General features: G+C 43.1%; 5 protein-coding genes, 27 non-coding genes and 1 gene segment (V, D, J or C); 17 read left to right on the forward strand and 16 right to left on the reverse strand.

The window, feature by feature from the left end:
- Positions 1–5428: 5428 nt before the first annotated feature.
- LOC145362362 (Ig heavy chain Mem5-like) lies at positions 5429–40589 on the forward strand. The gene is made up of 5 exons (XM_080218425.1): positions 5429–5519; positions 5651–5980; positions 7162–7209; positions 17604–17903; positions 40465–40589. The coding sequence occupies exons 1-5, from the start codon at positions 5474–5476 to the stop codon at positions 40587–40589; spliced, it is 849 nt and encodes a 282-aa protein (XP_080074551.1). The 5' UTR covers positions 5429–5473.
- trnal-aag (transfer RNA leucine (anticodon AAG)) lies at positions 28714–28795 on the forward strand. The gene has a single exon. It is a non-coding gene; the product is annotated as a tRNA-Leu (tRNA).
- trnai-gau (transfer RNA isoleucine (anticodon GAU)) lies at positions 29589–29663 on the forward strand. The gene has a single exon. It is a non-coding gene; the product is annotated as a tRNA-Ile (tRNA).
- trnak-cuu (transfer RNA lysine (anticodon CUU)) lies at positions 39423–39495 on the forward strand. The gene has a single exon. It is a non-coding gene; the product is annotated as a tRNA-Lys (tRNA).
- Positions 40590–42780: 2191 nt separating the features above from the next.
- On the forward strand, positions 42781–42853 carry trnak-cuu (transfer RNA lysine (anticodon CUU)). The gene has a single exon. It is a non-coding gene; the product is annotated as a tRNA-Lys (tRNA).
- Positions 42854–46183: 3330 nt separating this feature from the next.
- trnan-guu (transfer RNA asparagine (anticodon GUU)) lies at positions 46184–46257 on the reverse strand. Its single transcript has one exon. It is a non-coding gene; the product is annotated as a tRNA-Asn (tRNA).
- A 430-nt stretch (positions 46258–46687) lies between these two features.
- On the reverse strand, positions 46688–46758 carry trnag-gcc (transfer RNA glycine (anticodon GCC)). Its single transcript has one exon. It is a non-coding gene; the product is annotated as a tRNA-Gly (tRNA).
- Positions 46759–47720: 962 nt separating this feature from the next.
- On the forward strand, positions 47721–47794 carry trnaf-gaa (transfer RNA phenylalanine (anticodon GAA)). The gene has a single exon. It is a non-coding gene; the product is annotated as a tRNA-Phe (tRNA).
- Positions 47795–62384: 14590 nt separating this feature from the next.
- Positions 62385–62455, reverse strand: trnag-gcc (transfer RNA glycine (anticodon GCC)). Its single transcript has one exon. It is a non-coding gene; the product is annotated as a tRNA-Gly (tRNA).
- Positions 62456–63414: 959 nt separating this feature from the next.
- On the forward strand, positions 63415–63487 carry trnaf-gaa (transfer RNA phenylalanine (anticodon GAA)). Its single transcript has one exon. It is a non-coding gene; the product is annotated as a tRNA-Phe (tRNA).
- Positions 63488–72668: 9181 nt separating this feature from the next.
- Positions 72669–72741, reverse strand: trnai-uau (transfer RNA isoleucine (anticodon UAU)). The gene has a single exon. It is a non-coding gene; the product is annotated as a tRNA-Ile (tRNA).
- Positions 72742–73454: 713 nt separating this feature from the next.
- Positions 73455–73527, forward strand: trnak-cuu (transfer RNA lysine (anticodon CUU)). The gene has a single exon. It is a non-coding gene; the product is annotated as a tRNA-Lys (tRNA).
- Positions 73528–77464: 3937 nt separating this feature from the next.
- trnaf-gaa (transfer RNA phenylalanine (anticodon GAA)) lies at positions 77465–77539 on the reverse strand. Its single transcript has one exon. It is a non-coding gene; the product is annotated as a tRNA-Phe (tRNA).
- Positions 77540–78322: 783 nt separating this feature from the next.
- On the reverse strand, positions 78323–78404 carry trnal-aag (transfer RNA leucine (anticodon AAG)). Its single transcript has one exon. It is a non-coding gene; the product is annotated as a tRNA-Leu (tRNA).
- A 6776-nt stretch (positions 78405–85180) lies between these two features.
- On the reverse strand, positions 85181–130362 carry LOC145362363 (Ig heavy chain Mem5-like). The gene is made up of 6 exons (XM_080218426.1): positions 130263–130362; positions 111716–112015; positions 110414–110464; positions 93929–94228; positions 93597–93720; positions 85181–85247 (listed from the first exon to the last, which is right to left on the reverse strand). The coding sequence occupies exons 1-6, from the start codon at positions 130360–130362 to the stop codon at positions 85181–85183; spliced, it is 942 nt and encodes a 313-aa protein (XP_080074552.1).
- Positions 130363–131775: 1413 nt separating this feature from the next.
- Positions 131776–131846, forward strand: trnag-ccc (transfer RNA glycine (anticodon CCC)). The gene has a single exon. It is a non-coding gene; the product is annotated as a tRNA-Gly (tRNA).
- A 436-nt stretch (positions 131847–132282) lies between these two features.
- trnan-guu (transfer RNA asparagine (anticodon GUU)) lies at positions 132283–132356 on the forward strand. Its single transcript has one exon. It is a non-coding gene; the product is annotated as a tRNA-Asn (tRNA).
- A 2266-nt stretch (positions 132357–134622) lies between these two features.
- On the reverse strand, positions 134623–134694 carry trnae-cuc (transfer RNA glutamic acid (anticodon CUC)). The gene has a single exon. It is a non-coding gene; the product is annotated as a tRNA-Glu (tRNA).
- A 990-nt stretch (positions 134695–135684) lies between these two features.
- On the reverse strand, positions 135685–135757 carry trnak-cuu (transfer RNA lysine (anticodon CUU)). Its single transcript has one exon. It is a non-coding gene; the product is annotated as a tRNA-Lys (tRNA).
- Positions 135758–136469: 712 nt separating this feature from the next.
- Positions 136470–136542, forward strand: trnat-ugu (transfer RNA threonine (anticodon UGU)). Its single transcript has one exon. It is a non-coding gene; the product is annotated as a tRNA-Thr (tRNA).
- Positions 136543–141836: 5294 nt separating this feature from the next.
- On the reverse strand, positions 141837–141909 carry trnaf-gaa (transfer RNA phenylalanine (anticodon GAA)). Its single transcript has one exon. It is a non-coding gene; the product is annotated as a tRNA-Phe (tRNA).
- A 1414-nt stretch (positions 141910–143323) lies between these two features.
- Positions 143324–143397, forward strand: trnan-guu (transfer RNA asparagine (anticodon GUU)). The gene has a single exon. It is a non-coding gene; the product is annotated as a tRNA-Asn (tRNA).
- A 2234-nt stretch (positions 143398–145631) lies between these two features.
- trnae-uuc (transfer RNA glutamic acid (anticodon UUC)) lies at positions 145632–145703 on the reverse strand. Its single transcript has one exon. It is a non-coding gene; the product is annotated as a tRNA-Glu (tRNA).
- An 862-nt stretch (positions 145704–146565) lies between these two features.
- Positions 146566–146638, reverse strand: trnak-cuu (transfer RNA lysine (anticodon CUU)). Its single transcript has one exon. It is a non-coding gene; the product is annotated as a tRNA-Lys (tRNA).
- A 712-nt stretch (positions 146639–147350) lies between these two features.
- trnat-ugu (transfer RNA threonine (anticodon UGU)) lies at positions 147351–147423 on the forward strand. The gene has a single exon. It is a non-coding gene; the product is annotated as a tRNA-Thr (tRNA).
- Positions 147424–152726: 5303 nt separating this feature from the next.
- Positions 152727–152799, reverse strand: trnaf-gaa (transfer RNA phenylalanine (anticodon GAA)). The gene has a single exon. It is a non-coding gene; the product is annotated as a tRNA-Phe (tRNA).
- A 785-nt stretch (positions 152800–153584) lies between these two features.
- trnal-aag (transfer RNA leucine (anticodon AAG)) lies at positions 153585–153666 on the reverse strand. Its single transcript has one exon. It is a non-coding gene; the product is annotated as a tRNA-Leu (tRNA).
- Positions 153667–153703: 37 nt separating this feature from the next.
- Positions 153704–178459, forward strand: LOC145362364 (G-protein coupled receptor 15-like). The gene is made up of 2 exons (XM_080218427.1): positions 153704–153782; positions 177558–178459. Exons 1-2 carry the CDS (start codon positions 153704–153706, stop codon positions 178457–178459), a joined length of 981 nt encoding a protein of 326 aa, XP_080074553.1.
- Positions 178460–181713: 3254 nt separating this feature from the next.
- trnas-cga (transfer RNA serine (anticodon CGA)) lies at positions 181714–181785 on the reverse strand. The gene has a single exon. It is a non-coding gene; the product is annotated as a tRNA-Ser (tRNA).
- A 442-nt stretch (positions 181786–182227) lies between these two features.
- Positions 182228–182299, reverse strand: trnaq-uug (transfer RNA glutamine (anticodon UUG)). Its single transcript has one exon. It is a non-coding gene; the product is annotated as a tRNA-Gln (tRNA).
- Positions 182300–186721: 4422 nt separating this feature from the next.
- Positions 186722–192173, forward strand: LOC145362365 (putative G-protein coupled receptor 139). Its single transcript, XM_080218428.1, has 2 exons — positions 186722–186818; positions 191230–192173. Exons 1-2 carry the CDS (start codon positions 186722–186724, stop codon positions 192171–192173), a joined length of 1041 nt encoding a protein of 346 aa, XP_080074554.1.
- Positions 192174–225072: 32899 nt separating this feature from the next.
- Positions 225073–240502, forward strand: LOC145362366 (putative G-protein coupled receptor 139). The gene is made up of 2 exons (XM_080218429.1): positions 225073–225295; positions 239601–240502. The coding sequence occupies exons 1-2, from the start codon at positions 225073–225075 to the stop codon at positions 240500–240502; spliced, it is 1125 nt and encodes a 374-aa protein (XP_080074555.1).
- A 19129-nt stretch (positions 240503–259631) lies between these two features.
- On the forward strand, positions 259632–278537 carry LOC145362368 (Ig heavy chain C region, secreted form-like). The segment is given in 7 exon segments: positions 259632–259677; positions 259808–260107; positions 261347–261391; positions 271622–271927; positions 272131–272442; positions 273338–273646; positions 278401–278537. Coding segments are annotated over 7 exon segments (1455 nt in total).
- Positions 278538–288358: the final 9821 nt, after the last annotated feature.

Here is a 288358-nt window from a genome sequence, read left to right on the forward strand (position 1 = left end):
AGACTTTGCATTCTGCAGCTAACCCCATGTTACTCCTGTCCTGTAAGACTTTGATGGGACAGTCGGCCGTCTCTACAAATTTCATGGGGATTGAACCAGTCTCTTTATATTACAGTAAATTTACCCTGTGTCAGCTTGTATTGTGAGCCATGCCTTTGTTTATTTTCCACTGGACCCTAAGTCTTTTTATCTTGCATGTAGAATGTTATGTTGTCTGTCTCTGCACATCGTACATTGGATATATTATCTGTCTGTTCTAAATTAGACGCTGTCCCTGCTTATACTATATGTCACCATGTTTCTGTTTATATTAAACAAGGCATTGTCTCTGTTTATATTAATTTAGATCTCTCTCTCTTTGTATCAAAGTAGATGCAATCTGTTTTCTGCAATTGGCCGTGTCCACGTTTATATTGTATTAGACATGGTCTCAGTTTTTACTGCACTGGTCAATGCCAGTAATGATTAAAGTGGTTGGGAGAACACAATTCTCTGCATCCTTCTGCAAGGGCAAACCGTATGAGGTTTTGGACAGTGGAAAAGAAATCTGAAATCTACTTCTGCTGACTGCAGTTAAAGTGGATATCAAGCCCTGTGTAGCATGCACGGTCAATGAAGAACAAAAAAACAAAGAAAATTACAGCACAATAAAATACTAGTGATCCAATACTGCCCGTTTCTGGATCGTGCCTGATAGCAATCTTTTTTATCCCAACATATTATCTCTTCTTCTCACAAAACCGTGGAGTAAAACAAACATAATTCAAAGAGAGTCATAGTGAAGTGCAGGAACAAAACTGCCACAGTGAAATATATATACAGGGTGTGTATCAAATATTACATAACCAGAGAGAATGCCGTGTGCAATGTAAACTGAGCTCTGGTCTAGCAGAGTATTAACAGAGCCAGGCTGTAGTTTAATATAAGCAGGGGCCTGGTTCAAGAAAATAGTAATGAGTTAGTGCCGAGTGCCATGTGGGGATGGTCAAATGCCAAATTCCAATGAGACCCATATCCCGTGAAAGAAACATTTTTAAAAATGACATTGTCAAGGAAAATAAAACTGAGGCAGTGGCTCGCACAGTCTAACTGATATAGGAACTTCTTAGGCATGAACTGAGACAGTGCTGAGTAATTAATGATACTGGACCGAATAAGGAGAATATAAAAAAAAGTCCAGAAAGATAGTAATTATTTTCACCAATTACCATCCATTTGCAATTTAATAATTCCATTCACCAGATCTCATTCATATATAATGAGGAGTATATTTAAAATTACTCTATGATAGGAAAGCGACATTGCCTCGGCCCCCATTTATTCCCCATTGCTAATTGCATTCGGTAAGCTGGTGGTGAGCCGCCTTATTCAATTGCTGCAAAACCTGCAGTGTAGGTACACCGACAGTGCTCTTAGGGAGGGTGTTCCTGGACTCCGACGCAGCGTAATTAAAGGAGTGGTCCAAGTCAGGTTTGTGAGTGTCTTGGAGAGGAATTTTCAGGCGAGGTTGTTCCAATTCCCCAGTTATCATCAATTCATACAGATAAACAATTAGTTCACCAATTATGTTCATCAGTTTGATAAAAGCAAAATACTGCAGATTCTGGAAACTGAAACAAAAATAATGAATGCTGGAAAATCTCAACGGGTCTGATAGCATCTGTGGAGAGAGAATAGAGCCAACGTTTCGAGTCAGTGTGTTTTTTTTTGTTATTTGGAGAAAATTGAAGAGAGTGATGACATTGAGAAATGATGTGGGTGGATAGGGATTAGGATTTTTTTAGGATATAGTTCGTGATTGGGATGTTGATTAGTTTAGGATGAAGAAGTTTGTTATGATATTTGGGATCACTCTGTGAATTGATGCAGCTTGTGTGTGTGTCTCGAAATAGTAACTATTATTTCTGTTATTCCCATCTCACAGGAAATTTATGCAACTTCCCTGACAATAGGATGCAGAACTTTCAGAATATTCCAGGAATCCCCGGTGTTCATGTCAGTTTTATGATGTTGTTTTAATATTATTTCATGTCATTGCACCGATTTTACTTCACTGGGGAACTGGGCCCATCAACATCTCTCTCTCTCTCTCATTTCATGAAGTGATTAATAAACAGACTTTAATTATTGGAATGAAATTCAAAGTGATGATATAAATGAAAGAACCTGTACTTCATGTGAAGTTACTGAATCTTTAAATTCCGATTCATTATTACACTGTTTTGGGAAATAATGTGACATAAGAACATAAGAAATAGGAGCAAGAGTAGGTCATCTGGCCCTTCGAGCCTGCCCCGCCATTCAATAAGATCATGGCTGATCTGTCGTGGCTCAGTTCCACATTCCCACCCTCTCCCCATAACCCTTAATCCCCTCTCTTATCAAAAACCCATCAACCCGCGTCTTAAAAATATTTAGCGAGGCAGCCTCCACCACTTCAACGGGCAGAGAATTCCAGAGATTCACCACCCTTTGAGTGAAGAAGTACTTCCTCAACTCCGTTGGAAACCGCCCCCCCCCCCCTTTATCTTGAGGGTGTGCCCCCTAGTCCTACTGTCCTTTCTGAGCGGGAAGAGTCTCTCCACCTCTATCCTATCCATCCCATTCATCATCTTATACGTCTCAATGAGATCTCCCCTCATTCTTCTAAACTCCAACGAGTACAAGCCTAGTACAAGCCTACAAGTGACACTTGTAGTTTTCCAGTAAGTTTCACAAATATTTCTGTTGCCACCTTATTTACTTTTCACCCTGTTGCCTTCACTAATTTGGGTGAGGGTGTGTTGATTGATTTGTTGTATATGAAAGAGCCAGTATTTTATATCGTACAATCATTCCTCCTCAACCAAATCATGCTCTCTCTTTCTGTCCTGGATTTGAAGATTCAGCATCAGCAGAGAAATGAACCATCCGAACTGCAGGAAAATCTCCCCCTACTCTTCAAAAGGATCAGCTTGCTAACTCCCGACAAACTCGGAATGTATTTCACCCAGACACTCTGGAAGGATTGAAGGTATTAGACGGACACACATTGAATAAAGGAATTGTTTCAATTTATGAAGTAGTCAAACACAAATATGGAAATATAGAACAGCATCATTCAGTACCATGTATCAATCAATCCACCAATCCATTCACTAATTCCTCAATCAAAATATTCAGGCATCCAACAGTCATTCATCCATCAGTCATTCAAATGTCATTCATTCCTGCGTCAACACAGTCAGACATTTATTGTTTGTGTAGATGGTGACATGAATTATTTTAATTGATCCAGTGATCCAAAGGCCCAGGGCAATGATGTGAGGACAGGGATTTACGTCGGACCCTTCCCGCAGGTAGATTTTGAATTCTATTGATAAATCTGGAATGGATAGTAATTACGATCATTGGAACCGCTCTGATTCCCCAATGGAGGAAATCTGGCATCGGCTACATTGTGTCACAAGGATATAACTGCAGACTGAAAGCAAAATAGCTGACTCTTTAATATCTACAGAAGTGTCCAAGAAAACCAGTCAATTTAAGGGAATTTGGGACAGGCAAAGAGTGTTGGTCTTTCCAAACAAACATCCCATGGAAAGATGAAAGGAAATAAAATATAAATGTGCATGCTCAAATATAACAGCATGCATCATCTCTCTGAACCATTTTTCAGTCAGCCTGTGATTATTTCTGTCCGTCCATCACAATATCCTGATGTGTTGGAAAAATCATCATTGTTGTTAATAGGGTTCCAGAGAAGGTGGAAAATAATCCTTTCTTTAGAGATGGGAAAACATCATCTAGATTTATAACTTCCAAAAATTCAAGCGCCTCCAGTACTGTTGCTGGGTAGATTTGTTTATAAATAGACCTTACTGACAACATGCAGGGTTTTAAGTTGACTTGTAGCCAAGCGGTCAGTGCTGATGAAACTGATCTTTGATCTACTGCACAAACACCCCCAGATGTTTCCTGTCAATAACTTTGAGCATTTGACAGCAGCCTGGATTACTGCCAAATACTGTGTGGGACAGATTAGCGTGAAGCTGAATTGACAACATGGGATTCAGACATTTAAACAGTAAATGTTTCATTCCCACAAGAAAGACACATTTTAAATGGTAATCATTCTAATCAAATATTTTCATTCAGTGTCCTGTTCATTATCTGAGTAAATAGTATCGCAAAACAATAAAGTGACTGGATGATTTTTTTTCATTTGTATAGTTTCCGATTAAATTTCATTCCAATAATTAAAGTCTGTTTATTAATCACTTCATGAAATGAGACAGAGAGAGAGATGTTGATGGGCCCAGTTCCCCAGCGAAGTAAAATCGGTGCAATGACATGAAATAATATTGAAGCAACATCATAAAACTGACATGAACACCGGGGATTCCTGGAATATTCTGAAAGTTCTACACCCTATTGAAACAACAGCGTCTCTTGTACCTGATTAGCACCGTGTTTTATTGTACAGTATAATCTGATTTCTGTTATTGAAGAGTTCCTCTCATAGCTGCCAATGAGTGGAGAAATGATTAGTTCATAACCTGATTCAATGGAAGATAAAACATTTATTCATGTGATATTGTGCAATGTGCCGCAAAGCCCTGATATCCTGTGTTCCCAAGAACAGTGTATGTTAGACAGCCGGTGGCCAATAGAGTGAGCTGTAATGATATGGATGCTGAAGGAGAACTTTAATGATCTCAGTGTCCGTTCCGATTCATTAACTTCTCCGTCAAAAATAAATTTAATTTTATGTTTCTCTGTCAACTCATTATTTAATTATCAGGAGGTTGGGATTCTCATTATTTTCAAAGGTCTGTCTTCGAGATTGGGACAATTTGAAAATATAAGGAGAAACATTGTATTGTGTGAGAGTTTCTTCTCATCTCCAAACCCAAATTGTACAGTGATAGCCATCCACACTGTAAATAGAATCACTTTGTATATTCTACACATTTAATTACAGAAATCGATGGCATTTCTTCTGATAAATTGTGCTTTATTATTGTAATGTGGCAGAGACACGGAATTGTTGCAAAATTGTCTAATGTTCCAAAATGTTATTTCATCATTTTTAGATTCATTTTCTTGTTGGGGGTGTGGTAATAAAATCACCATATTTACAATGGAATTACTTATTTTAAAAGTAAAGAGATGATGAATTGTAATATCATCATCAGAAATAATGGGGACAATACAATGAACATTTCAGCCAAACAAATATCCCGATACAGATAAAATGTCCATTTTAATATTAATCTATTGTAAATCTCCGAGTCCATTCTGTTGGGGGTGTGGAAGGTGGGACGTGGATCCAGGCACCGCCTCCAGCAGGGAATCAACAGGCGGCGCCTGGAAAGCCGCCCCCTTCTGCCGGGTATTTAAATACCGCTCACTGGGACCGGAATCCAACAGTCCGGGAGCTGGTTTGTTCACTGAGTTCCTGACACAACCATTTCCCCAAATCACCAGAAAGATGAGGTCGGCCATTTCTCTCAGTTTGTTGCTGACTTTCTTATCTGGTGAGTTTTTTTTATTATTGTTCAAGTCTCTCACTGTTACTGTCTCAGTGTTAGTCTCTCTCTGGAATGTTCCAGAGTCAGCAATCATTTCACTAAGATTAACCCCCGGTGTTTTTGATCTATTTTTACAGGTGTCCAGTCGGATGTTGTGTTGACCCAGCCAGAGGCAGAGACCGGGCGTCCCGCAGGTTCCCTGAAACTGACCTGTAAAACCAGCGGGTTCGATCTTAGCAGCTCCTACATGGGTTGGATCCGGCAGGTTCCCGGACAGGGCCTGGAGTGGCTGGCTAGCTGTGCATACGGCAGTTCCTACTACGCGCCATCAATTCAGGGTCGATTTACTGTGTCCGCAGACACTTCAAACAACATCTTCTCTTTGGACATGAGGACCCTAAAGATTGAAGACACGGCCATCTATTACTGTGCAAGATACCACAGCGAGAGGATCCAGGGCTGCACCCGGACAAGAACAGCCCGGGAGGGGATTCCGCAACTTCCATCATAACCTGAAGGTCAGCATCTCTTTTAAATGCAATATGATCGAGAGTGGTCAGAACCAAACTATAATCGTGTTTAAAATAAAAGTAACACAGAAAGCATTTAACAGTAAAACTTCCCATACTCACCCATATAACTGGTGAGCTTTTCACTGACTTTATATTCATTGTAGTGTCGGCAAGTACGACACACGATATATTACTCTTTTTAATATTTCTGATAGACTGTGTTATATAAACAGTTGCCTACATTTTACATTAGAGGAAAACTAATGGTCCACTTAAAGTGAATATTGAACAGCAGTACTGAACAGAGTGAGTGCAGTTTTTGTATGGGTGTGTGTCACTGTGATATACTATGGGAGTCACAGTGCTGAGAAAAGCGCCATCCTCATACAAAAACCTCAGAAAAGGACGTTGCTTAAATTTGTGACCAATGCCATTGCCGAATGCCAAAGTAAATGAGGGTTCAACAAAATAATACTTAGAAACAGCATTGTTTCTTTTTAAGATGTAAAATGTTTCAATTTTATTGTTATTGATTTACACGCTGAATGTGCACAGAGAGTGTAAAAGTTTCTAACCCCCTTTATCAATATCATGATCAATAAAAATTGAAATATCTCACTGACTCACCTTTAACGAGCTGGAAACAGGCTTTTGAAATAGCAGTGAAATTAACTGTCTGTATTTTACAGTTAACAGTCCGCCTTAGTATTTGTCATGCTGTGTCTCACTGTGATAACTGGATGGCACAGCAGTTACTGTCAATACAAAAACCCCTCAGCACTGATTGACTGAAACTGGATCAGTGTCACTTTTAAATCCCAACTGTAATCACAGCACAGTATTATTTATGTCCAGCACTGACCACATGGCAAGAATAATCATGGAAAATCTTGATAATTACTCAATTATCGATGTGTGTTTTCAACATCATGTTCACGTATAACTCTGTGAAATATGAAATATTAGGGTCGTTTATGAATGTCAAATGATTTCCAGAAATACAACTATAATCTAATGAACATTAATTGATTTTGCTTTTCCTCCGGTTTGTGGATATTTAAAATAACGGTGATTTTGTGTCTAATTTTTGCAGGGACGGTTATTGTATGACACAGCCTACGGAATGTGACACTGTGATGGTTTCGACTACTGGGGACAAGGGACCATGGTGACGGTGACGACAGGTAAGAACCATCCACTTATTGAGTAACTGGTTTACATGTGTCTTTGTTTTATATTTTTATCTGTACTAATAATCCATGTGGTAACATAAATGTGAGTTTGGTGGATTTTCGGTTGAGAATTGTTACAATGTTTCCTGTGATTCTGCTGCAAAGGGGTTTTAGAATTCCGCTCTTTCTGGACAGTAGGTGCTGCTGAGGGATTCAATCCCAAATTGTTGGGATTTTGTGTTTATCTGTCCGAATGTCTGTTAAACAATTCAGCGTTTCTGCAGCGTTTAATCTCGGCGACATCTAGTGGCTGCGGGTTGTACCATCTGCTGCACAAGTGTTTGAAATTTAAACCAAAAATTTTTAAAAATCTACAATTTCTATATTTATCCAGTGAAAATGTTCCACTCACTCACAACGCTGGTGCTGGTGTGTAATATTTTCTGCTTATTCTAAACATTAATTAGTTTGGTGATGGGCGAATTGGCTGGAATTTATATTAAACATTTCTGTAAATGTTATATTTGATTCTATTGAAAGTGTTTGTAGAATTGTGCTGCTTCTGCATGAAGCGGGATTCAGTCTCTCAGTGATGCGTTTTTTTCACTGGTGAGGAGATTATGTATCTGGGTGACTCTAAACACGTAAAATTTGTGAATTAATTTGGTGTTTCTGCATTGTTTGAACTCAGTGGCACTGAGCTCATACACAATTTGTGATTGAATAACAACATTCTGCGGGTCGCAACTGCTTGATGCATGACTGCAGGGAGAAATAAAGCAGGCTCTATTGTATTTGTATGTTTAAAATCTTTAGTGATAACGGTTTACGCCACTCGTTCAGAACATAGTTTGTCACTGCATTCAGAATTTGGGGTACCTGCAATGTTTAATCTCGGTGGCATTTGATGGCTGGAACTTTTACCATCCAAATGTTTAAATATGTTTGAAATATGACCCAATATGAATAAGATGTGATAAAGTTTCAATACTAATTTGTTGGACATATTCCACTTCCTCGCAATGTTATTGCTATTCTTCCAGATTTCTGTTTCGTTTAATTATTGGTTAAGAGCTGGTTTGCTGGATTCGATATTGAGATTTCTTTTTGCAATGTTTGATTCTGTTGATTGGATAATTGATCTGTTTTTCTGTGAAACGGATTAATTCCCTCATTGATGTGTTTGGTTGTGTTTCTGCTGAGGAGATTCTGTGGTGCAGTCACTGTGAATGTTTAAAATTTGTGCAATGGTTTGGCTTTGTGGCATTATTTCTGTGTTGTTTAAATAGTGTTTGAACTGTGCCGTTGAGAGTTTAGATGTTTTCTGGTTGAATGCAAACAATCTTTGAGTTTGAAAATCCTTGTAGGGAGAAAACAAACAGGTTTGGGGGAAAAAAATCTAAAAGATATCACAGCATTTTTATAAATTTTAACTAACGCTTACAAATTCAAGTAAGTCATGACTTACAACGCTCATTCGGACACTTAGTCTTTGCTGCAATCACAAACTTCTCATGAACAAGTTTAATAGTAAAATTAATGTAAATCAAAGAATTATTAATCAGTAATTTAACTCCATATTCACCACAGATTATTTCATATTAATAATTTAGCAATAATCCCCTTTAATAGTTTTGATGTGTTTTTCACTCAATTAACATGACCAGAACATTTTCCAGACTGGAAATATTTTGTGACAATTCCAGAAACTATTTCAATGATAACCTGCTGTTTTCACAGCAGCGCTCAGTTGAACAAGATATTTTGCATTAATCGGTATATCCCAGATTAAGTTCGCATTTACTGGAATACGAGTTTTGCAGAATAATTTCCTTTTTGGAAATTTTTGTATCCTATTATGAATTACTTTTCTATGCAATTGCAACCAGATTATTCGTTCTAAGTATTTTTTAAAATTAGATGCCGCGATAATTAATTACTTTTTTCAAAATTTGTGAAATTGTTTGGTGTTCCTCAATTGTTTTTACATTGTTTCAGCTCAGTGATACTGAGCAGTTCTGGCTCAATGAAAATAAAATTGCCTTGGAATATTCTTGTAGGGATAAAGCAGAAAAGTTTCTGAAAATAAATAAATATATGTTAGGGCATTTTATTCATGATAACTAACGGTTACATATTAAAATAAAACAGGAATTACAATTCACTGCATCTCTGTTAGGGACATTACACTGCCCTGAATCTGTGATATTCGAAATTCTCATTTTCAGAAAAATAATTGCCCAGTTTTTGGGATTTGAGACAGTCAGGGAGAGATAGTTAAAAAGCAAAGGGAGTTTTAAAATGAACATCAGGTTAATTTAAAATGTTTATTTTTTTTCACTGTTGTGATTTGACCTTTGATCAATTAGAATCAAAATTTAGTTCATAAAAATTTGACAGAGTGAAGAGAGTTTTCTGACAGATGGAATTCGCTGACACTCAAACAAAATTGTTCAACTGATTGTGTTTGAATTGTAGTAAGGTGTCAACAGAAACTAACTAGAGATTGACAATTAAATGCTTGAAATTCAAAAAGTTTTCTTTATATAAAAATAGTATGATATTATAAACATTATAAAAATAATATTTGCTGTGCACTTAATGACATCGTGTCTCCCAATGATGTTAAACACAGAATAGAATTCTCGGAAGAATAAATGACAGAATGGAAGAATTCATATTAAGTGAAGCTTATGTTTAATTCTTATTAAATATTATAATGAAGAAAAGGTCGAGTCTCACATTCTGCATCGTGTTTTTAGCGTTACAGAGGATTTGAATCAATTGTAGTCTCTGTGTTTGCACTGTTTAATTTAGATCTTTTTTAATTAAACAATGTGTTCAGTAATGAAGTTATATGGGTGGTCTAAATTATAAAATCTCGGAAGCAGTATTATTGATTTCAAACGGCCAGGCCGTTACAGTCTGTACAAACTCAGAAATCTGCATTTTTAACACGTTTGTTGGTTATAATAAGACATTTATAGTAAAAGTGAAAAAGTAAAATATTACAATGTGATTAGATTTAAGTAAATGAGTGACAGATGTTTGAATGTTTCCAGTCAGTAATTTGAAATTATAGTTTAACATTGAGATTTAATTGTAACCTAATTATTTAACAATGTTGGGGGCAGAAGCACGTTTTGAATGATTGAAAACTCATTTTATTACAGAGTACAAATCAGCTGGCAGGAGAACTAACTGACAATTAACAATAACTTAAAATGTAATATTGACGCTGATTAATTCAAAACAAAAGACCTTGTATATTGCACGAGCGTGCAAAATATTATCAGTTTTAGAGAATATTTAATTGAATCAAAATAAATTCAAAAACAAAATATGTCTTTACTCAGCTGTGCTCGGCTCGATAAAGCGTTTTGCCTTGATTATTTTGTTGATTATATTTAATTAAGAAATTAGATCGATTCAGGTAACGATTTTCAATGTAAATGTTTCCCGGTTTGTTTAATTCTTACTGTGTCACTGTATCTCTGTTGTGGGAAATTGAACTGTTACTGTGTCACTGTATCTCTATGAGGGACATGGAACTGTTGCTGTGTCACTGTATCTCTGTTAGAGACATTGAACTGTTACTGTGACACTGCATCTTTGTCAGGGACATTGAACTGTTACTGTGTCACTGTATCTCTATTCGGGACATTGAACTGTCTTGAATCTGTTATTTTTGCTCATTTTCAGCGAAATTACATTTTTACACAGTTTTCGAGAAGTGAGACAGGCAGAGAGAAATAATTAAAAGTTGAGAGGAGTTCTGAAATGAATATCAGGTTAATTTAAAATAGGTTATTGATGTTTCTGTTGTAACTTGACTATTGACCAATTAGAATTCAACAGTTTGAAATTGACAGATTGGACAGATCTTTGTGCTGGTAAATCGACTGTTGAACTGTTTGTGCCTGTTCTGTTTCTGGGCGTGTGGTCACTGTGTTGGGACTAGGAATCTCGCTGACTGGTTATAAACCTTCTTGTTCCTTCTCCTGTGCTGCAGGAAGTGAAATTTGATTTATTTCTTCAACACACTTGCATCTGTGAGAAATGTGACTGTTTGACTCGGCGTCTCATAAATGAAATCCCTAAAGCATATTGTGTCCATCAGAGAAGCAGAAATATCAGACTGTAGAGGGAGAATTGGGTGATTTTTAAGCAGTGATGTACCGGCCTTGGGAATGTTCGATGAACAAATACAAAGTGAGATTTATTATATTGTGCTCCGTACTACAGCAGCCCCTGAACTGTTTAGTTTGACAGTTGAAGGGTCAAATTCACTTGCATATTATTTTTAATCTTCTAAAGGCATTTTAGAGACATTTGCTCGGCCAGAATTTTTAATCTAATTGTTCCTTCACAAAGTGTTGATATGAAGCATCTTGAACAACTGCAGTCCATGTGCTGCAGGCATCCGCCCTGCTGTTAGGCAGGAAGTTCCAGGATTTTGACCCAGCGATTATGAATGAATTGGGATATTGTTTCAGGTCAGGGTGGTGTGTGTTGAGGAGGGGAGCTTACAGGTTACAGTGTTTCAGATGTGGCTGCTGCCCTTGTCCTGTTAGGATGTAAAGGCAGCGGATTTGGACAGTGTAATCTATGGAGCCTTGGTGAGTTGCTGCAGTGCATGTTGTATATAATACACACAGTGCTGGCACTGCTTGTTAGTGATGGAGAGAGTGAATAGGGTGAATGAGGAGGTGGGTAAACTTTTGGGTGACTTTGCCCTGGATTGTGTCAGATTGCGTGAGATTTTACAAGTTTCCCTCACTGAGCAAAGAGGAACTTACTTAATTATGACTGACTTGTGAAAGATTTTAATGTTTTTCCAACACTTGCCCCACAGTCCGTATTGTGCTCGCTTGTCACTCCCACTTACTGTGTGAGTGGGTGAGTATGTGTGGAGGGAGGGTGATTTTCCAGCCTGAATCAGACAGATAGAGACTTACACACATCACACACTCTCACACACATAAATACACACATACAGACGCTCATATTCTCTCACACATACACACACTTACTTTCTCTCTCATATGATATCTCTCACACACATTCTCTTTCTCTCACATTCTCTGTCTCAAATATAAATACAGACATAGTCCCGCTCTCTCAATCAGTCTCTCATCTCTCATACACAAAAACACACACACGCACACACCTCCACACACATTCTCTCTTACACGAAGACATGAACACACAGAAGCACAGTCTCACGCTCTCGCACACGCACCCTCTCTCCCACACTCTGTCACACACGCTCAAGTTGTCTCTCATTTATTCACACACACTCTCTCACAATTCCTCTTGCACACACATCTGTCTCTCTCTCACACACACACACATATATTCCTATCTCTCTTGCACACAGTATCTCGCACCTGTACATTCTTGCTCTCTCACACTCGCTGTCTCACAAACACTCTGTCACAAACATAGACCAAGGCACACACTCTAACTTATACACAGACACAGTCTTTCACATAAGCACAGTCTCGCGCAAACATTCTCTGTCTGTCTCTCTCTCTCTCTCTCTCACACACACACATACATACACACACACACACACACACACACACACACACACACACACACACACACACACACACACACACACACACACACACACACACACACTTTGCTTCTATCACCCACACACATTGCACACATCTTTCTCACTCACACACAATCCCATGCACACTTCCACACACTCATGAACAGTTTATTTTGCTTTCCAATAGGCACACTGTCCCCTTGCAAACGCAGCTCACTGTCTCACACATGTGCAAACACAGTCTATCACACACAGGTACCTTCTCACACACATTCACCCTCTCTCTCTATCAAACACACACCCAAACACCCTCTCACACACTTTCCACCTCACGTACGTCAGAGGGACTTTCATTTACATCATAGAATAGAATCACGAGATCCTACAGTACAGAAGGAGGCCATTCAGCCCATCGAGTCTGCATCAACAGGAATCCCACCAAAGCCCTATCCCCATAACCACATGTGTTTACTCTAACTAGTCCTCCTGAAACTAAGGGGCAATTTAGCACGGCCAATCCCTTGAACCCAAACTTCTTTGGACTGTGGGAGGAAACAGGAGCATCCGAAGGAAACCCAAGCAGACACGGGGTGAACTTACTAACTCCATACACAATGACCCATATCGGGAATTGAACTGTGAGGCAGCAGCGCTAATCACTGTGCCACCTCGGCCACCCCCTCCCCCGCCCCCACTAACATTTGAATGAGGGTGGGATCGAGGAGCCCGAGTAAAACTCATGTGAATCATTTTTAGCGGGAAATTCTTCTCTGTTTGGAGTCATATTTAGCACAAAGCAAGATGGTGATGATTGTTGAAGGTCAAACATCTAAGTTGAGAAATCACTGCAGGAGTTCGGCAGGGGACTGTTCTGGGTCCAACAATCTTCTATTGCTTCATCAATGACACATTCCATCCAACATGAGGTCAGAAGTAGGGATTTCCATGTGTTACACCGGACACAAAGACACAATCAATAAGAAGGGATCTGGCTGAGACTAAGTCCGCCTGGCTCCCCAATACTGGTGTAAACTTGGTGTTTGATTCCTGTGTGACCCTAGTTTTGCTGGAAGCTTCCCTTCCAGCTCCCTCAGTCTGTCTATTTGTTCACTGATCCGTGTTTCTGAAAGAAAGGCCCCGACATTAAAGCAGCTGCCCGGTGATCTACACTGATTCCTGACTTTACACAGCCCTGTTACTGAAAGCTGATCAATGGAGAGAATCGGGAAAAGATCGATGGAGAGGGAGAGGAGGAGGTGGCTCACTGACTCTCTCACCCTCACCCACACTCACTCACTCACCCTCAATCTCTCATCCTCACTCAAACAACTTCACTCACTCACCCTCACTTACCCACCTTCCCTCTCTGACACACTCTCACTCACTCACCCTCACTCACTCACCCTCACTCACTCACCCTCACTCTCTCACCCTCACACACTCATCCCCAATCACTCACCCTCACTCACTCACCCTCATTCACGCTTACTTACTCATGCTCACTCACTCACCCTTGCTCACTCATCCACCCCCACTCATCCACCCCCAACTCACTCATTCCCACTCACTCACCCTTACTCACTCATTCTCATTCACCCTCACGCACTCGCCCTCACGCACTCGCCCTCACGCACTCGCCCTCACGCACTCACTCACTCTCATCCATCCCCACTCTCTCACCCACAAACACTCACTCTCATCCATCCCCACTCACACTCACCCACAAACACTCACTCTCATCCATCCCCACTCACACTCACCCACAAACACTCACTCTCATCCATCCCCACTCACACTCACCCACAAACACTCACTCTCATCCATCCCCACTCACACTCACCCACAAACACTCACTCTCATCCATCCCCACTCACACTCACCCACAAACACTCACTCTCATCCATCCCACTCGTTCAACCTCAATCACTCACCCTGACTCACTCACATTCACTCACTCTCACACCCTCAGTCACTCACTCACATTCACTCACTCTCACACCCTCAGTCACTCACTCACATTCACTCACTCTCACACCCTCAGTCACGCACCCACATTCACTCGCTCACACGCACTCATACACCATCACTCACTCAACCTCACCCACTAAACCCCACTCACTGACTTAGACCCTCAGTCAATCACCAACATTCATACTCACCTTCATTCACTCATCCCACGAATCCACCCTCACTCACCCAGTCTCACTCACTCTCACTCACTCATCCCACTAATCCACCCTCACTCACGCAGTCTCACTCAGTCTGAGTCACCCTCACTCACTCACCCCATTCTCTCACACTCACACATTCACCCCACTTACCCACCCGCACTCATCCAGTCTCACTCAGTCTCACTCACACTCACTCACTCACCTACCCACCCTCAATCACCAGACTCACCCCCACAGACTCAAGCTCAATGACCCTCTCCCTGTCTCTCTCTCACTTAAGCCACCTCATCCATTCAAACTCATTATAACTCACGCACCTACCTTCACTCACACACCCTCAGATATTCATCATCACTCAACATCACGCACCCTAACTCACAAATCCTCAATCACTCATCCTCATCAAACACCTTCAATCACTCACCCTCACTGTCACACCCATCCACATTCATTCTCCCTCACACTCCACCCTCAATAACACACCCTGACTCATTCACTCTCACCCCTCACTTACACAGTTACATTTACTCCCTCATTCACTCAATCTCACTCACTTTCACTCACCCACCTCCACTAACCTTCACACATCCTCACTCACTCTCCCTCATTCTTTCAATCTTGCTTACCTACACTCATCCAGCCACCTTCACTCACATTCAGCCTCCTTTACTCACCTACCCTCGCTCACACACCCTCATTTACTCACGCTCTCTCACCCTCACCCACACTTACTCACCCTCAATCACTCATCCTCACTCAAAGAACTTCACTCACTCACCTTCACTTACCCACCTTCCTTCACACATACACCATCACTCATCCACTCTCACTCATTTAATCACTCACCCTCACACACTCACATTCTCCCACTCACATTCACTGAATCTGTGTGGGGAGGGTCTGCAACGGGAGAGAAGAAAGATCTCAAGCGGCAGTTTGGTGTTCAAAGGTGGGAGCTGCCCTGGGAGTGCAGAGAGCTGGAGGGAATCGCTGGGGGCTCGGGGCCAGGGGCAATGATAAAGAGTCAGGGGAGAACAGGAGGCATGGGAAAGGGCAGAGAGCCGGGGTGGGGGGAGGGCAGAGAGCCAGGGGAAACAGCAGAGAGCTGGGGGAAGGGCAGAGAGGCGGGGAAAGGGCACATAGCCGGGGAACAGGGCGGAAAGCCAGGGGAAAGGGCAGACAGAGAGGGGAAAGGACAGGGAGCAGGGGAAAGGGCAGAGAGACCAGTGAAAGGGGAGACAGCTGAAAGAAAGGGCAGAGAGATGGGGGAAAGGGTAGAAAGACCAGGGAAAGGGGAGAGAACCAGGAAAAAGGGCAGGGAGGCACGGAAAAGGGCAGGGAGGCAGGAGAAAGGCCAGAGAGCCGAGGGGAAGGGCAGAGAGCCCAGGGGAAAGGGCAGGAGAGTCAGTGGGAAAGGTCAGAGAGCCAGGGGAAAGGAGAAAGAGGGGAGGGAGCAGGAACAGAGGGCAGAGAGCTGAGGGAAAGCGTAGGGAGCTGAGGGAAAGAGCAGAGGGCCGGGAGAGAGGGCACAGAGCTGGAGGGAAGTGGAGAGAACCAGGTCGAAATACAGAGAGCTGGATAAAAGGGGAAAAGAGCCACCGTGAAAGGCAGAGAGCCAGGGGAAAGGGCAAAGAGCTGGGGAAAATGGGCAGAGAGCGGGTGATGGACGGGCAGAGTGAGGAGGTTCAGAATAGAGCTAGCACCACAATCAGCTCATCTGTAATCTCAGTGAATGATGGAGGAGACTTCAGGACCCGAATGGGAAACTCCTGCTATTAATGTATGATCCTTCAATTGGTCACTGTTGGATTTATTTGAATTTATAATCACATTTAGAGTTCCCTGATCATTCAGTAAGTATTCATTCCGGAGGTATTTTTGAAGCAAAATCACTAATCTCCGTTTTGTGGAGTGAGAGGCAGTGAGTTGGAGAGAGGAAGGGGCACCAATCAGTTTGAACCCATGCAATTTCCAAAACTAGTGTGGAGATGCCGGAGTGAGGTTGGTGTGGGCACAGTAAGGATTCTCACAACACCAGGTTAAAGTCCAACAGGTTTATTTGCAATCACAAGCTGTTGGAGCTCCCTCATCAGGTGAGTGGATGGTCTGAATGAAGGGAGAACTTCTTCATCACAAAGTGTTGTTGTTTGAGAAATAAACAGCGGTTTGTCACACACTGCTGTTGTTTGAGAAATAAATAGTTGCTGCAATAATGGAGAAAATTTTTCCTGTTCTCTGTTAATCCAATGAATGACATGTCATTGTGAGACTAACAGAATGTGTTTTTTTTTCTTCCTAATTTGATAGAAGTGGAGACAGGGATATGAGTTTCTACAGAGATGACAATTCCCAAATGATAGAAGTAACATCATCTCAAAGGCGGATGAAAGATTTAATCGGGAAATATTGGGGATAAGTTCATAATGCTAATCAATGTTCGAGATAGAAACATAGAAAATAGAAGCTGGAGTTGGCCATTTGGCCCTCGGAGCCTACTCCGCCATTCACTTTGGTCAGAGCTCATCACTATCCTGATCACACCTACTACCCACATCCCTTCATCCCTTTAACACCAAGAGCTATATCTAATACAGAAACCTATTTGTAACAATATGTTTGTTGACTTAATAAACGCACAAGTCTAACTTGTTCAATTGGCTATTCTTTCCCAGCGACACCATCTGCGCCCACTCTCTACGGCCTGGTCTCCCCCTGTCAGCAACAGAACTCCGACGGCTCCATCACCTTCGGATGTTTGGCGATGAATTACTCTCCAGATGTTGCCAAACTAACCTGGAAGAGAAAAGGGCAGCCGTTTACCATTGGGTCTAAGACGTTCCCGTCAGTGAGAAATACGGATGGAACCTACACCATGAGCAGCCAGTTAACCATCAGCGACTCAGCGGGAGAATGCCCCACAATTGACTGTGAGGTTCGACACATCAACACAGTCAAGAGTGTTGAAATGCCATGTAAGTGTTGTGGAGTTTGTGTAAAACAGAAACACTGTGATTAACATGTAGGTCCTTGGTTATAACTCATTTAAATAGATGTGCATAATCTTGCCCTCTGGATTGGTCCAGTTAGTGTCTATTGACTGCAAATGAGTTAGAACATAGAACATAGAACATTCCAGCGCAGTACAGGCCCTTCGGCCCTCGATGTTGCGCCGTCAAGTGGAACCAATCTAATGACCCTCTAACCTAAACTATTCCAATGTTATCCATACGCCTATCCACTGACCATTTAAAATTGGCAAGTCCACAACTGCTGCAGGCAGGGCATTCCACGCCCTTACTACCCTCTGTTGACAAAAGTTTAATTGATCCACATCTTCTGCAGGAAATGACTGATCTGTTTTTTTATTCTGAAGGCCCTCCGATTGTGATCCATCCAACTGTTATCATCACCGTGAGTTCCAGTAAAGACATCTCAAACAGGAAATTCGCAATCATCGTCTGTTTAATCATCGATTTCCAGCCAGGGTCAATGGAAGTGAGTTGGCTGAAGAATGGGAAACCCACGCATTCAGGAATTGTCACCTCTCCCCCCTGTGAAATGAACGGGAACTTCTCGGCCAGCAGTCGGCTGACAGTTTCCGCTGGGGAATGGTTCAGCAAAGCGGTCTATACCTGCCAGGTCACTCATCAAGGGCACACTCAGCGTCTGGACATCAGCGCATCTCAGGGTAAGAGACTCAAACAGAGGACAACATATATCATTCTGATGTTAATCAGAATTAGGGATCTATTAAAGTTGGTACAAAGCATAGAACAACTTGTAAGTTATTGTCATGTAGTTTGCTGCATTAGGACAATATTTCATTCAGAATTTCATCAGAAAAAACAATTTTTTGTTATCCCTTCCTGAGATGTGCATTTATTTCCCAAACCTGAGGGCACTGAAGTGTCACTCACGTTGCTGTGAATCTGGAGTCACATGCATGCCAGGCCAGATAAAGACAGCAGGTTGATTTTGCTCAGGAGCATTTGTGAACGAGGAGGGGTTTTACAGCAATAGCTTCATGAGAATCATTTCAACTTTTAATTATAGATTTTTACAAAATTCAAATTTCACATTTGCAATGATGGGATTCGAATATGTGTCCCCAGAGTCTTAGCCCGAGGTTATAAGTTCATTGACAACACCATATGCCACTGCCTCCCCTTAAAAGAGTGCCACCTTTCGGTTTGAAGCAACATAGTGAGCGAGGTGGCCTTGATGTCAGCTTGTTCCTGAGACAGCTGGTAAAATTTGGAGAGACAGTAGGTGTGAGACTGTTTCACAGGTCACAGCACAGGGGTAAAATATTAGAAAGTGCATCCACCCTATTGATAAACCAACGGTCAGTACTTTTTCCCTGAGTTCAGGATGGTGTGTTTGTTTGGGAATTCGCCAATCCTGATTCATGGAAATGTTACCGCTGCTCCAATATTTAATACAGGGAATAATTCCATAGAGCAAGCTGGTTTCCCATTCGCCATGGAAGGTGAAAGGCGATAGTTAGAGATTGATATATTGAAGGCGACTTTGTCTCCTTCAGGCTGAAGACTGCTGTCCTGCTTCTGAAGGGGAACTAGGGTTCATTTCCATTTCTCATTCACAGATCCTCCTCTGTGCCTTGATACCACAGTGAAGATACAGCCACCACCAATAGAACAGGTCTTACTGGAGGCGACCGCGACCTTAACCTGCATCATTTCTCATCCTCCTGATGGAGTTAACGTGTCCTGGATCCGAGACAGGAAGTATTGGAAATCAGAGATTGCCGGAAAGCCCGGAGCGGATCGTGACAGCGTGATCAGCAAATTAAGCATCTCCACACAAGCCTGGCTGAGTGCGGCTGTGTTTGAGTGCGTGGTGAGCCATCAGGATCTGCCGACTCCTCTAAGAACATCTATCCACAAGGAAACAGGTGAGCTGAGAGATTGAAACAATAAATGTAGGGTCAACGACAGGGTTCTGAGCAATGTGGAGGAACAGAGAGATCTTGAGGTTCATATCCACAGATCTCTGAAGGTTGCCACTCAAGTGGATAGAGCTGTGAAGAAGGCTTAAAGCGTGTTAGTGTTTATTAATAGGGGGTTTGAGTTTAAGAGCCGTGGGGTTATGCTGCAACTGTACAGGGCCTTGGTGAGACCACATTTGGAATATTGTGTTCAGTTCTGGTCACCTCACTCTAAGAAGGATGTGGAAGCATTGGAGAGAGTGACACACTGCCTGCTGTGATAGTGGAGTGCAGAGGAGATTTACCAGGATGCTGCCTGGATGGAGGGTAGGTCTTATGAGGAAAGGTTGAGGGAGCTGGGGCTTTTCTCTTTGGAGCAGAGGAGGATGAGAGACGACTAAATAGAGGTTTATAAGATGGTGAGGGGGATTGATAGAGTGGATGTTCAGAGATTATTTCCTTGGGTGGATGTTGCTGTTACTAAGGGTTCTAACTATAAGGTTCATGGTGGGAGATATAGGAGGGATGTCCGAGGTAGATTCTTCACTCAGAGAGTGGTTGGGGTGTGGAATGCACTGCCTGCTGTGATAGTGGAGTCGGACACTTTAGGAACTTTCAAGCGGTTATTGGATAGGCACATGGAGCACACCAGAATGATAGGGAGTGGGATAGCTTGATCTTGGGTTCGGACATAGCTCGGCACAACACTGAGGGCCGAAGGGCCTGTACTGTGCTGTACTGTTCTATGTTTCTACGTAAATGCATCACTGTGTCTATCTCCAGTGAAAGTGTACTCGTCAATGTTTAGTATTCAGTGCATTAATGTTCTCCCCTGAACTAAACGACTCTGGGCCGATTGATATGTTTATGGGGAGTTTGATGTGTTGATGAGTGAAAAGTGAACTGAAGGCGATGTTATTGGGTTTAGATCGAAGAAGAAGGGAGGAGCCTGATGTGGAGCATAAAAACCAGAAAACCAAAAAGAAAAAGTAGATCAGTTGGGCCGAATGGCCTGATTCTGTGCTGTAAACTTTCTGAATCTTTCCACTCCGCCCCCCCTGAGTTATTTAAGAAAACAATTGTGTTCACCTCTCCTCCAAGCTGCAAATCAAAACTGGGAACAGTTAAAATCAGAAGCGAAGCACGTTTTCCTGATATCTAACCAGTGGCTTCATTGTCTCCAGAATTCTCCAGTTTATTGACATTTATTGTACATTTTCTGCAGATCCAAATCCGCGGGAACCGGTCGTCTCTGTCCTCCTGCCCTCGGCAGAAGAAGTCTCCGCTCAGAGATTCGTCTCTCTCAGCTGCTTAGTGAGAGGTTTCTCCCCCCGAGAGATCTTCGTCAAGTGGACCGTCAACGACAAGCCGGTGAATCCCGGGAATTACAGGAACACCGAGGCGGTGGCGGAGAACGGCAATAGCTCCTTCTTCATGTACAGCCTGTTATCAATTGCAGCAGAGGAATGGTCCAGCGGCGCTTCTTACTCCTGTGTGGTGGGACATGAAGCCATCCCCTTGAAGATCATCAACAGAACAGTTGACAAATCCAGTGGTAAACCCAGTTTTGTGAACATTTCCCTTGCACTGATGGACACGGTTAATTCATGTCAATGAGAATCACTCGGTTACATTAAAAACTACAATAAAGATAATAAAATCATTTGCCTCTAACGATAGATGAAATACCCAATTGTTTAATTGATTTTTTCCAGTTTCACTTCGATTATACCTTTGGTTTGAGTCAGATATTTTAGGGTCCCGAGTCCAAATCTTGTTGAATCAGTGTTCCCAGCGCAGACACACCCTGGGTTAGAAATAGAGTAGAGCACATCCATTACAGAATTCTGCAAAGTAACTTCACTGACTTTCCTCCCGCTGAGGAAAAATCCGACAATTTCAACATTTCTGACAAACACAACATGTATATTTCTGAGTTCCTGCTTCCCTCATTGTCCATGCCTTTATCTATTGATGTCAGCTTTCTGCTGCTACACCACACCTAATGGGAACTGAAGTGAGGGTCACACAGAAACATGGAACAACAATCCTCCCATCAGAGAGAGGGAGAGTGAAATTGTTAACCTACCGGATTCCTACTCAAAGAGAGAGGAGGATCAATACCTAACCCATGTTCCACAACTTCCTCAATGAAAAGAGGAGAAATGTCATTATTTAATCCACTGCACCTCCATCACCTCAGTGGTTAGAACCATCAGATACATCGCATCACTGGGTAGAGAGAGGGAAACTCTGAGCTCACTGTCCTCCCTCTCCCTAAGTAGCGTGTTTGGAAGGGACCAGCTCTCTACTATAAGGACCCAGTTGCCAATAGCACAAACTAGTTTACCCGCTGCTGGTATTTAAATATCATTAACTTCATCATCGTAATACACATAACCTTACGCAACACAATTTAAACATGTTTCAACATTCTTTTTCATGTGCTGGGATTGATTCCCCATAATACAAATTTAAACAAGTAATAGAACCCTCCCCAGTTTTCACTGTTCTGCCACTAAGATTTCTGAGATGCATCAATGAATTATTTTATTCTTTCTCCTGATATCACGGCGGCACTCAGACAAAATAAATTTATACAGCAACACATTGAAAATGTGCTCCATTATTCGTATTGACTGGATCATGTTCAGTTATTGATTGGCGGTGAAAATTGAAGCAAGAGTTAGCAAATACACACACTGACAATACTGCCCAAAACTGTCACAATTATAAATACACACATAGGCGTACACACTCAAACACACACACACATCGACACAAATGCATAAATATATGCACAAATACACATATTCATAAATATGCATGCAAATATAGAAAGACACATTCAAATACGCACACACAAAACCATGCACAAATCCAGAAATACGGACAGGTGCATTCAAATACAGGCACAGAAACACTCAAATGCACAACACGTACACATGCACAAAACCACACAGATACGTGCATACACAACGATACAATTTCACACAACATAGATGCATGCAATACTTGCACAAACGAACACACGTGCAGAGAAATATGAATGTGCACACAAATGCACTCATGGACAACACATACTTAAACAAAAATACACACTTACACAAATAGACACAAATACACCCACACAAAAAAAAATCACCCATGCACAAATATATCCACACACAAATAAACATCGGCACGCACACACACACACACACACACCCCCACATTCTCCCTCCCTCTCTCTCTCTCTCTCTCTCTCACACACACACACACACACACACACACACACACACACACACGAATATATAGACTTGTGTTTGTACAAACAGGCACTAACACAGCAACATACGCGCACAATCAAGTATAGACAAACGCACGCACACGTGTACACATAAATCACTCAAGTACATACATTTATGTGAGTACGTACACAGACCCAAACACAAACACATACATGCATAGGCACAACACAGACAGATCTGCACAGGCATGCAGATCCACATAAATACGCAAACAATAACATATACTCAAATAGCACACATTCACACTGACAGGAATATGGATATCGAGACATACAATGTTATACATGCTAACAAACATATATGGAAATAAGAATAAACAAATAAGCAGACTTTATATGGATGAACTGACAGCAAAACATTTGCACGCAAACATGTAGACACAAACATTCTCATGCTCATACAGCACATAACACCATAGCACACATTAAGAAATTTCAAAGCAAAAACTTCAAGACAAAGTTATAGAGAACTATCAACACGTATATGCATACATGTTGACAGGTACACACGCAGACACATGGGGAAACAGACGCACACAGAAAGGGAAACAAGCATTGCTAGAAGGACAGAAATTTACACATAGCAACAGGCATAAACACATGTGCACCCGTTAAGGGTGGCATTAATAAATATACATCGACTTAACACAATAATAGAGTCATACATACACAATGACAGAAGAATAAAATAGACACACAAATGCAGACACACAACTGCACAAATCAACACAGGCAAATGAACGCGTATACTAACGTTCTTGTACATATATTAACTCAGAGCCAAAGATTAATGCAGAACACGAGATGACCATGCACATGCACACAAATGCAAAATCTTAAATACAAATGGTAGGTAAATGATGAAAGTAAAATTTAAACATGAATTTTAATGGACATATCTACCGACAACTAGCTCAATGTACATTGCACCGAAAACACGTTGAGAAACTGAATTAAGCTAGTGATCTTCTAACCATTAACACCACAAATAAGAAAAGATCAGAAATTACATCCCAGTTCTTAAACAACAGCGTTCACAGTTTACAGATGAGTAACCATCTGTGGAAACAATCATTGATCAGTGAAGGTTCCTCGATATCAGTAATAATATTCTTCAATGAGGGATAGTGCCAAATTGATCAAAAATGAACTGATACTCAAGGAAACATCTTCAGTGCTTTCTGACATGGACTATCCAAGGAATGTGCATAAAGATCAGGTGTGAAAATAATTACGGAGGTCGGTTACTGAGTGTCCTGAATTTCAAAGTAGATATATATTGAAAATTATACAAGAGAATACATTAACAACTTATGACGGAGAACGGGGAAAGAGAAAGTAACAATAAGATTCCCTGGATAAATAAAGTAATCTAATTTCCTTTCCTGGTCTCCGTTCCCTAGACCCCACCGACTGGATTGAAGGCAATGAGGATGATAACAGGAACATCTGGACAACCGCTTCCACGTTCATCGTCCTGTTCTTCCTGAGCATTTTCTACAGCACTGCCGTCACTCTGGTGAAGGTGAGATGATTCAATTCACTCACATTTCAAACTGGCAGAATGGATTTGAAAAATCTCTCAATATTTCAACGCCAACATTAATGTCCCGCATCAGAAACATCTGCTTCAATATCGTCTCTTTATTTTACAGATTAAATGATGGGTTGAATATTTTGACTCTGGGCTGATTATGAAGATCTCTCTTTGACTCAAATGCAATATCTGCTCTCGGTTATTCTATTCTCACAGTTTATCATTCTGAATCTGTAGCTGAGGCAATCATAAATGTTATTTCAGTTTCGAGCGTGAGTAAGTGCGAGACTTTTTTTTTGTTATAATGTAACTGCAGTTAATAGTTTTCATGATGTGGATGTGCCGGCGTTGGACTGGGGTAAACACAGTAAAAAGTCTGAATACACCAGATTTTAGTCCAACCGATTTATTTGATAGTAAACTCACAAGCTTTCGAGGGGACTCCCTTTTCGTCAGGTGAATGGCGAGTTCTGGCCTCGGACAGAGCATATAAAGCACAGACAGTTTAGAGATTACTGATTAGAATGCGAATCTTTATACCTAACCTGCTGTTCAAGTCCTAAAGTGGCCGACAATGTGTGTGGAAGGAGCACTGATCACAGGTTAAAGAGATCTGTATTGTCTCCAGTCAGCACAGTGAGTGAGGTTTTGCAAACCCAGGCAAGTCACGGGTGTTACAGATAGTGCGACTTGAACCCAAGATCCCTGTTGAGCTATGCTCTGTCCGAGGCCAGAAATCTCCATTCACCTGACGAAGAGGGAGTCCCCTCGAAAGCTTGTGAGTTTACTATCAAATAAATCGGTTGGACTAAAATCTGGTGTTGTCAGACTTTTTACTGTGTTAATAGTTTTCCCATAGTTTAAATTTCATGTATACAAAAGTGACTTTTCTCATCCCTTATTCACATCTGTTAATTCCTCTTTCTATTAAGGTCTCTATTCTCTTTGTGGTGTATGTAACAGTTGTACAAATATTGACGGATTCCCTGTGCATGTGTTCTGTTCTCAATGTGAAGCTCGATCGCTATGTTCACTTTGCTAAATTAAAAAAAACTCTGTAAAATATTCTCTGAATTTTTAAATCAATTTTAAATAAAAATAAAACTGTCTCTGGCTTGGCTTAATTCCGTGCTCCAAAACCCATCCACTCGGCTCCAGTTTCCCAACTATAGGGTTGCCCCCTTTCCCAGACAGGCATGTTCCCGCAGTCATGTGTGGGATGTGGTTTAACACAAAACCCTTTTGTGAAAGAGCCACTGCGCCACCCAGTGACCCAACTGTGTAAAGCCACCTTCATCTCTGCCTTTTTAGGATAACATCCAGAGATCAGAATGAGTGAAGAAGGAGGAGACCTCGGTGATTTCATTCATAAACCGGTCTGTCACTGACGAGTTTCAGGTAATTCTAAACAGCAAAGGCTCTGGTTCTTCAGAGGCCAATGCAGGATATTGTAGCCCGAAGATAGTTTCCTTTACACTGTGCCTTATAAACACTATCAGTGTTGCTGCAACGTGGGCTGACAGAATGAATCTCTCAATATGTCCTCCGATTAAATAATTCCAAGGCAAGCAAACTACGAGCTAGATAGAGCACACATACAAAACAGAGATGCAAAATATGAGGTGAAACCAAGAGGCTGAGCTGTACTTCATATCTGCACATCATTGATTCCAAAATTTCAAATTATTACTAAATGTTGTGGGATAATTTGTGATGACCAATACTGTATTTAACTACAGAGAATATAAAACTCACGGAAAAGATATGTCTGTATAAGGATGTAACACTTGTTGAAAACAAAAACAAAACGCACAAATGTTCGGCGATCACCAAAAGGGTTAAATCGTCCTGGAATAGAGCAGCAGAACCTTTCCAATGAATCTAACATGTTATTCATGTAACACGAATAACAAATCAATTATCGCTTTTCTTACCGATCATTCCCGTCTCATATTAGTTTAAAATCAATTACACTCAGTAAACATACAACAATAATAAGTGTTGACAGGTTTCTCTGACAATCGCATCTTTCTTCACTGCATGATACCACATTCGTCCATTTAATTTGGATGCTGATTCTATCTTGACTGAACTCGCTTCCCTGTGCTGTGGAACTAAGGAGACTCATCGAGAGGTCAAAGTGAACATTCCCACCGGCTCATTGCTAAGACAGAATAAGCACATGATCCTGAGTCCAAGCAAGTACCTTTTTCATAGAATCATAGAACCCTACAGTGCAGAAAGAGACCCTTCAAGTCTGCACCGAATATAATCCCACCCAGGTCCGACCCCCATATCCCTACATTGTAAACCCATTAATCTCTCTAACCTGTGCATCCCTGGGCACTAAGGGACAATTTAGCATGGCCAATCGACCTAACCCGCACATCTGTGGGAAGAAACTGGAGTACCTGGAGGAAACCCAAACAGACACGAGGAGAATGTGCAAACTTCACACAGTCAGTGACCGGAGCTGAGAATCGGACCCAGGACTCTGGAGCTGTGAAACAGCAGTGCTAAACACTGTGCTACCGTGTCGCCATTTTTTATGTCTAAACATTGAATGTCCCCATTCATAAAGTTGTAAAATGTGGTCCCTCGCCAGAAACTTTCAAATATTAATTTTACTAACTACTAAGGTTCCCAGGCCATAGTCCCTCCTCATCTCAGTTTTAAATCTACCGACCCTCAAACTATCCATATGACCTCTTATTTTAGATTGCCCCATAAGAAGAATCTTTGGGTCTACCTTTATTTATCAATCCATTTAGAATTGTATATACCTCGATCAGATTCGTCCCTCACTTCTAAACTCCAGCAGCTTATGAGACCATTTCACCTCACTATCAATTCCATGACCCAGCTCAATCCGTGCTGTCATTGGCTGAAAGGGGCAATCATGTTCCATCCAACTGGACATTTTCAAAATAGAAAGTGTCAGAAGTGAAAAAAAAACCTAAATGAAAATAAGAAGCAAAGGGATTTGTGTTAAGTCAGTTTGGAAACTACTATTCACTGGTTTCCCTGGTAGTTCAATGGTTTGTGTTCAGCACTTCCCCACTGATGCGTGGTTTCAATTCGCGCTGAGGAAGATTATTTGATCTCAGAAACCATTAATAATAATCTGATTTCCTCTCCGATCGAAAGCAGATCTATTGGAATCAGCCGAGTGAGATTTGCAAGATTCTATCAGAGCTGGAAATTTCACATGTAGAACAGTTCAAAAACAAACACAGAAAGGGAAGGGCAGTGATAGACTGCAAAGTACTAACGATTGAGATGTTGCAATGTAAAATCTGTCTGCTAATGAGTCAGATTTCACCGTTTATATTGACACTGAATAACGAAACTTTTCCCTCATCTGCATTGAAAAACATTTGGAAATATTTCTGTTCGGTTTCGAACTGTCGGAGTGTTCATGTAATGTTTTCATTGGCCGAACACATCATGGTTGAATCAGAAGCTGCCATTTTGCGGGAGAAATCTGTTTGTGATGAAAGTGGTCTGGTGTGAAAATTAAAGTAACAAAAGCAGCGTGGATAAAGTAAATTCTAAAACACGCTGTAAGCTGCTGGTCTGAGTTTGAGTCTTTCCCTGCTGTTCGGATTACTGGTCTGAAATTGAAAATTTATTGCTCCGATCCAACCTCAGAAAACACATGTGAGTTGTTACCTGGATGAACATACAAAACGTAATCGCGCCTCGTGTCCTGAAGTGCAGACTCCGAGCAAATCCAACAGGAGGTTATCTTGTCATTTCTGGCAGAAATTGGGAAGAGACGTGGTTAAGGACAGTTTAAATGATGCCGGCCCTTCACTGCATGTTACTGTGTGCAGCTCCTTGTGTTTCTGAGGTGAGATGATTTCTGTTTGTTACTCAGTTCAGACTTACCTGAATCAGCAAAGGAGCAGGCTCAATCCTCCTGATGGCCGTTCCAAGTTCCATTGCTTTTAATGAATTTCAGTAACATTATCATCAAATATCATTATTGTGATCCTAGCTCCACGTGGTAGCGTGGCCGAGCGGTCTAAGGCGCTGGATTAAGGCTCCAGTCTCTTCGGAGGCGTGGGTTCGAATCCCACCGCTGCCAAAGTGGATTTGTGTTTTGGTCTCACAGCTCAGATTGAATGCAGGTTTGTGTACTGGGTCGTTTTCGTCAAGAACAACGAACAGAAACATTACCAACTGAACAATTTGCTGGTGTAAAGCAGTGTGTGCAAGTGGCCCCTTTCGAGAGCACACACACACAGTGAATTTCTGAGTGCCGAGTTAAACACTCTGATGAAGGAGCAGCGCTCCAAAAGCTCGTAATTCAAAATTATTCTGTTTTACTTTAACCTGGTGTTGTGAGAATGCTTTCTGTACCCACTTCAATCCAACACTGGCGTCTCCACTTCATGATATAAATAACAGGATTACAAACAGTGAGACTGCATTGCCTGCCCAAGAATTAAGGTGATGGGCTTGATTTTTCTAACTGAAACTGAAATCGGATCGTGTACACATCCCATCATTCCCATTTCTACCCAGATATTTACAGAATTAATCTGGGTCTTGTGATAACCACCGTACTACAGAAACAGGGTGATGACCTCAGGGCAAGCAGATCCGGGTTACCGGAGAAACAATTAGACTGGCTCCAGAAGCCATTCTTTTGCCCACAGTAATTGATATTACATTGTCTTTGCTGGTTCCTCCTGTCAAAATGAATAATGATGTTTCCCACTGCATTAAAGTTTTGGAATAACATGTTCGAGAAAAAAAAGTATTCATGACGTTTAAAGCAAATCAGATCAACACCTGAAAATGATGCATTAACGAATGGGCAGAAATCATTGCTCTCTTAGATATTTGGGAGACGGAAGCTACCAATTTACCAGCCAGCCGAAATAGCTCAGTTGGGAGAGCGTTAGACTGATAGATCTAAAGGTTCCCGGGTTCAATCCCGGGTTTCGGCAGGATCCCGTTGCGGGTTTTCTGTGCTCTCTGCTAAACAGTCCTGCATTTTATCTCGCACTGTTTTCAAACATCAATTAACACAAACTGCAACAGACTAAATACCCACCGCAATTTCCACCCTGCCAGGTGTTGTTCTATTTCCTCCTTGTTGGATTTCGCTTTTTAAAAAACTTCCTCTATTTCTAAACATTCCCAATGTTAATGAAAGGTGATGGAGGTGAAGGTTTATCTTTGTTTCCCGATGCACACATGCCATGTGACGTCCTGAGTTTTTCCAACCTCATCACATTTCAGTGCAGATGTCAGGTCCGCTTTTACATGGCAGTGAAAATACATTTAGTTGACCTGCTGTTTCATCCAAAACAATGTATATTTGCATTACCTCTTTTGATTCCTCCAGAAGGAGGCCACTGGACCCATCGAGTCCGCACCCACAACAATCCCACCCACGCCCTATTCCTCGTAAACCCACATATTTACCCTTCTAATCCATCTGACACTAGGATCAATTTGTCATGGCCAATCAAACTAAACCACGCATCTTTGACACGGAAACCGGAACACCCGGATGAAACCCACGGAGGCACGGGGAGAACGTGCAAACTCCGCTCAAACTGAGTCTTTCTCCTTCCCACATTGTTAAACTCACAGTTACTGGTTTCTGAGTGAAAACTGCCTCCACTTCACTGGGGGTGGGAGAGTTTACTATTTCATTCAATTAAAAGTTTTCTTGTCATTGAAGCAGAGATTTGGACCCAGACCTGCAGATATTTGTCGGTGGAAACAATAAAATTTCCCCCATTAACAGCCAGATTTTAACCCTTATCAGCATTTTGTACCATCAGCACTTTCCAGCTTATCGCTCTCTTATTTTCTTTTTGATTCTTTACATGTGACTTTTCCAATTCAGACACAAACAAGGAAATCTCCTTCATATTGATTCTGACAGTTGCAGACCTGGAAGTAACGCACGATTGTGGCAGAACAATAAATCTACATTCTCTGACCAGGAATCGAACCCAGGCCGTGGTGGTGAAAGTGCCGAATCCTAACCACTACACCACCAGGGAAGCTGATAAAAGCTCTTTAAAATGTTCATTTATTAATGAATCACCTGCTTTTTATTGTATTTCAGACTTTTTATTCACCAAATGCAAGTTTATCCTTCACATTTTATCCTTCACAAAGACCTTGTCTTTGTCAAAACTGAGTATGTCATGTCTCTACTTAGATGAGAAAACACCAGGCTGGTTAGTAATATACTGTATACACTCTCTCAGTAATGACTGAACTGGACCCAGTCTGCATTCATATTAGTACAGGTGCTGTATCGATATCTGGTGCATTCGGCTCTGTCTCTGGATGACTGCACAAAACCCGTCCCTCATTTATATTACAACAGATCATATTAGTTGGATTGGCCATGCAAAATTGCCCGTTATTTTCCCTTAGAGTATGTGGATCAGCCATGGAAAATGTGTGGAGCTAACGGGGATAGGGCAGAGGGGAGGACCTGGGTGGGATGCAGTCTCGGTGGGCCAGCTGGCCTTTTTTTCTGAACTGTAGGAATTCTATGGTTCTATGTCTAAGAAATATCATAGACATTTGGGTGTTTTTTTTTAATATTCTATTTTCTAATAACCCCCTTTGGAGAAATTATCTTTTTTAGCAATTCCCCTTCAGTTTTCCCACTGATAACCTTTACCCCATCTCTGCCTTCCCTGAATGCATGGAAACACCAAACAGTTCATGTGTTTCAACTGAAGAACATTTAATATGTAAGTATTTACTGACAACCATTCTGTTGTATGTTCCTGCATACAAAATGATTTCAGCCTCACGATTTTGTTCCCGCTGTTGGCTTATCCATCTTTAGAGATCTGCTGGAAAACGGATAGGCTGACAATGTGTGACAGCAATATTCACAATGGTTTCAACTCTCTTCAGTTCGACAGCACATTGTTAATCAATGTTCCTCTATTTTGTCAAAGTGCATGAACCAAAATGTTTGCCTTCATTCGGATTTTTTAGCATGAGTTAAAAGGACAGTAACCATGTAATTTGCAAGAAAAGATGAAGTCACCTTGTTTGTTCAGAGACTGTGATTCATGTCCCTCAGCACACGGTTTAAATGTTTCAATGGGGACATTAGAAGATTTATAAATAGGAATTGTCACTGTCTATGCAATATTGTTTAACTGGGAGTGGTCTCTAGTACAGCCAGCGATCATTGAATTTCAGAGCCATGTTCTGGATTATACCACTTGAGCTTCGTATCGTTTGGGTATTTTACGATAGCCAAAGGATTTACTACCCGATCCTTGCTGTAGTTGGTGTCACTGGTAAGTCATATTTCTCTGTGTTCATTGTCCTTGTCCATGTTACCCAGTTATTGATATCATTCTGTGTAACCTTTATGATTTGTAGCTGTGAATGCACTGGAAACGCTTCCCCTTGCCACACAACTTTCCTCACACTACCTGACATTCACTTTCAATCTTTCCACTTTACGGTCGTCGTAATGTAACATGGTTTCCAGTATTATAAAGAACAAAGAACAAAGAACAACCCAGCACGGGAAACAGGCCCTTCGGCCCAACGAGCCCGTGCCGTCGCATCCTCCCAGACCTACCCTGCCCTGTGTGTATGTGAGTGGAACCCGTAACTTAGCCAGATTCAGGGGAGAATAGTGTCAATTTGGTACACCAATCAGCCTAAGAGCACATCTTTGGGGTGTGGGAGGAAACCGGAGCACCCGGAGGAAACCCACGCAACCACAGGGAGAATGCGCAAACTCCCACAGACACAGGCCCAAATCCATGTATCTGCACAGCTAGCAGTGCTAGTCACTGAGCTGTTGCGGCGCCCGTCTACTGGTCCAGGATTAAGCATACACACCTACACGAAGTACTAGACCACTCCCGGAACCTCCAAGAGCAGCCCACGCACGACCCATCGTGTGCATGCCCCTCGTTTGACAACAAGGTGGACCAACACCTGCGGAATAAAAAGACGAAAACGTTAACATGTAATTCTACATTTCCGTTTTTTTCCTGAGGCTCTGATCCTATTTAATACCCTCTACTATAACACTCCATCCTTTTTTCGCTCATGTGTCTATCTAAGTAAACCTTAAACAAGTCCAACGTGCCTGCCTCCACCACCCTACTCGGCAGCGCGTTCCATCCCCCCACGACCCTCTGCGTGAAAAACCTTCCTCTCATATCCAAATTATACTTCTCCCCCCTCACCCTTAGATCGTCACCTCTCATAATTGTCCCCAATCTAGGGAACAGCCTACCACTATTGACTCTATCTATTCCCTTCAGTATTTTATACACCTCTATCATGTCCCCCCTTAATCTCCGTCTTTCCAAGGAGAAGAGTCCCAGTTTCTCCAACCTTTCCTCGTAACTCAGTCCTTCCATGCCAGGCAACATCCTGGTAAACCTCCCCTGCACCCTCCCCAGAGTCTCCACGTCCTTCCGGTAGTAAGGTGACCAGAACTGGACGCAGTACTCCAAATGCGGTCTAACCAACGTTCTGTACAAGTGAAGCATTAGGCGGCAGCTCCTATACTCTATACCCCTTCCTATAAAGGCTAGCATTCCGTAAGCTTTCCTCACAACCTTCTCTACTTGTGTCGCCACCTTCATAGACTTGTGAACCTGCACTCCCAGGTCCCTCTGTATTTCTATACTCCTAATCGGTCTACCTTTTATCACGTAGCTCCTCTCTGCATTATTCCTTCCAAAATGCTTCACCTCGCATTTGTCAGGATTAAATTCCATCTGCCATCTATCTGCCCAATATACCAACCTATCTATATCCTGCTGTGTCACCTGACATTCCTCCTCGGTATCTGCCAACCCTTCCATCTTGGTGTCACCTGCAAACTTGCTGATCACACCACCTACGCTCTCTTCCAAGTCGTTTATATATACTACAAAGAGGAGAGGTCCCAGTACTGAGCCCTGCGGCACACCACTGGTCACTGGCCTCCAGCCCGAAATGGTCCCCTCGACAACTATCCTCTGTCTCCTATTGCCCAGCCAGTTTTCAATCCACCTAGCTACCTGCCTTGTATCCCATGTGCCTTAACCTTTTCTACCAGCCTACCGTGAGGGACTTTGTCAAACGCCTTACTGAAATCCATATAGATGACATCAACGGCTCTCCTATCGTCAACCGCTTTTGTCACCTCCTCAAAGAATTCTACCAGATTCGTAAGGCAAGACTCCCTCTAACAAAGCCATGTTGCGTATCCCTAATCAGATCGCAACGCTCCAAATACTCATACATCCTACCCCTAAGAATTTTTTCCAATAATTTTCCTACCACCGATGTCAAACTCACTGGTCTATAATTACCAGGGTTATCCCTACTACCTTTTTTAAACAGCGGTACAACATTAGCTACCCTCCAGTCTTCTGGGACCTCACCTGTGTCCAAAGAAGAGACAAAGATTTGCGTCAGAGGCCCAGCAATTTCATCTTTCATCTCCCTAAGCAGCCTGGGATAAATACCATCAGGCCCCGGAGCTTTATCCGTTTTTATGCTACCTAAAAGCCTTAGCACTTCCTCCGTCGTAATGGATATTTCCTTCCACTGATCTACAGCTCCCTCCAAGGCACTACACGACACCGAACCCCTCTCCTTCGTGAATACCGACGCAAAGTATTCATTCAGGATCTCCCCCATTCCCTCCGACTCGATACATAACTCCCCTCCTTTGTCCCTAAGAGGACAAATTTTCCCTCTAACCACTCTCTTGCTCCTAATGTTGGAGTAAAACGCTTTTGGATTTTCCTTAATCCTATCAGCCAAAGCCATTTCATGCCCTCTCTTCGCCCTTCTAACTCCCCTTTTTTATTAGCTCCCTCCTACTCTCTCTATATTCCTCCAGCGCACTCTCCGTACCCAGTTGTTTTGACCTAACATATGCCTCCCTCTTCTTCCTGACCAAGTCTTCGATACCTCCTGTAATCCACGGCTCTCTAATCCTACCTTCCCCATCCTTCCGCTTAACCGGCACATGCCTTTCCTGCAACATTTTCAGTTTGCCCTTCAAAGCCTCCCACGTGCCAACCGTGGACATGCCAGCTAACAGTCTCTCCCAATCAGTGTCCTTCAGCTCCCTCCTAATCCGGCTATAGCTCACCTTCCCCCAGTTCAGCACCCTCCCCTTCGGACAGCACTCATCCCTTTCCATTTTTATGCTAAAGTAGACGGACTTGTGGTCACTGTTAGCCACATGTTCGCCTACCTCAACCTCAACCACCTGCCCCGGCTCATTACCCAACACTAAATCCAGTATATCCCCCTCCCTAGTCGGGCTAGTTACGTACTGCTCTAGGGACCCTTCCAACACACATTTTACAAACTCCTCTCCCTCTGTACCCCCAGCTCTAGGCCCCTTCCAGTCCACTCCAGGAAGATTAAAGTCACCCACTCCAACCACCTTATTCCTTCTGCACCTATCCAAAATGCACCTGCAAATACCTTCCTCCTCTGACCTCGGGCTGTTGGGTGGCCTATAGTACACCCCTAGCATCGTAATCTCTCCCTTTTTATTCCTCAACTCCACCCACAGCGACTCAATCCCTAACTCCTTCATATTGTCCTCCCTCTGCATGCTGTGATGTGCTCCTTTACTAACAGCGCCACCCCTCCACGTCTCCTCAACCCTCCTGTGTCACACCTAAAACACTTATACCCAGGAACATTCAGCTGCCAGTCCTGACCTTCACGTAACCACGCCTCCGTTACTGCCACCACATCTAACTTCCTCAGAAACATCAAGGCCCTAAGCTGATACGTTTCTCCTGTCACACTCCTCGCATTGAAACAGACACAGTCCAGCCCACCAGCGTCCCTTGGAACCTCCTTCTCCCTGATAATTTTCCTTTCACCCAACTCACTCCCGGCCCAGTGTCTAATGAGCTATCAGCCACATCCCCACCCCGCCCCCCCCCCGCCTTCCTATTAGTTTAAACCATTCCTAAACACCCCAGCTAACCTCCCTGCTAAGACACTTGTCTCTCTCCCATTCAAATTCTCCCCATCCCTCCTATACAGTTGCCCTTCTCTCATAAATACCTCCCAGTGGTCTACAAAAGTAAAGCCCTCTACCCTGCACCAATCCCTCAACCATGCATTCAGCTGCATGATCTCGTTATTCCTAGCCCTGCTGGTACTAGGCAGCAACCCAGAGAATGCCACCTATGATTCACAATCAATTCCAAATCAGCTGATTCAACATTTTCAACTGCACAGCCTTCAGCACAATCAAAGCAGAGTCATCCAGACCAGAAATATTTGCTCCAAACCTGCTGGCACCATTTTCCCCCATATACAAATCTGAAGAAGGCAGCAAATTGGAGATTTTATTAATTGGTGAATGTGGCGTCCGGCTACATCATTGCGGGGCTTTTCTGCTGTGAACTTTGTCTCGAGCAGAATAGGTGGACTCATTCTATTCTGAGGTGGATTTAATAAAAATGTTTCAGCTGTTCCCGAGGATCCTGAGAGATTGCTTCTCTTGTGCTCAGTCTAAAATACGAGTAAATTGTGTTTCTCTTCCTTACAGTGAATGTATTGACGATTCTTATCCTGTCACGAGGGAAGTGTGGTCTTTCCAAAAGTGTGATACGTTACCTCATTTCCATGTCAGCAGCGGATCTACTGGTCATTATTATCGATCTCATATTGAGGCAAATTCCCATTAAGTTTGAATTTGTAATCATTTACCACATTAAAATATGTAATATCCATGCTGTGCTGCTTTATGCAGTCACTGATTGCTCTGTCTGGTTCACTGTCACATTCACCTTTGATCGATTTGTGGCTATTACTTGTCAGAAGCTGAAAATAAAATACTGCACTGAGAAAACTGCAACAGTGGTTCTCGGAACTGTGAGTGTGCTATTCAGTGTAAAGAACATTTTCTGGTATTTCATGTATGGTGATAGATATGAGATTCAGAATACTCCCCATTTTTGTTATGTAGACTTTGATGCCCTCTCTTCTGCAGCATGGGGAGCAGTTGAAAATCTGCATTATATTTTAACACCATTCATTCCTTTTTTGTTGATTCTGTTGCTGAATGTTTTCACCATGAGACACATTCTAGGGTCGACCAAATTCCGCAGGAGACTTCAGAGCCACAAGTGTATGGACACTTCAAAGGACCCAGAGACAGTGAAGAGAAGAAAATCCATTATCTTACTATTTGCTCTATCATTAAATTTTATCCTACTATGGTCAGTCTTACTTATCCACTCCTTTTGTCAGCGATTATATTATGTAAACTTAATTCACTTCTATATTCCTGCATTTGTGCGGGAATTAGGATTTATGCTCCAACTTCTGAGTTGCTGCACCAATACATACATTTACGCAGTGACCCAGACACAATTCAGAGAGGATCTGAAGAATGTGATCAGATCTCCATTTACTGCAATTGTAAAATTTCTTACAGAATAAACAGATTTTTCGTTAGAACAGTGTGTTTACCTCGTGTTCTGCACAAAACAATATCTCAGTGAAACATACACAGTGTAGACATATTTTGTGTCACCATTTCTGATTAAAACGTGTATTGAAATTGTAAAAACAAATTTAAAAAATGAATTGAGTCCAGAAAAAATCCGGATTCAAATCAGCTAGTACTAATGAACCAGCTTGGACATCATGTTGACCGCCAGTTTTGTACCATTCTGTTAACTTGAGCGGATGTTTGCATTTCACTTCAGCTGCAACACAACTCCCTCAATGAAATGAATCTCAAAACTCAACCCCCGTGAACTCTCTTCATAATTCCACCTCACCTCACCACATCCCCACCCTCCCGCTCAGCTCGACACTCAGCCCAAACAGTCCTGCCCCCTTTTGCACAGTATTCATTATTGGATTTAGCAATGGTGAATTGAACAGATTGGAGTAGAAATTCATGGATGAATGGATTATTAGGCAAAGGTGGTTGCAAATCTTCTCCACAGAACAGAATATAAGCAAGGTTGATCTTTGTTTGTGAAGGGTCTGAAAAGTAAATAATTGTTGAAAAATTCGGGCAAAAATAGATTTATCTTCAGTTATGAATTTTTTTTAATGAATTCTGAACAAGTATTTCAAATAATAAAATAGAATGTAATGGAATGATTAGCCGAAAACAGACATCTTTATTAGCAGGAATAACAAAGTAAGTATTCTATTCATAACCATTCCACGCCGTAAGTTACTGGAAAATATGTAAACGACTTTTTATTCACTTTTTCCTACCCTTAAAAAAAAACTCTGAAAACCTTTTTCACTGCAAGCATGATTATAGTGATCCAGTTTCACCATCTGCTGGCGACTCGCAGCGCTGGTCTCATGTGTCTACATTCAGTAGCTGGGTGTCTGCACTTGGCAACCAGTTGCTCAAGTGTGGATATTGGACAAAATTGTCGGGATTGAAGTTTTCCAACAGGAGCTCGGCTGGTCAGTTTGCCATTTTATCAGCAGTCACTGCACAGGAATTCTATTTCTCTTTCCCGTGGGAGATAGTGACTAGAGATTGGAGATGTATATTTAACACGTGTATTTGTACATTCGGTGGCGTTATGAAACGCAAATCCAATTTTGAGTGGGAGTGGCTGAAATTTCCTGAACTCTGCCATTCACCTGTCACAGATTATCACTTTTAATCTCTCATAATGGACCTAACTCAACGTTGTTTATATTTCCATGAGAATTGTTTCAAAGGATGCGCTGGCCCTCGTAACTAGGTGATCTGCTTGAAACTTATAACGTTCTGAAGGTCCGTAGAAGTTGGGGCGTAAAGAGAGATACAAGCCCTCTCTTCTGTTTGTCCTCCTCTCACTTTTTCGAACAGTGAACTTTCTTAAAATCTGGATTATTACTGCCTCGTTTCAGTTATGATACAAGCCCACTCCTTTTCCCTACAGTTTATATTAGCTAAACATTGCGTGGAGGCTCTAGAGAGAATTGCACTCACGACCACTGGTTTATAAGACCAGTACTCTGAGCACTGAGCTACGGAGCCAAATGATGCCAGGTTATTGCGGTATTTGTAACATTATCAGTGGATTGAGGAGCAGGATGGGGTTTGAGGTGGGGGATTTTTGATGAATGGAGAAATGTCTGAGGTGGAGAACAGGAAATTAAAAGACGCAACTTGAAAGGGACATGATTTAACATGTGTGCTGTGTGTGTATCTGACATGTATGTTGTGTATCTGACATGTATGTTCTTCAGAGTTTATCGTTAGTGTTACAACTCTGACTTCTCCAGCTCCGATGCCAGTTCATCCAGCCGGAAGATTTAGATGTTGTTCCCTTCACAGACGCTGTGGGGCGATTGATTTCTGTGTTTCTCCTGAGAGGAGACATTCTGTGGGGTGAGTCTGTTCGCTCTGGAGTTTAGAATAATCAGAGATGATCTTATTGAAAAATCTGAAATAGGGGAACAGTGTGACATGAAAATCTTGAGAGGGTTTCCCCCCGGCCCCTCCCCTGGCTAAATTATTAAGAACAAAGGAAAAATACGGTGAATGATGTAAGAGGAGTTTGGAATGCTTGGGAAAGGTGAAGCTAAGAATTGAAAGATGTGATTGATGTAATTGGTGACTGAGAGGGATGGATAGAAACTTTGGGGATTCAATGTAAACGTTGAAACCTGAACAAACTGAGACACCAAATAGAAAAGCCATAGTCTCTCCACGCATTTTAGGTTACGGAAAGCCCCACAGAGCATGTGCCCGACTAGCTCAGTTGGTAGAGCATGAGACTCTTAATCTCAGGGTCGTGGGTTCGAGCCCCATGTTGGGCGTCTTTTTTTTAAAACTTTGACTCAATCCTGGGTGAATTCCAGATCTCCGTTCCCCCAGAAGTGTCAAGGCTGAAACTGACTCTCTCTCTCCTTTCTACGTTGTTCGTCTCACCGTTGTGAATGAAAACTGCCTCCAGATCACTGGAAGGCGGTGAGTTTAGCGCTGAACTCAGCGAGAGGTTTTGTTCTCATCGACCCTAGAATGTGTTTAATGGTGAAAACATTCAGCAACAGAATCAACAAAAAAGGAACGAATGGTGTTAAAATATAATGCAGATTTTCAACTGCTCCCCATGCTGCAGAATAGAGGGCATCAGATCCTACATAACAAAAATGGGGAGTATTCCACATCGCATATCTATCACCATACATGAAATACCAGAAAATGTTCTTTACACTGAATAGCACACTCACAGTTCCGAGAACCACTGTTGCAGTTTTCTCAGTGCAGTATTTTATTTTCAGCTTCTGACAAGTAATAGCCACAAATCGATCAAAGGTGAAAGAGACAGTGAACCAGACAGAGCAATCAGTGACTGCATAAAGCAGCACAGCATGGATATTACATATTTTAATATGGTAAATGATTAAAAATTCAAACTTAATGAGAATTTGCCTCAATATGACATCGATGATAACGACCAATAGATCCGCTGCTGACATGGAAATGAGGTAACGTATCACACTTTTGGAAAGACCACACTTCCCTCGTGACAGGATAGGAATCGTCAATACATTCACTGTAAGGAAGAGAAACACAATTTACTTGTATTTTAGACTGAGCACAAGAGAAGCAATCTCTCAGGATCCTTGGTAACAGCTGAAACATTTTTATTAAATCCACCTCAGAATAGACTGAGTTCACCTATTCTGCTCGAGACCAAGTTCACAGCAGAACAGCCCCGCAATGATGTAGCAAGAAGCCACATTCACCAGTTCATAAAATCTCCAATTTGCTGCCTTCTTCAGATTTGTATATGGGGAACAATGATGCCAATCGGTTTGGAGCAAATATTTCTGGTCTGGAAGACTCTGCTTTGATTGTGCTGAAGACTGCAGTTGAAGCTGTTGAATCAGCTGATTTGGAATTGTGAATCATAATACTGGAAATCATGTTACATAATGACGACCATAAAGTGGAAAGATTGAAAGTGAATGTCAGGTAGTGGGAGAATATCTGTGTGGCAACGAGAAATGTTTCCAGTGCATTCACAGCAACAAACCATGAAGGTTACACAGAATGATATCAATAACTGGGTAACATGGGCAAGGACAATGAACACAGAGAAATATGACTTACCAGTGACACCAACTACGGCAAGGACCGGGTAGTAAACCTTTTGGCTATCATAAAATACCCAAATGATACGAAGCTCAAGTGGTATAGTCCAGAACATGGCTCTGAAGTTCAATGATCGCTGGCTGTACTAGAGACCACTCCCAGTTAAACAATATTGCGCACACTGTGAAAATTCCTATTTATAAACCCTCCAATGTCCCCATTGAAACAATTAAACCGTGAGCTGAGGGACATGAATCCCAGTCTCTAAACAACAAGATGACTTCATCTTTTCTTGTAAATTACATGGTTATTGTCCTTTTTATGCATGCTAAAAAATCCGAATGAAGGCAAACATTTTGGTTCATGCACTTTGGCAAAAAAAAGGAACATTGATTAACAATGTGTTGCTGAACTGAAGAGAGTTGAAACCGTTGTGAATATTGCTGTCACACATTGTCAGCCGATCCGTTTTCCAACAGATCTCTAAAGACAGATAAGTCAACACCGGGAACAAAATAGTGAGGCTGAAATCATTTTGTATGCAAGAACATAAAACAGAATGGTTGTCAATAAATACTTACATATTAAACGTTCTTCAGTTGAAACACATGAACTGTTTGGTATTTCCATGCATTCGTGGAAGGGATGGGCTGAAGGTTATCACTGGGAAAACTGAAGGGGAATTGCTAAAAGATTTCATTTCTCCAAAGGGGGTTATTAGAAAATAGAATATTTAAAATAAATAAACACGCAAACGTCTATGATATTTCTTAGACATAGAGCCATAGAATTTCTACAGTTCAGAAGAAAGGTTATCTTGGCCCACCGAGTCTGCATCCCACCCAGGTCCTCCCCTCTGCCCTATCCCCGTTAGCCCCACACATTTTCCATGGCTAATCCACATACTCAAAAGGAAAATAACGGGCAATTTTGCATGGCCAATCCAACTAATATGATCTGTTGTAATATAAATGAGGGACGGGTTTTGTGGAGTAATACAGAGACAGAGCCGAATGCACCAGATATCGATACAGCACCTGTACTAATATGAATGCAGACTGGGTCCAGTTCAGTCATTACTGAGAGAGTGTATACAGTATATTACTAACCAGCGTGGTGTTTTCTCATCTAAATAGAGACATGACATACTCAGTTTTGACAAAGACAAGGACTTTGTGAAGGATACAATGTGAAGGATAAACTTGCATTTTGTGAATAAAAAATCCCAAATACAATAAAAAGCAGGTGATTCATGAATAAATGAACATTTTAAAAGAGCTTGCATCAGCTTCGCTGGTGGTGTAGTGGTTAGGATTTGGCGCTCTCGCTGCCGCGGCCCGGGTTCGATTCCCGGTCAGGGAATGTGGATTTATTGCTGTACAACAATCCTGCGTTACTTCCAGGTCTGCAACTGTCAGAATCAATGTTAGGGAGATTTCCTTGTTTGTGTCTGAATTGGAAAAGTCACATGTGAAGAACAACAAAAGAAAATAAGAGAGCGATAGGCTGGAAAGTGCTGATGGTACAAAATGCTGATACGGGTTAAAATCTGGCTGTTAGTGGGGGAAAGTTTATTGTTTCTACTGACACCAATATCTCGCAAATCTGGGTCCAAATCTCTGATTCAATGACAAGAAAACTTTTAATTGAATGAAATAGTAAACTCTCCCACCCCTAGTGAAGTGGAGGCAGTTTTCACTCAGAAACCAGTAACTGTGAGTTTAACAATGTGGGAAGGAGAAAGACTCAGTTTGAGCGGTGACATTGCGGGAGGAATGGAGAGCTGGAGTTCACCCAGAAAAGCAGCAAAGTTTCAAATCAATGGCGCCCAACGTTGGATGGTCCATTATCTGTGATAATTTAATGTTATTCAGCAGAATCACCACACGATGGTTTATCACTGGTTGATACTAATCCTGTAAATGGAGTGAACTGCAGTAGCATTGAATGCAGTAGAAAGGGCAGCGTGGTAGTAGCACAGTGGTTAGCGCCGCAGTGGGTGTGCCCGGTTAGCTCAGTCGGTAGAGCATGAGACTCTTAATCTCAGGATCGTGGGTTCGAGCCCCACGTTGGGCGTCAATATTTTTAAACTTTGACTTATTCCTGGGTAAATTCCAGACCTTCGTTCCTCCAGAAGTGTCACGGCTAAAACTGTGTCTCTCTCGCTTCTACGTTGTTCATCTCACAGTTGTGAATGAAAACTGCCTGCAGATCACTGGAAGGCGGTGAGTTTAGCGCTGAACTCAGCGAGAGGTTTTGTTCTCATTTATTATGAGATTTAAACCCAGATCTGCGAGATTGTGTCAGAGCAAACAACAATCATCTCCATTGTAATTCAATCACTGCAGCCTTCCATCCTATCAAAAGTCTATTTGTTCTTCCCTCCTCTCTCTCTCTCTATTTTGCTTGACCCTGTACTTGTTTGAAAACCGCGAAATGATCAATTTCTTCCAGTTAGGGTCAAAGGTCAGCAACCTGTATCATTCACTCTCTTTCCCTCCACAGAAGCTGTTGAAACTGATGAATCTTCCAACATTTTCCGTTTTGAGGTGGGATTTGCAGCAACTACAATTCCTTCTTTTGGATCACAGTGGATCACTTTTCTCTGACTGAACCATAAGTGTCTAAATAGTTAAAGGGCAGAGGTTTTAAATAATAAGAGCCCTGAATATGTCACCCTGTCTGACATGAAATGAAACAAAATGAAAATTATTAATTCTTTCATAAAATGCTGCTAACACAATATAGATTTCATTGTCAGCATTTGTTGTCCATCCCTAATTCCCACTGAACTAACTATGTTGTTGGGCCATTTCAGAGGGCAGTTTAGACTCAATTACATTGTCTTCCATTCTCTCTCCAGAGATGCCGTCATGCCTGGTGAGATTTTCCAGCATTTTAAGTTTCTTTTTTTAAGTTCCGGCATCTGCAGTAATTTGCTGTTGGCTGAAGGAGTCATTCCTGTTCTATCAAACAATTTTTTTTTCCTTCGACAAGCCGTTCTGGAGAATTTGAAAAACGTTGCAATGTATCGGTCAGATTAAAACAGCTGCTCGCACCGTCCCTGGGGGTGTAGTGGTTAGGATTCGGCGCTCTCACCGCTGCGGCCCGGGTTCGATTCCCGGTCAGGGAATGTTGACTTTATTGCTGCCGACCAGCACAAGATTGAGGAGGAGCTGAAATTCCTTCCTGATGGAAAACAGGAGCGATCATTGTGTCAGTTTGAACTACCTGGAGAAACAAAATAAACCCATTGGCCCAATCCCAGCAATTTATATTTACATTCCCCTTGCTGCTTCCTCCTGTCAAAATGAATAATAATACATTCTACTCCACTACATTTCACTGCAGGTCACCACATTCAAAGATCATTCGTAGCCTCTGCTTCTTCTATAGCTTCTTTTGGGAAATCTGCTGAACAACATGAGCTTTTCACAGTTCTGCTGTGATATCTGAGACTTGTATCTCATTGATCATCATTACGGTCTCCATTGCTTCATCCCAGGTCACTGTCACTACAGATATAGTCACACAGTCATTCTATCACCTGCAGTAAATGATATTCCCTTCCTTTGCTTTCAAATACATTCACCTCCAGAAACTGATTACATGGTGAGTATAATGTTCTGTTTAGCTGACAGTTTATCATCAATCCCGTTTCCAGAATGGAGTAGCACCGTGTCAAAGTGGGTGGGAGTTGGTGACTCCACCAGTTCTGAAACCTTACTGGACCCCCGCGTATTTAGCCCCGACCTCTCACCCTCCATCGCTCCAACTGATTGATAAATGTCACCATTAAAACTAAAGATGGTGAACTGAAGACGTGGAATCGAGATTAATAAATGGTGTTGGGAAGCGGCCGGGGGTGGGGTGGGGTGGGGGCGTTTATGGGGGGGTGGAGGTTGCGGGGGAGGGAGGCGTTGGGGGCATCGAATGGGGTGGGGGGGGGGGGGGGCGGTGCGGAGGACATGGGAAATTCTGATGGATACTGAGATGATAATGTCCATGAAATACTAGCCCCAAACTCCCACTGAGTTACATTCAGAGTCAGATTGCAGCTCGGAACAGAAAATTGGATTGTCTGCGATTACATTTAATAAAATCCTGTGTCAGCATTCGACAGTGAGATTGGTACAATGAGCTAATAACTAAAATCAGTGCACAGTTAGTCATTTTGAGGCGCTCATGCAATTTGCAGTGTTTATTATAGATCAGAGTGAGTTAGAGCTCGAATTGTGCTGAAGTCAAAAATTATAACAAGCAACTACATTTTAAATATACACAAACCATAACATAGAGGCAGGGTTCGGCTGGATTTCTGAAGGGACTAAGGAAAAAAAAATGAGCGCCGAGGAATGGAAAATCCCGCAAAAAAGAGACATGTGTCCAATTATAATGAAATATTATTTGATAATGTCTGGATGAGAAAATAGACAAATCTTTAAATCACTAAAATGTAAGGTTATATAATAATTAGCTGGTAATCGACATGTTCACTCGCCGGAAGGTAAATATGAATGCAAGTATTAAATTCACTATCCTTCGGCCAGATTTCCCTGTGAATGTTACTGACAGAGATATTAATGCCATTGCTTTACTGATTGTTCCCTTTCTATGGAAACAGGGAAATAAAGTTTCCTCAAATTTTTCCTCAAACCTGCTGCACGGTCTTGTGATTAAAATGATACATCACCGCCGTCTGCTGGCGGACCACAGAGACTGCAGGCGCTGGTGCTTGTGAGTCTGCGAACCGGTTACTGAAATATGAATGTTGAACGATATTGTCCGAGATTGCAGTTTATAGAAGGATCTCGGCTGGCGTATTCGTCCTTTTTATAACCAGGCACCGCAGATAAATCGTGTTCTTCATTTCCCATTGGTTATAATGTGTGGAGATTGAAGTTGGGATTATTTGAAACTTCAAATTGTATATTCGATGCAGTTACCAGACGTTAATCAAATTCAGAATCTTAGTGGGTAAACATTTCTGCCCTCTGCAATTCGTTTGTCAGACATTTTCACGGTTTAGTCTTAAAAAGGCTCAAAGAATCAGACATTTACAGGGACACACACACACACACACACACACACACACACACACACACACACACACACACACACACACACACACTGGAGCCTACAGAGAAACAGGGGGGCATACACAGATTCAGGGACACATATAGATGTAGGGGCACACTAGATTCAGATACACCAAGATTCAGGCGCAGACATATAGAGATCCTCGTAACTCGAAAGATACAAGGGCACACACAGAATCAGAGGTATATACAATGTCTCAGCTTGTACACTACCAAATTCTCTCTCGTCGTTCCAAGCTTTTCAATGAGTTGAAGCAGGCAACTGTTTACCCGTGAATGCTGATAGTGAGAAAAATAGCAAAAAATCCGTTCCTGGGTGGTCTCGAACCACCAACCTTTCGATTAACAGCCGAACGCGCTGACCAATTGAGCCACAGAGACTGAGACAACAGGGGTTGCATATATTCTAAACTAGTGTGTCAATGACCACAATTATATTTCTGAAAACCTGTTCCAGAGCTGCAGCATGACCGCACTGTTTACAATTCTATACAAGTCTCTTTAGTTCCGTTGATCCTGCAGCACAGCTGTAGTGTGTTTCTCCTATGAACGGGCAGGTAAAATGAATCTACGTCTCTTTTCACAGGCAGGAATTCAACGGGAGGGAAGGGAACTGACCACCAGTAGCCCAACGATCCAATACTTTCCGCTCAATCATCAATAACACCATTCACAACTGCACCTCCTTCTGAACATTGTGATACATTTCCCTCAGGATTTAGTTCCAAGGCTTAATATTTCCCTGGTTTCCCCCCAATTTTGACAGGAGATTCGCTTCAATATACAGAGTGAACGGAGAAAGAAGAAGCTTTGCATTGGCCGGGAATCGAACCCGGGCCTCCCGCGTGGCAGGCGAGAATTCTACCACTGAACCACCAAGGCTCCTCTTGTTAGTCCTACCCCCACATGCTCTCTCTGCCTTCACACTCAGCAGCATTGTAATTTCCTCACTTTGTCCTTTCGTTCCCCAAATGCTCACAAATGCTCTCACTCAAATCTCATATGCAACATCGCGCAAGCCTCTTCCAGTCTCTTTGTAGGTGTGGGTTCGAATCCCACCGCTGCCAAAGTGGATTTGCGTTTTGGTCTCACAGCTCAGATTGAATGCAGGTTTGTGTTCTGTGTCGTTTTCGTCAAGAACAACGAACAGAAACATTACCAACTGAACAATTTGCTGGAGTAAAGCAGTGTGTACAATTGGCCCCTTTCGAGAGCACACACACACAGTGAATTTCTGAGTGCCGAGTTAAACACTCTGATGAAGGAGCACCGCTCCAAAAGCTCGTAATTCCAATTATTCTGTTTTACTTTAACCTGGTGTTGTGAGAATGCTTTCTGTGCGCACTTCAATCCAACACTGGCATCTCCACATCATGATATAATAACAGGATTGCAAACTGTGAGACTGTATTGACTGATCAAGAATTAAGATGATGGAATTGCATTTTCTAACTAAAGCTGTACACTTCCCATCATTCCTCGTTCTAACCAGATATTTACAGAATTAACCTGGACCTTGTGATAACCACCGTACTACAGAAACACGGTGATGACTCAGGGCAAGCAGACCCGGTTTTCCTGGAGAAACAACTAGACTGGCTCCAGAAGCCCATCTTTTGCCCACAGCAATTGATATTACATTGTCTTTGCTGGTTCCTCCTGTCAAAATGAATAATGATGTTTCCCACTGCATTAAAGTTTTGGAATAACATGTTCGAGAAAAAAAATATTCATGACGTTTAAAGCAAATCAGATCAACACCTGAAAATGATGCATAAACGAATAGGTAGAAATCATTGCTCTCTTAGATATTTGGGAGACGGAAGCTGCTACTTTACCGTCCAGCCGAAATAGCTCAGTTGGGATAGCGTTAGACTGAACATCTTAACGTTCCCTGGTTCAATCCCGGGTTTCGGCAGATTCCCCTTGCTGGTTTTCTGCGCTATCTGCTAATTGTCTCGCACTGTCTTCAAACATCAGTTCACACAGACCAAATTTCCACCCTGCCAGATGTTGTTACATTTCCTCCTTGTTGGATTTCGCTTTTTAAAAAACTTTCTCTATTTCTAAACATTCCCAATGTTAATGAAAGGTGATGGAGGTGAAGGTTTATCTTTGTTTCCATGTAACGTCCTGAGTTTTTCCAACCGCATCAAATTTCAGTGCAGATGTCAGGTCCGCTTTTACATGGCAGTGAAAATACATTTAGTTGACATGCTGTTTCAACAAAAACAATGTATATTTGCATTACCTCTTTTGATTCCCCCAGAAGGAGGCCATTGGACCCATCGAGTCCGCACCCACAAAAATCCCACCCACGCCCTATTCCCCGTAAACCCACATGTTTACCCTTCTAATCCCTCTGACACTAGAATCAATTTAGCATGGCCAATCAAACTAAAACAAGCATCTTTGAATCGGAAACCGGAACGCCCGGAGGAAACCCACGGAGGGACGGGGAGAACGTGCAAACTCCGCACAGGCGGTGACCCGAGGACCTGAGTCCCTGGCGCTGTGAGGCATCAGTGCTAATCACTGTGCTACCGTGCTGCCCTTTCTACTGCATTCAATGTCACTGCAGTTCACTCCATTCAAAGTTTTAGCATCAATCTGTGATAAACCATCCTGTGGTGATTCTGCTGAATAACATTAAATTATCACCGTTAATGGACCATCCAACATTGGACGCCATTGATTTTAAACTTTGCTGCTTTTCTGGGTGAACTCCAGCCCTCCATTCCTCCCGCAATGTCACCGCTCAAACTGAGTCTTTCTCCTTCCCACATTGTTAAACTCACAGTTACTGGTTTCTGAGTGAAAACTGCCTCCACTTCACTGGAGGTGGGAGAGTTTACTATTTCATTCAATTAAAACTTTTCTTGTCATTGAAGCAGAGATTTGGACCCAGATCTGCGAGATATTTATGTCGTTAGAAACAATAAAATTTCCCCCATTAACAGCCAGATTTTAACCCGTATCAGCATTTTGTGTCATCAGCACTTTCTAGCCTATCGCTCTCTTATTTTCTTTTTGGTTCTTCACATGTTACTTTTCCAATTCAGACGCAAACAACGAAATCTCCCTCATACTGATTCTGACAGTTGTTGACCTGAAGTAACGCCGGATTGTTGTACAGCAATAAATCTACATTCTCTGACTGGGAATCGAACCCGGGCTGCGGCAGTAAAAGCGCCGAATCCTAACCACTACGCCACCAGGGAAGCTGAGGAAAGCTCTTTAAAATGTCCATTTATTCCTGAATCACCTGCTTTTTATTGTATTTCAGACTTTTTATTCACCAAATGCAAGTTTATCCTTCACATTGTATCCTTCACAAAGACCTTGTCTTTGTCAAAACTGAGTATGTCATGTCTCTATTTAGATGAGAAAACACCACGCTGGTTAGTAATATACTGCATACACTCTCTCAGTAATGACTGAACTGGACCCAGTCTGCATTCATATTAGTACAGGTGTTATGTCGATATCTGGTGCATTCGGCTCTGTCTCTGTATTGCTGCACAAAACCCGTCCCTCATTTATATTACAACAGATCATATTAGTTGGATTGGGCATGCAAAATTGCCCGTTATTTTCCCTTAGAGTATGTGGATTAGCCATGGAAAATGTGTGGGGCTAACGGGGATAGGGCAGAGGGGAGGATCTGGGTGGGATGCAGACTCGGTGGGCCAGTTGTCCTTTTTTTCTGAACTGTAGGAATTCTACGGTTCTATGTCTAAGAAATATCATAGACATCTGTGTGTTTATTTATTTTAAATATTCTATTTTCTAATAACCCCCTTTGGTGAAATGATCTCTTTTAGCAATTCCCCTTCAGTTTTCCCAGTGATAACCTTCAGCCCATCACTGCCTTCCCTGAATGCATGGAAACACCAAACAGTTCATGTGTTTCAACTGAAGAACATTTAATATGTAAGTATTTATTGACAACCATTCTGTTGTATGTTCTTGCATATAAAATGATTTCAGCCTCACTATTTTGTTCCCGGTGTTGACTTATCTGTCTTTAGAGATCTGTTGGAAAACGGATCGGCTGACAATGTGTGATAGCAATATTCACAACGGTTTCAACTCTCTTCAGTTCAGCAACACATTGTTAATCGATGTTCCTCTTTTTTGCCAAAGCGCATGAACGAAAATGTTTGCCTTCATTCGGATTTTTTAGCATGAGTAAAAAGGACAATAACCATGTAATTTGCAGGAAAAGATGAAGTCATCTTGTTTGTTCAGAGACTGTGATTCATGTCCCTCAGCACACGGTTTAATTGTTTCAATGGGGACATTAGAAGATTTATAAATAGGAATTTTCACAGTGTGAGCAATATTGTTTAACTGGGAGTGGTCTCTAGTACAGCCAGCGATCATTGAATTTCAGAGCCATGTTCTGGATTATACCACTTGAGCTTCGTATCGTTTGGGTATTTTACGATATCCAAAGGATTTACTACCCAGTCCTTGCCGTAGTTGGTGTCACTGGTAAGTCATATTTCTCTGTGTTCATTGTCCTTGTCCATGTTACCCAGTTATTGATATCATTCTGTGTAACCTTTATGGTTTGTTGCTGTGAATGCACTGGAAACGTTTCCCCTTTCCACACAGCTTTCCTCACACTACCTGACATTCACTTTCAATCTTTCCACTTTACAGTCGTCGTTATGTAACATGATTTCCAGTATTATAAAGAACAAAGAACAACCCAGCACGGGAAACAGGCCCTTCGGCCCAACGAGCCCGTGCCGTCGCATCCTCCCAGACCTACCCTGCCCTGTGTGTGTGTGAGTGGAACCCGTAACTTAGCCAGATTCAGGGGAGAATAGTGTCAATTTGGTATACCAATCAGCCTAAGAGCACATCTTTGGGGTGTGGGAGGAAACCGGAGTGCCCGGAGGAAACCCACGCAACCACAGGGAGAATGCGCAAACTCCCACAGACACAGGCCCAAATCCATGTATCTGCACAGCTAGCAGTGCTAGTCACTGAGCTGTTGCGGCGCCCGTCTACCGGTCCAGGATCAAGCACACACACCGACACGAAGTACTAGGCCACTCCCGGAACCTCCAAGAGCAGCCCACGCACGACCCATCGTGTGCATGCCCCTCGTTTGACAACAAGGTGGACCAACACCTGCGGAATAAAAAGACGAAAACGTTAACATGTAATTCTACATTTCCGTTGTCGTCCTGAGGCTCTGACCCTATTTAGTACCCTCTACTATAACCCTCCATCCTTTTTTCGCTCATGTGTCTATCTAAGTAAACCTTAAACAAGTGCAACGTTCCTGCCTCCACCACCCTACTCTTCAATGCGTTCCATACCCCCACGACCCTCTGCGTGAAGAACCTTCCTCTCATATCCAAATTATACTTCTCCCCCCTCACCCTTAGATCGTGACCTCTCATAATTGTCCCCAATCTAGGGAACAGCCTACCACTATTGACTCTATCTATTCCCTTCTGTATTTTATATACCTCTATCATGTCCCCCCTTAATCTCCGTCTTTCCAAGGAGAAGAGTCCCAGTTTCTCCAACCTTTCCTCGTAACCCAGCCCCTCCATGCCAGGCAACATCCTGGTAAACCTCCACTGCACCCTCCCCAGAGTCTCCACGTCCTTCCGGTAGTAAGGTGACCAGAACTGGACGCAGTACTCCAAATGCGGTCTAACCAACGTTCTGTACAAGTGAAGCATTAGGCGGCAGCTCCTATACTCTACACCCCTTCCTATAAAGGCTAGCATTCCGTAAGCTTTCCTCACAACCTTCTCTACTTGTGTCGCCACCTTCATAGACTTGTGAACCTGCACTCCCAGGTCCCTCTGTATTTCTATACTCCTAATCGGTCTACCTTTTATCACGTAGCTCCTCCCTGCATTATTCCTTCCAAAATGCATCACCTCGCATTTGTCAGGATTAAAATCCATCTGCCATCTATCTGCCCAATATACCAACCTATCTATATCCTGCTGTGTCACCTGACATTCCTCCTCAGTATCTGCCAATCCTGCCATCTTGGTGTCATCTGCAAACTTGCTGATCACACCACGTACGCTCTCTTCCAAGTCGTTTATGTATACTACAAAGAGGAGAGGCCCCAGTACTGAGCCCTGCGGCACACCACTGGTGACTGGCCTCCAGCCCGATATGGTCACCTCGACAACTACACTCTGTCTCCTATTGCCCAGCCAGTTTTCAATCCACCTAGCTACCTGTCCTTGTATCCCATGTGACTTAACTTTTTCTACCAGCCTACCATGAGGGACTTTGTCAAGCGCCTTACTGAAATCCATATAGATGACATCAACGGCTCGCCCATCGTCAACCGTTTTTGTCACCTCCTCAAAGAATTCTACCAGATTCGTAAGGCAAGACTTCCCTCTAACAAAGCCATGTTGCGTATCCCTAATCAGATCGCAACGCTCCAAATGCTCATACATCCTACCCCTAAGAATTTTTTCCAATAATTTCCCTACCACCGATGTCAAACTCACTGGTCTATAATTACCAGGGTTATCCCTACTACCTTTTTTAAACAGCGGTACAACATTAGCTACCCTCCAGTCTTCTGGGACCTCACCAGTGTCCAAAGAAGAGACAAAGATTTGCGTCAGAGGCCCAGCAATTTCATCTTTCACCTCCCTCAGCAGCCTGGGATAAATACCATCAGGCCCCGGAGCTTTATCCGTTTTTATGCTACCTAAAAGCCTTAGCACTTCCTCCCTCGTAATGGATATTTCCTGCCACTGATCTACAGCTCCCTCCAAGATACTACACGACACCGAACCCCTCTCCTTTGTGAATACCGACGCAAAGTATTCATTCAGGATCTCCCCCATTCCCTCCGACTCGATACATAACTCCCCTCCTTTGTCCCTAAGAGGACCAATTTTCCCTCTAACCACTCTCTTGCTCCTAATATAGGAGTAAAACGCTTTTGGATTTTCCTTAATGCTATCAACCAAAGCCATTTCATGCCCTCTCTTCGCCCTTCTAACTCCCCTTTTTTATTATCTCCCTCCTACTCTCTCTATATTCCTCCAGCGCACTCTCCGTACCCAATTGTTTTGACCTAACATATGCCTCCCTCTTCTTCCTGACCAAGTCTTCGATACCTCCTGTAATCCACGGCTCTCTAATCCTACCTTCCCCATCCTTCCGCTTAACTGGCACATGCCTTTCCTGCAACATTTTCAGTTTGCCCTTCAAAGCCTCCCACTTGCCTACCGTGGACTTGCCAGCTAACAGTCTCTCCCAATCAGTGTCCTTCAGCTCCCTCCTAATCCAGCTATAGCTCGCCTTCCCCCAGTTCAGCACCCTCCCCTTCGGACAGCACTCATCCCTTTCCATTTTTATGCTAAAGTAGACGGACTTGTGGTCACTGTTAGCCACATGTTCGCCTACCTCAACCTCAACCACCTGCCCCGGCTCATTACCCAACACTAAATCCAGTATAGCCCCCTCCCTAGTCGGGCTAGTTACGTACTGCTCTAGGGACCCTTCCAACACACATTTTACAAACTCCTCTCCCTCCGTACCCCCAGCTCTAGGCCCCTTCCAATCCACTCCAGAAAGATTAAAGTCACCCACTACAACCACCTTATTCTTTCTGCACCTATCTGCACCTGCAAATACCTTCCTCCACTGACCTCGGGCTGTTGGGTGGCCTATAGTAATACCCCTAGCATCGTAATCTCTCCCTTTTTATTCCTCAACTCCACCCACAGCGACTCAATCCCTAACTCCTTCATATTTCCTCCCTCTGCACTGCTATGATGTTCTCCTTTACTAACAGTGCCACCCCTCCACCTCTCCTCAACCCTCCTCTTTCACACCTAAAACACTTATACCCTGGAACATTCAGCTGCCAGTCCTGACCTTCTCGTAACCATGTCTCCATTACTGCCACCACATCTAACTTCCTCACAAACATCAAGGCCCTAAGCTCATCCGTTTTTCCTGTCACACTCCTCGCATTGAAACAGACACAGTCCAACCCACCAGTGTCCCTCGGAACCTCCTTCTCCCTGATAATTTTCCTTTCACCCAACTCACTCCCGGCCCCAGTGTCTAATGAGCTATCAGTCACATCCCCACCCCCCTCCCTATTAGTTTAAACCATTCCTAAACACCCCAGCTAACCTCCCTGCTAAGACACTTGTCCCTCTCCCATTCAAATTCTCCCCATCACTCCTACACAGTTGCCCTTCTCTCATAAATACCTCCCAGTGGTCTACAAAAGTAAAGCCCTCTACCCTGTACCAATCCCTCAACCATGCATTCAGCTGCATGATCTCGTTATTCCTAGCCCTTCTGGTACTAGGCAGCAACCCAGAGACTGCCACCTATGATTCACAATCAATTCCAAATCAGCTGAATCAACATTTTCAACTGCACAGCCTTCAGCACAATCAAAGCAGAGTCATCCAGACCAGAAATATTTGCTCCAAACCTACTGGCACCATTCTCCCCCATATACAAATCTGAAGAAGGCAGCAAATTGGAGATTTTATGAACTGATGAATGTGGCGTCCGGCTACATCATTGCGGGGCTTTTCTGCTGTGAACGTTGTCTCGAGCAGAATAGGTGGACTCATTCTATTCTGGGGTGGATTTAATAAAAATGTTTCAGCTGTTCCCGAGGATCCTGAGAGATTGTTTCTCTTGTGCTCAGTCTAAAATACGAGTAAATTGTGTTTCTCTTCCTTACAGTGAATGTATTGACGATTCTTATCCTGTCGCGAGGGAAGTGTGGTCTTTCCAAAAGTGTGATACGTTACCTCATTTCCATGTCAGCAGCGGATCTACTGGTCGTTATCATCGATCTCATTTTGAGGCAAATTCCCATTAAGTTTGAATTTGTAATCATTTACTACATTAAAATATGTAATATCCATGCTGTGCTGCTTTATGCAGTCACTGATTGCTCTGTCTGGTTCACTGTGACATTCACCTTTGATCGATTTGTGGCTATTACTTGTCAGAAGCTGAAAATAAAATACTGCACTGAGAAAACTGCAACAGTGGTTCTCGGAACTGTGAGTGTGCTATTCAGTGTAAAGAACATTTTCTGGTATTTCATGTATGGTGATAGATATGCGATGTGGAATACTCCCCATTTTTGTTATGTAGACTTTGATGCCCTCTCTTCTGCAGCATGGGCAGCAGTTGAAAATCTGCATTATATTTTAACACCGTTCATTCCTTTTTTGTTGATTCTGTTGCTGAATGTTTTCACCATTAAACACATTCTAGGGTCGACCAAATTCCGCAGGAGACTTCAGAGCCACAAGCGTATGGATAGCTCAAAGGACCCAGAGACAGTGAAGAGAAAAAAATCCATTATCTTACTATTTGCTCTATCAGGAAATTTTATCCTGCTATGGTCAGTCTTACTTATCCACTCCTTTTGTCAACGATTATATAATGTAAACTTAATTCATTTCTATATTCCTGCATTTGTGCAGGAATTAGGATTTATGCTCCAACTTCTGAGTTGCTGCACCAATACATACATTTACGCAGTGACCCAGACACAATTCAGAGAGGATCTGAAGAATGTGATCAGATCTCCATTTACTGCAATTGTGAAATTACTTACAGAATAAACATATTTTTCGTTAGAACAGGGTGTTTATCTCGTGTTCTGCACAAAACAGTATCTCAGTGAAACATACACAGTGTAGATATATTTTGTGTCACCATTTCTGATTAAAACGTGTATTGAAATTGTAAAAACAAATTTAAAAAATGAATTGAGTCCAGAAAAAATCCGGATTCAAATCAGCTAATACTAATGAACCTGCCTGGACATCATGTTGACCGCCAGTTTTGTACCATTCTGTTAACTTGAGCGGATGTTTGCATTTCACTTCAGCTGCAACACAACTCCCTCAATGAAATGAATCTCAAAACTCAACCCCCGTGAACTCTCTTCACAATTCCACCCCACCTCACCACATCCCCACCCTCCCGCTCAGCTCGACCCTCAGCCCAAACAGTCCCCCCCACTTTGCACAGTATTCATTATTGGATTTAGCAGTGGTGAATTGAACAGATTGGTGTAGAGATTCATGGATGAATGGATTATTTGGCAAAGGCGGTTGAAAATCTTCCCCAATAGTTGTAGACAAAGGTCATGGGTAGAGGAGGGCACTCATAATGTTGAAATGCAGCGTGAGCTCGTTGGGTCAAAGGGCCTGTTTCCCATGCTGTGTTGTTCTTTGTTCTTTGGTCAAAATGTTAGCGCTAAACTTCCAAGGATTTAGGGTCGGTGCTAGACAGCAGCTTGAGACAGAATGTTGGAGTGGCGGTGATTGCATTTAGTAAAACTCAATGGCAGTATTTGACAATGCACTTGGTACAATTCAATTAAAAAAACCTCAGCCGAATGCGCATTAAATTCCACGACCCTCGCGGATTTTGCAGCGTGTGTGAGACATCAAAGTTAGTTTGTGCCCCAAATGCACTGGAGTGTTGAAGTGAAATAAGCAAATACATATATTAAAGATGCATAGAACAGAATATAAGCAAGGTTGGTCTTTGTTTGTGAAGGGTCTGAAAAGTAAATAATTGTTGAAAAATTCAGACAAAAATAGATTTATCTTCAGTTATGAATAAATTTTTTGAATGAGTTCTGAACAAGTATTTAAAATAATAAAATAGAATGTAATGGAATGATTAGCCGAAAACAGACATCTTTATTAGCAGGAATAACAAAGTAAGTATTCTATTCATAACCATCCCACGCCGTAAGTTACTGGAAAATATGTAAACGACTTTTTATTCACTTTTTCCTACCCTTAAAAAAAAACTCTGAAAACCTTTTTCACTGCAAACATGATTATAGTGATCCAGTTTCACCATCTGCTGGGGACTCGCAGCGCTGGTCTCATGTGTCTGCATTCAGTGGCTGGATGTCTGCACTTGGCAACCAGTTGCTCAAGTGTGGATATTGGACAAAATTGTCGGGATTGAAGTTTTCCAACAGGAGCTCGGCTGGTCAGTTTGCCATTTTATCAGCAGTCACTGCACAGGAATTCTATTTCTCTTTCCCGTGGGAGATAGTGACTAGAGATTGGAGATGTATATTTAACACGTGTATTTGTACATTAGGTGGCGTTATGAAACGCAAATTCAATTTTGAGTGGGAGTGGCTGAAATTTCCTGAACTCTGCCATTCACCTGTCACAAATTATCACTTTTAATCTCACATAATGGACCTAACTCAACGTTGTTTATATTTCCATGAGAATTATTTCAAAGGATGCGCTGGCCCTCGTAACTAGGTGATCTGCTTGAAACTTATAACGTTCTGAAGGTCCGTAGAAGTTGGGGCGTAAAGAGAGATACAAGCCCTCTCTTCTGTTTGTCCTCCTCTCACTTTTTCGAACAGTGAACTTTCTTAAAATCTGGATTATTACTGCCTCATTTCAGTTATGATACAAGTCCACTGCTTTTTCCTACAGTTTATATTAGCTAAACATTGCGTGGAGGCTCCAGAAAGAATTGAACTCACGACCCCTGGTTTATAAGACCAGCGCTCTAAGCACTGAGCTACTGAGCCAAACGATGCCCGGTTGTTGCGGTATTTGTAACATTATCAGTGGATTGAGGAGCAGGATGGGGTTTGAGGTGGGAGATTTTTGATGAATGGGGAAATGTCTGAGGTGGAGAACAGGAAAGTAAAAGACGCAACATGAAAGTGACATGATTTGACATGTGTGCTGCGTATGTATCTGACATGTATGTTGTGTATCTGACATGTATGTTCTTCAGAGTTCATCGTTAGTGTTACATCTCTGACTTCTCCAGCTCCGATGCCAGTTCATCCAGCCGGAAGATTTAGATGTTGTTCCCTTCACAGACGCTGTGGGGCGATTGATTTCTGTGTTTCTCCTGAGAGGAGAGATTCAGTGGGATGAGTCTGTTCGCTCTGGAGTTTAGAATAATCACAGATGATCTTATTGAAACATCTGAAACTGGGAAACAGTGTGACATGAAAATCTTGAGAAGGTTTTTCCCCGCCCCCTCCCCTGGCTAAATTATTACGAACAAAAAAAAAGAAGGTGAATGATGTGAGAGGAGTTTGGAATGTTTGGGAGAGGTGAAGCTAAGAATTGAAAGATGTGAATGATGTAATTGATGATTGAGAGGGATGGATAGAAACTTTGGGGATTCTGTCTCAGAAAGGACAGCAGGACTGGAGGGCACAGCCTCAAAATAAGGCGGGGGGGGGGGTGCAGTTTAGAACGGAGTTGAGGAGGAACTTCTTCACTCAAAGGGTGGTGAATCTCTGGAATTCTCTGCCCGTTGATGTGGTGGAGGCTACCTCACTGAATATATTTAAGACACGGATCGATAGGTTTTTGGTAGGCCAGGGGATTAAGGGTTATGGGGAGAAAGCGGGAAAGTGGAACTGAGCCACTTCAGATCAGCCATGATCTTATTGAATGGCGAGGCAGGCTCGAGGGGCTAGATGGCCTACTCCTGCTCCTATTTCTTAGGTTCTTATGATTCATTGTAAACTGAAATCTGAACAAACTGAGACACCAAATGGAAAAGCCATATTTTCTCCATGCATTTCAGGTTAAGGAAAGAACTTTAGGCTATATGCCCGGCTAGCTCAGTCGGTAGAGCATAAGACCCTTAATATGAGGGTTCGTGGCTTCGAGCCCCAAGTTGGGCGTTAATGTTTTTTTTAGACTTTACCTCATTCCTGGGTGAATTCCAGATCTCCCAACCCCCAGAAGTGTCACGGCTCAAACTCAGTCCCTCTCTCCTTTCTACCTTGTTCATCTCACAGTTGTGAATGAAAACTGCCTCCAGATCACTGGAAGGCGGTGAGTTTAGCGCTGAACTCAGCGAGAGATTTTGTTCTCATTTATTAGGAGATTTAAACCCAGATCTGCGAGATTGTGTCAGTGGAAACAACAATCATCTCCATTGTGATTCAATCACTCCAGCTTTCCATCTTATCAAAAGACTATTTGTTCTTTCCTCCTCTCCCTCTCTACTTTCCTTGACTCTGTACTTGTTTGTAAACCATTAAATCATCAATTTCTTCCAGTTAGGGTCAAAGGTCAGCAAGCTGTATCATTCCCTCTCTTTCCCTCTCCACAGAAGCTGTTGAAACTGATGAATCTTCCAACATTTTCCGTTTTGAGGTGGGATTTGCAGCAACTAAAATTCCTTGTTTTGGATCACAGTGGATCACTTTTCTCTGACTGAACCATAAGTGTCTAAATAGTTAAAGGGCTGAGGTTTTAAATAATAAGAGCCCCGAATATGTCACCCTGTCTGACATGAAATGAAACAAAATGAAAATTATTAATTCTTTCATAAAATGCTGCTAACACAATATAGATTTCATTGTCAGTATTTGTTGTCCATCCCCATTTCCCACTGAACTAACTATGTTGTTGGGCCATTTCAGAGGGCAGTTTAGACTCAATTACATTGTCTTACATTCTCTCTCCAGAGATGCCGTCATGCCTGGTGAGATTTTCCAGCATTTTAAGTTTTTTTTTTAAGTTCCGGCATCTGCAGTAATTTGCTGTTGGCTGAAGGAGTCATTCCTGTTCTATCAAACAATTTTTTTTCCTTCGGCAAGCCGTTCTGGAGAATTTCAAAAACGTTGCAATGTATCAGTCAGATTAAGACAGCTACTCGCACCTCCCCTGGTGGTCTAGTGGTTAGGATTCGGCGCTCTCGCCGCCGCGGCCCGTGTTCAATTCCCGGTCAGGGAATGTAGACTTTATTGCTGCCGACCAGCACAAGATTGAGGAGGGGCTGAAATTCCTTCCTGATGGAAAACAGGAGCGATCATTGTGTCAGTTTGAACTGCCTGGAAAAAAAAAACCGTTTGCCCAATCCCAGCAATTTATATTTACATTCCCCTTGCTGCTTCCTCCTGTCAAAATGAATAATAATACATTCTACTCCACTACATTTCACTACAGCTCACCACATTCAAAGATCATTCATAGCCTCTGCCCCTTCTATAGCTTCTTGTGGGAAATCTGCTGAACAACATGAGCTTTTCACAGTTCTGCTGTGATATCTGAGATTTGTATCTCATTGATCATCATTACTGTCTCCATTGCTTCATCCCAGGTCACTGTCACTACAGATATAGTCACACAGTCATTCTATCACCTGCAGTAAATGATATTCCCTTCCTTTGCTTTCAAATACATTCACCTCCAGAAACTGATTACATGGTGAGTATAATGTTCTGTTTAGCTGACAGTTTATCATCAATCCCGTTCCAGAATGGAGTAGCACCGTGTCAAAGTGGGTGGGAGTTGGTGACTCCACCAGTTCTGAAACCTCACTGAACCCCCGCGAATTTAGCCCCGCCCTCTCACCCTCCATCGCTCCAACTGATTGATAAATGTCACCATTAAAACTAAAGATGGTGAACTGAAGACGTGGAATCGAGATTAATAAATGGTGTTGGTCTGCGGCCGGGGATGGGGTGGGGGCGTTTATGGGGGGGTGGAGGTTGCGGGAGAGGGAGGCGTTGGGGGCGTGGAATGGGGTGGGGGGGGGGGCGGTGCGGAGGACATGGGAAATTCTGATGGATACTGAGATGATAATGTCCATGAAATACTAGCCCCAAACTCCCATTGAGTTACATTCAGAGTCAGATTGCAGCTCGGAACAGAAAATTGGATTGTCTGCGATTACATTTAATAAAATCCTGTGTCAGCATTCGACAGTGAGATTGGTATAATGAGCTAATAACGCAAATCAGTGCACAGTTAGTCATTTTGAGGCGCTCATGCAATTTGCAGTGTTTATTATAGATCAGAGTGAGTTAGAGCTCGAATTGTGCTGAAGTCAAAAATTATAACAAGCAACTACATTTTAAATATACACAGAACATAACATAGAGGCAGGGTTCGGCTGGATTTCTAAACGGACGAAGGGAAAAAAAATGAGCGCCGAGGAATGGAAAATCCCGCAAAAAAGAGACATGTGTCCAATTATAATGAAATATTATTTGATAATGTCTGGATGAGAAAATAGACAAATCTTTAAATCACTAAAATGTAAGGTTATATAATAATTAGCTGTTAATCGACATGTTCACTCGCCGGAAGGGAAATATGAACGCAAGTATTAAATTCACTATCCTTCGGCCAGATTTCCCTGTGAATGTTACTGACAGAGATATTAATGCCATTGCTTTCCTGATTGTTCCCTTTCTATGGAAACAGGGAAATAAAGTTTCCTCAAATTTTTCCTCAAACCTGCTGCACGGTCTTGTGATTAAAATGATACATCACCGCCGTCTGCTGGCGGACCACAGAGACTGCAGGCGCTGGTGCTTGTGAGTCTGCGAACCGGTTACTGAAATATGAATGTTGAACGATATTGTCCGAGATTGCAGTTTATAGAAGGATCTCGGCTGGCGTATTCGTCCTTTTTATAACCAGGCACCGCAGATAAATCGTGTTCTTCATTTCCCATTGGGAGATAATGTGTGGAGATTGAAGTTGGGATTATTTGAAACTTCAAATTGTATATTCGATGCAGTTACCAGACGTTAATCAAATTCAGAATCTTAGTGGGTAAACATTTCTGCCCTCTGCAATTCGTTTGTCAGACATTTTCACGGTTTAGTCTTAAAAAAGGCACAAAGAATCAGACATTTACAGGGATACACACACACACACACACACACACACACACACACACACACACACACACTGGAGCCTACAGAGAAACAGGGGGGCATACACAGATTCAGGGACACATATAGATGTAGGGGCACACTAGATTCAGATACACCAAGATTCAGGCGCAGACATATAGAGATCCTCGTAACTCGAAAGATACAAGGGCACACACAGAATCAGAGGTATATACAATGTCTCAGCTTGTACACTACCAAATTCTGTCTCGTCGTTCCAAACTTTTCAATGAGTTGAAGCAGGCAACTGTTTACCCGTGAATGCTGATAGTGAGAAAAATAGCAAAAAATCCGTTCCTGGGTGGTCTCGAACCACCAACCTTTCGGTTAATAGCCGAACGCGCTGACCAATTGAGCCACATAGACTGAGACAACAGGAGTTACATATATTCTAAACTAGTGTGTCAATGACCACAATTCTATTTCTGAAAACCTGTTCCAGAACTGCAGCATGACCGCACTGTTTACAATTCTATACAAGTCTCTTTAGTTCCGTTGATCCTGCAGCACTGCTGTAGTGTGTTTCTCCTATGAACGGGCAGGTAAAATGAATCTACGTCTCTTTTCACAGGCAGGAATTCAACGGGAGGGAAGGGAACTGACCACCAGTAGCCCGACGATCCAATACTTTCCACTCAATCATCAATAACACCATTCAAAACTGCACCTCCTTTTGAATATTGTGATCCATTTTCCTCAGGATTTAGTTCCAAGACTTAATATTTCCCTTGCTTTCCCCCAATTTTGGCACGAGATTCGCTTCAATATACAGAGTGAACGGAGAAAGAAGAAGCTTTGCATTGGCCGGGAATCGAACCCGGGCCTCCCGCGTGGCAGGCGAAAATTCTACCACTGAACCACCAATGCTGCTCTTATTAGTCCTGCCCCCACATGCTCTCTCTGCCTTCACACTCAGCAGCATTGTAATTTCCTCACTTTGTCCTTTCGTTCCCCAAATGCTCACAAATGCTCTCACTCAAATCTCACACGCAACATCGCGCAAGCCTTTTCCAGTCTCTTTGTAGGTGTGGGTTCGAATCCCACCGCTGCTAAAGTGGATTTGCGTTTTGGTCTCACAGCTCAGATTGAATGCAGGTTTGTGTTCTGTGTCGTTTTCGTCAAGAACAACGAACAGAAACATTACCAACTGAACAATTTGCTGGAGTAAAGCAGTGTGTACAAGTGGCCCCTTTCGAGAGCACACACACACAGTGAATTTCTGAGTGCCGCGTTAAACACTCTGGTGAAGGAGCACCGCTCCAAAAGCTCGTAATTCCAATTATTCTGTTTTACTTTAACCTGGTGTTGTGAGAATGCTTTCTGTGCCCACTTCAATCCAACACTGGCATCTCCACATCATGATATAATAACAGGATTGCAAACTGAGTCTGTATTAACTGATCGAGAATTAAGATGATGGAATTGCATTTTCTAACTAAAGCTGTACACTTCCCATCATTCCTCGTTCTAACCAGATATTTACAGAATTAACCTGGACCTTGTGATAACCACCGTACTACAGAAACACGGTGATGACTCAGGGCAAGCAGACCCGGTTTACTGGAGAAACAACTAGACTGGCTCCAGAAGCACATCTTTTGCCCACAGCAATTGATATTACATTGTCTTTGCTGGTTCCTCCTGTCAAAATGAATAATGATGTTTCCCACTGCATTAAAGTTTTGGAATAACATGTTCGAGAAAAAAAATATTCATGACGTTTAAAGCAAATCAGATCACCACCTAAAAATGATGCATAAACGAATAGGCAGAAATCATTGCTCTCTTAGATATTTGGGAGACGGAAGCTACTAGTTTACCGTCCAGCCGAAATAGCTCAGTTGGGATAGCGTTAGACTGAACATCTAACGTTCCCTGGTTCAATCCCGGGTTTCGGCAGATTTCCCCTTGCTGGTTTTCTGTGCTATATGCTAATTGTCTCGCACTGTCTTCAAACATCAGTTCACACAGACCAAATTTCCACCCTGCCAGATGTTGTTACTTTTCTTCCTTGTTGGATTTCGCTTTTTAAAAAACTTTCCCTATTTCTAAACATTCCCAATGTTAATGAAAGGTGATGGAGGTGAAGGTTTATCTTTGTTTCCATGTAACGTCCTGAGTTTTTCCAACCTCATCACATTTCAGTGCAGATGTCAGGTCCGCTTTTACATGGCAGTGAAAATACATTTAGTTGACATGCTGTTTCAACAAAAACAATGTATATTTGCATTACCTCTTTTGATTCCCCCAGAAGGAGGCCATTGGACCCATCGAGTCCGCACCCACAAAAATCCCACCCACGCCCTATTCCCCGTAAACCCACATGTTTACCCTTCTAATCCCTCTGACACTAGAATCAATTTAGCATGGCCAATCAAACGAAAACACGCATCTTTGAATCGGAAACTGGGACGCCCGGAGGAAACCCACGGAGGCAGGGGGAGAACGTGCAAACTCCGCACAGGCGGTGACCCGAGGACCTGAGTCCCTGGCGCTGTGAGGCATCAGTGCTAATCACTGTGCTACCGTGCTGCCCTTTCTACTGCATTCAATGTCACTGCAGTTCACTCCATTCAAAGTTTTAGCATCAATCTGTGATAAACCATCCTGTGGTGATTCTGCTGAATAACATTAAATTATCACCGTTAATGGACCATCCAACATTGGACGCCATTGATTTTAAACTTTGCTGCTTTTCTGGGTGAACTCCAGCTCTCCATTCCTCCCGCAATGTCACCGCTCAAACTGAGTCTTTCTCCTTCCCACATTGTTAAACTCACACTTACTGGTTTCTGAGTGAAAACTGCCTCCACTTCACTAGAGGTGGGAGAGTTTACTATTTCATTCAATTAAAACTTTTCTTGTCATTGAAGCAGAGATTTGGACCCAGATCTGCGAGATATTTATGTCGTTAGAAACAATAAAATTTCCCCCATTAACAGCCAGATTTTAACCCGTATCAGCATTTTGTGTCATCAGCACTTTCTAGCCTATCGCTCTCTTATTTTCTTTTTGGTTCTTCACATGTTACTTTTCCAATTCAGACGCAAACAACGAAATCTCCCTCATACTGATTCTGACAGTTGTTGACCTGAAGTAACGCCGGATTGTTGTACAGCAATAAATCTACATTCTCTGACTGGGAATCGAACCCGGGCTGCGGCAGTAAAAGCGCCGAATCCTAACCACTACGCCACCAGGGAAGCTGAGGAAAGCTCTTTAAAATGTCCATTTATTCCTGAATCACCTGCTTTTTATTGTATTTCAGACTTTTTATTCACCAAATGCAAGTTTATCCTTCACATTGTATCCTTCACAAAGACCTTGTCTTTGTCAAAACTGAGTATGTCATGTCTCTATTTAGATGAGAAAACACCACGCTGGTTAGTAATATACTGTATACACTCTCTCAGTAATGACTGAACTGGACCCAGTCTGCATTCATATTAGTACAGGTGTTATGTCGATATCTGGTGCATTCGGCTCTGTCTCTGTATTACTGCACAAAACCCGTCCTTCATTTATATTACAACTGATCATATTAGTTGGATTGGGCATGCAAAATTGCCCGTTATTTTCCCTTAGAGTATGTGGATTAGCCATGGAAAATGTGTGGGGCTAACGGGGATAGGGCAGAGGGGAGGACCTGGGTGGGATGCAGACTCGGTGGGCCAGTTGTCCTTTTTTTCTGAACTGTAGGAATTCTATGGTTCTATGTCTAAGAAATATCATAGACTTCTGTGTGTTTATTTATTTTAAATATTCTATTTTCTAATAACCCCCTTTGGTGAAATGATCTCTTTTAGCAATTCCCCTTCAGTTTTCCCAGTGATAACCTTCAGCCCATCACTGCCTTCCCTGAATGCATGGAAACACCAAACAGTTCATGTGTTTCAACTGAAGAACATTTAATATGTAAGTATTTATTGACAACCATTCTGTTGTATGTTCTTGCATATAAAATGATTTCAGCCTCACTATTTTGTTCCCGGTGTTGACTTATCTGTCTTTAGAGATCTGTTGGAAAACGGATCGGCTGACAATGTGTGACAGCAATATTCACAACGGTTTCAACTCTCTTCAGTTCAGCAACACATTGTTAATCGATGTTCCTCTTTTTTGCCAAAGCGCATGAACGAAAATGTTTGCCTTCATTCGGATTTTTTAGCATGAGTAAAAAGGACAATAACCATGTAATTTGCAGGAAAAGATGAAGTCATCTTGTTTGTTCAGAGACTGTGATTCATGTCCCTCAGCACACGGTTTAATTGTTTCAATGGGGACATTAGAAGATTTATAAATAGGAATTTTCACAGTGTGAGCAATATTGTTTAACTGGGAGTGGTCTCTAGTACAGCCAGCGATCATTGAATTTCAGAGCCATGTTCTGGATTATACCACTTGAGCTTCGTATCGTTTGGGTATTTTACGATATCCAAAGGATTTACTACCCAGTCCTTGCCGTAGTTGGTGTCACTGGTAAGTCATATTTCTCTGTGTTCATTGTCCTTGTCCATGTTACCCAGTTATTGATATCATTCTGTGTAACCTTTATGGTTTGTTGCTGTGAATGCACTGGAAACGTTTCCCCTTTCCACACAGCTTTCCTCACACTACCTGATATTCACTTTCAATCTTTCCACTTTACAGTCGTCGTTATGTAACATGATTTCCAGTATTATAAAGAACAAAGAACAACCCAGCACGGGAAACAGGCCCTTCGGCCCAACGAGCCCGTGCCGTCGCATCCTCCCAGACCTACCCTGCCCTGTGTGTGTGTGAGTGGAACCCGTAACTTAGCCAGATTCAGGGGAGAATAGTGTCAATTTGGTATACCAATCAGCCTAAGAGCACATCTTTGGGGTGTGGGAGGAAACCGGAGTGCCCGGAGGAAACCCACGCAACCACAGGGAGAATGCGCAAACTCCCACAGACACAGGCCCAAATCCATGTATCTGCACAGCTAGCAGTGCTAGTCACTGAGCTGTTGCGGCGCCCGTCTACCGGTCCAGGATCAAGCACACACACCGACACGAAGTACTAGGCCACTCCCGGAACCTCCAAGAGCAGCCCACGCACGACCCATCGTGTGCATGCCCCTCGTTTGACAACAAGGTGGACCAACACCTGCGGAATAAAAAGACGAAAACGTTAACATGAAATTCTACATTTCCGTTGTCGTCCTGAGGCTCTGACCCTATTTAGTACCCTCTACTATAACCCTCCATCCTTTTTTCGCTCATGTGTCTATCTAAGTAAACCTTAAACAAGTCCAACGTTCCTGCCTCCACCACCCTACTCGGTAGCGCGTTCCATACCCCCACGACCCTCTGCGTGAAGAACCTTCCTCTCATATCCAAATTATACTTCTCCCCCCTCACCCTTAGATCGTGACCTCTCATAATTGTCCCCAATCTAGGGAACAGCCTACCACTATTGACTCTATCTATTCCCTTCTGTATTTTATATACCTCTATCGTGTCCCCCCTTAATCTCCGTCTTTCCAAGGAGAAGAGTCCCAGTTTCTCCAACCTTTCCTCGTAACCCAGCCCCTCCATGCCAGGCAACATCCTGGTAAACCTCCCCTGCACCCTCCCCAGAGTCTCCACGTCCTTCCGGTAGTAAGGTGACCAGAACTGGACGCAGTACTCCAAATGCGGTCTAACCAACGTTCTGTACAAGTGAAGCATTAGGCGGCAGCTCCTATACTCTATACCCCTTCCTATAAAGGCTAGCATTCCGTAAGCTTTCCTCACAACCTTCTCTACTTGTGTCGCCACCTTCATAGACTTGTGAACCTGCACTCCCAGGTCCCTCTGTATTTCTATACTCCTAATCTGTCTACCTTTTATCACGTAGCTCCTCTCTGCATTATTCCTTCCAAAATGCTTCACCTCGCATTTGTCAGGATTAAATTCCATCTGCCATCTATCTGCCCAATATACCAACCTATCTACATCCTGCTGTGTCACCTGACATTCCTCCTCGGTATCTGCCAACCCTTCCATCTTGGTGTCACCTGCAAACTTGCTGATCACACCACGTACGCTCTCTTCCAAGTCGTTTATGTATACTACAAAGAGGAGAGGTCCCAGTACTGAGCCCTGCGGCACACCACTGGTCACTGGCCTCCAGCCCGAAATGGTCCCCTCGACAACTATCCTCTGTCTCCTATTGCCCAGCCAGTTTTCAATCCACCTAGCTACCTGCCTTGTATCCCATGTGCCTTAACCTTTTCTACCAGCCTACCGTGAGGGACTTTGTCAAACGCCTTACTGAAATCCATATAGATGATATCAACGGCTCTCCTATCGTCAACCGCTTTTGTCACCTCCTCAAAGAATTCTACCAGATTCGTAAGGCAAGACCTCCCTCTAACAAAGCCATGTTGCGTATCCCTAATCAGATCGCAACGCTCCAAATACTCATACATCCTACCCCTAAGAATTTTTTCCAATAATTTTCCTACCGCCGATGTCAAACTCACTGGTCTATAATTACCAGGGTTATCCCTACTACCTTTTTTAAACAGCGGTACAACATTAGCTACCCTCCAGTCTTCTGGGACCTCACCTGTGTCCAAAGAAGAGACAAAGATTTGCGTCAGAGGCCCAGCAATTTCATCTTTCATCTCCCTAAGCAGCCTGGGATAAATACCATCAGGCCCCGGAGCTTTATCCGTTTTTATGGTACCTAAAAGCCTTAGCACTTCCTCCGTCGTAATGGATATTTCCTTCCACTGATCTACAGCTCCCTCCAACGCACTACACGACACCGAACCCCTCTCCTTCGTGAATACCGACGCAAAGTATTCATTCAGGATCTCCCCCATTCCCTCCGACTCGATACATAACTCCCCTCCTTTGTCCCTAAGAGGACAAATTTTCCCTCTAACCACTCTCTTGCTCCTAATGTAGGAGTAAAACGCTTTTGGATTTTCCTTAATCCTATCAGCCAAAGCCATTTCATGCCCTCTCTTCGCCCTTCTAACTCCCCTTTTTTATTAGCTCCCTCCTACTCTCTCTATATTCCTCCAGCGCACTCTCCGTACCCAGTTGTTTTGACCTAACATATGCCTCCCTCTTCTTCCTGACCAAGTCTTCGATACCTCCTGTAACCCACGGCTCTCTAATCCTACCTTCCCCATCCTTCCGCTTAACCGGCACATGCCTTTCCTGCAACATTTTCAGTTTGCCCTTCAAAGCCTCCCACGTGCCAACCGTGGACATGCCAGCTAACAGTCCCTCCCAATCAGTGTCCTTCAGCTCCCTCCTAATCCGGCTATAGCTCACCTTCCCCCAGTTCAGCACCCTCCCCTTCGGACGGCACTCATCCCTTTCCATTTTTATGCTAAAGTAGACGGACTTGTGCTCACTGTTAACCACATGTTTGCCTACCTCTACCTCAACCACCTGCCCCGGCTCATTACCCAACACTAAATCCAGTATAGCCCCCTCCCTAGTCGGGCTAGTTACGTACTGCTCTAGGGACCCTTCCAACACACATTTTACAAACCCCTCTCCCTCCGTACCCCCAGCTCTCGGCCCCTTCCAATCCACTCCAGAAAGATTAAAGTCACCCACTACAACCACCTTATTCTTTCTGCACCTATCTGCACCTGCAAATACCTTCCTCCACTGACCTCGGGCTGTTGGGTGGCCTATAGTATACCCCTAGCATCGTAATCTCTCCCTTTTTATTCCTCAACTCCACCCACAGCGACTCAATCCCTAACTCCTTCATATTTCCTCCCTCTGCGCTGCTGTGATGTTCTTCTTTACTAACAGTGCCACCCCTCCACCTCTCCTCAACCCTCCTCTGTCACATCTAAAACACTTATACCCTGGAACATTCAGCTGCCAGTCCTGACCTTCACGTAACCACGTCTCCATTACTGCCACCACATCTAACTTCCTCACAAACATCAAGGCCCTAAGCTCATCCGTTTTTCCTGTCACACTCCTCGCATTGAAACAGATACAGTCTAACCCGCCAGTGTCCCTCGGAACCTCCTTCTCCCTGATGATTTTCCTTTCACCCAACTCACTCCCGGCCTCAGTGTCTAATGAGCTATCAGTCACATCCCCACCCCCCTCCCTATTAGTTTAAACCATTCCTAAACACCCCAGCTAACCTCCCTGCTCAGACACTTGTCCCTCTCCCATTCAAATTCTCCCCATCACTCCTACACAGTTGCCCTTCTCTCATAAATACCTCCCAGTGGTCTACAAAAGTAAAACCCTCTACCCTGTACCAATCCCTCAACCATGCATTCAGTTGCATGATCTCGTTATTCCTCGCCCTGCTGGTACTAGGCAGCAACCCAGAGACTGCCACCTATGATTCACAATCAATTCCAAATCAGCTGATTCAACATTTTCAACTGCACAGCCTTCAGCACAATCAAAGCAGAGTCATCCAGACCAGAAATATTTGCTCCAAACCTACTGGCACCATTCTCCCCCATATACAAATCTGAAGAAGGCAGCAAATTGGAGATTTTATGAACTGATGAATGTGGCGTCCGGCTACATCATTGCGGGGCTTTTCTGCTGTGAACGTTGTCTCGAGCAGAATAGGTGGACTCATTCTATTCTGGGGTGGATTTAATAAAAATGTTTCAGCTGTTCCCGAGGATCCTGAGAGATTGCTTCTCTTGTGCTCAGTCTAAAATACGAGTAAATTGTGTCTCTCTTCCTTACAGTGAATGTATTGACGATTCTTATCCTGTCACGAGGGAAGTGTGGTCTTTCCAAAAGTGTGATACGTTACCTCATTTCCATGTCAGCAGCGGATCTACTGGTCATTATTATCGATCTCATTTTGAGGCAAATTCCCATTAAGTTTGAATTTGTAATCATTTACCACATTAAAATATGTAATATCCATGCTGTGCTGCTTTATGCAGTCACTGATTGCTCTGTCTGGTTCACTGTCACATTCACCTTTGATCGATTTGTGGCTATTACTTGTCAGAAGCTGAAAATAAAATACTGCACTGAGAAAACTGCAACAGTGGTTCTCGGAACTGTGAGTGTGCTATTCAGTGTAAAGAACATTTTCTGGTATTTCATGTATGGTGATAGATATGCGATGTGGAATACTCCCCATTTTTGTTATGTAGACTTTCATGCCCTCTATTCTGCAGCATGGGGAGCAGTTGAAAATCTGCATTATATTTTAACACCGTTCATTCCTTTTTTGTTGATTCTGTTGCTGAATGTTTTCACCATTAGACACATTCTAGGGTCGACCAAATTCCGCAGGAGACTTCAGAGCCACAAGTGCATGGACACTTCAAAGGACCCAGAGACAGTGAAGAGAAGAAAATCCATTATCTTACTATTTGCTCTATCATTAAATTTTATCCTACTATGGTCAGTGTTACTTATCTACTCCTTTTGTCAACGATTATATAATGTAAACTTAATTCATTTCTATATTCCTGCATTTGTGCAGGAATTAGGATTTATGCTCCAACTTCTGAGTTGCTGCACCAATACATACATTTACGCAGTGACCCAGACACAATTCAGAGAGGATCTGAAGAATGTGATCAGATCTCCATTTACTGCAATTGTAAAATTTCTTACAGAATAAACATATTTTTCGTTAGAACACTGTGTTTACCTTGTGTTCTGCACAAAACAATATCTCAGTGAAACATACACAGTGTAGACACATTTTGTATCACCATTTCTGATTAAAACGTGCATTGAAATTGTAAAAACAAATTTAAAAAATGAATTGAGTCCAGAAAAAATCCGGATTCAAATCAGCTTCTACTAATGAACCAGCCTGGACATCATGTTGACCGCCAGTTTTGTACCATTCTGTTAACTTGAGCGGATGTTTGCATTTCACTTCAGCTGCAACACAACTCCCTCAATGAAATGAATCTCAAAACTCTCTTCACAATTCCACCCCACCTCACCACATCCCCACCCTCCCATTCAGCTCGACACTCAGCCCAAACAGTCCCGCCCCCTTTGCACTTTGCACAGTATTCATTATTGGATTTAGCAATGGTGAATTGAACAGATTGGAGGAGAGATTCATGGATGAATGGATTATTTGGCAAAGGTGGTTGCAAATCTTCCCCACAGAACAGAATATAAGCAAGGTTGATCTTTGTTTGTGAAGGGTCTGAAAAGTAAATAATTGTTGAAAAATTCGGGCAAAAATAGATTTATCTTCAGTTATGAATTTTTTTTTAATGAATTCTGAACAAGTATTTCAAATAATAAAATAGAATGTAATGGAATGATTAGCCGAAAACAGACATCTTTATTAGCAGGAATAACAAAGTAAGTATTCTATTCATAACCATTCCACGCCGTAAGTTACTGGAAAATATGTAAACGACTTTTTATTCACTTTTTCCTACCCTTAAAAAAAAACTCTGAAAACCTTTTTCACTGCAAACATGATTATAGTGATCCAGTTTCACCATCTGCTGGCGACTCGCAGCGCTGGTCTCATGTGTCTGCATTCAGTAGCTGGATGTCTGCACTTGGCAACCAGTTGCTCAAGTGTGGATATTGGACAAAATTGTCGGGATTGAAGTTTTCCAACAGGAGCTCGGCTGGTCAGTTTGCCATTTTATCAGCAGTCACTGCACAGGAATTCTATTTCTCTTCCCCGTGGGAGATAGTGACTAGAGATTGGAGATGTATATTTAACACGTGTATTTGTACATTCGGTGGCGTTATGAAGCGCAAATCCAATTTTGAGTGGCAGTGGCTGAAATTTCCTGAACTCTGCCATTCACCTGTCACAGATTATCACTTTTAATCTCTCATAATGGACCTAACTCAACGTTGTTTATATTTCCATGAGAATTGTTTCAAAGGATGCGCTGGCCCTCGTAACTAGGTGATCTGCTTGAAACTTATAACGTTCTGAAGGTCCGTAGAAGTTGGGGCGTTAAGAGAGATACAAGCCCTCTCTTCTGTTTGTCCTCCTCTCACTTTTTCGAACAGTGAACTTTCTTAAAATCTGGATTATTACTGCCTCGTTTCAGTTATGATACAAACCCACTACTTTTCCCTACAGTTTATGTTAGCTAAACGTTGCGTGGAGGCTCTAGAGAGAATTGAACTCACGACCACTGGTTTATAAGACCAGTACTCTGAGCACTGAGCTACGGAGCCAAATGATGCTAGGTTGTTGCGGTATTTGTAACATTATCAGTGGATTGAGGAGCAGGATGGGGTTTGAGGTGGGGGATTTTTGATGAATGGAGAAATGTCTGAGGTGGAGAACAGGAAATTAAAAGACGCAACTTGAAAGGGACATGATTTGACATGTGTGCTGTGTGTGTATCTGACATGTATGTTGTGTATCTGACATTATGTTCTTCAGAGTTTATCGTTAGTGTTACAACTCTGACTTCTCCAGCTCCGAGGCCAGTTCATCCAGCTGGAAGATTTAGATGTTGTTCCCTTCACAGACGCTGTGGGGCGATTGATTTCTGCGTTTCTCCTGAGAGGAGACATTCAGTGGGATGAGTCTGTTCGCTCTGGAGTTTAGAATAATCAGAGATGATCTTATTGAAAAATCTGAAATAGGGGAACAGTGTGACATGAAAATCTTGAGAGGGTTTTTCCCCCCGCCCCCTCCCCTGGCTAAATTATTACGAACAAAGGAAAAATACGGTGAATGATGTAAGAGGATTTTGGAATGCTTGGGAAAGGTGAAGCTAAGAATTGAAAGATGTGAATGATGTAATTGATGACTGAGAGGGATGGATATAAACTTTGGGGATTCAATGTAAACGTTGAAATCTGAACAATCTGAGACACCAAATAGAAAAGCCATATTCTCTCCACGCATTTTAGGTTACGGAAAGCCCCACAGTGCATGTGGCCGGCTAGCTCAGTCGGTAGAGCATGAGACTCTTAATCTCAGGATCGTGGGTTCGAGCCCCATGTTGGGCGTCTTTTTTTTTAAACTTTGACTCAATCCTGGGTGAATTCCAGATCTCCGTTCCCCCAGAAGTGTCAAGGCTGAAACTGACTCTCTCTCCCCTTTCTACGTTGTTCGTCTCACCGTTGTGAATGAAAACTGCCTCCAGATCACTGGAAGGCGGTGAGTTTAGCGCTGAACTCAGCGAGAGGTTTTGTTCTCATCGACCCTAGAATGTGTTTAATGGTGAAAGCATTCAGCAACAGAATCAACAAAAAAGGAACGAATGGTGTTAAAATATAATGCAGATTTTCAACTGCTCCCCATGCTGCAGAATAGAGGGCATCAGATCCTACATAACAAAAATGGGGAGTATTCTGAATCGCATATCTATCACCACACATGAAATACCAGAAAATGTTCTTTACACTGAATAGCACACTCACAGTTCCGAGAACTACTGTTGCAGTTTTCTCAGTGCAGTATTTTATTTTCAGCTTCTGACAAGTAATAGCCACAAATCGATCAAAGGTGAAAGAGACAGTGAACCAGACAGAGCAATCAGTGACTGCATAAAGCAGCACAGCATGGATATTACATATTTTAATGTGGTAAATGATTACAAAATCAAACTTAATGGGAATTTGCCTCAATATGAGATCGATGATAACGACCAGTAGATCCGCTGCTGACATGGAAATGAGGTAACGTATCACACTTTTGGAAAGACCACACTTCCCTCGTGACAGGATAAGAATCGTCATTACATTCACTGTAGGGAAGAGCAACACAATTTACTCGTATTTTAGACTGAGCACAAGAGAAACAATCTCTCAGAATCCTTGGTAACAGCAGAAACATTTTTATGAAATCCACCCCAGAATAGAATGAGTTCACTTATTCTGCTCGAGACCAAGTTCACAGCAGAAAAGCCCCGCAATGATGTAGCAAGAAACCAAATTCACCAGTTAATAAGACCTCCAATTTGTTGCCTTCTTCAGAATTGTATATGGGGGTCACAATGGTGCCAATAGGTTTGGAGCAAATATTTCTGGTCTGGATGACTCTGCTTTGATTGTGCTGAAGACTGTGCAGTTGAAGATGTTGAATCAGCTGATTTGGAATTGGCTGTGAATCATAGCACTGGAAATCATGTTACATAACGACAACCGTAAAGTGGAAAGAGTGAAAGTGAATGTCAGGCAGTGTGAGGATACCTGTGTGGCAAGGAGAAATGTTTCCAGTGCATTCACAGCTACAAACCATGAAAGTTACACAGAATGATATCAATAACTGGGTAACATCGACAAGGAGAATGAACACAGAGAAATATGACTTACCAGTGACACCAACTACGGCAAGGACAGGGTAGTAAACCCTTTGGATATCGTAAAATACCCAAAGAATACGAAGCTCAAGTGGTATAATCCAGAACATGGCTCTGAAATTCAATGATCGCTGGCTGTAATAGAGACCACTCCCAGTTAAACAATATTGCACACACTGTGAAAATTCCTATTTATAAATCCTCTAATGTCCCCATTGAAACAATTAAACCGTGTACTGAGGGACATTAATCACAGTCTCTGAACAAACAAGATGACTTCACCTTTCCTTGCAAATTATATGGTTATTGCCTTTTAATGCATGCTAAAAAATCCGAATGAAGGCAAACATTTTGGTTCATGCACTTTGGCAAAAAAAAGGAACATTGATTAACAATGTGTTGCTGAACTGAAGAGAGTTGAAACCGTTGTGAATATTGCTGTCACACATTGTCAGCCTATCCGTTTTCCAACAGATCTCTAAAGACAGATAAGTCAACAGCGGGAACAAAATAGTGAGGCTGAAATGATTTTGTTTGCAAGAACACACAACAGAATGGTTGTCAATAAATGCTTACATCTTAAATGTCCTTCAGTTGAAACACATGAACTGTTTGGTGTTTTCATGCATTCGTGGAAGACAGAGATGGGCTGGAGGTTATCACTGGGAAAACTGAAGGGGAATTGCTAAAAGAGATCATTTCTCCAAACGGGGTTATTAGAAAATAGATTACTTAAAATAAATAAGCACGCAAATGTCTATGATATTTCATAGACATAGAACCATAGAATTCCTACAGTTCAGAAGAAAGGTTATCTTGGCCCACCGAATCTGCATCCCACCCAGGTCCTCCCCTCTGCCCTATCCCCATTAGCCCCACACATTTTCCATGGCGAATCCACATACTCAAAAGGAAAATAACGGGCAATTTTTGCATGGTCAATCCAACTAATATGATCAGTTGTAATATAAATGAGGGACGGGTTTTGTGCAGTAATACAGAGAAGGAGCCGAATGCAACAGGTATCGATACAGCACCTGTACTAATATGAATACAGACTGGGTCCAGTTCAGTCATTACTGAGAGAGTGTATACAGTATATTACTAACCAGCGTGGCGTTTTCTCATCTAAATAGAGGCAAGACATACTCAGTTTTGACAAAGACAAGGTCTTTGTGAAGGGTAAAATGTGAAGGATAAACTTGTATTTGGTGAATAAAAAGTCTGAAATACAATAAAAAACAGTTGACTAATGGATAAATTAACATTTTAAAGGGCTTTCATCAGCTTCTCTGGTGGTTTAGTGTTTAGGAGTCGGTGCTCTTACCGCCGTGGCCCAGGTTCGATTCTCGGTCAGGGAATGTAGATTTATTGCTGTACAACAATCCTGCGTTACTTCCCAGTCTGCAACTGTCAGAATCAATATTAGGGAGGTTTCCTCGTTTGTGTCTGAATTGGAAAAGTCACATGTGAAGAACCAAAAAGGAAATAAGAGAGCGATAGGCGAGAAAGGGCTGATGGTACAAAATGCTGATACGGGTTAAAATCTAGCTGTTAATGGGGGAAAATTTATTGTTTCTACCGACACAAATATCTGCACATCTCGGTCCAAAATTTTGCTTCAATGGCAAGAAAACTTTTAATTGAATGAAATAGTCAACTCTCTCACCCCCAGTGAAGTGGAGGCAGTTTTCACTCAGGAACCAGTAAGTGTGAGTTTACCAATGTGGGAAGGAGAAAGACTCAGTTCGAGCGGTGACATTGCGGGAGGAATGGAGAGCTGGAGTTCGCCCAGAAAAGCAGCAAAGTTTAAAATCAATGGCGTCCAACGTTGGATGGTCCATTAACGGTGATAATTTAATGTTATTCAGCAGAATCACCACAGGATGGTTTATCACAAATTGACACTAATACTTTGAATGGAGTGAACTGCAGTAACATTGAATGCAGTAGAAAGGGCAGCATGGTAGCACAGTGATTAGCACTGATGTCTCACAGCGCCAGGGACTCAGGTCCTCGGGTCACCGTCTGTGCGGAGTTTGCACGTTCTCCCCGTGCCTCCGTGGGTTTCCTCCGGGTGTTCCGGTTTGCGTGTCAAAGATGTGTGGGTTAGTTTGATTGGCCATGCCAAATTGATTCTAATTTCAAAGGGATTAGAAGGGTAAATCTGTGGGTTTACGGGGAATAGGGCGTGGGTGGGATTGATGCGGGTGCAGACTTGATGGGCCGAATGGCCTCCTTGTGGAGGACCCAAAAGAGGTAATGCAAATATACATTGTTTTGGATGAAACAGCAGGTCAACTAAATGTATTTTCACTGCCATATAAAAGCGGACCTGACATCGGCACTGAAATGTGATGAGGTTGGAAAAACTCAGGACGTTACATGGCATGTGTGCATAAGGAAACAAAGATAAACCTTCATCTCCATCACCTTTCATTAACATTTGGAATGTTTAGAAATAGAGGAAGTTTTTTAAAAAGCGAAATCCAACAAAGAAGAAATAGAACAACACCTGGCAGGGTGGAAATTGCGGTGGGTACTTAGTCTGTTGCAGTTTGTGTCAATTGATGTTTGAAAACAGTGCGAGACAAAATGCAGGATTGTTTAGCAGAGAGCACAGAAAACCAGCAACGGGATCCTGCCGAAACCCTGGATTGAACCGGGGACCGTTTCAGATCTTCAGTCCAATGCTCTCCCAACTGAGCTATTTCAGCTAACTAGCAAATTGGTAGCTTCCGTCTCCCAAATATCTAAGAGAGCAATGATTTCTGCCCATTCGTTAATGCATCATTTTCAGGTGTTGATCTGATTTGCTTTAAACGTCATGAATACTTTTTTTTCTCGAACATGTTATTCCAGAACTTTAATGCAGTGGGAAACATCATTATTCATTTTGACAGGAGGAACCAGCAGAGACAATGTAATATCAATTACTGTGGGCAAAAGATGGGCTTCTGGAGCCAGTCTAATTGTTTCTCCAGTAAACCGGATCTGCTTGCCCTGAGGTCATCACCCTGTTTCTGTAGTACGGTGGTTATCACAAGACCCAGATTAATTCTGTAAATATCTGGGTAGAAATGGGAATGATGGGATGTGTACACGATCCGATTTCAGTTTCAGTTAGAAAAATCAAGCCCATCACCTTAATTCTTGGGCAGGCAACACAGTCTCACTGTTTGTAATCCTGTTATTTATCTCATGATGTGGAGACGCCAGTGTTGGACTGAAGTGGGTACAGAAAGCATTCTCACAACACCAGGTTAAAGTAAAACAGAATTATTTTGAATTACGAGCTTTTGGAGCGCTGCTCCTTCATCAGAGTGTTTAACTCGGCAGTCAGAAATTCACTGTGTGTGTGCTCTCGAAAGGGGCCACTTGCACACACTGCTTTACCCCAGCAAATTGTAAAGTTGGTAATGTTTCTGTTCGTTGTTCTTGAAAAAAAAACACCTTACACATTCCTGCGTTCACTCTGAGCCCAAAAGTCAAACCTATTTTGGCAGCGGTGGGATTCGAACCCACGCCTCCGAGGAGACTGGAGCCTTAATCCAGCGCCTTAGACCGCTCGGCCACGCTACCACGTGAAACGTTTTCACAATAATGTTATTTGATGATAATGTTACTGAAATTCATTAAAAGCAATGGAGCTGGGAAAGACCATCAGGAGGATTCAGCCTGTTCCTTCACTGATTCAGGTAAGCCTGAACTGAGTAACAAACAGAAATCATCTGTCCTTCTCTTTCTGTGTTTGTTCTTGAACTGTTTTACATGTGAAATTTCCAGCTCTCATGGAATCTTGCAAACCTAACTCGGCTGATTCTAGTAGATCTGTTTTCGATCAGAGAGTGAATCAGATCATTATTAATGGTTTGCTGAGATCAAATAATCTTATTTTCCTCCGCGGAAATGGAAACCACGCAACAGTGAGGAAGTGCTGAACACAAACCATTGAACTACCAGAAAAATCGGTGAAAAGTGTATTTCAAACTGACTTAACACAAATCCCTTTGCTTCTTGTTTTCATCTCAAGTCTTTTCCACTTCTGACACGTTCCTCTTTCAACATGTCCTGTTTGGATGGAACGTGATTGTCTCCTTCAACCAATAACAACACGGATTGAGCTGGGTCATGGAATTGATAGTGAGGTGAAATGGTCTCATAAACTGCTGGAGTTTGGAAGTGAGGGGGGAATCTGATCGAGGTATATACAATTCTACATGGGTTGAAAAATAAAGAAAACCAAAACTTTCTTCTTATGGGGCAATCTATGACAAGAGGTCACGTGTATAGTTTGCGAGCCGGTAGATTTAAAACTGAGATGAGGAGGGACTACTTCTCGCACATGGTGGTGCATTGGGGGAACTCGCTGCCCCAGAGTGCGGTGGAGTCTGAATTATTGCATAATTTCAAGAATGGAGAGATTTATTTCTGATAAAGGAAACACATTAAAGGAATATGGGGAACAGGTGGGGAGGTGGATTTCATATCAAGGAGATGTTAACCATGATCTAGTAGAATCGTGGAGCCGGACCAAAGGGCTGAATTTAACTCCATCGGCTCCAAATTCCAATGTTCCTATGTTTCGATTTGTAAGGTTCAATTTTCCAGCCCACCAATCTCATTACTGTGATTCTGTTCAAATATATCTACAATACGGCCTCTGGTTCCCTTTCACCAACAACGCATGTGAACTGTGCAAGTGACCTTGTAATCGCCTCATCTCTGGTGTAATAATTCTGTGATTCTCTGTTTCCCTCATATATTTTCTCCAGGTTTCCACCCGACCAGATTTTGTGATGTTTCTTCCCTGTTGGATTTCATTTGTTTCAAATTTCCTATATTTCTAACCATTCCCAATGTTAATGAAGACTGGCTAAAGCTCATCCGCATATATTTGAATATGTCTAAAATTATTGAAAACATTTTTTTAATCGAATATAAAGTGGAATCTGTGACCTTTTTGAAAAGCCTAACACCGAGTCAGCTATGAGTCGAACGTGGAACCTTCTGATTCGTAGTCAGACGCGTTACCCATTGCGATACTGGACCACACATCAACTTATGAAAGTTGTTACATATTGTCCGATGCTTCGAAATTGGGCCGAAATTTTGTCAAAGACGAGTGCTTGTAAGGAAAAGTTTCAGCACTGAGATTGTCTTTATTCATTTACAATCATCCCTAATTGCTATAGAACTGAGTTGCTGTGTTCAACCGCTCTGTTGGAATTCAAACTGCTGGCTAAAGACGGTAAGAAGTCTCACAACACCAGGTTAATGTCCATGGTTTTATTTAGTATCACGAGCTTTTGGAGTGCTGCTTCTTTATCAGGTGACAGTAAAACAGTAAGACGACCTAACCACTCCCTCAGAGAGTCGGCAATCGAATATTACTTGAACACAATATTTTGCTTGCATATGCCATTAGATTTTACGTAAGTCTCAGTATGCATTCAGAAAAAAAAAGTGTTCAAAATTCTCTGCACACTACGCAGGGAAGGAAATGCTCCTATTTTTCAATCAACACACATTTTATCAGTTTGTGCAGTGACAGAGCTGATAAGAGGCTGGGAATCCTGCAGTGAATGATTCACATCCTGACTCCCTCGAACCTGGCCACCATTTCCAAGGAGAAGTCGGAAGTCTGAGTGAATATTCCCCACTTGCCTGATTAGTACGCCTTAGATAGCACTTTCACCAAGTGCGCCAGAGATAACACTTTCCAAACTCAATACCGCTACCACGGGGAACATCCTCTCCAAAGCGATCAGAATCCTGCCTTGGAAATATATCGCTGTTCTTTCTCTGTCACTGGTCGGGTGGAAACCTGGAGAAAATATATGAGGGAAACAGGGACAAGGTGCTTGGATAACGGCAAACGCCGCCCTCCCCCGACTTCCACCAAACACTAACAGCACTATGGATGTACCTATAACAATCGAATGCACCAATTCAAGAAGGCAGCTCACCACCATCTTCTAAAGGGTAATAAGTTATGGGTAATAAATGCCGGCCTGAACCGTGACACCAACATCTCATCTCGTTAATGAATGAAAAGAAACATTTGGCCAGCTGCCGAAACGGACTATTATAGTGTCCCTTGAACAGGTGAATGTTGACAAAATAAATGTCTCCTTCCAAGTCAGCCCTTTTGAAAATGTTTTCCAAGCGGGTTTGTTGTGCTGATGGATTACCTGCAGTTTGTGCTCAGATTCGCAAACCAAACCCCAAGTGAAACAATCCTGCCGCCTGCACTGGAATGACATGAGTAAACTCTGCGATTTGGGCAATGGGGAAATAACATGAAAGGGCTCAACCCTCTCACACTTTGACCAAAATAACCCAAAGTGAGAATCATACCGCTAGAACAACCAGCCCACACTTTCGGATTCTTCACCAAAATATACTTGTTGAAAAAAAAACGCAACATTTGAAGACTGAAAACACTGGTAACTGAAAACACCAATGTTACTAACTCGACTGTTTGGAAATGGGCGTCGCTTTTCCGTCTGCAGCTCACATACTGCCCGCCATACATCACAAAGAATGCCGAGCGCCAAGCTCAATGAACGTGAATAGTTTCAGCAAATCAACAGTTTAACAACTCATAATAATATTTCCGTGAAAAAAATATTTACTGTCAAATCTAATGTAATATTTCTGTTTCAACATTTGTTCTTCTAATTACATTCTCTCAATATTGTTACTGGCCGTGCGAGTGAGTCTGTAATTCTCCCGACATTGGACCCAACACGGAATCCTCCTGCCCTCTGGTGGCCGCGACATGGAACTAGAAAGTGCAGATTTCTACCACCTGTGAGCCTTTAGAACTCAAGTGTGTGAGTGCAGAGGAGGTTTACTAGGCTGCTACCGGAGTTGAGGGGGTTGAGCTATGAGGAGAGGCTGAATAAACTAGGCTTGTACTCGTTAGAGTTTAGAAGAATGAGGGGAGATCTCATTGAGACGTATAAGATGATGAATGGGATGGATAGGATAGAGGTGGAGAGACTCTTCCCGCTCAGAAAGGACAGTAGGACTCGGGGGCACAGCCTCAAGATAAAGGGGGGGGCGGTTTAGAACGGAGTTGAGGAGGAACTTCTTCACTCAAAGGGTGGTGAATCTCTGGAATTCTCTGCCCGTTGAAGTGGTGGAGGCTACCTCGTTAAATATTATTAAGACGCGGGTTGATGGGTTTTTGATAAGAGAGGGGTTTAAGGGTTATGGGGAGAGGGCGGGAATGTGGAACTGAGCCACGACAGATCAGCCATGATCTTACTGAATGGCGGGGCAGTCTCGAAGGGCTGGTTGGCCTACTCCTGCTCCTATTTCTTATGTTCTTATATGTTCTTATGTTCAATGATTTCAGATCATAAGTTCTAACGCGATTTTATTTATGTTTTCTTTTTTCAACTTCTCCACTGCACTGGAGTTGAGAATCTTTTCTAACGACTCCACCTCCTCCGGGCCAAGACAACACTTATCCAAATATGGGCCGTAGAGATTCTGTCACTCAGCCGCTGTCATCAGCAGTTAAGACAGAAGATTTCCTCTTCGTGCGACTTAAGGGTGAGGCCTACTTCACCAGCCTGGATGTCAATGACCTGCACTTCATGCTCCAGTTCATGCAAAAGCTCTTTTATCTATTCTGTAGCCCAAACGAAGTTCCGAAATGAACTGAAGAAGGCTCTGCTTTTCCCTTTCTCCACTTTCACCTCTTGCTTTCGGTTGAACCTGATTATATGATCCAGATACTGACTAGTAATGTGTTGTTGACAGAAGTCAAGTTTGAAACCCGACTTGCTTACACAGAGGATAACACCACAATGTCTCCCATTCTTACAAAGACAATAAATATTGCCATCTAACATCAGAACGATAGAGCCATTGACAACACCAATCTCATAAAGCGACGTTCAGAATTAACATGTGGTATATGGGGAGTAACAGAAGATAAGTTACCTACAAAACAGTATTGCACATTAAATTGCAGATGGGAACGAGGCAGATCCCATGGGATTTCCATGATTTCAGGTGGATGGTATCAGAGAGAACAGAACACAGAGAGAGGGTCCCTAAGGTGATGTTCAGTGAATTCTGGGCATTAGTATCATGGGGAATGAATCTGAACAGGGAGAAATGCATACTAGAAACAGAAGGCAATGGGGGATGTTTAATGGTTACAGCCAGACAGTCAATGTGTTTTCTGGACAGTGGATTCTTTTCCTATCTCATGGAGCAATAAGAGAAAAAAGTCTATCTGTGTTTGCTTTACCCGAATGTGAAGCTGAAATATCTTTGTCAGAAGGCCCCAGTCTCGGAGAATAAGTGGTTACTTGTATCCAATGGGTCCCAGCTTTCTGAAACGTCTGCGTTTTTGTTTTTCTGTGGCCAATTCCATAGATCCCAATCTAGTCATAATTGGAAAATTTGTAATCCATGATGTGCTTATCTGACATACGACTGAAGGGGGGGGGGGGGGAAATTATTAACCAATTGACAAGGTTTTTGACATAACACATAAGACATTACAAAAAAAACAAAATAAATCTTGAAACAATGATAAGGTAATGAAGAAAATACTTTACACATATGTGGATGCAATAGGAGAATTAAATAAACAGTTATGATTATAAAACATATATGCTCATATTTTAAATGTAGTTTATGTATTGAATAAATTGTTGTTCATTTCAGCCAAAAGCAAGTCACTGTAAGACGTGATGGTAAAATTGAAGAGTTGAGAGCCAATGGCCTGGGAATCTTCGTAGTTAGCAAAATTATTATCTGAAAGTTTCTGGCGAGGGAATACATTTTGCAACTTTATGAATGGGGGCATTCAATGTTTACACACAGAATAGATCGTACTGGGACCCAGGATCACGTGTTTGCCCAGTTTTGCGAATGAGTCAGCAGGTATTTTCACATTGACCTCTAAATGAGAGTTCTTAGCCACACAGCAGAGGGAAGTGAGTTCAACCAAAATGGGAGTCAGCATTGGTACTAAATGGACAAATTAGATCTCATTACGCAGGGATGTAAAATGCGATTGACTGAGAATTGTGTCAGGAATTATTATTGATGTATGTTGACAGAATGTAATTGGTTTTAATCTAATATGAGGTGGGAATGATCGGTAAGAACATCTATAATTGATCTGTTATTGATTGTACAAGTTAGATTCATAGGGAAGGTGCTGCCGCTCTATTCCAGAGCCACTTAATCCTCTTGGTGATCTCCAGGCAGCTGTATATTTTGCTTTTATTTTCAATTAATGTTACCCCCTCACACACAGATATCTGTCTCGTGAGTTTTATATTGTCTACAGTTAAAGACAATCTCAAATTGTCAAATTACCCACAACACTAGTCATAATTTAGAAATTTGTAATCGATGATGTGTTTAAGTGAAATACACCTCAATTTCTTCATTTCACGTCATGATTTGTATATCTGTTCTGTATGTTTCCTCTATCCAGCTTGTGGTTTGCCTGTCTGGGAAGTATTTCATCGGACGATATAAAGAGAGATACACTCTGGTAACCCACGCTACAGCGACACTGATAGCGTTGCTTTAAGAGGCAGTGCATAGAAAACTATCTTCTGTCACACACTGTCCTGCATTGGCCTCGAATGAAGATGACATTTTGCTGTTTAGGATTACCTGAAACTGGTCAGTGACAGACCAGTTTATGCGTGAAATCGCCGCAGTTCTCCGCATTATTCACTCACGTCTCTGGATTTTCTCATGAAAAGGCAGCGATGAATGTGTATTTAAACGGATAGGTCACTGGGTGGCAGAGTGGCTCTTTCACTAAAGGGCCTTGAGTTCAACCACATCCCACACTTGACTGGGAAAAATCCCTGCCTGGGAAAGAGGGGAAAACCGTATAATAGGGAAAATGGGGCAGAGTTGATGGGTTTTGAAGAGAAAGGAATTAATCCAAGCCAGAGTTGGTTAAAATTTCATTCAATGTTTATTTTAAAAATTCAGAGAATATTTTACAGCGACATTTGTTTTAAGCAAGAAAAGTGAACATAACGATCGAGCTTCACATTGAGAACAGAAAACGTGCACAGGGAATCCATCAATATTTGTACATCTGGTACATACAACAGAAAGAGGAAACAGGATCTTAATAGAAAGAGGAATTATCAGATATGAATGAGGAATGAAAAAAGTTTCTTAATTATACATGGTATTTAATCTATTAACCACAATTACATTATAACAAAAGTGCTTCGTATATTTCACACTGAAAACTGAAATAATGTCTACCATTACCTCAGTTACAGATTCAGAATGACAACCTGAGAATTTTTTTCCTGATACAGTCACTGACAGCAGATATTGTTTCTGTGTCATCCAGAGATTTTGATATCATCTGTGGTAAGTCTATTGCGTTCAAAATTCAACTCATTGTTTGATCTGTAAAAGAAAAATACAATATTGGAGCAGATGTTTATGATACAGAAGTGATGTTAGGGGTAAGTTTTTCACTCAGAGGGTGGTGAGTGAATGGAATCGGCTGCCGTCAGTGGTGGTGGAGGCGAACTCGCTGGGGTCTTTTAAAAGACTTCTGGATGAGTATATGGGGTTTTATGGGATTGGGGGTTATAGATAGGTGTTGATGTGATCGGCGCAACTCGTGGGCCGAAGGGCCTGTTTGTGCTGTAGTGTTCTATGTTCTATGCAGTAGATTAATATTGGAGTTTTTAATCAGTGAAACATTGAGAGATGTTCAAATCCATTCTGCCAGTTTGAAATGTGAGTGAGTTGAATCATCTCACCTTCACCAGAGTGACGGCAGTGCTGTAGCACATGCTCAGGAAGAACAGGGCGATGAATGTGGAAGCGGTTGTCCAGATGTTGCTGTTATTATCCTCATTGTCTTCAATCCAGATGTGATCGGTGAAGTCTAGGGGATGGAGACCAGGAAATGAAATTAGATTAACTTATTGATCCAGGGAATCTTATTGCTATTTTCCTTTCCCCCGTTCTCCTTCATAAACTGTTAATGTAATATCTGTATAATTTTCAACATATATCTACTATTAAGTTCAGGGCATTCAGTAGCCGATCTCCGTAATTATTTTCACAGTTGATTTTTCTTTACATTCCTTGGACAGTCCATGTCAGAAGCAATGAAGATGTTTTCTTGAGTTTCAGTTCATTTTTGAACATTTCATAGCATTGAAGAATGTTATGACTGATATGGAGGATCATTCACTGATCAATGATTGTTTTCACAGATGTTTACTGATCTGTAAACTGTGAATGTTGCTGTTTAAGAGCCGGGATGTAATTTCCGATCTTTTCTCATTGATGGTGGAAATGCTTAGTAGATCGTGAGCTTAGATTCAGTTTCTCAACGTGTTTATCGATGCAATTTGCGTTTGTGTGTATATGTATGAGAATCTCGTGGTCTGCATTAACCTTTGGTCCTGCGTTAATGTGTGTGCATGAGGGTTAATGAACGTGTTCATTTGCTTGTGCTTGTTGATTTGTGTTGTTGTGTTTCTGCGTCTGTGTATATTTTATTCGGCTGACATTGTGGATGCATGCCTTATTGTGTGAAGTCTACACATGTTTACTCATGCCACTCACAATGTGTGCATGTGCTTATGCCTATTTTAATATGTTATTTCTGCCACACGAGGATGGTTTCCTTCCCATTCTGTGTGAGTCTGTTCCTCCATCTTTTTTTGTGTGTGCGAGTCTGTTAACATGTTACTGTCTGTACATCCGTGTATCCGTACATAGTTCTTCATAACAATGTTTGTGTTTCCGTGTGCAGCAATGTGTGTTATGGTGTTCTGTTCTATTTGAGCATGGTAATATGTTGCATGTAAAAGTTTGACTGTCTGGCCATCTATGTGCAGTCTGTTAATGTGTTTATATGTATTTTCCATGTTTGAGTGTTAATGTGTAGAACATTACGTGTCTCTGTATCTATATTCCTGTCAGTGTGAAAATCTGATAACATGCATTAATCTGAGTGTACGGAAGTGCTTGTGTATGTATGTGCATCTGCATGCAAGTGCTTCTGTCTATAATGTGAATATACATGTATCTGTTTGAGCTTGGACCTGTGCACCTATTTGCATATGTTTATGCGTGTGTTGTAGTTGTGTGTTTGCATGTCTATGTGTGTGTGCGCACGTCTGTGTCTGTGTGTCTGTGAGTGTGTGTGTTTGTACATATTTGATTATTTGTGTTCATGTTGTTTTTCTGCCTGTTTGTACAAGTGTATGTCAATGAGTGCATGTGCGTGTGTATGTGTGTGTGTATGTGTGTGTGTGTGTGTGTGTGTGTGTGCGTGCGTGGGTGGGTCTATGTGTGTGTGTGTTTGTGTCACTGTGTGTGTGTTTGTGTGTGTGTGTAAATGTGTGTGTGTGGGTGTGGGTTTGTCTGGGTGTGTAAGTGTGTGTGTGTGTGGGTGTGTGTATATGTGTGTGTAAGTGTGGGTGCGTATGTGTGGGTGTGTCTGGGTGTGTAAGTGTGTGTGCGTGTGGTGAGAGACAGAATGAATGTATGTGTGCCTCTATACATTTGTGCATGGAAGCATTTGTGTCTGTGCGTATTTGTGTATGTGTATTTTTTTCGCGTATGTGTTGCCCATGAGTGTATTTGCGTGAGCGTGCGTGTTTGTGTCTGTTTGTGCATATCTTGCATGTACTTATGGTGTATGAATACATATTTGTACGCATGCATGTTTATCTGTATTTTTGTGCATGCATTTATGTGTGTTGTGCATTTGCGTGTTTTTGTGTTTGTATTTGAATGTGCTTGTCCGTTTTTCAGTATATGTGTGTGTGTGTGTGTGTGTGTGTGTGTGTGTGTGTGGTGGGGGGTGGGGAGGATCTGCATGCGATTGGGTGTATTTACTTGTGTCTTTCTGTATTTTGTGCACATGTGTGAGTTTGTGTATTTGTGCGTGTATTTGTGCAGTAGTGTCGATGTGTGTGTGTGTGTGTGTGTGTGTGTGTGTGTGTACGCGCGCACACACACACGTCTATGTGTGTGCTTATAATTATGGCACTCCTGTGCAGTATTGTCAGTCTGTGTACTTTTTAACTGTTGCTCCAAGTTTTACTGCAATCATTAACTGAACATGATCCAAACAATACGAATAATGGACTATATCGTCAGTGTTTGCTGCATGAATTTATTTTATGTCAGTGCCACGGTGACATCAGGAGCGCGAATGAAATAAATCATTTATGGATCTCAGAAACCCAGGGACAGACAAGTGAAAATCAGTGAGGATTCTATTATTTGTTTAAATTTGTATCACGGGAAATCTGTGCCAAAACATGATTAACAGGAACAAGAATATTGAATCATGTTTAAATCATGTTGCACAAGTACATATGTATTACAATGATTGAGATAATGATATTTCAGCACCTGGAGCAAGTACACCAGGAGCTAATTTGTGCTGTTGGGTCCTTATAGTAGATAGCCGTTCAATTCCAAACGCAGAGGTAGGAGAGTGAACTCAGAGTTTCCCTCTCTCTACCGGGTGAAGCAATGTCCCTGATGGTTCTAACCACTGAGGAAGTGGAGGTACAATGGATTAAACCTTCCTCCTCTTTTCATTGAGGAAGTAGTGGTACATGGGTTAGCTACTGCTTCTGCCCTCTCTTCTTGGGTGAGTAGGAATCCGGTATGTTAGCAATTTCACCCTCCCTCTCTCTGATGGGGAGATTATTACTACATGTTTCTGTGTGACCCTCACTTCAGTTCCCAGTGGGCGCGGTGCAGCAGCTTAACGCTGGTATCCATGGATAAAGACATGGACAATGAGAGAAGCAGGAACACCCAGATCTAAATGTCGTGCTTGTTTGTCAGAAGTGTTGAGATTGTTGGATTTTTCCTCAACGAGAGGAAAGTCAGTAAAGATATTTTGCAGAATCCTGTGATGAATGGGCTCTACTCTGTCTCGAACCCAGGGTCTATCTGAGCAGGGTGAACTGGTTCAACAAGACTTGGGCCCGAAACTGGAAACATCTGATTCAAACCACAGATATATAATGGAAGTAAAACTGAAAAACAATCAATTAAGCAATTGGGTATTTCATTTATCGTTAGGGGAAAATATTTTATTATTTTTGTTGAAGTTTTTAATGGAAACGATTGATTCTCAATCACATGGCTTAACGATTTTCTTCAGTGCAAGGGAAATGTCCATAAAACTGAGTTTACCGCTGGATTTGTCAACTGTCCTGTTGGTGATCTTCAAGGGGATGGCTTCATGTCCCACCACACAGGAGTAAGAAGCGCCGCTGGACCATTCCTCTTTTTCAACGGATAACAGGCTGTACATGAAGAAGGAGCTATTGCCGTTCTCCGCCACCACCTCGGTGTTCCTGTAGTTCCCGGGATTCACCGGCTTGTCGTTGACGGTCCACTTGACGAAGATCTCTCGGGGGGAGAAACCTCTCACTAAGCAGCTGAGGGAGATGAAACTCTGAGCGGAGACTTCTTCTGCCGAGGGCAGGAGGACAGAGACGACCGGTTCCCGCGGATTTGGATCTGCAGAAAATGTACAATAAATATCAATAAACTGGAGAATTCTGGAGACAATGAAGCGGCTGGTTAGATATCAGAAAAAATATGCTGCAATTTCGATTGTAAAATTTTCCATTTTTGATTTTCAGTTTGGAAGTGAGGTGAACACAATTGTTTTCTCAAATAACTCAGGGGGGCGGACTGGGGAGTTTCAGAAAGTTTACAGCACAGAATCAGGCTGTTCATAAGAACATAAGAACATAAGAAATAGGAGCAGGAGTAGGCCATCTAGCCCTTCGAGCCTGCCCCGCCATTCAATAAGATCATGGCTGATCTGTTGTGGCTCAGTTCCACTTTCCCGCCCTCTCCCCATAACCCTTAATCCCCTCTCTTATCAGGAACCCATCAACCCGTTTCTTAAAAATATTTAGCGAGGCAGCCTCCACCACTTCAACGGGCAGAGAATTCCAGAGATTCACCACCCTTTGAGTGAAGAAGTTCCTCCTCAACTCCGTTCTAAACCGCCTCCCCTTTATCTTGAGGCTGTGCCCCCTAGTCCTACTGTCTTTTTTGAGCGGGAAGAGTCTCTCCACCTCTATCCTATCCATCCCATTCATCATCTTATACGTCTCAATGAGATCTCCCCTCATTCTTCTAAACTCTAACGAGTACAAGCCTAGTTTATTCAGCCTCTCCTCATAGCTCAATCCCCTCAACTCCGGTATCAGCCTAGTAAACCTCCTCTGCACTCCCTCCAGGGCCAAAATATCCTTGCGCAGGTGCGGCGCCCAAAACTGCACACAGTACTCCAGCTGCGGCCTCACCAATGCCCTATACAGCTGCAGCAAGACCTCCCTACTTTTATATTCAATCCCCCTCGCTATGAAGGCCAGCATCCCATTCGCCTTCCTGACCACCTGCTGCACCTGCAAGCTGGGTTTTTGCGACTCATGCACAAGGACCCCGAGGTCCCTCTGCACCGTCGCCTGCTGCAGTTTTTCGCCACGTAAGTAATAGTCCTTCCTACCATTCTTCCTACCAAAGTGGACCACCTCACACTTGCCAACATTAAATTCCATTTGCCATTTCCTGGCCCATTCGCCCAGCCTATCTAGATCCTTCTGCAGACTCTCCACACCCTCCGCACAATTTGCCTTTCCCCCAATCTTGGTGTCATCAGCAAATTTCGACACCCTGCACTCGGTTCCCTCCTCCAGATCATCTATATAAATGGTAAATAGCTGAGGCCCCAGCACCGACCCCTGGGGCACCCCACTAGTCACCAACCGCCAATCCGAATAGCACCCATTGACCCCCACTCTCTGCCTCCTATTTGACAACCAATCCTCTATCCACGCTAACACCCTACCCCCAACTCCATGTCCCCTGACCTTCTGCAATAACCTCTTGTGAGGTACCTTGTCAAACGCCTTCTGAAAATCCAGAAAGACCACATCCACCGGCTCTCCTCTATCCACTGCCCTAGACACATCCTCATAGAACTCCAGTAAATTTGTCAGACACGACTTCCCTTTAATGAAACCGTGTTGCGTCCGCCCTATCAAACAATTCCCTTCAAGATGCCTCGCAATTTCCTCCTTAATGACGGATTCTAACATTTTACCTACCACAGACGTTAAACTAACTGGCCTATAATTCCCCGCCTTTTGCCTGGCACCCTTCTTAAACAACGGCGTAACATTAGCCGTTTTCCAATCTTCCGGCACTTCCCCGGAATCCAGCGACGTCTGGAAAATAACCACCAAGGCATCCACTATCACCTCCGCCATTTCTTTCAGAACCCTCGGATGCATTCCATCCTGTCCTGGGGACTTGTCCACAATCAGCCCCCTCCAGTCTGTCGAGCACCACCTCTCTAGTAACAGTAATGTCATTAAGACCCTCCATTCCTACCACCTTTCCATCTCTAACACCCGGCAAATTATTCACGTCCTCCTCCGTGAAGACAGAAACAAAAAAGTTATTCAAGACCTTAGCCATATCCCCATCCCCTACCACTAGCTCCCCTTTCTCATCCTCTAAAGGACCAACGTTCACCCTAGCCAGCCTCTTCTTTTTTATATATTTATAAAAACTCTTGCTATCCTTTTTTATATTAAGTGCTAGCCCAGCCTCATAGCTTCTCCTACCCTCCTTTATCAACTTCTTTGTCAATCTTTGTTGACATTTAAACCTTTCCCAATCCTCTTCTCGCCCACTACTCTTAGCTACTCTAAATTCCTCCGCTTTTAATTTAACACTTTCCTTCACCTCCTTCGTTATCCACGGCTTATTACCTCTCTTCCTACGGTCCTTTTTAACCATCGGAATAAATTTCTGCTGAGCACCAAGAAAGATCTCCTTAAAGATCCTCCACTGCTCCTCAGCAGACCTACCTTCCAACTCACTCCCCCAGTCCACATTCGCCAATTCTTCTCTCATCCTACCATACTCCCTTCTATTCAAACAAAGGACGCGTGTCCGGGAACCCACTTTCTCCTCCTCCATCTGCAACAGAAACTCCACCATACAATGATCACTCTCTCCAAGAGGATCCTTCACCGCAAGGTCCCTAATTCTACCCGCCTCATTACGCCCAACTGATATACTTTTTGTTTTAGTTTTCTGTGTTTTATGTTCCAGAACAGTCTCGCCCCTCCTTATTTGATCTAAACCCAATAGCATCGCCTTCAGTTGACTTTTCATTCATCGACACATCAAATTTCCCCGTAACAATATCTATAGGCCCAGAGTCTTTAGTTAATCGAGTTTCTACTCAGGGGAGACTATTATTGCATTGAATGCTAAATATTGACCATTACTCGACACAGTAACACATTTATTGTTTCAATCTCTCAGCTCACCTGTTTCCTTGTGGATAGATGTTCTTAGAGGAGTCGGCAGATCCTGATGGCTCACCACGCACTCAAACACAGCCGCACTCAGCCAGGCTTGTGTGGAGATGCTTAATTTGCTGATCACGCTGTCAGGATCCGCTCCGGGCTTTTCGGCAATCTCTGATTTCAAATACTTCCTGTCTCGGATCCAGGACACGTTAACTCCATCAGGAACATTAGAAATGATGCAGGTTAAGGTCGCGGTCGCCTCCAGTAAGACCTGTTCTATTGGTGGTGGCTGTATCTTCACTGTAGGAACATGGCACTGGGAAGGATCTGAGAATGAGAAATGAAAATCAACCCAAGCTCACCCTTCAGAAACAGGACAGCATTCTTCAGCCTGAAGAAGACGAAGTCACCTCCAATCTCTAACTATCGCCTTTCCGCTTCAATGGGCGATGAAAAACTAGCTTGTTTTATGAACTTATTCCCTTTATTAAAGTATTGTAGCAGCGGTACCATTTTCATGACTCAACATTGCAGGATTCCCAAACAAATACACCATCCTGAACTCAGGGGAAAAAAGTACTGACCATTGGTTTATAAATAGGACGGATGCACTTTCCAATACTTTACCCCTCTGCTGTGACGTGTGAAACAATCCGAACCTTCTGTCTCTCCAAATCTTACCAGCTGTCTCAGGAAAATGCTGACAGCAAGGCCACCTCGCTCATTGTATTACTTCAAGCCGGAAAAGGGCTCTCTTTTAAGGGGAGTTAGTGGCATATGCGGTTGTCAATGGACTTGTAACGAAGAGCAAGATTCTGGGGACACAGATTCGAATATCATCACTGCAAGTTTGGAATTTGTGTTCTATAGTTAAAAGTTCGAATGGATATCAAGAAGCCATTGTTGTGAAACCCCTCCTAGTTTACGAATGCTCCTTAGCAAAGTAAATCTGCTGTCTTTACCTGGCCTGGCATGCATGTGCCTGCAGATACACAGCAACGTGGTTGACACTGTAGTGCCCTCAGGTTTGGGAAATAAATGCAAATCTCACGAAGGAATAACCAAAAAATTGTTTTTTTTCTGATGAAATTCTGAACGAGGCAATGTCCTAATGCAGCAAACTACATGACAATAACATAGTTGTTCTACGCTTTTAACCAAAATCAACAGATCCTTAATTCCAATTCACATTGGAATGATATATTTTGTCTTCTGTTTGAGTCTCTTACCCTGAGATGCGCTGATGTTCTGACTCTGAGTGTTTCCTTGATGAGTGACCTGGCAGGTATAGACCGCTTTGCTGAACCATTCCCCAGCGGAGACTGTCAGCCGACTGTGGGCCGAGAAGTTCCCGTTCACGTGACAGGCGGGAGAGGTGACAATTCCTGAATCCATGGGTTCCCCATTCTTCAGCCACTTCACCGTCAGTGACTTTGACTGGAAATCGATGATTGAACAGGCGATGGTTACAAATTTCCTGCTTGCGATTTCTTCACTCGAACTCACGGTGAGGATAACAGTTGGATGGACATTTTTAAGACCTTCAGAAAAAAAACATATTAGGCATTTCCTGCAGAAGATGTGGATCAATTAAACTTTTGTTTCCATTTGTAACTCATTTGCAGTCAACAGACACTAACGGACTAATCCAGAGGGCCGGATTATGCACATCTATTTAAATGAGCTATAACCAAGGCCCTACATGTTAACGACAGTGTTTCTGTTTTACACCAGCTTCACAACACTTACATGGCATTTCAATGTTCTTGACTGAGCTGCTGTGTTGAACCTCACAGTCAATTCTGGGACACTCTCCCGCTGAGTCGCTGATGGTTAACTGGCTGCTCAGGGTGTAGGTTCCCTTCGTATTTCTCACTGAAGGATACGTCTTAAACCCAGTGGTGACTGGCTGCCCATTTTTCTTCCAGGTCACTTTGGAGACATCTGGAAGGTAATCCATCGCCAAACATCCGTAGGTGACGGAGCCGTCAGAGTTGTGTTGCTGACAGGAGGAGACCAGGCTGTAGAGAGTGGGCGGAGACGGTGCGGCTGGGAAAGAATAGCCAATTGAACAAGTTAGACTCTTACTTGCGTTTATTAAGTTATCAAACATATTGTTACAAATAGGTTTCTATATTATATTTACCTCTTGGAGTTAAAATGATGAAGGGGTATGGGTAGTAGGTATGATAAGAACATAAGAACATAAGAAATAGGAACAGGAGTAGGCCATCTAGCCCCTCGAACCTGCCCCGCCATTCAATAAGATCATAGCTGACCTGTCGTGGCTCAGTCCCACATTCCCTCCCTCTTCCCATAACCCTTAATCCCCTTGCCCATCAAAAAGCTGTCAACCCGCGTCTTAAAAATATTGAGCGAGGCAGCCTCCACCACCTCAACGGGCAGAGAATTCCAGAGATTTACCACCCTTTGAGTGAAGAAGTTCCTCCTCAACTCCGTTCTAAACCGCTCCCCCCTTTATCCTAAGGCTGCGCCCTCTAGTCCTACTGTCCTTTCTGAGTGGGAAGAGCCTCTCCACCTCTATCCTATCCATCCCATTCAACATCTTATACGTCTCACTGAGATCTCCCCTCATTCTTCTAAACTCTAACGAGTACAAGCCTAGTTTATTCAGCCTCTCCTCATCGTTCAACCCCCTCAGCTCCGGAATCAGCCTAGTAAACCTCGTCTGCACTCCCTCCAAGGCCAAAATATCCTTGCGTAAGTGTGGCGACCAAAACTGCACACAGTACTCCAGCTGCGGCCTCACCAGTGCCCTATACAGCTGCAGCAAGACCTCCTTACTTTTATATTCAATCCCCCTCGCTATGAAGGCCAGCATCCCATTCGCCTTCCTGACCACCTGCTGCACCCGAAGGCTGGGTTTTTGCGACTCATGCACAAGGACCCCGAGGTCCCTCTGCACCGTCGCATGCTGCAGTTTTTCGCCACGTAAGTAATAGTCCTTCCTACCATTATTCGAACCAAAGTGGACAACCTCACATTTGCTAACATTAAATTCCATTTGCCAGTTCCTGGCCCATTCGCCCAGCCTATCTAGTTCCTTCTGCAGACTCTCCACACCCTCCGCACAATTTGCCGTTCCACCAATCTTGGTGTCATCAGCAAATTTCGACACCATACACTCGGTTCCCTCCTCCAGATCACCTATATAAATGGTGAATAGCTGAGACCCCAGCACCAACCCCAGGGGCACTCCACTAGTCACCAACCGCCAATCCGAATAGCACCCACTGACGCCCACTCTCTGCCTCCTATTTGACAGCCAATCCTCTATCCATGCTAACACCCTACCCCCAACTCCATGCCCCCTGACCTTCTGCAATAACCACTTGTGAGGCACCTTGTCAAACGCCTTCTGAAAATCAAGAAAGAAAACATCCACCGGCTCTCCTTCATCCACCGCCCTAGGCACATCCTCGTAGAACTCCAATAAATTCGTCAGACACGACTTCCCCTTAACGAAACCGTACTGCGTCTGCTCTACCAAACAATTCTCCTCAAGATGCCTCGCTATTTTCTCCTTGATCACGGATTCTAACATTTTTCCTTCAACAGACGTTAAACTAATCGGCCTATAATTCCCCGCCTTTTGCCTGCCACCCTTCTTAAACAACGGCGTAACATTAGCCGTTTTCCAATCTTCCGGCTCTTCCCCGGAATCCAGCGATGTTTGGAAAATAATCACCAAGGCATCCACTATCACCTCCGCCATTTCCTTCAGAACCCTCGGATGCATTCCATCCTGTCCTGGGGACTTGTCCACAGTCAGTCCCTCCAGTCTGTCGATCAAAGCCTCTCTAGTAACAATAACGTCATTCAGGCCCTCCACTCCTACCATCTTTCCATCGCTAACACCCGGCAAATTACTCATGTCCTCCAACGTGAAGACCGAAACAAAAAATTTATTCAGGGCCTCAGCCATTTCCCCATCCCCTACCACTAAGTCCCCCCTCTCATCCTCTAAGAGTCCAACGTTCACCCTAGCCAGCCTCCTCCTTTTGATGTATTTATAAAAACTCCTTTTTTATATTAAGCGCTAGCCCAGCTTCATAGTTTATCCTACCCTTATTTATCAATTTCTTTGTCACTCTTTGTTGACATTTAAACCTCTCCCAATCCTCTTCTTGCCCACTACTCTTAGCTACTGTAAACGCATCTGCTTTTAATTTAACACTTTCCTTCACCTCCTTCGTTATCCACGGCTGATTACCTCTCCTCCTCCGATCCTTTTGAACCATCGGAATAAATTTCTGCTGAGCACCAAGAAAGATCTCCTTAAAGATCCTCCACTGTTCCTCAGCAGACCTACCTTCCAACGCACTCCCCCAATCAACATTCGCCAATTCTTCTCTCATCCTACCGTACTCCCCTCTGTTCAAACAAAGGACGCGTGTCCGGGAACCCACTTTCTCCTCCTCCATCTGCATCAGAAACTCCACCATACAATGATCACTCTTCCCAAGAGGATCCTTCACCACAAGGTCCCTAATTCTACCCGCCTCATTACGTAACACCAGATCCAAGATAGCTCACTCCCTCGTTGGCTCCAACACACACTATTCGAGAAAACGATCCCGGCAGCATTCCAAGAACTCCTCCTCAAGCCCACCGCGTCCAACATGGGTCGACCAATCGATATGCAGATTGAAATCCCCCATAATTATCGCCGTTCCATTCCTGCACGCCGCATTTATTTGCGTGTTAACAGCCCGCCCCACCTCCAGATCATTATTCGGGGGCCTATAAACGACACCCACCAGCGTCTTCCTCCCTTTGCTGTTCCTAATCTCCACCCACAACGATTCCACTTTCTGCTCTTTGGTTCCTATATCATCCCTTACTACCACCCTGATGCTATCCTTAATCAGCAGAACTACGCCCCCCCCCCCCCCCACCCGCCCTTTTTCCTCCTGTCTATCCTTCCTAAACACTTGATACCCCTGGTCATTCAGCTCCCAGTCCCTGTCACCTTGCAGGATATTGATGACTTCTGACCAAAGTGAATGGCGGAGGAGGCTCAATGGGCCGAATGGCCTACTCTAGCTTCTATTTTCTATGCTTCTATCTCGAACATTGATTAGAATTGTGAACTTATCCTAATTTTTCCCGATTAAATCTTTAATCCACCTTTGAGATAATGTTACTTCTCTCATTTGGGAATTGTCATCTCTGTAGAAACTCAAATCCCTGTCTCCACTTGTTTCAAACTAGGAAGAAAAAAAACATTCTGGTAGTGTCAAAATGACATATCATTCATTGGATTAACAGAGAACAGCAAAAATTGTCTCCATTATTGCAGCAAATGTTTATTTCTCAAACAACGACACTTTGTGATGAAGAAGTTCTCCCTTCATTCAGACTACCCACTCACCTGATGAGGGAGCTCCCACAGCTTGTGATTCCAAATAAAGCTGTTGGACTTTAACCTGGTGTTGTGAGAATCCTTGCTGTGCCCACACCAACCTCACCCCGGCATCTCCACACTAGTTTTGGAAATTTCCTTGGGTTCAAACTGATTGATGCCCCTTCCTTTCTCCAACTCATTGCCTCTCACTCCACAAAACGGAGATTAGTGACTTTGCTTCAAAAATACCCCCAGCATGAATACTTACTGAATGATCAGGAAACTCTAAATGTGATTATAAATTCAAATAAATCCAACATTGACGAATTGAAGGATCATACATTAATACCAAGAGTTGGCCATTCGGGCCCTGAAGTTTCCTCCATCATTCTCTGAGATTACAGATGAGCTGATTGTGGTGCTAGCTCCATTCCGAACCTCCTCACTCCGCCCGTCCATCACCCGCTCTCTGCCCATTTTCCCAGCTCTTTGCCCTTTCCCCTGGCTCTCTGCCTTTCACGGTGGCTCTTTTTCCCTTTTATCCGGCTCTCTGTATTTCCACCTGGTTCTCTACACTTCCCTCCAGCTCTGTGCCCTCTCTCCTGGCTCTCTGTTCTTTCCCTCAGCTCCCTACGCTTTCCGTCAGCTCTCTGCCCTCTGTCCCTGGTCCCTCCCCTCTTTCTCCTTTCCCCCAGCTCTCTGACCTTTCCCCCTGATTCTCCTGCCCTTTCCCTTGGCTCTCTGACTTTTCTCCTGCCTCCCTGCCCTTTTTCCTGGTTCTCTCCCATTTTCCTGGTCTTTCTGCCCTTTCCCCCATCTCTCTGCCCTTTCTTTCGGCTCTCTCCCTTTTCACTGGTCTCTCTGCCCTTTCCACCTGCTCCCTGTCCTTTCTCCTCTCTCTCTGCCCTTTCCCCCGGCTTTCCGCCCTGTTCCCCGGCTGTGTGCTCTGTTCCCCAGCTCTCTGTCCTTCCCCCAGCTCTCTGCTGTTGCCCCATCACTCTGCCCTTACCCACACCTCCCTCCCCCCCGACTCTCTGCCCTTTCCCTCCCCTCCTGTTTTCTCCTGACTTTATGACATTGTCCCTGGCCCCGAGCCCCCAGCGATTCTCTTAAGTTCTCTGCACTCCCAGGGCAGTTCCCACCTTTGAACATCAAACTGCCACCTGAGATCTTTCCTCTCTCTCGTTGCAGACCCTCCCCACACAGATTCAGTGAATGTGAGTGAGAGAATGTGAGTGTGTGAGGGTGAGTGATTAAATGATTGAGAGTGGATGAGTGATGGTGTATGTGTGAAGGAAGCTGGGTAAGTGAGGGTGAGTGAGTGAAGTTCTTTGAGTGAGGATGAGTGATTGAGGGTGAGTAAGTGTGGGTGAGGATGAGAGAGTGTGAGTAAATGAGGGTGAGTGCGAGAGGGTGGGTGAGTGAAGGTGGCTGAATGAGTGTAGGTAAACAAGATTGAAAGAATGAGGGAGAGTGAGTGAGGATGTGTGAAGGTTAGTGGAGGTGGGTGAGTGAAAGTGAGTGAGAGTGAGTGAATGAGGGTGAGGGAGTGAATGTAACTGAGTAAGTGAGTTGTGAGAGTGAGTGAGTCAAGGTGTGTTATTGAGGGTGGTGAGTGAGGGAGAATGAATGTGGATGGGTGGGAGAGTGAGGGTGAGTGAGTGAAGATGTTTGATGAGGATGAGTGATTGAGGATTTGTCAGTTAGAGTGCATGATGTTGGGTGATGATGAGGATGTGAGGGTGTGTGAGTGAAGGTAGGTGCGTGAGTCTGAGTGAGTTTGAATGAGTGACGTGGCGTAAGTGAGAGATAGAGAGAGAGAGAGAGGGTCATTGAGCTTGATTCTGTGGAGGTCAGTCTGGGTGATTGAGGGTGGGTAGGTGAGTGAGTGAGTGTGAGTGAGACTGAGTGAGACTGGATGAGTGAGGGTGAGTAAGTGTTGAAGAGTGAGTGAGTGAGTGTGAGAGAATCGGGTGAGTGAGTGAGGGTGAGTGAGACTGAGTGAGTGAGGGTGGATTAATGGGATGAGTGAATGAAGGTGAGTATGAATGTTGGTGACTGACTGAGGGTCTAAGTCAGTGAGTGAGGTTTAGTGCGTGAGGTTGAGTGAGTGATGGTGTATGAGAGTGGGTGGCTGAGTGACAGTGAGTTAATGAAGGCGTGTGGGGGTGAGTGCATGTGAGTGAGTGAATGTGGGTGCGTGACTGAGGGTGTGAGAATGAGAAAGTCAGGGTATGAGATTGAAGATGTACGAGTGAGGTTGAATGAGTGTTTGTGGGTGAGTGAGTGAGGATGGATGAGAGTGAGTGAGCGAATGAGTGTGTGAGGGTGTGAGGATGAGTGAGTCAGAGCGTGTGTTTGAGTGAACAAGTGAGGTTGAATGACTGCTTATGAGTGAGTGAGTGAGGATGGGTGAGAGTGAGTGAGCGAATATGAGTGACTGAGTGTGTGAGGGTGAGTGACTCAGGGTGAAACAGGATCATTGAGTTTCTGAGGTTCAGTGTATGACGGCGAGTGCGTGAGGGTTAGTGCGTGAGGGCGATTGAGAATGTGTGAGTAAGGGTGAGTGAGTGGGGATGAGTGAGTGCGGATGAGTGAGTGCGGATGGGTGTGTGTGGGGGAGTGTGTGCGAGGGCGAGTGAGTAAGCGTGAATGAGAATGAGTGAGTGAGGGTGAGGGATTGAGGTTGAGTGAGTGAGGGTGAGTGAATGAGGGTGAGTGAGAGAGAGTGTGCCAGCGAGAGAAGGTAGGTAAGATAAGGTGAGTGAGTGAAGTTCTTTGAGTGAGGATGAGAGATTGAGGGTGAGTGAGTCAGTGTGGGTGAGGGTGAGAGAGTCAGTGAGCCACCTCCTCCTCTCCCTCTCCATCGATCTTTTCCCGATTCTCTCCATTGATCAGCTTTCAGTAACAGGGCTGTGTAAAGTCAGGAATCAGTGTAGATCACCGGGCAGCTGCTTTAATGTCGGGGCCTTTCTTTCAGAAACACGGATCAGTGAACAAATAGACAGACTGAGGGAGCTGGAAGGGAAGCTTCCAGCAAAACTAGGGTCACACAGGAATCAAACACCAAGTTTACACCAGTATTGGGGAGCCAGGCGGACTTAGTCTCAGCCAGATCCCTTCTTATTGATTGTGTCTTTGTGTCCGGTGTAACACATGGAAATCCCTACTTCTGACCTCATGTTGGATGGAATGTGTCATTGATGAAGCAATAGAAGATTGTTGGTCCCAGAACAGTCCCCTGCCGAACTCCTGCAGCGATTTCTCAACTTAGATGTTTGACCTTCAAAAACCATCACCATCTTGCTTTGTGCTAAATATGACTCCAAACAGAAGAATTTCCTGATGAAACTTATTCACATGAGTTTTACTCGGGGCCCTCGATCCCACCCTCATTCAAATGTTAGTGGGGGAGGGGGAGGGGGTGGCCGAGGTTGCACAGTGATTAGCGCTGCTGCCTCACAGTTCAATTCCCGATATGAGTCATTGTGTTTGGAGTTAGTAAGTTCACCCCGTGTCTGCTTGGGTTTCCTTCGGGTGCTCCTGTTTCCTCCCACTGTCCAAAGATGTGCTGTTTCAGGGGATTGGTCCTGCTAAATTGCCCCTTAGTTTCAGGAGGTCTAGTTAGAGTAAACACATGTGGTTATGGGGATAGGGCTTTGGTGGGTTTCCTGTTGATGCAGACTCGATGGGCTGAATGGCCTCCTCCTTTACTGTAGGATCTTGTGATTCTATTCTATGATGTGAATGACAGTCTCTCTGACGTATGTGAGGTGGAAAGTGTGTGAGAGGGTGTTTGGGTGTGTGTTTGATAGAGAGAGAGGGTGAATGTGTGTGTGAAGGTGCCTGTGAGTGATAGACTGTGTTTGCACATGTGTGAGACAGTGAGCTGCGTTTGCAAGAGGGGACAGTGTGCCTATTGGAAAGCAAAATAAACTGTTCAGTAAAGTGTGTGGAAATGTGCATGGGATTGTGTGTGAGTGAGAAAGATGTGTGCAATGTGTGTGGGTGATAGAAGCAAGTGTGTGTGTGTGTGTGTGTGTGTGTGTGTGTGTGTGTGGTGACGGAGAATGTTTGCGCGAGACTGCGCTCATGTGAGAGACTGTGTCTCTGTATAAGTTAGAGTGTGTGCATAGGCCTATGTTTGTGAGAGTGTTTGTGAGAGAGCTAGTGTGTGAGAGCAAAAATGTAAAAGGGTGAAATAGTGCGTGCAAAAGGGATAGAAATATATGTGTGTGTGTATGTGTGTGTGTGAGAGAGAGAGAGAGACAGGTGCAAGAGGAATTGAGAGAGTGTGTGTGTGAATAAATGTGAGACAACTTGATTGTGTGTGACAGTTTGGGAGAGAGAGTGCGTGTGCGAGAGCGTGAGGCTATGTGTGTGTGTGTGTGTGTGTGTGTGTGTGTGTGTCTGCGTGTAAGAGAGAATGTGTGTGGAGGTGTGTGCGTGTGAGTGTTTTTGTGTATGAGATGTGACAGACTGATTGAGAGAGCGAGAGTATGTCTGTATTTGTATTTGAGAGAGAGTATGTAGACCGTGAGAGAAAGAAAATGTGTGTGAGATATCGTATGAGAGAGAAAGTAAGTGCGCGTTTGTATGTGTGACAGAATATGAGCGTCTGTATGTGTGTATTTATGTGTGTGAGAGTGTGTGATGTGTGTAAGTCTCCATCTGGCTGATTCAGTCTGGAAAAGCACCCTCACTCCACACATACTCACCCACTCACACAGTAAGTGGGAGTGACAAGCGAGCACAATACGAAATGTGGGGCGAGTGTTGGAAAAAACATTTAGCCTTTCACAAGTCAGTCACAATTGAATAATTTCGTCTTTCCTCAATGAGAGAAACTTGTAAAACCTCACGGAACCTGACACAATCCAGGGCAAAGCCATCCACAAGTTTATCCACCTCCTCATTCACCCTATTCACTCTCTCCATCACTAACAAGCAGTGTCAGCACTGTGTGTATTATATACAACATGCACTGCAGCAACTCACCAAGGCTCCATAGAATAAACTGTCCAAACCCGCTGCATTTACATCCTAACAGGACAAGGGCAGCATCCACATCTGAAACACTATAACCTGTAAGCTTCCCTCCAAAACACACACCATCCTGACTTGAAACAATACCTCGTTTCATTCCTGGTCGCTGGGTCAAAATCCTGGAACTTCCTGCCTAACAGCACGGCGAATGTCTGCAGCATATGGACTGCTGTTGTTCAAGAATGCTTCATATCAACGCTTTGTGAAAGAACATTTGGGGAAGATTAAAAGTTCTGGCCAAGCAAATGTCTCTCAAATGCCTTTAGAAGATTAAAAATAATATGCAAGTGAATTTGACCCTTAAACTATCAAACCAAACAGTTCAGGGGCTGCTGTAGTACGGAGCACAATATAGTAAATCTCACTTTGTATTTGTTCATCGAACATTCCCAAGGCCGGTACATCACTGCTTAAAAATCTTCCAATTCTCCCTCTACAGTCTGAAGTTTCTGCTTCTCTGATGAACATAATATGCTTCAGGGATTTAATTTCTGAGACGCCGAGTCAAACAGTCACATTTCTCACAGATACAAGTGTATTGAAGAAATAAATCAAAATTCAGTCCCCGAAATATAGCAGAAGGGGCCGGAAGGTTTAGAACCAGTCAGGCAGATTCCTAATCCCAACACAGTGACCACACGCAAAGAAACAGAACAGACACAAACGGTGCAACAGCCGAGTTCCCAGGAGGTTGATCTGTTCAATCTGTAAACTTCATTCAAACTGTTGGATTCTCATTGATCAATGGTCAATGTACAACAACAGAAAATCAATAACTTATTTTAAATGATATTCATTTGAAAAACACCCTTCGACTGTTAATTATTTATCCCTATCTGTATCACCTCTCGTAAAGATGTAATTTCGCTGAAAATGAGCAATCAAAAATATCAGTTTCAGGATAGTTCAATGTCCCTAACAGAGATGTCGTAACGTTATAAGAATTAAACAAACATGGAAACATTAACATTGAAAATCATTACATGATTCGAACTAATTTCTTAATTAAATGTAGTCAACGCAATAATAAAGGCAAAACACTTTACCGAGCTGAGCAGAGCTGAGTAAAGAAATGTTTTGTTCTCATTTTCGATACAATTAAGTATTCTTTAAAACAGGTGATATGTTGTACACCAGTGCAATACTCAAGGTTTTTTGTTTTGAATTAATTAGCACCAATATTATATTTTGTTATTGTTAATTGGCAGTTAGATCTCCTGTTACTTGTTTGTACTCCGCAATAAATTCAGTTTTCCATCATTCAAAACTTGCCTTTGCCTCGAACATTTTGAAGTAATTAGGTTCAAGCTAAATCTTAAACAATAAACTTCAAATTACTGAGTGGAAATATTCAGACATCTGAAATTCATTTGCACAAATCGAATCACATTGTAATGTTTTTCATTTCCACTTTTACTCCCAACGCCTTATTATAACCTACAAACGTGTTAAAATGCATGCTTCTGTATTTGTACTTGCTGTAATGACCTGGCGGTTTGAGATCGATGAAACTGCTTCTTAGATTGAATAATTTGGACCATCCATATAATTTACTCACTGAAAATATTGATTAATTTAAGAAGATCTGAATTAAACAGTGAAAGATTCAATGAGAACAATTGATTCAAAACCTCTGCAACATTTAACAATGATGCACAAAATAAGTCGAGACTTTTTCTTCAGTATAATATTTAATACGATTTAAACATAATGTTCCAGTAGAATCGATTCTTCTATCCTGTCATTTATTCATCTTTATTCCACATTTATTCTGTTTTCAGCAGTAATGGAGCCATGATGTTATTATTAAGCGTAGAACAAATATTACTATTATAATATTATTATAATATTTGTATATCAATTAATTTTTTTGAATTTCATGTATTAACTTGTCGATCTCTATCTAGTTTCTGTTGACACTTACAACAATTCAAACACCATTAATTGAACAATTGCTTAGTGTTGGCGAATCCCACCTGTCAGAAAACTGTGTTCACTCCGTCAAGTTTATTCAAAATGTGGGATTCTAAGTGGTCAATTATCAAATTACAACAAATAATCAGTAACTTATTTTAAATTAAACTGATATTAATTTCAAAATTCCCTTCGAAATTTAACTACCTGTACCTCTCTGTCTTAAATCTACAAAACCTTAGCTGGAAGGTTAGCTGGAGTGTTTCGGCAGGGTTTAAACTAATATGGAGGGGGGGTGGGGAGGTGGACGGAACTGGGATTGGGGATAGGGTAAGCCCGGAGGGTAGGAAGAAGGATCGGATTGTTTCTGAGGGTCTTCGGTGCATGTGTTTCAATGCTAGGAGTGTGACTGGCAAAACAGATGAACTGAAGGCAATAATGTTCGAAAGGAAGTTGGAAGTGGTGGCGGTGACAGAGACTTGGTTAAAGGAAGGGCAGGACTGGCAGTTGAATGTTCCTGGGTATAAGTGCTTCAGGCGTGATAGGGGTGGGTTGCTGAGAGGTGGGGGAGTGGCGTTGTTAGTTAAGGATTGCATCATAGCAGTGCAGAGGGAGGGAGGTATAGAGGATATAGGAATCGAGTCGCTTTGGGTGGAGTTGAGAAATAGGAAGGGAGATGTTACTATGTTGGGTGTGTACTACAGACCGCCCAACAGCCCGAGGGCTGTGGAAGAAGGGATAAGCAGGGACATTCTAGATGAGTGCAGGAAGAATAGGGTGGTGGTAGTTGGAGATTTTAATCTCCCCGGGGTAGATTGGAAGGTGCCGAGATCAGAGGGTGCTGACGGGGAGGAATTTGTACAGTGTGTAATGGAAGGATCCCTGGAGCAGTATGTGGATAGCCCGACCAGAGAGGGGGCTATACTGGACTTCGTTCTGGGGAATGAGCCTGGGCAGGTGGTTGACGTTGAAGTAGGAGAGCATGTGGCTAACAGTGACCACAACTCTGTCTGGTTTAAGATATTAATGGATAAAGATGAAGCCTGTCCTAAGGGGAGGGTGTTAAACTGGGGGAGGGCTAGATACAACCGGATTCGGCAGGATCTTAAAGATACGGACTGGGGTAAGCTGTTTGATGGCAGGTCGACGCTGGGTATGTGGGAGTCTCTCAAGGGAAAACTAAAATCTTTGCAGGAAAGACATGTGCCGGTCAAGAGGAAGGATGGGAAGGGTAGGATTAGAGAGCCGTGGGTAACTAAGGATATTGAGGACCTGGTCAGGAGGAAGAGGGAGGCGTACATTAGATCTAGGCATTTGAGGACAGAGATAGCGTTAGAAGAATACAGAGAATGTAGGAGAGAACTTAAAAGGGGCATCAGAAAGGCAAAAAGGGGCCACGAAATGGCTTTGGCGGGTAGGATTAAAGAAAATCCTAAGGCATTTTACTCCTATGTTAGAAACAAAAGGATGGATAGAGGGAAGATTGGTCCTCTCAGGGACAGAGGAGGGGAACTATGCTTGGAGCCTGGGGGAATGGGGGAGATCTTGAATGAATACTTTGCGTCGGTATTCACGCAGGAGAGGGGCCTGATGTCTGGTGCTGTGCTTGAGGAGTTTGAGGATCCGTTGAGGGAAATAGTCATCACGAGGGAAGAGGTGTTGGGACTTTTAGACAGTATAAAGACGGATAAATCTCCGGGGCCTGATGGCATCTATCCCAGGCTGCTAAGGGAGGTGAGGGATGAAATTGCTGGGCCTTTGACGCAAATCTTTGTCTCTTCTTTGGACACAGGTGAGGTCCCAGAGGATTGGCGGATTGCAAATGTAGTACCGTTGTTTAAAAAGGGTCAGAGGGATAACCCAGGGAATTATAGGCCGGTGAGCTTGACTTCAGTTATAGGCAAGCTAATGGAGAGGATCCTCAAGGATAGGATGTATGAACATCTGGAGCGCTGCAATCTGATCAGGGATACGCAGCATGGCTTCGTTACAGGGAGGTCGTGCCTTACGAATCTAGTGGAATTTTTTGAAGAGGTGACAAAAACGGTTGACGAAGGACAAGCCGTTGATGTCGTCTATATGGATTTCAGTAAGGCGTTTGACAAGGTCCCTCATGGTAGGCTGATAGAAAAGGTGAAGGCTCATGGGATACAAGGCCAGGTATGTAGATGGGTGGAGAACTGGCTTGGGAGGAGGAGACAGCGGGTAGTAGTGGAAGGCTCCTTTTCCAATTGGAGGTCTGTCACCAGTGGTGTGCCGCAGGGCTCGGTACTAGGACCTCTTCTATTTGTGGTATATATTAATGACTTGGAAGAGGGGGTAGGTGGTGTGATCAGCAAATTTGCTGATGACACTAAGATGGTTGGATTGGCGGGTACTGAGGAGCAGTGCCTGGCAATGCAACAGGACATAGACAGGCTGGTAGATTGGGCAGATAGATGGCAAATGGAATTTAATCCGGAGAAATGCGAGGTGATGCACTTTGGCCGGGATAATGTGGAGGGGAGTTATACGATAAAAGGTAGAACTATCCGGAGTATAGATACGCAGAGAGACCTGGGGGTGCAAGTGCACAAGTCCCTGAAGGTGTCGGTGCAGGTGCAGAATGTGATGAGGAAAGCGTATGGTATGTTAGCCTTCATAGGAAGAGGTATAGAATATAAGAGTAGGAGTCTGATGTTGCAGTTGTATAGAACGTTGGTTAGGCCTCACTTGGAGTACTGCGTCCAGTTCTGGTCGCCGTACTACCGGAAGGATGTAGAGATCCTGGAGAGAGTGCAGAGGAGATTTACCAGGATGCTGCCTGGTATGGAAGGGCTGTCTTACGAGGAAAGTTTGAACGAACTTGGGTTGTTTTCCCTTGAGAGACGTCGGCTGAGGGGGGATCTAATAGAGGTTTATAAGATTATGTAGGGGATAGATAGAGTAAATGGTGGTAAGCTTTTTCCGCTATTAGAAATGGATAGAACGAGGGGTCACGGGCTTAGGGTGAGGGGGGCTAGGTATAAGACAAATACTAGAGGGCAGTTTTTCACGCAAAGGGTAGTGGGGGTGTGGAATGCACTACCGAGTAAGGTGGTGGAAGCAGGCACGCTAGGGTTGTTTAAGAGTCACTTAGACAGCCACATGAGCGGGCTACATATAGGGGGATATAGCAGGCCTTACTAAACATTGTAGGCTTGGGATTACGTTTTTGCCTCAGGGATGTTACAGTCTTTGCCTGTTTAGTAATGAATTTTTTTGTCTCCACAGGCAGTTAAGTCCAGCAAGGGGCATGCATGCGGCAGGTTGTAGTGGGCTGCTCTTGGACGTTGCTTCGGGAGTTGCCTATTGCTTCATGTCGTTAGTGTGCTTAAACTGGACCATCTCGAGGGCAACATGACAGCTCAGAGACTATCTCTGTTGCTGTGCGGACACATGGATTTGGGCCTGTGTCTGTGGGAGTTTGCACGTTCTCCCCGTGGTTGCGTGGGTTTCCTCCGGGTACTCCGGTTTCCTCCCACATCCCAAAGATGTGCTTTTAGGCTGATTGATTGGGTACTAAATTGTCCCTAAATTGGACCTCCCTGATCCTCGCACATTAGGCGTAGACTAAAATCATGAATAGGTCTCTGAGACAGTGGGACGGCGGCGCGGGCTCGTTGGGCCGAAGGGCCTGTTTCCCGTGCTGTGTTGTTCTTTGTTTTTTTTTTCTTTGTTTTTTTGTTTTAAAATTGGGCAGAAAATATATTCTTTTTTTCTGAAAATGAGCGCATCAACTGTAACAGATTCAGGGTAGTGTAATATCCCTAACAGAGATATAGTGACGCAGTAAGAATTATAATTCATGATTTAATTTAATCTGCAACTATTAGTTAACATGAATAAAATGCTCTGGCATGCATTTTTCTTTTTGATACTTGTTTGTTTTATCCTGAAAATAATTTTTAAAAGTAGTTTGTTTTTTTTTGTCCATTCAGCTGTAAAAATTGCAACCGCTCAGGATCACGGTGCTCAAAAAATACAGAAGCAATTGAGAAACACCAAACCATTTAAAAATTTTCAGATGACATTTGTGATTAATTACCTTGTCATCCAACTACAAATGAATTGGAAGGAATGCTGTGCCTCCACAGAAAGAATGTAATAATAGGCCACAAAAATGCCAAATAGCCACGCCTTATTCTCTAAAATTTGTATTTAAGTGAAAGCGAACTTCACTGGGATATAACAATTAATGCAAAGTATCTTGATGAACTGAGCACTGCTGTGGAAACAGATTGCTTTCATTGAAACAGTTTCCTGAACTATCACAAAATATTTCCAGCCTAAAAACATTTCTGGTCATGTTAGTTGTGTGCAAAGCACAGTAGAACTATTAGGAGGGATTAATGAATAATGATATTAATATAAAACAATATTTGGTGAACATGGAGTTATATTACCGATTTAAAAATGTTTAATTTATATTAATTTCACGATTAAATTTGTTAATGAGAAGTCTGTAGTTGCAGCAACGACTTAGTGTCCCAATGGACGTTGTATGTTATGATTTATTTTAATTTGTAAACGTTAGTTTAAATTTAATTAAAAATGCTGGAATTTTTTTTCCCCAAAACCTTCCTTTTTCTCCCTACAAGGATTTTCAAATTCAAAGTTTGTTTGCATTCAACCAGAAAACATGTAACTGCTCAGCGCCACCCAGTTTAAACAATGCCGAAACACCAAACCATTTCACACATTTTACAAAATTCAGTGACCGAACCACAGAACCTCCTCAACAGAAAAACACCAAAACACATCAATGAGGGAATGAATCTGTTGAATGTATCCATTCAATAAAATCAAAAATATCACCGCAAGAAAATCAAAATATCCAATCCGGCAAACCAGCTCGTCACCAAATATATGAATGACTAAACTAAACAGAAATCTGGAATAAGAGCAACAGCATTGCGAGGAGGTGAAATATGTGCAACAAATTAACATTGAAACTTTACCACATTCTATTCATATTGGGTCATATTTCAAACAGATTTTAAACATATTTATACATTTACCTGCAGCCATCAAGTAAAACATTTCATGTACCCCAAACTGTGAATGCAGTGGCAAGTTATGTTTTGGACGAGTGGCGTAAACGGTGGTTTCGTTTAACCAGCAATGATCAGTTACGATTTTTTAAAAAAGTACAAACACAATAAAGCCTGCCTGATTTCTCTGTGCAGGGACACGTCAAATAGTTTAAAACCCGCAGACTCTGGATTCAATCACAATGTGTATAACAGCTCAGTATCACGGAGGGTAAGCAATGCAGAATCGCCAAACCATTTCACAAATTTCACTTCTTCAAAGTCACCCAGACAGACAATCTCCTCAACAGAAAAATGCATCACTGAGGGACAGAACCCCAGTTCATGCAGATGCAGCTTAATTCTACAAACAGTTTCAACAGAATCAAGTTCCACATTGGCAGAAAATCTCAGTTTAAAATCCAGCCAATCCGCCCGTCACCAAAGTAACTAATAATTTAACTGAGCACAATAATAGCATAACAAAAACAGCATTGTGATGAAGCGGAACACGTTCATCATATTAATGCAGACAGTTTAACACATTTTGTTAAGATTGGGTTAGATTTCAAACACTTGTGGAGTAGATGGTGCAATTCGCAGCCACTAGTTGTCACTGAGATTAAACATTGCAGAAACGCCGAACTTTTTAACAAAAGGAAGGCATTTAAAGTAACCCAGACACACAATGTCTTGAGCAGATAAACCCCAATTTAAGCAGGATCACATGAAATATTTTAAAGATTTTCAGCACTGAATCCACCAAACCACATTTCAGTGAACAAGTGAATTCATAAAATCGAGAAAAGTATAAAACAAAAGCTCAAATGAAATACTGAATAAATAAATTCTTACGTGCAGTCACCGTCACCATGGTCCCTTGTCCCCAGTAATCCATGGTGTCACAGTGTCACATTCTCTAGGCTGGGTCACACAATAACCATCGCTCCACAAAATAGACAGAAACCTACCAGTTTTTTTTTAAGTCACAAGCCAGAGGGAAAGTAAATCAATGCATGTTCATGAAATTACTATTGTCCTGGTGAATACCGTTCACTCTACATAAATAACCTTAATGTTTTATGTTTCACAGAGGAACACATGATCAAGTTATTGAAAACACTAACTGATAGTTAAAGTTATCATCAATTTTCCACCTTAATTCTCGCTATTCGTGTAGTGCTGGGGTATAAATAATACGACACTGTAAATAATGCTGGATTGTAAAACAAAGCACTGGCCTAGCCACGGTCAATTAGTGCTGAGGGGTTTTTGTATTGACAGTAACTGTTGTGCCATCCAGTTACCACAGTGAGACACAACGTGTCAGATACTGTTCCCGCCTGCTAACTGTAAAATACAGAAATTTAATTTCACTGCTCTCTCAAATATCTGATTCTGCCTCATCCAAGAGCGAATGAGTGAGTTATTTCAGCTTGACCTGATCATTAAGTTTATAAAGGGTAACGGATTCATTTTAAACTCTCCGTGTAGATTTAGCATGTCGGTCAATATAGATTTTATGGACATAGTTTTAAACCTAATCACAAACTAACATTACGTCCACACATTAGTTCTTCGAAGCCTCGTTTACTGTGGAAACCCTGCTGTGGTACTGATTACCAATTTGGACAATCTCTTTCGATGAGATTTTTGTATGAGGATGTCTCTGTGCTCAGCACTGTGACTCCCCCCCCCGACCTGTAGTATCACAGAGACAGACACCCGCACTAAAACTGCACTCACTCTCTGTTCAGTACTGCCACTCAATATTTACTTCAAATAGACCATTATTTCGATGTAATTTACAATTTATGTAACAGTTTTCAAAACACAATCTGGAAACACCTTCTCCAAGTATCAGAAATAGTTAAACGAGCATTATATCCAGGTGTGTAATTGCTGAAACTGTTAACAGTAAATATAAACAGAGTGAAAATCTCAGCACATTATGTCTGTGTGTTTTCTTGGTTTAATGTTTAATTTTCACTAGGTTAGGTTTGTCAGAAGTGGTTTGTGTTTTGGTTCTGATCACTGGCGCTATTATTATATTTAAAACAGATACTGACCATCAGGTTATGATGGTAGTTGCCGAATTCCCCCTCGAGCTGTTCTTGTTCGGGTGCATCCCTGGTTCCTCTCGCTGTGTTGGTTGTCTTGCACAGTAATAGATGGCGGTGTCTTCGATCTTCAGCCTTGTCATCTCCAAAGAGAAGATGTTGTTTGAAGTGTCTTTGGACGCAGTAAATCGATCTTTAATTGCTGGGGCATAGTTGTTGCTGGATGGACTCCTGTACCACAGCAGCCACTCCAACCCCTGCCCGGAAACTTGCCGGACCCAATTCGTGTCATAGCTGCCAAGATTGAATCCGCTGGTTTTACAGGTCAGTTTCAGAGAGCCTCCGGGACGCCCGGTCTCTGCCTCTGGCTGAGTCAACACAATCTCCGACTGGACACCTGTAAAAATAGATCAAAAACACCGGGGGTTAATCTTAGTGAAATGATTGCTGACTCTGGAACATTCCAGAGAGAGACTAACACTGAGACAGTAACAGTGAGAGACTTGGACAATTAAAAAAAAAACTACTCACCAGATAAGAAAGTCAGCAACAAACTGAGAGAAATGGCCGACCTCATCTTTCTGGTGATTTGGGGGAAATGGTTGTGTCAGGAACTCAGTGAACAAACCAGCTCCCGGACTGTTGGATTCCGGTCCCAGTGAGCGGTATTTAAATACCCGGCAGAAGGGGGCGGCTTTCCAGGCACCGCCTGTTGATTCCCTGCTGGAGGCGGCGCCTGGATCCACGTCCCACCTTCCACACCCCCAACAGAATGGACTCGGAGATTTACAATAGATTAATATTAAAATGGACATTTTATCTGTATCAGGATATTTGTTTGGCTAAAATGTTCATTGTATTGTCCCCATTATTTCTAGTGATAATATTGCAATCCGTCATTTATTTATTTAAATAACTAATTCCATTGTAAAAATGGTGACTTGATTACCACGCCACCAACAGGAAAATAAATCCAAAAATGCTGAAATAACATTTTGGAAAATTAGACAATTTTGCAACAATTCCGTGTCTCTGATCACTTTATTGTTTTGTGATACTATTTACTCAGATAATTATCAGAACATTGAAAGAAAATATTTGATTAGAATAATTACGATTTAAATTGTGGGTTGAAACATTTACTGTTTAAATGTCTGAATCCCATGTTGTCCATTCAGGCTCAATAATAAAGCACAATTTATCAGAAGAAATACCATCGATTTCAGTAATTAAATGTGTAGAATATACAAAGTGATTCTATTTACTGTGCGGATGGCTATCACTGTAGAAGTTGGGTTTGGAGATGAGAAGAAACTCTCACGCAACACAATGTTTCTCCTTATAATTTCAAACTGTCCCAATCTCGAAGACAGGCCTTTGAAAATAATAAGAATCCCAACATCCTGATAATTAAATCGTGAGTTGACAGAGAAACATAAAATTAAATTGATTTTTGAGACAGAAGTTAATGAATCGGAACGGACACTGAGATCATTAAAGTTCTCCTTCGGCATCCAAAGTATTGCAGCTCTATTGGCCCCCGGCTGTCTAACATTCGCCGGTTTTTTGAACACAGGATATCAGGATTTTGCGGCACATTTACAGTATCACAAGAATAAATGTTTTATCTTCCATTGAATCAGGTTATGAACTGATCATTTCTCCACTCATTGGCAGCTATGAGAGGAACTCTTCAATAACAGAAATCAGAGTATACTGTACAATAGCGCACGGTGCAAATCTGGCATAAGAAAAGGTGTTGTTTCAATAGGGTGCAGAACTTTCAGAATATTCCAGGAATCCCCGGTGTTCATGTCAGTTTTATGATGTTGTTTTAGTATTATTTCATGCCATTGCACCGATTTCACTTCACTGGGGAACTGGTCCCATCAACATCTCTCTCTCGCATTTCATGAAGTGGTTAATAAACATTAATTATTGGAATGAAATTTACTTGGAAACTATACAAATAAAAAAAGCATTTGATCACTTTATTGTTTTGTGATACTATTTACTCAGATAATTATCAGGACATTGAAAGAAAATATTTGATGAGAATGATTACGATTTAAATTGTGGGATGAAACATTTACTGTTTAAATGTCTGAATCCCATGTTGTCCATTCAGGTTCAGGCTAATCTGTCCCACACAGCATTTGGCAGTAATCCAGGCTGGTGTCAAATGCTCAAAGTTATTGACAGGAAGCATCTAGGGGTGTTTGTGCAGAAGATCAAAGTTCTGTTTCCTTAGTACTGACCGCTTGGCTACTAGCCAACTTAAAACGCTTCACGTTGTTAATAAGGTCGATTTATAAACAAATCTACCCAGCAACAGTACTGGAGGCACTTGAATTTTTGGAAGCTATTAATCGAGATGATGTTTTCCCCTCTTTAAAAAAAGGATTATTTTCCACCTTCTCTGGCACCCTATTAACAACAATGATGATTTTTCCAACACATCAGAATATTGTGATGGACGGACAGATATAATCATGGGCAGACTGAAAAATGGCTCAGAGAGGCGATACATGTTGTATATATTTTATTTCCTTTTATCTTTCCATGTGATGTTTGTTTGGAAAGACCGACACTCTTTGCCTGTCCCAAATTGCCTTAAATTGACTGGTTTTCTAGGACACTTCTGTAGATATTAAAGAGTCAGCTATTTTGCTGTCAGCCTGCAGTTATATCCTTGTGAGACAATGTAGCGATGACAGATTTCCTCCATTGGGGAATCAGAGCGGTTCCAATGATCGCAATTAGTATCCATTCCAGATTTATCAATAGAATTCAAAATCTACCTGCGGGAAGGATCCGACTTAAATCCCTGTCCTCACATCATTGCCCTGGGCCATTGGATCACTGGATCAATTAAAATAATTGATGTCACCATCTACACAAACAATAAATGTATGACTGTGTTGACACAGGAATGAATGACATTTGACTGACTGATGGATGAATGACTGTTGGGCGCCTGAATATTTTGATTGAGGAATTAGTGAATGGATTGGTGGATTCATTGATAAATGGTACTGAATGATGTTGTTCTACATTTCCATATTTGTGTTTGACTACTTCATAAATTGAAACAACTCCTTTATTCAATGTGTGTCCGTCTAATACCTTCAATCCTTCCAGAGTGTCTGGGTGAAATACATTCTGAGTTTCTCGGGAGTTAGCAAGCTGATCCTCTTGAAGAGTAGGGGGGGATTTTCCTGCAGTTCGGATGGTTCATTTCTCTGCTGATGCTGAACCTTCACATCCAGGACAGAAAGAGAGAGCATGATTTGGTTGAGGAGGAATGATTGTAGTATATAAAATACTGGTTCTTTCATATACAACAAATCAATCAACGTAAACTCACCCAAATTAGTGAAGGTAACAGGGTGAAAAGTAAATAAGGTAGCAACAGAAATATTTGTGAAACTCACTGGAAAACTACAAGTGTCACATTATTTCCCAAAACAGTGTAATAATGAATCGGAATTTAAAGATTTAGTAACTTCACATGAAGTACAGGTAGTTCCATTTATATCATCACTTTGAAAACCATCACACACTCCAGCTATGTACCAGGACATTCTGTGCGATGAGGAGGTGATGACTTGTCAATGAAGCGCAGAGGCTGCTGGGTAGCTGTTCATTCTCCTCGGTCTGAATTAATTCCATTCCCCACTGAATTCTGGGACAGATTTCATTTATTCGTGTCAAAAAAGCCATTATATTGTCAATAAAGTTTAATATCAATAAATTATACGATGCAAAGTACAGTTATATATTAAATAGAATGAAATGCCGAAAATAAACAGAAAATACTGGAGAATCTCAGTAACATCTGTGGAGACAGAATAGAGCCTTTGTTTCACATCTGGATGACCCTCCGGCAGAGTATTCCTGCTGCTTTGGAGAGATCATCATTGTTTCCTACAACGTGTCAGAAAAGCTGCATAAATTTCCTGTGAGATGGAAGTAACAGAAATAGTAGATACTATTTCGAGACACACACAAACTGCATCAATTCACAGAGTGATCCCAAATATCATAACAAACTTCTTCATCCTAAACTAATCAACATCTCAATCACGAACTATATCCTAAAAAAAGTCCTAATCCCTATCCACCCACATCATTTCTCAATGTCATCACCCTCTTCAATTTCCTCCAAAAAAAATCACACTGACTCGAAACGTTGGCTCTATTCTCTCTCCACAGATGCTATCAGACCCGTTGAGATTTTCCAGCATTCATTATTTTTGTTTCAGTTTCCAGAATCTGCAGTGTTTTGCTTTTATCAAACTGATGAACATAATTGGTGAACTAATTGTTTATCTGTATGAATTGATGATAACTGGGGAATTGGAACAACCCCGCCTGGAAATTCCTCTCTAAGACACTCACAAACCTCACTTGGACCACTCCTTTACTGATGCTGAGTCGGACCCCAGGAGCACCCTCCCCAAGAGCACTGTCGGTGTACCTACACTGCAGGTTCTGCAGCAATTGAATAAGGCGGCTCACCACCAGCTTACCAAATGCAATTGACAATGGGAAATAAATGGGGGCCTAGACAACGTCGCCTTCCTACCATAGAGTAATTTTAAATACACTCCTCATTATGTATGAATGATATCTGGTGAATGGAATTATTAAATTGCAGATGGATAGTAATTGGTGAAAATAGTTACTACCTTACTGAACTCTTTTTTTTTACATTGTCCCTCGTTGGTCCAGTATCATTAATTAACCAGCACTGTCTCAGTTCATGTCTAAGAAGTTCCTATATCAGTAAAACTGTGCGAGATACTGCCTCAGTTTTATTTTCCTTGACAATGTTATTTTTAAAAATGTTTCTTTCACGGGATATGGGTCTCATTGGAATTAGGCATTTGACCATCCCCACATGGCACTCGGCACTAACTCATTACTATAAACTGTTACACGTGTTGATGTTTTTTGCTATTTTACTCCGCAAGTGCGTCGGTTCACCTTGTTGTCTAACGAGGGGCATGTACACGGGGGGTCGTGCGTGGGCTGCTCTTGGATGTTTCGAGAGTGGCCTAGTACTTCGCGTCGTTTGTGTCTGCTTAAAACTGGACCAGCAGATGGGCACCACGACAGCTCAGTGACTATCACTGTTTGCTGTGCAGATACATGAATTTGGGCCAGTATCTGTGGGAGTTTTCACATTCTGCCTCTGGTTGCATGGGTTTCCTCCGGGGGCTCCGATTTCCTCCCACATCCCAAAGATGTGCTCTTAGACTGATCAGTGTAACAAATTGTCCCTAAATTGTTTTCCCCTTAATCTGGTTTCCAGTGGGGGTACCATAAGCATCGACTTGGGTCAAGGGTGGAGGAGGAAAAACACATTGTTAAGATGACGGCACGGGCTCGTTGGGCCGAAGGGCCTGTTTCCCGTGCTGTGTTGTTCTTTGTTCTTTATTTTCTTGAATCAGGCCCCTGTTTATATTAAAATACAGCCTGGTTCTGTTAATACTCTGCTAGACCACAGCTCAGTTTACATTGCACACGACATTCTCTCTGGTTATGTAATATTTGATACTCACCCTATATATATATTTCACTGTGTCAATTTTGTTCCTGCACTTAACTATGCCTCTCTTTGAATTATGTTTGTTTTACTCCACGGTTTTGTGAGAAGAAGAGATAATATGTTGGGATAAAAAAGATTGCTATCAGGCAAGATCCAGAAACGGGCAGTATTGGATCACCAGTATTTTATTGTGCTGTAATTGTCTTTGTTTTTTTGTTCTTCATTGACAGTACATGCTACACAGGACTTGATATCCACTTTCAATGCAGCCAGCAGAACAAGATTTCAGATACCACTCCTTCTTTTCCACTGTCCAAAACCTCAGAGTTTGCACTTGCGGAAGGATGCAGAGAATTGTGTTCTCCCAACCACTTACATCATTACTGGCATTGACCAGTGCAGTAAAAACTGAGACCATGTCCGATGCAAAATAAACGTGGACACGGACAATTGCAGAAATAAATTGCATCTACTTTGATACAAACAGAGAGAGATCTAAATTAATATAATCAGAATCAACGTCTAGTTTAATATAAACAGAAACATGGTGACATATAATATAAGTAGGGACAGCGTCTAATTTGCTACAGACAGATATTATATCCAATTTACTATGTGTAGAGGCAGACAACATAAAATTCTACATGCAAGATAAAAAGAGTTAGGGTCTAGTGGAAAATAAACAAAGGCATGGCTCGTCATATAAGCTGACACAGGGTAAATTTACTGTAATATAAAGAGAACAGTTGAATCCCCATGAAATTTGTAGAGACAGCCGACTCTCCCATCGAAATTTTACAGGATCGGAGTAACACGGGGTTAGCTGCAGAATGCAAAGTCCTCTCTGTACTGGCAAATTAATAACTCCCAAAGCAGGAATAACACGAGTGAGATGCAGAGTGAATCTCCCTCTAAACTATTCAATTCAAACATTCTCAGAACAGTATACTGCCTATAAACAGAGGGAAACTCCGTCTACAAATCTGTTCAAACAAAATTAAGGCAGAAAGAACATGGACGCTCTTCTATGTAAAAACTCTCCTGCACTCTTCCTTCAGAGATCCAGGAGGCAGGTTTAAATTAGTGTTAGGTATAGGGGAAAGAGCCGACTACACGGTTCCACAAAACACACCCAGGCCAGGTACAGCAGGGATTAGATACGGATTAAATCTTCCCTGACAAAGATATATCAAACATTCATAAGCCAGGTGCAATGAGTTTAGACGCAGAGTAAATATTCCCCCACACTGTCAAGTCAAATACTCCAAGGGCAGGGATAACACCGGCTAAATACAGGGAAAGATTCCACATTGAATCCTTATCACCAGGTGTAACCGAGGTTAGGTGCAGAAGAAAATGTTTCAAGCATTTCAAAATTATAGATTTCTCAAGAGATCTTTTAGAGTAAATCTCAGTCATTTATTCCAATTTATTGAATTATATTCTTTTAGAAGCCTGTAACTGTGGCTGAGAGAACACATTGGGCAGACATTGAATTTGTGCTGTGGAGTGAAGACGATGAACCATCATGGAGAGACAAGACACAGAACCAGACAGGAGAAAGACAGAGAAAGGGATGAAACACAGGAAATTTCCATGAACACATTTGCAGTGTCATTACATTTCGGGATCAGAGGCATTATTTCCTAATTCTGAGCTTAGATATCATCATGATGTTTTTCCTCACATAACTGGTGAATAAATAATGTTGAAAAACAACCATTACTGGAATCCGTTGATTGATTTGCATGGTTGCCTCTATTTCTGTGCTGTGTTGGTGGGGAGATATTTGTTGTGTTTTTGTCTGTCAACAATCTAATTTGGAATTTCTATTTTTGTGTTCATTTACATGAATACTTACTGTTTACAATGAAATCTTCATGGCAGCAAAACCAGATAAACCGTCACTTATTGATCAGTTTCAACTCAAAATAGCGGTTTATTTTAAGAATATTAACAGTTGGTTCAAAATGAATCGAAACTTTTTGAACATTCATAACACCAGTTGCATTTAATTAAAAGAAAATGATACATTCCATTGCAGAATTAGTTCTCAAAGTTCTGAAGTCACAATTAAGAAAGCATCTGTGAACAGGCTGATATTCCATTGAATGTTAATTTGATTGAGGATTTAATCTGTTTAAACAAGACAAGTTCAATTAAAAAAAAATCTGATGTCTCAATATTCCTGTCACAAATACTGATCACACTCACACGACAGGAGGATAAAAAAAATCAAATATGGTTATCACTAAGAGATACAATTAATTTTGCTGCCTCACAGGCGACAGGGAAACGGGTTCGATTTCAACTCTGGGTGAATGTGAATGGTTTTCATATCCATGTGAGTTCTCTCCGAGTGCTCCAGTTTCCTTCCACAGTCCTAACATATGCAGATTAGGTGGATTGGCTATGATAAGTTGCCCCTTAGCGTCCCATGATGTGCAACGTAGGATCACGGAATCCCGACAGTGCAGAAGGAGACCATTCTGTTCATCAAGTCTGCACCAGCTATCCAGCAGAGCATCCTTCACAAGGTGGATTGTCTATGTTAAATTCCCTGTTAGTGTCCAGCGATGTGTAGGTTCGGGGGATTAGCCTGTGAATATGTGTCGTTGTCGGGATAGGGTGAAGGCTGGGCCCAGGTAGGATGCTCTGCTGGAGACCCGTTGCAGGCTTTTTGGACAGAATGGCGTCCTTTTGAACTGTAGGGATTCTATGATTTGATGCTGCTGTGATCAGGCGGAAGAATGAATATATCTGCAATAATCTCAGCACTTCCAGAAAATTACAACTTTCATTTTGGTGGAACTTGCATTTATAGAACATTTTACCCGACCTCATGCCGACCCAACGTTCTTGCAGCTCACTAATGTACCTTTGCTGAATTTAGTCACTGCTATAATGTTGGAATTACAGCAGGTAATGTATGTGTAACTTGCTCTAACAAACCGAGATATGATAAATGACCATCACAATGCGATTTTATTTGACAAATGATGATTTGTGTCGGATATTGGGACTTATAGTTATATCAAGAGATTTTGCATCCTGGCATCGACCTTAAATGTGAATCTGCTTCTCTCTCTGCTGATGCCCATTGAGATGCTAAGTAGCGTTTTTATTGTTTAGATTTCTGGAACCTGCAGCAATTTGTGCTGTTTTCATTGATCCTCTGGATGTGAGCATCACCGACAAAGCCAACATTAATTATCCCTGCTGAAAAATCGGATGTGAACCACCTTGGTGAAACTTGCCCTCGGGATGATTTTATTGTTTGACTCTCGATAAAAGCTTTTATACAATTGGGTGGCTTGCTCGGCAATTTCAGTGGTGGTGAAGGGTCATTTTCCTCACAGTGGAACTGGAGTCTATCTGGGACAGACAAGGTAAGGATAGGAATCTTCGTTTTTCGTGTTATTTTCAAAGAACGGTGTTGTTTGAAGTATAAAAGTAAATTACTGTGTATTCTGGAATTGAAACCAAAAGAAAAAAGATGCTGGGAAATCTCAGCAGGCCTGGTAATATCTGTAAGGGGAGAAAAGAGCTGACGTTTCCAGTCCAGATGTCCTTTTGACAAAGCGTTGATGAAGGGTCATTGGACTCGAAAAGTCAGCCCTTTTTCTCTCCGTACAGATGCTGCCAGACTTGCTGAGATTTTCCACCGTTTTCTCTTGATGTTTTTTTTACGTGTCTTTGGGCGGAGTGAATTGATACTGAATCCCTGGGGCGAAGGAATTGTAGGTTGATCCAAGACTGTTGTATGGAAGAAGACCCTATAAATATTATCCAGGGACCTGTGGGACCCAGGCCAAGCTTTTCTTGAAAGCTTGGGATGAAACTTGTGGCGTTCTCTTGTTCAAAAGTGATTGAAGAACATAATAAATGTATGTCACGTTGCACTGTAAATGGACACTAAAGGGTAACTGAGCATGGCCATTCCAACCACCCTGTACATTTTTGGAATGTAGAGGGAAAGCGGTAAACCTCGAGGAAACCCACGCACACACGGGGTGATTTTTCAAACACCATACATTTACACAAGGCCGAAATGGAACCTGTGTCCGTAACAGTGTGAGGCTCCAGTGCTAACCACTGTGTAAATAATTCTTACTAACTTGAAAAACGATATGAGTAACATATTCAGTATTTACTTGCACATTCTGTGTCTCAGTCAATACCTAAATGTAATGATTTGCCCGGGGCGTCCTTGAATGTGATGTACAGCTAGCCATTCCGCTGCCAGTGCAATGCATCTTTCAAATGACTCACTGAACTTCTCTCCTATCTTTCTCTGCCTCAGACTGCACCTAAATCAGATAAATTTTATTCTCTCCCTCAGTCTCCATTAACTCACTTACACGGGTACCCAGGAAACGGATCTGGCTACTCGTTGGAAAAACAAGGTTTTCTTTTGGCTACGACATCTTTTGACTAAAAAGATGAAACACAAATGTCTCATTAGTGGAAAATTCAGTGTCGGAAACAAACCAGTTTATTCGCTTAAACCCCTCTCTTCCATTTCTCTCACACAACAAGTAACACACTTAAACGTCCTATTTTAAAACACCTCGGCGGGAAAGAAATGTTGCTTTAATTTTTCCTCCTTTCTCTCAGTGATAATCTTTAGTCCATTTTCCCTTCAATTAATCTATTTAACCCCCCAATATGATCATTTTCTTGTTTCATTAAAATAGGAATGGAGGTCAATGTAATGCTGAGACCGGCAGCAATCTGTGTGACTGTTCTTGATGCTTTCAGAGTGAGTTCACCCTCACAGGCAGGAAGAATGTTGACAGTGATAACATCAAACTGGCCCCGGTTGTTTCATTCTCAGGTAACACAACTTCCTGTTTCTCTGCTGCCGGTTCCAAACCGCACATCTCATTTCTGAGCAGAAAATAAATCCAGAGACCACAATCTGGTGAGAACATCTGTCAGTGCGGCCTATATCTGCCTACAGAGTCAGGGCAGAGTCACACAGATCACATTGCGGTCACATTTACAAATGAGTCTGTTGCGATCTGTTCAGAGTTTCCATTCCCGGGCATTATCGGAATGGTCAGTGGATCAGTCACTGAGCTCCCCTGGATTCCGTGAAGGAAGGGAATGATAGCTGTTATCTTTCCTTGTTTGAGCATTTTCTGTCCATCTGTTATTTATTTTTGTTCCTCAGCTTTTATCTGTCAGCACCCTGTTCTTCTTTCTCCCAAATCTCCCGTTGTCTCTCTCCATTTCCTTGTCAATCATTTGAACATTTTAATTCGAGTTCAAAATCGTGAAGTTGTGAGTGGGGTAATTAAAGAGAGTATATTTCTACTCGAAGGACCGTCGGTAACCAATGGGCAAAGATTTATTTTATTGAACAGGGCGATAGAAATTTAATTGTTCACCTTAACACAACAGTTGTTATGAACTGGAATAAAGGGCTTGAAAGGCTGTTGGAGTGAGATTTCACGGTAACTTTGGAAAATAAATTAGATATATCCTTCATAGAGCTAAAATTTGAAGGATTTTCGAGAATAGGTCCATTTAATGGCCCTTAGATATCATTGTCCAAACATCGTTTCTTTGTCCCCCCTGCCCTTCATTGAGGCTGCATAAAATGCAATATTTATACAGCTGTCGTCGTGTGCTAATCTTACCTTTTCACGGCATTTGCGTGTGTGTGTGTGTGTGTGTGTGTGCAGGAGGGGTTGTGGTGGTGGTGGCGGGGGGCGGGGGGGGTGGGCGGTGACGTTGACGACTCCGAAATTCAATTATTGAATTCAAGCCTTCACTTTGAACAAATAAGCATCGGATCGAATTTGTTTAGGAAAAGCACAACAATCCTTAACATTTTATTGCACTGTTCTTTTTCCCTCCGGAGAGCTTTTCATACTTCGTCTTTTCAGTCCTCACATGTCCTAATTCTATCTGTAAATGTGGAACTGTTTGTAAGAATGAGAGAGAACAGATGATTTTCTGTTCCTCTGACAGATTCATTATTGTTACTTCAGATAACAGAAATTTATGGATTCCGCCATGACTGTCACCCCGTTGGGAATAACAGCTCTTAATCAGGTGGAGTCAGTCACTCCTGCGGTTGTCGTAGGGTTTCCAATCCGTGTTTGCCACACGAATCCCTGCGTCACTCGTCATGACAAAGAAACCTGTGCTAAGGCCCGAGAATGATTGCTTCTTTGTATCAGGTCTCAGTCTGACTCCAGGCTCAGTTGTCTCTGTTAGTGATACATTGGAGCCAGTCATTCAAATTATAATGCTCTATTTCTCTATGATTATTTTGGACACCCTGAATTAGAACCTGTATCTGATTTTACTTCATTGGACACCTGCCGGTTGTTATGGACAAATTGTTTTTTATCTAGAATAATCACACGCACAAAAAATGTTTATTTAAATGTTCTATCATGCTTTGTCTCTGTTAATCTCGAGATCCCATACATTGCTTCACATGACTCTCTTGGCCAGGTTATGTCATCATTGCGCTAACATATCTGTCTTTATTAGATTAGATTCTGTCTCTATTGTTACTGCATAATTTTTAATCATTTATAGGGTGCGGGCAGCATTGGCATCTGTTGCCCTTCTCTCATTGCCCCTGACAATGTGGTGATGGCCTGCTATCTTGAAATGCTGCAGTCCATGTTCACCAGGTGATATCACTGTTTATAAGGTCTGTTCACCCTTACGATAGACCTGATCCTGATTCATCGCATTACCGAGATTGTACAACCTATACACAGTAGAACATATTTAGGATGGTTACCATGGAATTGGTGAAGGTAACGGTTAAACAGGAATATTGCTCCTTCTCTGGAGAGTAGCAGATGTTTCAATCCTTTGTATCAATAGGAATCAGAAGTCTGAGAATTACAGGTGTAATTATCTCCTGTCGGCTATATATCCAGGGTCATTTTCACTATCATTTTCACAAATCAGCACACAATTGAGTCGTATGTCAGGAAGTTTAGTGAGACACTGAGAAGCTCAATTTCCGTAATCTTCTCCTCATTCGAGATGTGATTTAACCATTTTTCAACAGATCTCTAAAGACAGATAAGTCAACGCGGGGAACAAAATAGTGAGGCTGCAATCATTGTGTACGCAAGAGCACACGACAGAATGGTTGTCAATAAATATTTACATATTAAATGTTCTTCATTTGAAACACATGAACTGTTTGGTGTTTCCATGCATTCATGGAAGGCAGAGGTGGGCTGCAGGTTATTACTGGGAAAACTGAAGGGGAGTTGCTAAAAGAGATCATTTCTCCAAAGGGGGTTATTAGAAAATAGAATATTTAAAATAAACAAGCACGCAAATGTTTATGATATTTCTTAGACGTGGAACCATAGAATCCCTACAGTTCAGAGAAAAAAAAGGCCATCTGGCCCACCGATGCTGCGTCCCACCCAGCTCCTCCCCTCTGCCCTATCCCCGTTAACACCACACGTTTACCATGGCTAATCCACATACACGAAGGGAAAATATCGGGCAATTTTGCATGGCCAATCCAACTAATATGATCCTTGTAATATAAACGAGCGACGGGTTTTGTGCAGTAATACAGAGACAGAGCAGAATGCACCAGATATCGATACAGCACTTGTACTAATATGAATGTAGACTGGGTCCAGTTCAGTCATTACTGAGAGAGTGTATACAGTATATTCCTAGCCAGTGTGGTGTTTTTCTGATATAATCAGAGACATGCTATACTCAGTTTTGACAAAGACATGGTCTATTCTAATATATGCAGGGACAATGTGCGCTGTAATTTAAACTGAGACTGGTTCCAGCGTATCAGCGCTATCAGAAAATAGAGACATGATCTAGTGTGATATAAACAGAGATATGGCCCAGTGGTATAACAAGTGAGGTAATGCAGAATAAACCAATAATTGAGAAAGGGTAATGTGTAAAATGAGCAAAGTGTGGTTTGGCACACTGATAAAGGAGACAACAGCTGGCGCAATAAAACCGTCACCCAGTGTAATGTCTGATTCTGGCCATTGTATAATTTAAACTGAGACAAAACCGATGCAGTAATTTCAAACCAAACCTTTAGATTGATATAAACTTTGACAGGGGCAATTGCAGCAATAAATGAATCATGAAATAGAATAATAATTAGAGACAGGATATTATTCGGTATAAATAGGGAGGCGGACGAGTGCAGCAGTGATTGAGTTATTGTCAATGTTTCTTTATACGTGGCAGGTTCCAGCAATGTAATAACTGACACAGAGCCTCGTGTAATGCAAACAGTAACATGTCCTGGTGCATTATCAAGAGAGAGAGGGTCCAGTGAAGAAAGAGCGGATATATGGAGTTTCATGACATTAGGCGAGAATTAATTCCGTGCTGTCATAACTGCCAGAATGAATGGTACAATGAGGCTTGGTGCAGTATTGTAACAACTGGGATTTTCCTGAGTACAGAATCAACTGAGAATTATTGCCAGATAATCAGAAATATGATTTCGTGTCAGAGAAACTGGGTCACGTTTAGGATGGACAAAGACTGAGCCTATTAAGGAAATAACTGAGATGATCGTCTGTATCGTGTCGTGCCAAAGAGCACTGTTTCACTGCCATCTCCTGGACGAATTTTGCTATTGCAGGTGTTGTGAAATGCTGATTTCAGTTGCTGTTTCTTATTCTTTGATGGGCTGTATACCAGCTGGTGAGGCCAGCATATATTTACAATCGCTAATACATTGAATTTACTGGTTTTCTAGACATCATAGAGGGCACGTAATCGCCAAACACGTGTGCGCCTGGAGTCACCTCTGGGCTAAACTGGGGAATGATGGAAGGTTTCCTTTTCTGCAGGGCATTAGATAATCTGATATATTTCTTGTCATGGCCGCAATTACAGAAACGAACTTTAAATTCAAAATTGTAATTGCATTTTAAAGCATTTTGTAAGTGGATTTGAATATATATATTGAGAAATTTGCCTAGCCTCGGAATTACTCTCTCAGAAATATTACCACTATGACACTGTCTCCCTTTCAACATTGACAAAGTACTTACAGCAGAGAAGAAGGCATTTTGAAGCTTCATGTATGTGTTGGCCCTTTAAAGGGGCAATTCATCCAATAACACTCTGTACCCCACAGTCTAGCATTTTGTTCATTTTCAGACCATATGCAATACCATTTTGAAACCATTAATTAGCGCGGCCTGCCCCACACTCTCAAACAGCACATTCCAGATCTGGATCACTCACTGTCTGACAATGTTTTTCGTGATGTCTCCATGTTTCTTCCACCAATTTACTTCAACCCGCGCCCTCATTGTCAAGATCCTTCTGCCATTGAACAAGACTGTGGGGCAGCACCGTATCACATGACTTTTGAACGCCCATTTAGAGAAATATCCTCACAAACAATCTCTGTCACACAGCATAAAATTCAAACAAGTTAATTGATCTGGATTTGACTTGAACAAATACACTCGGGCTGAATGGGTCAAGAAACATATAAGTGGGATGATTCCTGCAGTGATGAAGAGAGTGAAGATATAAATGTTAAATATGCTGACACACAAAGATAGATCGGAAATTTTGGCATTAGCGAGGGCATTGGACATATCTCGAATATTGTGCACACTACTTGTCTCCTTTTCTTCAGAAAGATGTTAATGCGTTAGAAAAAGTTCAGAGGAGTTTCATTGAACTATTGCCAGATATGAGCGGGTTATCCTATGAGGAAAGGATGGTGATGTCAGGGTTGTGCCCACAAGAATTCAGAAGAGTAAGAGGCAAATTGACTGAAACCTTCAAAACTCTAAGACGTGCTAACAGTGTGGATGTTGAGAGGAAGTTTCCTCTTGTCCAGTGTTGTGCCTGTATTGGATGTGTCTCTGAGTGCAGATATCTCGGGTCTTGGTTCTGCGTCTGTTTCCAATGCTGTACTGTCCACGTGAGGGCGCTCTCTGATCACTAACCGAACATCATGGCCTCCTTTTGCACAAAGTGACAATTTGCCGATATGAAAATGGGCGGAGAATAAAAATCCCACCGAATCACATTGCACCTTCCCGGTTCTTTGATTCAACCTTTAACTTCAATACATTTATTTGACACGAAATGCCCTCATTCTGGACTGAATAACTTTGAAATAGACAGCATTGAATTGCAAGCATGACTAACCGACAAAAGAAAGCGAATCACTGGGAAAGACACATCCCATGGTACTTATTTTGAAATTGACCACAGTCAGCTTTCAAACAAAAGCAAATAACTTTCAAGGGATATTGATCATCACTGAATTGAAAACATAACTGACCAACAGAACGAATAACATCTCCGGGTAATACAGATCACAATTTTCAGATTGGCTGTCGTCAGCTTTTACACAAAGTCAACTACATTTCACTGGAGGGGAATCAAGAACTATCTGTTGTTCACACTTGAGCTTTTTTCACTATGGGTGTGAAACATTCAGGCGCATAAAATCCGGCCCTTCACAAGAAAGTCCAGTAGATCCGAACTGAGCATCGATTCCCTCATCTGTCTGAGTGGCTTTTCCTGTTTCTTAATGATGAAAAGCCATTAAAAAGATTCTTCTGTGAAATGTCCGCCATTTCCACTAGTTCACTTACAGTATCACTTGTATCTGTCTTTTTGAGCACACAGTACTATCAGATACTTCAGATGGTGATTAACCATATGAGTCTGCACCTAGAAACCCATTAAATTCTGTTGGAGACTGAACAGGATGGGAATAAGTGCTCGGTGTCAAAATCGAACTTTCTTGTTAGTGCGTCAAAAAGGAGTTTATTATTTTCCAGCAGACATTTGAGAGTGATATCAGAGAAATGAAAACATGCCTTTAACATCGAGGTTCGGATAATGTTGAACAACAAACTGAAATCAAGGAATGCTCCAAAGCAGACATCAGAAAGCTAAAATTTGACTAAATGTTCCTGCGCGGTTTCGAACCGGGGACCTTTCGCGTGTTAGGCGAACTTGACAACCACTACACTACAGAAACAACTTGAAATACACAACCGCAAATCTGCTTGTCTGCAATGTTCAACTGCGCTGTGTTGCTGCAGGTTCCGATGGTTAGACTGAGAGCCCATGTCACTGAATTCAGGAAGATAACTGTTACTTTCAATCTGATTGTACAACTTATCCCCAACATCAAAACTTAAAAGTGTCAGTGTCGAAAATATCGAAAGGAGCAATGATTTCTGCTCATTCATTAATGCGTCATTTCCATCTTCCTTCGAATAATCTCAATCCATTATACTCAGTAATAAAAGCAAATTACTGCGGATGCTGGAATCGGAAACGAAAAGGGAAAATTCTGGCAAGTCTCACAAAGACTGGCAGCAACTATAAGGAGTGAAAGGGGCTGACATTTCGAGTCCAGATGACATCTTGTCAACGCTCATTGCACAATTATACTCTGTATATGTTTCAATATTTAGTTTCAGGGCACTCTGGGGGAATTCCCCTCCTGCACATGCGCCCAGGCAGTTACCTTTTAATCTTTTAATATGTTGAATCTTGATGACTATTATTCACATCCTCACCCGTCAGACTTTCGGTTCCTTCTCCATTCGGGAACATTTTTTTTATTGCGTCTGTTTTTCAATCACACCCGCGCGGTGCGCTCTGGGAAAATACTACAGCACATGCGCAGTTCCGCCACATGCCTCTTTATAAAAATATGAATATTATTTAATTTTAATTCCGCTCCGGGCGGGATTTCCGGGTGGGAATTTCTCTCACTTTCTACATTTCTGAACCGCCGCTTTTTCCTCGACGGGGGGAGGGGCTGATGGTGACGTCACGGCAACATGGCGGCTGGCCCCGCCTCTCTACATGACCCGGATGTTCCGCCAACGAGCAGCGGCCGGGCAGGAGTGGGCAAGAAGTGATACTGGGAGGAGCAGCGTCCGGTCGAGTTACTGCGACCTCTGGTGGTCAGGAAGGGAAATAGCAGCAGCTCAGTCTCTGCCCAAAGGCTTCCCCAGTTCAGCTGCTCAGAGACACCGGGAACCTCTTCAACTGGAAAGTTCAGCTTCTCACATTCACCCCCTGTGTTCAGTCATTGTTTAATAGGCAGCCTCTGTAGTGAAATCAGAAACAACTTGTTCACATTAAAGGGGATGGGAATCTGGACCATTCTGCTTAAAAGGCTCTGCTTGCCTTGAAATTTCAATTGAAATGTTCAATATGAGAATTTATAGATGTCAGTCATGTTGTATGTGGAACGCTCATGATGCCACAATAAGATCAGTACAGACATCTCATAGGGTTGTGTGAGTGGAGAAGATATCAGAGATGGAGTGGTTAAATATAGAGCTACAGAGTTTGAAACTCAGTTTTGGGAAAAGAAAAATGACAGTACAAAGAGCAAAGAACATTACAGCCCAGGAACATGCCCTTCGGCCCTTCATACATTCCATGAACATCTCCTTTAAACCTTGCCCCTCACACCCTAAAGCATGCCTCCATCGGCCGGGGCATTTTGTTGCTGAACATTATCTGAATCTCGATGTTACACCCATAGTACCTTCGCTCTGGCCTCGGCCTCAAATGCTTTGTGTCAAATAAGAAATGATAAATTGTTTGATGCATTGCCAGGAAAGAAACTTCCTATTTTGACACCTGCACATATCAGCAAGCCATCCAGTCTACAAGACAATTTAATAGGTTTAGGTACAGACTAACATAGTTCATCAACATCTGAAACCTGCTAGGGTGAGGGAAGTCTGTATGATTTCAGTTTGGTGCTGAATATTATCAGAAGCTCGCTGTTACAGTCATATTATCTTTGCACTGACCTCAGCTTCAAAAGCTTTCTCCAAAATCATACATGCTGAATTTTATGAAAAAATTGATAAAATAGTGTAAATTCTCGAAGACATGTTGAATTTTGTCCAAAATGTATTTGAGGTTAGCATTTATTTAACATCCTAATCTTATTAAATGATTTTTCAACCGAAAAAAAACCTTAAAATAGTCGGTTGCTGTTCATTAGCAATTTCCTAACATTACTTTCCCCAGAGAAGATGAAAATATGCTTGCCAGCATTTGTCTGAATAAGTACGAAGCTATTACATACTTTTTTCATCGAAAGTAACAAGGAATTTGTGAACACCTTTTAAAACTTTGCACTGAGTCAACCAGGAATCTTTTGATCCGTAGTCAGACGCGTTATCCATTGCGCCACTGGCCCACATGTGACTGTGGGATAGTTGTTACATATTAGCTCGACGTATCGAAAGTTTCAGGCAGAAACTGTCAAAATGTTTGCGATTACTTGTGAGGAAAAGGTCCATTATTGAGATTGTCTTTATTCATTTCCTATCATCCCGAATTGCCCTTGAATTGAGTAACAGCAGTTGAACGGGCTGGCAAATTCTCCTCTCCATGAGGACTTGGTGATAAATTTAAATGAAAAACCCTTCAGCCAATCGGTGATCTGTATTTGCAAATTAAAACAAGGTTTCACCGAGATTTGAACTCGGATCGCTGGATGCAGAGTCCAGAGTGCTCACCCTTACACCACGGATACCAAGACGAGGGACCAACCTGAAAATCGTGGATCAATACTTGTGCCAATTTGAACAGCAGGGAGAAATATCAGTCCCGTTGTACAATTATTCATATTTATATTTCCCTTGCTGGTTCCTCCTGTAAAAATGAGTAGGCTACTTTCCACTGCATTAAATTTCACTGTAACTGACCACATTCAAACACCAATGTTTGCATCGAACTCACATAAACCTTACTGCAGTAAATCCACTGAACAACATCAGCTTATCACAGCTCTGCTTTCATCACACTGGAAGCCAATGTGAAAAATATAAACAATTTCAAATCTTAACAGACAGGAAGGAGTGTGTGAGTGCGGACAATTGGCGCTGTGCACATTCCTGTAACCAGTATCTGGGAGAATCAGGCAGATGGGATCCTGGTGGTCTCGTGGTTAGGATTCATTGCTTTCAGATGTCGCAGACTGGCCTCGATATAGGAAGATTTAATGCATTTTTAACGTAAGAGTAAAAATCTTTGGGGTTTTCCTTTATCCGACTTGCCAAGGACTTCTCGTGCCCCCTACTAGCTCTCCTAAGCCCTATTTTTTAACTCATTCCGAGCTAACTTGTAACCCTATATAGGTGCCATCAAGTGTTGAAAGTGGAAGTTTGCCCTGGTGTCGCACTGGGTACCAGCTTTGAAGATATGTAGCAACTTAAAGCTTTTGCAGAATGGCATGATGCGTATTGTAGTGATATGAGTTGAGTGGAAGAGACAGTGTGCAAATGATTTGAACAAGTTTTAAGCGTGTTTAGACTGATGTGGTGAAAGCAGAGGCGTATTTAGGAGAATGAGGCGGTGTGAGAGGGGGACTGTTGCAGAGTGCTTGTGTTTTGGAGGAAGGTTGAAAGTTTGAGATGCGGCTGTGAATGAAAGGAAGGTGTTGAACAGCATGAGAGGCTTGTGCGATGTTGCGTGTGAGATTTGAGTGAGAGCATTTGTGTGCATTTGGGGAATGAAAGGACAAAGTAAGAAAACTGTAACTGCTGCTTAGTATGAAGGAAGAGAGAGCATGCGGGGATATAGTGCTAAGAGCAGCATTGGTGGTTCAGTGGTAGAATTCTCGCTTCCCACGCGGGAGGCCCGGGTTCGATTCCCGGCCAATGCAAAGCTTCTTCTTTCTCCGTTCACTCTGCATATTGAAGCGAATCTCCTGCCAAAATTTGGGGGAAAACAAGGGAAATATTAAGTCTTGGAATTAAATCCTGAGGGAAATGGATCACAATATTCGGAAGGAGGTGCAGTTGTGAATGGTGTTATTGATGATTGAGTGGAAAGTATTGGATCTTTGGGCTACTGGTGGTCAGTTCCCTTCCCTTCCCTCTCGTTGAATTCCTGCCTGTGATAAGAGACATGGATTCATTTTACCTGCCCGTTCATAGGAGAAACACACTACAGCAGTGCTGCAGGATCAACGGGACTAAAGAGACTTGTATAGAATTGTAAACAGTGCGGTCATGCTGCAGTTCTGGAACAGGTTTTCAGAAATAGAATTGTGGTCATTCACACACTAGTTTAAAATATATTTAACTGCTGTTGTTTCAGTCTTTGTGGCGCAATTGGTCAGCGCGTTCGGCTGTTAACTGAAAGGTTGGTGGTTCGAGACCACCCAGAGACGGTTTTTTTGCTATTTTTCTCACTATCAGCATTCACGGGTAAACAATTGCCTGCTTCAACTCATTGAAAAGTTTGGAACTACGAGAGAAAATTTGGTCGTGTACAAGCTGAGACATTGTATATACCTCTGATTCTGTGTGTGCCCTTGCATCTTTCGAGTTACGAGGATCTGTATATGTCTGCGCCTGAATCTTGGTGTATCTGAATCTAGTGTGCCCCTACCTCTATATGTGTCCCTGAATCTGTGTATGCCCCCCTGTTTCTCTGTAGGCTCCAATACCTGTGTGTGTGTGTGTGTGTGTGTGTGTGTGTGTGTGTGTGTGTGTGTGTGTGTGTGTGTGTGTGTGCCTCCCTGTCAATGTCTGATTCGTTGTGCCTTTTTAAAGACTAAACCGTGAAAATGTCTGACAAACGAATTGCAGAGGGCAGCAATGTTTACCCACTAAGATTCTGAATTTGATTACCGTCTGAAAACTGCTTCGAATGTACAATTTGAAGTTTCAAATAATCCCAACTTCAATCTCCAGACATTATCTCCCAATGGGAAATGAAGAACACGATTTATCTGCGGTGCCTGGTTATAAAAAGGGCGAATACGCCAGCCGAAAGCCTTCTATAAACTCCAATCTCGGACAATATCGTTCAATATTCATATTTCAGTAACCGGTTCGCAGAGTCACAAGCACCAGCGCCTGCAGTTACAGTGGTCCGCCAGCAGATGGTGGTGTTGTATCACTTTAATCACGAAGTTCGTGCAGCAGGTTTGAGGAATAATTATTTCCCTGTTTCCATGGAAAGGGAACAATTAGTTATGCTATGGCGTTAGTATCTCTGTGAGTAACATTCACAGGGAAATCTGGCCAAGGATAGCGAATTTAATACTTGCCTTCCGGCTAGTGAACATGTCGATTACAAGCTAATTATCGTGTAACCATACATTTTAGTGATTTAAAGATTTGTCTATTCTCTCATCCAGACATTATCAAATAATATTTCATTATAATTGGACACATATCTACTTTTCGCTGGATTTTCTATTCCTTGGCGCTCATTTTTTTTCCTTCGTCCGTTTAGAAATCCAGCCGAACCCTGCCTCTATATTGCGTTCTGTGTATATTTAAAATGTAGTTGCTTGTTATAATGTTTAATTCAGCACAATTCAGGCTCTAACTCACTCTGATCTATAACACACACTGTAAATTGCATGAGAGTCTCAAAATGACTAACTGTGCACTGATTTGAGTTATTAGCTCATTATACCAATCTCACTGCCGAATGCTGACACGGGATTTTATTAAGTGTAATCGCAGGCAATCCAATTTTCTGTTCCGAGCTGCAATCTGAATCTGAATGTAACTCAATGGGAGTTTGGGGCTAGTATTTCATGGACATCATCATCTCAGTATCCATCATAATTTCCCATGCCCTCCGCCCCCCCCTCCCTCCACACCCCCAACCCCTCCCTCCCCCCCCCCCCCCGACATCCACCCCCTCCCCCACAAACCAAAACCCGTCGCCCCCCGCGCCCCCCCCCTCGCCCCGGCCGCAGACCAACACCATTTATTAATCTCGATTCCACGTCTTCAGTTCACCATCATTAGTTTTAATAGTGACATTTATCAATGAGTTGGAGCGATGGAGGGTGAGAGGGCGGGGCTAAATACGCGGGGGTTCAATGAGGTTTCAGAACTGGTGGAGTCACCAACTCCCACCCACTTTGACACGGTGCTACTCCATTCTGGAACGGGATTGATGATAAACTGTCAGCTAAACAGAACATTATACTCACCATGTAATCAATTTCTGGAGGTGAATGTACCTGAAAGCAAAGGGAGGGAATATCATTTACTGCAGGTGATAGAATGACTGTGTGACTATATCTGTAGTGACAGTGACCTGGGATGAAGCAATGGAGACAGTAATGATGATCAATGAGATACAAATCTCAGATATCACAGCAGAAATGTGAAATGCTCATGTTGTTCAGCAGATTTCCCACGAGAAGCTATAGAAGAGGCAAAGGCTACGAATGATCTTTGAATGTGGTGAGCTACAGTGAAATGTAGTGGAGTAGAATGTATTATTATTCATTTTGATAGAGGAAGCAACAAGGGGAATGAAATTATAAATTGCCGGCATTGGGCCAATGGGTTTATTTTGTTTCTCCAGGTAGTTCAAACTGACACAATGATCGCTCCTGTTTTCCATCAGGAAGGAATTTCAGCCCCTCCTAAATCTTGTGCTGGTCGGCAGCAATAAAATCTACACTCCCTGACCGGGAATCGAACCCGGGCCGCGGCGGTGAGAGCGCTGATTCCTAACCACTAGACCACCAGGGAAGATGGGAGCTGCTGCCTTAATCTGATCGATACATTGCAGCGTTTTTCCAATTCCTTCAGAAGGGTTTGTCGAGGAAAAAGAAACGCATGTTTAGATCGAACAGGAATGACTCCTTCAGCCAAGAGCAAATTACTGCAGATGCTGAAACTTAAAAGAACAACTTAAAATGCTGGAAAATCTCACCAGGCATGACTGCATCTCTGGAGAGAGAATGTAAGACAATGTAATTGAGTCTAAACTGCCCTCTGAAATGGCCCAACAACACAGTTAGTTCAGTGGGAAACAGGGATGGACAACAAATACTGACAATGAAATCTATATTGTGTTAGCAGCATTTATGATATAATTAATAATTTTCATTTTGTTTCATTTCATGTCAGACAGGGTGACATATTCGGGGCTCTTCTTATTTAAAACCTCAGCCATTTAACTATTGAGACAGTTATGGTTCAGTCAGAGAAAAGTGATCCACTGTGATCCAAAAGACGGAATTGTAGTTGCTGCAAATCCCACCTCAAAACGGAAAATGTTGGAAGATTCATCAGTTTCAACAGCTTCTGTGGAGAGGGAAAGGGAGTGAATGATACAGGTTGCTGACCTTTGACCCTAACTGGAAGAAATTGATGATTTAATGGTTTTCAAGCAAGTACAGAGTCAAGGAAAATAGAGACAGAGAGGATGGAAGAACAAATAGGCTTTTGATAGGATGGAAGGCTGGCGTGATTGAATTACAATGGAGATGATTGTTGTTTCCACTGACACAATCTCGCAGATCTGGGTTTAAATCTCATAATAAATGGGAACAAAACCTCTCGCTGAGTTCAGCGCTTAGCTCACCGCCTTCCAGTGACCTGGAGGCAGTTTTCATTCACAACTGTGAGATGAACAACGGAGAAAAGAGAGAGAGACTCAGTTTGAGCCGTGGCACTCCTGGAGGAACGGTGATCTGGAATTCACCCAGGAATGAGTCAAAGTTTTAAAAACATTGACACCCAACGTGGGGCTCGAACCCACGACCCTGAGATTAAGAGTCTCATGCTCTACCGACTAAGCTAGCCGGGTAGATGGATTATGGGGCTTTCCATAACCTAAAATGGATGGAGAGAATATGGCTTTTCTATTTGGTGTCTCAGTTTGTTCAGATTTCAACGTTTACATTGAATCCCCAAAGTTTCTATCCATCCCTCTCAGTCATCAATTACATCAATCACATCTTTCAATTCTTAGCTTCACCTTTCCCAAGCATTCCAAAATCCTCTTACATCATTCACCGTATTTTTTCTTTGTTCTTAATAATTTAGCCAGGGGAGGGGCCGGGGGGGAACCCTCTCAAGATTTTCATGTCACACTGTTTCCCTATTTCAGATTTTTCAATAAGATCATCTCTGATTATTCTAAACTCCAGAGCGAACAGACTCATCCCACTGAATCTCTCCTCTCAGGAGAAACACAGAAATCTATCGCCCCACAGCGTCTGTGAAGGGAACAACATCTAAATCTTCCGGCTGGATGAACTGGCATCGGAGCTGGAGAAGTCAGAGATGTAACACTAACGATAAACTCTGAAGAACATACATGTCAGATACACAACATACATGTCAGATACACACACAGCACACATGTCAAATCATATCACTTTCAAGTTGCGTCTTTTAACTTCCTGTTCTCCACCTCAGACATTTCCCCATTCATCAAAAATCTCCGACCTCAAACCCCATCCTGCTCCTCAACCCACTGATAATGTTACTAGTACCGCAATGAGCTGGTAGCATTTGGCTCCATAGCTCAGTGGTTGGAGCACTGGTCTTGTAAACCAGGGGTCGCGAGTCCAATTCTTGCTGGAGCTTCCACGCAAAGTTTAGCTAACATAAACTGTAGGAAAAAGCAGTGGACTTGTATCATAACTGAAATGAGGCAGTAATATTCCAAATTTTAAGATAGTTCACCGTTCGAAAAAGTGAGAGGAGGACAAACGGAAGAGAGGGCTTGGATCTCTCTTAACGCCCCAACTTCTATGGGCCACCAGAAGGTTCTCGGTTTGAAGGAGATCACCTAGTTACGAGGGCCAGCGCATCCTTTGAAATAATTCTCATGGAAATATAAACAACGTTGAGTTAGGTCCATTATGTGAGATTAAAAGTGATAATTTGTGACAGGTGAATGGCAGAGTTCAGGAAATTTCAGCCACTCCCACTCAAAATTGGATTTGCGTTTCATAACGCCACCGAATGTACAAATACACGTGTTAAATATACATCTCCAATCTCTAGTCACTATCTCCCACGGGAAAGAGAAATAGAATTGTACCAAGTGCATTGTCAAATACTGCCAGTGAGTTTTACTAAATGCAATCACTGCCACTCCAACATTCTGTCTCAAGCTGCCGTCTCGCACCGGCCGTAAATCCATGGAAGTTTAGTGCTAATATTTGAACAAAGAACAAAGAACAACACAACACGAGAAACAGGCCCTTCGGCCCAATGAACCCACGCCGCATTTCAACATTATGAGTGCCCTCCTCTACCCATGACCTTTGTCTACACCTACTGGGGAAGATTTGCAACCACCTTTGCCAAATAATCCATTCATCCATGAATCTCTAGTCCAATCTGTTCAATTCACCATTGCTAAATTCAGTAATGAATACTATGCGAAGTGGGTGGGACTGTTTGGGCTGAGGGTCGAGCTGAATGGGAGGGTGGGGGTGTGGTGAGCTGGGGTGGAATTGTGAAGAGAGTTCACGGGTGTTGAGTTTTGAGATTCATTTCACTGAGGGAGTTGTGTTGCAGCTGAAGTGAAATGCAAACATCCGCGCAAGTTAACAGAATGGTACAAAACTGGAGGTCAACATGATGTCCAGGCTGGTTAATTAGTATTAGCTGATTTGAATCCGGATTTTTTCTGGACTCAATTCATTTTCTTATTTGTTTTTACAATTTCAATACACTTTTTAATCAGAATTGGTGGCACAAAATATGTCTACACTGTGTATGATTCACTGAGATATTGTTTTGTGCAGAACACGAGGTAAACACACTGTTCTAACAAAACATCTGTTTATTCTGTAAGTAATTTTACAATTGCAGTAAATGGAGATCTGATCACATTCTTTAGATCCTCTCTGAATTGTGTCTGGGTCACTGCGTAAATGTATGTATTGGTGCAGCAACTCAGAAGTTGGAGCATAAATCCTAATTCCCGCACAAATGCAGGAATATAGAAATGAATTAAGTTTAAATTATATAATCGATCACAAAAGGAGTAGAAAAGTAAAACTGACCACAGTAGGGTAAAATTTCCTGATAGAGCAAACAGTAAGATAATGGATTTTCTTCTCTTCACTGTCTCTGGGTCCTTTGAACTATCCATACGCTTGTGGCTCCAAAGTCTCCTGCGGAATTTGGTCGACCCTAGAATGTGTGTAATGGTGGAGACATTCAGCAACAGAATCAACAAAAACGGAATGAACGGTGTTAAAATATAATGCAGATTTTCAACTGCTCCCCATGCTGCAGAACAGAGGGCATCAACGCCAACATCACAAAAATGAGGATTATTCTGAAACTCATATCTATCACCATACATGAAATACCAGAAAATATTCTTTACACTGAATAGCACACTCACAGTTCCGAGAACCACTGTTGCAGTTTTCTCAGTGCAGTATTTTATTTTCAGCTTCTGACAAGTAATAGCCACAAATCGATCAAAGGTGAAAGAGACAGTGAACCAGACAGAGCAATCAGTGACTGCATAAAGCAGCACAGCATGGATATTACATATTTTAATTTGGTAAATGATTAAAAATTCAAACTTAATGGGAATTTGCCTCAATATGAGATCGATGATAATGACCAGTAGATCCGCTGCTGACATGGAAATGAGGTAACGTATCATACTTCTGGAAAGACCACACTTCCCTCGTGACAGGATAAGAATCGTCAATACATTCACTGTAAGGAAGAGAAACACAATTTACTCGTATTTTAGACTGAGCACAAGAGAAACAATCTCTCAGGATCCTCGGGAACAGCTGGAACATTTTTATTAAATCCACCCCAGAATAGAATGAGTTCACCTATTCTGCTCGAGACCAAGTTCACAGCAGAAAAGCCCCGCAATGATGTAGCAAGAGGCCACATTCACCAGTTAATAAAGTCTCCAATTTGCTGCCTTCTTCAGATTTATATATGGGGGTCACAATGGTGCCAGTAGGTTTGGAGCAAATATTTCTGGTCTGGATGACTCTGCTTTGATTGTGCTGAAGACTGTGCAGTTGTAGATGTTGAATCAGCTGATTTGGAATTGGCTGTGGATCATAACACTGGAAATCATGTTACATAACGACAACCGTAAAGTGGAAAGATTGAAAGTGAATGTCAGGCAGTGTGAGGATATCTGTGTGGCAACGAGAAATGTTTCCAGTCCATTCACAGCTACAAACCATGAAGGTTACACAGAATGATATCAATAACTGGGTAACATCGACAAGGACAATGAACACAGAGAAATATGACTTACCAGTGACACCAACTACGGCAAGGACCGGGTAGTAAATCCTTTGGCTATCGTAAAATACCCAAAGGATACGATGCTCAAGTGGTATAATCCAGAGCATGACTCTGAAATTCAATGATCGCTGACTGAACTAGAGACCACTCCCAGTTAAACAATATTGCACACACAGTGAAAATTCCTATTTATAAATCTTGTAATGTCCCCATTGAAACAATTAAACCGTGTGCTGAGGGACATGAATCACAGTCTCTGAACAAACAAGAAGACTTCATCTTTTCTTGCAAATTACATGGTTATTGTCCTTTTTTACGCATGTTAAAAAATCCGAATGAAGGCAAACATTTTGGTTCATGCACCTTGGCAAAAAAAAGGAACATTGATTAACAATGTGTTGCTGAACTGAAGAGAGTTGAAACCGTTGTGAATATTGTTGTCACACAATGTCAGCCTATCCGTTTTCCAACAGATCACTAAAGACAGATAAGTCAACGCCAGGAACAAAATAGTGAGGCTGAAATCATTTTGTATGCAAGAACACACAACAGAATGGTTGTCAATAAATACTTACATATTAAATGTTCTTCAGTTGAAACACATGAACTGTTTGGTGTTTCCATGCATTCGTGGAAGGCAGAGATGGGCTGAAGGTTATCACTGGGAAAACTGAAGGGGAATTGCTAAAAGAGATCATTTCTCCAAAGATGGTTATTAGAAAATGGATTATTTAAAATAAGTAAGCATGCAAATGTCTATGATATTTCTTAGACATAGAACCATAGAATTTCTACAGTTCAGAAGAAAGGTTATCTTGGCCCACCGAGTCTGCATCCCACCCAGGTCCTCCGCTCTGCCCTATCCCCATTAGCCCCACACATTTACCATGGCTAATCCAAATATTCAACGGGAAAATAACGGGCAATTTTGCATGGCGAATCCAACTAATATGATCTGTTGTAGTATAATGAGTGACGAGTTTTCGTGCAGTAATACAGAGACAGAGCCGAATGCACCAGATATCGATACATCACCTGTACTAATATGAATGCAGACTGGGCCCAGTTCAGTCATTACTGAGAGAGTGTATACAGTATATTACTAACCAGCGTGGTGTTTTCTCATCTAAATAGAGACATGACATACTCAGTTTTGACAAAGACAAGATCTTTGTGAAGGATAAAATGTGAAGGATAAACTTGCATTTGGTGAATATAAAGTCTGAAATACAATAAAAAGCAGGTGATTCATGAATAAATGAACATTTTAAAGAGCTTCCCTCCGCTTCCCTGGTGGTCTAGTGGTTAGGATTCGGCGTTTTTACTGCCGCGGCCTGGATTCGATTCCTGGTCAGAGAATGTAGACTTATTGCTGTATAACAATCCGGCGTTACTTCAGGTCAACAACTGTCAGAATCAGTATGAGGGAGATTTCCTTGTTTGCGTCTGAATTGGAAAAGTCACATGTAAAGAACCAAAAAGAAAATAAGAGAGCGATGGGCTAGAAAGTGCTGATGGTACAAAATGCTGATACGGGTTAAAATCTGGCTGTTAATGGGGGAAAATTTATTGTTTCTACTGACACAAATATCTCGCAGATCTGGTTCCAAATCTCTCCTTCAATGACAAAAAAAAATAATTGAATGAAATAGTAAACTCTCTCACCCCCAGTGAAGTGGAGGCAGTTTTCACTCAGAAACCAGTAACTGTGAGTTTAACAATGTGGGAAGGAGGAAGACTCAGTTTGAGCGGTGACATTGCGGGAGGAATGGAGAGCTGGAGTTCACCCAGAAAAGCAGCAAAGTTTCAAATCAATGGCGTCCAATGTTGGATGGTCCATTATCTGTGATAATTTAATGTTATTCAGCAGAATCACCACAGGATGGTGTATCACAGATTGATGCTAAAACTTTGAATGGAGTGAACTGCAGTAACATTGAATGCAGTAGAAAGGGCAGCACGGTAGCACAGTGATTAGCACTGATGCCTCACAGCGCCAGGGACTCAGGTCCTCAGGTCACCGTCTGTGCGGAGTTCGCATGTTCTCCCCGTGCCTCCGTGGGTTTCCTCCAGGTGTTCCCGTTTCCGATTCAAAGATGTGTGGGTTAGTTTGATTGGCCATGCTAAATTGATTCTAGTGTCAGAGGGATCAGAAGGGTGAATATGTGGGTTTACGGGGAATAAGCCGTGGGTGGGATTGTTGTGGGTGCGGACTCGATGGGCCGAATGGCCTCCTTCTGGAGGAATCGAAAGAGGTAATGCAAATATACGTTGTTTTGGATGAAACAGCAGGTCAACTAAATGTATTTTCACTGCCATGTAAAAGCGGACCTGACATCTGCACTGAAATGTGATGAGGTTGGAAAAACTCAGGACGTTACATGGCATGTGTGCATAAGGAAACAAAGATAAACCTTCACCTCCACCACCTTTCATTAAAATTGGGAATGTTTAGAAATAGAGGAAGTTTTTTAAAAAGCGAAATCCAACAAGGTGGAAATATAACAACATCTGGCAGGGTGGAAACTGCGAGGGGTATTTGGTCTGTTGCAGTTTGTGTGAATTGATGTTTGAAGACAGTGCGAGACAAAATGCAGTGCAATTAGCAGAGAAAAACAGCAATGGGATCCTGCCGAAACCCGGGATTGAACCAGGGACCTTTAGATCTTCAGTCTAACGCTCTCCCCACTGAGCTATTTCGGCTGACTGGTAAAGTAGTAGCTTCCGTCTCCCAAATATCTAAGAGAGCAATGATTTCTGCCTATTCGTTTATGCATCATTTTCAGGTGTTGATCTGATTTGCTTTAAACGTCATGAATATTTTTTTCTCGAACATGTTATTCCAAAACTTTAATGCAGTGGGAAACATCATTATTCATTTTGACAGGAGGAACCAGCAAAGACAATGTAATATCAATTGCTGTGGGCAAAAGATGGGCTTCTGGAGCCAGTCTAGTTGTTTCTCCAGTAAACCGGGTCTGCTTGCACTGAGTCATCACCGTGTTTCTGTAGTGTGGTGGTTATCACAAGGTCCAGGTTAATTCTGTAAATACCTGGTTAGAACGAGGAATGATGGGAAGTGTACAGCTTTAGTTAGAAAATGCAAGTCCATCATCTTAATTCTCGATCGGTTAATACAGTCTCACAGTTTGCAATCCTGTTATTATATCATGATATGGAGATGCCGGTGTTGGATTGAAGTGGGTACAGTCAGCATTCTCACAACACCAGGTTAAAGTAAAACAGAACAATTTGAATTACGAGCTTTTGGAGCGCTGCTCCTTCATCAGAGTGTTTAACTCGGCACTCAGAAATTCACTGTGTGTGTGCTCTCGAAAGGGGCCACTTGCACACACTGCTTTACTCCAGCAAATTGTTCAGTTGGTAATGTTTCTGTTCGTTGTTCTTCACGAAAACGACACAGGACACAAACCTGCATTCAATCTGAGCTGTGAGACCAAAACACAAATCCACTTTGACTGGAAGAGGCTTGCGCGATGTTGCGTGTGAGATTTGAGTGAAAGCATTTGTGAGGATTTGAGGAACGAAAGGACAAAGTGAGGAAATTACAATGCTGCTGAGTGTGAAGGAAGAGAGAGCATGTGGGGTCACTCTCCCAAGTGTAGCATTGGTGGTTCAGTGGTAGAATTCTCGCCGACCACGCAGGAGGTCGGGGTTCGATTCCCAGCCAATGCAAAGCTTCTTCTATCTCCGTTCACTCTGTGTATTGTAAGCGAATCTCCCGTCAAAATTGGGGGAAAACAAGGGAAATATTAAGTCTTGGAACTAAATCCTGAGGGCAATAGTCGGAAAGAGGTGCAGTTGTGAACGGTGTTATTGATGATAGCGTGGAAAGTATTGGATCTTTGGGCTACTGGTGGTCAGTTCCCTTCCCTCCCGTTGAATTCCTGCCTTTGATAAAAGATATGCATTCACTTTACCTGCCCGTTCATAGGAGAAACACACGGCAGCAGTGCTGCGGGATCAACGGAACTAAAGAGACTTGTATAGAATTGTAAACAGTGCCGTCATGCTGCAGTTCTGGAACAGGTTTTCAGAAATAGAATTGTGGTCATTGACGCGCTAGTTTAGAATATATTTAACAGCTGTTGTCTCAGTCTCTGTGGCGCAATTGGTCAGCGCGTTCGGCTGTTAACCGAAAGGTTGGTGGTTTGAGACCACCCAGGGACGGAATTTTACTATTTTCTCGCCATCAGCATTCACGGGTAAACAGTTGCGTGCTTCAACTCATTGAAAAGTCTGGAACTACGAGAGAGAATTTGATAGTGTACAAGCCGAGACATTGTATGTACCTCTGATTCTGTGCGTGCCCTTGTTTCTTTCGAGTTACCAGGATCTCTATATGTCTGCGCCTGAATCTAGTGTGCCCCTGCTTCTATATGTTTCCCTGAATCTGTGTATGCCCCCCTGTATCTCTGTAGGCTCCAATACCTGTGTGTGTGTGTGTGTGTGTGTGTGTGTGTGTGTGTGTGTGTGTGTGTGTGTGTGCATCCCTGTAAATGTCTGATTCTTTGTGCTTTTTTTATGACTAAACCGTGAAAATGTCTGACAAACGAATTGCAGAGGGCAGAAATGTTTACCCACTAAGATTCTGAATTTGATTAACGTCTGATAACTGCATCGAATGTACAATTTGAAGTTTCAAATAATCCCAACTTCAGTCTCCAGACATTATCTCCCAATGGGAAATGAAGAACACGATTTATCTGCGGTGCCTGGTTATAAAAAGGGCGAATACGCCAGCCGAGAGCCTTCTACAAACTCCAATCTCGGACAGTATCGTTCAATATTCATATTTCAGTAACCGGTTCGCAGACTCACAAGCACCAGCGCCTGCAGTTTCTGTGGTCCGCCAGCAGATGGCGGTGATGTATCATTTTAATCACAAGACCGTGCAGGAGGTTTGAGGAAAAATTTGAGGAAATTTTATTTCCCTGTTTCCATGGAAAGGGAACAATTAGTAAAGCAATGGCATTAATATCTCTGTCAGTAAGATTCACAGGGAAATCTGGCCAAGGAGAGCGAATTTAATACTTGTGTTCATATTTACCTTCCGGCTTGAACATGTCGATTACCAGCTAATTATTGTATAACCTTACATTTTAGTGATTTAAAGATGTGTCTATTTTCTCATCCAGACATTATCAAATAATATTTCATTATAATTGGACACATATCTCTTTTCCGCGGGATTTTCCATTCCTCGGCGCTCATTTTTTTCCCTTAGTCCGTTTAGAAATCCAGCCGAACCCTGCCTCTATGTTATGTTCTGTGTATATTTAAAATGTAGTTGCTTGTTATAATTTTTGACTTCAGCACAATTCGAGCCCTAACTCACTCTGATCTATAATACACACTGCAAATTGCATGAGGGCCTCAAAATGACTAACTGTGCACTGATTTGAGTTATTAGCTCATTATACCAATCTCACTGTCGAATGCTGACACGGGATTTTATTAAGTGTAATCGCAGACAATCCAATTTTCTGCCGAGTTGCAATCTGACTCTGAATGTAACTCAATGGGAGTTTGGGGCTAGTATTTCCTGGACATTATCATCTCAGTATCCATCACAATTTCCCATGCCGTCCGCAGCCCCCCCCCCCCAACCTTCACGCCCCCAACGCCTAGCTCCCCCCCACCTCCATCCCCCCAACAAACGCTACACCAACCCACCCCCGGCCGCTTCCCAACACCATTTATTAATCTCGATTCCACGTCTTCAATTCACCGTCATTAGTTTTAATAGTGACATTTATCAATGAGTTGGAGCGATGGAGGCTGAGAGGGCGGGGCTAAATACGCGGGGGTTCAGTGAGGTTTCAGAACTGGTGGAGTCACCAACTCCCACCCACTTTGACACGGTGCTACTCCATTCTGGAACGGGATTGATGATAAACTGTCAGCTAAACAGAACATTATACTCACCATGTAATCAGTTTCCGGAGGTGAATGTATTTGAAAGCAAAGGAAGGGAATATCATTTACTGCAGATGATAGAATGACTGTGTGACTATATCTGTAGTGACAGTGACCTGGGATGAAGCAATGGAGACAGTAATGATGATCAATGAGATACAAATCTCAGATATCACAGCAGAACTGTGAAAAGCTCATGTTGTTCGGCAGATTTCCCAAAAGAAGCTATAGAAGGGGCAGAGGCTACGAATGATCTTTGAATGTGGTGAGCTGTAGTGAAATGTAGTGGAGTAGAATGTATTATTATTCATTTTGACAGGAGGAAGCAGCAAGGGGAATGTAAATATAAATCGCTGGGATTGGGCAAACGGGTTTATTATTTTTTCCAGGCAGTTCAAACTGACACAATGATCGCTCCTGTTTTCCATCAGGAAGGAATTTCAGCCTCTGGAATCTTGTGCTGGTCGGCTGTAATAAACTCGACATTCCCTAACCGGGAATCGAACCCGGGCCGCGGTGGTGAAAGCGCTGAATCCTAACCACTAGACCACCAGGGAAGATAAGAGCACTAACCTTAATCTGACCGATACATTGCAACGTTTTTCAAATTCTCCAGAAAGGTTTGTCGAGGGAAAGAGAAACTCATGTTTTGATAGAACAGGAATGACTCCTTCAGCCAAGAGCAAATTGCTGCAGATGCTGAAACTTAAAAGGAAAAAAATGCTGGAAAATCTCACCAGGCATGACAGCATCTCTGTTAGCAGCATTTTATGAATTAATTAATAATTTTCATTTTGTTTCATTTCATGTCAGACAGGGTGACACATTCGGGTCTCTTATTATTTAAAACCTCTGCCTTTTAACTATTTAGACACTTATGGTTCAGTCAGAGAAAAGTGATCCACTGTGATCCAAAAGAAGGAATTGTAGTTGCTGCAAATCCCACCTCAAAACGGAAAATGTTGGAAGATTCATCAGTTTCAACAGCTTCTGTGGAGAAGGAAAGAGAGTGAATGATACAGGTTGCTGACCTTTGACCCTAACTGGAAGAAATTGGTGATTTAATGGTTTACAAACAAGTACAGAGTCAAGGAAAATAGAGAGGGAGAGGAGGAAAGAACAAATAGTCTTTTGATAAGATGGAAGGCTGCAGTGATTGAATTACAATGGAGATGATTGTTGTTTCCACTGACACAATCTCGCAGATCTGGGTTTAAATCTCATAATAAATGAGAACAAAACCTCTCGCTGAGTTCAGCGCTAAACTCACCGCCTTCCAGTGATCTGGAGGCAGTTTTCATTCACAACGGTGAGACGAACAACGTAGAAAGGAGAGAGAGAGTCAGTTTCAGCCTTGACACTTCTGGGGGAACAGAGATCTGGAATTCACCCAGGAATGAGTCAAAGTTTAAAAAAAAACGCCCAATGTGGGGCTCGAACCCACGACCCTGAGATTAAGAGTCTCATGCTCTACCGACTGAGCTAGCCGGGCACATGCATTATTGCTCTCTCCGTAATCTAAAATGCATGGAGAGAATATGGCTTTTCTATTTGGTGTCTCAGTTTGTTCAGATTTCAACGTTTACATTGAATCCCCAAAGTTTCTATCCATCCCTCTCAGTCATCAATTACATCAATCACATCTTTCAATTCTTAGCTTCACCTTTCCCAAGCATTCCAAACTCCTCTTACATCATTCACCGTATTTTTCCTTTGTTCTTAATAATTTAGCCAGGGGAGGGGCCGGGGGGAAACCCTCTCAAGATTTTCATGTCACACTGTTTCCCAGTTTCAGATTTTTCAATAAGATCATCTCTGATTATTCTAAACTCCAGAGCGAACACACTCATCCCACTGAATCTCTCCTCTCAGGAGAAACACAGAAATCAATCGCCTCACAGCGTCTGTGAAGGGAACAACATCTAAATCTTCCGGCTGGATGAACTGGCCTCGGAGCTGGAGAAGTCAGAGTTGTAATACTAACGATAAACTCTGAAGAACATACATGTCAGATACACAACATACATGTCAGATACACACACAGCACACATGTCAAATCATATCACTTTCAAGTTGAGTCTTTTAACTTGCTGCTCTCCACCTCAGACATTTCCCCATTCATCAAAAATCTCCGACCTCAAGCCCCATCCTGCTCCTCAACCCACTGATAATGTTACTAGTACCGCAATCAGCTGGTAGCATTTGGCTCCATAGCTCAGTGGTTGGAGCACTGGTCTTGTAAACCAGTGGTCGCGAGTTCAGTTCTTGCTGGAGCTTCCACGCAAAGTTTAGCTAACATAAACTGTAGGAAAAAGCAGTGGACTTGTATCATAACTGAAATGAGGCAGTAATACTCCAGCTTTTAAGAAAGTTCACCGTTAGGAAAAGTGAGAGGAGGACAAACGGAAGAGAGGGCTTGGATCTCTCTTAACGCCCCAACTTCTATGGGCCACCAGAAGGTTCTCGGTTTGAAGGAGATCACCTAGTTACGAGGGCCAGCGCATCCTTTGAAATAATTCTCATGGAAATATAAACAACGTTGAGTTAGGTCCATTATGTGAGATTAAAAGTGATAATTTGTGACAGGTGAATGGCAGAGTTCAGGAAATTTCAGCCACTCCCACTCAAAATTGGATTTGCGTTTCATAACGCCACCGAATATACAAATACACGTGTTAAATATACATCTCCAATCTCTAGTCACTATCTCCCACGGGAAAGAGAAATAGAATTGTACCAAGTGCATTGTCAAATACTGCCACTGAGTTTTACTAAATGCAATCACTGCCACTCCAACATTCTGTCTCAAGCTGCCGTCTCGCACCGACCGTAAATCCATGGAAGTTTAGTGCTAATATTTGAACAAAGAACAAAGAACAACACAACACGGGAAACAGGCCCTTCGGCCCAATGAACCCACGCCGCATTTCAACATTATGAGTGCCCTCCTCTACCCATGACCTTTGTCTACACCTACTGGGGAAGATTTGCAACCACCTTTGCCAAATAATCCATTCATCCATGAATCTCTAGTCCAATCTGTTCTATTCAACATTGCTAAATCCAATAATGAATACTGTGCGAAGTGGGTGGGACTGTTTGGGCTGAGGGTCGAGCTGAATGGGAGGGTGGGGGTGTGGTGAGCTGGGGTGGAATTGTGAAGAGAGTTCACGGGAGTTGAGTTTTGAGATTCATTTCACTGAGGGAGTTGTGTTGCAGCTGAAGTGAAATGCAAACATCCGCGCAAGTTAACAGAATGGTACAAAACTGGAGGTCAACATGATGTCCAGGCTGGTTCATTAGTATTAGCTGATTTGAATCTGGATTTTTTCTGGACTCAATTCATTTTCTTATTTGTTTTTACAATTTCAATACACTTTTTAATCAGAATTGGTGGCACAAAATATGTCTACACTGTGTATGTTTCACTGAGATATTGTTTTGTGCAGAACACGAGGTAAACACACTGTTCTAACAAAACATCTGTTTATTCTGTAAGTAATTTTACAATTGCAGTAAATGGAGATCTGATCACATTCTTTAGATCCTCTCTGAATTGTGTCTGGGTCACTGCGTAAATGTATGTATTGGTGCAGCAACTCAGAAGTTGGAGCATAAATCCCAATTCCCGCACAAATGCAGGAATATAAAAATGAATTAAGTTTAAATTATATAATCGATCACAAAAGGAGTAGAAAAGTAAAACTGACCACAGTAGGATAAAATTTCCTGATAGAGCAAACAGTAAGATAATGGATTTTCTTCTCTTCACTGTCTCTGGGTCCTTTGAACTATCCATACGCTTGTGGCTCCAAAGTCTCCTGCGGAATTTGGTCGACCCTAGAATGTGTGTAATGGTGAAAACATTCAGCAACAGAATCAACAAAAAAGGAATGAACGGTGTTAAAATATAATGCAGATTTTCAACAGCTCCCCACGCTGCAGAATAGAGGGCATCAACGCCAACATCACAAAAATGAGGATTATTCTGAAACTCATATCTATCACCATACATGAAATACCAGAAAATGTTCTTTACACTGAGTAGCACACTCACAGTTCCGAGAACCACTGTTGCAGTTTTCTCAGTGCAGTATTTTATTTTCAGCTCCTGACAAGTAATAGCCACAAATCGATCAAAGGTGAATGTGACAGTGAACCAGACAGAGCAATCAGTGACTGCATAAAGCAGCACAGCATGGATATTACATATTTTAATGTGGTAAATGATTACAAAATCAAACTTAATGGGAATTTGCCTCAATATGAGATCGATGATAACGACCAGTAGATCCGCTGCTGACATGGAAATGAGGTAACGTATCACACTTTTGGAAAGACCACACTTCCCTCGTGACAGGATAAGAATCGTCATTACATTCACTGTAGGGAAGAGCAACACAATTTACTCGTATTTTAGACTGAGCACAAGAGAAACGATCTCTCAGAATCCTTGGTAACAGCTGAAACATTTTTATTAAATCCACCCCAGAATAGAATGAGTTCACTTATTCTGCTCGAGACCAAGTTCACAGCAGAAAAGCCCCGCAATGATGTAGCAAGAAACCAAATTCACCAGTTAATAAAATCTCCAATTTGTTGCCTTCTTCAGAATTGTATATGGGGGTCACAATGGTGCCAGCAGGTTTGGAGCAAATATTTCTGGTCTGGATGACTTTGCTTTGATCGTGCTGAAGGCTGTGCAGTTGAAGATGTTGAATCAGCTGATTTGGAATTGCCTGTGAATCATAGCACTGGAAATCATGTTACATAACGACAACCGTAAAGTGGAAAGAGTGAAAGTGAATGTCAGGCAGTGTGAGGATAGCTGTGTGGCAAGGAGAAATGTTTCCAGTGCGTTCACAGCTACAAACCATGAAAGTTACACAGAATGATATCAATAACTGGGTAACATAGACAAGGACAATGAACACAGAGAAATATGACTTACCAGTGACACCAACTACGGCAAGGACAGGGTAGTAAACCCTTTGGATATCGTAAAATACCCAAAGAATACGAAGCTCAACTGGTATAATCCAGAACATGGCTCTGAAATTCAATGATCGCTGGCTGTAATAGAGACCACTCCAAGTTAAACAATATTGCACACACTGTGAAAATTCCTATTTATAAATCCTCTAATGTCCCCATTGAAACAATTAAACCGTGTGCTGAGGGACATTAATCACAGTCTCTGAACAAACAAGATGACTTCACCTTTTCTTGCAAATTATATGGTTATTGCCTTTTAATGCATGCTAAAAAATCCGAATGAAGGCAAACATTTTGGTTCATGCACTTTGGCAAAAAAAAGGAACATTGATTAACAATGTGTTGCTGAACTGAAGAGAGTTGAAACCGTTGTGAATATTGCTGTCACACATTGTCAGCCTATCCGTTTTCCAACAGATCTCTAAAGACAGATAAGTCAACAGCGGGAACAAAATAGTGAGGCTGAAATGATTTTGTTTGCAAGAACACACAACAGAATGGTTGTCAATAAATGCTTACATCTTAAATGTTCTTCAGTTGAAACACATGAACTGTTTGGTGTTTTCATGCATTCGTGGAAGACAGAGATGGGCTGGAGCTTATCACTGGGAAAACTGAAGGGGAATTGCTAAAAGAGATCATTTCTCCAAACGGGGTTATTAGAAAATAGATTACTTAAAATAAATAAGCGCGCAAATGTCTATGATATTTCATAGACATAGAACCATAGAATTCCTACAGTTCAGAAGAAAGATTATCTTGGCCCACCGAGTCTGCATCCCACCCAGGTCCTCCCCTCTGCCCTATCCCCATTAGCCCCACCCATTTTCCTTGGCTAATCCACATACTCAAAAGGAAAATAACGGGCAATTTTTGCATGGTCAATCCAACTAATATGATCAGTTGTAATATAAATGAGGGACGGGTTTTGTGCAGTAATACAGAGAAGGAGCCGAATGCACCAGATATCGATACAGCACCTGTACTAATATGAATACAGACTGGGTCCAGTTCAGTCATTACTGAGAGAGTGTATACAGTATATTACTAACCAGCGTGGTGTTTTCGCATCTAAATAGAGGCATGACATACTCAGTTTTGACAAAGACAAGGTCTTTGTGAAGGGTAAAATGTGAAGGATAAACTTGTATTTGGTGAATAAAAAGTCTGAAATACAATAAAAAACAGTTGACAAATGGATAAATTAACATTTTAAAGGGCTTTCATCAGCTTCTCTGGTGGTTTAGTGTTTAGGAGTCGGTGCTCTTACCGCCGTGGCCCAGGTTCGATTCTCAGTCAGGGGATATAGATTTATTGCTGTACAACAATCCTGCTTTAGTTCCCAGTCTGCAACTGTCAGAATCAATATTAGGGAGGTTCCCTTGTTTGCGTCTGAATTGGAAAAGTCACATGTGAAGAACCAAAAAGGAAATAAGAGAGCGATAGGCGAGAAAGGGCTGATGGTACAAAATGCTGATACGGGTTAAAATCTAGCTGTTAATGGGGGAAAATTTATTGTTTCTACCGACACAAATATCTGCACATCTCGGTCCAAATCTTTGCTTCAATGACAAGAAAACTTTTAATTGAATGAAATAGTCAACTCTCTCACCCCCAGTGAAGTGGAGGCAGTTTTCACTCAGGAACCAGTAAGTGTGAGTTTACCAATGTGGGAAGGAGAAAGACTCAGTTTGAGCGGTGACATTGTGGGAGGAATGGAGAGCTGGAGTTCGCCCAGAAAAGCAGCAAAGTTTAAAATCAATGGCGTCCAACGTTGGATGGTCCATTAACGGTGATAATTTAATGTTATTCAGCAGAATCACCACAGGATGGTTTATCACAAATTGACACTAATACTTTGAATGGAGTGAACTGCAGTAACATTGAATGCAGTAGAAAGGGCAGCACGGTAGCACAGTGATTAGCACTGATGTCTCACAGCGCCAGGGACTCAGGTCCTCGGGTCACCGTCTGTGCGGAGTTTGCACGTTCTCCCCGTGCCTCCGTGGGTTTCCTCCGGGTGTTCCGGTTTGCGTGTCAAAGATGTGTGGGTTAGTTTGATTGGCCATGCCAAATTGATTCTAATTTCAAAGGGATTAGAAGGGTAAATCTGTGGGTTTACGGGGAATAGGGCGTGGGTGGGATTGATGCGGGTGCAGACTTGATGGGCCGAATGGCCTCCTTGTGGAGGACTCAAAAGAGGTAATGCAAATATACATTGTTTTGGATGAAACAGCAGGTCAACTAAATGTATTTTCACTGCCATGTAAAAGCGGACCTGACATCGGCACTGAAATGTGATGAGGTTGGAAAAACTCAGGACGTTACATGGCATGTGTGCAAAAGGAAACAAAGATAAACCTTCATCTCCATCACCTTTCATTAACATTGGGAATGTTTAGAAATAGAGGAAGTTTTTTAAAAAGCGAAATCCAACAAAGAGGAAATAGAACAACACCTGGCAGGGTGGAAATTGCGGTGAGTACTTAGTCTGTTGCAGTTTGTGTCAATTGATGTTTGAAAACAGTGCGAGACAAAATGCAGGACTGTTTAGCAGAGAGCACAGAAAACCAGCAACGGGATCCTGCCGAAACCCGCGATTGAACCAGGGACCTTTAGATCTTCAGTCTAACGCTCTCCCAACTGAGCTATTTCGGCTGACTGGCAGATTGGTAGCTTCCATCTCCCAAATATCTAAGAGAGCAATGATTTCTGCCCATTCGTTAATGCATCATTTTCAGGTGTTGATCTGATTTGCTTTAAACGTCATGAATACTTTTTTTTCTCGAACATGTTATTCCAAAACTTTAATGCAGTGGGAAACATCATTATTCATTTTGACAGGAGGAACCAGCAGAGACAATGTAATATCAATTACTGTGGGCAAAAGATGGGCTTCTGGAGCCAGTCTAATTGTTCCTCCAGTAAACCGGATCTGCTTGCCCTGAGGTCATCACCCTGTTTCTGTAGTACGGTGGTTATCACAAGACCCAGATTAATTCTGTAAATATCTGGGTAGAAATGGGAATGATGGGATGTGTACACGATCCGATTTCAGTTTCAGTTAGAAAAATCAAGCCCATCACCTTAATTCTTGGGCAGGCAACACAGTCTCACTGTTTGTAATCCTGTTATTTATCTAATGATGTGGAGACGCCAGTGTTGGACTGAAGTGGGTACAGAAAGCATTCTCACAACACCAGGTTAAAGTAAAACAGAATTATTTTGAATTACGAGCTTTTGGAGCGCTGCTCCTTCATCAGAGTGTTTAACTCGGCAGTCAGAAATTCACTGTGTGTGTGTGCTCTCGAAAGGGGCCACTTGCACACACTGCTTTACTCCAGCAAATTGTAAAGTTGGTAATGTTTCTGTTCGTTGTTCTTGAAAAAAAAACACCTTACACATTCCTGCGGTCACTCTGAGCCCAAAAGTCAAACCTATTTTGGCAGCGGTGGGATTCGAACCCACGCCTCCGAGGAGACTGGAGCCTTAATCCAGCGCCTTAGACCACTCGGCCACGCTACCACGTGAAATGCTCTCACAATAATGTTATTTGATGATAATGTTACTGAAATTCATTAAAAGCAATGGAGCTGGGAAAGACCATCAGGAGGATTCAGCCTGTTCCTTCACTGATTCAGGTAAGCCTGAACTGAGTAACAAACAGAAATCATCAGTCCTTCTCTTTCTGTGTTTGTTCTTGAACTGTTTTACATGTGAAATTTCCAGCTCTGATGGAATCTTGCAAACCTCACTCGGCTGATTCTAGTAGATCAGCTTTCGATCAGAGAGTGAATCAGATCATTATTAATGGTTTGCTGAGATCAAATAATCTTATTTTCCTCCGCGGAAATGGAAACCACGCAACAGTGAGGAAGTGCTGAACACAAACCATTGAACTACCAGAAAAATCGGTGAAAAGTGTATTTCAAACTGACTTAACACAAATCCCTTTGCTTCTTGTTTTCATCTCAAGTCTTTTCCACTTCTGACACGTTCCTCTTTCAACATGTCCTGTTTGGATGGAACGTGATTGTCTCCTTCAACCAATAACAACACGGATTGAGCTGGGTCATGGAATTGATAGTGAGGTGAAATGGTCTCATAAACTGCTGGAGTTTAGAAGTGAGGGGGAAATCTGATCGAGGTATATACAATTCTACATGGGTTGATAAATAAAGAAAACGAAAACTTTCTTCTTATGGGGCAATCTATAACAAGAGGTCACGTGTATAGTTTGCGAGCCGGTAGATTTAAAACTGAGATGAGGAGGGACTACTTCTCGCACATGGTGGTGCATTGGGGGAACTCGCTGCCCCAGAGTGCGGTGGAGTCTGAATTATTGCATAATTTCAAGAATGGAGAGATTTATTTCTGATAAAGAAAACACATTAAAGGAATGTGGGGAACAGGTGGGGAGGTGGATTTCATATCAAGGAGATGTTAACCATGATCTAGTAGAATAGTGGAGCCGGACCAAAGGGCTGAATTTAACTCCATCGGCTCCAAATTCCAATGTTCCTATGTTTCGATATGTAAGGTTCAATTTTCCAGCCCACCAATCTCATTACTGTGATTCTGTTCAAATATATCTACAATACGGCCTCTGGTTCCCTTTCACCAACAACGCATGTGAACTGTGCAAGTAACCTTGTAATCGCCTCATCTCTGGTGTAATAATTCTGTGATTCTCTGTTTCCCTCATATATTTTCTCCAGGTTTCCACCCGACCAGATTTTGTGATGTTTCTTCCCTGTTGGATTTCATTTGTTTCAAATTTCCTATATTTCTAACCATTCCCAATGTTAATGAAGACTGACTAAAGCTCATCCGCATATATTTGAATATGTCTAAAATTATTGAAAACATTTTTTTAATCGAATATAAGGTGGAATTTGTGACCTTTTTGAAAAGCTTAACACCGAGTCAGCTAGCAGTCGAACGTGGAACCGTCTGATTCGTAGACAGACGCGTTATCCATTGCGCTACTGGCTCACATATCAACCTATGCAAGTTGTTACATATTGTCCGATGCTTCGAAATTGGGCCGAAGTTCTGTCAAAGACTTGTTCTTGTAAGGAAAGGTTTCACCACTGAGATTGTCTTTATTCATTTACAATCATCCCTAATTGCTATAGAATTGAGTTGCTGCGTTCAACCGCCGTGTTGGAATTCAAACCGCTAGCGAAAGACAGTAAGAAGTCTCACAACACCAGGTTAATGTCCACAGCTTTATTTAGTATCACGAGCTTTCGGAATGCTGATTCTTTATCAGGTGACAGTCAGACAGTAAGACTACCTAACCATTAACCACTCCCTCAGAGAATCGACTATCGAATATTACTTGAACACAATATTTTGCTTGCATATGCCATTAGATTTTACATATGTCTTAGTATGCAATCAGAAAAAAAAGTGTTGTAAATTCTCTGCACACTAAGCAGGAAAGGAGATGCTCCTATTTTTCAATCAACACACATTTTATCAGTTTGTGCAGTGGCAGAGCCGGTAAGAGGCTGGAAATCCTGCAGCGAGTAACTAACATCCTGACTCCCTCAAAGCATTCCACCATTTCCAAGGAAAAGCCGGGAGTCTGAGTGAATACTCCCCACTTGCCAGATTGGTGCAGGAACTCACCAAATACGCCATAGATAACACTTCCCAAACTCAATACCGCTACCACGAGTAACATCCGAGTGATTGGTTATTGATCCCGATGTGAGACACAGTTGTTTAAAATTTCCGAGTACAACGTACTTTTATTCATTGTTGGCACTTGGGTTTCTTTGGCCGGCCAGCATTTATTGCCCATCTCTAGTTGCCCTTTTTTCAGAGACCAATTAAGAGTCAACCACGTTGTTGTGGCTCTGGAGTCACATCCAGTCTTGACCACATAAGGACAACAGGTTTCCTTCATTGGGACATTGGTGAGCCAGATGTTTTTTTTTCAGAAAATCGATAATGTTTTTATGGTCGTCAGCAGATTGGGAATTCCAGAAATATTTATTCAAATTCCATCATCTGATGTGATAGAATTGGAACCTGGGTGCCCAGAACATTAGCTGAGTTTCTGTATTAATAGTCGAGTGATAAAACCACCAGTCCATCACATCCACATCCGGTGAGTGTCCACACCGTGAGTTCCAGTAACGTAGACACACCTTATTATGTATGTCTGCAGGGCTCCCGATTGGGCAGCATTGACGTCTCAATCAGGGAGCTCATATTCCTATAACTCCAACTGATGGTTACCGTCAAAGTCATTAAATATGTCTCTCTCTGTCTCTTTCTGTCTTTCTGTGCATCTCTCTCTATCTATCTCTGCCTGTTTCTCTGTATCTCTTACTGTATCTCTGCATCTCGCTTATTCACTGTCTGTCAACACGCTTCTTCTGAGTCTCCTCCTCCCTCTCAGGCTCACTCTCCTTCTCCCCCTCCTACTTTGTCGCCCATTTCTTATTTCTCTGTCTCTCTCTCTACCTCGCTGTGTCTTTTGCTCATGCTGTGTCCATTGTACTCATTCAGTCTCCCTCTTTCAAATTCACTGACGCTCTGTCTCTGTATCCATTTCACTCTGCCTCCCTTACAGTCTCCCTTTATGTCTTAGTCTTCCTGTCTCATTACAACCTCCCATCTGTCGGCCTCTGTCTCCCTTTCTTGTTCCCTGTCCATCTCCCTCTCCATTTCCCTCAATATCTGTTCCCATCTTTCTCGCTCTGTGAGAGTCCCTATCAGTCTCTGTCCTCCCCCCACCCCCACTCTCTGTTTCTCTCTCTCTCTGTCTCTTTGTTTCTTTCCCTATATCTGTTAGAAACACTTTGAAATCTGTCACGCTCCATGAATTTGTGCCCTTCTCATTCTCTGTCCATCTCCGTCTCCCTATCACTCTCCCTGTTGCTCCCACTGTCCTCTCTCTCTTTATCTGTCACTATTGCTGCCTCTATGAGTCTGTTTGTCATTTACAGTTTGAAAGTCCAATAGGAAGAGTAATGTGTCTTTGGTTTTAGTTTTATCTCATAATGCGTTGAAGAATTGCAGTAAGTGGATATTTCAGCAGATTTTTCAGCTGCTGCCTGAAGTGAGTCTGTGTCACAGCATAAATGACAGTGTTTGTACAGCAACTTGTGAGTTGCAGAATGAAACCCAATTCCACAACAAAATAATGTAATGTTACTGACCGATAGCCCAGATCATGCATTCGGATCCATATAGTGAATACCATTAACGTAGACCATAACAAGATGAAACTGGCTGATATAAAAAACAGCAAAATAATGGATTTCCTGCGATTCTCCATTTCGGGGTCTCTTGGATTCTCCCCACTGCTGTGAGCCTGGAGTCTCCTGCGTGCTCTACTAATCACGAAAATGTGTTTGACTGTGAGACCATTGAACATCAGAATCAGGACGAATGGGACACACGGGGTTAGAATGTTGTGGAGGAACTCGATCGTTCCCCAGACCAGAGATTTCCTAACATCCGTTCTAACACCACAAAACCAGGGGCCGCTTACCATCACATATCCATCTAATAACATAAAATACCAGAAAATGTTCTTCAAACAGCTCAGCACTGTCACTGTTCCCAGAACCACAGCCGCCGATTTCTCAGTGCAATATTTACTTTTCAGCTTGGGGCAGCAAATGGCCACAAATCGATCAAAGGTAAAAGTGACGGTGAACCACACAGAACAGTCAGTGGCTGCATAAAGCAGGGCGGCGTGGATGTTACACACGGGGAGCGATAGCAAGAAATAAAACTGTTCCTGGTAAAGAGTGGGAATGTGTCTCAATATCAGGTCGAGGATAATGACCAGCAGATCCCCCGCTGACATGGCCACCAGGTAACGAGTGACACATTTGGACAGACCACAGTTTCTGCTCGTCAGTGTCACAATTGTGATTACATTCGCTGTCAGGAATGGAAATACAGAATAAAATTAGACATGATTGAGAGGAAGAAAATCCCGTTTAGACTGAGGACGGATTAAAATAGAAAAAAAAAACGTACAGACATACACAAGGAAGAATTTTTTTTTTAATCCAAAACTTTGTTTGCAGTGTGAGAGGAAACTGGAGAATCCGGAAGGAATCCACACAGACATGGGAGAAGTTCCAAACTCCACGCAGACAGTGAACTGAGATCCCTGATGCTATGAGTCAGTGGTGCCAACCACGGTGTCACTATCCTGCTCTATGGTAGCGACACAATGGTATACACTTACGTGAGAGTTTTCTGGGGAGTCCACAACATTGATCCTCTCTCAGCTACAGTTGAATAGTCCCTCTACCTTTGTGGGTATTTGGCAGTAAGAAGGATGAGGGAGACTGAAAATCCGGAGTGGAGTCCTGGAGGTGATAATCTGTCGTCTGTCAGACAGCTTACTGACAACCCCTGCAGCAGACATGGTATCAAACAGTGATGGTTTCACCCTTTCCTCTGGACAATATTAACAGTCGGCAGAGGGAGATCCTGATGCCTCAACAGTTCTGACTCTATTATACTTACACAGGACTGCATCCTGGGGAAGAGACAACAACACTATTACCACCATTCGCACAACACAGAAAGAAACAGCAATCTCACATTCGATTGGCACAGAACACCAGTATCAGGGTTTGCTTTCAACAGTGGGAGCAAGCTTCAGGGTTCAGTGAATAGCTACCATCCACAGTACCCAGTAAGTTTGCTGTTGTCCCAGTGTGGCCTACTGGACCATTGAAGATCAGTGAGTCCTTTCTCGGCAGGTAGGTTGCTAATCTATGCACCAGGCAAGAACAAACTCAAACCAAAGCCTATACAAAGGAAAAGCCAAACAGCTTGCCTCAATGGCCATCGTCCAGTGGCACTGATATCCAATGTTATGAAACATATCAAAATGTTAATTCCGGTATGAATCAATTCCGGCCTCCCAGATTGCCCAGACCCACTACAGTTTACCTACCTTCACAACAGGTCGACAGAAAACCATCTCCTTGGCCCTACCTTCAACCCTGGAACACAATCTCACGTTTATTGACTACAGGTCGGCAGCGGTGTCTCACATGGTTGTGTCCTCAACCCCTTACTATATCCTTCTGTGCTGATGGCTGCAAGGCCAAATTTCCCTCCAACTCGATTTCCAAATTTGCTGATCACATCACTGTAGTGGGTCAAATCTCAAACAACGATAAGGCCGATAACAGGAGACAGAGAATCTGGTGAGCCAGTGCGACCACAATAATCTCTTCCTCAGTGTCAACAAAGCAAAGGAGATCATCATCGACTTCAAGGAGCACAGTGGAGTACCTCCCCCTGTCTATAACAATGGGGTGAAGGTGAAATTGTCGAGAGCATCACTTTTTTTAGGGGTGCAGATCATCAACAACCTATCCTGGTCCCTCCATCAAGACACAGTAGTCAACAAGTCTTACCAACACGTCAACTTTCTCAGAGGTCTAAGGACATTTGGCATATTAGCTGTAATTCTCTTCAACTTTCACAGATGCACCATAGAAAACATTACTTCTGGTTGTATCATAGCTTGGTATGGTTCCTGATCTGTCCAAGATGTAAGAAACTTCAAAGCTTCATGAATTGAGCCCGATCCATCACTTAAACCAACCTCCCACCGATTGATACTGACTAAATATCCCGCTGCCTCAGAAAAGCAGCCAGCATATTAAAGACCCAATGCACCACGGACATAAACTCTTCCACTTTGTTCCGTCGAGAAAAAAGATAAGAAGTCTGAGGACATAGACCGACTGACACATTGAATCATCGGAACACTACATTGGAGAAGGACGTCATTCCAACCATCGAGCCTGCACCTACAAAATCCCAACCAGGCCCACTTATGAACCTTGCTAATCTTTCTGACATACATATCCCGGGATCTTAACAGAGAATTTAGCATGGCCAGTCAACTTAAACTGCACATGTTTGGAACGAGGGTGGAAACCGGAGCTTCCGGAGAAACACACACGAACACGGGGATAATGTGCAAATTCCATAAAGTGATCAAAGCCAGGAATCAAACTCACATCCCTGTAACACAGCAGCGCTAACCATTGTTCCAGCATGCTACCGACTCAAGAACAGCTTCTCCTTGCTGCCAGCAGACGTTTTATTCGACCCACATCACATTTAGATGATCTTTTTCTACACCCTAGCTATGACTGCAGCATTACATTCTGCACTCCATTAGTGCTAGACAAGTTAATGAGGCTAAAGGTACACACGTCTCCTGGCCCTGATGGAATGCATCACAAGGAAATAAAAGAGATGGCGGGAGAAATAACAAATGCACTAGTAGTAATTTACCAAAATTCGCTGGAATCTGAGGTTGTTCCCGCAGATTGCAAAACAGCAAATGTGATGCTGTCTGTTTTGGAAGGTAGGTCTTATGAGAAAAGGTTGAGGGAGCTGTTTTATTTTTGGAGTGGAGGAGAATGAGAGACGACTTAATAGAGGTTTATAAGATGATGGGAGGGATTGATAGAGTGGAAGTTCAGGGGCTATTTACTCGGGTGGATGTAGCTGTTACTCGGGGACATACCTATAAGTTTCATGGTGGGACATATAGGGGGGATGTCCGACGTAGATTCTTTACTCAGAGAGTGGTTGGGGTGCAGAACGCACTGTCTGCTGTGATGATGGATTCGGACACTTTAGGAACTTTCAAGCGGTTATTGGATGGGCACATGGAGCACACCAGAATGATAGGGAGTGGGATAGCTTGATCTTGGGTTTGGACATAGCTCGGCACACATTGAGGGCAGAAGCTTTGTATTGTGCTGTACTGTTCTATGTTCTATGTTATAGATAAACAGTGGGTAACTATATGTTGGTTAGCTAACTCCTGTAGTGGGAAAATGCTTAAGTCTCTCATCACGGAAGAAATAGCACAACATCTGGATATGAAATGTCCCATTAGTAAGACAAAATATGGGTTCATGAAGGGAAGGTCATGTTTGACTAATTTGGTGGAATTATTTGAGAGCATTACATGCACAGTTCACAATGGGGAATCATAGATGTGGTGTGTCTGAATTTTCAGAAGGCATTTGACAAAGGTGCCGCACCAAAAACTTCTGCATAAGATAAAGGTGTGCAGTGTTACATGGAATTATTACCGTGAATAGAGGATCAGTTATCTCACAGAACACAAACAGTGGAGGTAAATGGGTGATTTTCTGGTTGGTGATCAGTGACTATTGGTGTGCCTCAGGGATCAGTGTTGCGACCACAGTGGTTTACGATTTACAGAGATGATTTGGAGTTGGGGACCAAGTGTAGTATGTCAAAAAATGCAGATGACATTAAGATTAGTGGCAGAGCAAAGTGTGCAGAGGATGCTAAAAGTTTGCAGAAGGATATAGGTAGTCTAAGTGAGTGGGTGAGGATCTGGCAGATGAACTGCAATGTTGGTAAATGTGAGTCACCTATTTTAGTAGGAATAACAGCAAAATGGGCTATTATTTAAATGGTAAATAATTGCAGCGTGCTGCTGTGCAGAAGGGCCTGGGTATCCTTGTGCTAGAATTCCAGGGAGTTGGTTTGCAGGTGCAGCTGGTAATGAAGAAGGCAAACGGAATTTTATCCTTCATTGCAAGAGGGATGGAGTTTAAAAACAGCGAGTTTATGTTACACTTGTATGAGGTGCTGGTGAGGCCACATCTCGAGTATTGTGTACAGTTTTGGTCTCCTTACTTTAAAAAACATATACTGGCCCTGGATGGGGATGAAGAAGTGATGCACGAGGTTGATTCCGGAGCTGAGAGGGTTGGCTTATGAGGAAAGACTGAGTATACTGGGGCTATACTCACAGAAATTCAAAAGAATGAGGGGAGATCGGGCATAGGCCTGAGTTCGAGGCTGTCACGTGGTTCTATATGCTCACCCCACCATCAATAGCCAGGGAGGAGTTGTAAACCTGCTCTCCTCCCGTCAGTGTCTGCTCCTGTGAGTCTACACTGTCTGTACCAGTATGTCAGTGTGTAATTTTGCCCTTCATTGCTCGAGGAATGGAGTTAAAAATAACGAGTTTATGTTGTCGCTGTATGAGGTGCTGGTTAGGCTGCACCTGGTGTTCAATTTTGGTCTCCTTACTTGAAAAAGGAGGTGCTAGCACTGGAGGGGGTGCAGAGGAAATTTAGGAGGTTGATTACGGAGTTGAGAGGGTTGGCTTATGAGGAAAGACTGAGTCGCCTGTGGTTATGCACATTGAAATTCAGTAGAATGAGGAGAGATCTTACAGAAACATGTAAGATTATGAAGGGAATAGATAAGATAGAAGCAGGGAAGTTGCTTCCACTGGTGTGTGTCTATTTGTGTGTGTCTGTGTGTGCTTGTGTGTGTGTGCTTGTGTGTGTGTGCTTGTATGTGTGTGTTTGTGTGTGTGTGTGTAGGTGTGTAGGAACCGGGCACGGGACGGAACTTCACAGTCTTACTCCTCCTGAAGCTACAAAATCCCGCCTGAGACCATCAGCCCTCGACTGTTCTGATTCCTGTGGCGGTCAGCCCAGTATAATTTCAGCCAGGGACTTAACGGGTACACCAACAAATGTCAGAAGGGGACAGTAAAAGCATTGAATCGCGTTTAGTAGATATTCAATCCGAAAGGCTGATCTTATCCACAGATCATCTGCAGTAAACATAGAAATCCAAATGAATAAACTCGTGTCCTTTGTTGGAACATTCAAGTGCATTGTTCCCAGATTCTGATCCATTGTTGTAACATTCCAGTGCATTGTTCCCAGATTCTGATCCATTGTTGTAACATTCCAGTGCATTGTTCCCAGATTCTGATCCATTGTTGGAAGGTTCCGGTTCATTGTACACAGATTCTGATCCATTATTGGAACATTCCAATCCATTGTTCCCAGATTCTGATCTCTCCTCTCCCTCCCTTTCTCTCCAAAGCTGCTGATCTCTGTTAGTGTCGGAGCTGTCGCTCCCGTTGACTCAGTGGGACAACACGTTGAACGGAATCCCTCATTAATGAAAGAGAAAAACCCTCCAGGCACACTAATCAGATCCATGGAGATTCACATCAATTACAATCACTAAACAAACAGCTTCACTTAATCCCCTTCAATCCAACATTTTTTATGCCCAAAGTAGAAAACTTACAGCCTAGACGGAGTGTTGAGGATAAGGGAGGTATGGGAAGTTGGAAATAATGGACCATAAACCTTACAATGTTCATTCTATATATCAGAGGTCAGTCTGCTAGCGTTTATTTCCAGAGGTTTAGCATACACGAGCAAGGGTGTGCTGCTGAGGTTTTATAAGGCTTTAGTCAGACCACATTCTGAATATTGTCAGCAATTTTGGGTCCTGCACCGAAGGGAGGATGTGCTGGTCTTGGATAGGGTCCAGATGAGCATCACAAGACTGATCAGGGGAATGAAAGACTTAACACATGAGGCATGTCTGAGGACTCTGCGAGTGTACTCGATGGAGTTTGGACCGAATGAAGAGGGGGATATCATTGAGAATTAATGAATAGTGAAACGCCTGGGTAGAGTGCACTTGGGGAGGGCGATTCCGTTAGCAGGAGAGACTCAGAGGAAAGGGCCGACCCTTTTGAAATGTGGTGTGGAGATGCCGGTGTTGGACTGGGGTGGGCATATTGAGAAATCTCACAGCACCAGTTGTCCACTCACCTCATGAAGAAGCAGCGTTCCGAAAAGATTGTGATTCCATATAAATGTGTCGGGCTTTAACCTGCTGTTGTGAGAATTCTTACTTTACAACATTGATGAGCAGGATTTTTTTTTGGAGAGAGGGTGCTGAATCTGTGGAATTCATTGCTGCACAAGGTCAGGTCACTGAATGTATTGAAGGAAGAGTTATCCAGGTTCTCGACTGGCAATGGGATCAAGGGTCACAGGGAAAAAAAGTGGGAGAATGGGTTTGAGAAACATATGCACCATAATTGAATGGTGGAGCAGGCTCGATGGCCCTAATAGTCTAATTCTGTTCCTATATCTTTTTGTCTTACGGTGATAATGTTTGTGGGGTTTAGATGAGATTAACATTAATGAGAAATGATACAGAATGCTAAATCTAGGCTGTAGCCTGGATCTAGTGTACAGCTTATATAGAAAACAACTTTAGTCAGGGGCTTCACATAGATCACATAGATCTCAGTGTTACATACTGTATAGTCCTAGCTAAAGTCATCCTATAGAACTATCTCTCAGTGTTCTGACTGTGCAGTCTCAGCAACAAGCTTCACATAGAACTATCTCTCAGTGATATGTACAGAACAATAAGAGCAAGAGGCTTCAGATAGAAGTATCTGTGTTCTGGATGGTATGAGGTACAGTCACAGCAACAAGCTTCAGGGAGATCTATCTCTCAGTGTTACATACAGAACAATCAGAGAAAGAGGGTTCATGTTGATTTATCTCTCAGTATTACATAAAGAAGAATCTTATCAAGAGGCTTTACATCAAACTTCCTCAGCATTTTCTATTGTGAGTTTGAAAAGAGGCAAGACTGAGAACATGATACCAGGACACCTAAGCAGAGTCAGCAGCACCTTGAGGAGAGTGGAAAGGGGGACACAGGGACAGAAAGTCAGCACATTGAGGAGGGTGTGAGAGGGGGACACTGGGACACCGGGGCAGATAGTCAGTACCTTGAGGAAAGTGTGAGACGGGGGCACTCGGACATCGGGAGAGGCAGTCAGCACCTTGTGAAGAGTGTGAGAGGGGGGGGGCACTGGGACACCAGGACAGATAGTCAGCACCTTGAGGAGAGAGTGAGAGGGAGACACTGGGACACCGGGACAGTCAGCACCTGGGGAGAATGTGTGAGGGGGGGGCACTGGGACACGGGGACAGACAAGCAGCACCTTAAGTGGAACATGAGAGGTGGACACTGGGTGACTGGGACAGACAGTCAGCACCTTGAGGAGAGTGTGAGAGAGGGACATAGAGGATTCAAACTACTGGTAGAGTCGTACACACTGTGATCGAAGCCGTTTGTTTGTGCCTTGTGGTGCTGAGGATTCCTTTCAATATCGACTCCACAGTCAGGTGTCAGGGAACGTGAATGAATGGGTTCCATGTCCTCAATACTGAGACAACAACAAACACAGATTACAGATGTAACGGAGATTGACGTGGAATATTCCCAGTAGCAAAAGGAATTATCAAGTGTTATGTCATGATGGCTAATCCCATTTCCCTCGCATTGTAATCAGCTACAATTATTTTGGGAAGGCGTTAGCTATTCATAATTAACTTTGAAGTCCACTAATGTAAAGACCTAACACTCACTGTCAGTGAGTAATTAACAAAGTATATTGTTTAGATAACCAGGAACTTTAACTAAACAAGTCACATTTGTATTAAAGGTGGTTTTTGATTGACATGCTTTTTCAGAAAGAACAAGGGTCATTCAGACTAAAACAGCAATAACAAAATCTGAGTCACTGTCAAAAAGATATATGTAACCAGGTCTGATCGTGTTCGGAAGTTTGGAGAAAAAAAAACAAAAGAAGAAAGAACAAAGTAAATTAAAGCACAGGGAAAGATCCATTGGCCCTCCAAGCCTGTACCAACCTGAAATAAATCTCCACACCCTTCCGGGAACAATGCCTTTCCAATCGCATCATATTCATGTATTTGTCAGGCGCCCCTTAAAACTCATGCCAGCATTTATTACCCCAGGAAGGGAATTCCAAGCACCCACCAACATCTTTGTAAAAAAAAACTTGCCTCGTACATCTCCTTTGAACCTTGCTACTCGCACCTTAAGCCTGTGGCCCTTAGTAATTGACTGTTCCGCATTCGAAAATAAGCTTCTGACTGTCCATTCTGCCCACGCCCCTCATAATTTTGTAGTCTTCTATCAGGTCGTCCCTCAACTTCCGCCATTCCACTGAGAACAATTCAAGTTTCTCCAATATCTCCTCTTAGCTAATGTCCACCGTATCAGGCAACATGCTGGTAAATCTTTTCTGTACTCTCGCCAAAGCCTCCACATCCTTCTGGTAATGTGGCAACCAGATTTGAATACTATATTCCAAGTGCGGCCAAAGTAATATTCAAAAAGCTGCAACATGACTTGACAATTTTTAAATTTAATTCTCAGGCTGATGAAGGCAAGCATGCCGTATGTCTTCTTGGCTACCTTCCCCACCTGCGTTGCCACTTTCAGTGACCTGTGTACCTGTACACCCAGATCCTTCTGTCTATCAATACTCTTCAGGATTCTCCATTTACTGTATATTTGCTATCTGTATTGGACCTTCTAAAATGCATTACCTCACATGTGCACTTTGGTCATTGTCCGCTGTCTGTACATGCTATCTGATATGATGCTTCCTGCTGGTTAGACGGTGATTTATCTGAATCCCTGTCTGAAGCTGGCAGAGTAAAGAAACAACTGCTCCGTTGATCTAAATTCCTTTAACTGCCTTTAACTTCTTCAGGTGTTCGGGGCCTTGCTTCTGGTTGTGTTCCTGGTTCAAGCACCGGTGGATCTGCACTGAAGGCAGCTGGATAATTTTGTAATCCTACTGACTTATCCATGTACTCAGTTTGGCTCGAGGTTAACAACAACAGTCATTTCAAATCTAATAGGTCCCGTTTAGATGAATGTTTTATTTAAACTCATCGGCTGGCATAATGCGAAACCTATAGAGCCAGTTACCCAGGCAAACCCGATGCTTTTGTCCAAATGTTGCAACTTAGAGTCGCTGTGTACTCTGCAGTTTAAACTTCTTAACGTCAAACAAAAACAGCTTTTTAAAGGGACGACGCACTCTTTTCCCTTTAATCTTTTTATACTTACTTTATATCTCTTTTTCAGCCCACAAGGATATCATCGGTGCAACTTATGGGTCGAAGGGCCTGTTTGTCCTGTAGTTTTTCTATGTTCTATCTTTCTAAACATTGTTTATTTAATTTTGAACTCAACTTCATAACACAGGCAGCATTGAAGAAGTGTTCAGTGCTTTGTAGATGTGATAACTCGACGAGGACGCACACCAGAAGCAACAGTAGCAGACAGGGTAGAGCAGATGGCAAGAGTAGCAGAATTAAACATGGGCTACATCATTAATAATTAGTAGAGAAACTTACCAGGGACACCAATAACAGCCAGGATTGGATAGTAAAAATACTGAATCACTATCAGTATATATTGGACACGCAGAGCTAAAGATATCCAATCTCGAGAAACATAGTACAGTGCCCAGTATAAACTTCTCTCGATTGTTGTATCATTCAGAACTGTGACCCTCAGATGCTGATCCATTGTTGAGACGTCCTGCTTTTCATGGATTCAGATTCAGTACAAAAAGTCTGCAATCTCTTTCTCCCAGATGTTTGTTCCTCGACTCCCTCTCTCTGGAGCCGTTCATCACTGTAGTGCTCCCACTGTCAGTGTGGATAACACTGGAGGAATCCTTTATGAAGCATAGATGAGAATTCTTCAGAGGCACAATTAGTACCGGCAGAATTAATTCTGGCATTAATTACACTCACTGAACAAATAAGTTTACCTTCCATTTTGCATCTAAACTTTCTCCTGTAAATGCACCACAAAAAAAGCTTGGGTTTGTGTGAGCTTTCCTGATGGAAGGAATTTTGCGAATATCGGAAGGGCTGACGAGTATCTTTCAATCCTTCTGTGGAATGGGATTGTCACAAAAAAAAGAAAGAAAAAGATTGTGCAACAGTTCCCCCAACCTGTCCGTAAAAGAGTGCACATTTTAAACCTGGAAATGTAATGGCGTCAGCATCGTATCAGTGACAGAAAGGGAAATGTTTGAACCCATAAGCTTGGAGAAAATAACTTGTAACGTCTAACACCATATTAATGATTTGGATGAGAATTTAGGAGGCATGGTTAGTAAGTTTTCAGATGACACCAACACTGGTGGTATAGTGGACAGTGAAAAAGATTATCTCCAATTGCAGTGGGATCTTGATCAATTGGGCCAATGTGCTGATGAATGGCAGAGGGAGTTCAATTTAAATAAATGCGAGGTGGAGCATTTTGGTAGATTGAACCAGAGCAGGACTTACTCTATTAATGGTTGAGTGTTGGAGACAGTTAGAGAACAACGAAATCCCTTCAGACTCCTCGTTGTTGGCCCTGAACAACCAAAATAAAGCACCAAACAAAGAGAAAAGGACAATACTGCACAGGAAGAGGCCCTTCGGCCCTCCAAGCCTGCGCCGCTCATGTGCCCGACTAGACCAATCGTTTGTATCCCTCTATTCCCAGTCTGTTCATGTGGCTATCTAGATAAGTCTTAAATGACCCAAGCGTGTCCGCCTCAACCACCTTGCTTGTCAGTGCATTCCAGGCTCCCACCACCCTCTATGTAAAATATTCCCCCTGATATCTGTGTTGAACCTTGTCCCCCTCACCTTGAACTTGTGACCCCTTGTGTTAGTCACCTCTGACCTGGGAGGAAGCTTCCCACTGTTCGCCCTATCTATGCCCTTCATAATTTTGAACACCTGTTTTAGGTCATCCCTCATCCTCCGTCTTTCCAGGGAGAACAGCCTCAGTTTACCCAATCTCTTCTCATAGCTAAGAGCCTCCATACCAGACAACATCCTGGTAAACTTCTTCTGTACTCTCTCCAAAGCCTCCACGTCATTTTGGTAATGTGGCGACCAGAACTGTATGCAGTATTCCAAATGTGGCTTAATCAACGTTCTATATAGCTGCAACATCATCTGCCAACTTTTATACTCTATGCCCGGTCCAATAAGGGCAAGCATGCTATATGCCTTTTTCACCACCCTCTCCACCTGTGCTGCCACTTTAAGGATCTGTGGACTTGCACATCCAGGTCCCTCTGTGTGTCTATACTACTGAAGTTTCTGCCATTTATTGTATAGCTCCCCCTACTGGCTATGAGACCTGCCAATCCCTGTGACACTGCCCACTGGTACTGACGCCCATGTTTGGCACCTTACTCCTGCAGGGACAGTTGAGGAGTTTGGTCTGGAGACCATTTTCCTCTTATCAGCTGCCAGGTGGCATAGGAAGGGCCCTTCAATTCTCCTAGGAGTTAGGTGGGACTTAGGCTGAGAGTAATGGGTTAATCTTTCCAATCTCCCCGGAATGGGGGTGCCAAGGCCTGGCTGACCTTCCAGCCTCGGCAGACCCGAAGCTACAAGTGTGAGCAAACCCCTTTAAATTCCTCTGACAGAAATGAGCGTTTAGTTTGACTTGGCCGGGTGGGGTGTGATTCGAGGTGTCTGCGGGATTTTCAGGGTAGCACAATGGCACAATGCTTACCACTGCTGCCTCACAGTGCCAGGGTTGAATTCCAGCTTAGGTTCACTATCTACATGGAGTTTGCACATTCTGCTCATATCTGCGTGGGTTTCCTCCGAGTGTCCCAGTTTCCTCCGACGCTCCAAAGATGTGTTGGTTAAGTAAATTGGCCTTGCAAAGTTGATCCTAGTGTGAGGAGGGATGGCAGGTTAAAAATGAGGAGTTACGCAGAAAGGGTCTGTGTGGGACTGTGGTAGGTTCAGACGATGGGTCGAATGGCCTCCTTCTGCAATGTTGGATTCTTTGGGAGGTGCAGAAAAGTGTAGCTAGATTGGACAAGTTGGAGTTATTTTCCTTGAAACAAAGAAGGCTGGGTGGTGACTTGATAGAAGTATACGAAATTATGAGGGGAAGATACAGAGCGACAGGATAAAATTATTTCCCTTGGTGGAGAAGTCCAGAATGAAGGAACGAGAGAGCGTCATGTATTTATGCAAAGGTTGTCATTGTTGTCCAAAATTCAGTGCGTTATTTGCTGGTAGAGGCAAATGCCGTAAGCTCCTTTAAAAGTTTCTGGCTCTACACATTATTAGAACATAAGAACATAAGAAATAGGAGCAGGAGTAGGCCATCTAGCCCTTTGAGCCTGCCCCGCCATTCAATAAGATCATGGCTGATCTGTCGTGGCTCAGTTCCACTTTCCCGCCCTCTCCCCATAACCCTTAATCCCCTCTCTTATCAAAAACCCATCAATCCGCGTCTGAAAAATATTTAACGAGGCAGCCTCCACCACTTCAACGGGCAGAGAATTCCAGAGATTACCACCCTTTGAGTGAAGAAGTTCCTCCTCAACTCCGTTCTAAACCGCCCCCCCCCCTTTATCTTGAGGCTGTGCCCCCTTGTCCTACTGTCCTTTCTGAGCGGGAAGAGTCTCTCCACCTCTATCCTATCCATCCCATTCATCATCTTATACGTCTCAATGAGCTCTCCCCTCATTCTTCTAAACTCTAACGAGTACAAGCCTAGTTTATTCAGCCTCTCCTCATAGCTCCACCCCCTCAACTCCGCTATCAGCCTAGTAAACCTCCTCTGCACTCCCTCCAAGGCCAAAATATCCTTGCGTAAGTGCGGCGACCAAAACTGCACACAGTACTCCAGCTGCAGCCTCACCAGTGCCCTGTACAGCTGCAGCAAGACCTCCCTACTTTTACATTCAATCCCCCTCGCTATGAAGGCCAGCATCCCATTAGCCTTCCTGACCACCTGCTGCACCTGCAAGCTGGGTTTTTGCGACTCATGCACAAGGACACCGAGGTCCAGTTTTTCTCCACATAAGTAATAGTCCTTCCTACCATTATTCCTACCAAAGTGGATCACCTCGCACTTGCCAACATTAAATTCCATTTGCCAGTTCCTGGCCCATTCGCCCAGCCTATCTAGATCCTTCTGCAGGCTCTCCACACCCTCCGCGCAATTTGCCGTTCCACCATTCTAGCTGTCATCAGCAAATTTCGACACCATACACCACACATACTATTTGATAGGATTTAAATTAAGAGAGCAGCATGTGCAGCGAGACCTGGGTATCCTCGTACACCATTCACTGAAGGTAAGCATGGATGTGTAACAGGCCAGAAAGAAGACAAATATTATGTTGACTTTCACAGTGAAAGGTTTCGAGTACAGGAAAAGGGATGTGTTGTTGCAAGTATACAGAGGCTTGGTGAGGCCACACACCTGGAATATTGTGAGCAGTTTTGTTCTTTTCATCTGAGGAAGGATGTCCATGCCCTCGAGGGTGTGCAGAAAAGGTTTACCAAACTGATTCCTGGCATGTTAGGGCTGACACATGAGATGAGATTGAGTCTGTTAAATTCATATTCGCTGACGATCAGAAGAATGAGGGAGGAATCTCTTAGAGACTAACAAAATTCTAATAGGGTCATACAAGGTAGTTTCACAAAGAATGGTAGGGGAGTCCAGAACTAGACTCAGAATAAGGGGTCGACAGTTTGGAAGAGGGATGAGGGGAAATTTCTTCACCCAGAGAATGGACAACCTGAGGAATTCACCGCCATGTAAAGTGAAAGTTTACAAAATAGAGAATGGTTTGAAGAAGCAGTTGGATATGGCACTTGGAGCGGAGGGGGTCAAAGATTATGGTGGGAATGCAGAACCGGGATATTGAGTTGGATGATCAGCCATGATCAGAATGAATGGGGGAACAGGCTGGAAGGGCGGAATGGCCTCCTCCTGCTTCAAATTTCTATGTTTCTATGGGCTGGGTGGGAGAATGTGGGATTATAACAGGGACTTGGGTGATCTTGGGCCGGCATGTAGAAGACGGGCCAAATGTCCTCCCCAAACATAAAATCACTAATTTCACAATAGGTGTCATTTATCGACTATGTGGTAATAGCCCAGAAATGCTAAATCTTGTAAATGCTGAAATTAGACAACTGTGTCGTCAAAGCAGAATGAGCATGAATGGATGATTTTAATCCTAACATAGACTGGGAAAGACAGGCAAGTACCTGCCAGGAAGGTAATGGTTCTCTGGAGTGTGTTCGGGATCACCTCCATGGCAGCATGCCGTGGATGCAACAAAGAATCAAGAATTACCGTATCTAATGCTGAGCAATGAACCTGATATAAAACACGACTGAGGTGTTCATGAGCGCTTGTCAATCATCGATTATCCAATGACAGTGCCACCCCTGGACCCGACGGTGCAAAGCTAACAAAGAGGAACATGGCAGTCTATTACTCTCAGAATCGTCCATTATTTGAACATTGCAGTCTATTGCTCTCAGATTCTTATCCAGTATTTGAACATTGCAGTCAATTGCTCTCAGATTTTCATTCAGTTTTAGAATATTGCAGTTTATTGTTCTCAGATTCTGATTCAGTATTGGAATATCACATTTTATTACTCACATATTCAGACCCATTATTGGCACATTGCCGTCTGTTGCTCTCAGATTCTGATACATTATTTGAACATTACAGAGTATTGTCCTCAGATTATAACCAGCATTGAAACATTGCAGTCTACTGTTCTCAGATTGTGATCCATCATTGAGACATTGCAGTCTACTGTTCTCAGATTCTGATTCAGTTTTGAAATATTACAATCTATTATTCTCAGTTTATGATCCAGTATTGGAACATTACAGTCTATTAATCACAGATTCCGACCCGTTTTTGGAACATTCCAGTCTGTTGCTCTCAGATTCTGATCCACTATTGGAACATCCCGGTCCATTCTTCCCATAATCTGATCCAATATTGGAACTTTGCAGTTAATTGTTCTGATTCGGACCCAGTATTGCAACATTGCAGTCTATTGTTCTCAGATTCTGATCCAGCATTGGAACATTACATTCTACTGTTCTCAGATTCTGACCCATTATTGGAACATTACAATCTATTGCTCTCAGATGCTGATCCATTATTGGAACATTGCTGTATATGTTCCCAGATTCTGATCCAGTATTGGAACATTACAGTCTATTGTTCTCAGAATCTGATCCACTATTGCAACATTGCAGTCTGCGGTCCTCAGTTTCTGATCCATTATTGGATCGTTTTTCTCTATTGATCTCAAATTCTGATCCAGTGTTGGAACATTGCAGTATGTCGTTCTCAGATTCTGATCCAGTATTGGAACATTGCAGTATGTCGTTCTCAGATTCTGATCTAATATTGGAACATCGTATTCGATTAATCACAGATTCCGATCCATGTTTGGAACAATGCAGTTTGTTGTTCTCTGTTTCTGATCCAGCACTGGAAAATTCTGATCCTGTACTGGAACATAACAATCAATTGTTGTCTGATTCAGATCAAGTGTTGGAACACAGCAGTCTATTGTTCTCAGATTCTGACCCTGCGATGGATCATTACAGTCGATTGCTCTTAAATTCTGATCAATGTTGGAATATTACAGACCATTGATCTCAGACTCTGATCCAGTATTTGAGCAGTGCAGTCTATTGTTCTCAGATTCTGATCCAGTATTGGAACATTGCGGTCTATCTTTTTTTCCCCTCAGAATGTGATCCCATATTGGAGTGTAACAGTTTATTGTTCTCAGGTTTTGATCCATTGTTGGAAAATTACAGTCGATTGTTCTCAGATTCTAATACATTATTGGAACATGACAATTTATGGTCGTGAGATCCTGATCCAGTAATGGATCATTACAGTCTATTGTCCTCAGATTCTGATCAAGTGTTGAAACATTTACAGCCCATTGTTCTCAGATACTGATCCAAGTTTGGAAGATTACATTCTATTGTTCTCAGACTCTGATCCATTTCTTAAAAATTGCATTCGGATGTTGTCAAATTCTGATCGTTTGATGGAACACTGCAATCTATTGTCTATTGTTCTCTGATTCTGATCCGGTATTGAAACTTTGCAGTCTATTGTTCACGGATTCTGTTCCAGTATTGAAACATTACAGTATATTTTCTCGGATCCTGATCCAAAATTGTTCTCAGGCTCTGATCCATTATTGCAACATTACAATCATTACAGTCTGTTGTCCTGAGATTCTGATCCATTATTGGAACATTGCAGTCTACTGTTCTCAGATTCTCATCCTGTAATTGATCAATTTTTCACGAAGAAGAAAATGTTCTTAATTCCCGAAGTTACACATGATCTGCCTCTCTAATCTTAAGGACACTCCGTTTTGATTGCCAGTCTGCCTGCTTTCATCCTAAAGGCTTCTACAAATACTTTTTCCTTCAAGGCTCCAGCGAGAATTGAACTCGTGACCGTTGGGTTATAAAACCAGTGCTTAAACCACTGAATTATGGAACCAAATGCAGCAAGCTACTCGCAGTAGGTGCAGTACTATCAGTGTATTGAGGAACAGGATTGGGTTTGGGGTCGGTGATTTTTGATGAATGTAGAAATGTCTGAGGTGGAGAGCAGGAAGTTAAAAGTCGCAAATTGAAAGTGATATGATTTCATGTGTGTATCTGACATGTATGTTTTGTATGGGGGCGAATCAGCGAGAGCAGCATTGGTGGTTCAGCGGTGTGATGCTCGCGCGCCAAGCGGGAGGCCCGGTTCGACTCCTGCCCAGTTAACGAGCAGTGTTTACTTCATCTCTGTTGTTGTTGTGTGTTAGTTGCATTGAATTTGCTGTAAAAAATCATGAACATTTCTTTGCATGTGAAAGCATTGGTTGAATGAAATGAGCAGCGGCCCCTGATCTTTGCATTGATGGCTCTGTTGTCGAACTGTCAAGTACCACGTGAGAAGCCCTGGGTTCGATTCCCGCCCAATGCAAAGCCCACTCTTATTCACTTCTCTCTCCATTCACTTCTCTCTTTCTTTCTTTGCAATTCTGTACTGCCCACACATTTCAACCACCTCAATCTCCTTACCATTTGCCTCATGCTACTTTTTAACATCTGCATCACTTTCCCTTTTTCTTTCAGTCATTAGTTTCAATACATCTATTTCTTTTCCATCAAATCTAATTCATGTCTCAGATAATCTTAGCTCCCTTTGTTGAGATTTAGCACACTGGTCTCAGAATCTACTACCTCAGTATCCAACTTGATATAGAATTATATCATATTATAGTCATTGATCGCCAAGGGCTCTATCTCAACGAGATTGCCAAATAATATTTTCATGTTACACAATACCCAGTCTAAAAGGGTTTGTTTCCTTGCTGATTCTTCAACGCTTTGGTCCAGAAATTTATCCCGTATATACCCCAGACATTCCTTCTCTATTGTACTGTTATCTGGGAACATGAGTGGATTTCAGGTTACCTCTGAACAATATCTATCAACAGTGGTTTCATATAATGCAGATTCCAAGTCATGCTTTGGTGGGTGTTTTCATTGTGGTGTGGGGAGGCGCGGAGAGGGGTGGGGAGAATGGTGGTGGTGATGTACAAAAACGGCAAGCAGTTTGCCCACGAAAATATGGAACCTTCCGTGTTGCCAATGTTGTACATAGGAGGACTGGACTCGTGAGTGAATCTGTTTGTTTACTGAACTGTAAATCAAATGCACCGAGCTTAATTGTCACCCTTGAGATTTTCACTGCATATAAATGAAGGATGCTTTTAATGTGCTGCAAAGCTTCAGTGTACAGCTTGGAGGATTTGTTCAATTTCAGAAATAACAATGCACGGGCCAGCGAATGGACTATTTTATGCCATTTACTATCCTATTCTCGCTGTTATTGGTATCCCGGGTAAGCTATAGATTTTGAATATATAGATATAGATTTTGATAGTATTTTTATTTGGTAAATTGCCAGAAAATCTGTTGTTGTATCTCAGAAATGGGCTATTTGTTATTTAAATGCAGTGTTATTTCAGTTTAATATACTTCACTTGGGTTCATATATGGAGATGCAGTATTTCGGTTTTAGACAGAGTTATAATTTAGAAACATGGGCTCCCTCCAGTACAGAAGGGCGCCATTTGGTCTATTGAGTCTGCACCAACAACAGTCTCAGAAGGTTTCCCTGTAACCCCACATATTTATCCTACTAATCTCTCTGACAATTAAGGACAATTTAGCAAGATCAATCAACATAACCCGCACATATTTGGACCGTAGGAGAAAACCACACAGACACAGGGAAAGCATGCAGACTTCACACAGACAGCGACCCAAGTCGGGAATCTAACCCAGAGCCCTGGCTCTCTGAGGAAGCAGTGCTAACTACTATGCCACTTCACCCCAGTTATTAGTCCCACTTATTTTGTTCACAGTATAAGATATTATCCAATGCTCCATGGTGCAAATTTATAGAAACTGCGTTTGTTAGATTTCCTAGTTATGAAGTGTTACACATGAATGTGTATGGACGTGTTTCTTTTAAACATTGCAGTTCATTCAAATGTTATAAGATGCTGCCTAACTTTTTAGCATTGCACAGAACAATGGCAAATCACAGTGCAGTAAAATTCAATGTCGTGCATTATTTCATTACAATATGCTGCACTGATTTATCAAAATGTAACAATTATATTAAATACATTGTGATATAAAATGTATTAATTCATAACAGGAATCCGCAGCACTATCTCTAAATGGATATGGTATATTTCAGATGTTTCCATACATCATAGTAGAACGTTAATTTAACGAATGTTTTTATTTACTGGGAAGGTCACCATACATTGTCCATCTCATGGTTTTACTTCAGAAATTTGATTTCAACGTTTTTTTTTTGCCACCACTCAAGTCCATGCGGAAAGGCGAACTTGTCAGCAGCTTGCGCAAACCAAATTTCCCATTTCCCACAACATTCGGGCAAATGTCTTAAGGACTCAGTAAAGAAAAATATTTTAAACCGAGCCATAATGAAGGCAAGAGAGGCAGAGCACTTGAGGGAGAGAATTGCTAACGTTAAGTTTTGGCAGCTAAAGGCAAAATGAGCACTGATGGAGCTACTTAATTCCTGAGCATACCAGATGTTAGATATTGTATGATATTAACAGTGTTGTCGGAGGTTTGCAGATAAGGAGCGGCGAGGCTATGGATGACTTGAAAACAACAATGAGTTCATGAAATTTAAGGACCTATTAGGCCGTAGCTGTTGTAGATGAGAAAATATCGGTGTGATAAATAGCCAGGACTCATTGTGAGCAATCCTCCTGTTATCAGATGTAGCAAATGAGCATAAACACACTAAAGATCCAGTTTGGACGAACACCCAAAAGACTAATCATGTTGCTGAAATGTAGTTTTTACAAGATATTGGACAAGTGTTTAAGCCCCAGCTAACCTCAGGCAGGTTTGTGATGTGTGATATGACAGTCGATACTAGGCATCTGTGCTGGATGATGTTTATGGCGCGGGGAGGGGGTGAGGGGGAGCGTTTGAACGCTCAAGTCAAATACAAGAAGGAGCTAAGATTGCAAATGACCTTAAGGCTCAGAGGATGAACTTAGTGGCGAGAGGCTAAACTTTTCTTGGTAGTTCAAGACAGTGTTTCCTGTTTCAAAACTGTTGATCATAACAAACGTCTGTTCATCCAGAATAGGATGCCAAACAAAAGACAAGGGTTCTGGTGGAGCAAAATAGCATTAGAGTGGGTGAGGAAGGTTTCAGAATGCATTAGATGAGGCTGGTGTTTAGAATCTGCTCGGTAATGTCTTCCTGTATTTCTCTTTTTATCGTTCATAGCCAACTTGATGGTGATTATAATCTTATCCCGAGGGCGGTGTGGCCTCTCCCGGGGCATCACCTCCTACCTGGTGGCGATAGCGGTGAGCGATTTTCTTGTCATTATCACTGCCGTCATCCTCAACCGGATTGGAGGAATTTATTTCCGTGAAAGTGTTCTGTCGACCACCCGCGGATGCGCTGCCAGCACCGTGTTGGTCTATGCCACGCGGGATGGCTCAGTCTGGCTGACAGTGGCTTTCACCATTGACCGTTTTGTGGCCATCTGTTGCCAGAGACTAAAGACCAAATACTGCACTGAGAAAACTGCATTGTCGGTTATAGGACTGATCTGTACCCTGAGCTGTGTCAAGAACATCCCTTTCTACTTCACCTACCAGCCTTTGTACATTCTGGACGGGATGCCCTGGTTCTGCGATATCAAGTCCAGCTATTACACCTCGCCCGCCTGGCAGACATATGACTGGCTTGACCGCATCTTTACACCCTTTCTTCCATTCCTCCTGATTCTACTGCTCAATGTCCTCACGATAAGACATATTGTAGCGGCCAGCAGAGCCCGTAGAAAACTCCGAGGCTACCAGAGTCAGGAAGACCTGGAAATGGCAAACCGCAAAAGGTCAATTGTCCTGCTGTTCGCCATCTCCCTCAGCTTCCTCCTCCTTTGGGTCACCTATGTCGGGCATTTCCTCTACGTACAGATTACGGGTGAGGCCTACTTTACCGGCCTGGATTTCAATGACCCACAGTTCATTCTTCAAGAAACGACCAACATGCTGCAGCTTCTCAGTTCGTGCAATAACGTTTTTATCTATGCGGTGACGCAGACCAAGTTCCGGGAACAGCTGAAGAATGTACTGAGGTTTCCCTTTACCATTTTTATTGCCTGCATCAACCGGTGAATAAGCAATAAAATATTGTTATCTTTCCCTTTCAAGCTCATATTCTCGTGTTGTTTCTTGTCCATTGGATTGGTTCATTTTATGCCAACTTATCTCTCACCTGAATCAAAAATTCCAGAGCTCCATCCCTCCCTAACACTGCAGAGCTGCAATGTCCGTCCTCCAGTGTCCAGAGTTTCTGTTACTAACTAAGTGCTGCTGCGTTGGAGACACTGTTTTTTTCTCTCGATAGAAGAAAATTCACGTCTGCCCCCAACGATGGAAAACACCAGATCCCCCAGTCACTCAGTTGCAGAGAACCAAGATGATTTTTTTTCTCGTCAAAGTTGTTACATGATTATGTCTCATTATTCTTGAACATTTTGATATCCTTGCAGTGTAGTGAACTGATAATGATTCCACCATTATTTTAAACCCCGTTGATTCACATTGTTTTGGTGAAATATCCCAGCTTTTCTGATTTTAAAAAAAGTTTTAAACAATATGATTCCACCAAGATCCCAATGAAATCCTAACTTTCAAATACCAACACATAAAAAAAAACACACGTGCAAATATATCCCCTGGTAACACATTCTTTTCAGATTCAAATGTAACTGTTTCAATTTTAATGTTGGCGCGGAGCTGTGGTTACTATCAGAGAATCTTAGAAGCCCCACAGAAGGAGAGGATTCGGCCATCGAGCCTGTACCAATTCTCAGAACGAGTATTTTACCCAGGCCCTCTCACCAACCTATCCCCGTACCCACACAAAATTGTCATGGTTAATCCACGTAACCTACAAATAATTGGGCACGAAAGGGGGATGCAGCATGGCCAATGTACCTAAAATGCACACTTTTGCATTTTGGACGGAAACCCGCACAAATAGGGGGAGAATCGTTTTCTCAAATAATTCAGGGGGTTGGACTGGAAAGTTTCAGAAAGTTTACAGCACAGAATCAGGCCATTCGGCCCAAATGCTCTACTTTTTCCTTTTTGTTTTTCTGTTTTTTTTTAATGCTCCACATCAGGCTCCTCCCTTCTTTTATGATGTAAACCCAGCAACATCGCCTTCAGTTCCCTTTTCATTCATCAAAACATCAAACTTCCCCGTAAAAATATCGATCGGCCCAGAGTCTTCGAGTTGTAGTTTTTCCATTCGGGGAGACCATTCATGCAGTCAATATTAAATATTGACTTGTACACTTCCACTGGAGATAGACACAATGATGCATTTACATACAAACATAGAAACATAGAACAGTGCAGCACAGTACAGGCCCTTCGGCCCTCAATGCTGTGCCGAACTATGTCCAATCCTAAGATCAAGCTATCCCACTCCCTATCATTCTGGAGTGCTCCATGTGCCTATCCAATAACCGCTTGAAAGTTCCTAAAGTGTCCGACTCCACTATCACAGCAGGCAGTGTATTCCACACCCCAACCACTCTCTGAGTGAAGAAACTACCTTGGACATCCCTCCTATATCTCCCACCATGAAATTTACAGTTTTGCCTCCTAGTAACAGCTACATCCACCTGAGGAAATATACTCTGCACGTCCACTTTATCTATCCCCCTCATCATCTTATAAACCTCTATTAAGTCGCCTCTCATCCTCCTCTGCTCTAACAAGGAACTATATTTAAATATACACAGAACATAACAGAGGCAGGATTCGGCTGGATTTCTGAAGGGACTAAGGAAAAAAAAATGAGCGCCGAAGAAAAGAAAATCCAGCGAAAAAGAGGCATGTGTCCAATTATAATAAAATATTATTTGATAACGTCTGGATGATAAAACAGACAAATCCTTAAATCAGTGAAAGGCAAATTTGTACAATAATTAGCAGGTAATCGACATGTTCACTAGCCGGAGGGTAAATATGAATACAAGTATTAAATTCGCTATCCTTCGGCCAGATTTCCGTGTGAATGTTACTGACAGAGATATTAATGCCATTGCTTTACTGATTGTTCCCTTTCCATGGAAACAGGGAAATAAATTTTCCTCAAATATCTCCTCAAACCTGCTGCACGGTCTTGTGATTAAAGTGATACAACACCACCATCTGCTGGAGGACCACAGCGACTGCAGGCGCTGGCGCTTGTGAGTCTGCGAACCAGTTGCTGAAATATGAATATTGAACGATATTGTCCGAGATTGGAGCTTGTAGAAGGACCTCGGCAGGCGTATTCGCCCTTTTTATAACCAGACACCGCAGATAAACCGTGTTCTTCATTTCCCACTGGGAGATAATGTCTGGAGATTGAAGTTGGGATTATTTCAGACTGCAAATTGTACATTCGATGCCGTTATCAGACGTTAATCAAATTCAGAATCTTAGTGGGTAAACACTTCTGCCCTCTGCAATTCGCTGGCAGACAGTTTCAAGGCTTCGTCTTAAAAAAGGGCACAAAGAATCAGACATTTACAGGGATGGACACACACACTCACACACACACACAAACACACACAAATTTCGGGGGTCATGCATATACAGGCACACACAGGTTCTGAAGCACTCAAAGGTAGACACACACACACACACACACACACACACACACAGAGGTATTGGGGCCTACAGAGATACGGGGGGGGGGGGCGCATATACAGATTCAGGGACACATATAGGTGCAGGGGCACATATGGATGCAGATACACCAAGTTTCAGGAGCAGACATATAGAGATACTGGTAACTCCAAAGATACAATGGCACACACAGAATCGGAGGCATATACAATCTCTCTGTTATTCACTGCCAAACTCTCTCTCGTAGTTCCAGAATTTTCAATGAGTTCACTTCTCATTATTCCAAACCTCAGAGAGAACAGCATCATCGCATTAAATCCCCTCCCCAATGACAACTATGCCAATGAAACTTGGTCACGCAGACAGCGAGAGCTTAGAGGGAAATAAGAGTAAACCAGGGAAATGAGATATAGGCACAGAGAGACTGAGTGAAAAAGACCGAGGTCGACAAAGAGAAACAAGGACAGACAGATTTCGACAGAAAATGGAGTAGCAATCCATATCACATGAATTAATAACAATATACATAAAACCAGGGGCCGGAATCCACATGTCCTCTGGAATCGTTGATTTGGGATGAAGGGAACGTCCACGAGCACATTTAACTTTTGAAAGCATCTTGAATGAGTTGTGTCGTTGGATTCCCTGCATTATCAGGTTCTCAAACCAAACCGGGGGTGAACTCATCCTGCTGCGTTCAAGGTAAAGAAATGAACAAGACTTGGCCATGAATAACAATGGGGCTCATGCGGGATTTGAACCCGGGACCGCTCGCGCTCGAAGCGCGAATCATACCACTAGACCAACGAGCCACTGGCGCAAAGGCAGGTACTTATATTGTCATCTTAACCTGATCAGACAGCTACAGTGAAATTTGGAAGCGCTGGAAAAAAGTACTGAGGAAGCCAGGCAGCAAGTGTGCACAGGGAAAGGATTCACTTCTTACACCTCCCATAACCTTTCATTTAAATGGTTAAAGGTTGGAAAGGTAGGAAGTGTTAAACACGTGAAATCCAGGAGCGAGGCAACATAACAAAGATAGCGTGCATTTCAGGAGAGATAAAAGCGAGTCCTGTGGGTTCCATGGCCTGAGCGTGAGGAAAGCAGAATATCGCACAATGTTTATACCAGAGTATGAGACCATTCGCAAGGTCATTGAAACAATCCCGTGTGCTGTGGATAATAGGGAACCGCGGGGTGAACTGTATAGTGATTACACAGGAGCCACAGTGATGAGGCAATCTGCATTATGCAAAGTTCCACCGAGATTTGAACTCAGATTACTGGATTCAAAGTCCAGAGTGCTCACCATTACACCACGGAACCTAAATACTCGGTAGAAAGTTGAAAATCGTCAATAAATATTTGTACCATGTCAACAGCAGGGAGAAATTTCAGCCCCGTTGCACAATCCATGTTTATAAATCCGTTGCTGGTTCCTCCTGTAAAATAAGTAGGCTACCTTCCACTGCATTAAATTTCACTGTAAGTGACCACATTCAAATACTAATGTTTGTATCGAACTTACATAAACCTTACTGCAGTAAATCTACTGAACAACATCAGCTTGTCAGAGCTCTGCTTTCATCACAGCCCTTGTGAGACTTGCCAGAAGTTTCGGTTCCGATTCCAGCATCCGCAGTAATTTGCTTCTTTACTGAATACAATTGATTGAGATTATTCGAAGGAATATGAGAATGATGAAATAATATATGGGTAGAAATCATTGCTCCCTTAGATATTTGCGAGACGAGCGCTTTTAAACTTTGCTGTTCGGGACAAGTTGTACAATCAGATTGAAAGTAACGGTTATCTTCCTGAATTCAGTGACATGGGCTCTCAGTCTAACCATCGGAACCTGCAGCAACACAGCGTAGTTGAACATTGCAGACAGGCTGATTTGGGTTACTCTGGTTTGAGCTGTTTCTGTAGTGTAGTGGTTATCACATTTACCTCCCACGCGAAAAATCCCCGGCTCGAAACTCGAAACATTCATTAAATCTTTCTCATATCACGTAAGGGAAAAGTTGCTAGATTTGAGTTTGCTGCACAACATTGTCTGAACCTGGATATTAAAGGCATGTTATTATTTCTCTGACTTCACCCTCAAATACTTCCGGTGAAACAAGAAAAGTTTTTCTTTGACGGACTGACAGGAAAGTTCGCTTTTGACGCCGAGCAGATTTTCACGTCTGGTTCAGTCTCCATCAGAATTTAATGGGTTTATAGGTGCAGACTAATATGGTTAATCACCATCTGAAATATCTGATAGTAGTGTGTGCTCAAACAGACAGATGCAAGTGATACTGTAAGTGAACTTTTTGGAAATGGCGCACATTTCACAGAAGAATCTTTGTTTTAAAATCGTTTTTCATCTCTAAGAAACAGGAAAAACCAATCAGACAGATGAAGGAATCGAGACTCAGTGCGGATGTACCAGATATTCCTGTAACGGGCCGGAATTTATGCGCCTGAATGTTTCACGCCTATAATAAAAAAGGCTCAAGGATCACTAACAGATAATTCTTGATTCTCCTCCATTTAAATGCATTTGACTTTGTTTAAAAGCTGACGATAGTCAATCCCAAAATTGTGATCTGTATTACCCGGTGATTCGATTGGTTCTGTTGATCAGTTATATTTTCAATTCACTGATGTTCAATTTCAGAAATATTCAATTCATAATGAAGCCATATGTGTTAAATAATGCATTGATACTAAATATTAAAACGAATACTGAGTACAAGTGTGCAATGAGCTTTGACAAATTGTCATCTGGAGCCGAAACGTCCGCCCTTTTCACTCCTTACAGGTGCTGTCAGACTTTGTGAGATTTTGGAGCATTTCCTCTTTTCCCATCCGCAGTAATTTGTTTTCATCACTGAGGACATCTGGTTGAGATTATTCGAAGAAAGATGAAAATGCATTAAGGAATGGGCAGAAATCATTGTTCTCCTAGATATTTGGGAGACGGAAGCTTCTAGCTTACCAGGCAGCCGAAATAGCTCAGTTGGGAGAGCGTTAGACTGAAGATCTAGAGATCCCGGGTTTCGGCGGGATCCCCTTACTGGCTTTCTGTGTTATTTGCTAATTAGCACCGCATTTTGTCTTCAAACATCAATTCATGCAAACTGCAACAGACCAAATACCCATCGCAATTTCCACCCTGCCAGATGTTGTTATATTTCCTCCTTGTTGGATTTTATTTTTTTTAAAAAAACTTCCTCTATTTTCAACCATTCCCAATATTAATGAAAGTTCATGGAGGTGAAGGTTTATCTTTGTTTCCTGATGCACACATGCCATGTAACGTCCTGAGTTTTTCCAACCTCATCACATTTCAGTGCAGATGTCAGGTCCGCTTTTACATGGCAGTGAAAATACATTTAGTTGACATGCTGTTTGAGCGATGGTTTGATGGATTCGGGATGAGATTCTCCCTTTGGATATAAAAGCCTGCACACTTGCGAGAGGCCCTGGGTTCAAATTGCGGACAAGCCCTTGTTCAGAAATGGACGCGTTACGGATTTTGTTTATTTCCCCATGACCTACTGGAATTGGTTCACATGGGATATGATTTGAGAACCCGAGCAGGGACTGCAAGGATTCTATCAACACAACAGACTCATAGAGAATCCAGACATTTTCAAAAAGTGACAATGCTTCCGAACATTCACTAAATCCTTATTCACCCATTCAGAGCTCCCCATGCTTGTGGGTTCAGACAGCTGTTGTGTGTATATTGGGTTGTGGGTGTCTGCCTCACTCTCCGTCCCTCTTGGTCGCTGGAAAACTGTCTCAGACTCTTTCACTCTTTCAGTCTGTCTCTTCGTGCAGCGATCATTGTTTCCTCTTTTGCTCTTTGCTCCCTCTGTTCTCTCACTGTCTATGTTTAACCAAGATTCAGTGCATTTAATCCTGCAATGAGGCAGTTGTCCTGTGAGTTGAGATGCAGTGGGAGTGGGATGAGACTGTTTTCTCTCTACTTCATCCGAGGGGATACACCCTCCGGGCTCCAGCCAATCCACAATGATATATTATAGAACAACAATTAACTTCAATGCAATAATATAACAAGAGATTCTTTTACACTGGGAATAAAGATGATCGATGATCTGCAGCCTTCCAGGGTATCACCTCCCAGGTTATTTCCCCTGCTGGGAGGAGAGGGGCTGGGGACAATCCTGTGCCGGTAATTAACTAAGAGGGTTACACCTTACAGATTTTCGGCCCGGTTGGAGTGGGCAGGGGTAGAGGCCGTGTGTGTGGAAAGCCACCCCGAGCTACTCCGCCCAGTGGCTCACCTCAACTGCCTGATTAAAGTCATTGCAACTCATAAACTCTCAACTGACCTTTAACTATTAACTGAACATTAGCCCGTCAACTAAAAGCAGTTCAGAGGGAGGTGATGGCCGAGTGCTATTATCACTAGAATATTAATCCAGAAACTCAGCACATGTTCCAGAGACCCCAGGTTCGAATCCAGCCTCAGCAAATGGTGGAATTTGCATTGATCAAAAATAAAATCAGGAATCTGCTGATGACCATGAAACTATTGTCAGGGAAACGGGGGAAAAAAACTTGTTCACTCATGTCCTTAAGGGAAAGGGAATCTGCTGTCTTTGCTCAATCTGGCCTACACTGGACTCCAGAGCCACAGCAATGTATTTGACTCAACTGTGCAACTCGGAATGGACAATAAATGTTGGCCAACCAGTGTCTCAAGAATTTTTTTTAAAAAAAGAAGGAATGTGCACGATCCCATTAATCCGCTTGGAAGGCTATTCCTGAAACGGGGTAAAAAACAGTGTCGGTGGGTGCTCAAAGATGTGGCTTTGTCTCCCTGAACTGACAATCTTGTCAACTACATTGGAACAGTACAGTACAGGAACAGACCCTTCAGCCCACGATGTTGTGCCGAACATGACGCCAAATTAATCTATTCTCTGCCCTTGCTCCATATCCCTCTGGTCCTTGTTTATTCATATGCTGATCTAAAAGCCCTTTAAACACATCTTTAAACAAGCCCTTTATCACATCTGCCTCCACCACCACTCCTGGCAGTGCGTTCCAGACAACTACCACTCTTTGTGTGTAAAGAAAAATTACCCTTCATATCTCCTTTGAAATCTTCTGTTTAAATGTGTTTGTGTCCCCTAATATTACACACTTCAACTCTGGGAAAAAATATTCTGACTGTCAATCCTTTCTATGCCTCTCATCATTTTACAGACTCCTCGCAGGCCTCCCCTCAGCCTCCGTCACTCCAGAGGTAGCAACCCAAGTTTGTCCATCCTGTCCTTATAGCTCAGACCCTCCAATCCAGGCAGCACCCTGGTAAAAGTCTTCTGTACCCTCTCCAAAGCCTTCACATCCTTCCTGTAATGTGGCAGCCAGAATTGAGTGTAAACAGAAAGCTGATATTGATATTCAAGTAACCTCGTGTCCCCGTGATAATTCTAGTCAGAAAATATACATGTGCATTTTTTTTAGGATTATAGGAATAAAGAATATTTACACAGGTCTCCCTGACTGGCAGATGTGTTGTTACCCATAAACCCTGGGGGGTGATAGCTGTTGAAATAGTTGTTTGTTCAGTGACTATGAATAAGTGATACTGCCGCGGGATTTTCTGACCCTGTGGATTCGTTCTCCTATAAATAAGGAGGAATATATCCAGGGTTTCATCTGGGGATCACTCCCGGCAACAGGAGCATCGAATCATCAATCTTTACCTACAGGGTGAAAATGTCGCTTTCGTTTCTGGCCAAGCTCAGGATTCTGTGGGCACTCGAAGACATACAAAAAATTTACTACCCCGTGCTGGCAGCAGTCAGTGTTCCTGGTAGGTTACTGCAGGAGGCAGGGTTCAGAACAACGTGGAATCTTAACCCGTGCCTCCTGCTCTTCCACTTCTTCACGCTGCCGACTTAACAACGGTGAAAGTAATTGAAGATAAGGTCGTTTTGAGTAAAGCGATGTTGGTGGGGTGGCACGGCGGCAAACACCGCTGCCTCACAGGGACCCGGGTTCGATTCTCGCTTTGGGTCACTGTCTCCGTGGAGTTTGCACGTTCTCCCCGTGTCTGCAAGGGGGGTTATTTCGAGATACTGTTCAGAAATACATAATGCCCTTGGCCATTTCTTTCATATTCATTCATGGAATATGGTAGGACACTGAAGAGTGCAGTAGAACAGAGGGATGTGGGAGTACAGAAACTTAATTCCCTAAAAGTGGTGTCACAGGTAGATAGGGTTGTAAAGAGTGTTTTTGGAACATTGACCTTTATAAATCAAAATATTGAGTATAAGAGTTGGAACGTTATGATGAAGTTGTAAAAAACATTGGTGAGGCCGAATTTAGAGCATTGTGTGCAGTTCTGGTCATCGAATGACAGGAAGGGTATTAATAAGGTTGAAAAAGTGCAGAGAAGGTTGACAAGAATGTTGCTGGGTCTTGAGAAAGTGAGTTACAGAGAAAGGTGAATAGACTAGGACTTTATTCTCTGCAGCGTAGAAGGACGAGGGGGGATTTGATAGAGGTGTAAAACATAATGTTGGGTATAGATAGAGTGAATGCAAGCAGGCATTTTCCACTGAGGCTAGGGGAGAAAAAAAAACGGAGGGCATGGGTTAAGGGTGTAGGGGGAAAAGTTTAAAGGGAATATTGAGGGTGGAGGCTTCTTCACAGAGAACGTGGTGGGGTGTGGAACGAGCTGCCAGGTGAAGTAGTAAGTGCGGTCTCACTTTTATCATTTCAGAAAAACTTGGGCTTGTACATGGATGAGAGGGATGTGGAAGGATATAGTCCAGGTGCAGTTCAATTGGACTCGGCAGAAAAATGTTTTGGCACAAACCAAGAATAGCCAAAAGACCTGCTTTTGTGCTGTAATGTTCTATGGTTCTATATGGGCTTCTCTACCTTGCCAGCATTTATTGCCCATCCCTAGTTGCTCCTTGTGAATGTGGTGGTCAGCTGCCTTCTCGAATCACTGCAGTCTGTGTTCTGTGGGTTGACCCATAATACCGTTATGGAGGGAATCCCAGAATTTTGATGCGGCGACTGCAACGGAATGACTGATATATTTCCAATTCAGGATGGTGAGTGGCTTAGAATGGAATTTGCAGTTGGTGGTGTTCCCGTGTATCTGCTACCGTTGTCCTTCTAGAGGAAAGCGGTCTTGGGTTTGGAAGGTGCAGTCTAAGGATCTTTGGTGAATTGCTGCAGTGCATCTTGGAGATAGTATACACTGCTGCTACTGTGCGTTGGTGGTGGAGGGAGTGGATGTTTGTTGATGTGGTGCCAATAAAGCGGGGTTGCTTTGTCCTGGATTGTGTCAAGCTTCTGGAGCTGCACCCATCCGGGCCAATGGGGACGATTCCATCACACTCCTGACCATCCTGAAATTATAAGCACCACAAATAGCTATTGTTATTTCACTATTGGTTTAGAGAACCCCCTCGATTAGAACTGTAGAATCCTTACAGTGCAGAAAGAGGCCATTTGGCCCAGTGAGTCTGGACAGACCCTCCAAAAGAGCATCTAACTCAGGCTTGCCCCTTCACCCCACCCTGTTCAATTGGTGAGGTAGCAGCTAGGGTAATGTGTGCAGTTCTGGTCACCACATAATAGGATGGATGTGACTGCACTGGGGGAGAGGGTTTGCACAGGAGATTCTCCAGGGTGATTTGAGTTGATTTATTTTGTCACATGCTTTAGTATACAGTGAAAAACATTGTTTCTTGTTTGCTAAACAAAACATACGATTCATAGAGAAGGAGAGGGTGCATTATGTAGTGTTACAGTCAGAGGTGTAGAGAAAGGTCAACTTAATGCGAGGTAGTTCCATTCAAAAGTCTGACAGCAGAAGGGAAGAAGCTGCTCTTGAGTCGGTTGGTACGTGACCTCAGACGTTTCTATCTGTTTTTTTCCCGACAGAAGAAGTTGAAAGAGAGAAGGACCAGGAAGCATGGGGTCCTTGATTACGCTGACTGCTTTTCCAAGGCAGTGGAAATTGTAGATGGAGTCAATGGATAGGAAACTGGTTTGAATAATGGACTGGGCTTTATCCACGACCCTTTATAGTTTATTGTGCCTTGGGTGGAGCAGGACCCATACTAAGCTGTGATACAACCAGATAGAATGCTTTCTGTGGTTCATCTGGATGAGTTGGTGAGAGTTGGAGCTGACATGTCAAATGTCCTTAGTCTTCTCAGAAAGAGGATGTGTTGGTGGGCTTTCTTAACGATAGTTTCGGCATGAGTGGGAGGGGCAGGGGTGGAAACCAGGACAATTTGTTGGTGACCTGAAAACATGAAAATGAGAAGCCCTCAACAATTTCTACTTCGTCCCCAGTGATGGTGACAGGGGTATGTTCTCCACTACGCTTCCTGAAGTCGATGACTATCTCCGTTTTGTTATTGACATTGAGCGAGAGATGATTATCATTACACCACGTCACCAGTTTCTATATCTCTTTCCTGTATTCCATCTCATCATTGTTTGAGATCTGACCCAGGTGGATTAGCCATGCCAAATTGTCCCCCAGCCTCCAAAGATGGGCAGGTTTGGTGGATTGTCCATGCTAAATTGCCCCTTAGTGTCCCAAGATTTGCAGGTTAGGTGGATTAGCGGGCAGGCACATGACAGCAGCAGGGAAGAAGCTGTTCCCTGAGAAGCTGTAACGGGGATAGTGTCTGGGTAACATGCCTTAATGGAGACAGTCGTTGCAGTCATGATGGGCCAAATGGTCAGATTCTGCACGGCAGGGATTCTGTGATCAAATCTGCATCATTGGTTCATGATTACTTTGACTACCAACGCCACGAATAGGGACGCCTGTGACAGAGAGTCATTTTGGATGCATGTCAAGATACAGATTAATGTTAGTTTGTTGTGAGGAATTTTAACATGCGGAATTGCAGTCAAACTCGATATCTCATCACAAATGCACTAAGTTGATCTTATTAACTGTCAGCATGCAGGAGGTGGCAAGGTGGCCCAGTGGTTAGCATTGCTGACTCACAGTGCAGGAACCAAGGTTCAATTCCCAGTTTGGATCACTGCCTATGTGAAGGCTATCTGTGTCTCCCCATGACTGAATTGATGTAATATTGTCACATGTATTAGCATACATTAAAAACCGATTGTTTCTTAAATGCTATGCAGACATAGAACAAGAAAGAAGAGGGCGCAGAATGTAGCGTTACAGTCACAGCTAGGATGTAGAGAAAGATCAACTTAATATGGGGAAGGTCCATTCAAAAGTCTGACAGCAGCAGGGAAGAAGCTGTTCTTGAGTCAGTTGGTACGTGACCTGAGACTTTTGCATCTTTTTCTCAATGGAAGAAAGTGGAAGAGAGAATGTCCGGGATGTGTGCGATCCTTGCTTATGTTGGCTGCTTTTTCCGAGGCAGTGTCAAACGATGGGAGGCTGGTTTGTGTGATGGACTGGGCTTCGATCATGACCCCCTTTGTAGTTTCTTGCGGTCTTGGACAGAGCAGGGGCCATACCAAACTTTGATACAACCAGAAAGAATGTGTTCTATGCTGTAACTATAAAAGTTGTTTACAGTCATAGTGGAGTAGTTAAGACACATAATAGGAACCAGTAGGACAGCTAAAAACTCAGAACAAAATTACATAGGAATTAGGAGCAGAAGTAGGCAAATTCAGTGATAGCTGGGGTGTAGAGGAAGATCAACTTAGTGCAAGGTAGGTCCATGCAAAAGACTAAAGGTAACAAGGAAGATGCTGTCCTTAAGGGAGGGGGTGGGGTGGGGTGGGTGTAGGGCGGGACAGTGGTTAGCACTGCTGCCTCACAGCGCCAGAGACACAGTTTCAATTCCAGCCTTGGGTCACTGTTTATGTGGAGACTGTACATTGTCCCCGTGGATTCTCTCCAGGTGCTCTGGTTTCCTCTCACAGTCCAAAGATGTGCAGATTAGAGTGATGGGCCATGCTGAATTGGCTATTTGTCGGGGGGTCTAGCAGTGTAAATACATGGGATAACAGGAATACGATCTGGGTGGAATTGTGGTCGGTACACGCTCGATGGGCTGAATGGCCTCCTTCTGCACTGTAGGGATTCTATGAGTCAGTTGTCACGTGACCTCAGACATTTTCCTCTCTTTTGTACTTGCGTGGGTTTCACTGTAATGTCATTGCAGTGTTAACGTAAGCCTACCTGTGACAATAATAAATAAACTTTAACACTAATTTGCTGGATATTTTCATTCTGTCTCTCCCACATACAGTTAATACGCTGACGATAGTGATCTTGTGTCGGGGAAAGTGTGGCCTCTCCAAGTGTGTGATTCGCTATCTGGTTGCCATGGCAGCAGCTGATCTACTGATAATCATCATTGATCTAATCCTGAGGCATATTCCCATTGTGTATCGAGAGCAATTTACTTTCCTGTTGTACATTCGAGTGTGTAACATCCACGCGGTTGTCCTTTACGCTGTCACTGACTGTTCTGTCTGGTTCACTGTCACTTTCACCTTTGATCGATTTGTGGCCATTAGTTGCCAGAAGTTAAGAGCTAAATACTGCACTGAAGAAACAGCAACTGTGGTTCTCGTTACAGTGACGGTGTTGAGCTGTTTGAAGAACATTTTCTGGTATTTTCTGTATGCAAGTAAGTACTGGCTTTCAAACACACCCTGGTTTTGCAACGTGTTGCCTCATGCATCTCACTCACTGGCCTGGGCTCTTGTTGAATTTATGCATTACATTTTAACACCGTTCGTTCCATTTGTATTGATTTTGTTGTTCAATGTATTGACATTCAGAAGCGTCTTATTGGCCAGCAGGGCCCGCATGAGACTCCGCGTTCGGGGCAGTGGCGAGAGTTCCAACGACCCAGAAATGGGAAGGCGACGGAAATCCATGGTCTTACTCTTTCTAATCTCGGGGAATTTCATGCTGCTGTGGGCACTGTTTATGTCCTGTTCGATAGTGAGACGATTAGATTACTTGGGATATTCAGTTCACGTGCCCACATTTGTTCCTGAAATTGGTTTCATGCTCCAGCTCCTGAGCTGCTGTACAAATACTTTTATTTATGCTGTTACTCAGAGTCAATTCCGAAAGGAGTTAGTGAACGGTATTAAATATCCCCTGATGATGATTGTCAAACGTGTTCAAATACGAGACATCACACATTCATTTCCTGGACTATGTTCGAAAGTTCAGTGATCAAATAAAATGGACATGGAAGCAAAGTAGCTGATTCACCACTGACATTAGAGCAAACAGTTAATTTGATTTTTTTTTCATCAAAAAAACGAAATGATAATGAATGTTCTTCAAGAAAGAGCCAATCAACTGGGGGCCAAAATAGATATCTTCTATTAAATGGTGTGAGCAAACTCCATGGAGAAAGTGGTTTTTAATTTAAGTTTATTTACTCAGGTCACAAGTAGGCTTGCATTAACACTGAAATGAAGTTACAGTGAAAACATTCCAGCCATCACATTCCTGTGCCTGTTCGGGTACTCTAAGGGAGAATTAAGCATCACAAATGTGCCTAACCAGCATATCTTTCAGACTGTGGGAGGAAACTGGAGCCCCTGGACGAAGCCCACACAGATATGGGGAAAATGTGCAAACTCCGCACAGGCAGTGACCCACGCCAGGATTGAACCAGAGTTCATGACATTGAGAGGCAGCAGTGCTAACCACTGTGCCAGTGTTGCCCCCAGGATGTGAAATTTCAGAGTGGGAAAACAATGAAAAACCCCAGGTTACTGCCTGTGTGATGTTTTCACACTCTATCTATGTCTGCGTGGGTTTCATCCAGGTGTTCTGGTTTCCTCCCACACTCCAAAGATGTGAGGGTTAGGTGGATTTTCCATGCTAAATTTTCCCTTTGTGTCCAAAGATGTGAGTGTTAGATGCAGTGGCCATATAACTTGTCCCTTAGTGCCTAAGTATGTGCAGATTAGGTGGATTGGTCATGCTAACTTTTCCCTGTGTGTCCAAAGATATGTAAGTTAGGTTGATTGGCCATGCCAAATTGTCCCTTAATAACCAAAGGTGTGCAGGTTAAGTGGATTGGCCATGCTAAATTGTCCCTTAATAACCAAAGGTGTGCAGGTTAGGTGGATTGGCCATGCTAAATTGTCCCTTAGTGCCCAAAGATGTGCAGGTTAAGTGGTAACCCTAACACCTCTCCCTATCTCTGCAACCTCCTCCAACTCATACACCCCCTCCCTATCTCTGTAACCATCTCCTGCCCCTACATCCTTCCATACTTCTGTAACCTCCTGCAGCCCCTGCAGCCCCACCCTATCTCTGTAATCTCCTCCAGCTCTGACACCCCCTCTCTGTCTCTGTAACCTCCCCCAGCCCCTTAACCCTGCTGAATCACTTTCCAGCCCCTACAGCCCTATTTCCGATAGTCAAAGCTTTGACAAAGAGTCGCCTGGACTTGAAACGTCAGCTCTTTTGTCTCCTTAGAGTTGCTGCCAGAACAGCTGAGGTTTTCCAACACTTCATCTTTTGGTTTCAGATTCCAGCATCCACAGTGACTTGGTTTCATCCAGGTTATGTTGCAGCTGTATAAGGTGCTGGCGAGGCCACACCTGGAGTACTGTGTACAGTTGTGGTTTCCTTACATGAGAAAGGATATACTGGCACTGGAGGGGGTGCAGAGGAGATTCGCTGGGTTGATTCTGGAGATGAGAGGGTCGACTTACGAGGAGAGACTGAGAAGGCTGGGGCTATACTCATTGGAATTCAGAAGAATGAGGGGGACATCTTATAGAAACATATAAGATTATGAAGGGAATAGATAAGATAGTAGCTGGGAGATTGTTTCCACTGGCATGAGAAACTAGAACTAGGGGGCATGGCCTCAAAATAAGGGGGAGCAGATTTAGGAGTGAGTTGAGGAGGAACTTCTTCACACGAAAGGTTGTGAATCTGTGGAATTCCCTGCCCAGTGAGGCAGTTGAGGCTCCCTCATAGAATGTGTTTAAGGCAAGGATAGACAGACTTTTGAATAGTAAAGGAATTAGGGGTTATGGCGAGCGGGCGGGTAAGTGGAGTTGAGTCCACGAAAAGATCAGCCATGATCTTATTGAACGGTGGGACAGGCTCGAGGGGCCAGATGGCCTACTCCGGCTCCTATTTCTTTCATCTCCTTCTGCAACGAGGGGCTCAAAACGGTGTTTGATAATCGTTGCTGCGGGGGAAATTTGGGGCTGTGAGAAAGGTAGTGGGTGAAATTAAAATTGGCAAGTAAACCACTCGACCACTGCTCATTTAGTGTCTGCAATGATCCTGCAATTCGGACACGCACGCGTGTAACATTCTGACCGATTGGGATTCGAAAATATGGCTGGGTTTTGTTTGTTTTTTATTCATTCACGGGATGTGGGCGTCGCTGTCGAGAACAGCATTCATTGCCCAACCCTAACTGGCCTCTTGAGAAGGTGGCGAATGAGCTGCGATCTCAAAACCACCACAGTCTCCTTGTAGTGTAGGTACACCCACGGTGCTGTTAGCGAGGGAGCTCTGGGATTTTGAACCCAGCCACAGTGAAGGAACGGCTGAGATATTTGCAAGTCGGGGATGGTGAGTGAATCGGAGACGGGGGAACCTCCAAGTGGTGAGTGTTCCCCAGGTATCTGCTGCTCCCACTCCCATTGGTTGCCCATCTGTATGGCAGAGATGGCGGGTTTGGAAGGTGCTGTGGAACGAGCCTTGGTGAGTCGCTGTGGTGCATCTTGTAGAGGGTACACACGCTGTGCATCGGTGGTGTAGGGAGTGAATGTTTGTGGTTAGCGATTTGATCAACTGGGGACTGGTTTCTCGCGGATGGTGTTATAGAAACCAGAAGTAGGAAAAGGCCATTTGGCCCTTCGAGCCTGCTCCGCCATTCATTATAATCATTGCTGATCATCGAATTCAATATCCTGATTCCCACTTTTCTCCCATATCCCTCGATCCCTTTAGCCCCAAGAGCGAAATCTAATTTCTTCCTAAAATCACACAACGTTTCGGCGTCAACCACTTTCTGTGGGAGTGAATTCCACACATTCACCACCCTATGGGTGAAGACATTTCTCCTCACCTCAGTTCTAAAATGTTTACCGCTTATTCTCAAACTATGACCCCGAGTTCTGGACTCCCCCCACCATTGGGAACATTCTTACTGAATCTACCCCATCTAACCCTGTTTTCTATGAGATCCCCTCTCACTCTTCTAAACAACAGTGAATATAATCCTAACCGATTTAACCTCTCCTCATATGACAGATCTGCCATCCCAGGAATCAGCCTGGTAAACCTTCGCTGTACTCCCTCTATTGCAAGGATATCGAGCATCTGGAGGGGAACCACACTCATCCAGGCAAGTGGACAATGTTCCATCACAGTCCTAACCTGTGTCCTTGTAGATGATGGGCAGGTTTTGGGGAGTCAGGAGATGAGTTACTCTCCGCAGAATTCCCATGGACAGGCTTGGGGTGAGAGTCAGGAGGTCAGTTACTCTCTGCACAATCCCCTGTGGGTAAGTTTTGGGTGGGACAGTCAGGAGGTGAATTAATCTCCGTGGGATTCCCAGTGGACAGGCTTTGAGTGGGAAAATCAGGAGGTGAATTACTTTCCGAACAATTCCTAGTGGATAGGGTTTCGGTGGGAGATTCAGGAGGTGAGTTACTCTCTGCGGGATTCCCAGTGGACAGGCTTTGGGTGGGAGATTCTCTGTAGGATTCCCTGTGGACAGGCTTTGGGTGGGAGATTCTCTGCAGGATTCCCAGTGGACAGGCTTTGGGTGGGAGAGTCAGGAGGCGAGTTACTCTCTGCAGGATTCCCAGCCTCTGAGCTGTACTTGACCCTGACGGAATGTTTTCAGGCGATGGGCAACGATAGCCCATTGCTAGAGTTCTTCAAGGGAGGAGGCCCTCGCCAAGAGGAAGGGGGTGGAGAGAGGGAGATGAAACTACCGGGGGTCTATGGTCAGTCAAAATTTACGGACAAGGTATTATTGAAACAGCTGTCCCAGCTTTTCACTTTGGCCTTCTCAACATAATTTACTAGAATCTCTGTAGACAAAGCCCAATCCTGTGTGAGTTGAAGGAATAGATCCAGGCATAAACTTTTCTTGAATGACAGACAAGCATAGACGTGGGGATTGGGGTTGAGGGGTTTTAGTTCCTTAGTGCGTTCCTCAAGGCAACGCCTCAACCAGCAATCGACTTGCAAACCAATCGACATCCTTTCTTCAGGCGGTATAAATTGTTAGCAGAGTTTGCAGTGCGGTCCTGATGGGTGCAAGGCGACAAGTTTTGACAGGATGCCCCTTCCTTCAGTAAGGTAGAGAGGCTTGTGGGTGCTCAGGCTTGGTTTCTGGGGCGGGGAACAGGGGCGAGAGGAAGAAGTCAACCGTGAAGACTGACGCGAAGTCCCTATTCATTTCCTCTGTCATTTCTTTGTTTCCTATTATTCCTTCTCTGGCCCATTTTCCAGTGGTCCAATGGCTATCTTTGCCTCTTTCTTACGTTTTTTATATTGAAACAAAAAAAACTCTCCCTATCTTCTTTGATATTACTAGTGGCTTACACTCATATTTTATCTTCTTCCCTTTTTTTTTCTCTGTTATCCTCTGCTCGCTTTTAAAGTCTTCCCAATCCTTTGGCTTCCCACTAATCCCCGCCACCATGTATGCTTTGTCTTTTGCGTTGATCCTGTCCTTGACTTCCCTCGTCAGCCATGGATGCCTCATCCTCCCTCTGGCATGTTTCCTCCTCCTTGCGATGAATTTCTGTTGTGCCTCTAAAAACTCCTGCCATTGCTGTTCAACTGTTTGCCCTGCTAGACTCACTTTCCAATCAACTCTGGCCAGTTCCTCTCTCGTGTCTTTGTAATTACCTTCATTTAATTCTAATACTGTTACATCTGATTCCAGTTTCTACCTCCGAAAGTGCAGAGTAAAATCTATCAAATTGTGGTCACTGCTCCCCAAGAGTTCATTCACCTTAAGTTCCCTGTCAAGACTGCCTCATCACACATCACTAAATCCAGAATGAGCTATTCCCTACTCACTCTGTCACAAGCTGCTCCAAAAAAAAACTTAGAAATTCCACAAATTTTCTTGGGATCCACTATCTACCTGATTTTCCCAGCCCACCAACATAATGAAGTCCCGCACGATTATTGTAAAATTGGCATTTTATGTGGCTTTTCTATCTCCAGATTTATTTTCTGCCCACATCATGACTGCTGCTGGGTGGCGGGAGGTGGTGGGGGGCTGTTTACTGAACTCTCATCAGGGTGTTTTTAACTTTGCGATTCCTCAACTCCAGCTACAGCCCTTTTGATCTTATGTCGCTTCTTGCTATCGATGTAACTTCATTCCTTAATAACAATATAACCCCACCCCCTTTGCCCATCTGCCTCTCCTTTCGATAATTCACATATCCTTGGATATTTAGATCCCAGCCTTGATCCCCTTGCAGACACGTCTCAGTGATGCCCACAACACTTTCAATGCATGCGACAATCTCATTGACCTTGTTCCATATACTGTGCGATTTTGGGTACAACACAGTCCTGCATTGATCACCTCCTTTCTCATACATGCCACCTTTTTGCTTCTTCCTGAGGTTAGATTCCTGCCACCTTCGATACTCTCTGTTCTTTTACGTGGGAGGCCAGGGAGGCCTGGTCTCAACAGTTCCCCCACTCATGGAGGGAACAGGACACTCGACGTTCGTAACTGACAACGGGCAAGAGGAGGATCAAACGTTGGCGGGATCAACAAATCCACGCTCGCCAGAGAGGATCTTAAAACTGACACCAGTCCCCAGGCATCAACCCCGAAGGGATTGTCGCTCCCCCTGATCAGGTCTATGTGAGATGGGCGTAAGGGTCAGCAATGAACTGTGGGCTGTATTATATTGTAAATATGCTGTGGATTCTGCACCAAGCCTGGATGAAGTGAATAGAGAAAAAATTTACAATTGTTTGCAAATGTATTGGGAGTGGAGAAATATTATTTACAGGGGAAGACTGCTGTATATAAGTTGGGACATTCCTTTAAGGGAACAAGCCATGTGATCTCAGGTGTGGGGTGAGCTGTTTTGATCGTCCCAGATTGGAGAGTCAATATTTGGAGTGTTGTGTGAACAGATGGAATAAAGAGTTGTGTTCCTGAGACCTGACTATGGAGTCGATACTGAATAGAATCCTCAGCGCAACAGGACATACACAAACGGCCTCACTCCCATTGCTGCACAACTCTACCAGTAGCCTGAATCCTCTGTGTCCCACTCTCACACTCTTCTCAAGGTGTTGATTGTCTGCCCTAGTGTCCCCCTCCCACACTCTCCTCAGTGTACTGACTGTCAGTTTACGTGTCACAATGTCCCCCTCTCACACTCTCCTGAAGGTGCTGAACCCCTGTCCCAGTGTCCTCCTCTCATACTCTCTTCAAAGGGTTGCTTGTCTGTCTCTGTGTCCAATTGAGCCCCCCCCCCCCACACTCTCCTCAAGGTACTCACTGTCTGTCTCAAGGCCCCAGTGCCCCCCCGCCCCCCCAAACTCTCCTCAAGGTGCTCACTCTCTGTCTCATTGTCCCAGTGCCCCCCCGCTCACACTCTCCTCAAGGTGCTGACTCTCTGTCTCAATGTCCCAGTGTCCCCCTGATCACACTCTCCTCAAGGTGCTGACTCTCTGTCTCAATGTCCCAGTGCCCCCCCTCTCACACTCTCCTCAAGGTGCTGACTCTCTGTCTCAGTATCCCAGTGCCCCCCCTCTCACACTCTCCTCAAGGTGCTGACTCTCTGTCTCAATGTCCCAGTGCCCCCCCTCTCACACTCTCCTCAAGGTGCTGACTCTCTGTCTCAATGTCCCAGTGCCCCCCCTCTCACACTCTCCTCAAGGTGCTGACTCTCTGTCTCAGTATCCCAGTGCCCCCCCTCTCACACTCTCCTCAAGGTGCTGACTCTCTGTCTCAGTATCCCAGTGCCCCCCCTCTCACACTCTCCTCAAGGTGCTGACTCTCTGTCTCAGTATCCCAGTGCCCCCCCGATCACACTCTCCTCAAGGTGCTGACTCTCTGTCTCAGTGTCCCAGTGCCCCCCCGATCACACTCTCCTCAAGGTGCTGACTCTCTGTCTCAATGTCCCAGTGTCCCCCCTCTCACACTCTCCTCAAGGTGCTGACTCTCTGTCTCAATGTCCCAGTGCCCCCCCGATCACACTCTCCTCAAGGTGCTGACTCTCTGTCTCAATGTCCCAGTGCCCCCCCTCTCACACTCTCCTCAAGGTGCTGACTCTCTGTCTCAATGTCCCAGTGCCCCCCCTCTCACACTCTCCTCAAGGTGCTGACTCTCTGTCTCAGTATCCCAGTGCCCCCCCTCTCACACTCTCCTCAAGGTGCTGACTCTCTGTCTCAATGTCCCAGTTCCCCCCCTCTCACACTCTCCTCAAGGTGCTGACTCTCTGTCTCAATGTCCCAGTGCCCCCCCCCTCACACTCTCCTCAAGGTGCTGACTCTCTGTCTCAGTATCCCAGTGCCCCCCCTCTGACACTCTCCTCAAGGTGCTGACTCTCTGTCTCAATGTCCCAGTGCCCCCCCTCTGACACTCTCCTCAAGGTCTGACTCTCTGTCTCAGTGTCCCAGTGTCCCCCCGCTCACACTCTCCTCAAGGTGCTGACTCTCTGTCTCAGTGTCCCAGTGTCCCCCCGATCACACTCTCCTCAAGGTGCTGACTCTCTGTCTCAGAGTCCCAGTGTCCCCCCATCACACTCTCTTCAAGGTGCTGACTCTCTGACTCAGTGTCCCAGTGTCCCCCCGATCACACTCTCCTCAAGGTACTCACTGTCTGTCTCAATCTCCCAGTGCCCCCCCTCTCACACTCTCCTCAAGGTGCTGACTCTCTGACTCAATGTCCCAGTGCCCCCCCTCTCACACTCTCCTCAAGGTGCTGACTCTCTGTCTCAATGTCCCAGTGCCCCCCCTCTCACACTCTCCTCAAGGTGCTGACTCTCTGACTCAATGTCCCAGTGCCCCCCCTCTCACACTCTCCTCAAGGTGCTGACTCTCTGTCTCAATGTCCCAGTGCCCCCCCTCTCACACTCTCCTCAAGGTGCTGACTCTCTGTCTCAATGTCCCAGTGCCCCCCCTCTCACACTCTCCTCAAGGTGCTGACTCTCTGTCTCAATGTCCCAGTGTCCCCCCGATCACACTCTCCTCAAGGTGCTGACTCTCTGTCTCAGTATCCCAGTGCCCCCCCTCTCACACTCTCCTCAAGGTGCTGACTCTCTGTCTCAGTATCCCAGTGCCCCCCCCTCTCACACTCTCCTCAAGATGCTGACTCTCTGCCTCAGTGTCCCAGTGCCCCCCCTCTCACACTCTCCTCAAGGTGCTGACTCTCTGTCTCAGTATCCCAGTGCCCCCCCCTCTCACACTCTCCTCAAGGTGCTGACTCTCTGTCTCAATGTCCCAGTGTCCCCCCTCTCACACTCTCCTCAAGGTGCTGACTCTCTGTCTCAGTATCCCAGTGCCCCCCCTCTCACACTCTCCTCAAGGTGCTGACTCTCTGTCTCAGTATCCCAGTGCCCCCCCTCTCACACTCTCCTCAAGGTGCTGACTCTCTGTCTCAATGTCCCAGTGTCCCCCCTCTCACACTCTCCTCAAGGTGCTGACTCTCTGTCTCAGTATCCCAGTGCCCCCCCTCTCACACTCTCCTCAAGGTGCTGACTCTCTGTCTCAGTATCCCAGTGCCCCCCCCTCTCACACTCTCCTCAAGGTGCTGACTCTCTGTCTCAGTGTCCCAGTGCCCCCCCCTCTCACACTCTCCTCAAGGTGCTGACTCTCTGTCTCAGTGTCCCAGTGCCCCCCCCCCTCTCACACTCTCCTCAAGGTGCTGACTCTCTGTCTCAATGTCCCAGTGTCCCCCCTCTCACACTCTCCTCAAGGTGCTGACTCTCTGCCTCAGTATCCCAGTGCCCCCCCTCTCACACTCTCCTCAAGGTGCTGATTGTCTGTCCCGGTGTCCCAAGGACCCCTACCACATTCCCCTCAAAGGGCTGCTTGTCTGCACCTGTGTTCCAGTGGCCCCCTCACACTCTCCTCAATGGGCTACTTGTCCTTCCCAGTGCCCCACTGCCCCCTTCACACAATCACCTCAAGGTGCTTCTTATCTGTCCCGGTGTCCCAGTGTCCTCCTCTCACAGTCTCCTCAATGTGCGGCTTGTCCGTCCCAGTGTCCCCTCGCACACTCTCCTCAAGTTGCTGACTGTCTGTTCCCCATACCCCATTGTTCCCCCCCCACCCCCCCACACTCTTCTCATCGGGCTGCTTGTCTGTTTTGTTGTCCCATTGCCCCCTCTCCCACTCTTCTTATGGGGCTGTTTGTCTGTCCTTTTGTCCCATTGTCCCCTTCACACACTCTCCTCAAGTGCTTACTGTCTGTCCCCCTGCCGCAGTGTCCCCCTCTCATACTCTCCTCAGGGTGCTGACTGACTGTTTGAGTGTCCCGGTGTCCTTCTCTCACATTCTCCTCAACTCCCTCTTGCCGCCTTACAACCTCACAATATAAAATCCTGAGAACATTTGATATGAAGCCTCTTTATGAGGTTGGTATGTCTGACAACATTGAGAAGCATTTTGATGTGAAATCTCTCGTTCAGATTGTACTGGACGTAACACTAAAATTTTGTTCTATCTGAATTCTCTTTCTAAAAATGGACTGTACTTAACATGGAGAAGTAGTTCCATCTGAAACTTCTTGCTAAAATTGGACTGTACTTAACACTGAGAGATATTTCTATCTTATGTCTCTAGCATAGATTTTATTGTACATAACGCTGAGATATTCATCTGTGTGAAGTCTCTTACTCAGGTTTTTTTCTGCACATAATCTGTACAAGAGATCGACGACAGCCTGAATTTAACAATCTCTGTCAATCCAGATTAATGCCAACCTCGCCTAAAACCCACAACCGTGATAACTGTAAGACAACAAGACATTGGAGCAGAATTAGACCATTAGGCCCATAGAGCCAGCGCCCCAATTCAATTATGGCTGATTACCAATTTCCCCGTAACCCTTGATCCCTTTACCAGTCAAGAACCTGTCTATCTCTTTCTGAAATACACTCAGAGACCTGTCCTCCACAGCCTTGTGTGGCAATGAATTCCACAGGTTCACCATCCTCTGACTGAAGAAAATCCTCCTCGTCACAATACTAAAGGAAGAAGTCTCACAACAGCAGATTAAAATCCCACAGGTTTATTTGGAATCACGAGCTTGTGGAACACTGCTCCTTCCTCAAGCGAGTGGGCAACTGGAGTTGTGGGACTTCTTACTGTGCCCACCCCAGTCCAATACAAGCATTTCCACATCACAGTTCGAAAGTGTCATCCCTTTCCTCTGAGACTGTGCCCTCATGCCTTACACCCTCTATCCAAGCCTCTCATTATTCTGTTAGATTCAATGATTTCTCATTCCTCCTCCTTCCAATCTCTATCAAGTATAGACTCAGAGTCGTCAGATGTTGCTCATGTGTCAAGTATTTTATTCCCCGAATCATTCTTGTGAACATCCTCTGGACCCTCTCCAAGGTCAGATCATCCTTCCTTAGATTTGTGGTTCAAATTTGCTAACTATGTTCTAAATGTGGCCTGACCAAAACCTGATAAAACCTCAGCAATACACCCTGGCTTTGTATTCTAGTCCTCTCGAAGTGAACCCAAACAGAGGGACCTCTGTTATAGAGAATGAAGATTGAAAAATGTACAGTCTGACCCTCCATTATTTCAGTGCCCTAACCCTCAACACCCCAACTAAGCTGTAAATTCTCCTCTTAGTTGATAAAAAGTGTTGGATTGAAGGGGCTAAAATGAAGGTGTTTGTTTAGTGACTGTAATTGATGTGAATCTCCATGGATCTGATTAGTGTGCCTGGAGGGATTTCCCTCTTCTTCTAATAAGGGATTCCGTTCAATGTGTTGTCCCATTGAGTCAGCGGAGCGACAACTCCAATACTAACAGAGATCAGTGGCTGTGGAGAGAGAGGGTTGGAGAGGAGAGATCGGAATCTGGGAGCGATGGATTGTAATCTTCCAACAATGGATCAGATCAGAGTCATAGAGTCATAGAGGTTTACAACATGGAAATAGGCTCTTCGGCCCAAATTGTTCAAGCCACCCTTTTGTTTTAACCTTTAAACTAATCCCAATTGCCCGCATTTGCCCCATAACCTTCTATACCCATGTAACCATCTAAATATATTTTAAACAGAAAATTGTACCCGCCAAAACTTCTACCTCTGGCTGCTTGTTTCAGGCACTCATCATCTACTGTGCGAAAAAAATTGCCCCTCTGGACACTTTTGTATCTCTCCCCTTAAACCCATACCGCTAGAATTTGAGTACAATGAACCAGAATGTTTCAACAATGGATCAGAATCTGGGAACAATGGATTGGAATCTTCCAACCAAGGACAGGACTTTATCCTGGTGGATTTCTATATTTGCTGCAGATGATTTGTGGATGACACCAGCTGATCGGATTCAATACCTACTGTACGTGATTCAATGCTTTTACTATCCCCTATTGGCTATTGTTGGTGTTCCGGGTAAGTCTCTGGCTGGAATTGTATTTGTCCGATCGCCACGTAATCGGAACAGACGAGGGGCGGGGAATGGGAAGGTCTGTTGCGCATAGGGGGAATTTGCAGCCTGGGGGAAGAGTGAGGCTGTAAAGACCCGTCCCCTCTGTCCACTTCCTAATTCTAGGAAGGCTGTTTAACTGTGTTGATTTTCTTGTCATTTACTCTACTGGATTTGCTGCTGTTGTTGCTTCTGTTGAATCTCTGCATCCAGTTATGGACTCTTTCAACCACAGACAATTGTCTCAGAGTCTCTGGGCTAGGATGTCTTCTGTGTGCTGTGACTTTCCATAGACATGTAACCTCAAAAGTTATTCTTTTGTGAGTAAAAGATTGAGGCAGAATCATTTTCACCCTCTACATATAACACCAGTTCACTGCTAATCACTCACCCAAAAAGCAGACTGCAGAAATCCTTTTATTGGACATGTCCAGAGCAAGATTTCGCAGAGAGAGAACATATTTTGTCCAGTGTGAAGGGTTTTTTATTAGTATAACAAGCAGGCTTGCATTAACACTGCAATGAAGTTACGTAAAAATCCCCTAGTCACAACACTCCAACACCTTTTCAGGGACACTGAGGGAGAATTTAGCATTGATAATGCACCTAACCAGCACAGCTTCCAGAGTATGGGAAGAAACCGGAGCACCCGGAGCAAACCCATGCAGACACAGGGAGAACGTGCAGACTCTGCACGGACAGTAATCTAGCCTGGAATTGATCGAGTGCCCCGAGTGCTATGAGACAACAATGCTATGCCCTGTACCATTACAAACTCCCCTAGGGTCAGAGGAACACAAACACAGACACACCCAAACGCGCAAACATTAATACACACATTTACTGATAGAAGCAATCAGATTATTTAGATCAGGAATTGGCTGGCTGATAGAAGACAAACGGTGGTGGTTGATGGGACATATTCTACGTGGAGTTCAATTACTAGTGGCGCACCGACCGCAGGGATCTATTTTGGGGCCACTGCTGGTTGTCATCTTTATAAATGACCTAGATGAGGATGTAGAATGATGGGGTAGTAATTTGCTGATGACACAAAAGTCGGAGGACTTGTAGACAGTGAGGATGGATTTTACAATTTGCAGAGGGACATAGATAAGCTGCGGAGCTGGGCTGAGAGGTGGCAAATTGAGTTTAATGTGGAAATGTGTAAGGTAATTCACTTTGGAAGAGTAACAGGAGTACAGAATATTGGGCTAATGGAAGGACTCTTGGTAGTGTCGACTAGCAGAGAAATCTCGGTGTACATGTGCATAAATCCCTGAAAGTTGGCACCCAGGTTGATAAGGTTGTTAAGAAGGCGTACGGTGTGTTAGCTTTTATTGGTAGAGGGATTGAATTTCGGAGCCGTGAGGTCATGTAACTGTACAAAACTCTGGTGCGGCCGCACTTGGAGTATTGCGTACAGTTCTGGTCGCCGCATTATAAGAAATATATGGAACTACTGGAAAGGGTGCAGAGGAGAATTATCAGGAGGTTACCTGGTAATTTGGGAAGATCTTATGAGGAAAGGCTGAGGGAATTGAGGTTGTTTTCGTTAGAGAGAAGACGGTTAAAAGGTGACCTAATTGAGGCATACAAGATGATCAGAGGGTTAGATAGGGTGGATAGTGAAAGCCTATTCCCTCGGATGGCGATGGCTAACACGAGGGGACATAGCTTTAAATTAAGGGGTAGTAATTATAGGACGGATGTTAGAGGTGGGTTCTTTACTCAGAGGGTAGTAAGGGCGTGGAATGCCCTGCCTGCAGCAGTTGTGGACTCGCCAACTTTAAGGGCTTTCAAATGGTCAGTGGATAGGCATATGGATAACATTGGAATAGTTTAGGTTAGAGGGTTATTAGATTGGTTCCACTGGTCTATGCAACATCGAGGGCCGAAGGGCCTGTACTGCGCTGTAATGTTCTATGTTCTATTGGACACTTAATCCAACTCACACACAAATTCAAGAAACAAAATTGCTGTAACACTCAAGAATAACACGCACTTAAGAACAGTGGTCAGGTACTCTGTTGCTCACACACCAACACGCACATACCACACATGCATTTTGGTACAGACAATATAGACACACGCAACACACACACGGTGGGCGGGGGGTGGTGGCAGGATAACAACTACTCCCTGCCCTTTGATGGAGGGGTGATCAAGAAAAACCGCGCGACAGCCTACAACTCAGATCCACGCCCCATTTCTTGCTCTTGTAACCTTCACCGGCAACAGATATACAACGGATTCAGTCTCCTGCCCATTTCTGGCAAGAGGGAGAATAAAAAATTAAATTAATTTAAAAACAAATTTAAATAAAATTATTAACCCCGGGATGGAATCGTGTGGCACTCCTGCCTTTGCAGCCTCACCTGGAGAGCTTGTGTCCGGTGAGGAAAACAGCTGGCCCACATGTATGAGGACGAGTGGTGATGACCTCGCCGAAGGCCATTGAGGGCACCGGGCAAGGCCAGGAATAAAGGTAAGAGCCCCATGGGCAGTGCCCACTGGACAGTGCCGGGGGTGATGCTTAGGTGGCCGGGTTTACAGGAGTGGGGTCTCATAGTAGCGGGACATACAGGTTATGGCGTTCAGGGGAGGGAGCTGAGGGGTCGGGGCTTCAAGGCATCTTGGCCCTTGGGTAGTGGGCTGTTCCAGAGTGGCCCAATATCGCTCTGAATGTGATTGGTGGTGCGGGAGGAGGGCCCTCCCACTCTGCATGTGAACGCCCCGCTGTCACTCTGCACGCCATTGTTGGGGGCGGGGTGGGGGGTTACCAATGCCAATCTGCATGCGGTTGGTGAGGCCGTTTGGTGCCCAGGGCCACTCTGTAAGTATTTTATTGACAGAAGAGGGAACTTGCTCCCACTCTGCACATAATTGGTTGGTTAGGGAGGGGAGACTCTCTGCCTCTCTGTATGAAATTATTGTGGGGAAAGGTTGAGGGGGGGTGGGTGATTGTCCCAGGTGGTGGGAGGAGGGGGATACTCACGAAGAGCTGCTGCCCCCGGTCTATCTGAGAGCAGATGTTGTGTTGAAGCGAGCTGCTGCAGCAAAGAGTTGACAGATGTCTCTCTCAGACCAGGCAGCTCACTGCTGGCTGCATTCACATATTTGCAACCACATTGGTTTGGTACATGGTCGGTATCCCAGCCAGCGCTGTGAGAGCTGCAAGTGATGGGGCCACTGCAGAGGGGGGTCGAACAGTCATCGAGTTTTAACAGAACGAAATGAGGCCCTTCGGCCCATTATGTCTGAACTGGTCATCAAAGACTTATCCAATCGAATTCATTTTCCAGCACTCGATCCCCAGCTTTGTATGTTGGGGTTTTTGAATTACTCTTGTGTTTTTTCCCGCTTCTACTATCTTTTCAGGCCCTGAGCTGCAGATCCCAGCACCCTGTGGATGGAAACAATTTTCCTGAAATCCACAGAAAAATCTTCCCTTTACCTCAAATCCACGCCCCTCTGGTTATTGACACCTCTACTAAAGGGGAAAAAAGTTTCTTCCCATCTATGGGCCACATAATTCTGTACTTATCACTCGGGTCTCCCCCACCTGAGAGCGCTCCCCACCACCACCCACTACACTCGCTCTCCTTCCAGCTGTCTCTGCTCCAAGGTGAAAACAAACAGCCTAACCAATCTGTCTTCAGAGCTGGAACTCTCCAGGCCAGGCAGCATCCAGGTGTATCTCCTCTCCACCATCCCCAATGCAATTGCATCCTTCCTATAGTGTGATGACTGTAGCTGCACACAGTGCTCTTGCTCTGGATCAAATCTGCACAACCTCCCAGCTCTTATACTCTATGCCGTGTCTGCTAAAGGCAAGTATCCTACATGTCGTCTTAATCACCTCGTCTTCTGTCTTTCTGCCTTCAGGATCCACATATATGTAGCACAAATTCATTCTGGTCCTCTGTACCTCCTCTCACTCTACTGTACATTGTGCATTTCCTCGGTCTGTTTGTCCTTCCAAAATGCATTGCTTCACATTTTCCAGGTTTAAAATCCATTTGCCCATGTGGCCAACCTGTCCATTACGCTGGCACAGCAAGTGAATTGGCCACTGCTGAGGGTGGTCTAACAGTCATCAAGGTTTAACAGCACAAAATGAGGCCCTTCGGCCCATTATGTCTGAACTGGTCATCAGAAACTTATCTAATCGAATCCGATTTCCCAGTACTCTTTCTACAGTTTTGTATGTTCTGGTGTTTGAATTGCTCTTGTGGTTGTTGCCGCTTATACCATTCATTCAGTCCATGAGCTGCGATCCCAGCACCCTGTGGATGGAAACAATTTTCCTCAAATCCACAGAAAAATCTGCCCTTTACCTCAAATCCACGCCCCTCTATTTATTGACACCTCTACTAAAGGGGAAAAAAGTTTATTCCTATCTATGGGCCGCATAATTTTGTACTTATCACTCAGGCCTCCCCCACCTGAGAGCACTCCCCACCACCACCCACTACACACGCTCTCCTTCCAACTGTCTCTGCTCCAAGGTGAAAACAAACAGCCTAACCAGCCTATCTTCAGAGCTGGAACTCTCCAGGCCAGGCAGCATCCAGGTGTATCTCCTCTCCACCATCCCCAATGCAAATGCATCCTTCGTGTAGTGTGATGACCGTATTTGCACACATTACTCTTGCTCTGGTTCAAACCAGCCTTTTATACACTTCCATCATAACCTCCGAGATCTTATATTCTATGTTGCGGCTGCTAAATTCAAGGAGCTTACATTTCGTCTTAACCACCTCATCTACCTGTCTTGCTGCCTTCAGGGATCCACATATATGCACAACACATTTATTTTTTTCCCTCTGGACTTCCTCACATTCTACTGTTCATTGTCCATTTGCTGGATCTGTCAGTCCTCCCAAAATGCATCACCTCATATTTTTAAGGTTTAAATTCCATTTGCCCATGTGGCCAGCTTGCCCATTACAGTGGCACAGCGGTTAGCACTGCTGCCCCACAGCGCTAGAGCCACGCGTTCGATTCCTGGCTTGGGTCACTGCCTGTTTGGAATTTCCTTATTTTCCCCATGTCTGCGTGGGATTCCTCCGGGTGCTCCAGTTTCCTCCACATTCCGAAGACGTGTGGGTTAGTTGGATTGACCAGGCTAAATTGTGCTTTGTGTCAGAGAGACAGGCTGGGGTAAATGAAGTAGTGTATGTGGATTGGGCCTGAGTAGGATTGTCGTCGGTGCTGACTTGATGGACTGAATAGCCTTTTTCCGCACTGTAAGATTCTATGATTTCTGTAACTTAAGGCTTCCCACCTCAATATTTACCACACCATCAATTTTTCATTTCATCTTTGAACTTACTGATCGTACCTCACACATCCATGCCTCCAACATCAATGTACACGGCAAACAGCAAGGGACCAGCATCGATCCCTGTGGAACTCTACTGGAAACAGTCTTGCAATCACAAAAGGAACCTTCGACCATCACCTTCCGTTCCTGCCACTCAGCCAATTTTGATTGTAATTTGCCAAATTGCCCTAGATCTCATCGGCTATCACTTTCTTGTTGACTCTGTCATATGGAATTAGTCAAAACCTTCCCTCAAAGTCCATGTAGGTTACATCGATTGCACTTCCTTCATCTATTTATCCAGTCACATCCTCAATACATTCCAGCAATTTGTTAGACATGTTCTCCCCCCTGTTAAAGTCGTGCTGATTATTGTTCATAAATCCTTATCTCTCCGAGTGAAGATTAATTCTGTCCCTCAGATTGTTTTCCAATCGTTTTCCTACCACGGATATGGTGATGATGCTGTCTTGGACATGATCTCGATGTCTCCAGGACACCTTGTAGGGTGGCATTATGATACAATGTTTAGCACTGCTGCCCCACAGCATCAGGGGCCCTGGTTCAATCCCTGGCGTTCCATCATTACGAGTGAAACTCTTGTTTTACTTTGAAAACAGCTCCACTCTCACATGTGCCTGTTGAGATTTCTCCTGTTACAAGAACATGTGTAGTTTCTCTGGCAACGATCCACTTTGATCAAGTTCAGTTTCTCGCAGCTCTTCAATGTCAACATTGAGTTTTGTAAATTCATTCTCATTCACAGCTGTTCCGTGTACGTCATCATCCAATAATGTAGTTGGTAAGGCCAGGACACATCGTGCTGATGTTTCAGCCTGAGCCAATTTGATTTGATTGAATTGTTTTGATTTATTATTGTCACATATATTCGTACACAGTGAAAAGTGTTGTTCATTGAGTGCAATACAGGCAAGGCACACTGTAGATAGAAAAGGGGAGATTACAGAATGTAAATGTTGCAATCATAGGTAGAGTGAAGGAAAAACACAAATTAATGTGATGTAAGCCCATTCAAACGCCTGATGGCAGCAGAGAAGAAGCTGTTCTTGAGTTGGCAGCCTGGTGGCACAATGCATAGAATTGCTATCTCATGTCTTCAAGGACCTGAGTTCAATTCCTCCTTTGGATCACTGTCTGTGTTGAATTTGTACATTCTTCCTGTGTCTGCGCGAGTTTCTCTGGAGGTTCTGGTTTCCACCCGTAGTCCAAAGAATTGCAGGTTAGGTTGGTTGGTCATGCTAAATTGACCATTAAAGTCCGGGGATATGTACGTTAGAAGGATTAGTCACGTACATATGTGAGGCTTTGGCGATAGGACCTGACTGGGATTGTGTCGATGCAGATTCGATGGTCGAATGGACTCATTTTGCACTGTGTTGTTTCTATAATTCTATGAATTGGTTGGTACATACCCTCAATAGGTTTTATCTTTTTTTTCCCAACAGGAAAAGTTGGGAGAGTTTATGTCTGTGGTGCATTGTTTCCTTAATTCGGCTGGCTGTTTTTGCGGAACAGCAAGAAGTGTAAACAGTGTCAATGGGTTGGAGGTTCGTTTGAGTGATGGACTGGGCTTCATTCATGAAGCTTTGAAGATTCTTGCAGTCTTAAACGGAGCAGGGGTCATACCAAGCTGTGATACAACCAGAAAGAATGTTTGCTAAGGTGCATCTGTAGAAATTGGCGAGAATAGTAGCTGCCATGCCAAATGTCCTAAGACCTCTGAGAATGTAGAGGCATTAGTGGGTTTTCTTAACTATTGGGTCGTCGTGGAGGAAGGAGGGCAGGTTGGTGGTGATTTACGCCACTAAAAGCGTGATTCTGTCGACCATTTCAACTTAATCCCATTGTTGTAGACAGGGAGATGCACTCCACTCTGCTTCCTGAAGTTGATGACTATCTCCTTTGTTTTGTTGACATTGAGGAAGATATTATTGTGGTCCTGACAGTTCACCAGATTCTCTATCTCTTCCCTGTTCTTTGTGCCATCGTTGTTTGAGATCTGATTCACTGGAGAAGTGTCTTCAGCAAACTTGGAAATCACGTTGGAGAGGAATTTGGGCACACAGTCATCGGCCTATATTGAGTACAGTAAGGGGCTGAGGACACAGTGTTGTGGGACATCGCTGTTGAGCATGATTGTGGAGGAGATGTTTTGACTGTCCTTGTTTATTGCTCTCTGCCAGGATCAAATTGCAGAGGCAGGAACATAGCCCCAGGCCACATACCTTGTACATGAGATTCGTAGGAATAATAGTGTTAAAGGCTGAGCTACAGTCAATAAACATGAGTCGGTGTTACAGGGTTGACTGTAGGGTCAGGGCGATGATGTCTGCAGGCCTGTTGTGGAAATAGGTGAACTGCAGTGGAGCCAAGCAATCTGGGAGGCTGGTATCGAATCATGCCACAACCAACCTTTTGATGCATCACATAATATTGGATATAAATATCACTGGACAATAGTCATTAACACTGGCTTCTTGGTTTTCCTTTGGTAATGACCTTGGTTTGAGATTTTCGTACCTAATGCATTGATCAGCAACATTCCTACTGAGAGAGGACTCGCTGAGCTTCACTGGTCCAGTAGGTCATAGTGGGGCAGCAGCAAACACAATGGGCACTATGGACGGTACCTACACAATGAAGCCTGAAGCTCTGAAAGCAAACCCTGGTAGTTGTGTTCTGTGCCATTTGTGTGTGAGATTACTGTTTCTTCCAACGTTGCGCGAACGGCGTCCGCATTATAAGAAAGATGTGGAGGCATTGGAAAGGGTGCAGAGGAGGTTTACTTGGATGTTGCCTGTTATGGTGGGAAGGTCTTATGAGGAAAGGCTGAGGGACTTGAGGTTATTTTCATTGGAGAGAAGAAGGTTACGAGGTGACCTGATTGAGGCATACAAGATGATCAAAGGATTGGATAGGGTGGACAGTGAGAGCCTTTTACCTCGGATGGTGATGGCTAACACAAGGGGACATAGCTTTAAATTAAGGGGTGGTAATTATAGGACGAATGTCAGAGGTAGGTTCTTTACTCAGAAGGTAGTAAGGTCGTGGAATGCCCTGCCTGCAGCAGTTGCGGACTCGCCAACTTTAAGGGTGTTCAAATGGTCAGTGGATAGGCATATGGATAACATTGGAATAGTTTAGGTTAGAGGGTCATCAGATTGGTTCCACTTGTCGGTGCAACATCGAGGGCCGAAGGGCCTGTACTGCGCTGTAATGTTCTATTCTTTTCTATTCTATTCTACAATGCTGTGGCCTCCTCTCTAGGATGCACCTGGGTAAATATAATAGACATTCTGAGCTGTCGAGGCATCAGGGTCTCCCGCTGTAAACTGTCAATATTGTCCAGATGAAAGGGTGAAACTAGCATTTTTTGGCATCAAGTCTGTTGCAGGAGATGTCAATAAGCTATCTGAAAGATGGAAGTTTACCACCGACAGGAATCCACTCAGGATTTTCTGTAAGGGTTACCCCCTCAGCCTTCTCACTCCCCAAATTCCCCACAAGATGGAAAGACCATTTACCTGCGGCAGAGTGAGGGTCAATTTTGAGGACTCCCCGGAAAGGTCTTTCCCAAATGTACACCATGTTGTCCTTGATACAGAGCAGCTTGGTGGCACAGTGGTTAGCACTGCTGACTTGCAGTATCAGGGACCTGGGTTCAATTCCAGGCTTGGGTCATTATCAGAGTGGAGTTTGGACCTTCTCCCCGTGTCTGCGTGGATTTCTTCCAGATGTTCTGCTTCCCTTTCATGCTCCAAAAGACATACTGGCTCACAAAAAGTGATTCAGTATGTGTGCACTTTTTAAAATTTTATTCCATCAACAGTTAAATGGTAACTTTTTCCCCTGAATCATATCTAATTGCATTCTTTATTTCCTTCCTGACAGTGAACATAATCACAGTTGTGACACTAACATGCAGAAATTGTGGTCTGTCCAAATGTGTCACTCGTTACCTGGTGGCCATGTCAGTGGGGGATCTGCTGGTCATTATCCTTGACCTGATATTGAGACAGGTTCCTATTGTTTATCGGGGACAGTTTTCTTTCCTGCGCTCGCTCCCCGTGTGTAACATCCACGCCGTCCTGCTTTATGCAGCCACTGACTGTTCTGTCTGGTTCACCGTCACTTTCACCTTTGATCGATTTGTGGCCATTTGCTACCCCAAGCTGAAAAGTAAATATTGCACTGAGAAATCGGCGGCTGTGGTTCTGGGAACAGTGACAGTGCTGAGCTGTTTGAAGAACATTATCTGGTATTTTATGTTATTAGATCAATATTGGATGGAGAACGTACCATGGTTTTGTGATTTCACGATGGATGTTATGTACTCTCCAGTCTGGGCAACAATTGAGTTCCTCCATCACATTATAACTCCGTGTGTCCCATTCGTCCTGATTCTTATGCTCAATGCTCTCACTGTCAGACACATTTTAGTGAGCAGCAGAGCACGCAGGAGACTCCGGGCTCATAGCAGTGGGGAGGGTCCCAGAGACCCAGAGATGGAGAGCCGAAGGAAATCCATCATTTTACTGTTTGTTATCTCAGCCAATTTCATCCTCTTATGGTCGGCATTAATGCTTTATTCAATATGGGGTCGGATGTACGATTTGGGGTATCGGCTGATTTGGTTAGATCCTTTTGTTATGGAATTGGGCTTCATGCTACAACTCACAAGTTGCTGCACAAATACTGCTATCTATGCTGTGACACAGACTCATTTCAGGCAACAGCTAAAACATTTACTGAAATATCCCTTTACTGCAATTCTTCAACTAAATACACCTTGAGAGGAAACTACAACCACAAGATCCCTGACTCTTCCGATTGGGCATTTAAACGGTAAATCACCAAACAGACTCACAGAGACAGAAAGGCTGACAGAGAGACGGCAGTGTTAGCAACAGTGAAAGTGATTGAGAGACAGCGATTGACAGAGAGAGGGAAAGGCACAAAAACATGGTGAACAAAAGAGTTTGAAAGAGCTTCTAACAAATATAGAGAAAGAAACAGACAGACACAGGGAAAAAAGAGAGACAGGTGGAGATTTTCACAGGGCAAGAGAAACGGGGTAAAGAATGGGGAGAGTGGCAAGGATGATCCATCAGGGACGAGAAAGGGAGACAGAGGAAGACAGATTAGATGTTGTAATTTTTATTCCGCAGGTGGAGGTCCACCTCGTTGTCAAACGAGGGGCATGCACACGGTGGGTCGTGCGTGGGCTGCTCTTGGAGGTTCCGGGAGTGGCCTAGTACTTCGTGTCGGTGTGTGTGTTTGATCCTGGACCGGTAGACGGGCGCCGCAACAGTTCGGTGACTAGCACTGCTAGCTGTGCAGATACATGGATTTGGGCCTGTGTCTGTGGGAGTTTGTGCATTCTCCCTGTGGTTGCATGGGTTTCCTCCTGGCGCTCCGGTTTCCTCCCACACCCCAAAGATGTGCTCTTAGGCTGATTGGTTTTACCAAATTGACACTACTCTCCCCTGAATCTGGCTAAGTTAGGGGTTCTATTTGTAGATACGCAGGGAAGAATAGGTGTAGGGTGATGCGGCGGCGCGGGCTCGTTGGGCCGAAGGGCCTGTTTCCTGTGCTGGGTTGTTCTTTGTTCTTTGTTCTTTGTAATAAGAGAGGGAGAGGGAGACAATGGGGGAACTGGAGACAAAAAAAAGGCAGAGCGTAATAGCCAGAGACAGAGAGAAACCGAGATGTAGAGACAGAGAGCGGAAACGAATGGGAAAGAGTGAGACTGAAAGAGTACAATTGAAACAGCAAGAGCAAAAGGCAGAACGAGGTAGAGGGACACTGTGTGTTTGTGTGTGTGTGTGTGTGTGTGAGAGAGAGAGAGAGAGAGAGAGAGAGAGAGGTTCAGACAGACAAAAAGTAAAAGGGAGGTAGAGACAGAACGGGAGCAGGAGAGTGAGACTCAGAGGGGGCAGCAGAGACAGACAAAGAGGGTAGAGACAGTCACACCAGGGGAAGAGTCAGAGGGATGGAAAGAGATAGAGAGAAATATCAAGAGAGACAGAGGCACAGAGAGACACAGAAAAAGAGTGTGTGTGTGAGAGAGAGACACACACACACAGAAATACAGAAAGAGGTAGAGAGAGATATTAAAAAAAATGATAACTATCAGGTGGAGTTATTGGAATATGAGCTCCCTGATTGTGGCAGTGAATGCTGTCCAATCCGAGAGTCCTGCAGAAGTATATAACGTGGTGTGTCTGGGTTACCGGAACTCAGGGTGTGTGCATTCAGAGTGTGGATGTGATGGACTAGTGGTTTTATCACTAGACTATTAATAGAGAACTTTTGATAATGTTCTGAGCACTCAGCTTCAGGTCCCGTCATGGCAGAGGGTGGAATTTGAATCAATGTATCTGGAGTTCCGAATCTGCTGGTGACCATAAAATCATTGTAGATTTCAGAAAAAAAAACATCTAGTTCACCAATGACCCAGGGAAGGAAATGTGTCATCCTTCCGTGGTCAGGCCTAATCGTGACTCCAGGGCTACAGAAATGTGGTTGACACTTAATTGCCCTCTGAACACGGGCAACAAGGAGGCCAATTCACGAAGGCAGACGCCTTGAGCTTGCTACGATTAACAGACACTGGTCGTATCCCCAGTGGAAGAGACAGTAATCGCGAACTTGTTCAAAACTCTCCTCGTGACAGCTAATAATATTCAACTGTGGACGCAAAATTACCCAGTCCTGAATAAGCTGAAACAGCTAGTGCTGATGGGGGAAACATAGAACATAGAACGTGATAACACAGTACAGGCCCTTCGGCCCTCAATGTTGTGCCGAGCTATGCCCAATCCCAAGATCAAGCTATTCCACTCCCTGTCATTCTGAAGTTCTCCATGTGCCCATGCAATAACCGCTTAAAAGTCCCTAAAGAGCCGACTCCACTATCACAGCAGGCAGTCTATTCCAGTCCCCAACCACTCTCTGAGTAAAGAATCTACCTCAGGCATTCCTCCTATATCTCCCACCATGAACCTTATAGTTATGCCCCCTAGTAACAGTTACATCCACACGAGGAAACCCTCTCAGCACGTTCACTCATTGCAAGAATGAAGGACACCGAATTGTGGTCACTAACTTATAAGGGCTCATCCACAAACAAATCTAACACTTGGCCTGGGTCATTACCCAGTACCAAGCCCAATGTGGCCCCACCCCTTGTCAGCTTATCCACATATTGTGTCAGGAAACCTCCTGCACACACTGTACAAAAAGTGCCCCATCCGAACTATTCGACCTGTAAAGGTTCCAGTCAATATTTGGAACGTTAAAGTCACCCATGCTAACGACCCTGTGACCTCCACACCTATCCATAATCTGCTTTGTCAATTCCTCCTCGAAATCTCTATCACTATTTGGGGGCCTATAGAAAGCTCCTGACAACATGACTGATCGTTTCTTATTTCGAACTTCAGCCCATATTACCTCAGTAGGCAGATCACCCTCAAAATGTTTTTCATCAACCGTTAAACTATCCTTGATTAACAATTCTACTCCTCCACCTATTTTACCACCTTCCCTACTCTTACTGAAACATTTATACCCCGGAACTGCCAACAACCATTTCTCTCCCTATTCTAACCACTTCTCCGTAATGGCCACAACATCATAGTCCCAAGTACCAATCCACACTCCAAGTTCACCGACCTTATTCCTGATGCTCCTTGCATTGAAGTAGATACACTTCAACTCACCACGCTGTCTGCTTGAATACTCCTGTGACCTTGGTACCTTCCTCAGTACCTCGCGGCTCTCAGCAGCGGCTTTTGGAGTCTATCTCAGTTTCTCACCCTGCTGACAAATTCGTTTAACCTCCGCACCCCTCCCCCCTCCTCCCCCTGAAGAGTAGATGCAAATTTCCCTCCCAGGATATTACTGTCCTTCTGGTTAAGGTGCAAACCCACCTCCAGGTCCCACCTTCCCCAGAATGAGCTCCAATTATCCATGTAAATAGAACCCTCTCTCCTACACCAGCCCTGCAGCCACATGTTAATCTGCACTCTCTCTCTGTTCCCCAACTCACTAGCACGTGGCACCAGCAACAAATGACACATGCTGTGTCCTAGCTTTCAGTTTCCAGCCTAGCACACTAAATTCCTGGTTTAAATCCCCATCCCTCTTTCTAACTCCATCGTTGGTTCCAAAGTGCACCACGACCTGCGGCTGCTCCTCCTCGCCCTTAAGGATCTTGAAAACGCCGCCCGAGACATCACGGACTCTTGTACCCAGGAGGCAGCATACCATCCGTGAGTCTCTTTTGTTGCCGCAGAACATCTTATCTGTCCCTCTAACCATTGTGTCCCCAGTTACTATTGTTCTCCTGCTCTCCTCCCTTCCCTTCTGAGGCACAGGGATGGACTCAGTGCTCGAAGTCCGGTCACTCTGGCTTACCACTGGTAGGTCATCCCCCTCAACAGAATCGGACACAGAATACTTGTCGCTGAGGGGAACAACCACATGGGGCCCCCGCACTGGCTGCTTCCTCCCAGCCTCTCTGACTGTCACCCATCTATTTTCATTTTTTTGGAGTCTCCACATCCCTGAAGTTCTTATCTATGATCACCTCTGTCTCCCAAATGCTCCGAAGTTCGTCCAACTCCAGCTCCAGTTCCCCAACGCTGTTAAAGATGGAGATGGGTGCAGTTCCCACAGGTGAATTCAGCAGGGATTCTAACGGCATCCCTCAATGTGCCAATAATGGATCACAATTGTAGAACAATAGACTGTAATATTCCAATACTGGATTCAGGGGACAATGGGCAGGGATGTTCCAATACTGGATCAGAATCTGAGAACAAAAGACTGAAATGTCCCAATACCTGATCAGAAGCTGAAACCAATAAACTGCAATGTTCCAATGCTGGATGGGAACCTGACAACAATATTTTGTAATGCTTCAAGACTGGATCGGAATCTGAGAACACCAAACTGCAATGTTCCAATAGTGGACCGGAATCTATGAGTAGTAGACTACAATGTTTCAATACTAGATTGGAATTTGGCAACAATGGACTGCAATGTTCTAAGAATCAAACTTAGGGAAAAATGGACGGCAACATTCGAATACTGGATTAGAATCTGAGATCAATAGACTGTAATGTTCCAATACTGGTTCGGAATTTGAGAACAATTAACTATAATGCTCCAATAATGGATCAGAATCAGAAAACAGTAGACCATAACTTTTAAAATCCTGGAGCAGAATCTGGGAACAATGGACTGGGATGGTTCAATTTTCGATCAAAATCTGAGGACAAGAGACTGCAATGTTCCAATACTGGATCGGAATCAGTGAACAATTGACTTTAATGTTCCAATATTGGATCAGTATCCCAGAACAATAGACTATAATATTCGAATTCTGGATCAGAATCTGAGAGCAGAATCCTGGAACGTACCAATACAGGATCAGATTCTGAGAACACCAGACTGCAATGTTCCAATATTGGATCAGAACCTGAGAAAAATAGACTGCAATGATCCATTACTGGATCAGAATCTGAGAAAAATAGACTGTAATGATCCCACACTGGATCAGAATCTGAGAACAATGGGCTGTAATGATCCAATACTGGATTAGAATCTCAGGGCAATAGACTGCAATGTTACAATGCTGGATCAGAATCTGAGAACAATAGACAGTAATTTTCAAATAATGGATTAGAATCTGAGAAAAAATAAACTGTAATATTCCAATATTGGATCAGAATCGGAAAACAATGGAATGCGATGTTCCAATACTGAATCAGGATCTGAGAATAAACGGCTGCAGTGTTCCAATAATGGAACTGAATCTGAGAAAATTAGACTGCAATAGAACATAGAACATAGAACATTACAGCACAAAAAGGCCCTTCGGCCCACAAGTTGTGCCGATCATATCCATACTTACCAGGCCTATCTATAACTCTCAATCCCATTAAATTCCATGTTCTCATCCAGAAGTCTCTTAAAAGACCCCAACGAGTTCGCCTCTACCACCACCGACGGCGGCCGATTCCACTCACTCACCACCCTCTGAGTGAAAAACTTACCCCTGACATCTCCTCTGCACCTACACCCCAGCAACTTAAACCTGCGTCCTCTCGTAGCGACCATTTCAGCCCTGGGAAATAGCCTCCGAGAATCCACCCTATTTATTCCTCTCAGCATTTTATCAGGTCACCTCTCAACCTTCGTCTCTCCCGGGAGAAGAGGCCTAGCTCCCTCAATCTATCCTCATAAGGCATGCCATCCAATCCAGGCAACATCCTTGTAAATCACCTCTCAATAGCTTCCACATCCTTCTTGTAGTGAAGCGACCAGAACTGCGCACAGTACTGCATTTGGGGTCTGACAAGCATCTGATAAAGTTGCAGCATTATCTCCCAACTCTTAAACTCAATCCCTCGATTAATGAAGGCCAGTACACCATACACCTTCTTGGCCACATCCTCCACCTGCATGGCTGATTTAAGAGTCCTATGGACCCGGACCCCAAGAACCTACTGCTCCTCAACACTGCTAAGTATCCTACCCTTGATATTGTACTCCTTCATCCCATTGGACCTGCCAAAATGGACCACTGCACATTTATCCGCGTGGAAGTCCATCTGCCACTTCTCCGCCCAGTCTTGTATCCCATCTATGTCACGCTGCAGCTTCTGACATCCCTCCAGGCTATCCACAACACCACCAACCTTCGTGTCGTCAGCAAACTTACTAACCCATCCCTCCACTTCCTCATCCAGGTCATTTATGAAAATGACAAACAGCAAAGGTCCTAGAATAGATCCCTGGGACACTCCACTGGTGACCGACCTCCATGCAGAAAATGACCCATCCACAACCACTCTCTGCCTTCTGCAGGCAAGCCAGTTCTGGATCCACAAGGCCAAAGCCCCTTGGATCCCAAGCCCTCTCACCTTCTCAAGAAATCTTGCAAGGGGGACCTTATCAAACACCTTTCTGAAGACCACGTAAACCACATCCACCGCTCTTCCTTCGTCAATGTATTCAGTCACATTTTCAAAGAACTCAACTAGGCTCATAAGGCACGACCTGCCCTTGACAAAGCCGTGCTGACTACTTTTGAACATTCTTAACTTCTCTAAATGTTCATAAATCTTAGAGTGTAATGTTCCAACACAGGATCAGAATCTGTGAACAATAATTCGTAATGTACCAATACTGGAGCAGAATTTGAGAACAATAGACCGTAATGTTACAATAATGGACCAGAATCTGAGAATAATGGACTACAATGTTCCAATGCTGGATCGGAATCTCAGAACAATAGCGGGCAATCGTCCAGTAATGGATCAAAGTCCAGAAACAGCAGACTGCAATGTTCTAATACTGGCTAATAGTGTCAGAACAACAGACTGCAATGTTCCAATGCTGGATAGGAATCTGAGAACAATAGACTATAATGTCCCAATACTGGGTCAGAATCTGAGAACAACAGAGGACATTGATCCAATAATAGATCAGAATCTGAGAATAGCAGACTGGAATGTTCCGACAAAGGATCAGATTCTGAGAACAGTATACTGTAATATTTCAATAATGGATCAAAATCTGAGAACAATGGACAGTCATAGTCCAATGCTGGATCAGAATTGGAGAACAATAGATTGCAATGAGTCAGAATCTGAAAACAATATCTAGCAATGTTCCAATACTGCAGCAGAATCTGAGAGCAATAGACAGCAAAGTTCCAATCCTAGATCAGATTCTGGGAACAATTGGCTGGTTGGCCCAGTAATGGATCAGAATCTGAGAACACCGTAATGTTCCAGTACTGGAACAGAATCTTCGAAAAATTGACTGCAATATTCCAATAACGTTCAGAATCAGGGAACAATAGACTGTATGCTCCAATTCTGAATCAGCATCTGGGAACAATGGACCGGGATGTTACACATCTGGATCAGAATCTGAGAACAATAGGCTGTAATGTTCCAATAATTGATCAGAATCGGAAAACAGTAGGCTGTAATGTTCCGATATTGAATCAATAGAGAACAATGAGGGCAATTATCAAATAATGGATCAGAACCTGAGAAGAGCAGATGGATCAGATTCTGAGAACAATAGACTGTAATGTTCCAATACTGGATTAGAAACTGAGAACAACAGACAGTAATATTCGAATACTGGATCAGGATCTGAGAACAATTGACCATAATATTCCAAAACTGGAAAGACATCTGCGTCCAGTACACTGTAACGTTCCAGTACTGGGTCAGAAACTGATAACAAGAGACTGCAATTTTCCAATACTGGATCATTATCTGAGGACAATATAGGACAATGACCCAATAATGCACCAGAACCTGAGAACATAAGACGGCAATGTTCCAAGAAAGAATCAGATTCTGAGGACAATGGACTGCAATGTCCCAATACTGTATCGGATTCTGTGAACAGTAGACCATAACGCTCGAATAATGGGTCAGAATTTGTGATTAATAAACTGAAATGTTCGAACACAGGATCAGAGTCTGAGAACAATGGACTGCAAAGGTCCAATACTGGATCAGTATTGGAACATTACACATTACTTCTCCATGTTTTATAAGCGTGCGATACAGAGACCAGAATCCATAAGTTGCAGGACATGTTTAAATGGTACAACCCAGCTGTTGGATGAAGAAGATGTTGAGGATTCTGTAACATTGGCAATAATGCTGAAATTCACTTCCAAGTCCCACACACTGAACCGGGGCCTTGGACAAGAACAAAGAGAATGAGAGCTGTGATGATAGAGGTAAGTAAGTCCATTGACGGGTGAATAAGGATTACGGGGGAATTGATTCATGACATCGATCAGAAGAGCTTCATTACAGAACAGCATATTATGTGGGCTTAAAAAGAACAAGAGGTGTTTCTGAAAGAACACCCCATACCTAAAACAATTTAAACTGCAGGACATTGTTAAAAGACGTTCAATAGATCCCGAACTCTCAATTTTCACAGCCTGCTCTGTATGGCAGCTGTCTCTTCCTCAGTTGATACGTAATTTGAGTTCTAAAGTTATGAAATAACTCATAAAAAAAAACTAAAAACCTTGCAGTCTGTGTTTCTCATTGTTTCTCCATGTTTTGTGATGAGGTCGTGTGCCAGCAGTTCAGGAAGTTGGGTAGAAAGCTGGGGTTGTAACCTCAGGATTACGTCCTGTATCACATGCTAGTGAGGTTAGTAATAAGCAGAGAGTGCAGCTCAACACTTTGCTAAACAATTGGTGTAGAAGGGAGGGTTTCAGATATCTCAACCATTGGGGTCTCTTCTGGGGCAGATGGGACCTGTACAAGAAGGGCGGGTTGTATCTATACTGGAGGAGCACAAATATTCTGTCCAGGATGTTTGCTAGAGTCACACAGGAGGATTTGGCAGGAGTGTGGGACCGAAGACAAAGGTGAATTAGCTGAAGGGGAATGAGAGAGTAGGGCCAGTAAGACTCAGAGAAACAGCTGGCAGTGTGGGATTGCAAATCAGAGAGGGTCTGGTGGACTGAAGAACATTTGTTTCCATGCGAGAAGTGTAACAGGTAAGGCAGATGAACTTAGAACTTGGATTAGTATGAGAAACTGTGATGTAGTTGCCATTACAGAGACTTGGAACAGAAGATCTAAGGTACTTTTGGATAAAGGTAAGTGTAGTCCTCAAGTTAATGTGCTAAATTGGGGGAAGGCTAATTACAACAATGTTAGGCAGGAACTGAAGAATGTAGATTGAGGGCTAATGTTTGAAGGCAAATCAACATCTGGCATGTGGGAGGCTTTCAAGTGTAAGTTGATAGGGATTCAGGATCAGCACGTTCCTATAAGGATGAAGGATATGTATGGCAAGTTTTGGGAACCTTCGATAACGAGCGATATTGTGAGACTCGTTTAAGAGAAAAAAAAGAGGCATTTGTCAATGCTAGGAGGCTGGGAACACACGAAGCAACTGTGGGATACAAGGAATGTAGAAAGAAAATGAAGCAAGGAGTAAGAAAACCTAAAAGGGCTCATGAGAAAAAAAATGGCCCCAGCATGATTAGGAAAATCCCAAGGCTTTTTACACATATGTAAAGAGCTTGAGGATAGCCAGGGAAAGAGTTGGCCACTCAAGGGCAACAGAGGGAATGTATGTGTGCTGCCAGAGGAAATGGGTGAGATATTAAATAAGTACTTTGCATCATTATGCACCAAAGAGATGGACTTGGTGAATGATGAGTCCGGGAAAGGATGTGTGGATAGTTTGAGTCATGTTGAGATCACAAAGGAGGAGATATTGAAGTTCTTGAGAAACATCAAGATAGGCAAGTCTCCAGGGCCTGATGTGATGTACACCAAAATACTGAGAGAGGCATGGGAGCAATTTGAGAGAAATCTTTGTATCCTCACTGGCTACAGAAGAGGTCCCTTTGCTTAGGAAGGGTAGCAAGAATAATCCAGGCAATTACAGGCCAGTTAGCCTTACATCAGTGCTAGGGAAATTACTGGAGAGGATTCTTCGAGGTAGGATTTACTCCCACTGGAAATAAGTGGAAGTATTTGTGAGAGGCAGCATGGATTTGTGAAGGGAAGATCAGGCCTGACGAATTTGTCAAGTTTTACGAGGAACTGACGAAGATGGTTGATGAGGGTGGGGCAGTGGATGTTGTCTACATGGACTTCAGTAAGGCCTTTGATAAGGCCCCTTGTGGCAGACTGGTGCAGAAGGTGAAGTTGCATGGGATCAGAGGTGAGCTGGCAAGTGGATACAAAACTGGCTCGGTCAAAGAAGACAGAGTGTTGTAGTGGAAGTCTGTGTTTCTGAATGGAGGGCTGTGACAAGTAGTATTCCTCAAGGATCAGTGCTGGGATCTTTGTTGTTTGTAAAGGTTGGTGGATTTGCAGATAGCGATGAGGACCATCAAAGGGTATAGCAGGATATATATCAGTTGGAGACTTGGGCAGAGTTACTGTATTTAGAGTTTAATTCGGACAAGTGTGAGGTAATGCATTTTGCAAGGTCTAATACAGATAAGAAATATACAGTGAATGACAGAACCCTTAAGGCAGAGACAGATCTGGGAGCACAGGTACACAGGTCATTGAGGTGGAGAATGTTATCAAAAAGGCATAGGCATACTTGCCTTCCTTGGCCGCGGTACTGATTTTAAAAATTCGCAAGTCATGTTGCAGTTTTATAGAACCTTAGTTAGATCGCACTTGGAATATAACACTTAATTGTGGTCGCCAAACTACTGTGGAGGCTTTGGAGAGGGTACAGAAAAGATTTACCAGGATGTTGCCTGGTGTGGAAGGCATTAGCAATGAGGAGAGATTGGAGAAACTTGGTTTGTTCTCACTGGAACGACAGAGGTTGAGGGGAGACCTCATAGAATTCTATTACATTGAGAGGCATGGACAGAGTGGATAGAAGATTTTTCCTTGGGTAGAAGAACCAATTACTTAGGGGCATAGGTTTAAGGTGCGAAGGGCAAGATTTAAATGATATGTACTAGGCAGTTTTTTTTTACACAGAGTGTGGTGGGTGCCTGGAAAACGTTGTCAGGGTAAGTAGTGGAAGCAGATACAGTAGTGACTTCCAAGGGGTGCCTTGACAAATGCATGAATAGGATGGGAATAGAGGGATATGATCCCCGGAAGCCTAGGTTTTATTTAGTGAGGTCGGGCTGCATGGTCGGTGCAGGCTTGGACGGCCGAAAGGTCCCTTCCTGTGCTGTAGGTTGTTTTGTTCTTTGTATTTTCAATTTCCATACCTCCCTAGCCTCAACACCCCAACCAGGCTGTAAATATACTTTTTATACTTTGGGTATAAAAAGTGCTGGATTGAAGGGGGTTAAGTGAACCTGTTTGTTTAGTGACTGTAATTGATGTGAGTCTCCGTGGATTCGATTAGTGTGCCTGAAGGGATTCCTCTTTTGTACTAATAAGGGATCCCGTTCATTGTGTTGTCCCATAGAGCCAGCGGGAGCGACAAGTCAACACTAAGAGAGATCAGCCACTGTGGAGAGAGAGGGAAGAAGAGGAGAGATCAGAAACAGGGAACAATGGATTGGAATCTTCCAATAATGGATCAGAATCTGGAAACAATGAACTGGAATATTCCAACAATGGACCCGAATCTGGGAACAATGGATTGGAATGTTTCAACAATGGACCCGAATCTGGGAACAATGGATTGGAATGTTCCAACCAAGGACAGGAGTTTATTCCATTGGATTTCTAGGTTTACTGCAGATGATGGGATGATAACATCAGCTGATCGGATTCACTATCTACTGAAGGCGATTCAGTGCTTTTACTATCCCCTTGTGGCGATTGTTGGTGTTCCAGGTAAGTCACTGGCTGGAATTTTACCGGTCTAACCACCACGAGAATCAGAGCAGGCAAGGGGAGGAGCATGGGAAGGTATGTTAAACACGGTGGGATTTTTCAGTTTCGGGAAGAGTGAGGCTGTAAAGTCCCGTCCCCCTGTGTCCTGTTCCTAATTCTAAAAAGGCTGTTTAATTTTCTTGTCATTGACTGAACTTGGTTTGCTGCTCTTGTTGTTTCTGTTGAATCTGTGTATCTAGTTATAATTTCTTTCAGCAACTGACAAATGTCCCTCAGGACCAATGGACTAAGATGTCTTCTTTGTTCTGTGACTTTCCATAGACCTGTGGCGTCAAACGCTATTCTTTTGTGAGAAAAAGTTTGAGACCGAATCCGTTAAGAAAGATGTGGAAGCTATTGAGAGTGAGTAGAATGTTACAAGAATGTTGTCGGGATTGGGAGGCATGCCTTATGAAGATAGGTTGAGGGAGCGAGGTCTATTTTCCCTGGAGAGATATAGATTGAGAGGCGACCTGATAGAGGTTTATAAAATGTTGAGAGGAATAGATAGGGTGGATTCTCGGAGGCTATATCCCAGGGCTGAAATGGTCGCTACGAGAGGACACAGGTTTAAGGTGCTGGGGAGTAGGTGCAGAGGAGATGTCAGGGGTAAGTTTTTCACTCAAAGGTTGGTGAGTGAGTGGAATCGGCTTCCGTAGGTTGTGGTAGAGGCGAACTCGCTGGTGCCTTTTAAGAGACTTCTTGATGAGTACATGGGATTTAATGGGATTGAGAGTTATAGATAGGCCTGGTAGGTATGGATATGATTGGCGCAACTTGTGGGCCGAAGGGCCTGTTTGTGCTGTAGTGTTCTATGTTCTATGGATCCTTTAACCCTCTACATACAACACCAGTTCACTGCTAATCACCCACCCAGTAACCGGACCACATAATCCATCCACAGAACTCGTTTTACCCTCTGCAAAAAACATAAATTCATTTCTAATAATCCATACAGGCACCAGGCTGAAGGATCCATTGTATTTGTCATATCTGCATAGCAATATCTCACAGAGAGATCTTTCATGTTTTGAAAAAGTTTGAAGTTTATTCATTCGTGTCACAAGTCAGCAAATATCAACACTGCAATGAAGTTACTGTGAAGGTCCCCTTGTCGCCGCTCTCCGGTGCCTGTTCAGGAACACTGAGGGAGAATTTAGCAAAGATACCACCCACGCAATACAAATTTCAGAGTGTGGGGGGAATCGGGAGCAATTGGAAAAAATGTAAACACAGGGAAAACATGCAAATTCTGCACAAACAGTAGCCAAGCCTGGTATTGGAACAAACTTTCTGGTGCTTTGAGGCAACAATGCAATCCCCTGGCCCCCTACAAACTCACCTGCATTCACCAAAACACAAACACACATGCATACTCACACGCCCATACATAAATGCAACCGTTTGCTGATAGAAGTAATCCGATTACTCATTCCCACACACACAAGTTCAAGAATAACCAAAATGCTACAGCACTCCCAGAATCATACTCACTTAGGGACACTCCTATGGTACTCTTTCGCTCACACACACATCCACACATGACACACACACACACACACACACACACACTCACACATACATAATGATATAGACAATTTTAACACACAGGGACAAGGGCGGGGGCGGGGTGGAGTGAGATAACACTACTCCCTGCCCATTGATGGTGGTGTTTGCAGGTAAAATCAAACAACAGACTATAAACCAGATCCACGCCCAATTTCCAGCCTCTTGCGAACTTAACAGCAAAGGATATCCAACGGGTTCAACCCGCTGCCCATTTCTGAAAAGATGCTGAATAAATTATTTACATTTATTTTAATGCAAATTTAAATAAAACTCGCGACCCTGAGATGGAATAGTGTGGGACACTTGCCTTTACAGCCTCACTGGGAGAGGTTGTGTCCGGTGAGGAAAACAGCTTCCCGCACGTACAAGGATGAGTGATGATGATCTTCCCAGTAGAACTGAAAGCCATTGAGGACATCAGGCAAGAATGGGGGAAAAAGATCGGTGCCCCTTGGGCAGTGTTACCTGGCAGTGTCCACTGGGCAGAATGAGTATAATTTGGTGGCCATTTCAGAGACATGGTTGCAGGATGATAATGACTGGGAGTTGAATATCTGGTGGCATCAAACTGTTCAGAGGGACCGACAGGGAGGGAACGGAGTTGGTGTAGCTCTGATATTTAAGGATGACATCAGGGCAATAGTGAGACATGATATAGGTTCTATGGAAAAAAAGGTTGAATCCATTTAGATGGAAATTGGAAATAGTAAGGAGAAAAAGTCACTGATAGGTGTAGTCTATCGGCCACAAATAATGACATCATGGTGGGGGCGAAAAATAAACAAAAAAAGACAGATGCATGTAACAATGGTACAGCAATTATCATGGGGGATGTTAATCTACATATCAATTGGTCAAACCAGGTCGGTCAAGGCAGACTTGAGGAGGAGTTCATAGAATGTATCCAAAAAGGCTTCCTCGAAAAGATTGTAATGGAACCTACAAGGAAGCAAGCTATCCCAAATGTGGTCCTGTGTAACGAGACGGGAATAATTAATGATCTCACAGTTCGGGATCTTCTAGGAAGAAGCGATCACAGTATAGTTGAATTTAAAATACAGATAAATTTTGAGAAGGTCGAATTCAATACCAGTGTCTTATGCTTAAAGAAAGGAGACTGCAGTAGGATTAGGGAGGAGTTGGCTACTGTAGATTGGAAGCAAAAACTTTTTGGTGGGACAATTGAGGAACAGTGGAGGACTTTCAAAGCGGTTTTCACAGTGTTCAGCAAAAGTATGTAGCAGTGATAAGGAGGAAATGTAGAAAAAGAGATGATCTGACATGGATATCTGAAGAAACAAAAGAGGGTTTCAAATTGAAAAAAAAAAGTTTATGCAAAGTGGCAAAGATTAGTGGGAATCTGGAGGGTTGGGAAAACTTTAAAGGTCAACAGAAAGCCATGGGAAAAAAATTATAAAGGAAAGTAAAATGGATTATGAGATTAGACTGGCTCAGAATATTAAAACAGATAGCAAATGTTTCTACAAATAAATAAAACGAAAAAGATTGGCTAAAGTAAACTTTGGTCCTTTAGAACATGAACAGGGGAATGTAATAACTGGAAAAGAGGAAATGGCTGGGGTATAGAACAGGTATTTTGTATCAATCTTCACAGTGGAAGACACAAATAACATACCAAAAAAATGATGTCAGAAAGGCTAAGGGACGTGAGGACCTAGAAACTATCATTGTCAGAAAAGAGATAGTGCTGGGTCAGATAATGGTTCGAAAGACAGACAAGTCTCCTCGCCCAGATGGAATGGGAACTAAAAGAGTTGGTGGGAGAAATGGCAAATGCACTAGTGCCAATTTACCAAAATTCACTGGACTCTGGCGATGGTTCCCGCAGGTAAGAAACAGCAAGTGTGACACCACTGCTTAAAATAAAAAATAACATAGAAAAAAGGCGGGTAACAGTAGGCCGGTTAGCTTAACTTCTGTAGTAGGGAAAATGCTTGAATCTATCACCAAGAAAGAAATAGTGAAACATCTGGATATAAGTTGTCCAATTGGAAACATGCAGCATTGGTTCATAAAAGGCAGATCATGTTTGACTAATTAGGTGGAATTTTTTGAGAACATTATACGCGCAGTGGACACTGGGGAACCTGTGGATGTGTTGTATCTGGATTTCCCAAAGACATTTGACAAGGTGCCACATCAAAGACTGTTGGATAAGGTAAAGGTGCACAGTGTAACGGGTAATGTATTCGCATGGATAGAGGATTGGTTAACGAACGACAAGCAAAGAGTGGGGGTAAATGAGTATTTCCCAACTGGCGATCAGTGACTAGAGGTGTGCCTTGGGGGTCAATGTTGGGACTGCAATTGCTCATGAGAGGATTGGCTTATGAGGAGAGACTGAGTAGAGTGGGGCTGTACTCATTGGAAATCAGAAGAATGGGGGGTTATCTTACAAAAACATTGAAGAGTATGAAGGGAATAGATAAGATAGAAGTAGGGAAGTTGTTACCACTGGCAGGTGAAACTAGAACGAGGGGGCATTGCCTCAAAATAAGGGGGAGCAGATTTAGGACTGAGGAGAAACGTCTTCACACAGAGGGTTATAAATGTGTAGAAATCCCTGCCCATTGACGCAGTTGAGGGTACCTCATTGAATATTTTTAAAGAGTGGATTTTTTTTTATTTTTGAATAGTAAAGGAATTAAGGTTATGGTGAGCGGGTGGGTCAATGGAGCTGAGTACACAAAAAGATCAGTCATCGTCTTATTGAATGGTGGAGCAGGCTCGAAGGGCTAGATGGCCTCCTTCTGCTCCTAATTTGTATGTTCTTATGTTTTCATGAACCTGCTTCTGGGCCTGGCCAAACGAGCTATTAACAGGTCAAGGCAGCAGATGACTCAGGGGGCCGCCCAGCCCTACTGTTTGCCCCTCTACCACGGCTGCATTCATGGCTGTGTGTCCCTGGAGAGGCAGCATGCAGTGTCCGCGGGCACCATCCGGACATTCCGTGTTTGTTGGGCACCACAGAGATTGGCGTGGTTTAAGAACATAAGAACATAAGAAATAGGAGCAGGAGTAGGCCATCTAGCCCTTCGAGCCTGCCCCGCCATTCAATAAGATCATGGCTGATCTGTCGCTGCTCAGTTCCACTTTCCCGCCCTCTCCCCAGAACCCTTAATCCCCTCTCTTATCAAAAACCCATCAACCCGCGTCTTAAAAATATTTAGCGAGGCAGTCTCCACCACCTCAACGGGCAGAGAATTCCAGAGATTCACCACCCTTTGAGTGAAGAAGTTCCTCCTCAACTCCGTTCTAAACCGCCTCCCTTTTATCTTGAGGCTGTGCCCCCTAGTCCTACTGTCTTTTTTGAGCGGGAAGACTCTCTCCACCTCTATCCTATCCATCCCATTCATCATCTTATACGTCTCAATGAGATCTCCCCTCATTCTTCTAAACTCTAACGAGTACACGCCCAGTTTATTCAGCCTCTCCTCATAGCTCAACCCCCTCAACTCCGGTATCAGCCTAGTAAACCTCCTCTGCACTCCCTCCAAGGCCAAAATATCTTTGCGCAGGTGCGGCGCCCAAAACTGCACACAGTACTCCAGCTGCGGCCTCACCAATGCCCTATACAGCTGCAGCAAGACCTCCCTACTTTTATATTCAATCCCCCTCGCTATGAAGGCCAGCATCCCATTCGCCTTCCTGACCACCTGCTGCACCTGCAAGGTGGGTTTTTGTGACTCATGCACAAGGACCCCGAGGTCCCTCTGCACCGTCGCCTGCTGCAGTTTTTCGCCCCGTAAGTAATAGTCCTTCCTACCATTCTTCCTACCAAAGTGGACCACCTCACACTTGCCAACATTAAATTCCATTTGCCATTTCCTGGCCCATTCGCCCAGCCTATCTAGATCCTTCTGCAGACTCACCACACCCTCCGCACAATTTGCCGTTCCCCCAATCTTGGTGTCATCAGCAAATTTCGACACCCTACACTTGGCCCCCTCCTCCAGATCATCTATATAAATGGTAAAAAGCTGAGGCCCCAGCACCGACCCCTGGGGCACTCCACTAGTCACCATCCGCCAATCCGAATAGCACCCGTTGACCCCCACTCTCTGCCTCCTATTTGACAACCAATCCTCTATCCACGCTAACACCCTACCCCCAACTCCATGTCCCTCGACCTTCTGCAATAACCTCTTGTGAGGTACTTTGTCAAACGCCTTGCCTTCTGCTGTGTCTTTTGTTTCGTATCTTCCCTTCTTTTTGAGGGAGTTGCCTTTCTTGCTTGTCCCTCCACTTATTTAGTTGATTTGCCAAATAAGTTGGCTGGGGATAGTCACTTATTTGCTCATTTCGGCTCTCACTGTCACACTGAATAAGTTATGCAAATGGAGCAATGGCCAGACCTCGAAATGCTGCCTCTGCTACTAAGATATCTACTAAGAGATCTTACAATTATACTGGAAATAATATTTACGTACAGAGGGATCTGGGCACATAGTCCACAGGTCCCTAAACGTGGCAACAATGGTGGTGTTTAGCTGTTGGGAGGGTGAGTTAGGGAAGGGACTGATGGGGGGTGGGGTGAAGGGGTCCTTCAGCATTGGTTTTGATGAATGGGAAAGCGGCTGGGGGAATCCATTTAAGGGATATTGGGGGGGATGTTGGGTTCAGGTCCATCTAATGTTGTCAGCGGCAGTTTGAGAGCGGGGGATTGGGCTTATGTTGGGCTATAGGGGGTTGGGAGAACTCCCTCTACCTGTGGCAGTTGGGGAGTCGTTGGATTCCCACTGTGAGGTTGTTTGCTCGGTGAATTGTGGGGTATTTCCTTAGTTTTGCATTGGATATTTCCTTCCCTTCTTCTTGTCTTTCTTGTCTTTGCCTTGTTGGCTTTGGAATGTTGAGAGTGGGATGGATCTGCCCCCGATCTGGGGGTTGATGGAGGAAGGGGTGTGTCCCACTTTCCGCTTTCTTCCTTGTTTTTCCATTATTTTATCGACCTCTATTAGATCACTCCTCAGCCTTCGACGCTCCAGAGATAAAAAGTCCCAGTCTATCCAACCTTTCCTTTTAACAGAAATGATCAACTCCCGGTAGCATCCTAAGTAAATATTTTCTGTACTCTTTCTAGTTTAATAATATATTTTCTGTAATAGGGTGACCAGAACTGTGCACGGTATTCCAAGTGTGGCCTCATCAATGTCTTGTACAATTTCAACAGGACATCCCAACTCCTGTAATCAATGTTCTGACCAATGAAACCAAGCATGCCAAATGCCAAATACCTTCTTCACCACCCTGTCCACCTGAGACACCACTTTCAACGAGCTATAAACATGTACCCCGAGATCTCTTTGTTCCGTACGTCTCCCCAGCGCCCTACCATTAAATAATTTCTGCCCTGGTTCAATCTACCAAAGTGCATCACCTCACATTTATTTAAATTAAACGCCATCTGCCATCCGTCAGCCCACTGGCCCAATTGATCAAGATCCCGTTGCAAACGGAGATAACTTTCTTCACTGTCCACTATGCCACCAACCTTGGTGTTATCTGCAAACTTTCTAACCATTCCTCCTATACTCACATCCAAATCATTAATATAAATGAAAAATAACAGTGGACCCAGCACTGATCCCTGAGGTTCACTGCTGGCCACAGGCCTCCAGTTTAAAAAAAAATCCTCTACAACAAAACTCTGGCTTCTGTCAAGATGCCAATTTTCTATCAATTTAGATACTTCACCCTGGATCCTGTGAGATTTAACCTTTTGCAACAACCTACCATTCGGGATCTTGTCAAAGGCCTTGCTAATGTCCATGAGGCAACAACAACTGCACTGCCCTCATCAATCGTCTTCACAGCGCGAGGGAGCCAGGTTCGATTCCTGGCTTGTGTCACTGTTCTGCACGTTCTCTCCGCGTCTGTATGGATTTCCTCTGGGTGATCCGGTTTCCTCCCACTCTGTGTGAGTTAGCTGGATTGCCGAAATTTCCCCTCAGTACCAGGGGGGCACGAGCAAGCGTAAATAGGGATTGCCGGCATAGGAATGAGTGGTTTCTCGTCTGTGCAGACTTGAAGGGTCAAATGGCCTCCTTCTGCACTGTTGAGATTCTATGGATAAGAGAGGCCATGATCTAGGCGGGTTGTTATGACAACATTTTTTTTTCAATGTGAAATTCAGGTTTCTCTCATAAAACATTCCCACATGAATCATTGAAACAGGAATGGGATTTAACAGCAAGGTTAATGTTCAGCTTGGCAATTCAGGAGAGCGCTGTGCTGATTGACATTTTAACATGAAATATTAAAATGTTGAAATGTTTTTACATGTACATAGATATGATAGGCATAGACGGATATGGGCCAAAGGGAGAATTGGGATTATCTTACGGGTAAAGTGTTAAATTAAAAGGGCGGCACAGTGGCACATTGGTTAGCACTGCTGCTTCACAGCTCCAGGGCCCTGGGTTCAATTCCTGGCTTGGGTCACTGTCTGTGTGGAGTTTGCACATTCTCCTCGTGTCTGCATGGGTTTCTACCGGGTACTCCGGTTTCCTCCCACAGTCCAAAGATGTGCGGGTTAGGTTGATTGGCCATGCTAAGAAATTGCCCCTTAGTGTCCAGGGATAAGTGGGTATAATGTGTAAGGATATGGGAGTAGGGCCTGGGTGGGATTGTGTTTGGTGCAGACTCGAAGGTCCTCTTTCTGCACTGTAGGGTTCTATGATCTATATTGGCACGTTGGTTTCTATTGTCATGGCAGCGCCTTTCATCAAGGTAGCATTAGTGGAACTGTTGAAGATGTTTTTTATTATTATTCATTCCGGGCACATGGATGTCGCTGGCTGGACCAGCATTTATTGCCCGTCGCTAGTTGCCCTTGAACTGGGTGGCTCGCTAGGCCATTTCAGAGGGTAGCTGAGAGTCAACCACATTGCTGTGCCTCTGGAGTCACAAGTAGGCCAGAGCAGGTAAGGACAGCGGATTTCCTTCCCTGAAGGAACCAGATGATGTTTTTATACAATTGACAATGGTTTCGTTGTAATCAGTAGATTTTTAATTCCTTTTTTTATTGGATTCAAATTTCACCATCTGCAGTGTCAGGATTCAAAGCCAGATTCCCAGAACATCAGGTGAGTTTGTGGATTTACAGTCTAACAGTAATACCAATAGGCCATCACTTCCCGAGCTTGTGTTGAGGATATTGCAATGTAGGTTTGGTTTGGATAGAGACAAAGAGGAGCTCGGCATATGTGTAAGTGAATTTATTAATGTCACAAGTCGCCTTACAGGAACAATGAAGTAAAATTACTGTTACAATCTCCTCATCGCCACACTCCAGAGACTGTTCGGCTGCACTGAGACAGGATTCAGCATGGCCAATGCACCTAACCAGCACATCTTTCAGACTGTGGGAGGAAACTGGAGCATCCGGAGGAAACCCATGCAGACACGGGGAGAATGTGAAAACTCCACACAGGGATCCAAAGCCGGGAATCAAACTCGGCTCCCAGGCACTGTGAGGCAGCAATGCTAATATTGTGCCACCCCAATGAAGTCTCCAGTGATTGTGTACATTCTGTTTCAAGTACTCTAAATCCTAAAAAAAGCTTAGTGAATTATTTTAGTACTTAATGAATCACCTCAAAAATTATTGGAGGAGATGAATGATAGAAAGTTCAATGACCGGTGTTATCCTTACAGTAAGATTTAGGGCCATATCACGATGGAAAACAAACAGATTTATGTTAAAATTTGATGTAAATTATGTCGAAACCAACACTACTTGTGCATTGAGAGGCACATTCGGGTCTCCATATTTAAATAGTAACATTGATCTTCAAAGAAAACATGTACCATGATCATTCCAATGCGGGTAAAATAGCTTGTCAAAGAGGCGGTGCTGACTCGATGGGCCATAGGAAGTCCTTCTGCACTGCCGTGTCTGACCCACCATTATTTCCAACTTTCCATATCTCCCTGACACTCAGCACCCCATCGAGGCTGTAAATTTTCTACTTTGTGTACAGAAAGCATTGGATTGAAGGGGGTTAGGTGAAGCTGTTTGTTAAGTGACTGTAATTGATGTGAGTCTCCATGGATCTGATTAGTGTGCCTGGAGGGTTTCCCTCTTCTATTAATAAGGGACTCCGTTAACGGGAGCGAGAGCTCCGACACTAACAGAGATCAGCGGCTGTGGAGAGAGAGGGAGGGAGAGGAGAGATCAGAATCTGGGAAGAATGGATTGGAATGTTCCAACAATGGATCAGAATCTGGGAACGATGGATTGGAATGTTCCAACAATGGATCAGAATCTGGGAACAATGGATTGGAATGTTCCAACAATGGATCAGAATCTGGGAACAATGGATTGGAATGTTCCAACAATGGGTCAGAATCTGGGAACGATGGTTTCGAATGTTCCAACCGAGGACAGGAGTTTATTTTATTGGATTTCTACATTTACTGCAGATGATTGGTGGATAACATCAGCTGATCGGATTGTGTTTTTACTGAACGTGTTTCAATGCTTTTACTATCCCCTCCTGGTGATTGTTAGTGTTCCGGGTAAGTCCCTGGCTGGAACTGTACCAGCCCGACCACCACTGGAATCAAAGCAGGCGAGGGTCGGAGCATAATTAAGTCAGAGAGGGTTACAACTTGGAAATAGGCCCTTAGGTCAAACTTTTTTAAACCCGTAAACTAATCCCAATTCTCCCTTTGGTCCATATCCCTCTATGCCTATCGTATGTATGTACATGTAAAAATGCTTTTTAAAAGACAAAATTGTACCCGCCTCTACGACTACCTCTGGCAGCTTGTTCCAGCCATTCACCACCCTCCGTGTGAAAAACAAAATGCTTACTGGACACTTTTCTCTCTCACCTTAAACTTATGCCCTGTAGTTTTAGACTGCACTGCCTTTGGGAAAATATATTGATGATCTAGCTGATCTGCGTCCCCTATCTGTCAGGGAGTGGGAGCAAACCAGAGCTACCGGGAGGAAACCCACGCAGACACAGGGAGAACTTGCAGACTCTGCACAGACAGTAGCCAAGCCTGAAATTGAATCTGGGCCTCTGGTGCTGTGAGGCAACAAATGTTGTCCCCTATAGCACCACAAACTCTCCTAGAATTACAGAAACACAAACACCCAGACACAGCCACAAACACTGACATAAATACACACGTGCTGGGAGAAACAATCAGATTAAAGCATTTCCTCCTAGTCATAAACAAACTCAAGAACAACCAAAATTACGTTAACACTCCAGAAAAATGAACACTTAAGAATGACAAACTCGGATGGCATTATCTTTCTCTCTCATACACACACGCACACACGCACACACACACACACACACAAACACACACACACACACACACACACGCACACACACACACACACACACACACACACACAAACACACACACAAACACACACACACACACACACGCACACACACACACGCACACACACACGCACAAACACACACACACACACACACACACGCACGCACACACACACACACAAACACACACACACACACACACACGCACACACACACACACACAAACACACACACAAACACACACACACACACGCACACACACACACGCACACACACACACACAAACACACACACACACACACACACACGCACGCACACACACACACACAAACACACACACACACACACACGCACACACACACACACAAACACACACACAAACACACACACACACACGCACACACACACACGCACACACACACGCACAAACACACACACACACACACACACACACGCACACACACACACACACACACACACAACTTAGTTAACAACTTCTCCCTGCCCCTTGATGGCAAGGTGAGCAGTAAAACCGTGTGAAAGCCTAGAACGCCGAGGTCCACGTCCAATTTCCCACCTCTTGCCATCTTCACTGGCAACAGATTTTCGGCGGATTCAGCCTGCCGCCCATTTCTGGCAAGAGGCTGAATAAATCATGGAAATTTATTTTAAGAAAACAAATTTAAATAACTTTAGCGATCCCGGGAAGGAATTGTGTCGCACACTTGCCTTTGAAGCCTCACCGGGAGAGGTTGTGTCTGGTGAGGAAAACAGCCAGTCCACGTGCATGTGGACGAGTCGTGATGACCTCGTCTGTAAAACCGAAGGCCATTGAGGGCAGTGGGCAAGGTCGAGGACAAAGGTAGGTGCCCCTGGGCAATGTCCACCAGGCAGGACCAAGGAATGGGGTACGAGGTAGCAGAGTCTACAAGAGCGGAGGCTGTAGGTAGTGGGGCACATTCTGAACGGAGTTGTTGGGTCATAGAGGGTCCAACTACGACTCTGCACGCTGTCTGTGAGGTGGGGTGGTTCGCACTGCCACTCTGGGTGTGATCAGTTGTGGTAGGGAGGAGGCATCACTGCCTCTCTGCATGCACAGTGGGGTAGGAAGGGATCTCACTGACTCTCTGCATGCACAGTGGGGTAGGAAAGGAATGCCCTGCTGCCTCTCTGCATGCACAGTGGGATACATAGGTTTGGAACAGGTTTAATCTTGTGAACTAACAGGTTGAACAGCACAAAACGGCCCATTATGTTGGAACTGGTCATCAAACACCTTTCCAATAGAATCTCATTTTCCAGCACTCGATCCACAGCCTTGTATACTCTGGCGTTTGAATTACTGATCTAAATGCCTCTTGTGGTTGTTCCCGCTTCTACCATCCTCTCAGGCCCTGAGCTGCAGATCCCAGCACCCTGTGGATGGAAACATTTTTCCTCAAATCCACACAGAAATCTGCCCTTTACCTTAATTCCACACCTGCTGGTTAATGAAACCTCTACTGAAGGGAAAATGTTTCTTCCTATCATTGTGCGACATAAGTTTGTACATATCTCTTATGTTTCCACCCCACCCACCCCACTTAAAAACACTGCCACCACCACCCAGTACACCCGCTCCCTTCCAGTGTCTCTGCTCTAAGTTAAAAACCCAGCCTAACCAGCCTTCGTAGATGGCGAGAGTCGCAGCTGACATGCCAAATGTCCATAAATGACTGAAAAAAATAGAGGCGTTCATAGTTTTTTTTTAAATTACAGTGTGGTCATGGAGGAGGCAGGAGAGGTTGTTGGTGATCTGGACTCTAAAACCTGAAGCTCTCCACCATTTGAACTTCATCCACTGATGTAGATACGGACAGGTAGCCCACTATGCTTCCTTAAGTCGGTTTGCTTCGTTGACATTGAGGAAGAGATTATTGTTGCCACCCCAGTTCACCCAGATTCTTTGTCTTTCCTTTAATCATCGTTGTTTCAGATCTGACCCACTACAGGTGTCATCAGCAAACTTGGAAATTGATTTGGAGGGGAACTTGGCCACACAGTCACCAGGGTATGAAAGTAGAAAGGGCCGAGGAGACAGCTTGACGGGGCAGCACTGTTGAGGATGATTGTGGAGGAGGTTTCTGTTGACTACCCTTATTTATTGCTGTCTGTGCGCCAGGAAGTTCAGAATCAAATTGCAGAGGCAGGAGTCAAATCCCAGGCCCCAGGATTTGGACATGAGTTTGGTTGGAATAATAGTGTTCAATGATGAGGAACTGTAGTTGGTGTTATAGGGTTGACTGTAAGGTCAGGGGGATGACATTTGTGGACCTGTTGTGGATGTAGGTGAACTGTAGTGGATCCAGGCAATCTGGAAAGCCGGAACTTATTCATGCCATGACTAACCTTTAGATGCATTTCATAATATTGGATGCCAGAATCACCGGATGACATTCATTAAGACCACCTGCTTGGCTTTTCCTTTGGACCTGGCCTTTGTTTGTGTTTTTACCTGGTGCATAGACTGGCAACATTCCTGCTGAGAGATGATTCATGGAGCTGAACAGATCCAGTAGAACAAAGTGGGACAGCAGCAATTGCACTGAGTATTATGGATGACAGCTATTCGCTGAACCCTGAAGTTTTCATCCACTGTTTCAAGCGAACGCTCGTACTTGTGTTCTGTGCCAATCGAGTGTCAGATTACTATTACTTCCTGTGTTCTACTAACAGTGGCCACACTGTTGTGGTCTCCTCTCCAGGGTACAGTTCTGTGCAAATATAATAGAGATTCTGTGATGTCAAGGCATCAGGATCTCCCTCTGCCAACTGTTAGAAATGTCCAGGGGAAAGGCTCAAACCAGCACTGTTTGGTACCAGCTCTGTTGCGGGGGTTGTCAGTGAGCTGTCTGAGAGACAATAAATTACCACCTATAGGACTCCAGTCAAGGTTTTCTGTCAGAGTTTAAGCCCTCAGACATCTTAACCTGCAAATCCTCCACAGGTTAGAGGGACTATTTACTTGTAGCTGAGTGAGAGTCAATGTTGTGGACTCTCTCCCAAATGTGTACCATTGTGTTGCTACCATGGAGCAGCACAGAGGCACAGTGGTTAGCACTGCTGACTCACAGCATCAGCGACATGGGTTCAATTCGAGACTTGGGTCAGTAGCTGTGTCGAGTTTGGACCATCTCCCCGTTTCTGTGTGGGTTTCCTCCGGATGCTCCACTTTCCTCTCACACTGCAAAAGACGTGCTAGATTTTTAAAAAAAGATGAAAGCGATTTTATGTGTGTACATTATTTTTTATTTCAACACATCATCAGTCTAAATGGTAACTTCTTCCCATGAATCGTGTCTAATTTTATTCTTTATTTCCCTTCCTGACAGTGAACATAATCACAATTGTGACACTGACAAGCAGAAACTGTGGTCTGTCCAAATGTGTCACTCGTTACCTGGTGGCCATGTCAGTGGGGGATCTGCTGGTCGTTATCCTCGACCTGATAATGAGACAGATTCCCATTCTTTATCCAGAACAGTTTTCCTTCCTGCTGTCGCTCCCCGTGTGTAACATCCACGCTGTCCTGCTTTATGCAGCCACTGACTGTTCTGTCTGGTTCACCGTCACTTTCACCTTTGATCGATTTGTGGCCATTTGCTGCCCCAAGCTGAAAAGTAAATATTGCACTGAGAAATCGGCGGCTGTGGTTCTGGGAACAGTGACGACGCTGAGTTTTTTAAAGAACATTTTCTGGTATGTGATGTTATTAAATAGATATTGGCTGGCGAACCTTCCCTGGTTTTGTGATATCAAAATAGAGTTTATGTTCTCTCCGGTCTGGGGAATAATCGAGTTCCTCCACCACATTTTAACGCCATGTGTCCCATTTGTTCTGATTCTGCTGCTCAATGCTCTCACCGTCAGACACATTTTAGTAAGCAGCAGAGCCCGCAGGAGGCTCCGGGCTCACAACAGTGGGGAGAATCCCAGAGACCCAGAGATGGAGAGTCGAAGGAAATCCATCATTTTACTGTTTGTTATCTCAGCCAATTTCATCCTCTTATGGTCAACATTCATGGTATTTTCTATATGGACACGAGTATTTTTTTTGGGCTATTGGTCGGTAACATTAGATAAGTTTGTTATGGAATTGGGCCTAATGCTGCAACTCCTGAGTTGCTGCACAAATACTGCTGTTTATGCTGTGACACAAACTCACTTCAGACAGCAGCTGAAAAATCTACTGAAATATCCCTTCACTGCAATTCTTCAATTCATTTCTCCCTGAGATAAAACTACATCCTCAAGACACCTAACTCTTTCTATTGGACATGCAAACTGTAAATCACCTAACAGCCTCACAGTGACAGAAAGAGGGACAACTAGACTGAGAGAAAGCGGCAAGGATAGCAATAGTGAAAGTGATAAAGAGAAATAGATTGAGAGAGAGAGGGCATTACACAGAGACATGAAGAGCAACAGAGTTTGAAATAGTTCCTAACAGGTACAGGGAAATAAACAGACAGATAGAAAGACAGAGGGAAACAGCAGAGGCAGAGAGAGAAACTCTCTCAGAGCGAGAGAGACAGGGATATAGAGTGTGGAAAACAGTGAGGGAGATATACAGGGAATAAGAAAGAGAGGCAGTGGACGACTTATGGGAGGATGTAATTAGAGAGGGAGACAGAGACAAAGTAGAAACAAGAGACACAATTGAGGCAGAGAGAAATAGCCAGACACAGAGAGAAAAAGAGATACAGAGACAGAACATGAGTGAGTGGGAAAGAGTGAGACTGAGAGAGTATAATGGACAGAGCGAGAGAAGGATAGACTGACAAATAAGTTAAACGGTGACAGAGATGGAAAGGGAAAGGGAGATTGAGACAAAGCAGAAGAAGGTGAGAGAGAGAGACTGAGAGGGGGCAGGAGAGACATATAAAGAGGGTAGGCTGAAGGAGACTGAGGAAGAGGCAGGGAGACAGGCAGAGGAGCATATAGAGAGGCAAAGGCACAGAGAAAGAGAGATGGAGAGAGAGATGCAAAGAAAGACAGAAAGAGACAGAGAGACATTGTTAATGACTTTAACGATAACCGTCAGGTGGAGTTATTGGAATATGACTTCCCTGATTGAGGCAGTTAATGCTGTCCAATCCGGGAGCCCTGCAGACATATACATATGGTACGTGTAACTTACCGGAACACAGGATGTGTATATTCAGGGTATGGCCTGGTGGTTTTATCACTAGGCTATTAACACAGAAACTCAGCTAATGTTCTGGGCACGCGGGTTCCAATCCCATCACGGCAGGTGGTGGAATTTGAATAAATATATGTGGAATTCAGAATCAGCTGGTGACCAAAAAGAAACATTGTCAATTTTCTGAAAAAAAAACTGGTTCAACAATGCGCAGAGAAGGTTATCTGTTGTCCTTCCATGGTCAGGACTAAATGTGACTCCAGGACCACAGCAATGTGGTTGACAATTAAGTTGAAACTTAATCGCCTTCTGAACATGGACAACTAAGAGGCTGAGTCGCTACGGCAGATACCTTGAGTTGGCAATGATTAACAGATACTTGTTGTGCCCTCAGTGGAAGAGAAAGGAACAACAATTTTTTTTCCAAAACTCTCCCAGCGGCTGCCAATAATATTGGCAATAAAATCAATTCCCGGCGCGCCGGAAACTTTGGAAAGAATTCCAGGCACTCCAGTTCCTGCTCTCCATTTCCGCCAGTGGGAATCTCAGAGTATGATATGGACACAGCGGGGTAAGCCTCTCGATCACCCGATAAAGGGAATTCGGGCCAAAACGCTCATGGTGGAAGAGGCGAGCTCCGGTCTAGTGAACCCCAGTCACTTCCAAGGCTGAGCAGGAGGAACAGGACGCAGCATAGAAACTCCATAAAATGCTTCCAAGACGATCAGCCCTTGGTGGTTACTCAGACCTAGAGGGTGAGGGGGCAATGACTTCAAAATGGTTCATGAGTTGGACATAGGCAAATATAAACTATCGAACTGAGGCCTGTGAAATCTGCCCACTCAGGGAGCTCCACAAAGTACAATCTGCAGAGGGTGAAACGCTGAGAGTTGGGGTAAGTGTGGGACTTTAGGGAAGTGGATGGAGCGGTGTTGCTGTGTCTTGTGTCCCTTACTACCCATTCCCTTACTGCCAGGTTAGTGTGGGTAGGTGTCGACCAGACATTACGGTTCGGAAAGTGATGTGGGACAAACAGAAGCAGCTGATTGTTGAGTAAGTCCTTGGAAGGAAAACAGAAGGAATTTTCTGTGTAGCTCCTACTGATGTCATAGCTTCAGGAAGGATTCCTGATGTTATTAATATTCTGGGCACGAATCACATCACTGCAACTGATGGGATTTGAATTGAATAAAAATTGTCTGGAATTAAAAATCTACTGATAAGCATAAAACCATATTTGAATGTTGAAAGAACCAATTCCATTCACTAATGTATTTTAGGGAAGAAATCTGCCAGAGGGATGGGAATAAAGCAAAGTAAATTAACTGAAGTGGAACAAGAGAGCAGGCCAGTAAGGCTCAGAGAAAGAGCGGGCACGGTGTGGCTCCTATTCAAAGAGAGTCCAGCAGACTGAAGTGCATTTGTTTCAATGCAAGAAGTGTAACAGGTTAGGCAGGTGGAATTAGAACTTGGATTCGTACTTGGAAGAGTGATGTTGTTACTATTATTGAGACTTGATTAAGGAAAGGAGAGCAATGGCAGCTTAACGCACAAGGATACAGATGGTTCAAGACGTGTAGGCGGAGGTGTAAAAGAAGAGGGGCATTTTCACGACTGCTAAGGAGAGTATCACAGCAGTACTGCATGAGGGTTGTACCTACTGTCCTTCCGAGGGCTCATTCAAAGAGGCCATAATGGTAGAGCTCAGGAATAGGAAGGGTGTAGTCACAATATTCGAGGTTTACTATTGGCCTCCCAACAACCGACGGGAGATAGAGAAACAGGTAGGAAGGAGATTTTGGCAAGGTGTTAAAGTTACAGCGTTGTTGCGCTCAGAGATTTAACTTCCCCGAAATTGACTTGGATTCATTTCGTGCTCAGTGCATGGTTGGGACAGCTTTTGTGAGGAGCATTCAGGAGGGCTTCTTGAAGCATTATATAGATAGTCCAACTAGGGAAGCGGCTGGACTGGACTTGGTATTGAGGAATCAGCCTGGACAGGTGGTCGACATTTCAGTCGGGAGCAGATCGAGAACAGCGACCACAACACAGTAAGCTTTAAGGTACAGGTGGATAAAAATAAATGCAGTCCTCAAGTGAAGATTCTAAATTGGGGGAAGGCTAATTAACCAACATCAGGCAGGAACTGAAGAATGTAGATTGAGGGCTGATGTCTGAGGTCAAATCAACATCTGGCACATGGGAGGTTTTCAAGTGTAAGTTGATAGGAATTCAGGATTGGCATAAACCAGTAAGGATGAAGGATAGGCGTGGCAAATTTCGGGAACATTGAATAACAACAACTATTTTAAGCCTAGTCAAAGAGAAAAATGAAGAATGTGTCCAGTCTAGGAAGACACAAAACAATTATGGAATACAAGGAAATTCAAAAGAAACTTAAGCAACGAGTAAGGAGTTCTAAAAGGGGTCACAAAAATTCTTTGGCCGCAGAATGGAGAAAAATCCCAAGGCGTTTTAACATATATGAGGGACAAAAGGTTAGCCAGTGGGAGGGTTGGCACACTCGAGGACAGGTGAGGTATTAAGAACAAAAGAGCATAAGGAATAGGAGCAGGAGTGGGTCTTCTAGCCCTTCGAGCCTGCCCCGCCATTCAATAAGATTTTGGCAGATCTGAAGTGGATCAGCTCCACTTTCCCGCTTTCACCCCATAACCCTTAATTCCCTTGTTTATCAGAAATGTATCTACCCGTGACTTAAATATATTCAACGAGGTAGCCTCCACCACTTCAATGGGCAGAGAATTCCAGAGATTCACCACCCTTTGAGTGAAGAAGTTCCTCCTCAACTCCGTTCTAAACTGCACCGCCCCCGCCCCCCTAGTGCCCTATATTTCTGCTATCCTTTCTAAGCGGGAAGAATCTCTCTAAATCTACCCCATCTATCTCGTCAATCTCTAGAAAATTTCCCCCCACCCCCAGCCTTCTAAACTCTAATGAGTATAGACCCAGTCTATTAAATCTCTCCTCATAGGCTAACATCCTCATCTCTGGTATCAGCCAAATGAGCCTTCTCCGCACTCCCTCCAAGGCCAATGTATCCTTCCGCAAATGTGGCGACCAAAACTGCGCACAGTACTCCAGTTGCGGCCTCACCAGTGCCCTGTACAGTTGCAGCAAGCCCTCCCTGCTTTTATTTTCTATCCCCCTCGCTATGAAAACCAGTAAATTCCGTGTATTAGCGATTGCCAATAAATGCTGGCCTTACCAGCTGGTATACAGCACATGAAAGAATAAGAAATAGCAACTGAAATCAGCATTTCACAACACCTGCAATAGCAAAGCTGCTCCAGGAGATGGCAGTGAAACTGTGCTCTTTGGCACGGCACGATACACATCATCTCAGTTATTTCTGTAATGGACTCAATCTTTGTCCATCCTAAACGTGACCCAGTTTACATGACACGAAATCATATTTCTGATTATATGGCAATAATTCTCTGTTGATTCTGTACTCAGTGAAATCCCAGTTGTACCAAGTTGTACTGCACCAAGCCCCATTTGACATTACACCATTCATTCTGGCAGTTATGACAGCACGGAATTAATTCTCGTCTAATGTCATGAAACTCCATATCTCCGCTGTTACTTCACTGGACCGTCTCTCTCCTGATAATGCACTAGGACATGTTACTGTTTGCATTACACGAGGCTTCGCCTCAGTTATTACATTGTTGGAACCTGCCAGGTATAAATAAACATTGACAATATCTCAATCACTGCTGCACTAGTCCGCCTCCCTGTTTATACCGAATAATATCCTGTCTCTAATTATTATTCTATTTCATGACTTGTTTATTACTGCAATTCCCCCTGTCAAAGCTTATATCAATCTAAAAGTTTGGTTTGAAATTACTGCATCGGTTTTGTCTCAGTTTATATTATATAATGGCAGAATCAGACAAAATTACACTAGGTGACAAAATTACACTATTGCGCTGGACGCTGTCTCCTTTATTAATGCGCCAAAACATACCTCTGTTCATTTTACACATTAAACTTTCTCAATTATTGCTTGAATCTACATTGCCTCACGTTTTATTCCACTGGGCCATATCTCTGTATGTATCACACTAGATCATGCCCCTATTTTTTGATAGCACTGATACGCGAGAACCAGTCTCAGTTTAAATAACAGCGCACATTGTCTCTGCATATATTAGAATAGACCTTGGCTTTGTCAAAACTGAGTATAGCATGTCTCTGTTTATATGACGAAACACCACGCTGGTTAGTAATATACTGTATACACTCTCTCAGTAATGACTGAACTGGACCCAGTCTGCATTCATATTAGTACAGGTGCTTTACCGATATATGGTGTATTCGGCTCTGTCTCTGTATTACTGCACGTAAAACCCGTCCCTCGTTTATATTACAACAGATCGTATTAGTTGGATTGGTCATGCAAAATTGCCCGTTATTTTACCTTAGAGTATGTGGATCAGCCATGGAAAATGTGTGGGGCTAACGGGGATAGGGCAGAGCGGAGGACCTGGGTGGGATGCAGTCTCGGTGGGCCAGATGGCCTTTTTTTTCTGAACTGTAGGAATTCGATTGTTTTATGTCTAACAAATATCATAGAAATTTCTGTGCTTATTTATTTTAAATATTCTATTTTCTAATCACCCCCTTTGGTGAAATCATCTCTTTTAGCAATTCCCCTTCAGTTTTCCCAGTGATAACCTACAGCCCATCACTGCCTTCCATGAATGCATGAAAACACCAAACAGTTCATGTGTTTCAGCTGAAGAACATTTAATATGTAAGTATTTATTGACAACCATTTTGTTGTGTGCTCTCGCGTACAAAATGATTTTAGCCGCACTGTTTTGTTCCCAGCGTTGCCTTACCTATCTTTAGAGATCTGTTGGAAAATGCGTAAATCATATCTCAAATGACGAGGAGATTACGGAAATTGATCTTCTCAGTGTCTCACTGAACTTCCTGACATACGACTCAATTGTGTGCTGATTTGTGAAAATGATGGCGAAAATGACCCTGGATATATAGCCGACAGGAGATAATTACACTTCTAATTCACAGACTTCTTATTCCTATTGATACAAAGGACTGAAACATCTGCTACTCTCCAGAAAAGGAGCAATATTCCTGTTTAACCGTTACCTTCACCAATTCCATTGTAACCATCCTAAATATTTTCCACTGAGTATAGGTTGTACAATCTCGGTAATACGATGAATCAGGATCAGTTGTATCGTAAGGGTGGCCAGACCTAAAGTGATATAAACAGTGATATTGCCTAGTGAACATGGACTGCAGCGATTCAAGATAGCAGCTCATCACCACACTGTCAAGGGCAATTAGAGAAGGATTAGAATCAGATGTCAGTGCTGCCCACACCCTATAAATGATTAAACATTCTGCACTGACAACAGAGACAGAATCTAATCAAATATAGACAAATATGCTAGCGCAATGATGACATAAACTGGCCAAGAGAGTCATGCAATCCAACGTATGGGATCTCTAGAATAAGAGAGACAGAGCATGATATAATATTTAGATAAACATTTTTTGCGTGTGTAATAATTCTGGAAAAAAAATGTAATTTGTCCAATGATAACCGGCAGGTGTCAAATGAAGCAAAACCAGATGCAGGTTCTAATTCACAACTGATTGGGTAACGGTTTCCAAAAATAATCATAGAGAATTAGAACATTATAATTTGAATGACCGGCTCCAGAGACAGCTGGGCCCGGAGTCAGACTGGAACCTGATATAAAGAAACAATTATTTCTGGGGCCTTAGCGCGGGTTTCTTTGTCCTGACACGTGACGCAGGGATTTGTGTGGCAAAGACGGATTGGAAATCCTATCACAACCACAGGAGTGACTGACTCCACCTGACTAAGAGCTGTTACTCCCAAAGGGGGGCAGTCATAGCAGACTCCATATTTTCCTGTTATCTGAGGCAATAATGGTGAATAATTGTGAATAATCTGGTCCCTCTCATTCTTACAAATAGTTCTACAGTTACAGACAAAATTAGGACACGTGAAGACTGAAAAAGCTAAATATGAAAACATCATCGGAGGCAAAAAGAACAGTGAATAAATGTTAAGGATTGTTGTGCTTTTCCTAAACAAGTTGTACCAATGCTAATTTGTTCAAAGTGACGGTTTGTATATAGAATTGAATAATTGAATTTCGGAATAGTCCACCTCACCGCCCCCCACCCTCCGCCCAACACACCTCCCCCACGCACGCACACGCACACACAAACACACACACACACACACACACACACACACACACAAACACAAACACACACACACACACACAAGTGCTGTCATAAGATAAGAGCAGCACAAGATGAAAGCTGTATGAATATTGCATTTTATTCAGGCTCAATGAAGGACGGGGGGGGGTGATACAGAATCGATGCGAGGACAATGATATCTAAGGGCCATTAAAATGGACCTATTCTCGAAAATCCTTCAAGTTTTAACTCTATGAAGGATATATCTAATTAATTCTCCAAAGTTACCGTGAAATCTGATTCCATCAGCCTTTCAAGCTCTTTATTGCAGTTCATAACAACTGTTGTGTTAAGGTGAACAATTAAAACTCTCTCGCCCTGTTCAATAAAATAATTTTTTGCCCATTGGTTACCGACCGTCCTTCGAGTAGAAATATTCTCTCTGTAATTACCCCACTCACAACTTCACGGTTTTGAACTCGAATTAAAGTGTTCAAATGATTGACAAGGAAATGGAGAGAGACAACGGGAGATTTGGGAGAAAGAACAACAGGGTGCTGACAGATAAAAGCTGAGGAACAAAAATAAATAACAGATGGACAGAAAATGATCAGACAAGGAAAGATAACAGCTATCATTCCCTTCCTTCACGGAATCCAGGGGAGTTCAGTGACTGATCCACTGACCATTCCGATAATGCCCGGGAATGGAACCTCTGAACAGATCACATCAGGCTCATTGTAAATGTGACCGCAATGTGATCTGTCTGACTCTGCCCTGACTCTGTGGACAGATATAAGCCGCACTGACAGATGTTCTCACCAGATTGTGGTCTCTGGATTTATTTTCTGCTCGGAAGTGAGATGTGCGGTTTGGAACTGGCAGCAGAGAAACAGGAAGTTGTCTTACCTGAGAATGAAACAACCGGGGCCAGTTTGATGTTATCACCGTGAACAGTCTTCCTGCCTGTGAGGGTGAACTCACTCTGAAAGCATCAAGAACAGTCACACAGATTGCTGCCGGTCTCAGCATTACATTCACCCCCATTCCCATTTTAATGAATCCAGAAAATTATCATATTAGGAGGTTTAAACAGATTAATTGAAGGGAAATGGACTAAAGATTATCACTGAGAGGAAACGTTAAAGCAACATTTCTTTCCCGCCGAGGTGTTTTAAAGTAGGAAGTTTAAGTGTGTTCAGTGCTGTGTAACAGAGTTGAGGAGAGGGGTTTAAGCGAATGAGCTGGTTTGTTTCCGACACTGAAGTTTCCACTGTTGAGACATTTGTGCTTCACCTTTTTAGTCAAAAGATGTCGTAACCAAAAAAGTAAATAAACTTTTTTTTTCAACGAGTAGCCAGATCCGTTTCCTGGGTACCCGTGTAAGTGAGTTAATGGAGACTGAGGGAGAGAATAAAATTTATCTGATTTAGGTGCAGTCTGAGGCAGAGAAAGATAGGAGAGAAGTTCAGTGAGTCATTTGAAAGATGCATTGCACTGGCAGCGGAATGGTCAGCTGTACATCACATTCAAGGGCGCCCCGGGAAAATCATTACACTTAGGTATTTACTGAGACATAGCATGTGCAAGTAAATACTGAATATGTTACTCATATCATTTTTAAAATTAGTAAGAATTATTTACACAGTGGTTAGCACAGGAACCTCACACTGTTACGGACACAGGTTCCATTTCGGCCTTGTGTAACTGTATGGTGTTTGAAAAATCACCCCGTGTGTGCGTGGGTTTCCTCCAGGTTTACCGCTTTCCCTCTACATTCCAAAAATGTACAGGGAGGTTGGAATGGCCATGCTCAGTTACCATTTAGTGTCCATTTACAGTGCAACGTGACATACATTTATTACGTTCTTCAATCCCTTTTGGGCAAGAGAACGCTACAAGTTTCATCCCAAGCTTTCAAGAAAAGCTTGGCCTGGGTCCCACAGGTCCCTGGATAATATTTATGGGGTCTTCTTCCGTACAACAGTCTTGGATCAACCTACAATTCCTTCGCCCCAGGGATTCAGTGTCAATTCACTCCGCCCAAAGACACGTAAAAAAAAGTAAAGAGAAAACGCTGGAAAATCTCAGCAAGTCTGGTAGCGTCTGTAAGGAGAGAGAAGAGCTGACTTTTCGAGTCCAATGACCCTTCATCAACGCTTTGTCAAAAGGTCATCTGTACTCGAAACGTCAGCTCTTTTCTCTCCTTACAGATATTACCAGGCCTGCTGAGATTTCCCAGCATTTTTTTTCTTTTGGTTTCAATTCCAGAAATACACAGTAATTTACGTTTATACTTCAAACAACCTCCGTTCTTTGGAAATAACACGAGAACCGAAGATTCCTACCTTTACTCTGTCTGCCCCAGATAGACTCCAGTTCCACTGTGAGGAAAATGACCCTTCACCATCACTGAAATTTCCGAGCAAGCCACCCAGTTGTATCAAAGTTTTTATCGACAGTCAAACAATAAAATCATCCCGAGGGCAACTTTCACCAAGGTGGTTCACAATCGCCTTTTCAGCAGGCATAATTAATTTGGCTTTGTCGGTGATGCTCACATCCAGAGGATCAATGAAAACAGCGCAAAGTGCTGCAGGTTCCAGAAATCTAAACAATAAAAACGCTACTCAGCAGCGCAATGGGCATCAGCAGAGAGAGAAGCAGATTCACATTTAAGGTCGATGCCAGGGTGCAAAATCTCTTGATATAACTATAAGCCCCAATATCCGACACAAATCCTCATTTTTCAAATAAAATCGCGTTGTGATGGTCATTTATCATATCTTGGTTTGTTAGAGCAAGTTACACATACATTACTTACTGTATTTCCAACATTATAGCAGTGACTAAATTCAGCAAAGGTACATTAGTGAGCTGTAAGGACGTTGGGACGACATGAGGTCGGGTAAAATGTTCTATAAATGCAAGTTCCACCAAAATGAAAGTTGTAATTCTTTGGAAGTGCTGAGATTATTGTTGCTATATTCATTCTTCTGCCTGATCATAGCAGCATCAAATCATAGAATCCCTACAGTTCAAATGGAGGCCATTCTGTCCAAAATGTCTGCAGCAGCTCTCGAGCACAGCACCCTACCTGGGCCCAGCCTTCACCCTATCCCGACAACGTCACATATTCACAGACTAATCCCCCGAATGTAGACATTGTTGAATACTAACAGAAAATTTAACATAGACAATCCACCTTGCGAAGGATGCTCTGATGGATAGCTAGTGCAGACTTGATGAACAGAATGGTCTCCCTCTGCACTGTGGAGATTCCGTGATTCTACGTTACACATCTTTGGACGCTAAGGGGCAATTTACCATAGCCAATCCACCTAAGCTGCATTTCCTTGGACTGTGGAAGGAAACTGGAACACTCGGAGGGAACCCACATGGATATGGGTAGAATGTGAAAACCACTCAGATTCACCCAGGGTTGGAATCGAACCCGTTTCCCTGTCGCCTGTGAGGCAACAAAAATAATTGTATCTCTTAGTGATAACCATATTGGATTTTTTTTCTATCCTTCTGTCGTGTGAGTATGATCACTATTTGTGACAGGAATATGGAGCCATCAGATGTCTTTTTTTAAGAATTGAACTTACCTAGTTTAAACAGACTAAATCCTCAATCAAATTAACATTCAGTAGAATATCTGCCTGTTCACCGATGCTTTATTAATTGCGACATCAGAACTTTCAGAACTAATTCTGAAATGAAATGTATCATTTTCTTTCTAATTAAATACAACTGATGTTATGAATGTTCAAAACGTTTCTATTCATTTTGAACCGACTGTTAAAATTCTTAAAATAAACCGCTATTTTGAGTTGAAACTGATCAATAACTGACGGTTTATCACTTTTTTTCTGTCATGAACATTTCATTGTAAACAGTGAGGTATTTATGTAAATAAATACAAAAATAGAAATCCCAGATTAGACTGTTGACAGACAAAAACACAACAAATATTTCCCCACCCACACAGCACAGAAATAGAGACAACCATGCAAATCAATCAACGGATTCCAGTAATGGTTGTTTTTCAGCATTATTTATTCAACAGTTATGTGAGGAAAAAAAACATCATGATGATACCTATGTTCAGAATTAGGAAATAATCCCTCTGATCCCGGAACAAAATAACACAGAAAACACAGAACATCTCCCGTGTTTCATTTCTTTCTCTGTCTTTCTCCTGTCTGGTTCTGCGTCTTGTCTCTCCACGATGGTTCATCATCTTCACTCCACAGATAAAGCCAATATCTGTCCAATGTATTCTCTCAGCCAGAGTTACAGGCTTCTAAATATATATAATTAAAATAATTTGAATCCGTGAGTGAACTTTCTCGAAAAGATCTCTAGAACATTCCATTTTCTTGAAATGCTTGCTACATTTTCTTCTACATCTAACCTCGGTTGTAGCAGGTGATAGGGGTTTAATGTGGCCACACAAAGGGATCTTTCCCTAGACTTAACCGGTGTTATCCTGTCCTTGGAGTATTTTACTGGGCAGTGTGTAGGAATATTTACTCTGCATTTAAACTCAGTGTAGCTGCCTTTTGAATGTTTGATATGACTTTGTCAATATCAAGATTTAGCCCATATCTAATCCCTGCTGGACCTGACCTGGGTGTGTTTTATGGAACTGTGTAGACCATCTTTCCCCTTTACCTAGGATCTGCCTCCGGAATCTCTAAGGAAGGGTGCAGGAGAGGTTTTACGTAGAAGAGAGTCCATTTTGTTTCTGCCTTCATTTTGTTTGAACAGATTTTGTAGAGGAAGGTTCACTCTGTTTCTAGACAATATACTGTTCTGGGAATGTTTGATTTGAATAGTGTACTGACTCATGCTATTCTTGCCTTGAGAGTGTTTAATTTGGCAATGCAGAGGGAATGTTGCATTCTGCAGCTAAGCCCATGTTACTCCTGTCATGCAAGTTGATGCTGCAGTCGCCTTCTCTACAAATTTCATGGGGATTGAATTTGTCTCTTTATATTATAGTAAATTTATCCTGTGTCAGTTTATATTATGAGGCTATGTATTTCTTTATTTTTCACTAGAGCCTAAGTCATTTTATCTTGCATGTAGAATTTTATATTGCCTGTCTCTACTTATATTAAACTGAATCGTTTATCTGTTATACTAAGTTAGATGCTGTCCCTATTTATGTTGTACATCACCATGTTGTTTATACAAAGCGAGACATTGTCTCTGTTTAGATTAATTTAGATCTCTCTCTGTTGGTGTCAAACTAGATGCACTCTTATTTCTGCAATTGGCCGTGTCCACGTTTATATTGTATTGGACATGGTCTCAGTTCTTATTGCACTGGTCAAGGCCCTTAATGATGTAACTGGCTGGGAGAACACAATTCTCTGCATTCTTCTGCAAGTGCAAACTCTATGAGATTTTGGACACTGGAAAAGAAGACGCGATTTCTGAAATCTCCTTCTGCTGACTGCATTGGAAATAAATACCAATTTTGTGTGTAGCATGCACGGTCAACAAAGATCAAAAAAAAACCAAAGACAATTACAGCACAGGAAAAGGCCCGTCGGCCCTCCACGATTGCACCAACCAAATGCTGCCGACACATTACTGCACGTTTCTAGATCCTGCCTGATAGCAATATTTTTATCTCAACATATTATCTCTTCTTCTCGAAGAACCGTGTATTAATACAGAGATAATTCAAATAGAGGCTTAATAAAGTGCAGGTATAATACTGACACATTCTAGTGAAATATATACATGGCCAGTACCGAATATTACATATTCTGAGAGAATGTCAAGTGCAATGCAAACTGAGTTCTGATCTAGCAGAGTATTAACAGAGCCGGACTGTATTTTAATATAAACAGAGGCCTGATCCAACAAAATAGCAATGAGTTAGTGCCGAGCGCCATGGCGGGGTGGTGGGCGGGGGGCGGGGAGGTGTCAAATGCCTCATCGCTATGACACCCACATCCCATGAAAAAAAAAGACATTGTCAAGGAAAAGAAAACTGAAACAGTGTATTTTACAGTTTTACTGATATGGGAGCTGGTGCGACATGAACTGAGATAGTGCCGAGTAATTAATGATACTGGACCGAGATTTATATGAGCTGAGATGGAGCCAAGTGCATTAGTAATAATGACTGGTACAGGATTGAGACAGGTTTAATCTGAGACAGAGTCCAGTGTGTTAGGGATAATTACTGACACAGTACCCTAACTGATGTAAAATAAGACAGAGCCTACTTTATTCGTAATAATTCTTGATGCAGGACCCAGACCGACACACACTGAGATTCTGACAATGCAGCAATTAGAAGGTACTGCAAAGTGCAATAAAACTGCGAGGTGGTCCACTTTGGTAGGAATAATGGTAGGAAGGATTATTACTTACGTGGCGAAAAACTGCAGCAGGCGACGGTGCAGAGGGACCTCGGGGTCTTTGTGCATGAGTCGCAAAAACCCAGCTTGCAGGTTCAGCGGGTTGTCAGGAAGGCGAATGGGATGCTGGCCTTCATAGCGAGGGGGATTGAATATAAAAGTAGGGAGGTCTTGCTGCGGCTGTATAGGGCATTGGTGAGGCCGCAGCTGGAGTACTGTGTGCAGTTTTGGGCGCCGTACTTACGCAAGGATATTTTGGCCTTGGAGGGAGTGCAGAGGAGGTTTACTAGGCTGATGCCGGAGTTGAGGGAGTTGAGCTATGAGGAGAGGCTGAATAAACTAGGCTTGTACTCGTTAGAGTTTAGAAGAATGAGGGGAGATCTCATTGAGACATATAAGATGATGAATGGGATGGATAGGATAGAGGTGGAGAGACTCTTCCCGCTCAGAAAGGACAGTAGGACTAGGGGGCACAGCCTCAAGATAAAGTGGGGCGGGGGGGGGGGGGGGGCGGTTTAGAACGGAGTTGAGGAAGAACTTCTTCACTCAAAGGGTGGTGAATCTCTGGAATTCTCTGCCCGTTGAAGTGGTGGAGGCTACCTCGCTAAATATTTTTAAGAAGCGGGTTGATGGGTTCTTGATAAGAGAGGGGATTAAGGGTTATGGGGAGAGGGCGGGAATGTGGAACTGAGCCACGACAGATCAGCCATGATCTTATTGAATGGCGGGGCAGGCTCGAAGGGCTAGATGGCCTACTCCTGCTCCTATTTCTTATGTTCTTATGACACCGTCTTAAATAATCAAAGACATTGATGGTTCAGCATTAACTTAGACATGAATTAGATTATGAAAATCTAATGAACTATTAGCATCGTGACTGCAGCAGAACCATGTGTAACGCATGAAGACTGTATTTCCAGTTTAGTATACAGTGGCAAATGTTCTGAGGCTGTAAGAATTAAGACACAGCCTCTTGTCAGATTAGAAGAGACATGGCTAAGTGTGATCGTAACTTAGGGCCTCTACCTCATATATGAACGCCTTAAGTTGAGCGGAGTGCAGGGATAAAAACAACTTAGATAGGATCTCCTGGAATGTGATCCGAGCAGAGCCTCGTGTAACACAGGCAGAGTCAGAGGGGAGTTGAATGTAAACAGAAATATGGCAAGTTTAAAATTATTTCATCAGATTTTGGCGTCACAGGTAAAGTCAACTTTTGATGTCAAACCCTAATTTCCTTTGAGAATGTGGTGACAAGCTTTGGAAAGCTCGTCGGTGGGGTGTTCTTCGAGACAGCTACTTTTTTTCCAGAACGGTATTGAGCTTTTTGAGTGGCACAGGTTGGCCAAGTAGAAAATATTCAATCATTTATGTTGCAACAGACTTGGTAGGCAGAAGGGCCTGTTCATGTGCGGTATTGTCCTTTGTTCTTTGTTCATACTCCTCACTTTTGCGTTGTAGATGACGGATAGAGTTTGGGTATTCAGGAAGTCAGCTGTTCACAGCAGAACTCCTGGCATCTGTAGTGCTCTTGCAGCCACATGATTTAAATGCCAGTTCCAGTTCATGTTTTCATGAATTATAATGCCCAGGATGTTGATACCGAGGGTTTCTGTGATAATAATGATCAAGGGGAAATCATTGGAATCTCCCTTATTGGAGACGTCCATTTGTGTGACATTAATATTACTTGCCACTCATTAGCCCAGGACTGAATGTTTTCTCAGCCTTGCTTCATATGGACGCAGACTGTGTCAATACCTGAGGAGTCGGAACTGGTGCTGAACTTTGTTCAATCCTCAACGAACATCCCACACACAGATTTTGATGATGGCAGAAGTTTGGGGCTAGGTCACTAAGCTAAAGAATTCTTGCAAAGCTCTGTGAATGAGATGATTGACCATTAACTATCACAGCCATCTTCCTTGGTGCTCCAGCCAGTGGACGATTTTCCCCCTGATTCCCAATAACTGCAGTGGAGGTGAGCCACCTTCTTGAACCTCTGCAATACCTGCAGTGTATGTACTCCCATTGTGCTGTTAGGAAGGGTGCTCATGGATTCCGATCCAGCGACAGTATAGGAATGGTAATATATGTCCAAATCAGGTTGATGAGTGTCTTGGAGGGAATTTCCAGGCGGGGTTGTTCCAATTCACCAATTATCATCAATTCATACCGATAAACAATTATTTCACCAATTATTTTCAGCATTTTGAAAAAAAAACACAAGATGCTGCGGATTCTGGAAACTGAAACAAAAACAATAAATTGTGGAAAATCTCAACAGGTCTTATATCTGTGGAGAGAGAATAGAGCCAACGTTTTGAGTCAAGAGGACCTTTTGTCTTATATTTGGAGAAATTTGAAGAGTATGGATAAATTTGGAAACGATGAGGGTGAATAGGGATTTGGAAGTTTTTTTTCGGATCTCGTTCGTGATTGAGGCGTTGATTAGGGTAGTTAGGATGGAGAAGTTGATTACGATATTTGGGATCGATATGTGAACTGATGTAACTTGTGTGTGGCTCGAAACAGTGTATATCATCAAACAGTAACTATTTAAACTATTCCCATCTCACAGGAAAGTTACGCAGCTCCTCTGACACCTTGTGAGAAACAATGATGGTCTCTACAACGCATCATGGATACTCTGCCGAAGCGTCATCCAGACTCCAGGCGTTGGCTCTATTCTATCTCCACAGATGCTATCAGATGTTTTGGGAAGTAATGTAACACTTGTAATTCTCCAGTCAGTCTCACAATATTTCTGTTGTTACCTTGCTTGTTTTTCACACTGTTACCTTCATTATTTTGGGTGAGGGCATGTTGAGTGATTTGCTGTATGTGAAAGAACCACACATTTCAAATATTGCAATCCTCCCTCCTCAAACTAATCATCTTTCCTCTTTTTCTCCTTGATATGAAGACTTACAATCAGCAGAGAAACGAACCGTCCAAGCCGCAGGAGTATTTCATTCTCGCCTCTGTAGGCATCACTTGCCATCTCCCGATGAACTTGGGATGGATTTCGCCCAGATACTCTGGAAGTATTGGAGGTATTAGACTGACACAAACGGAGTAAAGGAGCTGATTTAATTTAAGAAATGATCAAGCACAAATATGGGAATGCAGAATAACATCTTTCTGAACCATCTGTCACTGCTTCCATCAATCGATTCACTGATATCTCAATCAAAGTATTCAGGCATCAAACTATCATTCATCCAAACATTATTCATTCAAATGTCATTCATTCCTGCATCAACATAGTAATACCTTTATTGTTTGCATAGATTGTGACACAATATTAATTCCATTGATCCAATGATCCAGAGGCCCAGCACGATGGTGTAAGGGCAGAGATTTAAATCGGTGCATTGCAGCATTGCAGCTGGTGGAATTTGAATTCAGTTAATAAATCGGGAATGGATACTAATGGCGACCATTGGAACCTCTCTGATTCCCCAATGGAGGAAATCTGTCATCGCGACAAAAATGTGACTCCAGGCGGACAGCAAAATAGCTGACTCTTTAATATCTTCAGAAGTGGCCGAGAAAACGAGTCAATTCAAGGCAATTTGGGACAGGCAAAAAGTGCTGGTCTTTCCAACCGAACATCTCATGAAAAGATAAATGGAAAGAAAATGCAAACATACATGTTCATGTATCGTTTCTCTGAGACATCTCTCAGTTTGCCTTTAATTCTTTCTATCCATCTATCACAATATCCTCATTTGTTGGAAAAGTCATTATTTTTCCCAACAGAGTGCCAGAGAAGCTGCATAACTTTCCGTTCTTTAGAGATGGGGAAAATCTTCTAGATTTACAACTTTAAAAAATTAAAGTGCCTCCAGTACTGTTGCTGGGTAGATTTGTGTATAAATAGTCCTCATTGACAACGTGAAGGGTTTTAAGTTGGCTTGTAGCCAAGCGGTCAGTACTGAGGAAACAGATCTTTGATCTACTGCACAAACAGCCCCAGATGCTTCCTGTCAATAACTTTGAGCATTTGACAGCAGCCTGGATTGCTGCCAAATACTGTGTGGGACAGATTAGCGTGAACCTGAATGGACAAAATGGGATTTAGACATTTAAACAAGAAATGCTTCATTCCCACAGAAAGACACATTTTAAATCGTAATCATTCTGATCAAATATTTTTATTCAATGTCCTCTTTGTTATGTGAGTAAATAGAATCGCAAAACAATAAAATGACCAGATGTTCTTTCATTTGTATAATTTCCAAGTAAATGCCATTCCAATAATTAAAGTCTGTTTATTAATCACTTCATGAAGTGCAAGAGAGTGATAATAATAGTCCCAACTCCCCAGTCAGTTGAGATCAGAGCAAAGGCAAAAATGCATCGAAATATTATTAAAAGAGCAGCATAAATCTGACATGAACAGATATATGATGCCTGGAATATTCTGAAAGTTTTGTACCTCGTTTAAACAGCATCGTCTCTTGTACCTGATTTGCACCGTGTTCTATTGTACGGTATAATCTGATTTCTGTTATTTAAGAGTTCCTCTCATAGCTGCCAATGAGTGGAGAAATGATCAGTTCATAACCTGATTCAATGGGAGATAAAACATTTATTCTTGTGTTACTGTGCAATGTGCCGCAATGTCCTGATATCCTGCGTTCTCAATACCAACCCGAAAGAACGCCCCTCCCGCCCCCACCCGCGTTCTCAATACCAGTGAATGTTAGACAGCCGGTGGCCAATAGAGGGAGCTACAAAGATTAGGATGCCAAAGGAAAAAAATAATGATCTCCGTGTCCGTTCCGATTCATTAACTTCTCGGTCAAAAGTCGTTTTAATTTTATGTTTCTCTGTCAACTCACTATTTAATTATCAGGAAGGCGAGATTCTTATTATTTTCAAAGGGCTGCCTTCAAGGTGATGACAGTTTGACAAATATAAGGAGAAACATTGTATTGTCTGAGAGTTTCTTCTCATTTCCAACCCAAATTGTACAGTGATAGCGATCCATACTGTAAATATATTCCCTTTGTTCATCCTCCACATATAGTTACCAAAAATGAAAACAATTCCTTTGTTAAATAATGCTTTACTATTGTATTATGACAGAGACCAGGAACTGTTGCAAAATAGACTGATGGTCTCTTTATTTTCCGAAAATGTTATTTAATTTTTTTTTAGATGCGCCTTTTTGTTAGGTGCGTGTAATAACATTACCATACTTATAGTGGTAATTCCATTATAAATATTTAATATTCCATTATAAGTATTTAAATAACGGAATGATGAACTGCTATATCACCATCAGAAATAATGGAAACAATATAATGAACATATTCAGGCAAACAAATATCCCGATACAGATAAAATGTCCACTTTAATATTAATCTATTGTAAATCTCCGAGTCCATTCTGTTAGGGGTGTGGAAGGTGGGACGTGGATCCAGGCGCCGCCTCCAGCAGGGAATCAACAGGCGGCGCCTGGAGAGCCGCCCCCTTCTGCCGGGTATTTAAATACCGCTCACTGGGACCGGAATCCAACAGTCCGGGAGCTGGTTTGTTCACTGAGTTCCTGACACAACCATTTCCCCCAAATCACCAGAAAGATGAGGTCGGCCATTTCTCTCAGTTTGTTGCTGACTTTCTTATCCGGTGAGAAGTCTATTTATTGTCAAAGTCTCTCACTGTTACTGTCTCAGCGTTAGTTTATCTCTCGAATGTTTCAGAGTCAGAAATCAATGCATCGCGATTAACCCTCTGGGTTTTTGGTCTACTTTTACAGGTGTTGAGTCGGATGTTGTGTTGATCCAGCCAGAGGCAGAGACCGGGCGTCCAGGAGGCTCCCTGAAACTGACCTGTAAAACCAGCGGCTTCGATATTGGCAGTTACTGGATGACCTGGATCCGACAGGTTCCCGGACAGGGACTCAAATGGCTCCTCGACTACCAAAGTTCATCGAGCAATAATTACTCCCCAGGGATTCATGGAAGATTTACTGCATCCAAAGAATTTTCAGATAGTATCTTCGCTTTGGACTTAACGGGTCTGAAGATCGAAGACACTGCCATCTATTACTGTGCAAGAGAGCACAGTGAGAGGATCCAGGGCTGGACCCGGACAAGAACTGCTCGAGAGGGAATTCAGCAACTTCCATTATAAACTGAAGGTAAATACCTGTTTTAAGTATATTAACGACAGTGATCAGAATCAAAACGCAAACCGCTTCTGACAAACTTAGAGAAAATTAAACATTAAACCGAGTAAACCCTCAGAAATAATGGTGCCTTTCGCTCTGCTTATATTCACTATTAACAGATTTAGCAGTTGCAGACCTGGGTATAATGCTAGTTTTAATACTTCTGATACTTGGAGGAGACGTTTCCAGATTACGCATTGTAAACTGTTGCAAACATTGTAAAAAAAAACGTCAGGAATAACGTTCAATTTGAAGTGAATATTGAGCGGCAGTACTGAACCGAAAGTAAGTGCAGTTTTTGTGAGGATGTGTGTCACTGTGATAGGTGGCGGGTCACAATGCTGAGCACAGCGACATGCTCAAACAAAAACCTCAGCGAAGGAGATTGTTCAAATTGGTAATCAGTACCACAGCAGGATTTTCAAAGTAAACAAAACTTCAATTAAATAACGTGAGGAAGAAATATTAGATCGTGAAGAAGAATAAAAATCATTTTAAAGAAAGTAAAATCTGTGTTGAACGATGTGCTAAATATAAATATAAGGTTTAAAGGCATTCCGATACCTTTGGTAAATATAATGACTAGGACAACTGCAATATCCCTCTCATTCGCTCTTAGAAGAGACAAAATGAGATTTTTCAGAGAGCAGTGAAATTAAAACTGTTTATCTTACAGTTAGCAGCCAGGCACAGTATTTGTCATGCTGCGTCTCACTGTGATAACTGGATGGCACCACAGTTATTGTCAATACAAAAACCCCTCAGCACTAATTGACCGAGTCTGGGTCAGTGCTCTGTTTTACAATCCAACATTATTTAGAGTGCTGTATTATTTATGTCCAACACTGCAGTAATAGCGAGAATCAAATGGAACATTTGTGATAACTCTTGAATTATCATTTGGTGTTTTCAGTAACAAGCTCATGTGATACTCTGAAATATAGAACATTAGGGTTATTCATGTAGAGCGAACGGCATTCATAAATACAATAATGATTTCATGAATATTAATTGACTTTGCTTTTCCACTGGTTTGTGAAAATTTAAAATAATGGTGGCTTTCTCTCTTTGTTTTGCAGGGCCAGTGGTTGTATGACCCGGCCAAGCGAATGTGACACTGTGACTCCTTCGAGCACTGGGGACAAGGGACCATGGTGACGGTGACTGCAGGTAAGAACCATGCAATAATTTAGTAACTGTTTTACCTGAGCTTTTGTTTTATATTTTTGTCGATTTTATTAATTAATTCGTTCACTGAAATGTGGTTTGTTGGACTCCGTACTAAAAACCTCAACAATGTTTCATGTCATTCTGAGTAAAATGGGGGTGATAAAATTCTACCGTTAACTGGCAAAAGGTGATGCTGAGATATTCAATCCTTGGTTATTGCATTTTGGTGTTTATCTGCTGAGGACATTGTTTGGCTGGGTTACTTTAAAAGTTATTGTCTAACTTCTGTGAAACAGTTCGACGTTTCTGCAATGTGTAAACTCGGTGTCATCTACTGGCTGCTGGTTGTCTACTGCACACACATTTGAAATCTAACCCAATATTGACAAAATGTGTTCAAGGTTCTGTATTAATTGAGTGATCTTATTCTGCTTACTCACAATGCTGGTGAGGTTCTGACATATTTCTGTTCATTGTAATTATTGATTAGTTTGGTGATGAGCAGATTGGCTGGATTTAAATTTGAGATTTTCTGTCAATGTTGTTTCTAATCCTATTGAAAGTGTTTGTAGGATTGAGCTGCTTCTGCATGAAGTGGGGTTCAGAACAATCTTTTTTTTTCTGTTGAGGAGATTCTGGGTGACTTTGAGTAAGTAAAATGTTTGAAATGGTTTGGCGATTCTGCATTATTAAAGCACTGTGACACTGAGCTGTGGCACACTTTGTGATTGATTACAGACAGCCTTCGCGTCTGAAACTGCTTGACGCATGATTATAGGCTGAAATCGGGCAGGCTTTAATCCGTTGGTATTGTTGAAAATCATAATTGATAATAACAGGTTAAACTAAATCACAGTTTACGCCGTTTGTTCAGAATATAGTTTGCCACTGCATTCACGATTTGGGTTACCCGCAATGTTTAATCTGAGTGATTGCTGCAGCTTTTACCAACCAAACGTTTAAATGTGTTTGAAATATGATCCAATATGAATAAAATGTGGTAAAGTACCCATACTAAATTCTTCAATATATTCTATCTCTTCACAATGCCATTGGTATTATTCCAGATTCCTGTTTTGTTTAATAACTCATACATTTGGTGACGAGCTGTTTTGCTGGATTCGATATTGAGATTTTCTTGCAATATTGCATTTGATTATGTTGAATGAATAATTGTTTCTTCATGAAACGGAATAATTCCCTTAGTGATGTGTTTTGGCGTATTTCTGTTCAGGAGATTCTGTGGTTCGGCAACTATGAAAGTTAAAATTTGCGAAATGATTTGGTGTTTCTGCATTGTTTAAACTCGGTAGCACTGAGCGGTTACACGTTTTGTAGGTGAATGCATAGAATCTATACGTTTGAAAGTCCTTGTAGAAGAAAACAGACAGGTTTTGGAAAAATAAATAAAGGCATCACAACATGTTTTTTTTTATAAATTTTAACTACCGTTTACAAATTCAAATAAATCATGATATACACTAGACAGAGTCGTTGCTGCAATCACAAACTTCTCATTAACAAATTTAATCACTAAATTAATATAAATCAAACAATTATTGATCGTTAATATAAGTCCATATTCACCAAACATTATTCTATATTAATATCAGTATTCATTAATCGCCTCCAATAGTTCTGCAGAGCTTTGCACACAATTAAAATGACCAGAAAAGTTTCTAAGCTGAAAATATTTTGTGATAATTCCAGAAGCTATTTCAATGGTAACTTGCTGTTTCCACAGCAGCGCTCAATTCAACAAACTACTTTGCATTAGTCGTTACATTCCAGATTAAGTTTGCATTCATTGGAATACTATTTTTGCAGAATAAGATTTTTTTTTGACAATTTTTTTGTATCCCCATTGTTTTTTTTTTGCAGTCGCAATCAGATTATTCCTTCAAAATAATTTGTAATTGGATACAGAGATAATTAATCACTAATCTCATCTCAAAATTTGTGAAATGGCTTGGAGTTTCTCAATTGTTTCTGCATTGTTTCAATTCAGTGATACTGAGCAATTGCACGTTTTCTGGCTACATGAAAATAAAACTACGTTTGAAAATTCTTGTAGGGGTAAAGTAAAAATGTTTCAGAAAAATAAAATAATTAGACGTTACGGCTTATATTCGTGTCAACTGATGCTTCGATGTTAAAATAAATCATAAATTACAATTCTTACCGTTATTGTATCTCTGTTAGAGACATTACACTACCAAGTATCTGTTATATTTGATATGCTCATTTTCAGAAAAAAAACATTTTTCCCACTTTTTGGGATTTGATACTGACAAGGAGGATTAGTTAAAATGCAAAGGGAGTTTTGAAATGAACATCAGGATGATATATTTTTTATTGATTATTTTGTTGTTGTAATTTGATATTTGATCTTTTGGAATCAAGCAGTTCAAGTAAATTTGACAAAGCGAACAAGTTTTCTGACAGATGGAATTCGTTGACAACTCATGTGATTATTCATGTGATTGTGTTTCAGGTGTAGTGAAGTGTCAACAGGAAATGGTTAGAGAGGGACAAGTTAATGCTTGAAATTCAAAAATATTAATTAATGCAAACATATTATAGTATCATAAATATATTAAAAAACAACATTAGCTCTGCGCGTAATAATAACGCATTGTCTCCCATTACTGCTGAACACAGGATAAAATTATGGGAAGAATAAATGACAGAATGGGAGAATTGATTCTATCGGAACCTTCCATTTAATTCTTATAAAATATTATAATGAAGAAAAAGTGTAGATATATATTCTGTATCATGTTTTAGTGTTACAGAGAATTTGAATCAATTGTCCTCTTTGTGTTTGGACGGTTTAATTCCGATCATCTTTAATGTGTTCAGTAATTAAGTTATATGGATGCTCTAAATTATTAAACCTAAGAAGCAGTGTTATTGATTTCAAACAACCAGGCCATTACAGTATTTACAAATTCAGAAATATGCTTGTTTAAGATGTTTGTAGGTTATAATAAGACATTTGTACTGAAAATGAAAAAAGTAAAATATTACAATGTGATTTCATTTAAATAAATGAATGAGATGTCTGAACGTTTCCATTCAGTAATTTGAAATGTTTGTTTAACATTATCTTTGATTTAATTGTGACCTAATTATTTAACAATGTGGAGGGCAGAAGCACGTGTTGAATGATTGAAAACCCATTGCATTGCAGAGTCATAAATCTACTAACTGACAATTAACAGTAACATAATAAAATATTGGTGCGAACTAATTCAAAATAAAAGGCCTTGAAAGTGCACCAGGGTGTAAAATATCATCCGTTTTAGAGAATATTTAGTTGTATCGAAAATGAATTCAGAAACAAAATATTTCTTTACTCAGCTATGCTCCGCTAGGTAAAGTATTTTGCCTTGATTATTTTGTTGATTACATTTAAATAAGAAAAGAGATCGACTCAGGTAATGATTTTCAAAGTAAATGTTTCTTGGTTAGTTTAATTCCTACTGTGTCACTGCATCTCTGTTAGGGACATTGAACTGTTAATGTGTCACTGCATCTCTGTAGTGACATTGAATTGTCCTGTATCTGTTATTTTTGATTGCTCATTTTCAGCGAAATTAAATTTTTGCAGTTTTCGAGAACTGAGATAGAGAAATAATTAACAGTCGAAAGGAATTTTGAAATGAATATCAGTTTTATTTGAAATAGGTTATTGATTTTCTGTTGTTGTAAGTTGGCCATTGATCAATTAGAATCCAACAGTTTGAAAATTTACAGATTGACAAAAAATCTATCTGTTGGGCACTCGACTGTTGCACTGTTTGTGCCTGTTCTGTTTCTGTGCGCGTGATTACTGTGTTGGGACCAGGAATCTACTTGTGTGATGGTAAATCATCTGGTTATTTCTCCCTAATTTCAGGCAGTAAAAATTGATTTATTTCTTCAATACACTTGTATTTGGGAGAAATGTGACAGTTTGACTAGATGTTTGATTCGGCGTCTCAGAAATTAAATCCCTGGAACATATTATGACTATCACAGAGAGCAAAAAACTTCAGAATGTAGAGGGAGTTTTAGGTAATGTTTAGGCAATGATGTGCCGGCCTTGGGAATGGTCGATGAACAAATGCAAAGTGAGATTTATTATATTGTGCTCCGTACTACAGTACTCCCTGACCTATTTGGTATGACACTTGAAGGGTCAAATGCATTCCGATCTTATTTTTAATCTTCTAAATACATTTTAGAGTTATTTGCTCGGCTAGAATGTTTAATCCCAAAATTGGTGGAAAGGCAAATTGTGCGGAGGGTGGTGAGAGTCTACAGAAGGATCTAGATAGGCTGGGTGAATGGGCCAGGAAATGGCAAATGGAATTTAATGTTGGCAAGTGCGAGGTGGTCCACTTTGGTAGGAATAATGGTAGGAAGGATTATTACTTACGTGGAGAAAAACTGCAGCAGGCGACGGTGCAGAGGGACCTCGGGGTCCTTGTGTTGGTGAGGCCGCAGCTGGAGTACTGTGTGCAGTTTTGGGCGCCGTAGTTACGCAAGGATATTTTGGCCTTGGAGAGAGTGCAGAGGAGGTTTACTAGGCTGATGCCGGAGTTGAGGGGGTTGAGCTATGAGGAGAGGCTGAATAAATTAGGCTTGTACTCGTTAGAGTTTAGAAGAATGAGGGGAGATCTCATTGATACGTATAAGATGATGGACGGGATGGATAGGATAGAGGTGGAGAGACTCTTCCCGCTCAGAAAGGACAGTAGGACTAGGGGGCACAGCCTCAAGATAAAGGGGGGGGGGGGCGGTTTAGAACGGAGTTGAGGAGGAACTTCTTCACTCAAAGGGTGGTGAATCTCTGGAATTCTCTGCCCGTTGAAGTGGTGGAGGCTACCTCGCTAAATATTTTTAGACGCGGGTTGATGGGTTTTTGATAAGAGAGGGGATTAAGGTTTATGGGGAGAGGGCGGGAAAGTGGAACTGAGCAGCGACAGATCAACCATGATCTTATTGAATGGCGGGGCAGGCTCGAAGGGCTGGATGGCCTACTCCTGCTCCTATTTCTTAAGTTCTTATGTTCTTATCTTCCCTATTTTTTTCCTTGAGAAACTGTTGATATGAAGCATCTTTGAATAACTGCAGTCCATATGCTGCAGGCATCCGCCCTGCTGTTAGGCAGAAAGCTCCAGAATTTTGACCCAGCGACTATGAATGAACTGAGGTATTGTTTTAAGTCAGGATGGTGTGTTTTGGAGGGGAACTTGTAGGTGATAGCGTTCATATGTGGCTGCTGCCCTTGTCCTGTTTGAATGTAAAGGCAGCGGGTTTGGACAGCGTATTCTCCATAGAGAATATGGAGCCTTGGTGAGTTGCTGCAGTGCATGTTGTATATAATACACACAGTGCTGACATTGATTGTTAGTGATGGAGAGAACGAATTGGGTGAATGAGGGGGCGGGTAATATGTGGGTGGCTTTACCCTGGATTGTATCATACTTCTTGTGTTTTTACAACTTTCGCTCATTGAGGAAAGAAGACATTAATCAATTGTGAATGGCTTCTCAACGATTTAAATGTTTTTCCAACCCTTGGCCCGTGATCCATATTGAGCTCACTTGTCACTCCCACTTACTGGGCGATTGTGTGTGGAGTGAGGATGCTTTTCCAGACTAAATCAGCCAGATAGGGATTTACAAGAAACTCTCACACACGTAAATACCGACATATACACTCTCATACTCTCTCACACATGCACACACACATACTCACACTTGCTTTCTCCCTCACACACACACCTATACGATTAATTTTCTGTTACAAAGAACAAAGAACAAAAACAGCCCGGGAAACAGGCCCTTCTGCCCAGCGAGCCCGCGCCGCCATTTTAACATTACTAGTTCACCCCCACCCCCACCCCGCCTCCACCCATGACCTTTATGTGTTGTTTTATGGCCATCCACATTGAGGGAAACTATTTTAGGGACAATTTATTACCTCCAATCAACCTAATAGCACATCTTTGGGGTGTGGGAGGAAACCGGAGCACCCGGAGAAAACCCACGCAAGCACGGGGAGAATGCACAAACTCCCACAGACACCGGCCCAAATCCATGTGTCTGCACAGCAAACAGTGATAGTCACTGAGCTGTCGTGTTGCCCAGCATCTAGTCCAGTTTTAGCACACACTAACGACGTGAAGCACGAGGCCACTCTCGAACATTCAAGAGCAGCCCAAGTCCGACCCATCGCGTGTATGGCCCTCGTTGGACAAGGTGGACCGACTTAAAACCTGTGTATTAAAAGACTCAGACAAACAAATACACTCTCAAATCCAAATACATACGTAGTATCGCTCTCTCAATCAATCTGTCATATCCCCATACACAAAAGCACTCACACGCACCCAACCCCATGCCCATTCTCTCTTACACGCAGACACACACTTTCACATAAACACAGTCTCACGCTTCCGCACTCACGTTCTCACATGCTCTCTCTCTTCCACATTCTGCCAGATACATTCAATCTGTCTCACATTTATTCGCACATGCTCTCTCACAACGCCTCTTGCACACGCATGTCTCTCTCTTACACACGCACACACACGTACTTTTATGTCTCTTGCACACAGTATCGCACACCTGTACATTCTTGCTCTCACATACTGGTTGTCTCACAAACACTCTCTCACAAACACAAACACATGCACACACTCTCATACACTCTCTTACAGATTAAAAAAAAAACTATCTGTTGGGCACTCGAACTTGCAAACTCAACACAGAGAGTGACCCAAGTCAGGATTCGAACTGTGAGGCAACAGCGGTAATCACTGTGCCACCGTGCCATCACTCCACCTCCCCACCCCCCCAGCCCCACCCCGCCCCGCCCCGCCCCGCCCCGCTCCCCACTCCCACCCCCCGGTAGCATTTTAATGCTGGTGATCAGGGTGGGATCGAGGAGCCTGAGTTAAACTCAATGCAATTAGAATCGGCGGGAAATGATTCTCTGTTTGATGTCATTCTCAGCACAAAGCAAGATGGTGATGGTTGTTGGAGATCAAACATCTAAGTTGAGATATCACTACAGGAGTTCGGCAGGGGACTGTTCTGGGTCCAACAATCTTCTATTGCTTCATCAATGACACATTCCATCCAACATGAGATCAGAAGTAGGGATTTCCATGTGTTACACCGGACACAATGACACAATCAATAAGAAGGGATCTGGCTGAGACTAAGTCCGCCTGGCTCCCCAATACTGGTGTAAACTTGGTGTTTGATTCCTGTGTGACCCTAGTCTTGCTGGAAGCTTCCCTTCCAGCTCCCTCAGTCTGTCTATTTGTTCACTGATCCGTGTTTCTGAAAGAAAGGCCCCGACATTAAAGCAGCTGCCCGGTGATCTACACTGATTCCTGACTTTACACAGCCCTGTTACTGAAAGCTGATCAATGGAGAGAATCGGGAAAAGATCGATGGAGAGGGAGAGGAGGAGGTGGCTCACTGACTCTCTCACCCTCACCCACACTGACTCACTCACCCTCAATCTCTCATCCTCACTCAGAGAACTTCACTCACTCACCCTCACTTACCCACCTTCCCTCACTGACACACTCTCACTCACTCACCCTCACTCACTCACCCTCAATCTCTCATCCTCACTCAAATAACTTCACTCACTCACCCTCACTTACCCACCTTCCCTCACTGACACACTCTTACTCACTCACCCTCAATCTCTCATCCTTCACTCTCTCACCTTCACTTACCCTCTTCCCTTGCCGACAGTCTCACACACTCACCCTCACTCACTTACTCTCTCCACCTACCTATCAGCACTCACACAAACTCACCCCCACACACTCAAGCTCAGTGATTCCCTCTCTCTCACACACACTTACGCCACCTCACTCATTCAAACTCACTCAGACTAACACGTCTACATTCACTCACACGCCCTCACATGCTCATCATCACACAACTTCACGCTCCCTAACTCACAGATCCTCAATCACTCATCCTCACTCAAACACCTTTTCTCACTCATTCTCACTCACCCACCCATCTGCATTCATTCTCCACCACACAACCTCACACACACCCTCAATAACACACCCTGACAAACTCACTCTCCCCCTCACTTACTCAGTCACATTCACTCCCTCACCCTTCTTCACTCACGCTCACTCACACACCTCCATTAACCTTCACGCATCCTCACTCAGTAACACTCATTCATTTATTCTCACTCACTGTCACTTACTCACCCACCCTCACTCACACATTCAGCCACCTTCACTCGCGCACCCTTTTTCACACACCCTCATTTACTCACGGTCTCTCATCCTCACCCACGCTTATTCACCCTCAATCACTCATCCTCACTCCAAGGACTTCAGTCACTCACCCTTACTGACCCACCTTCCGTCACTCATACACCATCACTCATCCACTCTCACTCATTTAACCACCCACCCTCATGCACTCACGTTCTTTCACTCACACTCACTGAATCTGTGTGGGGAAGGTCTTCAACGAGAGAGAAGAAAGATCTCAAGTGGCAGTTTGGTTTTCAAATGTGGGATTTGCCGTGAGAGTGCAGAGAACTGGAGGTATTCGCTGGGGTTTGGGACCAGGGACAATCGCAAAGATTCTGGGGAGAACAGGGGGCATGGGACATGGCAGAGAACCGGGGGTCGGGGGTGGGAGGGAGGACAGAGAGCCTGGGGCAACGGCAGAGAGCCAGGGAAAGGGCAGAGAGCCGGGGGAAAGGACACACAGCTGGGGAACAGGGCAGAAAAACGGAGGAAAGGGCAAAGAGAGAGTGGAGAAAGGGCAGGGAGCAAGGGGAAAGGGCAGAGAGACTAGGGAAAGGGGGGAGAGCCAGGAGAAAGGACAGAGAGAACAGGGAAAGGCGAGAGAGATAGAAATGAGAGCAGGGCGGTAGAAAGGACAGAGAGCTGAGGGAAAGTGCAGAGAGGCGTGAGAAAAAAAACAAAGAAAGCAGGGGAATGGGCAAGTCAGTCAGGGGGAAAGGGCAGAGAGCTGGGGGAAACGATAAAGCGGGTAGGGAGCCGGGACAGACGGCAGAGAGCTGGGGGGAAACGTAGGGGGCATTTGAGGTAAATGGCAGTGAGTTGGGGAAGAGGTCATAGAGCTGGAGGGAAGTGTGGAGAGCCGAGTGGAAATACAAAGAGTCGGATGAAGGGGGAAACGAGCCACCGCGGAAAGCAGAGAGCCAGGGTAAAGGGCAAAGAGCCGAGGAAAATGGGCAGACAGTGGCTGATGGACGGGCGGATTGAGGAGGTTCAGAATAGAGCTAGCACCACAATCAGCTCATCTGTAATCTCAGTGAATGATGGAGACATCAGGACCCGAATGGGAAACTCTCACTATTAATGTATGATCCTTCAATTCGTCAATGTTACATTTATTTGAAATTGTAATCACATTTAGAGTTTCCTGATCATTCAGTAAGTATTCATTCCGGAGGTATTTTTGAAGCAAAGTCACTAATCTCCGTTTTGTGGAGTGAGAGGCAGTGAGTTGGAGAGAGGAAGGGGCATCAATCTGTTTGAACACAGGCAATTTCCAAAACTAGTGTGGAGATGGCGGAGTGCGGTTGGTGTGGGCACAGTAAGGATCTCACTGTACCAGGTTAAAGTCCAACAGGTTTGTTTGGAATCACAAGCTGTTGGAGCTCCCTCATCAGGTGAGTGGATAGTCTGAATGAAGAGAGAACTTCTTCATCACAAAGAGTTGTTGTTGAGAAATAAACAGTAGCTACAATAATGGAGAAAATCTTTGCTCTTCTCTGTTAATCCAATGAATGATATCTCATTGTGAGACTAACAGAATGTTTTTTTTCTTCCTAATTTGATAGAATTGGAGACAGGGATATGAGTTTCTACAGAGATGACGATTCACAAATGACAGAAGTAACATCATCTCAAAGGCGGATGAAAGATTTAATCGGGAAATATTAGGGATAAGTTCATAATTCTAATCAATGTTCGAGATAGAAACATAGAAAATAGAAGCTGGAGTAGGCCTTTCGGCCCATTGAGCCTACTCCGCCATTCACTTTGGTCAGAGCTCATCACTGTCCTGATCACACCTACTACCCATATCCCTTCATCCCTTTAACAATAAGAGCTATATCTAATATAGAAACCTATTCGTAACAATATGTTTGATGACTTAATAAACGCAAATGAGAGTCTAACTTGTTCAATTGGCTATTCTTTCCCAGCGACACCGTCTCCGCCCACTCTCTACGGCCTGGTCTCCTCCTGTCAGCAACACAACTCCTACGGCTCCATCACCTACGGATGTTTGGCGATGGATTACCTTCCAGATGTCTCCAAAGTGACCTGGAAGAAAAATGGGCAATCGATCACCACTGGGTTTAAGACGTACCCGTCAGTGAGAAACACAAAGGGAACCTACACCCTGAGCAGCCAGTTAACCATCAACGACTCAGCGGGAGAATGTCCCACAATTGACTGTGAGGTTCGACACAGTGACTCAGTCAAGAGCGTTGAAATACCATGTAAGTGTTGTGGAGCTTGTGTAAAACAGAAACACTGTGGTTAACATGTAGGGCCTTGGTTATAACTCAGTTAAATAGATATGCATAATCCAGACCCCTGGATTGTTCCGGCTAGTGTCTATTGACTGCAAATGAGTTGCTAATGTAGACAGAAGTTTAATTGATCCACATCTTCTGCAGGAAATGACGAATATGCTGTTTTTCTGAAGGTCCCAAAGTTTTCCATCCAACTGTTATCCTCACCGTGAGTTCGAGTGAAGAAATCTCAAGCAGCAAATTAGCAACCATCGTCTGTTCAATCATCGATTTCCAGCCAAAGTCACTGACGGTGAAGTGGCTGAAGAATGGGGAACTCGTGCATTCAGGAATTGTCACCTCTCCCGCCTGTCAAGTGAACAGGAACTTCTCGGCCAGCAGCCGGCTGACAGTCTCCGCTGGGGAATGGTTCAGCAAAGCGGTCTATACCTGCCAGGTCACTCATCAAGAAGTCACTCAGAGTCAGGACATCAGCGCATCTCGGGGTAAGAGACTCAAATCGTGGATAAAATATACCATTCTGATGTTAATTGGAATTAGGGATCTATTAAAGTTAGTGCAAAGCGTCGAACAATTTCTAAGTTATTGTCATGTAGTTTGCTGCATTCGGGCAATGCCCCACTGAGAATTTCATCACAACAGCAATTTTTGTTATTGCTTCCTGAGATGTGCATTTATATTCCATCCCTGAGGGCACTTAAGTCTGAACCACGTTGCTGTGAATCTGGAGTCACATGCATGCCAGGCCAGATAAAGACAGCAGGTTTAATTTTCTAAAGAACATTCGTGAACCAGGTGGGCTTTTATAACAATGGCTTCATGATGATCATTTGACTTTTAATCATAGATTTCTATTAAATTCCCATTTCACCATCTGCAGTGGTGAGATTCGAATCTGTTTCCCCAGAGCTTTGCCCTGGGTTACAACTCCATTGACAACACACTATGCCACTGTCTCCTTTTCAAATAATGTTCCCTTCTGTCTTGAAGTGAGTGAAGTGCCCTTGATGTCATTAATTTTCTTGAGACAGCCGGTAAAACTTGGAGAGACAGTGGATATCGGACTGTTTCACAGGTCACAGCACAGGGGTAAAATAATGCAAAATGCATCTTAACCTTATAAACCAACGGCCAGTACTTTGTTCCTGAGTTCAGGATGGTATCAGCTGTAATGCTGATTCATGAGAATGATACAGCAGCTACAATACTTTAATAAAGGGAATAATTTCATAGAACAAGCTGGTTTACCATCGCCTATAGAAATTGAAAGGCGATAGTTGGAGATGGATACCTCGAAGGCAACTTCGTCTCCTTCAGGCTGAAGACTGCTGTCCTGTCTCTGAAGGGGAACTAGGGTTGATTTTCATTTTTCATTCATAGATCCTTCCCAGTGCCATGATTGCAGAGTGAAGATCCAGCCACCACCAATAGAACAGGTCTTACTGGAGGCGACCGTGACCTTAACCTGCATCGTTTCTCTTGCTCCTGATGGAGTTAACGTGTCCTGGATCCGAGACAAGAAGTATTTGAAATCAGAGATTGCCGAAAAACCCGGAGCGGATCCTGACAGCGTGATCAGCAAATTAAACATCTCCACACAAGCCTGGCTGAGTGAGGCTGTGTTTGAATGCGTGGTGAGCCATCAGGATCTGCCGACTCCTCTAAGAACATCTATCCACAAGGAAACAGGTGAGCTGAGAGATTGAAGCAATAAATGTGGGGTCAAAATGTAGGCAGGGTTCTGAGGAAGGTGGACGAACAGAGAGGTATTGCGGTTCATATCCACAGATCTCTGAACGTTGCCAATCAAGTGCATAGAGCCGTGAAGAAGGCTTATAGTATGTTAGTGATTATTAACAGGGGGTTTGCGTTTAAGAAACGTGGGTTTATGCCGAAACTATACCTGGTTTGGTGAGTCGACATTTGGAATATTGTGTTCAGTTCTGGTCACCTCACTATAAGACGGATGTGGAAGCATTGGAGAGAGTGCAGAGGAGATTTACCAGGATGCTGCCTGGTTTGGAGGGTAGGTCTTACCAGGAAAGTTTGAGGGAGCTGGGGCTTTTCTCTTTAGAGCGGAGGAGGGTCATAGACGACTTATAGAGATTTATAAGATGATGGGGGCGGTGAGGGGGCGGTGGAGTAGACGTGCAGAGTGTATTTCCTCAGGTGGATGTCGCTGTTACTGGGGGGCATAACTTCAAGGTCCATGGTAGGAGATATAGGAGGGATGTCAGAGGTAGATTATTCACTCAGATGGCGTTTGGGGTGTGGAATAGACTGCCTACTGTTATAGTGGAGTCGGACACTTTAGGAACTTTCTAGCGGTTATTGGATAGACACATAGAGCACACCAGAATGATAAGGCGTGGGGCAGCTTAATCTTGGGTTTAGACATCCTCGGCACAACATCGATGGCCGAAGGGCCTTTCCTCTGCTGCACTGTTCTATACTTCTATGTTTCTGTGTAAATGCGTCACTGTGTCTAACTTCAGTGGAAGTGTACTGGCCAATATTTAATATTTAGTGCAGTAATGGTCTCCCCTGAACCGAAAGTCTCTGGGCCAATCGATACTTCTACGGGAAAGTTTGATGTGTTGATGCATGAAAAGTGAACTGAAGGCGATGTTATTGGTTTTAGATCAAATAAAGTAGGGAGGAGCCTGATTTGGAACATAAAAGCCAGAACATCTAAAAGAAAAAGAAAAGTAGATCAGTTGGGCCGAATGGCCTGATTCTGTGCTGTAAACTTTCTGAAACTTTCCACTCCGCCCCCCTGAGTTATTTGAGAAAACAAATGTGTTCACCTCTCCTCCAAGCTGGAAATCAAGAATGGAAACGTTTAAAATCAAAATCGAAGCACATTTTCCTGATATCTAACCAGCGGTTTCATTGTCTCCAGAATTCTCCAGTTTATTGACATTTATTGTACATTTTCTGCAGATCCAAATCCGCGGGAACCGGTCGTCTCTGTCCTCCTGCCCTCGACAGAAGAAGTCTCCGCTCAGAGTTTCGTCTCCCTCAGCTGCTTAGTGAGAGGTTTCTCCCCCCGAGAGATCTTCGTCAAGTAGACCGTCAACGACAAGCCGGTGAATCCCGGGAACTACAGGAACACCGAGGTGGTGGCGGAGAACGGCAATAGCTCCTTCTTCATGTACAGCCTGTTATCCATTGCAGCAGATGACTGGTCCAGCGGCGCTTCTTACTCCTGTGTGGTGGGACATGAAGCCATCCCCTTGAAGATCATCAACAGAACAGTTGACAAATCCAGCGGTAAACCCAGTTTTGTGAACATTTCCCTTGCGCTGATGGACACTGTTAATTCATGTCAATGAGAATCACTCACTTACATTAAAAACCTCAATAAAAAAGAATAAACTATTTTCCCTCTAATGATAACTGAAATACCCAATTGTTTAATTGTTTTTTTTTCCAGTTTCACTTCGATTATATCTTTGGTTTGAGTCAGATATTTTAGGGTCCCGAGCCCAAATCTTGTTGAATCAGTGCTCCCAGCGCAGACACACCCTGGGTTAGATACAGAGTAGAGCACATTCATTACAGAATTCTGCAAAGTAACTTCATTTACTTTCCTCCCACTGAGGAAAAATCCGACAATTTCAACATTTCTGACAAACAAACACAACATGTATATTTCTGAGTTCCTGCTTCTCTCACTGTCCATGCCTTTATCCATTGATGTCAGCTGTCTGCTGCTGCACCACACCTAATGGGAACTGAAGTGAGGGTCACACAGCAATATGGAGCAACAATCCTCCCATCAGAGAGAGGGAGAGTGAACGTGTTAACATACCGGATTCCTACTAACCCAACAAAGAGAGGGGAGGAGCAATAGCTAACCCATGTACCACCACTTCCTCAATGAAAACAGGAGGAATGTCATTATTTAATCCACTGCACCTACACCTCCTCAGTGGTTAGAACGATCAGATACATTGCATCACCGGGTAGAGAGGAGGAAACTCTGAGCTCACTGTCCTCCCTCTCCCTAAGTAGCGCGTTTGGAAGGGACCAACTCTCTACTATAAGGACCCTGCGGCTAACAGCACAAATTAGCTTCCGCTTTATTCGCTGCTGATATTTAAATATCATTACCTTCATCATTGTAAACATATATCATTACGCAACACGATTTAAAAATGTTTCAACATTCTTTTTCATGTGCTGGCATTGATTCCCCATAATACAAATTTAAACAAATAATAGAATCCTCCCCGGTTTTCACTGTTCTGCCACTAAGATTTCTGAGATGCATCAATGAATTATTTTATTCTTTCTCCTGATATCACGGTGCCACTCACACAAAATAAATATATACAGCAACACATTGAAAATGTGCTCCATTATTCGTATTGACTGGATCATGTTCAGTTATTGATTGAGGGTGAAAATTGAAGCAAGAGTTAGCAAATACACACACTGACAATACTGCCCAAAACTTTCACAATTATAAATACACACATAGGCGTACACACTAAAACACACACACACACACACACACACACATCGACACAAATGCATAAATACATGCACAAACACACATACTCATAACTATGCACACAAATACAGAAAGACACATTCAAATACGCACACACAAAACCATGCACAAATACAGAAATATGGAAATTTTGTGCATTCAAATGCATGCACAGAAACATACAAATGCACAACACATACACATGCACAAAACCACACAGATGCATGCATACACAACGATACAATTTCACACAACATAGATACATGCAATACTGACACAAACGAACACACATCAGAGAAATATGAATGCGCACACAAATGCACTCACGGACAACACATTCAGAAACAAAAATACACACTTACACAAATAGACACAAATACACCCACACAAAAAATCACCCATGCACAAATACATCCACACACAAGTAAACATCGGCACGCACACACACAAACACATATTCTCTCTCTCTCTCTCTTTCTCTCTCTCTCTCTGTTACACACACACTAATATATAGACTCGCGCTTGTACAAACAGGCACTAAAACAGCAACATACGCATACAATCAAGTACATACGAACGCACGCACACGTATACACATAAATCACACAAGTACATACATTTATGTGAGTCGGTACGCAGACCCAAACACAAACACATACATTCATAGGCACAACACAGACAGATAAACATGCATGCAGATCCACATAAATACGCAAACACTAACATATACTCAAATAATTATATATATACATAATATATGTATGTATATTAGCACACATTCACGCTGACAGAAATATGGATATAGAGACACAAAATGTTATACACATTGACAAACATGTGTGGAAATGCAAATAAACAAATAAGCAGACTGTATACAGATGAACTGACAGCAAAACAATTGCACGCAAACATGTAGACACAAACATTCACATGCTCATACAGCACATAACACCATAGCACATATTACTGCATATCGAAACAAAAACATCAAGACATCGTTATAAAGAACTATCAACACGTATATACATACATGTTAACATGTACACACGCACGTACATGGGGAACAGACGCACATAGAAAGGGAAACAAACATTACTAGAAGGACAGAAATTTTCACATAGTAAAGGCAGAAACGCATGTGCACCCATTAAGAGTGGCATTAATACATATACATAAACTTAACTCAGTAGTAGAGCCACACATACACGATGACAGAAGAATAAAATGTACACACAGATGCAGACAAACAACTATACAAATCAACAAAAACAGGTAAATGAACGTGTACATTAAAGCTCTTGTACATATATTAACTCACAGCCAAAGATTAATGCGGAGAGCACGAGATGATCATGCGCACGCACACAAATGCAACATCTTGAATACAAATAGTAGGTAAATGATGAAAGTAAAATTTAAACATTAATTTTAATGGACATATCTACCGACAACTAGCCCAATGTACATTGCACCGAAAACACGTTGAGAAACTGAATTAAGCTCGTGATCTTCTAACCATTAACACCACAAATAAGAAAAGATCAGAAATTACATCCCAGTTCTTAAACAGCAGCATTCACGGTTTACAGATCAGTCACAATCTGTGAAAACAATCATTGAACAGTGAACGTTCCTCCATATCAGTCATACTATTCTTCAATGAAGGATAGTGCCAAATTGATCAAAAATGTACTAACACTCAAGAAAACATCTTCAGTGCTTTCTGACATGGACTGTCCAAGGAATGTGCGTAAAGATCAAGTGTGAAAATAATTGCGGAGATCGGTTACTGAGTGTCCTGAATTTAACAGTAAATATACATTGAAAATTATACAAGAGAATAAACTAACAGCTTATGAAGAAGAACGGGGAAAGAGAAAGTAACAGCAAGATTACCTGGAAAAATAAAGTAATCTAATTTCATGCCCTGGTCTCCGTTCCCCAGACCCCACCGATCGCATCTGGATTGAAAGTAATGAGGATGATTACAGGAACATCTGGACAACCGCTTCCACATTCATCGTCCTGTTCTTACTGAGCATTTTCTACAGCACTGCCGTCACTCTGGTGAAGGTGAGATGATTCAGTTCACTCACATTTCAAACTGGCAGAATGGATTTGAAAAATGTCTCAATGTTTCACTGATTAAAAACTCTAACATTAACGTCCCGCATCATAAACATCTGCTCCACCATTGTCTCTTTATTTTACAGATCAAATGATGGGTTGAATGTTGGACGATAAGATGATTATCAAGATCTCCCTATGACTCAAATTCTCTCAGTTTATCATTCTGAATCTGTAACTGAGGCAATCATAGACGTTATTTCAGTTTCCAGTGTGAAAAGTACGTAACTTGATTTTTGTTATAATTTAACTGTGGTTAATAGTTTTCCCGCAGTTTAAATTTCATGTATACATAAGCAACTTTTCTCAATCCTTATTCACATCTGATAATTCCTCTTTCTATTAAGGTCTGTATTCTCTTTGTGGTGTATGTAACAGATGTACAAATATTGATGGATTCCCTGTGCATGTGTTCTGTTCTCAATGTGCAGCTCGATCGTTATGTTCACTTTTGTAACATAAAAAATAATTTCGCTGTAAAATATTCTCTGATTTTTTAAATAATTTTTAAATAAAAAAAAATTGTCTCTGGCTTGGCTTAATTCCGTTCTCCGAAACCCACCCACTCGGCTCCATTTTCGCTATTATGTGGTTTGCCCCCTTTCCCAGACAGGCATGTTCCCGCAGTCATGTGTGAGATGTGGTTGATCTCAAGGCAGTGAAAGAGTCACTGCGCCACCCAGTGACCCATCCGTGTAAAGACACCTTCATCTCTGCCTTTTTAGGTTAAAATCCAGGGACAGAATGAGTGAGGAATGAAGAGAACCTCCGTGATTTCACTCATAAACTGATCTGTCACAGACGAGTTTCAGGTAATTCTAAACAGCAAAGGCTCTGCTTCATTAGGGGCCAATGGAGGACATTGTAGGCAGACAATATTTCCCTTCACACTGTCTACTATTTCCATTAGATCCCTCCCGCTTTACTATTTTTTCCTTTCCATGGAAACAAGGAAATATTTTTTCCTCAAATAGCTTCTCAAACCTGCTGCACGACACTTGAGATTAAAGTGATACAACACCACCATCTGCTGGCGGGCCACAACGACTGCAGGCACTGGTGCTTGTGAGTCTGCGAGCCGGTTGCTGAAAAATGAACATTGAACGATATTGTCCGAGATTGGAGTTCGTAGAAGGATGTCGGCTGGTTGTTGGGAGGCCAATAGAAAATGCCGAATCTTGTCAGTACACCCTTCCTATTCCTGCACTCTACCCATACTGCCTCGCTGTATAAGCCATGCAAAGTACATTGGGTGCAGTCCTCCTGCAGTACTGCTGCAATATTCTCCATACCAGTCTTGATAATGTCCCTCCCCTGTTACATCACTCTCCATCCTGCTTGAATTATCTGTATCCTTGTACGTTAAGCTGTCATTCCTCTCCTTTCCTTAACCAAGTCTCTGTAATAGCAGCAACATCACAGTTCCAAGAACAAATCCAATCTCCAAGTCCATCAGCCTTACCTGTTACCATTTTTGTATTGAAACAAATGCAGTTCAGCCTGCCGGACCCGCTTTAATTAGGAGCCACACTATTTATGCTCTTTCTCTGAGTCTTACTGGCCCTGTTCTCTAGTTCCACTTCAGCTAATTCACCTTTGCTTTATTCCCCTCTCCCTGGTAGATTTCCTTCCCTAAAGGACATTAGTGAAAGAAATTGGTCCTTTCGACAATCAAATATGGTTTTATGGTCATCAGTAGATTTTTATTTCCAGACAATTTTTGTTTAATTCAAATTCCATCAGCTGCAGTGAGCGGATTCGTACCTAGAACATTAACGACATGGGGAATCCTTCCTGAAGTTATGGCATCAGTAGGAGCTACTCAGAAAATTTCCTCAGTTTTCCATTCAAAGACTTACTCAACAATCAGCAACTTCTGTTTGTCCCACGTCACTTTCTGAACTGTAATACCTGATAGACACCTACCCAACTGGACATGGCAGTATGGACCGGGTAGTAAGGGACACAAGACACAGGAACACCTCTCCACCCACTTCCCTAAACTCCCACGCTTTCCCCAACTCTCAGCGTTTCACTCTCTGCAACTTACAGTCTCTGGAGATCCTTCAATAGGCAGATTTCACAGGCCTCAGTTCCGAAGTTCATACTTGGTCATGCCCAACTCATTAATCAATTTTAAGTTATTACACCCCTCCCCCTCTAGGTCTGAGTAACCGCCGAGGGCTGACGGGCTTGGAAGCCTTTCTTTGAAATTTCAATGCTGGGTCTGGTTCCTCCAACTCAGCCTCGGAAGTGAGTGGGGTTCAGCAGACCGGAGCTCGCCCCTTCCACCATGAGCGTTGTGGCCCGAGTTCCCTTTATCGGGAGACAATGTGGCCGAGAGGCTAAACCCGCCCTGCCCATTTCAGACTCCGAGTTTCTCACTGGTGGAGATGGAGAGCAGGAGCCGGAGTATCTGGAATTCTTTCCAAAGTTCCGGGTGTGCCGGGAATTGATTTTCCCTGCATGTCTTGGGGTTTCATAGTTCAGAAGAATGAGGGGAGATCTCATTGAGACAAATAAGAATGGTTTAGAAGAATGAGGGGAGATCTCATTGAGACATATAAGATGATGAATGGGATGGATAGGATAGAGGTGGAGAGACTCTTCCCGCTCAGAAAGGAGAGTAGGACTAGATGGAACAGCCTCAAGACAAACGGGGGGCGGTTTAGAACGGAGTTGAGGAGGAACTTCTTCACTCAAAGGGTGGTGAATCTCTGGAATTCCCTGCCCGTTGAAGTGGTGGAGGCTGAGTCGCTAAATATATTTAAGATGCGGGTTGATAGGTTTTTGATAGGCAAGGGGATTAAGGGTTTTGGGGAGAGGGCGGGAATGTGGAACTGAGACTCGACAGATTAGCCATGATCTTATAGAATTGCGGGGCAGGCTCGAGGGGCTAGATGGCCTACTCCTGCTTCTATTTCTTATGTTCTTATGGTTTGTAGATGTTTGAAACATTCCCATAGGATGGTATCTCCCAAGCGGACTTGATAGGAATCTGGCCCTGTTCCTGACCTGAACGTGCCTCATAACCAGCGTATCCATTGCCATGATTCTTAACTAATCGCCTAACAACTGCCTTTAAGTGCCGGTCCCAGTTGATGGAAACGGCACTGGGTGTCAGCTCCCGCCCTCGGAGGATCAGACTTAACTTTGGGAAGAGTGATCATGAGCAACTCTGCTTGGGCTATTCCATTTGTTGAAGAGGGGAGGGGACTGGTGATTGGGAGGGGGTGGGGGGGTGTTGTCCTGTAACTGAAGCTGTATCTTGATAGTTTGGTGTCAAAGGAGGCTGTGGGACGGTTTTTTGAACCTGTTCTTACTGTTTGTGCCGCTCTTTCTGCCAGACCATTGGATGATGGGGAATATGGGCACTGTCCAAATGTGTTAAACCCTGTTCAACTTCATGCAATGCACAAATTCCTGGCTCATGAAGGGTGGACCATGTTCAGAAACCAACAGCTGCGGGATCCCGAGTGTCAAGAAAGAGGAGTGAGGTTTCTCCACTCTTGTCCTTGTGTTTGATGATCTCACCCTCTGTGCGGCCATCCATTGTGAATCAGCATCTACCATTATCAGGAACATAGACCCCATGAACGGTCCGGCACTGTCCATGTGCAGCCACATCTACGGCCGTTCCAGCCATTCCCAAGTGTGAAGAGTAGTGACCGGTGACATTCGTCCCTTGTTGACATTGCCAACACTGACCCACGACCAAATACCTGTATTCATACCTGGCCACAGACGTGGCAATTTGGAGGTTATTCAGTTTGTCACTCCTGGGTGGCCACGAATACCGCGAGGGTGAGATGGTGAACCTTGGCTCAGGATGACACTCTTGAACCCCATCGGCGTGTGCCATCTTCCACAGTCAGCTGTCCTCTGCCACTCCAATATGGGTACAATTCAGGCTGTAACGGCCTTTTGGTGTCCTTCATAAGCACTCACTGCTTCAGTTTATTCAGGACTGGGTAATTTTGTATCCAAAGCCAAATATTATTGGCTGCCACTGGGAGAGTTTTGAAAAAGTTCATGATTGCTGTCTCTTCCACTGGGGATCTGACCAGTGTCTGTTAATTGTAGCCAACTCAAGGCATCTTTCTTTGCAAATCTGATGCCTAGTTGCCCATGTTCAGGGGGCAATGAAGTGTCAACCGTATTGCTGTGGCCCTTCCCTGGGACATTGATAAACACAGTAAAAAGTCTGACAACACCAGGTTTAAGTCCAACTGATTTATTTGATAGTAAATTCACTAGCTTTCGAGGTTACCCTCTTTGTCAGGTGAATGGAGAGTTCTGGCGACGAACATTCACCTGACGAAGAGGGTAACCTCGAAAGCTAGTGAATTTCCTATCAAATAAATCGATTGGACTTAAACCTGGTGTTGTCAGACTTTTTACTGTGTCTACCCCAGTCCAACGCCGGCACATCCACATCATGACATTGATAAACCAGATGGGTCTTTCTGAAAATGGACAATGTTTTTTATGGTCACTAATGAATTCTAAACTCCAGATATATTTACTCAAGTTCCACCATCTGCGGTGACGTGATCAGAATCCGTGTGCCCAGAACATTAGCTGAGTTCTTGCATTAATGCTCAAGTGATAAAACCTACAGTCCATCACATCCACACCTGAGTGTACACATCCTGAATTCCAGTTACCCAGACACACCATACTATGCATGTCTGCAGGGCTCCCGGATTGGACAGCATTAACTGCCTCAATCAGGGAGCTCATATTCCAAAGCTCCACCTGATGGTTATCGTTGAAGTCCTTAGATATATCTCTCTACCTCTTTCTATGTTTCTTGTGGCTCTCTCTCTGTCACTCTTTCTCTATGTCTCTCTGTGCCTCTGTCTCTCTCGATGTTTCACTCTGTCTTTTGCTGTCTCTCCACCTCTCACCCACTCTCCCTCTGTCTCTCCTGCCCCCCCCCCCCGCCCAGTGTCACTCTCCTACTCCCACTCCCTGTCCCTCTTTAATTTATTTGTCTCTCTGCCCCCCCACCCACCTCACTCTGACTTTTGCTCTTGCTTTGTCCATTGTGCTTTTTCAGTCCCACTCTTTCCCATTCACTCCTGCTCTGTGTCTCGATATCTCTGTTTCTATCTGTCTCTGGCTATTTCCTTCTGCATCACTTTTTGCCTCCCGTTCACCCACCCCCCTTGTCTCCCTCTCCCTCTCGTATTACAAACTCCAATCTGTCTTCCTCTATCTCCCTTTCTCATTCCCTGTATATCTCTCTTGCCATTTTCCTCATTATTTCTGTCTTTCTCATTCCCTGTTTATCTCCCTCGCCATTTTGCTCACTATTTCTGTCTTTCACATTCTGTGAGGCTCTGTCTTTGTCTCTCTTCTATCTCATTGTCTCCCTGTTTATTTTCCTGTACCTGTTAGAAACTCTTTCAAATTCTTTGCTCTCCAAGTGTTCGTGCCTTTCCCTCTCTTTGCTACTCTCTGTCTAATAATCTCATTGTTGCTAACATTGTCCTCTCTATCTATCTGTCAGTCTTTCTATCTCTGTGAGGCTGTTTGGTGATTTACAGTTTGAATGTCCAATAGGAAGAGTCACAGGTCTTGTTGTTGTCATTTCCTCTCAGGCTGTATTGAGTTGAAAAATTGCAGTAAGGGGATATTTCAGTAGATTCTTTAGCTGCTGCCTGAACTGCGTTTGTGTCACAGCGTAAATAGCAGTATTTGTACAGCAACTTGTGAGTTGCAGCATGAAGCCCAATTCCATAACATAAAAGTCTAATCTAAATTTAAACCCCAAATCATACATGCGATTCCATGCTGAATAAACCATGAATATTGACCATAAGATAATGAAATTGGCTGAGATAACAAATAGGAAAATGATGGATTTCCTTCGACTCTCCAACTCTGGGTCTCTTGGATTCTCACCGCTGCGGTGAGCCCGGAGTCTCCTGCGGGCTCTGCTGCTCACTAAAATGTGTCTGACGGTGAGAACATTCAGCAGCAGAATCAGGACGAATGGGGCACACGGGTTTAGAATGTAATGGAGGAACTCGATTGTTCCCCAGACCAGAGAGTACATAACACCAGTTGTGAAGTGACAAAACCAGGGGAGGTTCCGCAGCCGATATGTATTTAATAACATAAAATATCAGATAATGTTCTTTAAACAGCTCAGCACTGTCACTGTTCCCAGAACCACAGCCGCCGATTTCTCAGTGCAATATTTACTTCTCAGCTTGGGGCAGCAAATGGCCACAAATCGATCAAAGGTGAAAGTGACGGTGAACCAGACAGAACAGTCAGTGGCTGCATAAAGCAGGACAGCGTGGATGTTACACACGGGGAATGACAGCAGGAAATAAAAGTGTTCCCCATAAACAATGGGAATGTGTCTCAATATCAGGTCGAGGATAATGACCAGCAGATCCCCTGCTGACATGGCAACCAGGTAACGAGTGACACATTTGGACAGACCACAGTTTCTGCTCGTCAACGTCGCAATTGTGATTATGTTCACTGTCAGGAAGGAAATACAGAATAAAATTAGATATGATTCGATGGAAGGAATTGCCATTTAGACTTACGATGGTTTTTTTTTTAAAAAGTACATTATCATAACAATTGGAATACATTTTTTAACGCAGCACGTCTTTCGGAGTGTGAGGGGAAAGTAGAGCATCTGGAGTAAACCTGTACAGACACAGAGAGAATGTACAAACTCAACACAGACAATGACCCAAAACTGGAACTGAACCCAGGTCCCTGATGCTGTGAGTCAGCAGTACTAACCACTATGCCACCGTACTGCTCCTTGGTAGTGACACAACGTTAACATTTGGGAAAGAGCTTTCCAGGGAGTCCTCAACATTATCCCTCACTCAGCTACAGGTAAATATCCCCTCTGCCTGTGAAGGATTTGGAGGGTAAGAAGGATGAGGCAGTAAACCCTAACAGAAGATGCGGAGTGGAGTCCCGTAGGTGGTAATCTGTTGTCTCTCAGACAGCTCACTGACAACTCCCACAACAGAGCTGGTACCAAACAGTATTGGTTTGACCCTTTCCTCTGGACAATACTAACAGTTGGCAGAGGGAGACCCTGATGCCCTGAAGCACAGAATCGCTATTAGATTTACATCTCCATGAGTCCTCTCATGGCAGGAATGTTGTCAATATATGCACCAGGTAAAAACTCAAACAAAGGCCAGTAGCAAAGGAAAAGCCAAGCAAGCTGCCTAATGATTCTCATCCTGTGACTCCGACATCCAATATTATGAAATGCATGAAAAGGTTAGTCATGGCATGAATCAGCTCCGGCTTCCCAGATTTCCTGGATCCACTACAGTTCACTACATCCACAACCGGTCCAAAATCCCATCTCTCTGACACTACAGTCAACCCTGTAACACCGACTCATGTTTTTCGACGACAGCTCAGCCATTAACACCATTATTCCTCTGCATGTGTCTGTGTGTATTTGTGTGTGTGTGTGTGGGGGGGGCGTGTTGTGTGTGAGCACCAGAGTACCTGATGAGTGCTCCTAAGTGTGTGTTATTCCGGAGGCTTACAACAATTTTGGCTTCTGAATTTGTGTGTGAGTGGGAGTAAGTGTCTAAATCTGATTGCTTCTATCAGTAAATGTTTCTATTAATATATGTATGTTTGTGTTTCTGTGACTCCAGGAAAGTTTGTGGTGGTACAGGGGATAGTGTTGTTGCCTCATAGCACTAGGCTCCCTGGTTCAATTTCAGGCTTGGCTACTGACTGTGCAGAGTCTACTCGTTCTCACTGTGTCTGCGTGGGTTTCCTCCAGGTGCTCCGGTTTCCCCCAAAAATCTGAAAGTTGTGCTGGTTTGATGCATTGGCCATGCTAAGTTCTCCCTCAGTGTACCTGAACAGGGGCCGGAGCGTGGCAACTCGGGGATTTTTATAGCAACTTCATTGCAGTGTTAATGTTTGCATACTTGTGACATTGATGAATGAATTTCAATACGAAACATGTTTTCTCTTGAGATCCTGCTGTGCAAACAGGATCAATAGAATGCATTCTGCAGCGTGGTGACTGGGTGGGCAATTGGCAGTGAGCTGGCGTTACATGTAGATGGTAAAAAACGATTCTGCTTTATATTTTTCTCACAAAGGATTAGTGTTAGGTCACATGTCCATGGATAGTCACCGCACACAGAAGACACCCTAGCCCATAGGCCCTGAGAAAATTGTCAGCGGCTGAAAGAATTAATAACTGGATATAGGGATTCAACAGGAACAACAAGAGCAGCAAACCCAGTACAGTAAATGACAAGGAAATCAATACAGTTAAACAGCCTTTCTAGAATTAGGAACTGGGGACAGAACTTTACAGCCTCACTTTTCCGAAAACTGCAAATTCCTACCCATGTTCAACAGACCTTCCCATGCTCTGACCCTTGCCTGCTCCGATTCCAGTGGCAGTCGGACTGGTACAATTCCAGACAGGGACTTACCCGGAACTCCAACAATCGCCAAGATGGGATAGTAAAAGTACTGAATCGCCATCAGTAGACTTTCAATCCGATAAGCTAATGGCATCCTCCAATCATCTAAGGTAAGTATAGAAATCCAATAGTATAAACTGTTGTCCATGGCTGGAAACTTCCAATCCATTGTTCCCAGATTCTGATCAATTGTTGGAACTTTCTGGGTCATTGTCCCCAGATTCTGATCCACTGTTGGAACATTCTGGGCCATTGCTCCCAGATTCTGATCTCTCCTCTCCCTTCCTCTCTCTCCACAGCCGCTGATCGCTGTTAGTGTTGGAGTTGTCGCTCCCGCTGACTCAATGGGACAACACGCTGAACGGAATCCCTTATTATTAGAAGGGGGAAATCCCTCCAGGCACACTAATCAGATCCATGGAGACTCACATCAATTACAGTCACTAAACAAACAGTTTCACCTCACCCTGTTCAATCCAACACTTCTTACACGCAAAGAAGACAATTTACAGCCTAGATGGGGTGTTGAGGTTCATGGAAGTATGGGAAGTTGGAAATAATGGAGAGGCAGACATGACAGTGCAGAAGGAGGCCATATGGCCCAACGAGTCTGTACCGAGTCTCCGACAGACCATCCTACCCGCATTGGAATGATCACAGTATATGTTTTCTTTTTAAGATCAATGTAAAGGTTTAAGTGTGGAGGCCTGAACGCGCCTCTCAATGCACACATATTATTGGTTTCGAGATAATTTACTTTAGCATTAACATAAACCCCTTTATATTATATCAGGATATGCCCGTAAATATTACCGAAAGGATAATATACATCATTGAACTTTTTGCCATTCATCGCCTCCAATAACTTTGTGACTTGATTCATTAAACGCTAAAATCATTCTTTTTTTTCAGGCTTTAGAGTAAGAACAAAGAAAATTACAGCACAGGAACAGGCCCGTTTGGCCCTCCACGCCTGCACTGACCATGCTGCGTCAACTGAACTAAAATCTTTCCCCTTCCAGGGTCCATATTCCTCCGTTCCCATCCTATTCATGTACTTGTCAAGACGCCTCTTAAAAGTCACTACCGTATCCGCTTCCACTACTTCCCCCGGCAATGAGTTACAGGCACCCACCACCACTTTTGTAGAAAAAAAAATCTGCCTCGTAATCTCCATTAAACCTTGACCGTCGCACCTTGAACCTGTGCCACCGAGTAAATGACTCTTCCACTCTGGGAAAAAAAAGCTTCTGACTACCCACTCTGTCCACCCCTCTCATAATCGTGTAGACTTCTATCAGGTCACCCCTCAACCTCTGC

Source organism: Carcharhinus amblyrhynchos, unplaced genomic scaffold (assembly GCF_965287045.1).
Source record: "Carcharhinus amblyrhynchos unplaced genomic scaffold, sCarAmb.v2.hapA scaffold_38, whole genome shotgun sequence".
NCBI classification, from domain to species: Eukaryota; Metazoa; Chordata; class Chondrichthyes; order Carcharhiniformes; family Carcharhinidae; genus Carcharhinus; species Carcharhinus amblyrhynchos.

Excerpts from the sequence above, each read along its gene's own strand:
- LOC145362362 (XM_080218425.1), top strand. The coding sequence starts at position 5,474 with ATGAGGTCGGCCATTTCTCTCAGTTTGTTGCTGACTTTCTTATCTG. Across the intron at positions 5,520-5,650 it reads GTTGCTGACTTTCTTATCTG|GTGTCCAGTCGGATGTTGTG; the intron begins GTGAGTTTTTTT and ends CTATTTTTACAG. Across the intron at positions 17,904-40,464 it reads CAAGAGTGTTGAAATGCCAT|ATTTGTATATGGGGAACAAT; the intron begins GTAAGTGTTGTG and ends TGCCTTCTTCAG.
- LOC145362363 (XM_080218426.1), bottom strand. The coding sequence starts at position 130,362 with ATGGATAACGCGTCTGACTACGGATCAAAAGATTCCTGGTTGACTCAG. Across the intron at positions 110,465-111,715 it reads CGCCATCTATTACTGTGCAA|GTGACACCATGGATTACTGG; the intron begins GACAACCAACAC and ends GAATGTGACACT. Across the intron at positions 94,229-110,413 it reads CATGGTGACGGTGACTGCAC|CCGCACCGTCTCCGCCCACT; the intron begins GTAAGAATTTAT and ends ATTCTTTCCCAG.
- LOC145362364 (XM_080218427.1), top strand. The coding sequence starts at position 153,704 with ATGTTACTGAAATTCATTAAAAGCAATGGAGCTGGGAAAGACCATCAG. Across the intron at positions 153,783-177,557 it reads CTGTTCCTTCACTGATTCAG|CCAACTTGATGGTGATTATA; the intron begins GTAAGCCTGAAC and ends TATCGTTCATAG.
- LOC145362365 (XM_080218428.1), top strand. The coding sequence starts at position 186,722 with ATGTCGCTTTCGTTTCTGGCCAAGCTCAGGATTCTGTGGGCACTCGAA. Across the intron at positions 186,819-191,229 it reads GGCAGCAGTCAGTGTTCCTG|TTAATACGCTGACGATAGTG; the intron begins GTAGGTTACTGC and ends TCCCACATACAG.
- LOC145362366 (XM_080218429.1), top strand. The coding sequence starts at position 225,073 with ATGGACCCGAATCTGGGAACAATGGATTGGAATGTTTCAACAATGGAC. Across the intron at positions 225,296-239,600 it reads GGCGATTGTTGGTGTTCCAG|TGAACATAATCACAATTGTG; the intron begins GTAAGTCACTGG and ends CCTTCCTGACAG.